Source organism: Hippoglossus stenolepis, chromosome 24 (assembly GCF_022539355.2).
Source record: "Hippoglossus stenolepis isolate QCI-W04-F060 chromosome 24, HSTE1.2, whole genome shotgun sequence".
Lineage (NCBI taxonomy): Eukaryota > Metazoa > Chordata > Actinopteri > Pleuronectiformes > Pleuronectidae > Hippoglossus > Hippoglossus stenolepis.
Genome location: NC_061506.1, coordinates 1,735,978 through 2,017,009, shown reverse-complemented (window position 1 = coordinate 2,017,009; position 281,032 = coordinate 1,735,978). Strand labels below are relative to the sequence as shown.

General features: G+C 46.1%; 16 protein-coding genes and 3 long non-coding RNA genes across 34 annotated transcripts in view; 8 read left to right on the top strand and 11 right to left on the bottom strand.

The window, feature by feature from the left end:
- LOC118103235 (nuclear receptor subfamily 4 group A member 2) overlaps window positions 1-1,841 on the bottom strand; it is a 4,036-nt gene extending 2,195 nt beyond the window's left edge. The window contains exons 1-3 of the mRNA XM_035149958.2: window positions 1,744-1,841; window positions 1,595-1,653; window positions 508-1,361 (exon numbers count right to left, since the gene is read on the bottom strand). Coding sequence (XP_035005849.1) covers window positions 508-1,353 — 846 coding nt within the window. The 5' untranslated portion in view covers window positions 1,354-1,361; window positions 1,595-1,653; window positions 1,744-1,841. The remainder of the gene's footprint in view (window positions 1-507; window positions 1,362-1,594; window positions 1,654-1,743) is intronic.
- The window catches only part of gpd2 (glycerol-3-phosphate dehydrogenase 2 (mitochondrial)), a 27,317-nt gene extending 7,457 nt beyond the window's left edge, over window positions 1-19,860 (top strand). The window contains exons 1-18 of one of the 4 annotated variants that reach the window (XM_047339030.1): window positions 3,475-3,766; window positions 6,239-6,348; window positions 7,249-7,257; window positions 8,585-8,756; window positions 9,157-9,281; window positions 9,367-9,464; window positions 9,753-9,916; window positions 11,596-11,760; window positions 12,073-12,217; window positions 12,737-12,930; window positions 13,078-13,212; window positions 13,291-13,466; window positions 14,774-14,905; window positions 14,988-15,146; window positions 15,234-15,346; window positions 15,468-15,546; window positions 15,677-15,775; window positions 17,566-19,860. In XM_047339030.1, the coding sequence (XP_047194986.1) occupies window positions 6,247-6,348; window positions 7,249-7,257; window positions 8,585-8,756; window positions 9,157-9,281; window positions 9,367-9,464; window positions 9,753-9,916; window positions 11,596-11,760; window positions 12,073-12,217; window positions 12,737-12,930; window positions 13,078-13,212; window positions 13,291-13,466; window positions 14,774-14,905; window positions 14,988-15,146; window positions 15,234-15,346; window positions 15,468-15,546; window positions 15,677-15,775; window positions 17,566-17,691 (2,193 nt within the window). In that variant the 5' untranslated portion in view covers window positions 3,475-3,766; window positions 6,239-6,246 and the 3' untranslated portion in view covers window positions 17,692-19,860. Of the gene's footprint in view, window positions 1-3,474; window positions 3,767-6,238; window positions 6,349-7,248; window positions 7,258-8,584; window positions 8,757-9,156; window positions 9,282-9,366; window positions 9,465-9,752; window positions 9,917-11,595; window positions 11,761-12,072; window positions 12,218-12,736; window positions 12,931-13,077; window positions 13,213-13,290; window positions 13,467-14,773; window positions 14,906-14,987; window positions 15,147-15,233; window positions 15,347-15,467; window positions 15,547-15,676; window positions 15,776-17,565 lie in introns of those variants that run through there. The other 3 variants (XM_047339028.1, XM_047339031.1, XM_047339029.1) reach the window with 3 other exon arrangements.
- Window positions 19,861-29,530: 9,670 nt separating this feature from the next.
- Window positions 29,531-41,562, bottom strand: LOC118103272 (fibronectin type III domain-containing protein 5). Of its 2 annotated transcripts, XM_035150023.2 has the most exons (7): window positions 40,126-40,301; window positions 36,595-36,710; window positions 34,068-34,169; window positions 33,061-33,163; window positions 32,864-32,953; window positions 32,380-32,546; window positions 29,531-31,445 (listed from the first exon to the last, which is right to left on the bottom strand). In XM_035150023.2, the coding sequence occupies exons 1-7, from the start codon at window positions 40,193-40,195 to the stop codon at window positions 31,404-31,406; spliced, it is 690 nt and encodes a 229-aa protein (XP_035005914.2). In that variant the 5' UTR covers window positions 40,196-40,301; the 3' UTR covers window positions 29,531-31,403. The 2 variants fall into 2 exon arrangements, with proteins under 2 accessions (XP_035005914.2, XP_035005913.2); XM_035150022.2 differs by lacking the exons at window positions 29,531-31,445; window positions 40,126-40,301 and adding an exon at window positions 41,433-41,562 and having other exon boundaries at window positions 31,776-32,546.
- A 9,758-nt stretch (window positions 41,563-51,320) lies between these two features.
- Window positions 51,321-68,577, top strand: LOC118103262 (poly(rC)-binding protein 3). Of its 6 annotated transcripts, none has more exons than XM_035150000.2 (13): window positions 51,322-51,597; window positions 57,889-58,058; window positions 58,193-58,216; window positions 58,314-58,346; window positions 58,445-58,561; window positions 59,106-59,237; window positions 59,357-59,485; window positions 60,948-61,091; window positions 62,706-62,747; window positions 63,668-63,746; window positions 64,268-64,326; window positions 65,042-65,211; window positions 65,417-68,577. In XM_035150000.2, exons 2-13 carry the CDS (start codon window positions 57,984-57,986, stop codon window positions 65,469-65,471), a joined length of 1,059 nt encoding a protein of 352 aa, XP_035005891.1. In that variant the 5' UTR covers window positions 51,322-51,597; window positions 57,889-57,983; the 3' UTR covers window positions 65,472-68,577. The 6 variants fall into 6 exon arrangements, with proteins under 6 accessions (XP_035005895.1, XP_035005891.1, XP_035005896.1 ...); XM_035150003.2 differs by having other exon boundaries at window positions 51,323-51,597; window positions 63,671-63,746; window positions 64,271-64,326; XM_035150001.2 differs by having other exon boundaries at window positions 51,323-51,597; window positions 63,671-63,746.
- A 2,892-nt stretch (window positions 68,578-71,469) lies between these two features.
- LOC118103268 (leucine-rich repeat-containing protein 3) lies at window positions 71,470-72,617 on the top strand. Its single transcript, XM_047339040.1, has 2 exons — window positions 71,470-71,638; window positions 71,761-72,617. Exon 2 carries the CDS (start codon window positions 71,832-71,834, stop codon window positions 72,615-72,617), a length of 786 nt encoding a protein of 261 aa, XP_047194996.1. The 5' UTR covers window positions 71,470-71,638; window positions 71,761-71,831.
- A 4,925-nt stretch (window positions 72,618-77,542) lies between these two features.
- Window positions 77,543-87,012, bottom strand: atp7b (ATPase copper transporting beta). Its single transcript, XM_035149874.2, has 21 exons — window positions 86,748-87,012; window positions 84,003-84,774; window positions 82,921-83,157; window positions 82,671-82,834; window positions 82,439-82,600; window positions 82,289-82,362; window positions 81,994-82,177; window positions 81,435-81,668; window positions 81,257-81,348; window positions 81,051-81,178; window positions 80,826-80,980; window positions 80,603-80,737; window positions 80,318-80,512; window positions 79,758-79,940; window positions 79,465-79,648; window positions 79,233-79,373; window positions 79,009-79,151; window positions 78,718-78,921; window positions 78,484-78,601; window positions 78,232-78,334; window positions 77,543-78,150 (listed from the first exon to the last, which is right to left on the bottom strand). Exons 1-21 carry the CDS (start codon window positions 86,910-86,912, stop codon window positions 77,883-77,885), a joined length of 4,041 nt encoding a protein of 1,346 aa, XP_035005765.1. The 5' UTR covers window positions 86,913-87,012; the 3' UTR covers window positions 77,543-77,882.
- A 734-nt stretch (window positions 87,013-87,746) lies between these two features.
- On the bottom strand, window positions 87,747-92,651 carry eed (embryonic ectoderm development). The gene is made up of 12 exons (XM_035149985.2): window positions 92,491-92,651; window positions 91,483-91,635; window positions 91,202-91,294; window positions 91,048-91,113; window positions 90,767-90,892; window positions 90,568-90,649; window positions 90,131-90,222; window positions 89,857-89,990; window positions 89,665-89,770; window positions 89,354-89,512; window positions 89,158-89,231; window positions 87,747-88,571 (listed from the first exon to the last, which is right to left on the bottom strand). The coding sequence occupies exons 1-12, from the start codon at window positions 92,608-92,610 to the stop codon at window positions 88,445-88,447; spliced, it is 1,332 nt and encodes a 443-aa protein (XP_035005876.1). The 5' UTR covers window positions 92,611-92,651; the 3' UTR covers window positions 87,747-88,444.
- Window positions 92,652-93,157: 506 nt separating this feature from the next.
- Window positions 93,158-98,866, bottom strand: pwp2h (PWP2 small subunit processome component). Its single transcript, XM_035149919.2, has 21 exons — window positions 98,707-98,866; window positions 98,284-98,396; window positions 98,073-98,167; window positions 97,884-97,983; window positions 97,636-97,779; window positions 97,418-97,553; window positions 97,102-97,334; window positions 96,856-96,999; window positions 96,531-96,601; window positions 96,305-96,441; window positions 96,068-96,216; window positions 95,821-95,968; window positions 95,581-95,731; window positions 95,140-95,320; window positions 94,886-95,033; window positions 94,632-94,740; window positions 94,443-94,508; window positions 94,138-94,356; window positions 93,903-94,053; window positions 93,664-93,738; window positions 93,158-93,402 (listed from the first exon to the last, which is right to left on the bottom strand). Exons 1-21 carry the CDS (start codon window positions 98,722-98,724, stop codon window positions 93,240-93,242), a joined length of 2,751 nt encoding a protein of 916 aa, XP_035005810.2. The 5' UTR covers window positions 98,725-98,866; the 3' UTR covers window positions 93,158-93,239.
- Window positions 98,867-99,520: 654 nt separating this feature from the next.
- On the bottom strand, window positions 99,521-102,197 carry pjvk (pejvakin). Of its 2 annotated transcripts, XM_035149995.2 has the most exons (6): window positions 101,918-102,197; window positions 101,098-101,293; window positions 100,636-100,777; window positions 100,444-100,561; window positions 99,962-100,105; window positions 99,521-99,890 (listed from the first exon to the last, which is right to left on the bottom strand). In XM_035149995.2, exons 1-6 carry the CDS (start codon window positions 102,126-102,128, stop codon window positions 99,589-99,591), a joined length of 1,113 nt encoding a protein of 370 aa, XP_035005886.1. In that variant the 5' UTR covers window positions 102,129-102,197; the 3' UTR covers window positions 99,521-99,588. The 2 variants fall into 2 exon arrangements, with proteins under 2 accessions (XP_035005886.1, XP_047194995.1); XM_047339039.1 differs by lacking the exon at window positions 99,962-100,105.
- A 2,094-nt stretch (window positions 102,198-104,291) lies between these two features.
- LOC118103195 (collagen alpha-2(V) chain-like) lies at window positions 104,292-121,216 on the top strand. 2 transcript variants are annotated; one of them, XM_035149855.2, is made up of 56 exons: window positions 104,292-104,557; window positions 109,382-109,570; window positions 110,353-110,571; window positions 110,648-110,866; window positions 111,078-111,094; window positions 111,195-111,227; window positions 111,320-111,352; window positions 111,728-111,781; window positions 111,907-111,999; window positions 112,089-112,163; window positions 112,271-112,315; window positions 112,426-112,479; window positions 112,557-112,610; window positions 112,705-112,758; window positions 112,903-112,956; window positions 113,038-113,091; window positions 113,183-113,227; window positions 113,304-113,357; window positions 113,446-113,490; window positions 113,663-113,716; window positions 113,892-113,990; window positions 114,082-114,126; window positions 114,215-114,313; window positions 114,397-114,450; window positions 114,540-114,647; window positions 114,738-114,791; window positions 114,892-114,990; window positions 115,091-115,144; window positions 115,283-115,381; window positions 115,546-115,599; window positions 115,699-115,752; window positions 115,829-115,882; window positions 115,993-116,046; window positions 116,139-116,183; window positions 116,285-116,383; window positions 116,479-116,586; window positions 116,701-116,754; window positions 116,860-116,913; window positions 117,034-117,087; window positions 117,190-117,243; window positions 117,321-117,428; window positions 117,516-117,569; window positions 117,680-117,733; window positions 117,815-117,976; window positions 118,076-118,183; window positions 118,271-118,378; window positions 118,485-118,538; window positions 118,626-118,733; window positions 118,846-118,899; window positions 119,016-119,123; window positions 119,212-119,265; window positions 119,368-119,475; window positions 119,572-119,911; window positions 119,993-120,183; window positions 120,272-120,514; window positions 120,598-121,216. In XM_035149855.2, exons 1-56 carry the CDS (start codon window positions 104,464-104,466, stop codon window positions 120,742-120,744), a joined length of 4,935 nt encoding a protein of 1,644 aa, XP_035005746.2. In that variant the 5' UTR covers window positions 104,292-104,463; the 3' UTR covers window positions 120,745-121,216. The 2 variants fall into 2 exon arrangements, with proteins under 2 accessions (XP_035005746.2, XP_047194978.1); XM_047339022.1 differs by lacking the exon at window positions 109,382-109,570.
- Window positions 121,217-126,526: 5,310 nt separating this feature from the next.
- Window positions 126,527-132,825, bottom strand: calcrlb (calcitonin receptor-like b). Of its 2 annotated transcripts, XM_035149981.2 has the most exons (13): window positions 132,699-132,825; window positions 130,224-130,274; window positions 129,734-129,860; window positions 129,534-129,644; window positions 129,322-129,434; window positions 129,143-129,234; window positions 128,933-129,059; window positions 128,709-128,862; window positions 128,564-128,624; window positions 128,421-128,484; window positions 128,097-128,315; window positions 127,943-127,984; window positions 126,527-127,708 (listed from the first exon to the last, which is right to left on the bottom strand). In XM_035149981.2, the coding sequence occupies exons 2-13, from the start codon at window positions 130,272-130,274 to the stop codon at window positions 127,502-127,504; spliced, it is 1,368 nt and encodes a 455-aa protein (XP_035005872.1). In that variant the 5' UTR covers window positions 132,699-132,825; the 3' UTR covers window positions 126,527-127,501. The 2 variants fall into 2 exon arrangements, with proteins under 2 accessions (XP_035005872.1, XP_047194990.1); XM_047339034.1 differs by lacking the exon at window positions 132,699-132,825 and having other exon boundaries at window positions 130,224-130,679.
- A 900-nt stretch (window positions 132,826-133,725) lies between these two features.
- zswim2 (zinc finger, SWIM-type containing 2) lies at window positions 133,726-139,418 on the top strand. 2 transcript variants are annotated; one of them, XM_035149977.2, is made up of 10 exons: window positions 133,726-134,073; window positions 134,847-135,003; window positions 135,096-135,172; window positions 135,312-135,352; window positions 135,597-135,831; window positions 136,150-136,401; window positions 136,970-137,054; window positions 137,146-137,222; window positions 137,321-137,489; window positions 137,613-139,418. In XM_035149977.2, the coding sequence occupies exons 2-10, from the start codon at window positions 134,854-134,856 to the stop codon at window positions 138,054-138,056; spliced, it is 1,530 nt and encodes a 509-aa protein (XP_035005868.2). In that variant the 5' UTR covers window positions 133,726-134,073; window positions 134,847-134,853; the 3' UTR covers window positions 138,057-139,418. The 2 variants fall into 2 exon arrangements, with proteins under 2 accessions (XP_035005868.2, XP_035005866.2); XM_035149975.2 differs by having other exon boundaries at window positions 134,740-135,003.
- Window positions 139,419-140,526: 1,108 nt separating this feature from the next.
- On the bottom strand, window positions 140,527-146,389 carry LOC118103220 (protein FAM171B). The gene is made up of 8 exons (XM_035149933.2): window positions 146,176-146,389; window positions 145,148-145,381; window positions 143,767-143,859; window positions 142,592-142,750; window positions 142,324-142,494; window positions 142,125-142,241; window positions 141,918-142,032; window positions 140,527-141,835 (listed from the first exon to the last, which is right to left on the bottom strand). The coding sequence occupies exons 1-8, from the start codon at window positions 146,387-146,389 to the stop codon at window positions 140,527-140,529; spliced, it is 2,412 nt and encodes an 803-aa protein (XP_035005824.2).
- LOC118103280 lies at window positions 141,527-148,224 on the top strand. Of its 2 annotated transcripts, XR_004694843.2 has the most exons (4): window positions 141,527-141,991; window positions 142,334-145,037; window positions 145,131-146,862; window positions 148,175-148,224. It is a non-coding gene; the product is annotated as an uncharacterized LOC118103280 (long non-coding RNA). The 2 variants fall into 2 exon arrangements; XR_004694842.2 differs by having other exon boundaries at window positions 141,527-145,037.
- LOC124851402 lies at window positions 148,217-148,632 on the top strand. Its single transcript, XR_007032437.1, has 3 exons — window positions 148,217-148,242; window positions 148,380-148,442; window positions 148,594-148,632. It is a non-coding gene; the product is annotated as an uncharacterized LOC124851402 (long non-coding RNA).
- A 9,378-nt stretch (window positions 148,633-158,010) lies between these two features.
- Window positions 158,011-166,263, bottom strand: LOC118103552 (SLAIN motif-containing protein 1). Its single transcript, XM_035150628.2, is given in 11 exon segments — window positions 158,011-159,019; window positions 159,100-159,376; window positions 159,379-159,420; window positions 159,509-159,658; window positions 160,014-160,025; window positions 160,184-160,555; window positions 160,901-161,041; window positions 161,837-161,956; window positions 162,040-162,168; window positions 164,337-164,473; window positions 165,678-166,263. Coding segments are annotated over 11 exon segments (1,854 nt in total). The 5' UTR covers window positions 166,076-166,263; the 3' UTR covers window positions 158,011-158,943.
- On the top strand, window positions 163,593-166,609 carry LOC118103554. The gene is made up of 3 exons (XR_004694900.2): window positions 163,593-164,834; window positions 165,186-165,304; window positions 165,592-166,609. It is a non-coding gene; the product is annotated as an uncharacterized LOC118103554 (long non-coding RNA).
- A 421-nt stretch (window positions 166,610-167,030) lies between these two features.
- mrps9 (mitochondrial ribosomal protein S9) lies at window positions 167,031-175,379 on the bottom strand. Its single transcript, XM_035150631.2, has 11 exons — window positions 175,258-175,379; window positions 174,326-174,508; window positions 171,657-171,719; window positions 171,499-171,529; window positions 171,335-171,414; window positions 169,276-169,361; window positions 169,079-169,154; window positions 168,828-168,996; window positions 168,628-168,736; window positions 167,800-167,969; window positions 167,031-167,413 (listed from the first exon to the last, which is right to left on the bottom strand). Exons 1-11 carry the CDS (start codon window positions 175,345-175,347, stop codon window positions 167,322-167,324), a joined length of 1,149 nt encoding a protein of 382 aa, XP_035006522.1. The 5' UTR covers window positions 175,348-175,379; the 3' UTR covers window positions 167,031-167,321.
- A 13,866-nt stretch (window positions 175,380-189,245) lies between these two features.
- pou3f3b (POU class 3 homeobox 3b) lies at window positions 189,246-192,410 on the bottom strand. Of its 2 annotated transcripts, none has more exons than XM_035149770.2 (2): window positions 190,515-192,410; window positions 189,246-190,196 (listed from the first exon to the last, which is right to left on the bottom strand). In XM_035149770.2, exons 1-2 carry the CDS (start codon window positions 191,715-191,717, stop codon window positions 190,098-190,100), a joined length of 1,302 nt encoding a protein of 433 aa, XP_035005661.1. In that variant the 5' UTR covers window positions 191,718-192,410; the 3' UTR covers window positions 189,246-190,097. The 2 variants fall into 2 exon arrangements, with proteins under 2 accessions (XP_035005661.1, XP_035005660.1); XM_035149769.2 differs by having other exon boundaries at window positions 190,506-192,408.
- Between the last annotated feature and the right edge of the window lie 88,622 nt (window positions 192,411-281,032).

Sequence of the window (281,032 nt, the reverse complement as noted above, 5' to 3'; positions counted from 1 at the left end):
ATTCAGCTGGCGGACAGGGCAGTCTGGGTAAATACAGGGTCGTGGACATTCATAATTTGGAGAATCGCAGGGGGAATCTCCTCAGAGACAAGGGGCGGGGAGGTGTTTTTATTCAGGGCACGTCAGAGGCCGTTTTCATGCAGGACATTTGCCCCTAAACCGCTTGTGTCAAGGGATCAGAACGTGCGTTTGAAGTGTAATGACCAATTTAGCAGGTCTCAGAGGGATTTTTATATCACAGCCTGTTACTAGAAATTAGGGTTTTATCAGGCGACAGTGAGGCCATGTGGAAAAATGAATACATCAGTGCATTTGTGAAAGAATGGTCAGATATAATCTCTAAAAGAACCAACTTCAATCCAATCAAAGCTTCAATTCTGACAACTGCATTAATCTGTTTATAATTTTAATGCAAATATAAAGGTTCCTGTTTTATTTTTGTGTAAATCTCCTGCAGTTTCTAAGTATAACTGCAGTTTTTAATGCAACTTTAAGTCGAACACAAACCTTGAAGAATCCCTTGCAGCCCTCGCAGGTGCGCACTCCGTAGTGCTGGCACGCTGCGTTATCCCCGCACACCGCGCACAGCCCCTCCGAGCTCAGGGGTCCGCGGCAGGGCGCAGAGGACCCCTGGTAGTCCATGAAGGGGTGGGTGTGGGCGAGCTGCAGCGGGTGAGGAAACCCCACCGCGGGCTGCTTCCCCAGGCCGGGGGAGCCCAAACCCCCGGGACCGTCCGGCGGCTGGTGCGCGTCCAGGTTCATGGACACGTGGAGGGATCCGTCGAACTTCATCTGGCACGCGGACAAACTCTGCCCGCTGTGCTGCGCGTGTTTCAGAGAGAACAACGAGAACCTGCACAGCGCGTTCTTCCTGTGCGCCGCCGCCGCCAAATAGTCCTGACGAAAAGTGTACAGGGAAGCGGAGTCGTCCCAGATGTGGCCCGCTGGAGTCTGGAAGCCGGGCGTGATGGGGGTGTGCGGGGAGGGAGACCGGTAGTAGTAAACCGAGCCCGGGGAGGAGAGCAGCTCGTCGGGCTGGTGCGAGGGATGCGGAGTCGGCTGGTACCGCGGACACCCGTGCGCATCCTCCACCTTTACGCACGGCAGCTCCGCCTGAACCGGCATCTGGAAGAGGCACGGGGGCTTCACGTCGTACCCGGAGCTGTACGAGTCCGCCAGGGGGCCGAAGCTGGGGCCGGAGGAAGCAGCGGAGATCTCGCTGTTGGTGAGGTCCATGCTGAACTTGACAAACTCCGGGGTGAGGAAGTCGCAGCTGCGCTCCCCGGCACCGCTCTGGGAAGCCGGGCTGGCTCCGGGTGGAGAGGAGCCGCACTGGGTCTGCACGCACGGCATGGTGGTCCCTGCACACCAGGAGATACAAGTGGGTGAAGGAACTGGTTTCACTGCTAAATACAGCCTGTTGCATTCAGGAGGTTGAGTTATTTTACTTAAAAGGTGATTCAAATCTGACAATATGTAGAAAATCACTTTTGTCTTTGTCACACAAATTATTATAAAACATTTAGTTTTATAGTTTCAAAACTGTTCTTTTGAGATCAACATGCATAAATAATGTAATGTAGTTATTTATTACCTGAATACTTGAATCGTCTTATGTTTCAGAGGAGCTTGTTTCCTGCAGGATTTGTTTTTCTGGAAACAAAAGATAAAACCACACCAGAGCGTCACTTGCAGGATTAAGACTGAACTGAAGCTGTTGATCTGTAGAAAAGCAGAAAGTACCTTAAAGCTCCGTCCAGTGCAGCAGAGCCGTGATAAATAATCCCATCTCTCCTCTGGTGCTGGACGTGTTAAACTCTCTCTCCCCTGCTCCAGCTCTTGACTCTGCTGCAGACTCACACCCACAATGTGCTTTTGTTTACGCGGTGCGCGCCGTGTGCCAAACCCCGTTACGCACAAGCCACAGAGGGGTGGAGTGTGCGCCATTGACTGGTCCGGGCACAGAAATTTGGAAAAAATGCTTGTGACCCACTTCCCTGCAGTTTGCGTCATAGCTTAGTTATTTTATTGCCGTTTAACAACTTGTAAATCTATTATATAATGTTGTGTAGGGATGTGTGTTGTGCTTTGAAACTTAAAGGGAAGTTATCCACTGATAAGAATCAGATTAATCTTGTCTTTTATCTTTGGTATAAACATCTTCATTCTGCACCATTTGAAAATGTCACATTATTTCTCGCTGCTCGGCCTCTGGGCTCAGACGAGTGAAAGGTCTCAGTGTCTCTGAGTTAAGAGCGAGACGACCCAGATGAGGAGGCTACACATTCTGTGCTTGTATCTGTGGTCAGGTTGTGCGTTTGCATCTTTCTCTTGTTGTGTTGTGTCTCCATTGTTGTGTCTCCACCTCTGTGTGGACATTTTGTGTCTCTTACTGGTCTTTTTAGGGCATTTTTCCTCTATGTGGTTATCAAAGTCTCAGTATAGTTGTTCTGTGGTTTTATGTTTTTGTGGTCGTGTATTTTAATCATCTTCTTCATCTCTTCGTGGTATTTGCTTTTCTTTGAGGTCGTTTCCTGCCCGTTTTGGCCATTTTGTGTCTTTGTAGTTGATTCATGTGACCTTGGAGTTATTACTGATCTCTTTGTGGTTGTTGTTTATCTCTTTGTGGTGATTCTGGTTGTTTTGTGTCTCCAGGGTCATCGAGCATTTGTGATATTTTTGCATCTCTTTTTTTTGTGTGCTGCTGTTGACGTCCCTGTGGGTTTTTTCTTTGGTCTTTTTCTGTGTCATCAGCGTCATTTTGCATTGTTTGTGTCCATTTTGTGTCTCTGTGGGTTGATTTGTTTCATTGTGCATCTTCTTTTTGGGTCATTTTGTATCTTTGTAGTCGTTTTGTATGTTGTAGTCCAAGTTCTTTTGTCGTTTTGTGGTCATTTAGCATCTGTTTGTAGTAATTTTGTGTCGTAGTCCCTGTGCTTAATTGTGTGTCTGTTTGTGGTGACGTAGAATCTGTTTCTAGTTATTCTGTGTAACTCAGTAGATTTTAATATTTCTTGTAGTTCTCTGTGTGATTTTACAGGTAAAACTCTGAGTAAAAGCCTTTTGGCTTGTGTCCATCAGATCCGCTCATTAATCCAGGAGGATAGAGATGGGGAGGGGGATGGAGGCGGAGGAGCAGGATGGAGATGGAGGAGGAGTAGGGAAGAGGATGGAGGAGGAGATGATGGAGGAGGAGGGGATGGAGGGAGGAGGGAGGATGGAAGAGGACAGGGAGGAGGTGTAGGAGGAGATGGATATAGGAGGAGAGGGGATGGAGGGAGGAAGAGGTGGAGGATGAAGGAGGAGAGGAGATGGAGGTGGGGGAGGGATGAAGGAGGAGGAGGAGGAAGAAGGAAGGAGAAGGAGGAGGAAGTTGGAGGAGGAGGAAGGAGGAGGAGACGGAAGAAGGAAGGAGAAGGAGGAGGAAGGAGGAGGAAGAAAGAGGAGGAAGAGGAAGGAGGGAGGAGGATGAGGAAGGAGGAGGAGGAAGAAGATGGAGGAAGAAGATGGAGGAAGAAGATGGAGGAAGAAGATGGAGGGAGGAGGATGAGGAAGAAGGAAGAGCACCACCGTTGTGCAACCTTGCCCTCCCCTTACGTCGCCTCGAACGCGATTGGACGAGCTCCGCCCAGCGCAGCCCCCTGATTGGCTGCGGGCGGCGTCACTCCCCCGGGGCTGCACTTCCTGGTTGTCGCTGTCAGACGCAGCGACCGTTTGATCAACAGCTGATGTCGCGAGTCCTGCTCCGCTTCACCTCCACAAACCTGTAAGTGACGATGTCCGAGCGACTTCCTCTCGTGTCCCGTCGCCTTTTGAACGTGTGTCCGTTCCGGGGTTCAACCGGAAACAACCCGGGCGTGTGAGAGTTGACGTTTGTAACGAAGTAACGAAGTAACGAGCTCCGTGTCAGGGAAGGACACGGGAGGTGACCGAGAACAGGAACACCCTCCATCTCTTCCTGTCGGGGGGGGTTCCTCTCGTGAAGCGCGGATTCCTGTTAGCACGCAGCTAATCCACTGTAATAACACAGTGTCCACAGTGTCCAAGCTGCTGGGGACACTGGTCCCACACTAATCTGCTCCCACGGAGGACAACACAGCAGGGACACTGTCAGTATGGAGTTTGGTGTTCAAGCAGCTTCCTCTGCTGAAGCACAGTGAGGGAGGAGGAGGAGGAGGAGGAGGGTGAAGGAGGGGTACCCCAGCTTCATCCTGAGGAGGAGGAGGAGGAGGAGGAGGTGTTTTCATGTCAACAGTTAGAGACAGCCCCAGTGGTTGATCCTGCTGAACTGCAGCCGTCAGCAGATTCCTGTCACCAGGTTGCTCGGGGCTAATTATTGTCATATTTGGCCTTTGCAGGGTTCGGTAATGAGCAGCCGGTGAAAGGGTGTGAACACGTGAGGCCTGTGGCTCAGTGTGTTTGGGTTGTGTTGTGTTGTGTTGGGTTGTGTTCAGGAGGACAATGCACAGGGGCCGGAGTCCAGAGGTTTCCAGATGTACACGAGAAACAGGAATAACACGCTTAAACGTGACTCTTCTTCAAGATAGGAAACGTCACTGAGGCCACACTGAGGAGATTCAGCAGCAAATGAAAGAGAAGAGAAGACGTTAAAGTATGAAATAGATGTAGAAATACTCTAACACAATGAGAAATACAGCCAGAAAATACTGAGGGTATGTACATAATACACACCTTTCATATTATCTGTAGAGAAACGTGTTTGACTAAGGTACAGTGGCACAGATGATAAGATGATGTAAACTGTATTTTTTGATTTATGTAAAGGAGATATTAGAATAAACTCTTATAAGTATATAGATATATTTACTCATTTAATTCTACATTTATAGTACATGAAACTTATACTTTCTGGTAGTTTTAAGTGACATTGTACAACTTTAATCTGGTCAGAAATTGGCAGAAATGTGCAGATGTTTGGTGCAAATCTTTCCTGTTATGACGTCTGTGTAATAATTATTCAGACCAAACTGCTTGTTGACATTTGTGCCATCTGCAGCTGTGTTGAAATGCAGTAGAATCTGCCTCGGCGTGTGTTGCCTCCCTGGATCCTCACACGTGCATCGCTGTGCCAATGCAGATATTTGGGGCGGGACTCTGGGGGGAGTGGAGGCCCTCGGCCCTCGGCCTCAACCTGGTGTCATGTTCGGCTCGTTATGCAACACGGGCTCATTATAGAGACGCTGTAACTGGTGCTTATAGTAAACTGTGAATACGCTGTTCAGATTTGTATTTGCTGTTTGGCGTCGAGTTGCAGAATCTGATCGAATGAGTAGAAGCTGTAAGTTTCTCTGTTTTCAGGATGATTTACTGCATTTTCCTCTTTAGTAAGTGAATCTGGGTTTGAAACAATCACTGGATTGTTCAATCAAGTCATTTTTAAGAATGTATCATTTGGTCCATAAATCAGTTTAAAGTAAAAGGTCAGAACAGTTTTATAAAGTCAGAAATTACGTCTTTTTTACTGTAAATTAAATCTCATACGTGACCAAGAAAAGCTGCGAGTCCTCACATCTGATGAGCTGCGACAAGAGAAAGTTTGTTCGTCCAAATAACCAATTAAATGAGTTGTTAATTGATCATGTCTCAATCGGCTAATTGATTAATCAGCCGCTTGTTTCAGCTCTAAATATGATGCTTCCTGCAGGGACTCTCTGCAGGAACATTTTAAAATATCCTTATGTGAAAACTAAATGTCATCTGTGTAATTAGTCATTTATCACCGACTCTTAATGCATCGCACACAGGAGTTAATTATCACAGCGCAGACGCCTTCGTCAACAATCCTTCTCGTTATCGACCAATCTGTCAATTGCTGATTTCCACGAATCGAACTGTCTGATCATGTAGTGTTTTTAAATGTCACAACTGAAAACAAATGACCGTCATGAGTTTCCAGAGGGAGTGAGGTGTCTTCATCTTTATTTACTACTTTAAAAAGTGAACTTAATAACGACAGGACAGGGACACAGGTAGAAGTTGCAGCTGTATAATTGAGTTGTGGTTATAAGTTTCTCTCTAAGTTATAATCTGATACCAGCTTCCTGTGCACGGCGTCTCCATGTGAAAGTTTGTTATGGTGTTGCAGCGCTTGAGATCCTCCCCCACCGCACACACTCGACTCCCTCTCTTTAACTTGCCTCCTTCACCTGTCAAGTCGCAGCCTTATAACCCAAGTGTCCCCGCTCTGTCTCCTCTCTGCACTTTACTCTCCCTGCAGCGCCAGCGATGGCGTTCAGGAAGGCTCTGAAGCGGACGGCGCTCATTGGAGGGGGGGTGGCGGCCACATTCTTTGGCCTCTCGCAATTAATCGAGTACAGGAAGATAAAGGTAAGACGAAGGAAGCCGCCCTGGAGCTTGTGTGATCATTCCACCGCATCTTTGCTTCTTTTCTTCTTGCATGAATACAGTTTGCCAGAGTTAAGTTGTGAGTATCCTGTTTATGAAACCTGGCTGTGCCCTTCCTGATTCCACGAGGGAGGAGCTGCCTGTCCCGACAAGTCCTCTCTAGATTTTGGAATGTGTTTGCTTTTGCCCCTGAAGGTTTCTGTTCTTTTTTTTATATATATAATTTTTTACAGATTGCTGTGCACGAGGCCACGTGCACTGGATCCTGCTCTGCTTAGAAACAACGAATAGAATCAAACTCATTGTATTTTCTTCTCAGGTTTTTTGCATCCAAATGATTATTCTTCTACTTTCAAGTCCGACGAGTTTGTCTTGATCATCAAACTTTAAATTGGAGGCCTGGGGGGGGGGTCAAAGGTTTAGTCAGTGTGGAAGACACTGTGGCTAACACGGCTTAGCATAAAGACTTGAAAGATCTAACGTAGCTCTGGCTGAAAGTCACCGGCGACTCTAAAGCTCACTTCTTAAATTACATCCTCCGAAACTCTTTTACTCCTGAATATTGACGACAGAAACTCCGGTGATTGGAGAACAACAGGTCGAGTGTTTGTTCGAGGGGTTGAAGTCGACGTCTGACGTTAGAAAACCAGCGTTCGTCTTCCGGTCAAGTCTCAAAACTGAGCCACGGATCATCTTCATTATAAATAACCGCCCAGCAGCTGTTCTTCCCCCCGACCTCTGACCTCACGCAGGCCTGTTTTTAGAACATGCCGCTCTACTACATGCCAGACTTTATTTGACTGTACATCCTAATGTGAACTCTGTTTTGTGTCCTGGCGCGATAATGTCTTCCCTTGCCCATCGTCGTCCCCTCCACCAAAGCATGGATTGGTAAGCAAAGAAGTCGACCCTGATGAAATCTAATTATTTTCACAATAGTTGATAATCATGCATGCGCCTGATCCCAGTAATTGCAATGCTGATGAGAGGAATGTCCGTCTTGTCTCCTGTAGCAAAGGCATATGGCTTGAAGAAGTTTGCAAGGCAGCGGCCGATTGGCTATTAGCATGGGCTTTGCTTTGCCGTTCAATGTCCTAACCTGATTACGGGGGGGGGGGGACTTAATTCTGTGGCGATGTTTGTCTGTATGCATCATCAAAAAATTGACAATGATTATATCATCGCCTTGTTTGCGGCCGCGGAGCCTCAATTACAAACGCCTGCGGCCATTTGCAAGTCAAATCGCCGCGTTCGCCTCAGAGCGGCTTGATGCAATCATTCAGCCGGAAAAATGAATAAATATCTCATCACGAGTGTGATTCACGTCCTCGTATCGGAGGAGCTGTGTGTTTCCCTCGTAGGTGTGATTATTCCTGTAAAGTTAATTATCCTGATAGTCAGACAATGGGTTTTAATGATGTCCAAAGACTGGAGTCGGATTGGCTTGCTGGGTTTGGCGGAGATGCGCATGTTGCAGCAGCAGGTAGTAGTAACCCATAGCACGATCTGCTTTGCTTCTATTCGCTACGAGAATATGTTTTTATTTGTTTGTAGCAACACTTGTGAGGTAAAGGGAACAATGAGATATCATAAGCACAATTATTTCCTCACACTCGGCGAAGAACAGCTTCAGAAAATCAGTTTGAGATTGAATATTTAAATGTAAAAGGTAAATCAGCAACGATATCAAACCCTTAGTGAATGTAATCAAGGTTTAGTGATCCAGTTAAAAAAGAAAACACAAATATATAACAGTTGAATTAAGAAATTAAACCATTAAACTTCTCTGTATTGTTAATTCTGTGAAAGTTTCAGCCGATTCCTTATTGATTGATAAACTGATCGGCTCTAACAAATGAGCGTTGACCTCTTTAACTTCAAATACAGACGACATGATAACTTATATTTTTCAGGCTGCTCTTCACTCATTGTAATAACAGTGGATGTATTTCCAGTCGTTATGTTTTTGTTCACACATCCTTTTCCATCCATTACAACCTGATGCATCCTGATGTCATCATTACTCAGAACGATGCATCGTCCCCTGTCACAGTCCGGTGCATGCAGTGTGCTTATAATGTCTCAAACTGCAAGTGTTGCTATATTTAAGATGTTTAAATAGATCTCAACATAGAAATTAACATAGAAATCTATTAACTTTGAAGCTGTGAGAGGTTGTGTGCTCATTGTGCGTTGTCGTCTCGTGTGTCACGACCAGACTCGGATGTCCCAGGTGGCGGCGGAGGCCGAGCTGAAGGCCCCCTTCGCCAACGAGCTTCCCTCTCGCCAGGCGCAGCTCGCCGCGCTGCAAAGCACCGAGGAGTTTGACGTGCTGGTGATCGGAGGAGGGGCCACGGGGGCGGGATGTGCCTTAGACGCTGTCACGCGCAGTAAGCTCACCGTCGGCAGCGCCGCTCTGCTTTACACTGCCCCCCCCCCAGGGACCCAACAGGTTTCAAGTCTGTAATTGTCCTCGTGAAGGGAAAGGCCCGGTGACGGTTTATAATGGTCTCACTCGGAAGAGCAAAGGTCGTCACTGGAAATACACTTAATGGTTTGATAGTTCCACACCTATACAGTTTATAGTACTGGGATTTATGATATTCTGCCTCTCCACTGTTTAGCTTGATGCACATTTTTCTGAACACATAAAACATTTGTTATGTCGACTTAGAGAAGTTGTGCTCGCTTGATATAAATAACTTCACTGCAGAAGAAGATTTATAACAAGTAGAAACTTTTAAACTAATTCTAAAAGTGCGGTGACTCATCTCACACGATGTTCCTCAGACCTGAAGACCGCCCTGGTGGAGAGGAACGACTTCTCCTCTGGGACGAGCAGCCGCAGCACCAAGCTGATCCACGGAGGCGTCCGCTACCTTCAGAAGGCCATCATGCAGTTGGACTACGAACAGGTTCCTCTTCCTCTTTTCATTTCCCCTCCTCATCCTCGCCTGGTTGCCGCTGTTGCTTCATCTTGTTTTTTTTACGTCTCATCAGTACATGATGGTGAAAGAGGCCCTTCATGAGCGAGCCAACCTTCTGGAGATCGCCCCTCACCTGTCGGCCCCGCTGCCCATCATGCTCCCTGTTTACAAGTAAGTGTCAGACTCTGGTAAAAGGTTCCAGTCTTATCGTCCACCTACTATTAGCTTTTCCTATCACACACGTCACAGCGTCAGGGGCAATGTGAGGCTCTGCAACCTGCTCAAGGACATTTCATCTGTGGACTGACTGGCTGAGGATTATACAACCCCCCCTCTACTTAGTGGACGACTCTCTTTACCTCCTTAGTCCACAGAATGAATATAAGTGAGCTCAGGACACGAGGACAAACAGTTGAAGACTCCAAATGATGTTTAAAAGAGCCAATCTTCCTTTCCCAGGTGGTGGCAGCTGCCTTACTACTGGGCGGGGATCAAGATGTACGACCTGGTGGCCGGGATTCATTGCCTGAAGAGCAGCTACGTCCTCAGCAAGACCAAGGCCCTGGAGCACTTCCCCATGCTGAAGAAGGACAAGCTGGTGGGAGCCATCGTCTACTACGACGGTGAGTCACCGGCTTTGTATATGTTCACATAGACACCAGCGTGTTTGGAGAGTAAATCTAACAGGAACGCGTTCGCTTTATTTTCTGTAAACACCGAAAGGAGGCAGGTGGGTGAGGGCTGCTGCTTTTGTCCTTTTCACTGTTTTCTCTTCTCGCTGCCAACGACTGGAAATGAACTAAATGAAATACATATTCCGTGATTTTAAAGTACAGCTGTTGAGCCTCTCTGTGCTGAAGCCATGTGAAACTACGCTTTGTTTTCAAAATGTGAAAATGTGACTGTGAGTAGAATAAATAGCACCCAAACAAAAAAGACCAGTGTTCAAGAGGAGCAACTGTTTTCTTTTTGATTTGACCTTTACTTTTGTGGGAAAACTCGCATCTGGCTTTAAAAGTGCCAACCTGAAAAACGAAATTCCTAAAAAGACTGAATAACTCGTCCTGTTAAAGATAGTGAAAAGATTAAAGACCTCCCTCTGATGTGAATCCTGCCCGAGGCGTTCACATGTCCACTGGTCCCTGACAAAACGTGTTGACAGGCCGGTGGGACGCCCTCTCCGCCCCGGGGCAGTAAAGGTTGCGTGTTCGCCGGCTGGGTGCGGAGCAGAATCATACATATGCTGAGTGTCCAGCTGAGTGTGAGGAGATTCTCGTCCCTCCGGCGTTGTCTCCTCGCCGCCACTGCAAATAACAACTGTGTCTGCGGGTGATGTGTGTGTGTGCGACTGTCGGCTGCTCCGTCTGTCGGCTGGTCTCACAACAGAGAGCTGGTTTTTTAGATATATGAGGATTTTACTGTTTATTGTATCTCACAGTTAAAAACAACCGATTAGACGAGAGCGAGGCTGATGTGGATTTTTACAGATTTCTGATATTTTGGCCGATGTATAAACAACGATTCCTCAGATGTTGTTTGTGATTGAGGCTTGAAATTTTACATTTTAACCTCAAACTCTAAATAACGGAAAATACACCACTACAACCAAATATTGTGAAATTTAATTAAGAAAATAATCTTTTCTGCATTTTTAATTAAGGAAAATAGAAGTTTAACATTTAAATTCAAACTGGATATTTTTATCTCAGATATAAGTGGATTTACTGGAGGCTGGAAAAACGGGAAAAAGCATTTCCTTGGTGCGAAGCAGCACATGTTTGATTCCCTCCTCCAGCGCCACCTGCTCTGAGGGGGCAGACGGGGCCGGGATGGTGGAGGGCTGGGGCGTCTTTTCTCCAATTATGCCGTCTGGAACAATCACGCCCGTGACATTTGGAAATCTGACCTTCTCTCCTGGCGGTGAGCGGCGTCGGCAGCGGTCGGACCGGCTGAGCAACAGCCACTTTCTCCCGCTGTCTTGGTTACCGCCACCAGCCGCAGCATCTTTTATTCTCAGACACAGGGGAGCAAGTGTGTGGGCCTCACTCCTCCGTTCACTCTGAGTGAGCTGGTCTGTTTATGTGCTGCTGTAGCTACAGCGTCGTCTTGTGGTTCATCGTCGGTGCTTTGCTGAGGTGTTTCTAATATTCTGACCCCTGAGGTAGAAACACCTTTTAATATCACGTGGTACAGCACCAGTCTGGACTGAATCAACGCTTTATTATTCAAACTAAGACTGAACCAACATGATCCTGTTTTATTATTTAGAAACACAACTCTTCCTCTTCTCCGTCTTCTTCAGGGCAGCACAACGACGCCCGGATGAACCTGGCCATCGCCCTCAGTGCTGTGCGCTACGGCGGCGCCATCGCCAACTACACGGAGGTGGTTCACCTGCTGAAGACAAAAGACGAGGAGACCGGCAAGGAGAGGGTGTGCGGCGCCCGCTGCAGGGACGTCATCACCGGTGAGGCGTGGCCAAGGTTTCCCTGAAGAACTAGTTAGAGGAGATTTACATCAGTTATCTTTACCACCTTTAATAAACAATATTTTACATGTACTCAGTTTAAAGACTGTAAAATAATTAATCGTATTTTTTAAATGTTGCATGAATTGATGTGCAGTGATTCGTCCTCTCAGCTTCTACTCTTTAGTGTTAGATATAAAATGTAATAAAGATTTATGATGCCGTTATATTTTAGAGGCAAAGGTCAGTGAGAGCTGCAGTTCAACACGATATGTTTTTACAACCTATTTGAATCGTCCGTCTTATCAACAGGAAATGAATTTGACGTGAAGGCGAAGTGTGTGATCAACGCCACCGGCCCGTTCACCGACTCCGTGAGGAAGATGGACAACCAGGACACCATGAACATCTGTCAGCCCAGTGCCGGAGTCCACATCGTCATCCCCGGCTACTACAGGTGATCAACGCTGACATTAATCTTTATTTAAGTTCCCTTCTTTTCAAATGCATTAACTCGTGCATATTATTCCAGTGTGTTCTCGTTCCTCTGTGTAAACGCCGAGCTGGATAAACTGTTATCTGACCTATACTTACATGCACGGAACAATCGTCTCTGGTTAAGACACAGCGGCGCGATAGAGCGGTTCTGTTGAAGTTGAGGTATTTTAAAGTTCAGCGAAGCTTATTGAGCGAAACCCGAGGGAGCGCGAGGCCTTTGAGCGGCGGCAGAAATGCCAACCACCTAATTCTCTCGTCTTCCTCCTGCCCGCGATCTGCCACCCCCACCTCTTCCTCCTTCCTCCTGTCGTTTCTCCGTTTTTCCTCCTCTCTAACTCCTCAATTTGATCAACTCCTCATTGTCTCCCTTTTGGTTTTTCCTGTCTTCTAAGCTTCACCTGACACATTCAGTAACTTAGATATTATAACCACAACCTGCTGCCACTTATACATTTGTTTTTCGTGATGAATCCGACAGTCCCGACAACATGGGTCTGCTCGATCCCGCCACCAGCGACGGACGTGTCATCTTCTTCCTGCCGTGGGAGAAGGTGACCATCGCCGGCACAACCGACAGCCCCACCAGCGTGACGGCTCACCCGATCCCGGGGGAGGACGACATCAACTTCATCCTGAACGAGGTCCGCAACTACCTCAGCCCGGACGTAGAAGGTACCTCCTCTGTCCTGAGCAGCACGAAGTCACTGTCACCTTTTTTTAAGAAGAGGAAGTTTCTGAGTTTAGTAGAAGAACGATGACTCTGTAACATTCAGCTCTGGTGACTGTGTGTGTTTGTGTTGTTGTGTTGTTGTGTCGCAGTGCGGCGAGGGGACGTGCTGGCAGCGTGGAGCGGCATCCGTCCCCTGGTGACCGACCCCAACTCCAAAGACACTCAGTCCATCTGCAGGAACCACATCGTCAGCCTCAGCGACAGCGGACTGGTCACCATCGCCGGTCAGTTTGAAGGTTTTAAAATATTTAACTTTTGCTTTAACCTTTTGATATTAACGCCCAGCTTTCGTCCTCGTCCAGGTGGGAAGTGGACAACCTACAGGTCCATGGCCGAGGAGACTCTGGACGCCGCCATCAAATCTCACGGCCTCTCGGCTGAATCCTGCAAGACGGTTGGTCTGATGCTGGAGGGGGCGAAGGGCTGGACGCCGACGCTCTACATCCGCCTGGTGCAGGACTACGGCCTGGAGCAGGAGGTGAGACACCACGGCCACAAGCAGTCCCACCAGTGGAGTTAAACCTCAGTGGATGAAGCCAGATGAGTTAGAAGATGACGTGAGGGTAGAATCTTCACTATAAAGTCAGAAAGTCGGGCCCCATTTCATGAGAACCCTTTAAACTCTGTGATTGTCGACACACAGGACACGACAACACCTGCTTGGCACCGGTTGAGGTTTTTGTCTCTGTACAGACACAAAGATGCTGTTCACGGTTTCTGCTCCACATGAAATAGTTTGAGTCTTTTCGCCAAAATGTCTTCATCACTCTCTTCTTCTTCGAGTCGAACAATCAAGACACAACCTTTAGAAAGACGGGAACTATTTCTTTGGCAGCAGCAGCAGCGCCGACCGAGAACAGTTGTGACTTCCTGAAACATTTTCAGCGCAGTGAGGTGTAGAGAGAGGAGACCTTTAACTACCTACTGTACACACACACACACACACACACACACACACACACACACACACACACACACACACACACACACACACACACACACACACAGGTTCATCTGCAAACAAGCCTGTAAGAGACAGTCACTCTCTTCTTCAGCAGCCGTGGATCTGACATTAAAGCCGCTGCTGTAACAACGCTGACATTTCTTCTACACAAAAGACTGGACACACGTGGAGACGCACTGTTCGCTGAGCAATGTATCACTGGCATTAAGTCGGGGCACATCGATTTACATCAGCTACACGCCATCTTTCCAATAATTGGCCTGAGCGTTTTCATTAAAGCCAATAGGACATTGTTTCATGGAGAAAAAGTGCCGGAGTGTCTTCAGTACACTTACTCCTCATTAGAGGCATCCGGCCGCGGCTCTGGAATATTCCGAAAAGGTCACTGTTGATATTTGGACAACGTTTGCCCTTTGAACATGATCGGCAAGCCCCCGCGATCTGAATAGCAAAGAGAGCTCTCGTGTTCTGTAACACATGACGCAGCATCGACGTGGCGCTAACGCTTATCGCTCGGCTCCGAGGAGGCGGAATCGATCCCGTGAACGCGGAGGAGCTGCCACCGGGAGGCGTGTTGTTTAACCTGCGACTTTAGGGTCGTGGAAGCAGCGGAAGTAAATAAACTTAAAGACAACAAATCAAAACTCTAATGGTCACGACACAGAGTCCGGGCTGCAGACTCACGCTCTTTACTCCAGTCAGAAATAAACTATGCAAAGATGTTTTTCTACATTTTATTATCATTTGTTTAATCTTTCCACTGTTTTATTTTATATTTTTTATCTCGTTTCCTTCTCTCATGTCCTTTCCTCTGTGCTCAGGTCGCTCAGCACTTGGCCGCCACGTACGGAGGGAAAGCGTTCGACGTGGCCAAGATGGCTCAGGTCACGGGGCAGCGATGGCCGATCGTGGGCAAGCGGCTGGTGTCTGAGTTCCCGTACATCGAGAGCGAGGTGAAGTGCGACGCCATGGAAACGCCTCAGTTGTGTCTCACAGCTTTTCATCTCATTCCTGTGTGTGTGTCTTCCTCCTCAGGTGCTGTACGCCATCAAGGAGTACGCCTGCACCGCCATCGACGTCATCGCCCGACGCACACGCCTGGGCTTCCTGAACGTGCAGGCGGCCGACGAGGCGCTGCCACGCATCGTCCAGATCATGGCGAAGGAGCTGAGCTGGAGTCAGGAGAGGACGACGGTGTGGCTCCACTAAAGGTTCATCTATTACCGTGTGAGATACAGTCAAGAGGAAATATTCACTTCTCTCTCTCTGTGTGAAAATCAGGCTGAACTGGAAGCAGCCAAGAAGTTTCTGTACCAGGAGATGGGCTACAGGTCTCGTTCTGAGCAGCTGACCAAGACCACCGAGATCAACCTGGACTACCAGGAAGTCGTCAGGTGATGAGATGCTGATTGGTTCAGACCAGGTCGACCTCTGGGACCTCTGTGACCTCTGTGACCTCTGGGACCTCTGTGACCTCTGGGACCTCTGTGCTAATAACTCATGTTTGTTTGACAGATACAAGAAACGTTTCCACAAGTTTGACAAAGAGAGCAAAGGATTCATCACCACGGTCGACGTCCAGCAGGTTCTAGGAGTAAGCGTTCGTTCTCTCTCTCTTTCTCTCCACCTCTTTCCTCATCTCCTCCTCTTTTGTCTTTCTTTCTTCCCTCACACGTCTTCCTGATCTGTTATTGATCCTCGTTTTTTTTCCCTCTTCTCTAAAGAGCATCAACGTTCACATCGACGAAAACGCGCTTCATGAAATCCTCAACGAGGTCGACGTCAACAAGAACGGACAAATAGAAATAGACGAGTTCCTGCAGGTACGTTACGGGAAATTCTCATCGTGTTCAACACATGTTATAATTATTTTGATTATTTTGATCCTGAGGCCGATAGAAATCAGCATTTTGACTATTTCAGTGTGTTTCCAATAGAAATAATGATTCCTCCAGTTCTGTGTCCTCAGAGAAAGTAAATGTCAGTTTGGTTTCAGTCTTTGTTGCAACAGCTCGACTGTTTCCAGGAGAAATCCACATGTGGCAGGAATGTTTTTGAATTAAGGAGGATTCTGCTCAAAGTGAAGAAAATGAGTTGTCACATTGGAAACGGACAAATATTTTTCTCCACTGGAAAATAAAATTAGACTTTGGCGAAGCGTTGACAGATTTACAAAATATAGGATAAAGATAAAGAATTTGCAGCTGAATTCTTCTGTCTTCTGTCGCCTGGTTTTTCTGTAGAAATCTGGATTCAAATCCTGAAATTCAGCGTTTTATACACCTAAATATCTGTTTTCATATCACAGATATTAATTCTCTAGCAGCAGTAAAAGCCTCAACATGTCTGAAGTCGTGTGTTTTCAGTGGTTTTCCTCGTGTTGCTCGCTGCCACGTTCTCTCTGGTCTGGAGTTGTGGTTAAAGACAAACTGTCCAGCAGAGACGTGAAGGTGTGAAGTCTGAGCCACAGGTTTGAGCTGATGAGGCTAATGAGAGAGGAGTTATCGTGTAATGAGGCCTGAAGTGCGTCCGCTGCTAAATCACTTCCTCACAGAGTCGTCACGTTGCAGCTCCATGACAGTCGGGGGTTTAGTCCTCGTTAGTGGACGAGTCTTTTCCCAGAAATCAGCTGGAGTCAAAATACCTGAAGTACGACGGAGCTGGATCTTTATTTAATTATTTAATTCATGTTGTGTGTTTTGTTTGTTTCTGCCTGTGTTGCTCCGACCGGCCGTGGACGACTTAGGGACAACAAGCAGGTAGTGAAGCGCCAGTGGGGGGGGGTCGGCCGCTGTCGCCCTCCTGAGTCAACAACCATTAACAACAAAGATACACAACTTTCCTGAAAACTTTAAAACTGACAAAACTAAAAACTGGTCCAACAAGTGTTAAAGCTGCACGAGGTGACTTCACGTGTTATTGACACCAAATCCCATGAACAGACCAAAGCAGCTGATCCCATCTCTCATCCAGGTCTCGTTTGATTGGATCAATAAAGTGAATCAGATGTTTTTAAGCCTTTAAAACATCTGTGAGATTACAAAGGTGAAAAGTGCTTCTTCAAACTTTACGTATAAATATATATTAAGTAGAATTTATTTATCTCTGTAGCTGAAAACATCACCAATACATTTTCTTTTTATTATTTAAATCCAGAACTGTAGTTTCCAGCTGCTTTAGTGAAATTATTGTTCCTCTTTTAAAGCTGAATATATTTATTTATTCATAGATCTGATGGAGAAGAATAAATAAGATAAATAAATGTTCTAAAATCATTTATTTGACAGTATTTCTTCTTCATAACTAAAACCAACTCTCAGAAAATACAGACAAACGACACTTGTTTGTTCCTTTCGTGGGTTTTGGTCGACAATAAGAGAAAAGTAGAACAAGGTAAATATCTGAAGCTGCATCTTCACATTCACACGCGAGTCACACGCCTGGTTCAGCTCCAACACGTGAAGAACACGGCTGGTGCTGGTTTCACGTGTGACGGTGGTCGGACGCCTCTGAAGTCTGTGGGGATTTCACACAAGTGTCGTACGGGTAATTATTTCCTGCCAGTGTGACAAGTTAACCTTTTCCTCCGTGCGCCGTGTTTCCTCCGCTGCAGCTGATGAGCGCCGTGAAGAAGGGCCAAGTGTCGGACAGCCGGTTCGCCATCCTGATGAAGACGGCGGAGGAGACTCTGGATAAGAGGGGCCCGGTGACGGTGGACCGCAGCGGGGGCGGAGTCTGAGCACGCAGGGTTTTAAGAGGATGCAAAGGAAGAGGTGGTAATGACAACAACAACAACAACAACACAACATGCAAATGGTGCTATTTGAATGACAATGCAGCAATCAAGCACGCGGGCGGACGGATTCACTCCTGATTCCTGAGGGGGAAAGAGAATCTGATGATCCAGGGCAGATCTTCAAGAGTCGATGCTTTTGTATGTCTCTCAACATCCGGTGCCTCAGATGTCTCACAGCACACAACCTGTTTTATACTCTGTCTTTCAAACTGTTTAAATTGTCTCTGCAGCTTCTCCAACACTCCTTTTTTTTAAAAACTTTATTCTTGTTAAACGACGCCGATTGAAACCGTCCTCGACGCGACGCAGCTTTCGAGTCTTTGGTCAAGTTTGATTTCACGGGTTCATTGTTTCCCTCAAAGTTTCCTGGAGAGAATTGGTCTGAAGGGACGAAAGAGAAATGCACTTGAAACGTGATGAACACCAACATCTTGGTTTTCTGACAGAGAAGATGAAAACAACACGTCCCTCCAGGGAACTTTAGTGAATAGTGTCCTGTCAATCAAATCCTCACTGATCGTGTCAGTGTGTAGTTTCTGATCTGAGCACTAGTGGTTTTAATATTTAATATTTAATGGGTTTTAAAAGCACTCGGAGACGTTTCTGAACCTTTTCTGTTGCCTGCTCTTTGTCTTGAGGGTTTTTAAACAACCGATCAGGGTTAAATGTAAAAATCTTTTTTTCCCAGCGAACTACTGACGTTTACATGACGAGGTTTCAAGCTTTAGCTTCCAAATCACTGCTGTTACTGTTCTTTCCATATATGTATATTTATTCTTCTCTCCTCATATTATAGATTTTAACTATATTTTAAAGTGCACCTCTAAAGCAGAATGTTTTTATTGCCACACGTTAACTTTATTCTCTAAATAATTCAAAGCTAAATCTACATTTTGAAGAAAGTATTTTATTTTATTTAGTGTTTTGCTTTTCTTTTCGATTGAGCAGCTGTGTTAACTCAGTCTGTGGGACGGGTCTATAACCTGCATGCTGTCAGCTGATTGTAATGAGAACTTTAAAGCAGATTAATGTCGTCGCATGTTTTGGTTTTATGAGTTAAAATAAGTTTTATGAGTGATTTTCTTCTTTTAAAGGGTCTGAATGTACAGATTTACCTTCACGTGCCTCAGATATGACACTTAACTATTTACACTCTGTTTCACAAACAAATACAGGAAGTAATGTTGAGATATTGATCATTTATAAGAGTTATTATAATAGGAAATGTGTTTGAAATGCATTGTATGTTTATACGTGTGAGAACCGAGGCCTGTTGGAAAGGACGAGTGTTTTAATATAAACGTTAGTTTGGTTATTAGAGACGTGGAACTCAAAAAGGGACTTTTAGTTTGAAGGGCTGGGGTGTCGCACTGAAATCTGGACGATTAAAAAAACAAAAACAATGTGGGAATAAATATCAATATTTGAGTTCAATTTATTGATTCGAAGGACGTTTAAGTCAGATTCTTATGTTCCCAATCAATGCTTCCACCTTTATTTTGGCACTTATTTTCTTTTGAATTAAAAAATGTGCAATTTCAAATTGATTCCCAGCCCTTTTGAATGTGTTAGATTTAGTATATTTAAAGTTTAAAGTTTATAAAGATCCTCTGACGCAGCGTTCGGACCAGGAGCTGCTCTGCCCCCCCCCCTCACCACAGGCCTGTGTTCAGTCTTTTATTTTGAAAGGCTTGTATTTGTATGTGTGTGTACACTGTGCTTCCTTATTGCCTTCACGTTTATTCTAATGCTGCAGATGTGGAGATTTTCTGTTGGACTCTGATCATTTTTATGCAGTAAACCGAATCATTCCATTCTTCCACGTACCAAACGCACTGTTACTGAAGTGTGTGTGTCTGTGTGTGTGTGTGCGACCCTTCAAACTGCCAACGCCGGCCCGTCGACAATCGCTCGTGGGCAGCACCACGTGAATCCTGATGTTTGATTGTCTCCTGCAGGATGAAATTTCAGCTTTATCCCGACTCAAAGAGAATCATGTTCCCGGTTCTTCTTCTTTTCCTCCAGTGCAGTGCCGGAGTCTTCAGGTCTGAAAAACGAGCGAAGGAAACAAAGTCATTATCTCATTAAATGTATCCGGTTGCTTGAAAAGCTTTTGTGCCGTTTGTGTGTTTCTTGTGAGCAACGTTGAAACCTGGCGTCAGAGCGACGGGAACCGGACACAAGCATTTGTTTTGTCTTTATTTGTTTGGGTTTATTGTCTCATTTCTTCTGTCAAACTATTTTTAATTGTAAAATCCAGAGGAGAAAATGTATCTGTCTTTATATCTTTTATTTCTTATAACCTCAAGTGTCTCACCTCAAGGTCCATTTATTTGTGTATTTATGTCTTCGTATATCAAGTAGATTTGTTAGTAATTGTAATTCCAACATTGAGATTTTTCTGACTTGCTCCAGAACAGCCTCTAATTGGACGTCGTCCTGAGATTGTTTCCTTTACTTTCTGATCGTGTACTCGATGTATTTCCTGCTTTACTTCTCCTGTGTTTGTGAAATGAAGTGAGAGTCGGTGTAAATAGAAACATCATCTGTGTGATGTCCTGATGGAGGCTGTGTTGTACGGAGGGATTCAGTTTCCTGTGAAGTGTAAACTCAGGTTTCCCCCCCTCGCTCACGTCGGCTCTCACAAGGATTAAAGTACACGAGCTGAGTGAAAACATCCTTTTCTCCTGAAAGGTCACAGTGAGATTTGAATGACAGCTTCAAGTCCGGTGCTCATATTACAAACAGAGTTACTTCATATCTGTGTATTCTCCCTCCTAGTACTTGTAGTGTCACAAAATCCTGATTACTTTTTTAACTTTGGTTCATGTTTGATTCCAGGGTTGATTCCAACAACCTCCACTAAGACAGAGTAGTAGGGCGGGCTGTGTGTAGCCTGACGGGCGAAACCCAGGGTCGAGCCCACAGGTGAGTGTGTTCACAGATTCCTTTCTCTGTTCTGGAGACACATGGACACTGAAAACACCTGGAACCATAAGAACGAGGACAAAAAACCATCAATAACCAGAGAAAGTTGAACACTTAAATAAAGATGTTTGAATGGCTGCCGAAAAGTCATGAAATCTCCCATTAAAATAGTTTCTCTAACATTTAATTTCCAGGTAATTGTTTGCTTGGTTAATATCAATGTACTGTAATGATGCTGGAGTGACAGGAACGAGGGAGAGAATGTCTGAACCCTGAAATGTCTTGAGTGTTAGGAGGTGAGGTAACGTCTCCGTCCCCTCGGTCCCCTCTTTGACCTCCTCTGTGACCTTCACCTCGCTCCTTCACAGGCTTTTCAGCTTCCAGCGTCTCCACCGGAAACTCTTTCAGGCTGCGTCTCAATGGACGCCTGCCAATCAGCGAGGAGGTTCATCCTGTCAGCGGCGACCCGGACCTGAAAGGAAGAGGATTGTTAACGGTTAACAAGCGCAGAGAGGAACCAACAAAAGGTGACGTGCAAGCTTCAGCTGTTGAAAGACTCCCTGGATGTTGTTGGTTCCATGGATTTTACATTGGTTTACATTCAGAAACCTGTTTATAGTGAAGTGTCGTGTGCAAAACCTGATCAAAACATCAGTTCAATCCCCGTTAGACTGATGATGTTTCTTAAAGCTTCTTAAAAAGAACTGACAGGTGTCTGACCAAGTAGCTCAGTCTGTTAAAGGATGCACTGCTACACCTGAGGTCGCTGGTTCGATTCTTATTACAATCTGTTCTCTAAGAGGCTGAGCTACTTGACCAGAGACACACAAGCCTCTTTCTTTGAGTTCTCAAGTCCAACTCACTGACACTCAGTGAAATTATGAAGTTATACACATGAAAGACTTGAGAAGCCAAAGAAAGAGACTTGTGTGTCTCTGGTCAAGTAGCTCAGCTTCTTAGAAGATGGACTCATAAGAATCGAACCAGCAACCTCAGAGGTCTAAGTCCTGCTCCAACAGACTGAGCTACTTGGTCAGACACCTGCTGTTTCCTTCTTAGAAGGTTTTCTTTAAAGTCCAGCCCCCAATGCAAACACCCAATGATCTGTTTAAGTCCAACGCTCTATACATATAGAACGTCCGTTAAAACTTTGCCATCATCCTGTAGCGTAGAGGAAAGGCTACAGGTCTTGATGGCAGAAGGTTCTTGGTTCAAATCCCACTGAGTTTAGCTTTAAGTTCTCTTGTGTAGATGTACTCTTCATATAGTACGTCCGTTCATTTAAAGCCATCATCCTCCTGCAGTGTAGTGGAAAGGCTACAGGTCTTGATGGCAGAAGGTTCTTGGTTCAAAACCTGCTATGGTGAGCTTTAAGATCTCATGTGAAAATTGTACTCTACATATAGAACGTCTGTTAAAGTAATGTCATTGTGCTTCTGTAGTGTGGAGGTAATGCTACAGGTCTTTGGACCAGAAGGTTCTTGGTTCAAATCTGACAAAAGACACTTTACCATTCTCCCATGATCCATGCAATTTAAAACAATTAATTAAAATAAAATATACAAAAAGTGACTTACTTAAAAATAAAAAAAGACTTAATTATACTCTGTCTTTATTGCACTCTGCACAATACTTATAATACTTATATTACTAAAAGTATATATTGCATTCTCCCATGCTTCGCATGGGAGAATGCTTTTAAGCTAGTTGAATAGTTGCATTCTCCACATGCTTCAGCATGTGGAGAATGCAACTATTCAACTAGTCATGGGAGCCTTGTTCCTTGTTGCCTTGTTCTGGCAGGAGACACATTGTTGGACTCACCCAGACTGGTGAGGACTGGGTTCATTCATCATCAGCTCTGCATCATCCACCTGCTCCCCTACACTCAACACTCGACACCCTGCTCCAAGCCAAAGCCAAGGCCAGTTTGGCTCTGGTCAGATTTGAACCAAGAACCTTCAGGAGCCAAGTCCTGCAGCATCTCCTCTAGGCTAGCGGAGGTCTCCTTTAGTCCTTTGAACAGATGTTCTATTTGTCTTGTTCATTTGTATCATGTAATTGCCCCGAATGGATTTGAATGGGAGAATGGAAAACTGTCTGTGGCCAGATTTGAACCAAGAACCTTCTGGTTGTAAGACCTGTAGCGTTTCCTCAACACTGCAGAAGGACAATGGAATAATTTTACCGGACGTTCTATATGTATAGTGCATTTTCATAAGAGAACTTAAAGCTAACAACAGCGGGTTTTGAACCAAGAACATTCTGCTATTAAGACCTGTAACCTCTCCTCTACGCTACAGAAGGACAACGGAATACTTTTAACGGACGTTCTATATGTATAGTGCATTTTCACAAGAGAACTTAAAACTAACCTAAGCGGGTTTTGAACCAAGAACATTCTGCTAGCGAGACCTGCAGCCTTTCCTCTACGCTACAGGAGGATGATGGAATGTTTTTAACGGATGTTCTATATGTACAGTGCGTTTTCACTTGAGAGAACGAGTTTTATGAGCGTTGGACCCAGAACATTCTTTATCCTCACCAAGTTGCTCAGTCTGATAGAGGATGGACTAAGCAGTCTGAAGTGGTGGGTTCGATTCTTATGAGAGTCCATCTTCTAAGAAGCTGAGTTATTGACCAGAGACTCACAAGTCTCCTTCTTTGGGTTCTAAAGTCTTTCATGTGTATAACTTCATAATTTCACTGAGTGTCAGTGAGTTGGACTTGAGAACTCAAAGAAAGAGGCTTGTGTGTCTCTGGTCAAGTAGCTCTGTTTTTTAAAGGATGGACTTTCATAAGAATCGAACTCATGACTTTCAGTTGCAAGTCCATCCTCTATAGGACTGAGCTACATGACCAGACAGACAATCCTTTCTCTTTGGGTCCTCAAGTCTTTAATCTGAGCGTTGGACTTCAACAGATCATTGGGTGTTTGCATTGGGAGCTGGACTTTAGAGAAGAAGCTTCTAAGAAGGAAACAGCAGGTGTCTGGTCAAGTAGCTCAGTCTGTTGGAGCAGGACTTTTTTACCAGTTTTCAGACGACATACTAACCTACCCCTAAGTCTAACCCTTTTTAAAATCATGTCTTATGCATGGAGTAACTGTCTCCTGGGCACCTTCATCACCCAGGACCTGAAGTGGGAACTGAACACTGGATCCTTCACCACAAAAGCCCAGCAGAGGGAGCACTTTGCAGCTGAAGACGTTCAACCTGCCAAAGACGATGATGGTGAACTTCGATTCTGATTCTGATAGAAAACGATATGGTCTAATATTTGTTAAAAATGTCATAGTACAGTGTCATCACCAGTCCAGTGATAAGGTCTCAGGTCTTGTTGATGAGCAGCCGAGGAACAAACTGGTTTTGTGGTGGGAGCTTGTGGTTCTGATGACCTGCAGCCTCCTGCCAGAGTCCATGAGCAGGGAGGGAGGGGTCGGCCCCAATCTGACCTGCACCTCAGAGTCCCGGAGACGTTCAGGTCCTGGAGAGGTGAGGTTTTAGACCACATACTATACTGTGACTTTTTAAATCACATTTTAGAGCACATAGTTTTCTATCAGACTCAGAATCGAAGTTCACCATCATCGTCTTTGGCAGGTTGAACGTCTTCAACTGCAAAGTGCTCCCTCTGCTGGGCTTTTGTGGTGAAGGATCCAGTGTTCAGTTCCCACTTCAGGTCCTGGGTGATGAAGGTGCCCAGGAGACAGTTACTCCATGCATAAGACATGTAAAAAGGGTTAGACTTAGGGTGGGTTAGTATGTCGTCTGAAAACTGGTAAAAAGTCCTGCTCCAACAGACTGAGCTATTGACCAGACACCTGCTGTTTCCTTCTTAGAAGCTTCTTCTCTGAAGTCCAGCTCCCAATGCAAACACCCAATGATCTGTTGAAGTCCAACGCTCAGATTAAAGACTTGAGGACCCAAAGAGAAAGGATTGTCTGTCTGGTCATGTAGCTCAGTCCTATAGAGGATGGACTTGCAACTGAAAGTCATGAGTTCGATTCTTATGAAAGTCCATCCTTAAAAAAACTGAGCTGCTGGCCAGAGACACACAAGCCTCTTTCTTTGAGTTCTCAAGTCCAACTCACTGACACTCAGTGAAATTATGAAGTTATACACATGAAAGACTTTAGAACCCAAAGAAGGAGACTTGTGTGTCTGGTCAATAACTCAGCTTCTTAGAAGATGGACTCTCATAAGAATCGAACCCACCACTTAGACTGCTTAGTCCATCCTCTATCAGACTGAGCAACTTGGTGAGGATAAAGAATGTTCTGGGTCCAACGCTCATTAAACTCGTTCTCTCAAGTGAAAACGCACTGTACATATAGAACATCCGTTAAAACATTCCCTTCCTCCTGTAGCGTAGAGGAAAGGCTGCAGGTCTCGCTAGCAGAATGTTCTTGGTTCAAACCCGCTTAGGTTAGTTTTAAGTTCTCTTGTGAAAATGCACTATACATATAGAACGTCCGTTAAAAGTATTCCGTTGTCCTTCTGTAGCGTGAGGAGAGGTTACAGGTCTTAATAGCAGAATGTTCTTGGTTCAAAACCCGCTGTTGTTAGCTTTAAGTTCTCTTGTGAAAATGCACTATACATATAGAACGTCCGATAAAATTATTCCATTGTCCTTCTGCAGTGTTGAGGAAACGTACAGGTCTTACAACCAGAAGGTTCTTGGTTCAAATCTGGCCACAGACAGTTTTCCATTCTCCCATTCAAATCCATTCGGGGCAATTTTGTATTGTTAACATGATACAAATGAACAAGACAAATAGAACATCTGTTCAAAGGACTAAAGGAGACCTCCGCTAGCCGAGAGGAGATGCTGCAGGACTTGGCTCCTGAAGGTTCTTGGTTCAAATCTGACCAGAGCCAAACTGGCCTTGCCTTGGCTTTGGCTTTGGCTTTGGCTTTGGCCTTGGAGCAGGGTGTCGAGTGTTGAGTGTAGGGGAGCAGGTGGATGATCCAGGGGAGCAGGTGGATGATGCATAGCTGTATGAAAGAACCCAGTCCTCACCAGTCTCCGTGCGAAGCACGGAGTCTGGGTGAGTCCAACAATGTGTCTCCTGCCAGAACAAGGCAACAAGGAACAAGGCTCCCATGACTAGTTGAATAGTTGCATTCTCCACATGCTTCGCATGCGCAGCATGCGAGCATGGGAGAATGCAACTATTCAACTAAAGCATTCTCCATGAAGCATGAAATGCAATATATACTTTAGTAATATAAGTATTATAAGTATTGTGCAGAGTGCAATAAAGACAGAGTATAATTAAGTCTTTTTTTATTTTTAAGTAAGTCACTTTTTGTATATTTTATTTTAATTAATTGTTTTAAATTGCATGGATCATGGGAGAATGGTAAAGTGTCTTTTGTCAGATTTGAACCAAGAACCTTCTGGTCCAAAGACCTGTAGCATTACCTCCACACTACAGAAGCACAATGACATTACTTTAACAGACGTTCTATATGTAGAGTACAATTTTCACATGAGATCTTAAAGCTCACCATAGCAGGTTTTGAACCAAGAACCTTCTGCCATCAAGACCTGTAGCCTTTCCACTACACTGCAGGAGGATGATGGCTTTAAATGAACGGACGTACTATATGAAGAGTACATCTACACAAGAGAACTTAAAGCTAAACTCAGTGGGATTTGAACCAAGAACCTTCTGCTATCAAGACCTGTAGCCTTTCCTCTACGCTACAGGATGATGGCAAAGTTTTAACGGACGTTCTATATGTATAGAGCGTTGGACTTAAACAGATCATTGGGTGTTTGCATTGGGGGCTGACTTTAAAGAAAACCTTCTAAGAAGGAAACAGGTGTCTCCACGCTAGTACTCAGTCTGTTGGAGCAGGACTTAGACCTCTGAGGTTGCTGGTTCGATTCTTATGAGTCCATCTTCTAAGAGGCTGAGCTACTTGACCAGAGACACACAAGTCTCTTTCTTTGGCTTCTCAAGTCTTTCATGTGTATAACTTCATAATTTCACTGAGTGTCAGTGAGTTGGACTTGAGAACTCAAAGAAAGAGGCTTGTGTGTCTCTGGTCAAGTAGCTCAGCCTCTTAGAGAACAGATTGTAATAAGAATCGAACCAGCGACCTCAGGTGTAGCAGTGCATCCTTTAACAGACTGAGCTACTTGGTCAGACACCTCTGTCCTTTTAAGAAGCTTCTTCTATGTCCAGCCCCCAATGCAAACACTCAGAGCTGGTGAAGTCCTCCACTCACATTAAAGAGCCAAGAACCCAGAGACAGAGGCTGAAGTGTGTCTGGTCAAGTATCTCAGTCTGTTAGAGGAAGGACTTGCAGACCTGGAGTCGTGGGTTCAATTCTTATGGGACCCAGTGAATTTATGAAGTCAAACAGTCTGATGAGACAGTTGAAAGCTTCATGAGAGGATCTTTGTTTGTGTTGGGTCAAGTAGCTCAGTCAGATGACAGTAGTCTGGTGATTCTGTAGCTGTGAGTTCAAGTCTTGTTCATGGAAACAGAACAAGACTGAGGTTTGATTCTTATGCTCTGGGAGATTGAAGTGAAAAGATAAAGGCCCCACGAGAAGGTTGGTGAACGCAAAGGGGACTCGGTGGCGTGGTGGATTGGTTCACATCTGCAAGGATGTACCTGTGAGGAGCTGGTTCGAATCCTCACCGTGGCTGATAACCGGAGCGTGTGTGTGTTTGTCTGTGTGTCTGTGTGTATGTGGGTGTTGTTAATGGGTGTGTGTGTGTGTTTGTGTGTCTGTCTGTATGTGGGTGTTGGTAACGGGTGTGTTTGTGTGTCTGTATGCATGTGGGTGTTGGTAACGGTGGCACTGGTGGTGGGGGTGAGTACCAGGGGGAGGCCGTGTCTCCCCCGGCCCTCCAGAGAATCAGGAACAAGTGGTTATCGAAGGAAACACAGAAACCGGCTGAATTTTACTGAAACATTTATTTAATATTATTATCTGTAAACCGCATACACAGAAAAAAGGTTTGTGGGGTCTCCTCTCGGTAACTACCACCTGAAATAGCAACCCATTGATTAGATCTTCTGATTGTTTGATGAGTCACAGCAGTTTCCACTATTAACATGTTAACAATGAAAAAGCTGCGGCGACACGTCAAACACGCAGAAGATCCAATAAATGTGTTGATATTTTAAGCAGTAGTCACCAAATGATGGGTCCATGGGCTCCGGCTCCTGGCGGCTCCAGCGCTCTGGCTCCCTCTACCTCCATCTCTGGCTAATGACAGTAGCAAACAAAACAAACTAATGAGACGAGTTTTCCTCAACAACACATGTTAACAATGAAAAAGCTGCAGAAACACATGAACACACAGAATATCTACTAAATGTTGAGCTATTTTATGCAATAGTCACCTCATGGTGGCCCCCGGCAGCAGCTCCGGCTCCTGGTGGCTCCGTGGGGGTCTCCTCTCTGTAACTGCTGCCTAAAATAACAAACCATTGATTTGAGATTATTATTAACTGACTTTTCATGCTTCAGATAATCTAACAATCTCACATACAATTAGAATCATACAATTAGAATATAATTCAAATCCAAATGTTACAGTTGAATTTTACTTTTACAAGCAAACACAAATCAACATAATGTTTCTGCATTGTTCAAACACAGTGAGGACGAATATCACATCATTGATCTGCATCAGATTTGTGTTTGTCGTTCTCTGCTCATAAAGAAGAACTAATATAAAACTGTCTCAATGATTTGCTCTGTTGATGGAAACAGAAGAAACAAGAAACCAGAAAGTCAGGGAGACAATTGTTGCTTCAGTTTGTCAACTGTGATGTTTATTATGATCATTATTATCTATATCTATAGATATATTGGTATTTATGATGGTAAATTATATATATTATGGGTTTGGTAGGGCTGGGTGATAAAACACTATCAATGCAATGTGTAGACTTTAGTGACATCTAGTGGTGAAGTTGCATATTGCAGCCTCCACTTCCAAACATGACAGAACGTGTGGTAGCTTCAGTTGTCATAGAAACTCAAAAGATGTTTAGTTTGTCCAGTCTGGGCTACTGTACAAAAAACATGGCGGCCTCTTATAAAGTATTTAAATATAAAGTATTTAATATAAAGTATTTAATATAAAGGCCCTTTCTAGGGTAAAGAAAACAACAATTCATACAAGATGAAAAACATAAAAAAATATCTTGAAATAGAATCATATATTCAGAGTTTTACTTTGGTTGTACAACCGGAGGTGGAAAGTGGAGCAGCCTACAGATGAGTTGACTTAGTCAATTGAATGAATTGAATGGATCCTGTGTTATTTCTCCTCACTGAGTTCACACAATACAAATCTATTAAATCAACATGTATTGAACTTGTTACTTTGATATTGATGAAAATTAAAAGCTGATCATTATTGTCACAGTTAGAAACATCTTCTTTCTGCTCCAGACACAAGTTTCTCTCTTTTACTTCCCATGACTGAACAACTGGTGCCAGGTGAGGTTAGCTTGTGATGCTAGCTTAGCTTAGCATTCCCATTAGAAACTAACGAGACGAGTTTTCCTTTCAAACACAAGTTAACAATGAAGAATGTGCAGCGACACGTCCAACACACAGAAGATGTAATAACTGTGTTGATGTTTTAAACAGTATTCACCTCATGATGGATCTATGGCTCCGGATCCTGCATCTCCGGCTCCAAGCGGAAGTACCGACTGGCAAACCGGAAGTAGAGGATCCCAATGGTGTATATGGACATGGAGGACTTGGACTATACCAAGTCAGGTGGACTCGCGGGGGTCACACACTGACGACATACTATACTATGACTTTTTGTACTATATCGGATAAGAAAACTTTCTTATGATTAAAGCCACTTTTTAATCTTTAATGTTACATTTCCACGGCAGTACACGAGGTGGATGGTTTTTTTTGCACAGGTCATTTAAACACATTTCATGTGAGATTCCTTCAGCATCACTCCATCCACCTGCTGACCCGGTGCTCACCCTCTGTCCTTCAGTGTCACCCCAACAAACCTACTTGATGTCACCACGACCTTTGACCCAGGACACCCTGGGGGGGGGGGGGACGCTGACACTTTATTCAAATCAACCAGAAATATAGTCATGAGATGAAAATATACAGTGATGCGGTGTCGCTCACCTGTTTTGATGGCGACCACCTCCGTCTGCAGACGAAACCTGGTTCTCAAACTGAACCAATAAACCTGGTGATTAACATTCACAGAATAAACGTTTCATTCACGTAAAACGTACGATATTTGCCTCCGGAGTTAAACTATGAGTTCACATGTAACTAACTTAATAAAGTAAGAGCAGTGAGTTTGAAGTAGTAAGCCAGAGAAATGCAGTACATCCTCCCAAAGAGTAAATATTCAGAACAGAAATCTGCTTTCGTTGCATATGCACACACATCTGTCTTCTGTCCATCGTGTCTCAGAGATCTGGCGCCATCTGCTGTCCACAACACGCACTGTCACACACCACATGTCGAAAAACAAGAAACACATTGAGTTACAGTTGAATAACACATCGTGTAGACACGAGACTTTCAACACTGACACAGATGGAGGTATTTATAACATGTGAGTCACTATTCCTAATCAATTACTACAGTGTTATGAGTGTTATGTATAGAGTGTGTGCGGGTTCCAGCTCAGTCTGTATATACACACGTGTGTTACTGTAATACCACCATAACTGTCTGTCGTGTTTATTGAAACAGGACGATACACAGATAAAGAAATAAAGATACACAATGAAAAGTGATTTGACTGAAACGGTTCCACAAACAAAAGACAGAAATGACCCTGAGTGTAAAAAACAAAACTACAGGTCGTCGTCCTCCTTCAAAAAGCTGCAAAAACCTTTTATTTTGCAGGTTTTTCCAAATAAATAAATGTAGTTTTTGTAATATCTACATGTAAGTGTCATAAAATACCCTATTTCCGTTCAATACTATCACATCCACCATTGTAATTATTAACAAATCACTTGATTTTAAATTAGACTCCACGAATTCCTCTGGTGTGGAGTTTATTGCACGATTAGATCAACTCTGGTCAATTTCTAGAGTAATTACATTCAATGAATAACTAATAATAATTGGCTATAATTACATTATAACACTAATTAAAGCTGCACTTGACGTAACAAGGTTTTTTAGTTCGTTCAAAAATAAAACATTCAAGTGTTCAACTGCTCTGACAGTCCTGCCTGTGACCTCCAACATATACATTCAACTGTTTGTTGAAATCACTATGAAACTACTTGTATGTACAGATTCTACTTACATATAATACAGTGGTTGTGATGTTAGTACTAACTACTGAGTATGAATTAGAAAATAAATATAAACCACAGAGTAATAATCGTCCCACACACACACAGGGTCTGGATGGTAACTCGGGGGGGGGATCACGACGTGGCCGACATGCTGGCAAATGTTCAGTCTTTTTATACAACAGAGAATCAGCTGAACGTATTCCACTGGTGAAGCCAAACTCCGGCTGTTCCCATGATGCCGCCTTCTTCCGCCACCAGAGGGCAGCAGTCACCCACGTCCTCCACAGTGCGACTCATCCTCTTGATCTGAATTCGATTTGCACGAGCTGCTTCTCACTTCTCGTGTTAGACGTTGAATCACTCTTTCTCGTCCTGAAGGTCCAGGAATTCTCCGTCTCTCCGGATAATCCCACCGAGCTTCCTGCAGCAGCAGCCGCACTCAGACTCTGATGATGCTGATGGAGGAGGAGGCTCTGTGCAGCTGCAACCACAACACAACGACAAACACATGAGTCACACACACAAAGAGACACAACAGGAGCCTGACTCACAAACCTCAGGACGACAGGAGTGTGGCTCAGGTTCTCGTGCACCGCCGCTCGACCTGGTGAACGCCACATACGTCTGTCAGAGGATTTATGATCCAATCAACGAGCGGCTCCACTTGTGCACGACAGCTTGACATTTAAGAAGACGTCCCATCGGACTCGGGTCAGACTCAGTTTAAGTTGATTTGCTTTGTGCTTTTCAGCTTCTGGGACGAGGAAAACATGTTTTTAATAGATTAAATAAGCTCATTATTACAATTTCAACTCAGTTAATCTTCGCCCACAGCTTTAAAGTTTATTCTGAATTCATCCTTTGCAGCTAAACTTCATTCAAACTTCATTTAAATCTAGAGAAACCAACAGTTTTCAAATGTCTATAATATTTATATATTTTAAAATTAGAGCTGCAGCATCAATGTAATTAGAGGAAATCTGCAGTCAGAGACTTTTCTAACTTCCTCTCTCCGGTTCTTTCTTTCTCAGAGATCTCAGGGGAACTGAGAAACCTCTCTGAACTTTGACTGTTCTGCTTTTTGACGTGAGTTTTCTCTGCCGCTGTGTTTGTGTTCACATGAAGTCGGGTCGGAGCTCTTCCTCGCTGCCAGGTGATAACCAACATCTTCACAGAGCCACAGTGTCACGCTGCTCGTTTCTACTGATGCACGGCAACAACCCAACGAGCGTCTGAAGGTAGCTCTGCGTTTCCAGCTGAGCCGTTTTATATTTAGCTTTGGTAACGGCTGGTTGCTAGGAGACCTCTGACGCAACTACAAAAGAGCCTTCAGAGGAAACTGAACATTCCGGGCAGCCAGAAACGATGGTGCATTAAAACTGAGGAGAAGAAGTTGAGGAGGAGAAATGTGTCACCCTGCTGCTGCGTACGTCTCCGTTGTGGTAGACGGGCGAGCTGCCGGCCGAGGCGTTGTAGTAGGTGGTGGTGGCGCGGACCAGCGGCCGCTTGGCTTTCTCCTTGCTGCTGCTGGTGTCGTTGTCTTTGATGATGTCATACTGTCGGCAGAACAGGGCGATGACGGCTGAAACACAAAGTCACGATGGCATTTAGTGATGTCATTGATATGGATTACTGAACGGGGCCAGACACAAAGAAACAAACACAAAACAATGACTGAGAGACACAAAACGACAACAAAGAGACACACAAGTGACCAAGAAAGGACACAAAACAACCAGAGAAGACTCTTTGTCCCCTTGATGGGGAGGTGCTGACGATGAAGGTGATGAGAAACTCGTCGTCCTCCACACAGACACACACACACACACAGACACAGAGACACACACACAGACACACACACACACACACACACACAGACACACACACACGGTGGCTGACCTGCCCACAGCAGCAGCACCGTGGTGATGATGAGCAGCTCTCCTGTCTGAAGTTGAGGAGTCATTCCCAGACCTTCCATCGCCGGTTCATCTGAGGACCAATCAATATCCAGCTCTGTCAAACATCAACAACACAACAACCACACGTGTGTACCGTGTGTACTGTGTGTACCGTGTGTACTGTGTGTGTTTATTTACGCTGGTCCAGGACTCCGACTGGATAATGGTCAGTTCTCTCCAGAGTCCTGAAGTGGACGGCGCGGCTGGGTTGGCTGTCAGCGTGCGGCCCGACGGACTGCACCTGAATAAAGAAGAACAACAAAGCACTGCTCATATTCTGAGGGAAACACTGAAGATAGAAACACTCCCGGCCCGTCATTAACCGAGGCCGTCGTGTTATGTAACGGCGTGCGAGAGGGCGTGTTTAACGAGCGATGAGCTTTTGTGTTTGGCCTCAGTCCCGGATTATCACCGGAGGACAAATGGTGCTGGGAAGGAAGACGCAGAGTCGGAGCTCGAAAGATAAAAGGGGAGAGGAAAGAGAAAATCCATTAGAACAGAAAGAAATAAACACGTGTGAAGGTGAATTTCTCCTTTGAGCAGAACACAGACGTTTGGAGCAGAGTGTGAAAACAGTCCTGGAGTTTGATCCCTCTGGAAAACCATTCAACTCTGCACACAGAAATCCTCTCCTCTCTCCTTCCTCTTACTTTCCTCCCGTCCACAGGGAGGTCATAGGTCAAACATCAGCCCCCCCCCCGACGCTGGCGACACTTCAGCGCTCGGTGACACTTCCCCGGGACGTCTGCCTGCTGACGAGCACATTCAACACGAGTCCTCGGGCTGAAGGACGGACTCTGTTTGGGTCTATTAAGCTGTGATGGATTATGAAAAGTTCATCAGAGTCACATTAGACGCTCGTCCCTCAAAAGAGCAGCTTCTGATTTCAGCCACTTTGAACTGTGATGACTAAGAAACGTGCTTTGATCGACATGAAAGCCGCTGAACGTTAATTAAACACAGAGGAGGTTCATGAAATCAGATCTAAAATCACATTTATTATTAATAAAGTTCTTTGACTGAAGCTGCTCTGCACGTATCTCAGTTCTCTTTGTAGCAGATTTCACATTTTAAGTCCACCGTGTGTGTCTGTGTGTGTGTGTGTGTGTGTGTGTGTGTGTGTGTGTGTGTGTGTGTGTTCCCACCTGGACGCTGTAGTGTGTGTCCTCGTCCAGGTCCCACAACACACACCAGCGGCTCGACGTGTTCACCTCTCGGATGGAGCGCTGCATCAGGCCGTCCTGCCTCTGGAGACAAATGTGCAAACACAAGAAAGTGCACGTTTGTATGCAGAGTGCACACACACACACACACACACACACACACACACACACACTTAGCATGTTAATGGCGGACAATCTTTGGTATTGATTATTGTATTTGGTCTGAAAAAGAGGTCAAATCCAGGCCTGTTTCTAATTTTACAGCAGAATTAATTCAGTGCATCATCTCTCTATTTCCCCACATGTTATAAATGCAAACACAAGTCTCCTCCCGTAACGAGCTGCTTCACCTCATATCAAATGCAGCTCCAGCACTTCCTGCCCCACTGGGGGAAATTAGGTCTGAAGGCAAGTTAACAGAGGAAATCATCGTTTGGAGGAAACAGAAAATGTACAGGCGGGGAAGAGCTGCTGCTCGAGTGCAAGAGTCAAATCCACTGACAAATATTTAACAGTTTAGAATCAAACTGAAGAGGAAGTTTAGAGATTCATCCTGATGACTTTAGAGAGTGTCAGCGTCGTCCTGCTGAAGGTGAGAAGTTCCCTCTGCGGTGACCAACCCCCCCCCCGGAAGTCGGCATCGATGAAGAGCAGCAGAAATAAATCTCACGCCTGCGACTTCAAAACAGAGACTTTGTGCAGAATCAGCTCGGATTTACTTCATTAACGTCGGCTCACATCCATTAACCTTGTGTTTGTCATCGTTTGGGATTCATGGATCAGAATGAGGATTATTGGGAGTTTCAGATGTAGCATCTTAAATTGGGTTACTTCCTCTGTGTGCGTGTGTGTGTGTGTGTGTGTGTGTGTGTGTGTGTGTGTGTGTGTGTGTGTGTGTGTGTGTGCGTGTGCTGTTGCATAATGTGTGAACCTCGGCAGCCGGCGCTCTGGGATTTGGAACAACTTCAGATGAGCTTCTCTTTGAGCACATCCCATCGTCCTGTTTCTCCTTCACAAACACGCGGCTCAGCTCGTTACTGGATATGAGGAATAATCTGCCGGAGCTCCACCTCTGCTGCTTATTTCCAAAAAAGCCGCAGATAAGCTTGATTGAGCTTTTATATAACTGCATTTCTTCACTTCCTTTCTCCGCGACTTCTGATGACTAACAGTCGGAGCACAGGAGATAAAACCTGCATCCACCTGCTCCCACCTCCTCCCTCTATTCACATTTGAGGAAGGACTTTACATAAGTGTATTCTGGGGTTACGGCAGAATATGTTTTACATCCTCTTGTTTTCCAGAAGATGCCACGAGGTTGATGGATGGCAGAGACGTGAGGGAACTTTAAAAGAAAAAGGAGAAAAAGGAGAAACAAGACAAATGAAAAACAAGGCGTCGCCTGTAGATGTTCCTCCTGCGAGGACGAGTCCTGGCCAAATCATTTCCACTAATGGAGACGACTCCCACTCAGAGCTCAGCTAATGTCTGTTTTTGCCAAAAACCGTGGGTGGTAAAGAGTGATTAGAGCGAGCCGAGTCTGCAGCCTCGGCTTCGGGAGATGTGAGATGAGCGAGACGCGGCGAAATATGTGAAACGTGGTTTTTGCAGCGATGCAGCCTGGGAAGGGAGGAGGGGGAACGTCTGCAGGACTAATGCAGCTCTGCATTAAACCTCAGGTCGTCTCAATAAACTGAGTCTGCAGGTGGAAATGCAGAATCTGCAGATGAACATTTGCAGACGACAACCTGCAGAGAAGTTGAGATACTAGTTAACTAACATCATGTTTAACTTTAAATTGGAATAAGTGTGTGGTGGCTTTTCCTCTTTCTAATAAATACATTTGAATTTAACCATCTCCTCACTAATTGGACACTTGGAAAGTTTCTTCCTTTGTCTGCAAACTTCTATAATAAAGTAGATTTGTTTTCTTATTTTCTTCTTCTCCTTATTGCTCAAGGTCCCTGGAAGCTTTTCAATGTTTATGTTTACGACCACAACCGTCTGGTGCTTTCCTTTAAGGAGTCACGTTCAACCCGTCGAGACTCAAAGTGTCTCGGAGCAAAACGCTGACTGTCGACTGGCCTTGTGAATGATGCAGCGCTTTTAAAACCCCCTGCGGACGACGGCAGCGAGAAGCAGAGGAAGAGAAAAAGAGATAAAAGCAGATCTGAAAAGAAACATGATTCAGCTCCGGACGTTTTCTGACCCAGAACCCGACAGCGAGCCAAGTGTCTGGGCGTTCGATTCATAATTCAAATCCTGTCAATTAGCTTCCCTGAATAATGAATTGGCCTTGAACCAAATGAGAGCGCAGAGCGAGAAGAGGCGGGACCGGGGGGAACGGGGCGAGCGACAGATTGACTCGGTTTAATGAGGAAATTAGTTTTTAGGCTTTTTGCGGATTAAACCAATTAAGAAAAAGTTCAGTTGCTAGTAAAGTAAATATTCTCTCTCTTACACACACACACACACACAGGAAGTGATGACACAGGCTATTGTACTGTACCTGCTGGGAGATGGCGTATCCAATGACAGTGTCTCCCTGAGGGACGTTCCAGGTCACCATGGCTGAGTGCGCCCTCAGCTGGGTCACCGACACATTCACAGGGGCCGCTGGCACAGCTGGTAACACACACACACACACACACACACACACACACACACACACACACAGACACACACACACACACACACACACACACACACACACACACACACACACACACACACACAGACACACAAACACGTTATAAGTTGTGAGGGACGGACTGTGAAAAATGTGTCCACGTCCAGCTTGCAGAGCCAAGAAAGAAGCAAAGTATTTCAGAATAAAATACAATTTTTGTCAAAAGGCCACAAAATGCACAATACTGACAAAAGTATAAGGACACATGAACATTGTGTTTTTACAATATCACTAAAACTTAAAGTAGAGAGAAGGGAGAATGTCAAGAAATGTGAGGACGTGTTTTCACTAAAAAGAAGAAAAACATCTTAAAAGTCAAATCTTCGGGTTCAAAGTTTCTCCCCCTGAGGAAAGTTAAAGAAGATTTCAACCTTTATCTTCTTCAGGCAAATTAATCCATTAAAGATAAATAAAGCAACATGAATAATGAACGTCAGCCTCCGGCCTCTCCTCAGGACTAACGCTCTCTTCTCTGTTGTTTCTACATTCATCCCTACATGTTGCTGTGGGCCTTTTCAATACAGGACAAATACAGTTGAGTTAAAAAATAATTAAAAGTTAAAGTGAGTAGAGACAATAAGGTTCAAGAGTTGTCAAATAAAACTTCTATAAATTGCCTAAACTTATGTTTTCATCTTTGACAAAGTCACAAACTTTTGTTGATTTCACAGATGTTTAGACGACTGATATTTGTGAGTGTGTGTGATTTGGTCCAGTGAATAAGATTGTCCTGCACCCGACCTGGACGTCCGGGACGACAAAGCAAATACACACAGATACTCAATCATGCCCACGTTCCCATCAGCATCCTGTCCACGTGTCCTTGAGCAAGACACAGTGGTGAGGACGATTTACCCGTCTCCTCTGTCAATGTGATTCCCTTTCGGATTAAAGAGTCAGCGGAATATCTCAAATGTAAATTAGAGATATTGGAGCGAGGGGAAATAATGCCAAGGACACTTCAGACTGGCATTGAACCCTCACCCTTCTGGTTAGTGGACGACCCGCTCTACCTCCTGAGTAATTCTGACCGCCGCCTTGTTAGGAGCAGTGACATTCAAAACTGAAATGACAGCACCACCTCTCCTCGGCTGCAGAAACAAAGAACCCCTCCTTCCAGGCGGGTGGAGGCGGCGGCAGTGACAGAAAAAGAAACAGTCTGATTCCAGAGCGAGGATTCAGGCTCTGTGGAGTATGACCGTGAATGTCAAGCTCTATCTCGGGCTAACAAGCTAACCACAGCTCATTATGCAAGACAGCCCCCCCCAGGACCCGCTGCTCCTCCGGCCAAAACTGCCTCGCATTCATTAAAAGAAAAATCTTTAACACAACAACAACATCGTTTCCCAGAATGCCCTTTGACAGCTTTCTCAAAGCGTTGCACCCAGCGCGCGTAGGTGGACGTGAACGAGGCCGCGTAGCAACAGGAGCAAGAAGGTGGGAGGATTTTTTTTCAGTTGAGAAAAAAGCCCAACCTGTCCTGTGGCTGCAATGCATGCTGGTCTATTTCCTGATCGCGTGGGCGTAGAAATCGGCCGAGCTCTGTGTCAAGTAGCAGCCGTGAGGAGAAGCTGTTCCTCCTCGATTCAGAGAAGCTGACGGCTGTTTTCCACCAAATGTCTGAAACTAACGCCGAGGTTTGGGATGGAGACGCGTAGGAAGCCGAGAAGTCACAATGACCTTGACCTTTGACCCTTGACCCATCAAGTTCTTCCACATCAAACTGGGAAAAACGTTTCTTTACGGAGCTGGATTTGTGTTCACCTGTTGAAACTCCCGTCACGTTACAGCCGCTAAACCCCCGACCGGCTTCATCCACCACGGCTGCATCGACACACACACGCTGAACAGACTTCTGCAATCACATTATACACACCAGCACCGGGGATAAGAGGGGCGGCTTTGATGGAGTCAGGAAGACAGAGGAGGAGAGATGCAGATGAGAGAGAGAGGAGGATGAAGGATGACAGGAATATGACAGCGGAGGGGAAGAAGAAAAAGAAAGATGAAGAGGACGAGGAGAGAGAGAGAGAGCAATTATCTGGGGCCGGACATCAAGAGATGACGAGTGGATTTTTCAGTCTTTTGGTTTTGAGAGAGAAGACGGACGAAGGGCAAAGTGAGATGGATGGACGGAGATGGGGGGGGGGGAAAGATCAATGATGGAGGGAGTGGTGGAGAAAAAGCCAGCGATGGAGGAGTAGAATGTGGATATTGATTAAATTATGAAATATAGCACTTCAGGTGGATGTAAAAGCACAGACACACATGTCCTTGGTTCTCCTTCACCTTGTTCACCAGTTTATACTCATCTATCATCTCTTTTACACATTCTGCCACTTTTCAGATATGAAGATACCTTTTGTAAGAGTATATAATATTTATTAACTTCCTACATTCACAGCCAATAAAACCACAGGACAGTGACATGAACCGTTCACTCCGATGAAGGATTTAATGATAATTTAACGATCACGCGCCAAGAAAACAGTTTAGATCGTTGTTTCTATCAGTAAATGGTTTTAGCATCAAGTGTGAAGTTGATTCTATTAACGTTTCTGCAAGAAAACTGCAACAAGCGACAACAACAAACAGGCAGGTTTCCAACGGGCACTGAGCTGGTAGAACTAAATATGTGTGTTTTATGTTTCTCTGTTTTATTTGACCACCGTCACTCCCTCACATTTCTGTCTCCACTTTCTCCCCAGAGGAGAAACCAGATGCGAACACAAGCAGTGGTTTGATGCTCGACTCTTTTCTTGTACGAGGAGACAAACAAAAGCTCCCAGCGAACCTGCTGTCAAGTCCATGAATGCCTTCCTCCGCCGTCCCTATAGCAACGCCACAATGACGGTGCCTCCGCCGCCACGAAAACAAAAACAAGCCTCGCGACGGCCGCTGTTTACGTGGTGGCTCCCGGAGTAGAGTAGTGGGTGACGTGCGACTCGACGGTAAATCACAGCGGAGTACGAGTTTGCTGATGGAGTTTGACAGCCTCATCTGGCTAATGGCTTCCTGCCTCCCTCTGTGATGGATGTGCGTCTGTGGAGGCTCCACATCCAGCGACGACCTGTGCATGCTGATCCAGATACAGTAGCATCGCTGACACATCCTCAGACAAAGGGCCCCTGGGCACAGACACGTAAAAGCCCCCCCCCCCACACACAGACTGACAGTCGTACAGTGACGTGTCGTTTGTGGACGTTTTGCCTCCGAGATCTGTCGTTTCATGTATCAGGCGTCATTTTACGTCTCTCTGAGGGAGTTTGGTTGTTTGACGCCTCTACTGAGCCTGTTTATTGAAAGTTTGTCAACAGTGAACATGTCCAAATTGCACCAGATTTGACTTACGATCACTTGGCACAACCTCGTTCCATGAAGCTCCCTGCGGCATCAATCTTGTAGAATCCGATGAGTGCATCCTGAACTGCTGTGAGCGTCACTTCTTCTCCTGCAGCTACTTTGGCAACGCTTTCGTTTCATTTAATAGTTTAACCCCTGAAAGCCTCCAGTTGTTTTTCCATGAATGAGAATCCTCCTTGAAGCCAGGGGCAGCAGGAAGTTGATGAGCTCCTGCAGAGATGTTTGTGCCACGGGGGGGGGGGGAGAAGGTGAAATATGAAATGCACACTTCATTGGCCGAATCAATAACTCGTAGATATAGATCAGCCGCCGAGGGGACGCACGTGGAATCTGTTTGCTGGGGCTGAATCACACAGAACCTGGTGTAAGAGAGCAGGGATGATTTACGAGCTTCTCCACTACAGCTAATTAAACAGTGCCGACAGGGAGCTTTTGAAATTTCTAATCCTCTGATAGACACTCAATTCAACTTTTGACAGCTTTACAACAGCTGCTTGTCCGGTTGAGTAAACAGCAACTGCCCAGTCACTGCAAACGCAACGGACGAGGCAATACGTTAAGGTAACGCTGCGCCGCTGTCATGTACCCGACGCTCGGGATGATGGGAAGAATACAAGATCCCGACCTTTGCTGTGGATGATGACGATTATTCATTTTCAAGGCAAAGCTCCTCTTTAATTTGTGATGTTTACACTCTCGACTCAAACTCTAGTCAATCAATGGACAGATTCCCTCATATTTCAGCCTCACATGAAACTTTTGGATCTAATTTCCCATTTTAGCTTCAAAATACTGTCTGAATATGGTCATTTTCTCATATTTATGATATTTATATTGAGGGGGTAGTTAAAATTAAATAATAGAAGAAGAAAGAAATAGGCTGAGCATCTTAAAAATGCAAAATAAGGATAATTACCTCTTTCTTTCTTTCCAAAATAAGAAGATATACTTTTTATAAATGCACATTCTGTTTTTAGGTAACTAACTTCTCAAAAAATGACCTAACCTAACGCCTCTTTCACTGATTTCTTTATTCCTGTCAGATTGTGCTGGTTCTGTTTTTAATATCATTGCAGGTTTAATAGAGATTTCATGCACTTTAGTTAATGTGTCTACTGTAATTTGATGAGATAATTATTGTATTTTTCCCTCTTTATGCTCATAAACGATGTTAAATGAACATTTGGAACAAAAACCTATCAACACAACTTGTCTGCATCTACTTCTAATTCCTGTTTGAACTTGGATTCATAATAAAAACTGAGGACTGTAAAGACACTACCGGTCGGACTCACTTGCTCCCACCATCCCCGGTGTTTCCCAGCAGGCCATCATCATCACCAGCAGCAGCATCAGCAGCAGCAGCCCGGGCTCCAGCTGCAGAGACCCGGTCATAGCCTCCTCTGTCTCCGGCTCTTCACCCTCCTCCTCTTCCTCAACTCTCCTCCGGTCTCACTGCAAGTTTCCCGGCAGGGTGACCGCTGGCTGCTCGGCACCCTTCACCGTCATCCTGCACGGTCCCTGCACGTGCACGGTCCCAGGTTTTATGTCCAAGTTGCGCAAAGTGGGTCAGCGGGAGTCTGCGCGGCTGCGGATTCAAAGAGCCCCCTGGTGACGCCCCTCAGCCCCGCAGCCCCGCGGAGCAAACAGGTAGTTCGGGCATCGCCGACACTTCCCCCCCCCGGCTCCTCTGCGTCAAACGTCCGCGGGAGACGGTGCTCGTGAAGCCGCAGGCTGAGCTCCGGCGGCTCCGCTGGCGTCCGCCTGGAGGAGAGAGGAGCAACGAATAACGCAACGTGTGTTTGTCAAGGAGCGCAGAGGAGGTGCGTCTCATCCAGGAGGCGACAGGCGGCTCTAATCCCGCAGATTATATGAAGAGAAGATGTGTCTGTCTGCAGGAGACACACACGTCACCACACTGAGGATGAAGGAGGATGAAGAGGAGGAGGGGGCTCCTGTCACCACTGGATTACCTTCATCATCTCTCAGAAGAGGCAACTGTTGATTATGTTAATCAGTTCAACCAGGCAGCACTTTCTGATGTAGCGCCACCTGCAGGTCTTATATTCATGGATTCATTAAATCGCTAACCAAGCAATTATTCAATTTAAATTATTGTATTAATTCTGTGGAGCATCCTCTTTACGCACGACTCGGTGGCTCTTTGCTTCATCCACCTCTCTTCAGAGCTGTGTGAGCACTTAATTAACTTATTAATTAACTCATTATAAATGTACCTTCTGGAGAAGAACAGCTCCAGGACATCTGAACCAACACACATTTAAAAACTGCTCATCCTCATTTACGACTGTGGAATTCTGTGGGTAAAGATCACACTGGTATCTTTGTCAAGGCTCAACAGCTGGAACCACTTTGAATCCACAACATCCAGAGCGTATGAGGTAAACAACTCCCAGTAAGAAAAACGTGGAACACAATAAACTATAAATCTCTGTCATATTATTGTCTGTGAAGTATCACGGGCCTTAAACTGTAATTGAAGATCAAGCAGCAGATAAACCAGAACAATAATTCCCCATTTATTAGAAACCTTCAAATAGATATAGATTTTTCAATAGAAAGCAAACAAGAGCAATTCATTTTTCCTCTTGTCAAATTTCTTCTCATATTATTATCCACAAAGTTCAGCTGTAGAAGATCGAAGATGGAATTTATCGACCTCGGCTCGTAAAAAATCTATTGAACAAACAAAACAGATGTTCTGTGGAGTAAACTGTGCTTTGTCCCAGTTACTGTGTGGTTTCAGTTTAATAAAACACAGATTAATAAAACACCTGTGGAGCGGCGTCGACCCCCGAGACGCTTCTTCACACGTCGTTAATCTTCAATTGAAGCTTTCGATTGAGCCTCTGGTTTATTTATTCTCCAGTTCGTTCTCTGCAAAAGTCTCAGGTCGACGTCTGTGACATTAAAGATTGATTCAAGATCAAATGCAGTTTGAATTTCTTGGGTCAGATCGTCTGGTAGCGATCAATGTCTCACATTCAAAGGGTGGAAACAATACTATCAGTTTGAAATGTAAAAGGTTAATTACTCTCATCTCTGCAGATTGTCATTTGATTTACTTTCTTTCACACTTTATTCTGCACAGTGTGAACTCTTACAATATCAAATTCCCTGCGTTGATATTAAAGATGGTTTATTTCTCTCTTGATCAGTCACATTAAATGTGCTTTCCTCTGCACACTTTTCTCAATTCTAATCTCAGACGTAGAGAAGTTTTGCAGCTTTGTTTGAGAATCTTTGCGGGTCACAGATCTGTGAAATTAAATAAATCATCCAGACGTGGAAGCAGAGTTTTTCTCTGTGTGGACAGGAGTCAGTGGAGACGGTTCAGACATCTGCTCTGGATGCCTGCAGGGCGCCTCCCTGTGGCGCTTATTGAGAACAACAGGGGGAGAGGACAGAAGCAAGATGAAGAACATGCTGGAGGGTTTAAATATTCCATCTGGTCCGGGCACGCCTCAGGATACAAAGCTGCAGAACCTGAGTCATCGAGCGGAGAGAAGGACTTTCTGCAGATAAATAAACTGTCATGACGTCAGTTAAACCTTCAGAGGGAGATTCTTTGAGTTAAAACTGTAGGAATCCATATAAAATAACCATTTGACCTTTAACCTCTGACCTGCCAGCCCCCTAAAGATTCTCCAGACCGGCGAAACATCAGAGTTTATTCTTTGCTTTGTTGTTGATCTTCCTCTCAGCTCCCAGGAGAACGTGTGTACTTCCTTGTTTACTGCAGTATGCTAATGTGTTTCTGCCGTTTAAAGACGACGCCCTGAAGTCAGGAGGCAGAGGATTAACGCCGCCACTGCTTTGAATAACTTGGGACTCATTTTAAGATGACATAAATGTTTTTTAATCATTTTTGGGGGATTAATTTTCACTTAAAATATCAATTAACACATTTTTTTAATTGAAATTGGGGACTGGACACTTAAATGATCTGTTAACGATTGCAGAATAATTCTTTCACTGACAAACTGTCTTTTCTGAACGTTAGATGTTACACCAGTGGACGCTGCTGATGGTTTGTAATCATATTTTTTACCAAAACATCACTCCTGTTAACTTTGACAACATTTCAGTGTACTGACCCAGTCCACCAGGGGGCGCTAGCAGCCTGCAGAACATCACGTGTCCTTTGGCGAGGCCGAGATTATGAGTCAACCAACTTCAGAACATGTCTTCCTCCAGCTGAGCAGAAACACACCCCCACACACACACCACATCACTTCGATGGCAAATCAAAAAACACACAACTGCAGATAAGAAAACACACAAATGCAAATCACACGTCCAATCAGCGACGACCCTTGTAGACAGCAGTTAAAACAAGCTTCTGTTGTGTTGCACTTCGGGACCACACAATCCTCCTGATGTGACCTTTTGTCTCCTCCTCTTCTTAAATTAGGTCACTTGTTCAGATGTTTCCTGTATTTCACACTTTTATGCAACCAGCACAGATTAGAACCAGCCCCCTGCATCTTGTTTTTTTGCTTGGGGGAAAGCTTGAAATTACGAGGCCTAATTTAATTTATTTTTTATTCCTCACTAATGATGGAAGGCAGCCATGCGTGGTCTGAGCGAGCGGCTCCACATATGGTGCCGCAGCCACGAGGAATGTCAGTTTCTGTAAACGGCAAATCCAGCGTGCGCCCACGTCCGTCCTGCAGCCGAGTCTTTATCAATGAGGGGAATAAAATATAATATCCATATTTAATCTGATGAAACTAGGAGTCAGAAACCGTCCAGAATATCAGGCTGTCAGATAGAAAATACAGGATTTAGTCTCAATGTATTAAAGGATGGAGCAGATCATTATTATTAAATGGCTCGGTCTGATTCACAGAAACGTCCGGTTCTGTTTTCTCTACGGTTTCATTCGTCAAATCTTAAATCCTTTTGCTTTTGAGTCTTAAAGTCGCTGATGAGACAGAAGAATCACATTCAGTGTTTTCTGTTCTTTATTCAGACTCTGATCAAGTAGATGTTTGACCCTTGAGCAGATGATCCGAACGCAAAGACCTCGAGTTATGATCATCGCTTTACTAAACCTCTTCAATCTTTTCCGTCTTTCTGTCTGAACACACACACACTCTCTCACACACACACACACACACACACACACACACACACACACACACACACACACACACACACACACACACACACACACACACACACACACACACACACACACACACACACACACGCTCATGCAAACAGTGACACTTCCAGTACATTCAGGGCATCAAGTCTCCAGTCCGACTGACACCCAGGGGAAGTTGTGTCCTTTGTCAAAGCAACTGGTTCTGCCACACTGGCAGCTGCAGCTAGGAGGCAGCCGCAGTGTGTGTGATTGTGTGTCTGTGTGTGTGTGTGAGAGAGAAATCACTGTAAATAAACGTGTGCTGTATTCAAATGTAAAACCACTTACAGTCATACTCCCACCGCTTGATTGACAGCTGATCTCTAGCAACGGCACAGCTGCGAGTCCTTAGCAACAAGGACGGAGACGAGATGCATCGGCACTTAATCCGTCATCTTTATCTTTTCCCACCAGAGGCTGCAGGCAAACACAAATGATGAAACATCCACATTCATCTCCATGTGTTTGATTTTCCAACTTTCACATTTCTTTGGAGGAGATTCGAGTTAAATCTGAAAAAGCAGATTAAATAAATCTTGGAATCTGGAAGCAAACAGCAGCTTCTCAGGGGTCAGAGGTCACAAGAGTATTAGAGTCAGTTTAATATGGAAGAAATGATTCGAGCCTGAGTAAGCGGAGGATGATCTCATTTAATTACGACTGTATTCTTGAAATATCGTAATTAGTTGATTGATAAGCTAGAAATAATAAAAACCTGCAGCCATTTGGTTTTAAATTAAGACTAAAACCTTCTCCGCTCGCAGCTTCTTTCTATTAAATATGAATCATATATATTCATGGTTTCCTGTGTGATTTCACTGTTCTCCCACTGTGGCTCTTCCACTCGACTCTGCTGCGACTCGAGGCCCCCGAGCTCGTCTCCGGCGCTCCGGCGTTCCGGGGCCCTCTGACTTTGCTAGCGTCAAAAAACTGTCCTTCTGAGGTTCGGCGATGTTCCTCCATGTGTGCGGCGAGTGTGTCTCATCTCCAGCCTCTGGCACGGTCAGGTCTGATTTCTATCACGGCGCTCTTTGGACGGGCGGAGGAAACGGTTCTCGCTCTGCCTCTGCACTGCACCAGTTACACATCTTCGTCTATCTGCTCATCTATACGTGTGTGTCTATCGATCGGCTCATCGGGACTCCCCTGGTGGGAAATCATCTCCATCTCCGCACGTGTGTATTCTTGCACGGCCCGCCCTGCAGTTTCACTTCCCCATAATCCCCTGGCTCATATCAGCACAGTGCCCTGCTCGTCATCATCCTCCTCATCTGATTTCACAGCCGTATGTGCCTCGCATCTTAACATGTCAGATCCCATCGGATGGTGGGAGTCTAAATCCTATCGGGATTGTTCCAGGGGAGCCCACGTGTCGATGCGTTGATTAAAATAGATTTCCGTCATATAGCGTTTGTTATGACTCAGTACCAGCGTTCTGTCCTGTAGATAATCCTCAGACTCCGGCTCTACATTACATAATCGAGGCAAGATGGCGGCGCAAGATGGCGGCACGAGGCGGATCGCGGAGAGTCGTCATTAGTAATAAATTTCTGTGCTTGTCTGACCTGACTGTGGTTTTTCTACAGGAGGCGAATTAAATGTTTAACAGCGAGAATCTCGTTTGAAAACCGACAATAAAACCAAAGTGGGGTCAAAGCCAAAGGTTTAAAATAATAATCAGTCGTGTTTGTTTTGATTTCATATTTAAGGTTAGATACATTTAGATACTGAGAAAAGATTATGATCGACAAAAGGACGTTGAGAATAAAGACACGAGGATCAGACTCGTTAACTCAAAGAGGCGAAAAGTGATCTGCAGCATCAAGCGTCAAGACGGGAACGTTTGCACTTCATCACTTCTCTTAAGATATTCTTTCACAACTTTTATTAGACCCATTCTCGTTCCTTGTTTCAGTCTCCACAGGAAATCTGGGTTAATATTTCATCCATCGCTGTACAGAAGACAGATTGTCGGACTAATCTGGGAGAAGCAGAATCCCTCTGTGACTGAAGTGTCTCCTCATCAATGTGTAATACACCCCCCCCCCCCCTTGTGTGACAAACTAAACTAGAAAGCTGAACTTACTGCACATTGTATCCTGCATCTTGTTTTGTGTTTTGCACGCCAACAAAGAAAGAACACAGCGCCTGAGCCCAGAGGAGCTGGACCCAGAAAGCTCCTTCACCAGACGGAAGTGTATTCATCACGGGTTTTGGCCGGGGGGGGCGCGTAGTGTGTCCATTAATGGCTGCATTGACCACATCAGTGGAGAGGGTCAGGCCATATTTTCCATTAGGAGCGCGGAGCTGCTTTGTGTGGAGCAGCTCTCGAGTTGTGGACGGAGGCTTTCAGAGCTTTTATTGTTGCCCAAGACACTGGAGTGCTGCAGTTATGGCTCCCGGGGAAACACTCGCAACACAAAAGAGGCGAGTTAGACGTTATAAAACGGCCTCTTTCTGAATCACGGCGTTATCTATGTTCAAGTACAGATTTCAGTCTCTGGGTTTATTACTTTAAATCCACTTTTACACTCATTTCCTGCACAAAACTAAGAATCTGTGGGAATATTGATAATAATGAATATTAAGAGAACTTAAAGGTATTTTTTAACATTTTACATTGATGGCAAAGTAGTTTTTTCTATGAGTTGTTCACCTTGAACTTCACCTTGGACTGAAATATCTCAGGTACTGGAGGGAGAGCTGTGATATTCACGATTCCCAGAGGATGAATCCTAGAACTGGGCAATAAAACAAAATCAGTAATTATTAAAATATAATTTTAAGAAAAAGACAACATATATATATATCGTTGATGCATTGTGTAAGAACATGTGGTTTCCGTTGCGAATCAAAACGACCGGGCTGATATAGAAGAGCAGCTGCCAAATAAATACCATCATTTTACAGATTTAAGCACGAACAGATTCACTGGAGGTAAAAGTTGAAACTTTCTGACATTTTAAACAAAAGTCGAACTTGTTCGCTGTCCTATCTCGTCTTTTATTCGTCTGTCTGTTACTTCTAATCTTTTTATTCGTCACTTATCTGTTGAATATGGAATAATGAGCAGCAGCAGCAGCAGGTTTGTGCCCAAAGTGTTGAATTTAAATGTCAGAGGAGACACTGGCGAAGGTTAACGAACAAGAATGGGAATCTACATCTAATATGAGGAATTATATTGCTGAAAACATGTTACTGCTCTTTACAGGGTGAGTGGGATGCAAAGCAAGATCTCCTTTTCATGAGGGGATGTATTTTTCAGACTGAGCGTCGAGAGGAAGTAGTGAATATGATTTTTCACAGCACAGAGGGTTAAATCCATCGTTGACATCCTGCCCCAGAGTAAGAATTTTAATTTTCTGTGGTCAAAGTCAAGTGAATTTTAATGGCTCTTAATCACACTCGCGGCCTCGGGCTTTGTAAAAGATAAAAATAGCAACGTGAGCAGGAACAAAAAAATCCAACAATAAATCGACTTAACAAAAGAGGGTCAAGAAAAAACACACAAGTCGTCAAATATAAACAGGTTTTTCCACAATTCGCTTGAGTAAAGAGGGAAAAACGGATTAAAGAACGATTATAAATCACCAATTTGATCAAAACCTCAAACAATCAACACAGAAACGTCTCATATATGTGATATGACTGATTTTATTCCCCTGGCTGCGACTATAACCAGCATTTTGGGCTTTGTTGGGATTCAGGAGGTGGAATTTATTTACATTTGTAGCTTAACTTTGGAAGCGGACGCCTCTGGGATTAGGGAGCAGGAGTCGGAACATTCTCCAAACACGATTTCCTCACGCACACGACTCAAAACAGGTTAAAACCACTGTTTTTTAAAATTGCTTGTTGGGACTGACACCCTGTGAGCCGACTGGCTACGCTCCAGGTTTCTGACAGTCAGAGGCTACACGCGGTCACACGTGGAAAACAACACATTGATTGCGGAGGGGAGTGTGGCCGGAATAGCTCAGAGCCAAAATGAACACTCTTCTATTTGCCTGACCCGCTTTTAAATGCAGAACACCTTTGTTTGTCCCCTTCTAATCTGCTGAATGAGTTGAAAAATACTGTTTATCTCCTAATATTTTACGCGTTTGCTGATTTTTCTAGATTCCAAGACTTCTGAGGATGATATGAAATTCAATAAAAAAACCTAGAGATCCCTTCACCCCTTCACCACCAGGGCCCCCTCCATGGTTATTATTCGACGCAGCCCCCTTTTGTTACCCCCTCTCATCAACAATCAGAGCGATTGACCCTCACTGCGAAATCCCTCACTCTCTCCTTCACGCCCTTCTGCCTCCATTAGGACCCCGGCACCCTGATTGGAGACATGGGTGGCTATGAGGACAAACTCTGTATGAGGCGGGGTTGTAATCAGTGGTGGTGGTGGGGGAACCAGCCTGGGTTCATCACCTTGCTGGAGGGCATGAGCAGGCGGAGGGGGGGGGGGGGTTAGTCAACTTATAGGGGCCATGGGAGCTGCCCCAGCCCCTAGTGTGCCAATAATCTGCCATCTTGGTCCTAAACTCCCAGACTGCACCTCCTCTCTGCTGATCAGGAGCCCCCCACCGGTGAGAACTTTGACCTTTGACCCGAAGGAGGACGTCGTTAAACAGGACTGAGCGACGACTACGATTCAATTTTCAGCCTTTTCCCTTTAAACAAGGGTCAAATGCTGTCAATTCATATGTCGAGAATTATCTATGATTTCAGTTTTTTTATTAGACGACTTATCATTGCCCTCCGAGCCACGCGTCACATAACTTGACAGATTAAATCTCAGAGCTCTGAATGCATTGAGCACTAATGAAGATCAGACAATTACACAAGAACGTTATGTAAACTTGTTTGTTTTTTTTTTTTAATCCAGGGCTCCCACCACTCTTGGTTTTTGGAGTTTTGAGGATGTCGCTCAAATATGAAACAGATTCTATTTTGACGTGACCCTCAGTTTTACACCGGACTCTAATTTCCTCTTACGAGTCAATGTGGAGCAAATTTAATGCTCTATTTGTAGTTTATCCCACGGGCCATTTAACAGTCGGGTGGGTGGGTAAAGGCATGGTAACCATTTTGTGTTGCATAGGTGCAAACATCATGGAAGCCTCAACACAAAGCCTATATATTTGGTTTATTTGGTGCAGGACGAAGACTGGATTTTACTCTGAGAGCATCTGTGCTGAACGAAAACAATTGACAATGAGGTGAAACACGTCCCTTCATTGTCTGCGTTGCCCCTAATCCACACAGCATAGCCCCACTGTTTGCTTTCCCCTGGCAGCTCCCTTCAACGTTCTGCTGCTGCTGCTGCTGCCGTCAAACCCTAATAATGTCAGATTAAAGCTCTGCACAACTGCCCATCTGACATGAGGGCTGGATTTGTGCTGGATTGGAAAATCTGGATGGGAAGCCTCCAAAGCTCTGTAATTCTGCACGTACACACTCGCACACGGGCGCACACAAACACACACAGAAGCAGATTAAAAAAGCAGAGAGGATGGAGAGGATATGCATGTCACAGTGGTGTGTTTGTGCACAGCTGTGTGTGTGTGTGTGTGCACAAGTGTGTTTGGTTTAACTTCTTTGAGATGCACCGAGCCCGGAAAAGTTCCTCAACTGACCTGAGTGCGTCCTTCACCACGAAACACACGTACATCTGTACCTCGGTGTGTTTTTAACAGAAGTCAGTCGTCATTCGCACACGAAAGCAGAGTTACTTTCGTGTCCATTGTCATCAGCAGTGACAAGGACGAGAGCTCGCCGGATTTTGGGGGCGCTCGACCCTCCCCTGGGACACACGAGTGCCCCGGGGGCTACAGTTCGGATTCAGGCCACCTCATCCCCAGACATGCCCCCACGATGCCCGTGTGCCTCAGTGGGCATGCCTCCCTTTTGTTGCAGTGGAGGGGAAGGGGGGGGGGAGGCGGTCGACTGGGGGGGCGGTGGGCGATGGTCACCCAGATTACGCCCCTCATCATACGGCCTATTTACACTTGACACCAAACAGTATGGCAAACAGCATCGCGCCGCAGCGACATTAAAACCTGCGCTCACTGAGGAGGCCGGTGCGTTTTCGATTCATCATATAATTTCAACGAGCGTCACGTGTTCCCGTGGTCGCTCATGTGACCTGGCGGCTCGGACCAATAGGGCGGCAGCGTTTCTCCTGGGCAGAGCAAAAGGAAGAGGGGAAAAAAAATTATTTGCTCTGTGCGATTTTTAATCCTGCGTCGCTGAAAGTGGTCATCGTCGGCTGCGTCCTGTGCAACATTAAGGTAAACTCTCTTTTTTTTTGTGGCTCTTATGAAGAATCGTTCTGAAAAACACTCGGCCAAGGTGGGATGTAGAATCTCTGTCTAGAATTAAAGCACTGAAATGCAGAATTTATTATTTTTAAATTAAAATGACAAACTGACTCTTGTGTACTTGTGGAAAAAAAACGCATCGAAACTCGTACGAAATGCAGGTCAACGCCGAGTCGGGTAACGGCATCAATAATTAATTAACTCGCCAAACTTCGCCGCAGTCAAGAATAATCACTATCCTCGTAATGACCCGTGACGCGACTTATTGACTCGTTATCTAATTCAGTTATTCGAAGTAGATCAAGTTAACATTTTCGGGAAGTTACCCTCGGCGCGTCCCAATTAGGTGACGGCATGCGGCGAGGAGGGATTTTGGTTTCCCCCAGAGAATAGTCAATTTTCTGGTCAGTCGATTTTGCTTTTCTTGGGTCTGTTGATTGTCATTGTTTGCCTGTTCATTGTCCCGGGTGGTGATTAAGCTCGAGGAGTTTTTATTGTTACAGAATTAGCAGCGAATGCGGGCGAGAATGAAACCGATGATAAGTGGAAGAGCTGCTGCTTGTACACGTTTAACGCCACGAAGCTGCACTGAGCGTTTTCACCGTGGGAAGGAAAACGTAAAATCAGTGGAATTCAAACCAGTTCCTCCCGGTGGTCGTTACTCCAATTATCGTCACGCCGATATTAGCACTGCTGATGGCCTTATTCTCGGCTAGTCAGAGTCCAAAAATGCCATTCGTCGTTAGCTCAAAAGCTTAAACGCCGTATTTGACTTATTCACGCAGACAATGAACTCCTTTGTTTGGGTAAAACATCTCGTGGGATCATCAGTGAAAGTGTTGTTTGCATTTAAACGTGTGATCCTCACGGAAGGAGATGATACTATAAATAGAGCAAAGAGGGAAAAAACGGTGAGAAAAAGGTTTTGACGGTAGCAATTCGCCGAAACCGCAGGAAAAAAAAAGGCGAAGCGCTCTTGGTTCCGTTTCTGCATGACCGCTCGCTGGAAAGCTGCACGTATGGAAGCCATGACTTTGTGACAAGCAGTGATCTCACATTACAAATTGTGGCAAATCTAAAATGGCCGACTTAACGCTCGGCTCTTAGCGCCGCATTCACAGCACAACATGGTGTGCCTGCGCTTCCCCAAACCCCCACGGTTTGGACGACGCGAGGGCGAACGTGCGCTTCTCTGCGAGGTACTTTTAAAGCCACTTGGCGATAGTTGGCCCCTCGTGTCGTCTTCGCTCGTCGCCTCCTCCGATTTGACTGCTCGTGGTGAGGATGTGGTGGCCGCGCGGGGCTTTGATTGTGATTGGGGCTGAGCGATCAGGATGCTGGGCTGCTGATGTGGGCTGACAGCTCTTGAGAGCACTGTCATAGCGGGCGCATAGGAAGGCCGATAGGGTGGAAGCCCCCCCACTCCGCCGCACCACGTACAAACAAAAGCCTGCGCCAGACGAGACGAGAGCTGCTCATATACCAGTAAACTGAGGGCGGAAACCTCCAGACTCAGTAACTCCATTTCCCCTGCGTGATCTGCCGACAGTTTCTATTTCTGACAGGAGCGATTATTCATCATCCTTTCCCCCCCCTCCCACCCCTGCTCCTCAGATTGTTCATTCCCGTATCTTCCCCCAGTCACAAACTTTGACTGCGAGAGGTGCTTTGCTCCGGAAATGTGACTAGAAAGTGGCCAAAAGGTCCTGGAAGCGTGCAGGACTCATCCACGCAGAAGAGATCCTGTGGAAACATATGGATCATCCAGGTCACCCTCTGTGCTCCCCCTCTGCTGCCCTACATGCACGCTCACAAACATGCACCACAGGCCAGTCGTGGATTGGCTGCGTTACAAGTGAACCTTTTCCTTTTGGTGGAGGACGTTCACCGGCACATCAGCGGCCGTGCACACACACACACACGCAGTCCCAACTCTTCCTCATTAATATAAACCTGATAACAGGAGGAAGAAATCCTCCTGTGATACTTCAAAGACGGCGAACATGTACAGTTTGGTCTAGTTTCACATTAATGGGGATGTTTTCATTGGTTAGGAGTTATTCCACGGGAGCTTTTCCTGGCTGAGAAACAGAGAGGACGATTTAAAAAATGCCCATAATGGAAGATTTACAGAAAACAAAGTGTGAAATGATTGATCCCTTTCTTTAGATGGAGGTTGTTTCATAGCGGGACAGTTTGCCGTCTTCCTTCACCTTGAAACTGACCTTGTCTTTCTTTGCATTTATGGAAAACAGGACATGAACGTGCACTGAGACAGAAATAAGAGACAGAGGGAGAAATAAAAACAAATATAACTCAACTAAAAAAGATTCGGACGCCTCCTTCCTGAACATCTGAAATACAGATAAACTTATTTGGGGATTTATAACCGTGTTTGATTATTAGCAAGATCCGGCAAAAACTACACCAGGATGGAAAACCAGGAAACTTAGAGGTTTAGTTTTAGAGGAGTGGTATTTGTCAGCTTCACTTCGAACACGCTCATCACACAAACACTCGCGGCCGTTACACACATTGTGACCGAAAAACCATCGCAACCAGAAAATCGGTTAACTACATTCTCTGACACGCATTTCACATCCTTACATTTAACTTTCTCACAGCAATAAATGTATTAATTATGTCAAGATTTCACTCAAACTACTTGTGATGCTTTAATTTCCCTTTTCTGCCACATTAAAAGCTCCGAGGTGAAGCTCCCGTCACAAACCTCTGCAGCTTCCGCTCAGGCTCTGCTTGTACGGTGATGGAGGGTTTTATATCAAAACGTCATAATGACATATCTGTAGATATGTGGATTAGGACGAACAGATGACAGGAGCTTTGGCTTAGATTAGACGTGCCAGACGTCCATTTAATGATTTTCTTTACATGATTTCGCGTCTCTCTCTCTTTCCCTCTTTTCTTTTTCTATCTGGGTGACGATTGCACAACAACAGTGTGATTGTGATCACTGATTTTAGACACATGCAACCTGCAGGAAACACTCCATTAGTCTGGTATTACATAATGTCATATTCCTTTCATTTGACTATATCTTTTTGGGGCTTAGGTTTAGAATTGTAGTGTTTTCTGCTGGAATAATGGATTCTATTAATTGTTTTAAGCTTTGCATTTGTTTTTGCTTCTCAAAATCATCTAAATTTACCCACATGAGTTAAGAAATCATTTAATCTTTAATCAGACTTGAGAAAAGGGATCATCAGAATAAAATATCTAACATTTGTAGCAGTAAATGCTTCCCTGAATGTGATATATGTGAATAAAATACATGAATCACACACAGGGTGAAGGTGAAAAGGACTTTATCCATCATTTCATACATTTTTGTACCAGTATGTGAAGTGATTTGTCCATTAAAAATACTTTAAAACTGAATTAAATAAGCAGAAATTATTTGATCCTTCTTTTAAAACCTGCTGTAGGAGCAACATCCTTCCCTTTTTGATATTTGCCGCAGTTTTTCACGATTTTAAACCCTTTTCCGGACCCGAGCGACAGCGGACAGAGCGATGTGGACCACGTGAAAGGGGTCGGAGTGAGTTGATTGACACTTAGCTGTGCGGCCGCTCTCAACCTGGAGTTCAGGGCCGAGTCAACAGAGAGGGACGTCCACTTTTACATGCACACGGCTGTAATGAGCCACCTCGGCCGTCTCCCTGTCAGAGTTAAGACATAGAAGAAGATAAAAACATTCAATTAAGTCTAAATGCCTTTAAACACTGATCAGTGCTCATGTTTGAAGTTATGTACTTTCACGTGTCGTACAGCTGCACTTAAATTCGCTTTTCCCTCCATTTGTCCAGATGTGTTTTCCCATCATTTCCACGCCAGTGCTTCTGCACAACAGCAGCATCTTCTCATTGTTAGCTGCACATAAAGCGGGAGGATGGCACAAAAAGGGAAGAGACCTCAAGTTCTTCAAGAGCAATGCACGAGTCTTTTCTGTGGCGAGCGCCGAGCAGACGCAGGGAGAGATGGGAGGCGGGGGGGGCAGGGGTAGGTGGGGGAGCCATTTTGTGCACTGCATTGTCCAGCCGAGCGTAAAGCGTGATTAATTCAATAGCCGCCATAGAGGAGGAGGCTAGCAGCTCTGCAACGCCGAGCGTGACCCACTTTCCCCGTCAGATGTCATGAAAAATTCCCTGCTATCCCTCTCTGCGCTTCTCATTCGCCCCCATCGCCAACTTCCTGCCTGATTAGCAAAGAGACGATCAGTGGGAAATCACAAAAGTCGATGCACGTGCAGTACGTCTGAAGCCGTCAGTACAAGTGGACACGGGGCGGGAGAATTTAGATTTTTGTTTTAAAAAATTCAGACCCTAAAAAAAACTGCTGGAAGGTTTTAGCCCATCGGGGCAAATGAATCACGGGGCCTTGACCTAATTCTATTATGCTACAGGATGTATGAGCAAAAGTCGTGTCTAGGAGGACAACGATTCAGAACGCAGCTCTTAACGCTGACCTCCTTCGTCTCTGAGGTCCAACACGCTCGTTTTTGTTGACCTAAATCTACACAGCAGTATCCCAGAGTCTTAATCACGGCAAAGGGAGGCTCCTTAAGGATGAATATATATTTAAAGGGCAGTTTATCATCGTGCACGAGCGGGGGAAAGCGCGCACTAAATATAAATGTAGTCCGGGATCGTATATAAAAATAAATCCTGGCTCTGAAGTCACTTCTTTAAGAACTTCGTTGCCCCCAGAAACCTCACTCGGTCGTCTTGACGGAGGATGAATTCTGTGCCATCCATCATCAGCGTCAGCTCCAATCCCGTCCTCAGTCCCTCCCCCTGCCCCTGGAGAGGACCTGCACCGCTGGCTTGGGTCTTAAACCCGGATTAAGGCTTTTTATGTAATCTGGTCTCCTCTGGGAGATTGGAGAGACAGCTGGCAACAGAATCCCTGTCCTTATCTGTCGAACCTCCGCTGGCCTCCCACCGACGTGCATGCAGCGTAGATTAGAGCCGGGGCGATTTCTGGGGCCAGAAATTATTTGTTTTTTAACATATGTGCGGGTCCAGTTGGAAAAACATAAACACCTGATCAGCTCTCAGCGTGAACTGGAGCTTAAAACTGGTGAAATGAATGAATCAGAAACTGTTTTAATAACGAGTCAAGGTTCATTTTACACCTTTTAAACTCTCCTTGCTTCATTTGCAGGTTTAAATTATTTCAGCATTAAAATCAGCTGCAAGTTAGACTCAATTAAAAAAAGTATAAAGCAACAAACTTTATTTAACAAGTGACTAAACTACGTCCCAGGATGTTGTAGTGACTTTGTCCATCAAGTTTTTGGAGTTGAAACTGTTTCTCCTCACATTCATTTGAACACTTAAGTAAAAAAGGACTTAAAGTGTCAGAAAAGGAGAATATTCATAAATTTAGCATTATTTATAATCGTCCTTACACCACTGAACATGTCAGACATCTGATTTGACATCAAATCTGCTTTTATCAGTCGTGACAATCACATATCAATACTCTTCTCTTATCGATCAGAAATAAATAAAACTACCAATTGCACAGGGGAGGAGAAAAAATATATGTTTGTGTATATAAATTTCTATTTTCTCATAGCGACGGTGATATTATCAGTCTCTTCAGTCAAGGTCAACGGCTTCAGAAGCTTTTCTCTCCACATATGATCTTTCAGGGGCTTATTTACTTATTTTTACCAAACGTCTTTGAAACTCCTGATGGCAGAAATGATGAGAAATCTGTATGTTATCATTTATGTGTAATATTTATTATAATATGCTTTAAATCTGCATAATTTAAAAAGCTAATCATCATTTTTGTCATCACAGGAACCATTGACTAAATCAGGGGGTAAAAACAGGCAAAGAAATAAACATTTATTATGTATAAATAATAAAAATGTACCAGATTAACGTGACTGCTCCTCATGTTAATAAACACCCACTGTCAGAGTCAGATTACAGACTGAAGCGCCCTCTAGTGGTCACTACGCAGCGCTGCCTGACTCATCCCTTCACCTGTCAGTTTGAGGCGCTCCGGCTGGATATAAATAAATATAACTCTCGACTGCAGAGACATATGCTGACCTACATTTTAATGGCATCGAGGGGAACACGGCTTTTATCTGTAAATTCTCACGACAGCAGTAGATGTGTGACGTCATTATTCTATTAAATTTAACATTTAAACTATTCAAAGATCTTCTATGCTACCTTGCAATTTCACATAGATGTATTTATTTCTGTTTTAATCCGGCAGGTGACCGGTTGGCTGACTCCACCATCCCACTCGCGTTGGCCCTTGAACCTCTCTCACGTGACCACGCCCCTTATTCCTTCACATCCAATCCCGACATGGAGCCCATTAAGGTCCAATCAGAGGGTGGACTGAATGTGACCCTCACCATCCGGCTGCTGATGCACGGAAAGGTAATAAAAAAACATCTTAAACTCACCTTCCTAGTCTATAACTTTCTATAATTATCTGTCAAAAGAAAGCTGCTGATTTCTAAAGGTCCCTGCGGCTGAAATTCACCTGACGATGTTGTGTTGTGTTTGTGCAGGAGGTTGGAAGCATCATAGGAAAGGTATTTATCACCCACACGACAAAACAGACCATGTTAACCATCATCTTCACCTGGAGGAAACACACCGAGCATCTCAATGTGGTTTCTTTTCTTTCAGAAAGGAGAAACGGTGAAGAAAATGCGTGAAGACGTGAGTTTAACATTCCTCCAAATATTCTACTAATAATTATAAACTCATCACAGCTCTTAGTGGTTCATGGTTTATCTTTTTGTGTGTTTGCTCTGCAGAGCGGAGCCCGTATCAACATCTCAGAGGGAAACTGCCCTGAGCGGATAGTCACCATCACCGGGCCGACAGACGCGATCTTCAAGGCCTTTGCCATGATCGCCTACAAGTTTGAGGAGGTAGTAACGTGTTTCTCAGCGGTGGAGGAAGAATTCACATCCTTTACTTTTAAAACCACAAGTAAATCCTGCATTTTAGTATTTTATCTGCAGGAAACAGACGATTTCGACCTGTAACGAAGGAAGAATCTCAAAAAACGTCTCGTGTGTTTTGTGCAAAAATCCGGGTACACGATCTCACCTAAATTCCACCAGAGCTGTGCTTTAGCAGGTTTTCTGACTCACACCCAAATGGAATACAAAGCAGGCTTGGCCTTGTTATGTAGGACAGAAATGTGCTGATCTAACCTTGCAGCACTTTTTGAAAGAGCGCCAGTTCTGTGTTTTGATTTGCCCGACCGAGCCAAAGTGTCAAAACACTACACGCAGACCTGAGCCAGGGATGAGAGCGTACGGGCCAGACGTGGAGGGACAGAGCTAAGAAGGGCGGACACACACAATAAACTATGCATTTATATTGTTGCTGTATAAGGAACTTTTTGCTTTTACGTTTGAATTCTCTATATCTGATGAAACCTGTGTTTTTTCCACTCCTCCCCCTCAGGATATAATCAATTCCATGAGCAACAGTCCAGCCACCAGTAAACCGCCCGTTACCCTGAGGCTCGTCGTCCCGGCCAGCCAGTGCGGCTCCCTCATCGGGAAGGGAGGCTCCAAAATCAAAGAAATGAGAGAGGTAGAGAATAAAGAAGCACACGTTTTCTTTTGTAGCGTAAAACCAGGATATCGTGATATTCTTACGTCGCATTTAAACGATCTAAAGTCTGTTTATCTTTGTTTCCTTCTCACCTCCAGTCCACAGGGGCTCAGGTGCAGGTTGCAGGGGACATGCTCCCCAACTCCACCGAGCGGGCGGTGACGATCTCCGGGGCCCCAGAGGCCATCATCCAGTGTGTCAAGCAGATCTGTGTGGTGATGCTGGAGGTACAGAATGGAGGGGGATACATAAACAAGGGAACAGTATTAACAGGGATTACATTAGAAGATATAAATCTGATATACTAACTCTCCTCATAAAGCTGTTATCTTTATAGTGAGGATATCATATTGTTATCGTATTACAAAGAGAAGAAATGCATTGAACAGCTGTATGTATTAATAATGCGGTTCAGTATATGAAAATCTTAAGGATTATATTTAAAACAGTTTAAACTGATGTGTCCAAACCTGTCCTGTAGTAAAATGTGCTGTTATTTACTATAATTTCACTTCTAGTGCATTTGTTTGATTGTATGAATTTTGCCAATCATTACTTTTGACGCATTTCTTTCATCAGACACCTAAACACACACAGAGGAAGTTATTTTTTATCAATAAGAGGAAACACTCTCCTGCAGTAACAAAGAAACAAAGACGACTCCAGAGGGAAAAATCATCAGCTCGTGTATTTGATCTTTTTGGGTGACGTGTTATTCAGAACTAGAACGAGTCTCAGTAGAGAACAAACGGTCCCCTTGTATTAAAACAAGCCTCATTTCTAAACTCACATCACTTACGTTTGGCTCTAATGTTTTATTTGGATCCACACGGACACTAAGCGTCATCAAGATCCTGAAAAAGTCAAAAACCTTCTCACAATGATAAAGAAAGTGATTAGGAGATTCCTGGATATCGCCCCCGGGTTGGAACTCCTTTAAAGAATCTCATCACGGGGTGAGAACACACAACCTCCTCGGCGGACGTATTAAAAGAAGCTGAAGAATGTGATGATTCGCCTCAGATCTGTGGCGGCTGCGTTACGGCTGCTGCTCTCGGCGGGAGGCTTAGTGCCGGAGAACCTCGGCCGACACTGACTGTGAATAAAACTCACCCAGCAGATCAATACAGCCGGTGCTTACTTGGCTGTTTTTAACTCTGGAGCGCTGCTGTTTTCCTCCCTGACTCCTTCACTGCAAACTGAATCCACTCCCTCGCAGATACATGTCACCCTCAGGATAATGCTTCTGATCTCTGGGCTGCACGCTCTCTCTAGTTGTCTCTCTTTTTCTCGCACCATTAATTTGAACTATCTGCGCAGCCCGTTCTCCATTGGGCCGTCACGATGGCACCAACCGTGGATACTAGGAGATATGTGACCTGAGTGTAAGTCTCTAGAATGTGGACCCGATATCTCAGAATCAGTATGTTGAGTCATCATTATCCAGTTGAAAGTGGTGTTCCAGGTAAATCTGCGTTTAGTCGTGCACTGATTTGGAGTTTTTTACGTCAGCATGCACACACGGTGAAGAGCACTTCTGTTGGCCGTCTTCCCCGAGGCACTGTCCCTCTGGTCTCACTTAATGCAACGTCTTTCTCTCTCTCTTTCTGTGCCCTCCCTTCTTTCTCTCTTGCTCTAACACTCTCTCCACGTCTCACTCCTTCTTCTACCCTCCTCTGCTCTCCTCAGTCCCCACCGAAAGGTGCCACCATCCCCTACCGCCCCAAGCCTGCCTCCACCCCTGTCATTTTTTCAGGTGGCCAGGTAAGAGCAGACCCACTGGGGGCGTCCACAGCCAACCTCAGCCTCTTACTGCAGCACCAGCCACTGCCTGTTAGTGTCACACCAGGTTTTACTCACTTCTCCCCCCTTTCCTCACTCCCCACTGCCCCCCCCGACTAGCATGAACCCATCACTGCTGTTTACTGTGCCCCTCACTGTCGCCCATCACCCCCCCCAGCCACTCACAGCAGAACTGAGATAAAACACAAGGAGGGAGAAATGGAAACTTGGCCAACTTACCTTTTAATTATGAGAAGAGGTGGAAGGATGCTCGTGATCTTCCATGTTCAACCTAAACAGACAAAAACAACCTTATGTTAGTTATGAAAAATACTGCAGAAACATTTATTACTTTTATCACAGTTCACACACAGTTTGTAATGTAAACACAGGTGACCTGGCTTTAATAAAGTGTCCTATCTTACCTGATAGATGAATTACTTCAGCTCTATAGTTCAGTATCTCCATTAAATTGCTGATTGTTAAATTATTTTATTCTTTCACATGTTCTCTGCTGCTTAAATAACAGAATTTTGTGTGATCAATATTAAAAGTAGAAATTAAAACAATAAAAACTATCAGAGACTCAATGCAAATGGACTAAAAACACTATAAACTGATAAATTAACCTCCGATTGGCCTTTTGCATTCATTCCTACTTATATTAATTAATTAATTGCGTTAGTTTAAGAGTCAAACTGTTTGCAAACTGAACAGGAATGAACTGTGTTGATGTGGAAACACAGGCAGAAACATAGTGTGTATATAAAGTTATATACACTTACATAGAGTGTGGGTAGAAACAACACGGTAGTTGTGTTGTGTTAAAATCATATAAACACACAGAGCGCAGAGAAACGGAAGTAAACATGAGCAGAGAGCAGGCCACTGATTGGCTGTTTGAGGACAGGTGAGTGAACCAGGTGCGCTGCAACAATAAATACTCAGTAGAGACATCTAGCGGCCTGGATGTTAATTACAGGCGACAGTAGAAATAGGAACATGATTATTATTCAAATGATCGCTGATTGATTAATCAATTAATGAACTAGCTGCTTCAGATCCTGTTCAATCAGCTGCTTTCCTCTCATATTCACCCTCAATTAACAACTTTCATTTTATTCTATTGTATTTATATTCTATTCTGTTTTTCTTACTTAAGTAAGAATTTAAATTATCATATTTAGTTCAATGCTTTAAAATATAGAAGACAGAGAAGAGCAGTAAATAAAAAAAATCGGAAACGCAATAAATAACTTGATAATAAACTAATTGAGTATAAAAACTTCGCTCAGTTGTGATGTCTGTGGCCTCAATGAAGCACAGGTCAAATCACATTACTCCTCTCAGGGCCGCTCCCTCCCTCCCCCCCCACACTTCCCCACTGTCTGCGTTGTCCCTTATTGATTTAGTTCAACTGGATCTGATTGATGAATAGAACGAGAACATGACAGGAGTGTTTGCTGCATGAATTTATTGTAATGTGTAAAAAATATAGTGTAAATAAAGAGTTGTAGAAAAGTCATTTATTTAATTACATTTAGTTTTTTTGCCTTATTTCTTTACATATTTAATATTTAACGTGTTTAATTAAAAGTCAGTATTTATGTGCTTGTCCTGATGAGATGAGAACGTGACAATAACCTCTTCTTCTCGTGTTTACAGGCTTATACCATTCAAGGACAGTACGCCATCCCTCATCCTGACGTGAGTGCTAACCCCACGAGGCAGTCCACGCTGCAAACCTCTCTCTCTGAGTTGCAGACTCTTCTTACTCTCTCTCCACCCTTATTAATATTAATTGTTAATATTAATACCTCTTTATTTTTTCTGACATGTAAATCCTCTATCTTTTCTGACTCTTGCCTCCCAGCCCTCTTCTCGGCACTGAACCTCAAAGGGCTTGGCCTGGTGGCTGCTGCTTTCCTGGGAATTTGCTTGAAACTTTATCACAACAACACTTTTAATTGGTTTTTTTTAAATGTCAGTCGACACAAAGCATTTCATTCAAGATCAGAACCAGAAGACAAACAATGAAAGAACTGAAGAAATCGATTTAAAAAGCTGCCGTTGCTGTTGCATCTCGCAGAGTTTACTAATTGGACAAAAGCCTTAAGCCTACTTTAATCAAAGTGTAAGTCTACTTTAATTGTAAGTCTACATAGATACTTAGATTCTAAAAGTATATATGTTTTGGAATAATCAGGAATATGGTACATGCACGGTCAATTTCAATAGCTATTAATTAATCAGTTTAAATATGGAGGGCCCTGGTTCTACAATGGGACGATTGATGGAAGGCTTAACAGTAACTAAGGTGGGCGGGGCTTGCAGGACACAGTCTTCTCCAGCATCATCCCAGCATCAGGCCAAGTCCTTCATGAGCTTCTCCTCTTCTTCTCTCTCTCTCTCCCTCTCTCTCTCTCTCTGTCTCTCTCTCCCTCTCTCTCTCTCTGTCTCTCTCTCCGTCCTTCACCTGTCTGTGTTGTTACTTCTCCTCAGAATCCTCTTTTTACTCTTGTAGCATTTCGGACAGAGCTGTGTGTGCGTGTCTGTGTCAGCGTGTGCGTGAGTGTGTTTTTAACGATGACCTCATAGCACTGCTGTCCTCCTCCTCCCCCCCTCAGCAGTTGAGCAAGCTCCACCAGTTGGCTATGCAGCAAACCCCCTTTACCCCCCTCGGACAGACCACCCCTGCCTTCCCCGGTACGTACCCACCTACACGACGACCCTTTTTTACCAAAGCTCCTTCTCTCGTTTTTACCTGTAGAGACAAACACAATCTCTTCCTCCTTTTCTTCTCTTTCTCTTTCTCTTCCTGTCTCTGTCCTTTCTCTTTCTTCTTCTTCTTCCTGTCGTTCTCCTCCTAACGGTCTCTGTGGTGCACTGCCATTGACATGGCCTGCTGGTGGTCTGCTCGTGTTGATGTTGAGGGTTCTTATGTTCTTTGCTTTTCCCTGAGCATCCTTTTCTTTCAACGATTCAATAGCCTCAGAGTGTTGTTGCTTCTTTTCATCCAGAGTAGAATTCACATTGTCAGGTGACAGTTATTTTATACAGTGAGTGAATGTAGGCTCTGCTCAGGGCTGAGCCAGAGCTGCCGGTCAATAGCCAGGGAATGAAAAGCCTCCAGGAGCGAACTTCATCATTGTTATTCACTCCCTAAATGTGCCAAACTCTATTTCCTTCCCTCCTCTCTTTCCTGTCTGATTCCTGTCTGATCCCAGCAGCAGGTCTGGATGCCAGTAACCAGGCCAGTACTCATGAACTCACCATTCCCAATGATGTGAGTACATTTGTCATCACGTGCACAATATCCGCTTGTGACTACGATAAGGGTTTTGTTTGGATCTTTCAATTTGCTGAGATTTACAGAGATTCTTTCTCTTTTTATGAATATTTCCCCCCTTAATTCAAAGAACAGTTTATATATCCACATAATATTCTTTTTACAAAGGGTTAGCTTTCACATGAGAATGCAAAAATGACTAGAAAGGTACAAACAAGCATAAAGTCTAAATTAAAGATACGTCAAATAGCAGAGAAGAATATTTTGAGATTGCAAGAACAACAGCAACCAAAGTCCATATTTAGAAGAATCGGCAAATGTGTCCTCGTACCAGAAAATGAAGAAGTTACACTTGTCAGGAACTAACTGCGATCAAACCCCAAATTCACAAATGTTGGCCCACAATGTCAAAAAACTGTGGCTGATTATCTTTCAACGTTTCTTCCTGTTGAAGTTTCCACAAACACAACGTGACAGCAGATCAGCTACTGAGATTCCTTCTCCACGGCGGAGATGTAGCACAGCCAAAGGCAGTGGGCTGTGTAAAGTGAATGTCCTAAATAGAAAAGACTTGTTGGGCCCAAGAAAAAGTTAAAAACAGAAAAGCTGAGGATGACTGGTCGTTGCTCACATGCGAAAACGTCACAATGTTTGCATCTGTGTCCGTCTCGTGCTCTGGTCATCCTAAGTCCAACCCCCATTTTCTTCCCAGCTAATAGGCTGCATAATCGGACGCCAGGGAACCAAAATCAACGAGATCCGTCAGATGTCTGGGGCGCAGATCAAAATTGCTAACGCCATGGAAGGGTCATCGGAGCGCCAGATCACCATCACAGGGACCCCCGCCAACATCAGCCTGGCCCAGTACCTCATCAACGCAAGGTCAGCACTCAGGGGACCGGTGGTTAGAGTCTGGTCCTGTAAAGATTAGGACTCTAACTCTCGAGTTTGAGGTTCTGCGTCTTTACTTGCTGTGGCTCAATTACTGCAGGTCACATTTACAGTTTCAGAAAGAGAAGCTGGGTGATAAACGCAGCTTTAGGGTTCGTTAAAGTTTAATTTCTCCTGCTTCAATCTCCTCCTGTAGGTTCAGAGACGTGGCGGCCATGTGGAACGACCCATCTTCCATGACCACATCCTGAGATCCCTGACTGGCTCCTCCGTTTGGCCCCTTCCAATGACTGACTACCGCAGACAACCCTGATGCTGCCCTTCGGACTCTGGCTCTGGCTCTCCGAAAAAAAAGACCCGACCACCTTCCCCGCCCTGGTTCAAAGTTGTTTATACATCGGGGAGGGTTCGGTGCTCGCTTATATTTCAGAGAGCCACATTAAATCTTTAAAAAAAACTAAAAAAAAGAATTACAAAAAAGAAAATCTCTGTTGATTAGTTTTTTTTGTTTTTTTTTCTAGAGAACTGTTGAAGCATGTTGAATGTTTATTAGGAACAACTTGTGTTAATCTTTCTTTTCTTTCTTTTTCTATCTCTTGCTTTTACTCTTTCTCTCTGTCAGTGCTGCGTCATAGAACATTTAAAAGTATCAGACGTGCTCGTAAAAAGATTGAACTTTTTTTTTTTGTAGAAACGTAGATATTTGCATATTACAGCTGCTCAGTGATGCTATCGGCAGAGTGTGTGGTGGGATGTAGCCAAATTATCAAATTCTGATAATATATTTTGGAAAAAAAAACAAACAATTGGATTGTTCTGCGTTTGTCCTAATTTGCATCTTTGTCTACTCACGAATCCAATCTCTACCCATGACTCTTTGCTGCATCACATGACCCTTTTAAGCCAATGGTATCACTCCTAGAGCCTCCCTTCTCGTGTTCATCTCCTATATTTACATTATTGCTTATATTGCATGTGTTCAGTGTCGTATCATTGTGTATTTGAGGAAGCCTGTTCAGTGTACACGTTCCTTCAAACGTTATTATTATATCTTCGTGCTCCTTGTTCTTTTCCCCAAACTTTTTCAGCATTTCTGGCCACTCACGTCGAGTCCTACTCCCTGCCCAGACGAAAAACTTTCCGCCATAGCCTCCTTCTATCAACACCGATTATTAGTACATAGATGCATGAATGGGAATTAGTGAAAAATCAGTGGCGTAAACACTGACTGAAAATTTAAAATGATTGTTTACTAACGTATTACTATACTGTATCTGTTTTGTACGAGGACTATTGTGACTTAGCACATTAGTCGACTACGCGGCGCTCATGCAATAGACTATTCAACACTTTACTCTGGACTGCCTCTGATGTGGGAGGAATTAGTTGGACTTAAAAACCAAGTGTTGCGTCCAAACCTTTCAGCTTCCTTCCCTTGTGAACGGGGAGCTATTCTCTGGGTTGCCTGCAAAACAGAAAGAAATAAGGATCTCGGTCCTCGTGGAAGCTCTCGAGGGAAAAGCCAAAAAAAACAAGGGAGAGAAGCCGAATCTCACGGCGAAGCAGCCTGAACGTTTGGACGAAGCCGAATGGTATTTTTGGGGCCAAAGGAATGTTCAGGGGTTCATTGGGGGGGAACCCACGGGGTCTGGGCGGACGTGACCACTCAGTCTCTTTTTCACGATTGTTCATCTTGTCATGTTCTTTTCGTTGTCACACGGTTGATTTGACGCTTTAGGTTTGAATGTCTTTTTATTGTCGCAACTATGTCAGCAACTTAAATTGTTTTTCTTTAAAAAAGGACAGGTTGGATGACAGTTTCCTGCTTCACTGGTTTTCAGTAGAACCAGCATGTATTTATTTATGGTGTGGTGATGCACATATGACTTTTTGTCGATCATGAAACTTAAGCTAAGTTAGTTTTGTCGTAGTGTGGTTCATTTGAGAGGGAGGGGGGGGTGGATGGTATTCGGTGCGATTCAGCGTTTCAACCATCCCACGCGTGTTCTACTCATGACGATGCTCTAAATAATATTGGACGGCTTGACTCATCTCATTCACGAGCTTCAGCTGAGCTCAATTCAGCGTTGACGCATACAAACAGCTGTTGAATGTTATTGTCGAATCACATTATCTACTCTCCAACACACACGCCACTTCTTTTGTTTTAGTTCCAGGAGCCTACACTGCGCCCAAAGGAGAAGTTTGACATTTTGGGAGATCGAGAGTTGGACGAGACAATTCCGTACCACACTCATGTCTGTACGCTAAACACTTGAGATACACGGGGAGTGACGATTAGATCTTTTAAAACTGACTCATCTCTTTTTTCGTCAAAGCACGAATCGGCTTTGACTCAACTTCGCGTAAAAACTGGAAAAGAAATTCGTCCAAAATGTCAAATTTGTCTTTTAAGGCTTTGATGGCATAAACGTGATCATGTAAATGGACCAAATGCTGTATCAGTATACTGAACGGTGCATAGTCAGCGATTATTCTGCAATAATTCTTACATTTCGATGTGAACTCAAATAGTAGTGCTAGCATTCATATTATGGATTTGTGTTTCTTTTTATTTTTGACTCGTCATAGCTTGTACTTCAATGGGAATGTTTGTCGAATCAACAATCTTAAAATTAGGGGTTTTCTGGCAAACTTTTTAGCTTTGGAACAGTTCGCCGGAACCTCAGAGGTCGTTCTCCAAAACTGTAACAGCAAAGAACATCCTCGAGGGGCATCATGGCTTCTATACAACTTTGACGGTGCATGTGAGAGTTTGCTGAAAAACGTGGATGATCAACAGCCGCTGACGGGTTTCACGGCACATGCACCTGACAGATTCATCGTTGTATAATATGAACTGGATTGCTAACAGGAATATTGTAAGTGATGGCAATGTGATTTCAATAACATCAATATTCATGTGTTACTCAGTGTTTGAAAACCGTATTTACATTTGTGTAGGCGAAACGCCTGAGTATACAAACCAACTGCAACTAATGCAATAATAGGGTGCAATGTGCAATTATTTATTCAGTTATTTAGTTATTAGCATAGATACATGAGAGCTGTGTAGCTTGCTGGGCTTTTATTTTATTTTATTTTTGTTTTATAACTTTCCATGTGGCAGCAACAGCAGGAAAAAAAAGGAACGACTAGACATGTTTTTTTTGTTTTCTCAGCTTTTTTGTGTGTATTGCAGTTTGGGGAAAAAAAGTGATAGAACTTTGTAACTATTTTCAATTGATTTATTTGCTATGTGCAGATCTATATTAGTTGTGAGTAATTACATAGGTATTAATTTCAAAGTGTTGGTAAGTATAAAAACAAATAAAGTTTCATTTTTTCTTTCTGTGACTTGTTTTGCTCTGGTTTCTCTTTGCTGCTTCTCACGGAAAACGACCACTGTCTTTATTTCTGCTAATAAGACTTGAACTGAGCAGTTGTGAGCATCAAGGAGGTGAAAAGTTCAGAGACAACACAGGATTGTTAGAGTTCTTTGGGTAAAATATGTTGTTCTGCTCCCAGGTTGGTTCTAAAGCTGAAAACATAGGTTCTATAGGTTCATTCTGGTGCGAAGGGGAGCGCCGCACTTTCAACAAGACAAATGCTGGTTCCTGGGTTCAGGGCAAGATTCAAGGGGGAGTTTTTCCTAGAGAGACAACGAGCTGATAAATGGTTAGCTGACTAGAATTCAGCGCAGAGCTTTGCAGTGTGTGTCAGAGTTTATTGGGCTGTCACTGCGAGCCTGACGGAGGAGGCAGTGAAGTTAAAGGAGTTTGTAAAGTTGCAAACAAACAGTATCGCCACAGTGAAGTTCCCTATTATATCATGAATGTTCCTCAATCTTTAACAATAAAGAAACTTCCTCTTCAACGTAATTCTAAAGTACAACCCAGACGGCTCTGAGGCTCGACCTTAACAAAGAGGACGTCTACGCTGTGCATCAGCCGGTTCTCACCTCAATCAATTTACCCTCAATAACGGCTCAATGAGGATTTGTCCGACTGGGCTCGCACATAACATGAAGGCAAGGCTCTGCCCTTGTGCTGGCGTGGACGGAAAGTTGGAGTGGGTCCATGCTCTCACTCAGCATCGCCGCGAGCTGCAAACAGACAACCTTCTGTATAATGCAAAGGGCTGATGTCCACGAGGGAGACGACGTGCAAATCCCAGAAGTTGCTGCAAGTGTCTCAAAAGTAGTGAGTCACAGATATTCTGACCTTCTTCCTTTTCCACTCAGAGCTTGTGAATGAAAGCATTCGGAAGCGAAGTGCGCTCCGGCTTCAGAGAGGTCGGTTTGTACTGTGGGGCGACTTTCAGAGGAAGACTTCACAAAGTCGTCTGAGGTGAAAACCAGGAAGAGGACGCAGAGGGGACAGAATCGCTGAGTGTGATTTTTGAAAACCATCACAATAAAGCAAATGGAAATGCTTGACTAGTCAATAAAATCTATTTAAACGTTTAATATGCAACTTCGGCCACTAGGGGTCTCTCAATCAAAACAATAACAAAAGACCTAGTTGATGACATCGTGAAGCAGCGTGGGATCATGGGAGTTTACTGGACACGTTACACATTCTTTAACTTAAGTGCTTTTTGATGAAAAGTTTTTGCGTTTGCAAGTCATAGTTTCATTTCCTTTCGTCTGCATCAAACGAACAGAGACAGGAATAAAGAGATGATTTAAATTAAATGTGCAAAGGTGGAGGAGACGTCCTAAAACCTTCACAAGACGCTCAGATGTCATTTATGGATGCAAGTGAGCATGAAATTTAAATTTGATACATCAGTGGGTGCAGTAATATGAGCAGATGATAAGTAAACCACACAAAAGGTCAGTCGCAGAAATTAATTCAAATATATTTTTCTGAAGAAATCAATCAATTATTTAGTCCAGTAAATATCAGAAACGTCCCAAGTTGGTAAAGGACCAAACTTTTCTCAAAAGGTTTCTCATTTAGTTCGATTAGTTACATTTCATTATTGACCGAGTATGAAAACGACGATAAAGTTTGTGCTGAATAAGAGTTTGAGTCGGAGGTGAAGCTTCTGGCAGGACTGGCAGTGATGAGAGCGAGCAATGAGACTGTCTGCACACGCACACACACACACACACACACACACTCTGCTGCAGAGCTGCACTGACAGGAGCTCGTAAGCTGACGTTAAAGTGTTGGACGCCGGCTCCTGAACCGGCTGCTTTCTCTCCGTTTCACCGGAGACGTGTGTTTATTTATTTGCAGAAGAATGAAGGATGAATTTCTTCTTCTTCTTGTCTCTGCTCATTTTATTCCTGGATGTCAGGTGGAACAGAAGAATCTCCCCTGAGACTGTGGAAGCTTATCTGAGGCGGACGGAGTGAAGCTTGGAGGTAGGTGCCGACTCTAATAACAATATACTCTCACTTCTCTTATTCTTATTGTTTCCAGGAGGGGGTTGAGCCGCATGTGCACACAGATGATATGAATATATATGACTACAAAGATACTGTATGTTATAATTTACACAATTATTGACGTTCCACTGAGAACTTATACCTTAAATTATATTAAAATCATTTTCCTTAGCATCTTTAGCTTGTTTATAGTGTTTCTAGGGCTGCAAATATTAATTTTCATCATCAATTAATCTGTTGATTCTTGCTGAGAATAATTATTCACTAACATTTGGGTTTTAGTGCAAAGTGACATCTTGCCAAAACAAGTCCTAGAAAATGTCACAGAAGAATAAGAAATATAATTTTGGGTTTAAACACCAATGATTTTATCTCCTTTATTATAAAATAAGTAGATTTACAATTAAAATATCCTGTTTTCTTTATCGTGCCCCTATAATATTCTCAATAGGACTCATATTGTCTATAGTTCTGGGTCTTTTTGCACCTCCAATACTTTTTCTATCATATTCCTGCACCGATGAAGTTTTTATCTGATGAATATAAATATAATTCTCGGACTCTGACTTAAGGGGAAATCAATAAGTGATTCAGAGCAACTCCTCTGACATTAATTGTCTTTATCAAAAGATGCTCATCAGCTGTTCTGTGCGTTATTATCTCGCAGAAAAACGCATCGTGTCCTGTACTCGTTTAAATGTACATCCTGACCTTCACCGCTCGCACACACATCACCGCTCGTCTGACTTTTCATTCTATTTAATCACAAATCGCTGTTTTCAAAGTTCATCTGCTGCATATTGATGAGCCCGCACCTTGTTTAACGCTCCGTCATTTTCTCTCAGGGGGGGGGATCTTCCGTGAACGGAGCCAAACCATAGAAACGTGCCATTGTTATGATAATGCTGAACTTCACTACCTTCCCCTCAGAGGAGGACGGAGTCTGAGGAGGAGAAATTTGTCTCAATAGGTGTTTTGTCCACGATGGCACCGGAAAACTGACGACATAAAAACGACGAGGTGAGAAGAATTATTCTTCAAAATCAAAAACAAAGAAATTGCTGAATATGAGAAACCTTTCGTGAACACTTGACATTTTCTTTATCTCACCTTTTCTCTTTGCATCTTATTATCCATCACAGGTTTCTTTGAATCAACCAGGACGAGCTCTACAACCCTGGAGACATTATGACTTCGGTGTGACCGCCCGCTAATGGGGGCCTCTCGATGGTGCAGTTCATCCGTAAAACCTCCTTCCTGTGCTTCTCTAGTGGGCACACTGTGCCTCCTGTCGTCCGTCATGCCTGCGTCTGCCTGCCCTAAGACCTGTCACTGCACGGAGAGAAACGGCGTGGTGGTGCAGTGCACCTCGCGCAACCTGGAGAGCATCCCGCCGAACTTGCCCCATGACACTGTTGTCCTCTTGCTTTCGTCCAACCGCATCAAACACGTCACAAAGGAGGCGTTCATAGACCTCCGCCGCCTCAGGGAGCTGGACTTATCTCACAACGCCATCGAGAGCGTGGAGGCCGGCGCCTTCCAGGGGATTTCAGAAGGCCTGCGGAGCTTGGATCTTTCAAACAACCACCTCAGCAGCCTCCCGAAGGACACGTTCGCCAAGCTCCACGCTCGCATCCGCCTCTCCCACAACCCCTGGCACTGCGAGTGCTCTTTGCAGGAGGTGCTGAGGGAGCTGAGGCTGGACCCCGAGACCATCAACGAGGTCAGCTGCTACACGTCGGTGCAGGAGGAGTACGTGGGACAACCGGTGATCCAGGTCCTGGACTCGGGGATCAACTTTTGCAACTTCCACCACAAGACGACAGACGTGGCCATGTTTGTGGCCATGTTCTGCTGGTTCTCTATGGTGACGGCGTACATCATTTACTACATCAAACACAACCAGGAGGACGCCAGGAGGCACATGGAGTATTTAAAGTCGCTGCCCAGCACCTCGCACGTCAGCAAGGACTACGACACGGCCAGCAGTGTGCTCTAGAGTGGGTTTGAAAGGACCAGCTGAACCGATGAATACAGATGAACGTGCACCGATGAATATGTTTCCAGCATATAAGGAACAGTGATAACAGCTTTGAAGCAAGTGATAAAACCGCTGTGATATATGCAGCACAAGGCACAGAGACGCATCATCATCAAGCTGTGGATTAAAAGTAGCAGCAGAATCTTTAAAAGCTGCTAAATGAAACTTTTAAACTTGTTAAAAAGTTGCTGAACAGGTGACGAGCAGGAAAAACAGCCTCAGCATCTCAATTAGTTTCCGTTATCTCTAAGCTGAATCTTTAAGGTGTGAATTTATGCACAGAGTGAACAGAGTCTCTTCAGTGTCGTAGAGATCAGATAAGATTCAGTTTATCAGTCCCACAGGAAGAAGTTAGCAGCAGGAGAAACACAAGGTTAGGTGTATTAATCATAGACTGTAAATAAAGATCCTCAGTATTTCTGATAAGTTTGGTTTCATTAGTTATTTGATGGTATAAAAAAGCGGTGAAACGTCAAGATTGACAGATGAGGCCGACTCCCGATTGGTCGAGCACGTTATGTCATCGACTTCCTCCCTCCCTCCAGAAACCAGCTACAGGAAACTTACAGAATCGCAGCTGGAGCAGAAGCAGCTGCCCGGCTGCTGTCAGGGCGCCAAGCAGGAGGGCGTGAGGCGTTCCCCCGTAAGGATAAAAGCTTGGCCGGCGTCCAGGCATCATCTCAGGACAGGGTCTGCAGAAATATCACTTCTAAATATTAAGTAGATTTATTAGCGTAAAGCTTTACGATGTATTTGAAAATAGTCATTTCTCGCCAGTAGCAGAGTAGCAGAGAAGGAAAAGTAAATTTTAGATAAGTTATCTGTTAAATTCCCTGTGTCCTTCTTAATGTAAAGACTTTCTATGTTTTATAACCGATAAAGGATTTGATGTTCTGCTTCTCCTACATCTCACATTTAAGGTGGAATTGCCGCCAGGAATCAAATTCTTGACACTTTTAGTTTATTTACCATCCTTGGTAAATAAACTAAAAGTCTTATTCTGGTAATGTTAAATCTAAAACACGATGGAATATATGTTTGTTTCATGTATTTAATTCACTAACATTAAAGCTTCCTCATCAGTCCAACAGGTCTGATGTCATTGCTGCTCTTTTCTGTCTCTTCATTGTTTCTTGAACGATGTTTATGTCACACGCTTTTTCACCTCCACAATAAATAACTTTTATTTTAACCAAAAAACATCTGCATCAAGTCATCTGCTCCAGTTCTTCCTATTATTATAAATAACACCCACAGCTCCAGATATCGAAGTCATATATCTTCAGCTGCATAGATCTGGATTTAGGCAGAATATTAATATGTGTCCTGCAGCCCAGAAATAGTTCCATCCTGCTTATACATAAATCTAAAGAGGCTCGTTCGATTTAGCGTCTCACACCGAGTCCATTTATAAAATCACGTGAATGACTCGATTCATTTCTTTTCTCTCTCAATGCTACAAAATCGCGTGTGACAAACCTGTGCTCGTCATATTTTTGTGCGATATCTGAAACTGACCTTGACGTCTCTCAAAAAAACTTCACCTGCAGTTTCACTCCTGTCAAACGGTCACAACATCAATAACACTTTGTCTTACGAGTCCCGAGGCTCTGTAGCGTTCATCATAACGAGCCGAGTGTCATTAATTAGTCGGATACAGTTGAGGTCAGCGTGTCTCCCTGCGTCCGAGTCCAGAGCGCCACTTTCAGCTACATCTCGCCACCCGGGCGGCGCTCCAGCACGTCACTGTCATCATCACCTCTCAGCTTCTTCAGCTAAACGCTCAGCTGAGTGATTCACGGTGCCACTGATCTCCTCCTCCGTCCAAGTCTGTACATTCTCCTCAAATGTGTTGGTTTATTAATGTTGTATTATTCAGTCTTCGTACTCCGACCCATCACCGTGTCAGTGATTTATGATCTGAATTTTCCTGCTACGAAAAGGTGGGATAAAAACTTGTTTGAGGAGATTTAGCATTTCTCTACCGATCAGCCGGAAGGCCGACGTCACTCAGTAACGACCTTCAGTGGAATAGAAAAGAGGAGAATGTGTTTGCATTGTGGTTTTATTTCCTCTCTAATCACTGTCGGGCAGGTTTAGGGCTCTTTCACAGTTAATGAATTAAATTTAAAAGTGTTGTGACCTGATACGGAGCCTGAACTTCCCCTGCAGCTGCAACATAACATCATGGATCTGAAAGGTGAAATCCACTGCTCATTGTGTGACCGCGTGGGCTAATGGACAAGAATCAGAAGATCGAGGGTTTAAGTCCCTTCATGGTTGGAAAATGAGATTATAAATCATACTTCCTGTAACTGTAACATTAATACCTTGGAAATGACACTGGAGCTTTCACCAAGAAACTACAACATAAAACCACTGATTAAATAACACACTTGGTCTAACAATACACACACACAAACACACAAACACACACACACTCACCTTTATCAGTCAGAGCTTCTTCCCGGTTCACTGATCAAAGTTCAGGCTTCGGCTGCAGAGACAGAGAATGAGAAGATGTTTGTTCCCTTCAGCCGTGACACAAACTCTTTCTTTCTTTAATCACAACTTCATTTAACACTAACTTATTTGTTTTACTACACAAAGTTACTGTGGTGATGATGTTTAGTACTCTGCAATACAAGATGACAAACAATACATGGTTCGGGTTTTGTTTTACTGCACAGAAACAAATATAGTGCAGAACGCCACATGCACAGAAAACTCTCACCACAGCAAACACAACATGCAAAATGAATAAAAACATCCAAAATGAAAAAGGTAAAAGTGTCGGTGGCCTCTTTGTGACCATGAGGCCAAAAGGACAAGACGTCTGACTGGTTTGTTGCATCCTGCACCTTCCTCTCAGTTTATAAAACATCGAATGTGACACACACACAGACACACACACAGACAGACACACACACACCTCTTAGCGTTGTGTCAGAGCTGATGCATCACACTGCATCTTCACGGACGACTGCTCAAGGTTCAAGCTTCTGCAAAAGAGACTAAGAGGGATGTTCAAGGTCATGACCCGTCAGTCTAGTCCTCAAACTCCGTCAATTTAGGACAATAGCTTTACTTTGTGAAATGTGCAATAAAGTTATGGTTGTAATGTTTAATAATCTGCAGGAAAATGCACAGTGTGCTGTTTTATAATGTTAGCTAAACCATAGCAACAATATAATGTTAGCTAAACCAAACCATATTGGGTAGGCTAGAGGTTAGCTAAATAATTAGCCAAACTAAAATGTCAGCTAAAGAAAAGCCATTAGTGAAACACAAGGAAACAACAGAGATATTTAAAATAGAAGCAAAGAAAGAAATGTGAAAAGAAAATAAAACTGAAAAGGTGAAAGAAAAGATGCTAACTCACCTGTTGTGTGATTAGCTAAATGTTAGCAGGTTAGCTAATTAGCTAATTAGCTAACCTGCTGGTTTGTGTTGAAGCCAGTGGCCCATACAGATGTTTTCATCTGTGGCTTTTATGGAACAACTCATAATGTGAACAATGTAAAGAGTTGAATGACCTTCATGTAGTTTCCTGACTCTGCTCCAACACAGCTGATCAATCACCGTCACACACACCTGTCACTGGGATAATCAGGATTCCCATGATGCTTCAGGGTCCAGATCTACGGTGGCTGAGAGAGCTCAACTCACTGCAAATGAAGAAAACACATGCAAATAGAAATAAACACGTGGAAATGAAGAAAACCACTTCTTCTATTTGCATGTGTTTTCTTCATTTGCAGTGAGTTGAGCTCTCGGCCTCCGTGCAGATCTTTGCAGGAAGCTTTCTCTGTGCACGTTTCAGCGTTTGAGGGAAAACGTCGAGGTTAAAGAAAAACGAGATACAAAGAAAAGTTGCAATAAAACGTGCAGAGATTCCTGCTGAGGGGTCTTTTCAATTTAGGATGCAGCGCCTGGTTTAGGAGATGAGGAGAATAATACACCGAGTGAGGGTCGTTGAGTTCAGGACGAAATCTTGGAAGATACGACGCGTCTGAAATGTGTTTTTGTGAGAGAGAGAGAGAAAGAGATGAGGCAGAGTCAGATAAAAAAACACTGAATAAATGAATACCACAGCTCTTGTGATGCAGGAGGCGTCCTGTGAGATGCAGGTTTTAAATCTGCGTGTGACAGGGAAATGCACGATTGCCAAAAGTGATGTTTTACTATGAAAGTGTTATTAACTCAAGAGTCGTCCCACTGCTCTGATGCATGAGGCTCCTCAGCCTCACGTTGTGGGTTTGAGACTCATCCAAGGTCATTTCCTGCAGGAGCGGACTGCGACCGTAACCCAGAAGTCCAGGGATCAAAACCATCCTCTGACTTCGTATGTTGGAATGTGTCCTAAGGAGATGGAAACTCAACTTCTCCTTCACTTCTCTGGGTTCCTCAGGATTTGCAGGCTGCAGTGTTTCGGCCTCAAACATCCACGATACGATTAAAGGAAATAGTTGATGTGGCACTTGTGTGTTTTAATGAAATCCCATTCAACAGGAGCTGGATGTGTTTTAATCCCAGTGACGTCTGAGCTAAAAATTCTGTTGGCACATCTGAGAAAGTTTCTATTTTGTGGCCGAGACTCATTTCTCCAATTTCTGACGCCGATATATCTCTTCACTTGTGATTAAGCTCAACACAAAGTGAAATTGATTCTTTCTGGGTAACTATAGAATCCACGGATGAGATCATGTGATTAATCTGCTCCATTAATTTTCTCTGACACGGCTCGAAATACACGTGAGAGAGAATCGGATCTGCACTTCGTCTTCTTCGTCTCTATATTTAACACGAGAACTTCAAACATGACTTTCCTCTGTTTAACCTTTGTGTTTTTCACAACCTGAGACAAACACTCACCGACAAAGTTTTATCCAGAGAGACAAGGTGTCGCTTTACTTTGACAAATATCGTATAAGTGCATTCTTTAAGCAGTAACTTAGGATCTGTGTGACAACATTTTAGTTTACATGTGAAGTCTAATATGTGTCATACCTGTCATCAGATATGAAAACTGCTTCAGAGGTCAGTCATAAGTCTGTGAGATTCTCCAATTCTAAATGTGAATAAGCGCCAAAATAAAAGAGCACTTTTGTAAGTATCCTTGTCTCTTTTTACATAAATACATAGAAATACAAAATCCACTGTTTTTTATAAACATGAGAACGAGACAGACACGGCCTCAGTCCTTCTTCCCTTTTCTCCTGACTACAGATTCAGGTCCTCTGCAGTGTTATGGTCCAGCAGCGAGTAGCGGTCCTGCTGCTCCTGGACGGGTTTAATGCTCAGTCCCTGGCTGGAGAAGTTGGGGGTCAACGCGCCGCTTTGATTCAGATGTTCCCGAGCTGCCGTGGGGAGATTGGGGCTCCGCCGGCGGCCGTCCCGTCCCAGGTGTGTGCTGATCTGAGACGAGCGGAGACTCTTCATTTGACCTCTCGCACGCGTCTCGTACAGCTCCACAGGGGTTTTCTTATACCTGGAGGAAACAGACTCTCATTATTCACTTCTGAATACAAAGCTGCGTTCAGACTTGCACTATGAATTTATCAGGACTCACATTCTCAGTAGCAAAGACGACAGAACCACGGACACGGACGAGGCCGCCATCGCAGCCGAGCCCATCCAGGGTTGAAGCACGAGGCCAAGAGGCATAAAGACACCTACGACCAATGGAGGAGGAGAGTTTATCTGCAACAGCCCCTCAATGAACACTCATCCTGAGGCGTTCTGTTGTGATGCTGATCCAGTATCTTGTCGCTCATGTATTTTCTATTCTCTCACAGTTTAGCAGTGTATAATCTGTCCTTACCCGCGGCGATTGGAATTCCCACGAGGTTGTAGATGAGAGCGAAGACAAAGTTGATCCTTATCCTCCGCACCGTCTTCCTCGACAGCTCGATGCTCGCCACCACGTCCATCAGATCGTTCTGAACACAGTGGAAAAAACCCTGAGGTTCAACGCACTGACTTGAACATACATCAGTGCGATAAGAACGTGACGTGTACTTTAGATTTTTGGTTTCTGCAGAGATGTCAGACGCACTCTGATCAGGACGATATCCGCCGCCTCGATGGCCACGTCTGTCCCGGTGCCGATGGCGATGCCGACATCAGCGCGGGCGAGGGCGGGTGAGTCATTAACGCCGTCTCCCACCATGGCCACTCGCAGGCCTTGTTCCTGCAGCTCTTGTACTTTGGCCACTTTATGTGACGGCAGCACCTCCGCAAACACCTTCCTGATGCCAACCTGAGGAAAAACCAACACCAGCGCTTTTAATTCAAGGTCATTCTCCATCCAGTATGTTTATGAATCCTTCGTCAACATGTGTTTCACCTGTGCAGCGATGGCTTTGGCCGTGCGTCTGTTGTCTCCTGTTATCATAACCACCTCAATGCCCTTGCTGTTGAGTGTGTGCACCGCTAACGCCGACTCTGCTTTCACTGTGTCTGCAATCGCCAACATGGCACACAGCACACCTGCAGAGAACACACACAACATGAGACCAGGTACCACTCAGGCTCTGCAGCAGCAAAGTCTGATAGTCTGCAGGTCCTCACCGTCTATGGCCACCAGGATGGCGGTCTGTCCTTTCGTCTCATGGCTGCACATGGCGGCATCAACGTCTGCTCCGATGTGGTGACCGTTCCTCCTCATCCACTCCCTGTTCCCGATCAGGACGGAGAAGAACAATCCTTGACCTGCGAGCAAAGAAATTAAGAAACTACACTTTAACAATATCCTGTTACCTACTGGACACCTTGGATGGATGAGGTATGAAAAGAATCAGACCTGCCGACGGGGCCTCGGGCTCCGGCAGCAGGCTGCTCTCGTCTGTGGTGGCTCCTGGAAGCAGGAAACACTCCTCACTCTGCTGCAGGAGCAGATGCTCCACGTTGGACACTCGGCAGCTGATCCCACAGCCGGGCACCGCCTGGAAGTCCTGGCAGTAACCGAGCCCGTCACTGCCCAGCTCCTGTGGAGCGCACATAGAGAGAGAGCAGGTAAATGTACCTGGATACACTTTAAAACACACAACTCTACGTCCTGATTAAGACTTTGATCTAAGGGGCCTCCTCTCTCACCTCTTTGCAGTGTTTAGCGACCGCCATGCCCAGCGGGTGCTCGCTGCTGGCCTCCGCTGTGCCGACCACTGCCAGGATCTTTCTCAGGGGCATACGTGCCATCTCCCACAGCACCAGCACCCGGGTCACCCGGGGAACGCCGTTTGTGATCGTACCGGTCTTATCGAACATAACCACTTGGATCTGAGGGAGCAGAGAAACACAGAGTCACAGCTCCACCTCCATCTTTTGCTTTTTTCCTTGTGTCATAAGTGGATTTAGTCCACAGGTATTTATTAGGACTGGTAGCAAGAGAAGGTTTACTGTTTGTGACCTCAAGAGCTGATACAGGAGAGTTTCAGTGATGACGCAGTAACGTCTATCACCACAAGGTGGCACCAGTTCATAAGGATACGTAGATCAGATATTAAAATGCATTGAAAGCATTTATGTTCTTTACCAACATGTGATTATTATGTAAAGCTACAAACTGTTGCATCTCGTTCTCTTTGTAGTAAACTAACATAAAGTCAAACATCACAGTTATCAGACGTCAGGATCAGGGTGTGGGGGTGCATTGCCTTGTGGGCCATCTCCAGCGGCTCGCCTCCTTTGATGAGGATCCCGTTCTGAGCTCCAACACCCGTGCCCACCATGACAGCAGTTGGGGTTGCCAGGCCCAGAGAGCAGGGGCAGGCGATGGACAGAACCGTGATGGAGGCCTGGAAGGCGAAGCGCACGATGACCTCCGCATTGGAGATGTTCTGGTTGTAACCCTGTGAGGACGAGATACAAACGTGGGTTTATAAAAGTTATCAAAGCATCATCTCAGCATGAAAACACGTGTGTGTGCAGTGTGCACCCACCGGGAAGTTTTCTTTCACTATTTCAAAATTGACAAACCCGATCGCCATCCAGGCCACGAGGGTCAGAAGAGACACGAGAACGATGAAGGGCACAAAGTATCCGCTGAGTCTGTCGGCGAACTGCTGGATGGGAGCCTGAGGAAACACCAGAGACACAACTGTTCAGGGGCCGTGCTTCTTTGTTGCATTTCAAGCAGAGGTTCAAGTTTAACGTGTGTCTCACCTTGGACGTTTGTGCTTCTTCCACCAGTTTGACTATTTGAGACAGAGTTGTGTCGTTGCCCACATGAGTCGCCTCCACCAGCAGAGCACCGTGAGCGTTGATGGAGCCGGCGATCACCGAACTACCGACCTTCTTACTAACAGGCATCGGCTCACCTGACAGAGCAGAAAGAAAAGGTTTGGAAAAGACGTCTTTTTATTCCCTGCAGCAGTTTCACCCTCTCACCTGTGATCAAGGACTCGTCTGCCATGGAGCTTCCCTCAATCACTTTCCCATCCACGGGGAACTTCCCTCCCGGAGTGACCTTCACGACATCGCCACGCTGGACCAGCTCCACCAACACCTGCTCCTCACTGAGGTCACACAGCTCGTTAGTTCTCAAAGTAAGACACTCTAAGTCTTATCTTTACTTTCTGTATCGTGTGTCTGACCTGATGATGGAGAGGTTGGGTCCTAGAGTGACGACAGTGGCGTCGGTGGCTTGAAGTGACATCAGCTTGGCCAAAGCCTCCGAGGTCTTACTCTGCAGAAATGGCCACAGATCAAGTATTATAAAACGGCTTTGTTTTACGACTTCATTAAACTGAAATGTATCCGTCTATTTTCCACCTTTGCGACGTGCTCCAACCACCGACCCAGAGCGATGAACACGAAGAGCATGGGCGGCGTGTCGAAGAAGGTGATGGGACTCTGGCTGGCTCGCTCGCCCATGGCTACGACCAGCACCACGCAGGAGTAGATGTAGGCGATGGAGGTGGCCAACACGATCAGCACGTCCATGTTGGCTGTGCGGTGCTTTAACGAGCGATATGCCTGGATGTAGAAGTAGCGGCCTCCAAAGATCTGCAGGGAAGGGAGGACAGAGAAAGCGTCACTGCAACATTTCTTCTAAACCAAATAAAAATTCATTGTTTTGCTTAAAGTAAAATCTAAAGACTGTCTGGACTAAATGTCCCTGATGGTAAAAGCTGAGCTAGATGAACCTGGTTTGTGTGGCAGGTGCCAGGAACTATCCAGTGTCGATTCACTAAGTTTTACAGTCACAGGAAACAAAAGGCCCCTTCATGCAAAAGCTACCAACCACCGTTACACTCTTACAGAAAGGAAACCGAACCATTTCTGAGCAAGTGATCTGGATTTAAAAGAGAAAGGTCAGCGGTTCTCTTACCTGCACAGGTGTACAGAGCAGGAAGAAGGCCAGGTTGAGGAGGGACAGGCCCGGCAGCAGGTTCTGCTCCTGGGGCATGGAGCCTCCGTGTTGGCTGTGCTGACTGTCCATCACCATCATGTAGATCATGAGGCCCATGACAGGGAGGCCGAAGACCAGGCTGAGCAGGAAGGAGCCTCTCCACCTGCGGACGTTCCACAAATAAGACCCCACAGAAACACGTCTTTCCAGCAACATGCAGCCTGAAAAGGATATTCACATCATTTATAACGTTTAAGTAGTTACAGATACTTGCTGTCTAATTTCTTCTGAGTGGTCGAGGTTGTCTTTGTATCCCGGCTTCTCCAGACTGGCCTCAAACCCGAGACTCTACAGGGAGAAACAACAACGCTGTCACAGAGTTACACAAAGATCAGGTGTGTGTGAAACAACAGGTGAGATTTACCTGGATGATCTTGATGATATCTCGAGCTCCGAGCACTTCAGGGTCAAACTGGATCTTTGCCTTTTTGGTGGCGAGAGCGACGGAGGCCCCGAGGATCCCTTTGGTCGTCTTGAGCTTGGACTCGATGTTGTGGACACACGATGCACAGGTCATACCCGTTATCTACACGTGAACCATGGTCAATAAACATCAGGCTGTTTTTTACTGAATCACGTTGTGTTTGAAGACTTACTGAGAGGTCGAGCTTCCCGTGGGAAACTGCGTTGTCTTCTATCAATTTGGCCCCGAAGCCCAAGTCATCGATGAGCTGAGTTACAGCGACGGCGTCGGTGACGTATGAGTCGTATTTCACCTCAGCCTTCCCCGCCATCAGAGACACCAACACTGAGATGATTCCTGGAAGACGGATTTCTGTTAAATCTGCTTCTTTTCTGGATAGTGGGAGGAGGAGGAGTCAGTCGAGGCTGTGTGATCCAACCTACCCTTGTTTTTGAGCAGGTTCTTCTCTATGTTGGACACACAGGAGGCGCAGGTCATTCCCGTCACACAGATGAAGCACTTCTGCACTTTAACGTCGGGGGAGTGCGGCGGATTGTTCCTCTGGGATCCGCTGCCGTTGCTGACTCTGGCCTTGTGGTGCGTTTGTGAGTCAGGAAGGTGAGACGGTCCCGAGGTGACGGGTCTGGACTTTTCAAAACTCTGGATCCTCTTTACAGGCTCTGACGAGAAGAGAGGAGAGATGATTAAAGGTGGACGCACGGCGATGAACATACAAAATATAGTTTCTTCCTCAGTAAGATGCAATAAAGTGACCATGCACACTGCAGAAATGAAAGAAATGAATCCTGAGGGAACCAGATTCTTTTTTTTATCCTCGTTATCATTGTGGGATGTGAACCTGTGAGTAAAGAAACCACAGATTGAGCAGCAGCAGATATTTAGTTTGCCTGAATCCTTCACAACACATTGACAGAAATATAATAACTTCTGAGGTGAGACTTAAATATAAGCGTGTGAAACAAAAAGCTGCGGCTTCCTCCTTTAAAATCCAAAACCTTCCACTCGACCTTTAAAGCTGGAGATTAAATCATGAAAGTTAAGTTAATTCCACGTCTTGGCGAGAGCAGTTTTAGTCATTAGCCCCGGCCGCTGTTTGAGAGCCCTCCGACTCCGAGTGGAGAGCATACTTGTCTGGTTTCCATGGGAACCAGTGGAAACCGTGGTGGCCTGTTGCCTTAGTGACCGGCAGCATTCTGCAGACTGTACATGAAAGAGCTTCAGGTGCTGCCTCTGGATTTTCTTGGTACACGGATTGATTCTTTGTTCATACGAATAAGTTTATAAATAACAAAGCTCTCCTGAATGTAAATGAATCATATAAGTAGTGGAATTCACGAGTGGGTGGACAACAGTGGAATTGGTTTGAGGGCATCCAACAAGGAGTGAGCGCCGCGAGCTGAAAAACCAGTTCAACGCCTCTTCTGTTCCACGCGGCACAAAAAATGAATACAGTCAGACACTTTAGAAATGTTATTGTACGTAAACCTTTCTGATTGGTCGATACCTTGAAGCGATGCGTCAAACCCCATGTCCTCGACAGCGGCCCTGAGCTGCTCCGGCGCCGTCAGACAGGGGTCAAAGGTTATCGTTCCCTTTTCATCCTCCAGCGACACAGATATGGACAGTGTCCCGCTCATCTGAGAGATCCTCCCTTCTATGGACTGCACGCAGGAGCTGCAGGTCATCCCTCTGATCCACACGCTCACGTGCTCAGTGGACGGCGTTGAGATGTCCGTCTGCCAGCAGCTGATGTCCTCTGCGGACAAGTCCCCGGTTAATAAAGTGGCATCGAACCCCATGTCCTCGATCTCGTCTCTCAGCTCCTCTTGTGTGACTAGAAGAGGCTGAAACACAACCAGAGCCGCTTTGTCCTGAAGAGACACCTGAATGTATGAAACTCCTGGCAGCTCAGCGACGTGTCCCTCGATGGACTGAACACAGGAGCGGCAGTGCATCCCGTCCACCCTGATCTGCACCGCCGCCTCCACGCTGTGTCCCAGGCTCCCGAGCTCCAGGGCCAGCTCTTTGGCTGTGATGGCCGAGGTATCATAGTCCACTTTGGCTAATTTCCTGGGTAAAGACAAGCTGATACCGAGCACCCCCTTCAGCGCGGAGGCTCTGGATTCGATGGCCCGGGCCTGGTGCTCGGAGCTGAGTCCTCGGAGGTGCAGCGTCACCCTGGAGGCAGATGCGGGAGGAAGGTGGAGCTCAGTCTGGCTCCCATACTCGTAGGCCAAGTTGTCAAGGCCTTGTTTCTCAACATCAGTGCAATTCCCCTAAAAAAAATCAAAGAAAAGTGGTGCAATCAGAAGTCAGGTCCATGATTTATGCATTCGCAGCTTATCTGTGTTGTAAACAGACTCTTGATCTTTGACCCTGAAGAATCGTCACAAAACCAAACACAGTTGTTTTAAAGGTCGTCAACTTTCCCACAGTAAAACCACGTTGTTATGTACCTATTTTCCAGGTAATGGCTCAGGAACAAAGACAATAAAGACTTTTAATTTCCTGTTCACTAAGTTTGCTCTGCTTACACTTGCTCGGTTCATCCCGGGGACAAGAAATGCATCTGGAACTGATGTAAAAAGAAACGTTCATCAACTATTGTTTCAGCTCTGCAGCCTCGAATCTCTGTTGTGGATACGAAACCAGGAGCTCAATCAAATCACAAACATGTAAATCATTTTAGTTTTATGGTAAAAACAAGTGAGGAGTATAGTCTCCGTGGTCATATCACTGACAACAACTTTTATGTTGAAATTCAGGCACCAGATCCCATTGTGTGGTTTATATGGCCTCAAATAAAAAAGACACTGGTCTATATTTTAACTTATATTATCCGTCAGTCGATACACTTGCTTTCTTCTCGTCTACACTTGAATCTTACATGAAAAATAATGTTTCTGGACACTTCCCACACACACACACACACACTCACACTCACACCACATGACTGAGCCTCCACATAAGCTCGACAACGTGACTCTGCTTAAGGTCAAGATCACTGGCACCTCACGGAGCGGAGGAGACAAGATGGCCACAACCCCAATCAGCTTCATATTCATAACGAGACCGACAGAACCGGGCCTGTGCACCTGGATCTCCGTGTCTCCATGTGAGCCTTCGCGCTACGGTACAGCAAACACTGCAATGTTGAAAGCTGAGTTCACGATCGCTGTTCAACTGTTCAAAGTGCAACACTTCTCCAAACAAAATGATTTCAGAGATAAGATTAAATTTAAAAAACCCTGGAAAACCTGAGTTTTGAAACTAGATAATTAAAGTTTATATAATGAACCTGAAGCAACACTTTTCTCCTTGTGCTGTTTGACCCTGACTCTTCCACTAACCTCACCTGTGTGATTACATGACCCTTATGAGGCTTTGGTCCAGACGAGCTCAAACAATAAGTTCATTCAGCCTCCGAGTCACTGGAGGACAGATGTTACACGAGTCAGTTTCTGAGTCTTTAAAGCTTCACACTCACCTTCATCTACCTGCTGCGTCGAATATTTTCATTTAGAATCAGATGTATTTTAGAGAAACGACCCAATGATACATAAGAAGAGACAAGGTATTATAAATAAGAGTTATTTTGGATGCAGGATCATTTTAAACTAATCAGAACTTAACAAAGAGATAATTTGGTACGTGCATGTTTACATTTGTGTCGTCTGACCTTGAGCATGATGTCACAGAAAACTTTTATCATTATGCATGTAATAAATATGGTTTACAACATACCATAATGTAGCTGGCAGCAGTTGGATGGTTTATGGGCAGTAAGGCTCAACAATAATAAATCACTTCTTTGCTTTGAGGTAATGTCGTCTCCTTCCTTTTGTTTTTATATTTACAGATTTTAAACGACTTATTGTTTTTATCAGATTAAATCCATTATTTGCAATTGCCAGAGTTTTCTATTTGTCTGTCAACCCCCGTTTGTAAAGGTGCTATAAGATTAAAGTTATCATTTTAATAGTTTCCACAGCAGCTTCCCTGTATGAGCGACTTAAATAAACTCTCGTATCTGCTTATAACTACATTAAAACCTATTATGGAGCATTAATTAATAACTTGGGGACTTAAGGTGTTAAAAGAAAAACAAGTGGCTCAACAGGTTCCCTTCAAAGTAGCTGCTGTGCCAAACTAAAGCAGATAAAGTACAAGAGACTTCAGAATAAGACTTTGGAGGACTCGGTCCGCTGGGACACGAGGTGCGGACTGTCCCCTGGAGGCCCCTCTGTACCTGAAGGTCTGGAGCGCATCGTCCCCTCGCGCAGGCCGTGTGGAGTCCCCGGGTGCAGTCCGGCCCGCAGCCACATTCAACCATACGGATCTGCTCCCGTGCGCCATGCGTCGACGCGGACTCAAACCGGGACCCGCTGTTTTTGGGCGACTTCGGCGAAAACATGTTGGAGCCGCAGCTGCTCTGACGCTCGGTTTGTCTTCACCTGTCAGACGTCGCAGGGGCCAAAGTCCGCAGCGCGCGGGACACATGTACGAGGGGAGCGCGGAGCCGTGCGCAATGGCACAATGCGCAATGGCACAATGCGCAATGGCGCGGCGCAGAGCGAGTGCGCACTCCGGCGTGTCAAGTGCGGGGTGTGAGGTGCTGGATGAGGAGGGGGTCACCGTGACAGCGAGGGAACAGCTTTTAATCACATGATTCAAGTTTCACTGTATTGTTGTTCAGACCATAAACAGGTCAAGTGCACAGCAGAAGGAAGTTAAACTGGATCCAGCTCAGAAATCAAGAATGTTGAGGCTTCCTTCATTAGTAGTCTTTAAAAACTTTAGACATGAGGATAGTCCACAGGAAAACATCACAAAAATCCTATTTAACTTCACAAACTATTGTTCTTAAAGAAGTAAAATCTATTGTAGTTTAAAAGGAAACTTCACACCAGTTACAATAGATTAATAAACTTGTATTATTAAACTCGTATGATGGAGAACTCCTGTGTCTCCGTCCAAGAAAATGAAATTAGACTCACACTCGTGGGGGAAAAGAATTAAAACGTAATATGTGTAGAAAAATAAGTTTTATTTTAGGTAAGTTCAAATACAAGATCTCCACAAAGATAAAAACAACTCACTCTCCGTCCTTCAGTAGGCTTTTCTTTTTGTGGTACTTTCCAAACTAAAAGCCTGATTGCTACTGTAATAAAAAGCTAAGACCCCCCCCCCGCTGTCTTAGCCGAGCTAAAGTGGAATTTTTCCACACAAAGTGACTCTGGAGTGAATATTTACAAAAATCACTTTTATTGACTGAACCTAATAAAGCTTCAAATGTCACTATAATACAAACACTGTAAACGATGCAACAACAGTCAGAGAGTGTGTGTGTTATTGTGTGTGTGTGTGCGCGCGTTCAAAAAAGACAAAGAAACACAGGAAATATCAGAATAAGTCAAATAAAACCAGAAAAAATATCTTCGTTTTGTTTTGTGTACTAATTGATGTTAAATGAGGAACACTGCAAAAAATAAAACGCAGCTTTTCAGCCAAACAGGTGAGAAACTGTTTGATACCCAGTGAAAGTGTTATTGATTAATTATTGATAATAGAAATAAGAAGGCACACAGAGGAGGTGGAGCTCTGCTGTTATAATCACTGTTCCTCTAAATTCAATATATGAAATTATAACATTTATTCATTGCAGGGAACAGAATTCACTCGTCACTGATGTTTTGTTCCTCGTTCTGACGTCAAACCTGGTCCTGAAAACTTCGTAGAAATCTGGAAACGTAACCGATCTCTTTTCGGGAAAAGCAGGTTCTTTTTTTTATAATAGGAAGAAGAAGAAAAAAACTCAGAAAACACCCGAGACCAAACGTTCATTTTCCTTTTTTTTGCGGCGTCGACCTGTACAACATGTCGGGGGGAAAGTTAAAAGCAACAGGAACAAGATTTCTCTTTTTCTCTCGTTCTGATCCGCGAGTCTCAGCGCTGTCGATCCCAGCGCCAGATCGAAGCGTCGTCGCACACCGCGATCAAAATGCTGCTGTCGCGGCTGAAGCTGGTTTGCCGGATGGCCGACATGCATTTGGGGAGGGTCAGCGTGATGCACCTGGAGACCAGAAAGAAGACGCCGTCACGCTTGTGTTTTATTATAACTAGTGTGAATCTTGAGCTCTGAGCGGAATCCTCGTGGTTGGATTATTGTAACGCTCTGTTCTGCTCCCTGTCGAGTACAGGATTCAATATAAGATGTTTTAATTTGTTTTTAAAGCTCACTCTCAGTCGAGGCCGAGGGGTTAAAGCGTTCGTCTGTTTGCTGTCGCAGCTTCAAAGCTTTGGAACAGTTTATATCGAGTTTCCTTAAGTGGTTTTTATTCACGTCTAAGACTTAAACTACATCCGCCAAAGGGACATGGGCCAAAGAGAACTCGTTAAATGTTGAGGGGAGATCAAGACATTTCTTTAATCACTTTCTTTAACATTGTGAGTTTGTGTCTTTAACATTTTCACAGATTTCTCGGGGAAGAATGATTTTGTGTGTGTGATTTGCTCCACACTGTTTTAAATGTTCTAAGTAAAGTGGATGTTTGTTTTGCACCAGTGATCACACTCAGCTGAATCAATGAAGTGTTGTGTAGCGTTTCACAACACATGTACGAGTGTCCTTGATTAAAACAGAGAAGTTGTGAACTTACTTTGCTTTGTGCGGATCTTCCACCTCAAGGTCCCAGACATAAAGTTTCCCCACCTGGTTTCCCAAAGCCAGCATCTGTCAATCAGCATCACAGCAACATCAGTAAACAACAAGGGAAACATTCAAGGTTCCTCACGAGTCAAAAAGAAAGTGACGTGATCATAAACGCAAAGACAAATAAGACTGAGCTGTGTGACCTTCTGCCAGAAGTCCATGGAGAAGCGCATGTACCAGATGTCACACTGGCTGTAATCAAAGCGTCCCAGAATCGTCACATTGGACTCGTTGGGTTTGATGTGATCGATGTCGTCCTCCATCTTCCCTGGTTTCCAGCACACGATGGCGTTTTCACAGGACTGGAGAGAGGAAACGAGAACGATAAACAAAAAGGACATGACAGACTTTAGCTTCTTTAAGAATCATAACTAAATACACAGCCGGATTTTGTTTCGTGTCATTACGCTGAAATAAATCCAGAAATCTGTCTTTATTTATTAAACCCGCTTGCCTTTGAAAGAATAAGGTCGCCCAGCCACCGCACACAGTCCACGTAGTTTCTGTGGATGTCTCGTGTTGAGAAGTCGGGGAAGTGGATTTTCTGAGACACAAACGGCCTGAAGAAAACACAAATTAAATTTCAAATGATTAAAACATGATAAACGATAAAGGACAAGAAACCACCAAAATAATGAATCTTTACCTGTTGGTCTTCGACGGGTTGTACTCATAAGATCCTCTGATGGCTTTCTGCATCCTCTCTGAATTGATCCGCCACAGTTTGAGGGAGTGGTCCATCCCACACGACATGATCTTCTCACCGAGGAGATCAAAATCCTAAAGTGGAGCGAATGCGAAGGTTAAAAACACTTTAATAAAAACTGTAACTCATCTTTGAGTTACGTTTGTTCTGTAAAATAAAGAATTACATATCAGCAAACACATGTTGATGCGAGTTGTGATCCAACGCCACTCACGGCGCTCAGGACTTCGTCTCGATGACCTTCCACGCCACCGAATATTGCCACTAAGGTGTCGGTCTGTATGTTCCATAGACGAAGGGCGTGATCTGAGGAAACAGGCAGGAAATCTAGTTGAACTACAGTCAAAAATCAATGAGTGAATTTTTAAATCAGCTGAGGAAATTAAAATGTGACCTGTCTACATTCACATCACGAATAAAAGATGAAACTTTGTGACCTTATCACAGAAGTGACCCACGATTAAAGAACCACCTGAGAATCACATGGTGATAAAACACTATCCTCCCCCTCACATGACAGAGAGTGACTCTCCTGCATCATAATGAAGAAGACAGAGGATTTATAGTTTTCAGAAGAGGTCACTAAAGCCACTAAAAATGTCATTTCACTTGAAATCATGTTGATTATGATTATTACTGTTACGTTTTTACCTTTGCTGACGGACAGGAGGAGATTTGGATCCCTCGGGTGAAACTTGAGCTCGTTGATGGCGTTTCCGTGACCTACATAATGCTGGATATGACAGAGAGAGGGACTGTTATTAAAGATATGCTCTTGATTGATATATTCTGTTGATGGTTTATAAATCACAAAACAATAAATCTGAGAGTTAGTTACAGGTGCAATTACCTTGATGCACTGCATAGTGATGTGGTTGATCACCCGGATGATACCACGGGACCCGGCTACAGCCAGCAGGGGATGACTCGTGCTGGTGTCGTAGGTCCAGGCACACGTATAGAAGTTCTCCTCTGCCTTGACGCGCATGAAGTCAAGGAAATCCACCAGAGACTTTGAAACTAGCATGCAAAACTTTCCAAGTATGTTTGAAAATGAAAACCAGGACTCGTGTGGACTGAAAACTGTGATGAAGGACAACAGGTCGGTTAAAAGAGGAGTAAAAAGGATACGTCTGCATCCACGTAAGACTGCAAGAGTCTTATTTCTCCCTGAGAGTGACATTCATACAAAGTTACCTGGAGAAGAAAAAGAAAACACTGGTTAGTGATGAACAACGAACAAAATGTATTGAAGAAACTCAACAGGAATAACGTCGTCACTTACCCGGTTACTCCCGACGGTGGCGAACACCAGGGGGTCTCCCTCCTTGCTGTGCCAGTTGAACTGGACTCCGAACAGCGGCTGGCCGTGGTCCTCCTGTGAAAACCAGTAAGTGATGATCAGCAACGTCTGAATGTTGAAGTGAACCCAAGACACAAGTCTACGCTGCCAACTTTGCACTTTAATGAACACATGGTGAGTTTGTCCAGAAGGGAAGATGCATTTTGTGATGATCCAACATTTAAGTAAAAGTCTGAGTGGCTCGGCGTGGTGCGTGTACGTACCCTCAGGCTGTTGACACATTTAAACGAGTATCTGCACTTCTTGGACTTCCACTTGCCCTTGCCCCAGCTCTTCCTGCCCGGGGCGTTGGCGGTGTTGGTGGGCGTGTCCGGGCGCTCGGCGTTGGTGCCGCTCTCCACGCTGGCGGCATCATCCTGCAAAGATCGAGACAAGATGAGACTCCACCACCGTGATCCACATCGGCACCAGCTGGAAAGACTTAGAGGCAGGTTGTCTGTGTCACAGCTTTAAGAAGTTTCACTTTGAAACAGCTGATTCTCACACATGTGCAATAACTACACACACACACACAGTTTTAGTTGTTACTTCATTTGCAACGATTGTCACTCTGCTTCTTTGATTGTGTAGTTTTATATTTGACTTTCCTACAGTGACCTCTTTCCTCCTTGTTGTTACTTTACTTGTTTCTTCCTGTTTAACTTCCTTCCTTGTGCTCTTGACCCTGTGTTTACTTGCATGTGACACATTGACTGCACATGTTAAACTGTGTGAACACAAACACTGAGTCACTTGTGTGTTTCACGTTGCTCGTGAACCTTCAGCAGCTCGTCTGAGCTCAGCAGCTCAGCAGTTCGAACTCAAACCGCAACAACAGCTTCGTTAACACAAAGTAAACTCGTGCTTCTGCATCTTCTTCCCTGGATGCAGCTGCTAACGGTGTCACAGCTGCACCAGGAAACACACTTCACCTAGCTGCTAGCTGCTAGCACCAACTTCACTCTGCACGTGAACAGTTGCGGACTGAGTCCACGCAAAGTTTCTCTGTGTCTGTTCAAACGACGAGAACACGTCGACGTGTGCGCGTGAGGATGTTCAACCGGATTTAAAAGTCGTGACACTTGTGAGCAGCTGTGTGGAACCAGGGAAGACAAACAAAGCTGCTAGCTAGCTGCCTTAGCACCCCGGCTACTTCAGCCCCATGCTAACCGGCTAACGGCTAACAGCGGCTCGTCAGTCGTGTGAGAAACACCACAGGTTCGATTCCTCACGTTCTCGTCTCCGGACACATCGGGGTTACTGTTCTCGTCGCTGCTCAGCTTCTGTTTTTTCGCCGGTGTTTCTTTTCCCGCTTGAGAAGGAGACTCGGACATGTTCCTATTTTCCCTCATTTTGCCCCAAAGCTCCGCCTCTTCCGCTCCGGCGCCGCAAGTGCTGCCGGGTAATGTAGTTTGACTCGCTCTGGGGGGAATTCAGCTAAATTTCATTCAAATCTGCTTTTCCTCCTTAAATATCATTACTTTCATTTTAAATTTATATTTAACGACATGCAAACACCAAATACTGCAATAATCATGAGATAAGCACCATTTGCAAAAGCATGAGATGCATTAAAAGTGCTAAACGTTGAGGGAAATAGTTTATTAGTTTTAAAACTCCCTCTGATAAATGACATTATAAGAAGAGGCATCAACCCGGTGCTTCTTTACGACTGGAGGACGCAGCAGAGGTTGTTTAGATGCACAAGGATGCTGGGCGCGTCTTTTCAGCTGCATGTGCCACAAAGCAGTCCGGCAACATCTAATAATAGTGTTGTCTGCTTTATTAAATGAAACAATCGATAACGATAATGATGAATGTGCAAGAAACTCCACACAGGCAGGTGTCACTAAAGAGACTTGAATTACCTGTGTAAGCCAAATAAAACGTAAGAAAATGTACATTTACATATGAATTTATTAAAAAACTGTTTACAATTACAATGTTTTCTCACAGTCCAACAATATTCTTCTCTCGCTGCCTAAAGAATCATCTCTGCCTCCTCAAACGAAGCTTCGCTCATCCCCTCTGACAGCCCTTCATCCTCCTCCTCCTCCTCTTCCTCCTTCGCTGCTGCTCTCTTCACACCCCTCTGCTTCGACAGGGCCTCAGCGTAGCGGATGTTGTACATGTTGAAGTCACACCTGTACAGAGACAACACACAATGACAGTTACTGAGGGTTAAGTATGTGAATAACATGTGTTGGTGTTGTGTGTTTCTGTTCACTGTCGTAACTCATCAAAGACAGTGTGTGAGGGAAGAAGTGCCACTCTGTGATGATACTGTGCGACCACAAGAGTGTGTTTTTGTGTCTCATCTCTGTGTATATTCATTCTTCTGCTTGTGTTCGTTCGGTTCAAAGTGAGACAGTAGAGGTTAAAGTTGCTGGAATGTTGGGACTTACAGTTTCGACAGGTTGTCAAAGTGTATCTGGATGCTCTTCTGCAGCGCCTGGAGTGTGGGCAGTAATGCTCCTGACCTGCAAACCCAAGAAAACCAGTCAGAATCGTGTCAAAACAGAACAAAAGCAACCACTTCATCGCTCGTACAGCAGAATGGATCCCTGTGTGTGGCTGCAGAGGGCGCTGTTGCTCAGTAAATCTTACATAGTGTTGCATTTAAATCTTAAAACATTCTTCAGACCTGTTCTTGAGTTTCTGTCCGTGCAGCATGAGCAGGTTCTGGGCCCAGGCCATGTAGAACTGCAGGTGACCCGACTTCTCCAAACACGTCGCCACGAACCCGAGAAGCTTCTCCACGTAAATGTCAGGAAGTGAACTGCAAACCACCGCGACTGAAGGACACAGACAAACACGAGTGATCAGGCATTTTTCAGCTTTAAAAATGAAGTGAACTGTCTGAAGAAGGGTTCACTCACTCTGCTCGTGTGGCACCGTTTCCAACACCTCCAGCTTGAGGGCCTTTTCATTGAGTCTGAACGCCAGGACGATGGCCGACGTCCACTCCTGGAGCCGCAGCTGCTTGCGTATGCTGGCCGGCGTCACGTCCAGGTCGAGGTCGTAGGGGTCAAACACTATAGAACCATCAAGGGAGTAGACGAGCAGGCCCTCGGTGGTGGTGGCCGCCCAGCTGCGACCTGAGAGAAGACGGAGCCACTTTAGTAAAACACGTGACGGCGGACGCCTGATCTTCTGCAGAGGAAGTTGTAATTCTGCCACCTACCAGTAGGAGAGAAGTGCAGCGAGCTGACTCTGATCTCTGGCTTGAAGTTGCGAGAACTCATGTCGCCTTAAAAAACACAGAGAGAAAAGATATACAAGTTTAACAGAGATTCCTCCACATCGGGTTGGAGTAATCAGTGAATCCTTTTCTTTATAAAACTGGTCTGAGTTGCTGAAGGAGGCGTCGTACCTTTCCTGACTCCCGGGAGGCTGATGTTGACGCCGTCTCCGTCCCCTGCTCCCTCGTCCACCAGAGCCAGGCTGCCGAACTCCGTCATCTTCCGCCTGTCCAGGAACTCCTGAAGGTAAAACAGGAAAGGTTTTTTGTTTTAGCATCAACATCACAGACTCGTATTTTTCCATCTTTTAAAATTACCAAACCATATTTTATTAATCCGACAGCATTGTGTGTAGTTACATTATCACTGAATGTTGGATTTTTACCTCCATGGCATCGAAGGACAAGTTGCAGGAGATCTCAAACTTCTTCATGAGCATCGTCTCCTTCACGTTGTAGATGCAGACAAACTTGGACTGACCTCCCGCTAAGACCGACTCCCCGTCCGCAGAGTAGCACACACACGTAAAGGACCTTCGTGCAAAATGAGAATAACACACAACCTGAGTCAAAGACTGATCTAAAAACCTCCATATACAACCAAACCGGAACACAGCTGGAGACAGATGTTGTGACTCACTTGCCCTTGGCGGACTGTTTGGCTGTGATTTTATCCGTCTCTTTGCGGCCCATCTCCAGGTCGTGGCGTCCAGCGACGGAGCCGGTCTGCGTGGCGTTTTGGGAGTTCCAGAAAGAGATCTCCCCGTTCAGAGTGGTCACGGCCAACTCCTGACCGTCGGGGCGGTACGTCACCGACAAGCCTGAGGGGCAACATCAAAAACAAACTTACTTTTAACATGTTAAAGAACTTAAAATTAATAAAATAGAATAAGTTACAGATGTTTGGTCCCTTAAAGCTGAGACATCACAGCACTTTGTTAAATTAACTCTCCCAGGAGCCAAAGGTGCAGGAGTAAAAAAATTGCAGACTTTGGTGCCCTCTTGTGGTCAAATGATAGAAGTACAGTTCAGTCCAGTGAAAACTCTAAACATCAGGTTACTGAACCAGAGGGTTGTTTACCATCAGAGGTGAGGTGAAGCGTCTCCTTGACCTGCCAGCTGTCCAACATGTCCCACAGCCGCACGGTGCGATCCCACGAGGCACTGGCCAGGATCGACTGCACGGGACTGAAGCACAAGCAGCTGACTGGACCCTCGTGACCCCCGAGCACCTGACCCACCACAGGGAGGAAGGAGATGAGGCAGATGATACACACACATTATCTAAAGGTTATGAATACGTTTGTGAGTGTGTGAATACCTCCAGCAGTCGGCCGGTCTGCATGGACCACAGGAAGATCTCGAACGAGTCCTGGGCTCCTGCGCACACCAGCTCTCCGCTGCTGTCGACCGCGAGGGTGGAGAACTGCGCAGGTCGAGGCGAGGTGAACGTCCGGAAGTTTCTGTACCTGTAAATCACAAACGAGCAAAGAGCAGACGTCACACAAACGCATTCTCCTTCCCCCGGTGTCCCTCTCTGTTAAACCCTGGAACCAGCTTTAGTTCACCTGTGCAGGTCGAACGCTCGCACCGTCCCGTCCAGAGAAGCGCTGACGATGACGAAGCCGCTGGAGGTGAAGGTGACGTTGGTGACGCTGCTGCTGTGCTCGGTGAAGGTGACGAAGCAGAGGCCGCTGTTGGTGTTCCACACTTTGACCTGAGGAAAGGAAACCGCAGCCTGACGTCAGATACAAAGACTTTTGACGAGAAACAAATGGTCAAACTGGAGGACGTGATGCACTCACTTTTCCATCGTTGCCTCCTGTCGCGACGTACTGTCCGTCCGGAGAGTAAGCGAGCGACGCCATGTTGTTGAAGTGTCCCTGCTGCTTGAAGACGTACGACTCGCTCTGCCACTCCCACACCAGCAGCTGACCCATCCCTGAATCAAAAAGACGATCAGTCAGTTGCTACAGCAGGAAACCGTGAGTCCCTGCAGCACAGACCCCGAGACACAGACCGACTTCTTACCTGAGCATCCAAACCCGATCCAGTCCCCAGAGCTGTTTATGGCCACTGAAGCAATTCTCTGATCTGAAATACTGAAGAGAAAAAACATTCAAACAGTCAAAAGGCTGCGAGTCCAGTGACGTCTTTTTAAAACTCTGATGACTGACGTCTAACTCGCTGCAGGAGATTGTTGTTCACATGATCCTGTTTGAATCGAGCTAAAATAAAAACTATAAGAGTCAAAATATTCATTCTTTTTGCAGCAGAAAGCCAAAATCTCTGTTTACAGCCGAGCTCAGAGGGTTATTTCTTTTAACTCTGCAGTTAAACGTAACGTTTCTCTCACCTGAGGGAGTGAATCAGGTTGAATTCTGGGAGTTCGTGCAGGTGGAAGATACCGGAGGCGAAACCAGTGACCAGGATGTGAGTTGGCTTGTGGTACGCGGCCGTGGTCAAGTTGTTAAAATCTCCCTCCTTGTTGAAGAAGTGTCTGCAGATGGAGAATAAAAGAAATAAGAGGAAAGAAGAACTGCAGCTGCTATTTAATTCTTCCTCTAAACTCTGAAGCCAAAATAAATCTGTGGCTTCTTACTTGCTCCTCTGCTTGTATCGGACGTTCTTCGTCTTCTCTTTGGGGGGTTCAGCTTTCCCTCTGATGACCTCTCCCTCTTCTCCTTCCAGCCTCTCCTCCTCCTCTTCCTCCTCTTCCTCCTCTCGTTGTTTCAGGGGCTCGGGTTTGTCCCGGCTCTTCGTCAGGACGAGGCCATCCAGCTCGGTGTCGCTCTCCCACACACACAGCGTCCCATCCTGGCTCACCGTGTACAACTGGAAACACGGATTAAAGTTTCTCTGTGTTTTCTTATCTACTATTTTATGTAAAGTAGTGGAGGGAAGAAAAAAAAACTCACATCCAGACTGTCCTTCTCGAAGAAACAGCCCACGATCATGTCCTTGTGTCCTCCCAGCGAGTAGTAGATGAGGTTGGCCCAGCGCTCAGCACCGAACACCCACGTGGACATGTCTTTGCTGCCCACCACGAAACACCTGAGGGGAAAACCAACCATTTCCACATTTTAACCCAGCTTGTGGTTTGAATATCCGTCAACCCGCTTGTCCTCGTACTCACTTGGAGTCGTCCGTCCAGTCGATGCAGGTGGTTTCATCGTACGGGCCGTAGTAGGTCTTGTCCAACACGAAGGCGTTGAACTTGCGCTGCTTCCCGGGAGCGTGGTACATCATAGCTACATTGTCCTTCGTCACAACGAACTTCCTGAGACAGAAAAAGACAAAGTTCAGCCTCGTTTTGTTGACGAATGTCTCAGAAAACTGTCTTAAGTTAATTAGGAGCAGCCAAATGGAAAAGTTCCTCCTTACCTGCCGTCGGGTGAGAATCGGATGCTGTTCACGGGCTTGTGAAAGTGGAAATGATGGAGGACGGCGCGGGTGACGAGGCTGACCAACAGGGCTGCTCCATCTGGACACAAACACGTTTACATTCACGTAGGAATCAAACTCCTTCTTTTCATCAGACATCACATAACAAGTGTAACTCAGCTCTCTCACCTTCATCCACTACTATCGCCACGCTTCCATCCGGAGAGACTCCCACACACGTTATGTTCTTAGAGGTGGAGACGGGTAATGTCTCAGACGTGTTGCTGGAAGACAAAAGGAAATATGTCAGTGTTACTTTGGTTTTGTGAGTTCTTAAAGCACATATTCAAACATGACAGTGTTTCCCTTCCTCCATGTTTTATGTTATTCGGTGACTTACTTCTTCAGGTCGAAGACTGAGACTCTGTTTCCCACCGGACTGATCACAGCGTTGCCATCTTTGGAGAAACTCAAGTTTCCCTGACGATAAACTGCACCGAGCAGATTAGAAAACTACACAAACACACAGAGGATTATTTATTAAATCGCTCAGAACTTCCTGTTTGGGAAGGAAAATAAACGAGGAACACATTGAAACATTAAGGAAATCATGTAAACAAGTAGCCGAACTTTAGCGTGAATGCTAACACCTCAGAGTTTAACTTTAAAATGTGATGAGGGGTTTAGTTTCAGTAGCGAGAAACAAGAACATCTGGAATTTGGCAAATTTTGAATGAGCTTTGGTTTAACGTTGCTTCCCATACATTCAGTGCTGTGGAGTTAGCTCCCAGTGGCTAACAGCAGCTAGCAGTCAGGTACTCACCCTGTACGCGAACTTCATTTTGATAAATGTTCCTTAAACTCGCAACGTTTCTCTTCTGTTTATCTTTGAATCATTGAATCATCGGAATAAAACTCCTGCTGTGACACATGCTTCTTCTTCTTCTGCCTCCACACGTGTTTGAGCTGTGTTGACACTTTACACTTCCGGCTTGAACGGGGCGGAAACACACGAGACAGCGCCCTCAGGCGGCGGGGAGGAGAAACCAGTCAAATATGAAGCACCAGTCTTTTCTCATAAGAAAAATACTTTCTTAAATATATATATACACTAAATGACAATGAAATTAAAGTATCATATAAACACAAAATAAAACGTTTTGTTTTATTATTAATACCCTTTAAAAATTGTTTAAATACCCTTAAAAACACACAGAATATCATAATAACACTTTGTTGTGAGAAAAGTAGTGTTTTTATTTTCAATCACATGGAAAAAGAGGAATAATACCCATCTTAAATAAATGCACATTCATAATAGTCATAAACTATAACATCTATTCAGACACTGATTATCTATAACAAGGTTCATAAACCAGCCTCTTGAACCAGGTCGTTCTTTCTTCACACGATCCCTCGGGTCCATTTTTTAAAACCCTTACTGAATAATTAATCATCCGGCAGCGACAGGAACTGGGCCGGTGCCAGAGGTCAAATGGAAAAACGACACTGGATAAAAGTGAGAGACAAAATGGAGTTCAGATCTTTTACTGGGGAAGTTGGCTCGTGTTGAGGTGACGGTTCACGGATGTTTCAATGTCCAGTTTTCATGGTTTTTATTCAAACATCTGAAAAACAGCACGGTAAACAGTTACACTTGTAGAATCTTAACCAAGCTGCTCCCACGTGTCAGAAATCCTCTTCTTCACCGGAGCGTTTTGTGCCAAAGGTCAAAACAGGGCACCACGTGCAGGCGGACGTATTTTTGGCCTCCGGTCGAGCACTCCAAGCAGCCGTACACGGTTTCCCGCCGCTGGTTCCCCATGCCGCACAGCGCGCAGGGGCCCTTTGGGATGTTGTGCTTGAGGAGGTTGACCCGTGTGTGGGTGCTTTCCCTCAGGTAGTTGGTGGACACGTCCGTCATGCTGGCGGCTTTCTCGTAGTAGTCCGTCACCATGTCGTCCATGTAGGTGTCGGAGTGGGTGAGCTCCTCAAACGTCCGGTCGTCTGCGCAGGAGATGGATCAGGAGAAAGCGATGCTAAAATAATTCATTGTGCAGCAGATGTTTTAATCGTACCTGCTCTGAAGGGGTTTCCGTAGATGATCCCGGACAGGAAGCGACGCAGTCGACCCATAGAGAAGTGACCGATGTATCCTCCGAGCTGCTCCCGGATCTGCTCCCGCTCAAATCCGCCCTGAGACTCCGGAGCGACGCAAATATCTGACAGAAGAAGAAAACATCAGAGAACAGCTTTTCGTGCTGACTCTAACTTTAGAAAGTGTCTTTGTCTCTTAAAACCACGGCCGGTGTTCTCAGATGGTCAGAGTGTGGTGCTAATAACGCCAAGGTCATGGGTTCTACCCCCATACAGGCCAGATGTGTGTAGGTGGTGAGGAAATATCCACATCTGCATTTATAAAGTACAAAGAAGTGTAAAAATACAGACAAGACAAGTTCCTCTCCATCAGGCATCATTACTTTTAATCATTAGCTCTGTTTCATGTGAGACACAGTTGTAACCATTGTGTATTTGTGTGTGTGTGTGTGTGTTGTTGTACCGAGCCGCCCGTCCAGTCGAACAAACAGCTGACAGATGCTGAAGGCGATGGTCGTGTGAGCCGGGATGACGATGGCCTTGTCTCGACCTCTGGGGTTCCTCCCGTCGTCGATCTGAAACTGTGGCGACACAAAATTAAACCCATCGACCTGAACACGAGCAGAGTTAGTCTCCTTGGATCTGAGGACTTTACCCTCATGGTGGTCCCTCTCATCCCGGCGTGGACGGTGAGGGAGCACTGCCGCGTGGTGCGGATGCTTTCCACGACCACGCAGAGGACACAGCGCCGGCTCTCCTTCGACTGCCGGACCAGGCAGTGATCCAGGTCCACTTTCCTGAGAGAAAACCCACCGTCAAACTCTGATCTCTGCTCTTTGGACGCATCTGACACCAATCATGTAAAACACCTTCAGTCTATTGTGTGTGTCAGTGTCGGGTAACACGATCATTTATTCATCCACACAGAGAAACCCCCCTCTCATGTTCCCTCTGTCACGCAGAGGTCAGAGGTCACACGTCAACGTCACAGGAGTAAACATCAAAATCTGAAAAAGTCTAATCTACATGGAGGAAAATACGTTTTGTAAGATTGTTACGATGCAGATGAATCCATATCCCCCTGATGATTTGACAGTCGCAGTGCATGCTGGGATACCTGGAGTTGAGCTCCCGCAGCAGCGTGGGCACCTCCAGCTCGTGTTTGGTCACGATGCCGAACGAGGCCTTGACGGCCACGGAGTCCGAGCCGCTGATGTTGAAGCCCACGTCGTTGATGATGTGGTTTCCCAGGCGACCGTTGAGGGCCACGTCCGATTTGTCCTCGTAGTTGAGAAGCTGATAAGACGAGACGCCTGAAAAATTATATAAAATAAAAGTTAGGAATGTAGTGGAAGTATTTTACTAAAATTATTATTTACTCTACAAACTATGGTGCCTGGAAAGATGCTTTTTAAATCCAACTCATCAAAATCTAAATAAAATAAACATTATCAATATTATTATTGATGTAATTGCAAGTATTTCCATTTGTAGCTTCTTTATACTTTATAAAAATATTATATTTTAATTCCACTTACTGAAACATTTATTTTAAATACTAAACAACAATGAATCAATAAATATAAAGGAGCAGTTACACGTTTAGTAAAAGATAAAGAAACTAATTTTGTTTAATCTTTGTCTTTTTATACAGATTTAATGTGAAAATATTCCTCCCAACATTATATATGAAAACACAAGGAATAAAATGAGCCTGAACTTAATCCTGACATTGTTCAACCTTCACATTATTTCACATCTAATTGAGTTTCTCCCACAAATAAAAGTCCAAACTATGAAATATTGTTGGAATATTTGAATTTGATGGAGTCGTTCTTCAATTAAAAACATTTAAAAAAGCCTAAATTAATACTTGAAGCTGAACTTGGATCCAGATCCTCTAACAGACCCTGTTCACTGAGTCTTCATCACTGTACCTGCTGTGATCTCCTTCTCTCCCACCAGGATGTCCTTCAGGGAGAAGGCCGTGGAGGCGAACTTGTTCTTCTTCCACAGGTGCCTCTTCCTCTTCCTCGTGACCAGGCTGAGCGGCTGGTACCGGTCGGCCTCGCTCAGGCTCGGGACGGGGATCAACCTCCCGGTGTCTCCCACCTGCTTCACGAAGTTCTTAGTGGCTGCGGCAAACATTTCAGGGTTTAAAGCAGGAAAACACAGAAACAAACACTGGAGCTGGTGTTTGTCGAGCTCGTCTCAGTGAGGAGCTTCAGGAGTTTGCTTTCACACTCGTGTTGAATAATGCAGAGGGTGGGTAAGAGAATATGGCATGAGGTGTGTGTCTGTGTGTGTGTGTGTGTGTGTGTGTGTGTGTGTGTGTGTGTGTGTTTTTCACCTGGTCATTGTGGGCCTGCTGCTTCCTGTCACGTGATAAATCAGCTAGAAAAACAAATGACACGTTTCAGCAGCTTTCTTCGTTGTGCGTTTAATTTGTGCTGCTTGAAAAAACACACACAAGCGACACAGGAGCACGATCACATTGAATTTCATGACTTTACAAACGAGGACCTGGATGCACAGCGTGTTCCCCTCGAGATACATGAAACATCTGGTTTCTGGTGAAAAAAAACGCCTGGATTGTGAGTTTTTTAGAGATGTCTCTGTGGTTTTTCTAACATCTCGTGTTTCTGTTCTGCAGCTTTTTAAAGTTTGGATAACGTCCACCTCTCTCAGCGTGTGTGTGTGCGTGCGTGTGTGTCTGTGTGTGTCTGTGTGTGTCCTGTGGTCACGCTGCTGTCTCGTCCACATGTCCACAAATAGCCTGTATGTTTTAAATCCCACATGTGAGACAGGTCAGTATTAGTTTCTGTACAACACACTCTCCCTGTAATTTCACTTCATGGACAGAAAAAGTTCACGTTCACTTAAAAGTTTGACTCGAGGATGAAAAAAGAAAGAATATTCTGTAATTTACACTTGAGTCACGAAGTCGGATGTTTAAATTTATCTTTTTTGTGCTGAAGCTTATTTTTAATTCCTGTCATTGTTGAGTAAAGTGGATTAAACATCTATATGTTGTATTATCATTATTATAATTTAAAGCAGCTATATGTCATGTTATGTCTTCTTATTACTTTCTATTGATGAAAGTATTTGCTGCCTGGATTATTTTATTATTTTATTATTATTTATGAGAGGAAAATACAGCTTTTGTATCGCGTTTGTTTGGATTAGCGTTGAGTTTATTAAAAATGTGAGATACTTCTTGTTTAACAGCAGCATCCTTGATGAATTCCTTGAAACTAAACATGTTTCTGTTTGTGTCTCTACCTGAAACTCTCCTCGCTGACCTACATCCTTCATCCTCATCTGTTTTCAACGTGCAGACTCATCTGATGTGTTTTCCAGGGCAGAGCTCGTCCCTGAGGCGACGTCCCGGAAGTGGACAACAAAACACAACACGAGTTCTGTGCCATCGTCTCCGCTGCCGATCCCTTCACAGAATACCATCATTTCACGTGATGTCAGCTCATCAGAGCCTCGTTACTGTGGCGACCCTGCAGAGTGAAGCGGTTCTCAGGTGTCTCCTCTGCAGAACAGGCCAGGAAGTGTCGAAGGTGCTGCAGGAACAGACTGATTTGTCATTAAGGGGTGGAGGAGCGGAGCCGAGCCTCTGGGGACGGAGGCTGAAGCACATGAAGAAGACGCTTCCTCTGTCAGCTTCTGCACATTCAAGCCTCTTTATGAACTGGATGTTTGAGAACATGGGTTTTTGCCAAAGGTCACGAGTGTCTGAAGAAGTCATGTTGATCTGAGGGATTTTCTCTCGTTACTTCAGATTTAATCAAACTGGTTTTAAAAAATCTATCAGTATTTATTATGTAACAACCAAAAGCATGAAGGGACTCGAACCCTCGATCTTCTGAACCACTTCACTTTTCTGGGTCTGCAGATAAAACATGTGATGCTTCATGTTTCGTGTGCTGTGTTTAATGTTTTCGTATTATTGTAGCTGGTGAATCTTAATAAACATAAAGAAGTTTGCTTTGAGTCGTCAAGACACATGAAAACATTTAAGGAGTCGAGATGAAAGTTCCCTGAATCCTACATTTAAATCTTGGACTCGAGGAAGCAGCAAAGTCCTGAGACGAAAGAAAAGCTCAACTTCATCTTTCAAAGAAAAATGAAATATAGCATCATCCAGCCCTCCTTCTTTAACGCACCCTTTAATTTGCTTCATCTTCTTCAGCATCTGAGAGAGGAGGAGGAGGAGGAGGAGGAGGAGGCTGGCCTTGAGCTGCAGCACGAAAAAAGTGATGAAGGAGGAGAGTGCGAGTGGGAGGGAGAGATGTGGGGGGCCCCTGCTGGTCTCAGTTGGCAGTAATCTCTCGTCCAGGAGCCTCTTCCTCTCAGGGATTTTAGGATTTCTCACTCTGGATGCTGTAGACCGGACTCGGGCTCGCTCTAACTTCCTCGTGTGTGTTTGCGGAGGCTGTGTGTGAGGACGCTGTACGTCTGGCATCCAGACATGGGCCCCTCGTTACGCTCTGGGATTACTGTGTGCCTGGCCCTCGCCTTGGCTCAGGTGCTCACTGTGACCTGCCAGGACGATACCAAGAAAGGTGAGTGACGGCCGTCCCTCTGGGCTCTGATTGGCTTTCTGTGCTGACACCTGATACAGGTTCATACAAAACCGAACAGAAACAGGAATAAATAATGTTCTTTTTGTGTGTGTGTTGAAATAAAGACGCTCCACGATCATTTATAGAGTTTACGTTCATGAAATCAACCTGTCTGCTTGAAATCCAAAGGTTTTTCCTTCTTTTCCATGTTGTGTGTGGATGATTTATGTTGGAGCGGACACGTCTTGTAAACACATTTACTTTGACACATGTTTTTTATGCCTCTGTTTGTTTTTCCCTTTATGATTTGTTTTCTTCCTCCTAAAAAAATATAGGACGTGGTTTCTCTTCCAGATTTTCCAGCAGCTGCAGGTTTTAGTTTGTAAGCTGCAGCTCGGTGTGGTTCAGGAAGGTTAAACTCACGACCTTCACCACGACCTCTGATTACACCTTAATGAGGAACCAGGTTCAAAAGATGATTAGCACCGTGGACACAAAACATCTGGCAAAACATCTGTAAACTCTTCAGGAAATCTTACAGGTGCAAAGAGGTTTTGACGCTGCTCCTAAAAAAAGAAAAGTGACGTTCGTGCTAAAGTTGAGGCAAAATCTCTCAAAGATGAAGATGTGGTTGTTTCCTTTTCGAGCATCGTCTTCTAAAATAAAACGTCCCAGTGTTTGTATGACTGGATCAGAAATACCTCCCCCCCCCCCTGCATGCTGCAGTGCACGCTAAACGCCGTGCACGGGCTATTTCAGTGCGAGGCCGGGGCTGAATGACGGGGTGCTGAGCGCCACGGCTATAATGATGTGGCCTTGTGGAGGGGACGGACAAAAGCAGGCCACTAATTTTGGTCAGACTTTGGGCCAAAAGGCAGACGAGACACACCCATGCAGTGAGAGGAGAGGAGAGCGTCACTCAAGAGAAACTTCATCCAAGGTTGTTTACGACTCTGCAAGGTCGTGACACGAGCAGTCGTCTTCATGAGCAGCGTGAAACAGTCCGGCTGTGGTTCATACAAAAACAAAATACAAATCCTACATCAATGAGGATTCACCCTAATGTCCAGTATTAGATTTTTAATGTCTGGAACGACAGAATCCAATTAGCTTAGCTTAGCATAAAGAGTGGAATCGAAGGGGGAAAGCTAGCCTGGTTTTAACAGGTTTATCAAAAATAAATACTCTTTCCTTGCAGATTTATAAGCTGCCAACATGTGAGTTAAAGAATGAAGTGAATTCTGAAATACGAGCACAAATCAGACGTGATCATTTGCAAACTGCTGCAGTGTAGTTGTTGGTGTAGTTGTTAGTGGTCACTGTTTAGTTAAACTTCTGTGGCCCTGATTGTTGTAATCACTTTAACCAGAGAGGAGACTTTCCTTCCTCGGACTGTTTCCTTTCGTTTGCAGCAAAACAATCCAGCAGTTCACACAGAGAAGGAGAAAAACTATGTCTAACTGGAAGTTTTCAGTTCAACAAAAGTTAGAAAAATAAAGTCTTTATTCTTTTTAAGAGACCAAGCTGCAGAGTAAAGTAAAACAACGATTATAAAAGTGGGAATATAGAAGAAATAAGATCAAAATCAACCTCTAACCAACAGATTTATTATAATAAAAAGCAGTTATTCAAGGAAATAAAGGGAGTGAAGGTTGGATATTGAGAGAGGAGGCCGCTGCACGGACGTTAAACCTCGGAGCGGGAGGCTTCCTCCGGGTGTGGCACCTCTGAGCTCTCCCAAATAAAATCAAACCACAAACTTCTGCCTGAGCCCAACGTATAATAGAGGCTCTGCGGTTTCCCCCTGAAATAACTCGCGTCTCTGAACTGCAGCTTCTCTCTCGGGGAGAGGCTGCACCACATAATTAGTACGTAGGGACGTCACGGAGCTAAAATACAGGGCCTGCAGCAGGTGGCCATTTTTACTTTTACTTTCTTTTCTTTTTTTGTTTTTTAGTCTTTTTAAAACCAAATTGAATTATTTTCATTCTACTGGATGGGTTTTCTCTTGTGTTATCAAAAATATAAACTTAATTTGCTCCTTTTACAGATTATTAACAACTAATTCAATCAAAACCTTCCCGCTGGATGAGACATTTTAATTCTTTTACTTATTTAATTCCTGGACTCAAAAAGAACAAACCTTTGATTTATTCATGTGGTGGAAACTACAGGTCTGATCTCCTCTCACGTTCACAGTCAGAGACAGTGATGATGCATGAAGACACATTTATTGGTTAGTTCACAGCCAGAGGCTCCAGAGTTCAACCACAGTCTAGTCGCTGCCTTGCTCGAGTGCAGGTCAGAGGTGATTTACCTGAAAGCGTCTGAACATCTAATTCTTAAAGTGTCTCAGTTTGAAACCACATCTGTGCCTTTACGTATAAATCACTTATGTCCTGAGGGGAATTCACCTCATATATTTAAATTTTATTCTAAACTACAAACTGAAATGCTGCATCTATAATCTTCTATATTTAAATGTATATGTGCACTTAAAATAAATATCACGTATGATAAATATAGTTCTTTTTAGTTAGAGGATGACAGAACAGACTTTAAATCCCTGTAGCTGGATACTACACTTCCCATGATGCAGCTCTGTCTGTACAGACTCAGCTTGTGTGGTCGATTCTCTTCCGTCTTTAAAGCTCCACACCCACAGTTTAACAGTTTCTCTTTTATAAATACGAGTTATTTCCATTCTCCAGAGGCTGAGGGACAAATCCACTGAATTCCCTTTTTAAATCAAACTGAAATTACACTGTTTTCAATTAGCCGATGAAAGAATTTAGTCATTTAACGATCAAACTGTGACAGACAGACTTTTGCAGCTTTTAGGAGGCTTTTCTTCATACTTTTAAATTCTCCACAAGTCAAGAGGATAAGAAATGTACAATTAAAAGTTTGCTGCAGCATTAAGGTGGATGTGTACATGTTGTTTTATCATATAAAAGGCAGAAGGGGACATGTTGAGACTCCTCGAGGCCGGAGTTAACTCAGGTGCTGGTGTTTACATGGCTCATGGGTCAGGAAGGATCTGTGGTTCACCCATGAGGACGTGAGCTCCACACAGAACCATGTTTACTGGTTCTCAGGCTTCTACCTGCTGATGTTTATTGTATTTATTAGTGATAAATGCTGTAGCCTACTGGTAAAAGGTGGAAATACACTGGGATGGATCGCATTAGTCTTTATTTTATCCTTACGTATGATCTTAATATAATAAATGATGATTTCCTCTGTGCAAATGAGCTCTGAAACAATAACTGAGGGTTTCAAAGTGAAGCGTACGTGCACAGAATCCTCCACATGTTCACCGCTGCTCTGCTCGACTCAGACGATCAAGTGGTTTCACACTGATTCATCTGTTTAATTCAGATTCCGAGGCCGAGCGGCTTCACTCAGCTTTGTCCTGGTGTTTTCAGTGAATCCTGTTGGTTCACTGGTTAGTTTAGTTCCTCCAGAAGCAGAAAGTCTGACTGATTCCTGCTGTTTTGGTCTTGAAGTTGCACAAAGTACATGTTTATGTTCATAGTTTAATTTCTCTGAAGCTAAAAACCTGGTTTTAGTCTTTTTCTGAGCCACAAAGATCCTGTCTGCTCTCGACCTGCACATTTACTCTGTGAACAGGAAGCTGCAGGTGGAAACTGTTGATCTCTCTCGTGGGCTTCAGGCTTCTGTTGTTGTCACTGCAGCTGTTTGCCGTCACCGCTGCCTCCACAATTAAAGCTGAGGAAAGCAGCTCTGTGTGCAGCTCACAGATTTATGAACAGTGCAGGGCCACAGGAATCGTAATTGTTTCAAACTTGTGGAGACGAGCGAGGATCAGATCCAGCAGACGTGAAGTTCAGACCTCTGAGCTGAAACAGATGATACAAGTCCAGACTTTGAGTATACAGAATATATATATAGAAATACTGATCTGCTGTTGTTTGCCTCCACCAACCAGTTCCATTAAATTCTTATCTTTTCGAGGGTTTACACGTATTCCCAATTCCCTCAAGACGTTGCATTCACAAGATGAAAAACATGGATGTGACCTTGACCTTTGACCTCTGACAGATGCACCTCACCAACATCAGTGCATCTGTGAACCTGAAACAAAACAGCCCCAGAAAGCAGATGCGGGTTTTTGTGAAACTTTCCTTCATCTCTCATGAAACAGAAAAGTCTGGAGCTCACGTTAGTGTTAATATAAACGTGGAAGTTGTTTGTCAGGTAGTGTAAAGCAGCTGAGACACTTCAGACTGAAAACCCCATAATGATGCTCAGACTTCACCGGAGGGAACCAGCCTCGGGCGCTGACTGATGTTCTGTCTCGTGAAGATACCTGCACAGAAAATGGCAGCACCTACTCCAACTATCAGATCTGGAGCCCAGAGCCGTGTCGGGTGTGCGTGTGCGACTCAGGGACGGTGGTGTGTGAGGACGTGGTGTGCGAGGAGCTCGGGGACTGTCCCACAACCGAGGCCCCCCCGAGGGCGAGTGTTGCCCCGTGTGCTCGACCGCTGCACCACCTCCTCCCAGCACGGCCCGTAAAACTGGTAATAAATATTTAAGAACCCATTTTAAACCTGATGTTTGAAGAAGGAGTTTTTAAACGTCTTCTTGTGGGCGTTTGTTTGCGCTGGAATGAAAATGACGTGCGGATCTTTTTCATTTGGGATTATTTAGTCACCGTCTTCTCTCGTTTGGTGAAAAGCATAAAATCTACAGGTCATAACCCCCTCCTCCATGTCAGCATGAAACACTGACAGACTGATATCACCAGGCTACCGTAGCTTTTGACACCGACTGTATCAGATGTTCTCTTTCACAAAGATTCCTGCTCGGAGGACGGGAACCTCTACTCCAACAATCAGATATGGTCCCCAGAGCCGTGTCGGGTCTGTGTGTGCGACACGGGGACGGTGGTCTGTGAGGACGTGGTGTGCGAGGACGTAGGTGACTGCCACACCACAGGGATCCCGCAGGGCGAGTGCTGCCCCGTGTGCCTGGCTGCAGGCTCTGGTAAACTCGACGTCCTGGGGTGGTTCTGTCACCTGCAGATTTTCTGTGGCTGCATCTTGGTTTTTGTCGAGACCGAAATCAGCAGTCGGTCAACGTTCCCATCTGCTGCTGATGCTCTTCATCATCTGTGCCAGCCTGAAACCCTCGTCTTCAGGCTCCATCCTCTGCACACCTCCTCACAATGTTGTTTTTGAATCTGTGCTCTGAGCTTCCCGTCACTTTGCAAAAGGAATACATCGAGTTTTTCTTCACTTCTCAATGAACTTTTGTGCAGCAGAAACTTTGGTAGCAGCTTCATCGGCGTTTGAAGTACGAATTGAAGCTGCTCCCGGTTTTACCGTCGCACAAAGGAAGTTGAGCAAGTAACCGGTTGACCTGATGAGGTGTATTCCTCCGGGAACTTGTTCCACCTTCGCCATGTTCTGTGTCGTACTGTTCATTCACTTTATTTGGTCTTAAATGACCAGTTCCTTGTTTTAAAACCCTTATGTGTCGGATTTTCAAAACGTGTGACTTTGGCGACCTCCTGTGGCCATGCTGAAAACTTCTACACATAGGGAGTTTGTAAAAACAGGACTACTTCTCTTGTTGTGTATAAATGTGACGCATGTCGGCGTTTGCTATAAAGTTTAAGATTTAGTATTTGAAGGAAAAGTTTCACATTTTGTGAAAACAGGCTTTAACACCAGGCTCTTTCGAGTTTTTTTGCAAAATGTTGAACTTTTCCTTTAAATCCTGAAATGTTTCGTCACAGTTACTAATTCATTTTCTGTTTCCTGCAGACACCTGCACAGAAAATGGAAAAGTCTACGCCAACAACGACATGTGGAACCCGGAGCCGTGTCGGATCTGCGTGTGCGACATGGGGAACGCCGTGTGCGAGGACGTGGTGTGCGAGGACCTCGGGCCCTGTGAGAAAACGGTGACCCCGGACGGCGAGTGCTGCCCCGTGTGTTTGTCTGCGGCCTCGACGTCGACTCCCAGCGCCGAACCCTCAGCAGGTAAACGTTAAGTCAATGTAAAGGTCCAGGCCTTTTGTTGTTTGGCTTCTAAAACGCTCCACGTGTTCGTGTCCAGTTGAGTCTCAAGGAGAAAGCTGCACCGTCGAGGGAGAAGTCCACCAACACAACGACATCTGGAAACCGGAGCCGTGTCGCGTGTGCGTCTGTGACGCCGGCGTCGCCGTGTGCGATGAGGTGAAGTGCGAAACTGTGTCCAACTGTCAGAAGGTCGTGACCCCCGAGGGACAGTGCTGCCCCGTGTGCGAGAACTTCGCCAGCGCGAGCAGGATGATCGGTGAGACTCATCATCCAATCACATTCCTCCACATGTTCACAGTCACTTCCTGTGTCTGTAACCACACCCAACTGTGATGTCACAATGTACTGACACACCTTGAGTCGTTGATTGGTATTAATTGATAATTGGTATAATATTGTGAAGTTTAATTCATGTGAAAATTATGAGTGCAGTATTTTTAACTCCACTTTTTCTTCCTTCTCTTTAGAAATCATGGGCTTCAAGGTAAATCACAACTAACTCTATTAATTTAATTTAAAACAAATGTAAAAACTATTATTTTTGTTGTCATTTAAAAATAAATGTGATTTTATTTCCGTTCCAGGGACAGAAAGGTGAACCTGGTGATATTCCATATGTAAGTTATCAATCTCTGTACCTGTTTTGTTTTTATTACTTTTACTTCACAGCTTCCTTCTGTAATATGTATCTGTATCATATTTCCTATAGGTGGTCGGTCTGCCTGGACACGTGGGACCATCGGTGGGTTTTACTGCTTTTACTCCCACTACTTTATTCTGACATGTACAGTGTGTATAACTGGATAATATAATATATATAAAGTACACCAGTTTGGGCACTAGGGGGCACTAAAATCTCCAAACTAACTGTTTCTGCCTTTATTAGAGTCACAGTTTTTTTTATTGATTATAATTATTAGAAAACATCTGTCTGCACATGTTGATGAATATTAATGGAGGATGTCCACTTGCTACAGGATATTAATTATACACTTTGGTTGATGAACTCATTTTGCTTGTCAACATGGCTTCATGATTTTTATCTTAGAGCTATTTGAAATATCGTATATAAAATATAATATATAACTGTCATGTACTCTTTGTGTTTGGGTCTCAGGGTCCTCCTGGAGGTCAGGGCAACACTGGACCAAGAGGCTTTAAAGGCAGACGGGTGAGTTTCACTCGATTCCTGTGACGTCCTCAGTGGGCGACCATCACAAGAACCTGAGAAAACATGAACAGACATGAACTGTGTGTTCCTCTCTCATCGCTGATACGTTTCCATTCAACCTGCAGGGCTTCGCGGGGCCTCCAGGTATTGACGGAGAGCCCGGCATTCCAGGAAATCCAGGACAATCAGGACCCCCGGGCCAAATCGCTCCCCCTGGGGTGAGTCTTTCCCTGAGTCAGGGGCCACTTGACTTGTTTCACTGATGTGTGATTTCTCTGAGCGTTTATGAATAACTTCTTCTCAACAGGGAGCCCTGGCGTCTCAGATGGCCTTAGGGTTCGGTGAGAAGTCTAGTGTGGCTGGGATGGTGACAGGAACGAGGGTGAGTGCTGCTTAGCTGTACAGGACAAATATTAAATTACCTATATTAACATTTATATGATGCAAAGATCTTTTTTTTATCATCTAAAGAGTGAGTTGTGATTTCAGGGTGAAGCAGGACCACGAGGACCTCCAGGATCCAACGGAGCACAAGTAAGTTCTGATGATTCGACGGCTTCATTTATTTAGTCATTTTCTTTGACTGATTAACTCAGGTCTTTGAATAATATTTATGACATAATGTTATTATCTGCTGCTCTCAGGGGCCGAGTGGCGGTCAGGGAATCCCAGGAGACGCTGGAGATCCAGGACAGATGGTGAGGAAAACTTCTCCATCTTTATTAAACTCTAAACCTGAGATGTTGAGAGTTGATTTAAACGTGTTTGTCCGCAGGGTGAGTCGGGTCGTCGAGGACCAGACGGGCCTTCAGGAAAAGCCGGACCTGACGTGAGTCAAGCATTATTATTAATGCACTTAGTCTAATAATAATCATATTCTTCTGGCTGGTATCATCCTAACTATCTTTCAATGTTCTGCTCAGGGACAACCCGGAGCAGCCGGTGCTCCAGGAGAACCAGGATATCTAGGATCTGGGGTAACGTTGTCTCCCACAGTTCAAGTCGTTAAATGAATTCTACTAATAATATTATTAAGTTGAAAAACTCAGTCTGTTCTAATTGAGGCTGAACATAGACTGTGACTGGTAATTCAAGTTAATTAGATTGGTGGTTTTCTTCAGGGTGCACGAGGATTCCCAGGACTCCCAGGGCTCCCAGGACTGAAAGGTCCCCTGGTCAGTCACACGTCTTTAACATCATACGTTACACTTTTATCACTTCAGGCAGTTTTTCATGAATTTAAATCTCTTCTTCAGGGAAACTCGGGTCTTCTCGGGTCGAGAGGTGAGACCGGAACAGTTGGAACGAAGGTACGAACACGTCACAGGACATTTTTATGATATAAACCCGAAGAGTCTGATGGTTTGACGTCTCATTGTTTGTGTGTCTTTGTGTTTTTAGGGTTCGTCTGGTACTTCTGGTACGATGGGAGCTTCTGGTCCACTGGTAGGAACCACACAGTAAGAACCTCAGCTCAGTGTTTGTGATTCACAGCCTCATGTGCGACACTCGTCTGTTTCAGGGGCCAGCAGGTCTGCAGGGAGAGCGAGGCCGAGCCGGCCCAACTGGACCTGTGGTAAACAAACTCATCTGTTCTACGTGTGTTTGAAAAGATAAAAACCATGTTGCAGGACTGAGAACTTTTCTTTCTCTTCTTCTTTAAGGGGAAACGTGGGACGTCCGGACATGTCGGCAAACCAGGTCCTCTGGTAAGAACCAATAAGAACAGTGGAAATGTGGTTTAGTGGTTCCTCGGTAAACCAGCAGTTATTAAACTATATATACAAGTTTGTTTTGTTGCAGGTATTTGGGCCTTTGACACAAAATCATCACACAATCACTCTCATAATTGTTATATTATGTTATTAATGTTTCTTACAGGGTCCACTGGGAATCACCGGTGTGCCAGGATTTCCCGGGAGCCCAGGAATGAAGGTGAGATCTTTTATAATCTATAATCTGTGACAGTTTTCATCCATATTTAGTTTATAAAACCTTTTGTTTTGGCCCCTGGAGACTCCAGTGTTCGTTTCATGCATCAACATTGTGTATCTACGGCTGTTGGACGGTTTCTTGTGACATAAAACTTAAAATGTGTTGTGTGCTCCAGGGGGAAGCGGGACCGACCGGAGTGAGAGGGAGTCCAGGACAGCAGGGATCCAGAGGGGACGCCGGACATGTCGGACCCCAGGGACAAACAGGACTACAGGTGTGTTAGAATCAAATCAAATATCTCCGCTGTTTGCAGGTGTTTCTTTTAAAGTTTGGCAGTTATCAGTTAATATCTTGTTTTATCACAGGGAGCAGAAGGAGCTGATGGAGCTCCAGGTGCTCGAGGTCAAGCTGTAAGTGAAACTACGTGAATTATGAAGATTTAAAGAATCCTTCCCTGTTTAAGATTTTCTCAAATATCCTCCTCCTCCTCCTCCTCAGGGTCTGGGAGGCGTTCAGGGTCCGGCGGGTTTGGCGGGGCCACCCGGTGCCCCTGGCTCCCAGGGGACGACAGGAGGAGACGGACCCAAGGGCCAATTGGTACGAGCACGAATATGATTCCCCCAGTTTTTAAATATGTGTTTGTAACTTTGCTCTGGGAGATTGACGTGTTTTATTTACAGGGTGACGTCGGAGTGGCTGGATTTAAAGGAGAAGCTGGATTCAAGGGAGAAAGAGTGAGTCAAATATAAATTAGACTGTTTGACGTCTTTGTTGGGAAACAACTCCGGTGATTCTCTGGTTTCTGTTTCCTACGTGATGTCAGGGCGACCACGGTGTTCAGGGACCATTTGGCCCGATGGGAGAGGACGGCAAGCGCGGCCCCCGAGGAGACGGAGGATCCCTCGGACTTCCAGGACCTCAAGGAGAGATGGTGAGTCGACCGTTTTCAGGATCCTTTGAGCAGAGAGCAAAATGTATTGTAAACTCAAATCTCATCAGAACTTTCCTTCATTTGTTTTAGGGAGTTCCAGGAAACAGAGGTTTCCCCGGTGGTGATGGTTTACCAGGCCCAAAGGCGAGTTGACATTAAAACACATTCAATTTAACTACTGTTCTCAGCCATGATTCTTCTTGTGCACTTTGAGTTTTAAATTTAAATATATTTGTGTCCACAGGGAGGTCCGGGTGAGAGAGGGCTGTCTGGATCAGGTGGTCCCAAAGGGTTAGAAGGAGACTTGGGACGCGGTGGAGAGCCGGGTCTAACAGGAGCTCGGGTAAACATGGGATATCGTCTTTTACCATTGAGAAGTGATTCAAACCCGACTGCAGCATTCAAATGTTGACATCTGTTTGATGACGTGTCTTGTTCCACAGGGTCTGACCGGACTCATCGGTGCTCAGGGGGCTGAGGGAAAACAAGGACCCATGGTGCGCACACAACTCGTCAACATCTCACTTCTCACCCTATCAGATAAAGAGGAATCCGGTCCTCCTCCGGGCCTCGAGCACAATGTGTGGTATCTGCTGCACCACGGCATGAATTTAATTTTCTCTCTGTGTTCACAGGGCTCAGCAGGAGACGACGGCAAACAAGGCCCAGCTGGTTCCACTGGAAACAGAGGAGCTGCAGGAGCGATGGGGCTGCCGGGCCCAAAGGGCTTCGCTGTCAGTATGAATGTTGCTCGGCAAATAGAACGATGTTACACAATGTTGTTGTGATGCACACATGAGGAGGAGAAGGCGATTGTCTGTTTTGCAGAAAATTTAAACAACTTAAGACGCTTCATAACAACTGATGACGACTTCTGTGTTTCCTGTTGTTTCTTTAGGGTGATGCTGGAAAGATCGGAGAGGCAGGAAGTGCAGGACCTCCGGGTCAAAGGGTAAACACCATCTTTATTCATATAACACAATGTGAACTTCTTACGACTCCACTCTCCTCATCAACGTACAGATGCTGATTCACTTTCACTGTCTTCTAGGGACTGAATGGAAAAGAGGGAGAAGAGGGCGCTGCTGGACCAGCAGGACCAGCTGTAAGCATCCCACCATGTTGACAAAACCACAGAGGATCAACAACGTGGAGATTAAATGTAATTTGTTGTTTTCCAGGGTTCTGCAGGAAAACGAGGAGAGCAGGGACCTCAGGGACTCCACGGTTTCCAGGTACACTGCTTCCTGTCATTATGAAATCAGACATTTATTTACACGCTATCAGTTGATATTCTCTGTTATTCCCTTTAGCATTAATACAAAGTGGTTTGGTGTTTTTTTAGGGTTTGCCCGGACTGCCAGGCACACCCGGAGAGTCAGGAAAACCCGGTGCTGAGGTACGATGAGAAAACTATCATTCTTTTTTTGCACGAGCAGTAAAAGTCAGTTTAATTTAGACTTTAAATCACGTGTCATCATGTTTTCCCAGGGCCTTGCTGGAGAGGCTGGGACTGCCGGAGGTACTGGTTCACGGGTGAGTTCACCTGCAGCTCAGATTCAGTTCCTACAGTGAAATTCAACCCCAGGAGCAGTAAGACATCGGTGCATGTCTGTAACTGCTGTTTGTCCTTGTAGGGAGAAAGAGGCGCCCCCGGAGAAAGAGGTGAAATCGGCCCCAATGGGGTGTTGGGACCCAAAGGTAGTCCAGGTGGACCAGGACCAGATGGGCCAAAGGTATCGTAACCATACAACTGAAAAGGGAAGGTTAAAATCCTGCATAATTTTGATTTGCTGCATTAAAACCTGTGATATGTTCCTGGATGTTTTAGGGAAGCTCTGGTCCAGCGGGTGGTGTTGGGGAACCAGGGGGTCCAGGACTTCAGGGGATGCCAGGAGAGAGAGGCATACCCGGACCTTCAGGCCCGAAAGGAGATGGTGTAAGTTAAAGAATAGAATTAGATCGTCTGCAAAGAAACGGAGGAGATCCTCAGGGGAGCAAGATATCTGCTACTGAAGGAAAATGAACCTGAACCAATGATTTCTTCTCACAGGGTTCTGTTGGAGACAAAGGTCTGGAGGGTAAAGCCGGATCTGATGGTGCACGGGTGAGTCGGGTCATCAAGATGTTCAGGACATGACAAAAATGTACTGAAGCCACAAACATTTCCACTTTCAAACCATCATCATATATTTATTCATTTGATTTAAAGGGACTTCCTGGTTCTGTTGGACCTGTCGGCTCCAGTGGACCCAACGGAGACAAGGTGAGTTTAAAAACACAACAAACACAGTTGTAGATCAGATCTAAATGAAGGGAAAGTCAAATATTCCAGTTTTAAATACACACATGAAGGAACATCTTTGCTTTGTTTCCTCTATTTCAGGGTGAACCCGGCTCCGCAGGACCTACAGGACGCAGAGGAACCAGGGGAATCGCCGTCAGTGCAACATCTTCCTTTTACATCTGACGTTTAATTGACTGGAAGTTTAATGTTTTTCTTATTGAAGACTGTATTTGTGTGTGGTGATGATATTAACAGGGTTCTACTGGTGACTCTGGTCCCACTGGTGCTGTTGGATTTCCTGGAACTTCTGTAAGTGGCCACGTAAGACAGACACAGTTTCAGGCTTCAGGAATAAATACTGGACTAATGTCTGGCTTCTCTCCCAGGGTGTGGATGGTCAGCCCGGGGTCAAAGGTGAAACCGGTGAGCAAGGCCTGAAGGGAGAAGTGGGACCATTCGGACCTCAGGGGACGGCCGGGAAACCAGGAGCACAGGTACACACCCGAGAACATGGAGGAAACTGTTGTAGAAGGAAGAAACATTTAGTTGATCTCAGGTGATTATTGGTGTTTTTATTTTAGGGACCTGTTGGTGTAACTGGACTGAAAGGAGGCAGAGGAACACAGGGTCAAACAGTAAGACTTTTACTTCATAACTTTAATTTGGTTTCTCAACAGTTTGTATAAATGTTATAACTAAGCAAACATTAATATTATTCTGATAATAAAGTGTTTTATTCCCACAGGGCTCTCCTGGTTTTCCCGGTTTGCCCGGAGGAGTTGGACCAGCTGGTTCTCTTGTGAGTTCATTCATTCCCTTAAATGAAAATATCACATAAAGAAAAATTCACACTGACCCAGAACCTGTTTGCATGTTTCAGGGAGCTGTGGGGGCAGATGGGCCCTTAGGTGCTCCAGGAAAGCAAGGCCCTGGTGGTCTTCAGGGAGAGAACGGAGCCGGAGGACGTCAGGGGGAGTCAGGACCCTCGGGCCCCTCGGGCGGCCCTGGAGAGAAGGGAGACTCTGGAGAGGACGGTCCTTCGGTGAGAAAGAGTTCAGACTTTGCTTGTATCGAAGCAGCCGTTGATAAATAAGTCCAGAGATGATTCAACTGGATGTCTGCTCTTGTGTTTGTCTGTCAGGGGCCTGACGGACCTCCAGGACCTGCAGGAGCCACAGGACAGCGAGGCATCGTGGGTCAGCCTGGACTCAGAGGAGAGGCAGGCATGCTGGGACTTCCAGGTCCTGCTGTGAGTAATCCTGCTCACAAAGCCAGACTGCATCTCTCTAACAGGGATGAAATGATGATGTGAACAAGTTGCTTCTTCGTTTCTCAGGGTCCACCAGGAAAATCTGGAACCCCTGGAACACAGGGCGGCAAAGGGCCCGCTGGTGGAGTTGGTTTACCAGGAGCCACCGGACCGAGAGGAGACGCCGGCCCAGAGGTTCGTCCTTGTACCTACTTAATATTTGTTTTATTCTTTGTGGACGATTCAAAAATGTACATGTTTATTCTCCCTTTGCTTCTAATGTTGTCATGTGTTTTTTCAGGGTATTGCCGGAGTAGAGGGGTCCCCTGGTAAAGACGGTCTTCTAGGAGACAGGGTGAGGTTGAATACATGGTGTTGGTGTGTTTTTATACAAGTAGTGGATTGTGGACTGTGTCATCACTGATGTTGTGTGTGTTTCCAGGGAGACAGAGGAAATCCTGGTCCAGAGGGTCTGGCTGGTGTCACCGGGTCTCCTGGAACCGAGGGCCCGGTGGGATTTACCGGCAGCCCGGGACAAGTTGGTGAAACTGTGAGTAAATAGAAATACAACAAACTGCATCCGTCAGCCACATATTCTCTGTCGCTACTGTCACAAATACAAGCTCAGCTCCATCAAGTCTTTCTGCTTGTTTTGAGTTTAGGGCGCCAGAGGCTCCGCTGGACCCCAAGGACAACCCGGAGTACGGGGGAAAGTGGTAAACAAGCAATACCAATTTCTCCACCTTATTTCAACTGTTTAAAATGTACAATAAAACTAATTGTTACTTATTTCCCATGACGTGCTGAAGTGTAATCCTTTGTCTGCTCTAAGGGCCCTCAAGGACCACAAGGAGAGAAGGGGGCCATTGGAGAGCAGGGAGAGCAGGGTCAGAAAGGACACAGAGGTTTCACCGGTCTCCACGGCCTCCCGGGAATAACTGTGAGCAAAATATTTTCCAACTTCCTGCGGAGACAGATGCTCCAAACTTCAGACTAAACAAACTAAATGAAATGATCTTCTTCGTCAGGGGGCCACAGGAGAGACAGGACTTACAGGTATTGTTGGACCAGCTGGACATAGGGTGAGTGTGTGAATGCAGCATGCTGGGAAAATTAAAGTCAGACCAGTTAAAAATCTGCATTATTTCTCATTGTACACGTGTCACTGTTTAACAACCGTACAGGGCCCTCCAGGAGTGTTGGGTCCCGCAGGAAACGAAGGAAACATCGGTCAGCCCGGACCAATGGGAGCTCCCGGGAGCAGAGGATCCAGTGGAGACATCGGAGCTCAGGTGACACAAGATTACATTTTTTATCCCAGAGAGAAGATTTAAATGAATTAAATCCTTGTTCATGATGGAGAGCCTCATGTATCATTTCTTTGACAGGGTCCACCTGGTGATGAAGGACCTTCCGGCCCTCCTGGCCCCCCAGGGCCTCCCTCTGCGCTGATGGAAGACTTCATGGTCGCCCCGATGGATTACTACGGGAACGACGACACTCCACATGCTATGGAATTCTTCGAGGCAGATGATCCACCCCCGGAGTTGAAAGATGAAGCCCTTCCCAATAAGAACGCAGCCGCCCTACGCGCAGACACCGGCGTCCACGCCACCCTGAAGACCCTCAGCGGACATCTGCAGAACCTGCGCATTCCTGACGGCAGCAAGATGAACCCAGCGAAAACCTGCCAGGACATTAAGCTGTGCTACCCCCAGAAGAAGAGCGGTGAGGGACCTGTTTCTCTTATTTAGACGGCACATATGTACAGATATGACCAGGTGATCTAACTCCTTCCCTCTGATTCAGGTGAGTACTGGATTGATCCAAACCAGGGCAGCACCAAAGACGCCATCAGGGTCTTCTGTAATATGGAGAACGGTGAAACCTGCATCTCCGCCAATCCGGAAAACATTCCCCGCAAAGCCTGGTGGACGAAATCCAGTCCCAGCGCCAACAAACCCGTGTGGTTCGAAGCCACCATGAACGGTGGAATCAGAGTAAGATCCCAAAAGATTTGTTTGGACACGTGCATCTTGCAACAGCTTTAAAATCTTGAGTCTGACATGTTCTGACATCTATTTTCAGTTCGCCTACGGAAACAAGGAGGAGCTGCCCAATGCAGTGGCTGTTCAAATGAAGCTGCTGCAGCTGCTGTCCTCGGCGTCGCACCAGAACGTCACCTACCACTGCAGGAACAGCGTGGCTTATAAAGACGCCCAGAGCAGCAACCTGAAGAAAGCTCTGGTCCTCAAAGGCTCCAACGGCCAGGAGCTGAGAGCGCAGGGCAACAACCGCCTCCGCTACACCGTCATCGAGGACGGCTGCTCGGTACGGCTTCTACTGAATACTCAGATTTGACTTAAAGTGAATAGGACAGAAATGAAATGCTTTAACTTTCTGTTTCCCCTCAGGAATCAAATGGAAACTGGGGCAAGACAGTGATCGAGTACAGGACTCAAACCTCGGCCAGGCTGCCCATCATGGACTTGGCCCCCATGGACGTCGGAAAGCCGGATCAGGAGTTCGGCCTGGACATTGGCCCCGTGTGCTTCTCATAAATCCCCAGCACAACGTGCCACTATACATGGACTCCTCTCCCTGTGAGCGCAACGCTTCTTCACACATGGCGGCATTTCCCTCAAGTCCAGTGTGTTTTACTGTGTGTGCAGACGAGAGCTGTGCAACTGACTCTGACATAATTTATTCACCTCGTCGGTAAATGTACAATCTGGTGCTCTGCAGGGAAATGCATGAGGGCGGAGAGAAAGAAATGTCTGAGGTGTGAAATGAAAGGAGGAAGAAAGGAGGTGGGGTTAAGATTGACTGTAAACTTGTATAAACTGAAAAAACAGGCAATATTAAATCTTTAATGTCTCTATCAGGAGGACGAGAATGGAAAAATGTTCTTATTTTTTACTTGTGATGTTTCCTTCCAGTAAATACACGTCCAGATGTGTGGAGAGAAGAGTTTAAAAGCCAACAACTGTAATTTTAATGGAATAAAAAGTGAAAATCAAGCTTGAACCTAAATTATTCAGTTCTCTGCAGGAACTCATTTACTCTTTCAACAGAAAAAACTTTTTTATTTTATTTCCTTTTCAAACTACGTGTAAATGCAACATATGACTGTAAATTGCTAATGATTTGTTCATTGTTGATGTGGATGTGGAATAAACGTCTTTCTCTGGAATGGCTGAAGTGAGAAGAAAATGAATAAACACTCGGTTTCCCCTCGTGAGCAGCAACATTTTGACGTTACTCGAAGTGAACCACTGGAGGGAGACAACTCTTTTGTTAAAACAGTAAATCCGAGTTGAGAGCTTTCACCTGAACTTCAGCAGACGACTGGAACCTGCAGGTTAGTCTGTGATCCACCATAAAATGTATTTCTTGGAACATAACCACACGCTGGTTTTCTGATTTACCAAAACCAAGTGAAACGTCGACTTCAACCTTGAACTCTCGTCCCCGTTGCTCGCTGTTGGCTCCACTTTCATGTGTCTGCGTGCTCATGGGCGTGTGAGCACAGCCGATGAGAAAGAGGAGAAAGAAAATAAAGAGGCAGAGAGAGGGAGCGAGAAGGCGCCCTGACAGGAAGAAAGAGAGCCAGAGTTCAGGCCGCACATGTTTCTGGGTCGACCCCTCCGCTCGCCGCTCGGTGAAAGACGTGACACTCTCGCCGTTTCCTGCCGCCCGGGCCTCGCTCCACATCTGTCGAGGTGGTCATTTTTAGCCGGGGCTGCTATTTTCATTACAGCACATGGAAAAAAAATGATCAGAGGTAAAAAGGAAACCGAGCTGATCCAAGTTTTTTTTTATTATAACGTACAAGCTGCTCAGTTTGTAGCAACAAGAAAAAGACAAAATTACTTAAGATGGAAAAACAGTCTCTTGGTTTCTTGAATTATTAAGATTCTTGAATTATTCTCTGAAAAATCTGATGAAAATGTCAAATTAAACGTCCGATCTTACAATGTTAAGGATAGTGACAATAAAATGGGGCTGATAGGAGATTGAAATCAAAGTTATGACAGTGAATCCTGAAGGGAACATGAATATTTATACATTTCACATGATTCAACCTCTGGGAACCATGAAGATCTGAAATATCATCCATCTAATAATTATTCAGTTTGGAGCAAAGTGTTCAACCGACACTAGAAGATAAAAACGTGCTTTAATCATGTTGTTATTATTACAAAATGACATGTGGGGGCGCTGGTTCACAGAATCAGTGTGATCCAGCTGCTCAGGCTTTAATTGGCCTCGTGTCACGTCACAGAACCAGAAGTCCTCGCTCATTTCCTGAGGAAATAAACCAAATCCTCCTCCTTCTCTATCTTTCATCTCTTCTTTCTCTGTCTCCCTCTCTCTGCAAACCTGACGTACGTTCAGTCCACTTCACAGAACAGTTCTGTTCCACTCGACGTGTTTGAGGCCGCTTCACCCAAACGGGGAGCGCTGCAGTCCACGACCCTGAGATGACTTGGCAGCGACGCCCAGATCCTGACTGGGGTGTCTCTTGTTCGCCGAGGAGCCTCGATGAGATTTCCCAGCTACTCCTTTTCCTTCCTGTGCCCCCTCCAACCCCACCTCACCGACGCCCTCCACAACACTTAAAGAACACAGGGAAAGATCATGAGAAAGGATCCGACTATATGAACCTGAGTTATTCTCACTGGCATGTAAACAATCGAGGGAAAGTCATAAAGTTGTTTAAAGTGGGAACGTGTTGGTTCAAAAGGAACATTTGCTCGTTTGTAGCATTGGAGCCGTTGATGGAGTCATTTAAACTTTCAGGCGAGGGTTAAATAAAAGTTAATGGTGCAACTAAGCTGGCTTCTTATCCACGTGGGGTGGAAATCTGTGGATCTCCATTTTCCAGACAGTTAACTCCTGGTGCAGACCATGAAATCCAGGGTCAAAGGTCACCGAACTTGACTTGAACAACTTGCACGGACTTACTTCCCCACAGGAAAGTTAACAGGCTACTAACTGTGTTAGTTTACAGAAGATCTTTGCAGAAAATGGAAATTTAGCTATTTTTATAGTGAAATATTCAATGGAGGGAAAGTGTCTCTAATGTCTAATTAGAAATCACTTCCTTCAATCACACAAAAAAAAAACATGACAGTGGAGCTCTTCACAAGGGTGCTGCCTCTCTCCACCACACACACACACACACACACACACACACACACACACACACACACACACACACACACACACACACACACACACACACACACACACACACACACACACACACACACACAGTGGAGGTCGTAGCTGATCGAAGAGGAAATGGGCCGATTTAACATCCCACCTTTTCCCAGATCCTGGGCGGAGCCTGTGCCTGGTGGCAGCGATGGAGAACAATGGCAGGAAACTGGGAGAGGAGCGAGGGAGTTCCTGTTGGCAGGATGATGCCGAAGACAAGAGCAGCGACGCGCCTCTCACAAGTGGACACTGGCCCGCCGCCCCGGGCCGTAGGAACTGGGCTCTTTAAAACCGCAATAAGCTCATTGTTTGAGATGTTTTTGAAGAGCCTGACATCACAGGGGCGGCACAGGGGGTGCAGCGGGTCGTCTCCGGGTTTGAATGTTCTCCTCAAGTAGCTGTGAGGGTTTTGTCCAGGTTCTCCGGCCCCCTCCCACAGTCCGAAGACACGTAGCTCAGTTGAACTGATAAGTAATGAGGAGACCGGCTCCTGCGACACACTCAATGTTTCACGCTTGTTAGTTTGGTCCATGTCCCATCTGCTGACATGGAGGAGGGGGGGGGTCTGACCAGGGGGCTTCACTTTATAAGAGCCGTCATGGTGTCCATCTTTATTTGCAGGCTATAGATGCACCGGCCCTTTAAAGGATGATTCTGGTTTATTAAAGTTTCTGCATCGTTTCTGTCAGTGAAAATATCCATCACATCTGGAAACGTGGCTTTAACGTCAAAAATAAGTTTTCTAGATACATATGCATAGATAATATTCGATTAAAATAGTTTAACAAGTTGTTTTTTCTTTATATTTGTGTTAAAATAGCTTTTTATCAAATTACACCAAACAAGAAAGAAGATGCTTTGACTCTGCTGTTATAAGAAACTGCCACTTCATAGGGAATCAATATACACCATCTAACAATTCATGCTGTGAGTTTTGTGTAGTTTGATGTAAAGTAGTGTTTGTTATGACTTATTAGCACAGTTTGAAATAAAGTGCGACCATTTTTCTCTCCGATTAGACGATGTGTTGAAAGGTGATAGAGATTCATATCTGCAGACGACAAAAGAGGATTCATTTTTTAATTTGAAACGACCGGGTCCCAGATCCAGTTTCTTCCAGGGGTCTCCCTCGTCACGCCCCTGCCGAGCTCTCTAGAGATGACCTCTCCTCCTGATGCAGTTGCTTGATGATCCGTGACGTCCGTCCATGAGACACCAAAGTGAGACGACCACGCGTTGACATCACCGCTGCTCAGATAATTCATGACCCTGCGGCGGGCTGACAGGGCCGTGCAGCGAGCGGCAGACTTCCTGCGGTCCCGCCCAGCCCGGGTCACGTCCATACACCCGGGCCACATCGCTCACCCCCAACCCCTCTTCTGTGCGCCCTCCACACCCTCGAGCGCGGCCAAGAACTCATTCCATTGTTCTCCAGAGTGAGACATCCCCACGCACAAGTGGCCAGATCACGCTATTGGCCAGATGTGCGCCTGGTATGTGCATCAAAGCATTGTTTGGAGAGCCCGTTGTAACCAGAGAGTTCTGTGAACAGCCAGTGGAGTTACTGGAAGTGGATGCAGCGTTTATTTTACATTTTCTTTTCAGCTTTTGTCTGCTTCTAATCAAATGAACCACAAAGATGCCCTTTGTTTTCTGGTGTGTTGTCGCTCGGAGCAGCGATTCAACGTAGAATCACCCGTCGGTCGAACAACGCCACAGGTCACATGACGCCATCTTCCTGCGAATTTCTGTTGTGTTAGTTTCTGGCTCGCCACGACGAAATTTGACCCCTGCTGCATTCCTTACATACCGGCTGTGCTGCTGCTGGGAAGCTGACGTGAATCATATCATGTGTAAAGGAGGGTTTTCCAGATTGTGGCTCAGGACAAATGGGAATCGTCCTTTTTCCAGGGAAGGAAAATCCATGTGAGCGGCGGAGAAACTCAGAGAGCGTCTCAACTCCATTGAATCAATTCACACTTCATTCTAGTGTATTTATCTTTAATTATAGTATCAAACTACTTTTAAATACTTAAGCAAAGCGTCCAAAACAGTGACCCACCGATATGTGCGCTTCTGAGTCGAAGACCCAAACATGTCCACATGAGACAAGATGGCTTCTGCAGGAGAACAAGCTGCTAAGGTCCAGAAAAGCTGGATTAAAATGAAATGTGACGTCGGCGTGGAGCAGATTCTTCTTCTGCAGGGTCGTGCCAACCTGCAGCAGAGCACACGTGGCAGCAGGCCGTCTCTATTCTCAAAGCGCGTCCTGTGGAAACGTCCTTGAGCGGCTCTACCGCCGCGTCTGGACACATCGGCTGAAATGCTTTAAGTTTCGGTGCAAGCATGCGGAAGCGGAGGCCGTAAACAAGTGTTAGTCACGATGCTGAGGAAGTGTTTGCTACCAGCACACAAGAGCCGACGGATCAAGAGTTCAATGGTAATGTATTCTTAGAAACAGGAAGCCTGCAATGCATCCACAGCTCTGATTTCCACTGAGGTAAATAAAGGGAGGCGTGCTGTTGTGAGAGGTAAACAACACAAACATCTTGGGCGAGGGCCCTGCTGCACGCCGCGCTTTCAGGATTTGAAGGAAGCGTGTGGCATCCCGACGCACACAGGATGCCCCGCCACCTCTCGTGTGCACGGAACAGGATGCGTGATGTTGGAAGTTGTGGCTTCTTTTGGTGCCGTAACGATGTCAAAATGTTGGGAGGGGATCGCAGCGGATTGAGGTCACGACTACGACATGAGTGCAAGTAGTAAAGTTAGCGATGATAAACGGCCACGCACACATGCTTCTCATCATCGTCTGCTCGCTCCCGGAGCAGCTTCTCCGTCCTGAACTGAACGGGGGAGAGATTCAGCACTTTTCCTCTGGGACTTCCTCGCTGAACCTGTTCACATATATGTTTTGGACGAGGAACAGACACCAGCACGCCCTTCTTTGTCTGGAAACAATATTCATTTCAGTGGGAAACGTTTTCAAAGGTCAGACGAGGAAATCCCACCCTTAATTAAATGTGGTGGAGGGAAAAAAAGATATTGTCTTCCTTTTGTCTTCGTGGGGAAAGAAACAAAAGCATTTGTAATTTATAAAAACAGACTCCTTGTGCTGAATCTCATTTAAAAACACTACTTTTATTTACAGCATTATTTTTACTTCAGTATAAACCAGCATCATCACAAACTATAATACAAAGTGAAACACACCTTTGTGTTTTATATACACACTGATCATTCGTAACAAATCTGTGATAAAATATTGTAGTTTCATGAGCCGATGGAGGCAGAAGAATAAGGTGGAAAGCTTGGGGGGGGAGAAATCCTTTAATATTTAATACACCTGTGATTATGAGAAGAAACGGTTCCTTTAAGTGATTTTGATTGACGTAACAATAAGTTACCGGTTCTGCAGAAGAGGCGGCTCTGGGACTCCTGCAGCTGAAGACTGAAACCAGCAGCTCTTCACTGGTCAGGGTCCAGAGGGGACGGCCGATCCACGTCGATTAATAAGTCAGTTCCTGCTGATTTAACTCTTCATACGATTCAATCAAACCACACCGATGCACGTCTAAATATAAAGCAGTGATTCATATTTAACTTCTTCTGCCTGCTCCCATTATTGGTTAAAGAGGAAGTTGCACATAAATAGAAACTTAATTCAAAAGTGGCCGAAACAGAAATGGCCTCTGATGTGTAACTGTCGGACAAGCTTCATCTTCGCTGTCGGAGCTCGACGACTCCGACTCTTCAGTGTCTGCATGAACCAAAAGAATCGTCTTCTGCAGAAAAAAGTTCTGCTGCAAAAAACGTCCGGACCATCTTCTTCAAGTTTACTCCACACGGTGCAGAAAAGCGTTAGATCCTTGTATTAAAGTCGTATTTTCAGGCTGTTTGATTCGTTGATAACTTTAAATATTCACCGGATCTTCGGTCCCACACGTCTTCTGTCTGTGTGATATTCATGAGGAAAAAAAAAAAAAGTGGATTTGTTTTTTCTGCTGAGAGATGGAATAATGTCCGAAGTAATCATTTGTCGTGAACAGTAGCACAACTCCCCAAAGAGAAAACTCGGTGGTTTGTGCCGCGGCTTCACACGAAGGGGCTGTCCGATCTGAAGATGTCCGAGTAGCTCTTGCTGTTCATGTGCTCGGTGTGGCTCTCGATGCTGTAGCAGCGGTGCACCTCCGTCAGGGACGACGCCACGTAGGAGGCCGAGCGGAAGAAGTCGGCGTTGGCGAACGTGCCGGCGAACTGCATCCGCTGCTGGTTCCAGTGTCTCCGCAGGACGCTCTGGACCTGCAAACCAGAGACAACACAAAGGATGTGAGGAGGACGGAAACTCGGCCTAAAGGTCGGAAAGGTCACATTCTCCATATCTTGTTTTAAACTCAGGGAAAAACTCGGGTGAGAAGTTCTTCATCTTGTTTGACTTGTGAGGAAGTTTAAATAACTGACGTTTGAGATTGAAAACACACATTTCTCTCTAAATATATTTTAATAAGACGTCACAGAATACAGCTGATTACTCACCTCCCCGTTGAAGAAGCAGAATATTGTAGAAACCAGGAGACCCTGCATGTGAAGGGGGGGGGGAATTAAATCATTAAGAAAACACAAAAGAAGGAAAAATCTCCTGCAGAATAACGTCTCTGTGGATTAAATCTGAACTCTTCCTCCTTCTGACCTGGTAGTGCATGAGGATCTCCATGATGTACATGTAGATCTCGGTGGTCCAGTGCTCCTGGGGCTTGTAGGGGAACAGGACGAACTGGATGCCGAGCAGAGGGATGAGGATGAGCGTGGCCCTCACCGCCCTCATGTACAGGCTGGACTCGGCCTGGTGCGTCACCCTCAGCTTGGTGATGAGAACCCGCACGATGTTCAGGAGGAAGAAAAGGTTCACCTGGAGAAACAAGGCCCATAAGATAAGATAAGTACTTTAAGAAATTCTTATATATTGAAGTTTGAAATGTGTATGATGGTGCAGGGGTCAGAGGTCAGATCTTACCACCAGTGCAGCACACATGGGGCCGTGGATAATATACAGCAGGGACGTCGGACTGACCCAACATCTGTGAATGCACAAAATCACATCAGCTCAGTAATATGTGGAAATATACAAGTTTTCCACAAGTATCTAAGGAGACTCACTTGTCGTTGTAGTAGAAGTGACGCGCTACGGAGTAAATCACTGCCGGCACCAGTGGAAATCCTGCAAAACCAAACCAGAGCATTGAGGATATTTGAGTTTTAAGACACATGCATGTGCACAGTGCAAGTAAAGGTGCTTACTCACCCCAGCCCAGCATGTAATACCATATGAGGTGTTGTTTCTCTGCAAACACGGCCACGACGATGAGAGTGTGCAGGTAGATGCCCTCACACAGCATCCAGAAGTAGTTACAGCTCAGCAGGTACATGTGGACGAAGATGACCAGCTTGCAGCTCGTCTGCAGGGAAACAGCCGAGTCAGCGTCTTGAGGACGTGAAGGTGAGGAGGTAAAGAATCGGATCACTCACTGAGTCGTTGCTGTTGTGTCCCTGTTTCTCCGTCACTGTGTTCAGCAGGACCACGGTGGTGACGGAGTTCAGCACGAACGAGAGGAAGAGGTTTTTATGGAGCGTGATCCTCTGGCAGCTCAGACTCCTGAAGGCCGCGGAGCAGAGGCTTCGTTAGAAAGTGGCACCAAACACAAACATCAATTCAAGGTAAAACAAAGTCCCACTTACTTAAAATAGAAGAATATTCCCAACGATATGAGCAAAGACACCAGAGACAGTCCTTGACCGATCATGACCAAGTAGAAGTGGGACATCGCCGCCTGAAACAAAACCAACACGGCTTCAAACGTCTTCTGCAAACACACACGGAACGTAAAGCTGCTCTGGTTTGATTCCCTCGCTCTCACCGCCGTGTGGTGCGTCGTGTTGCCATGGCAGTTTGTGAAGTTCGTCCACGTGCGGTTGCTCTCCGGGTGACGCCCCCACTCGCCCGTCTCCATGCACACTTTGGACGCCACCGCTGTAAACACACCTTGGATTAGCCAAAAGTAAAACGTGCTGCAAAGATCTGAACTTGTGATTTCACACGTTAAGACTCAAACGCAGCAGAGAAACTCACAACTAGAGTCAAAGTCGTTGAAGAAGTCCGGACAGCTCTGCTCCGTCGTGAGTCCGGCTTCGGTCTCGTCCCAACACAACCACCCGTCCCACGTTATGTTGCACACGGGCCCTGCAGACACCAGAGGAACACGCGGTTACATGACGGACACCGGGCATGAAGGAAACCACTCCACGACCTTTGACCCTCCCGCTCCTCACCTGTGGCTTTAGGCAAGCGGTGCGACTCTCTAATGATCCTCTGGAAACATCTGTACTGGGCCACGATGATATGGTGAGCACTTCGATGGTTCACGTGCTCAGGCTCAGAGCTCGACACCACCAGCAGCTGTTGTCATGCAGAGACAACACAAACTCACAATGTCACACAGTATTTAAAACATTTTAACGCTGTTTATTTGCAACTGTGGCCAATTCCTGCCACTACTTGTTAACACCAGATTTGTCTTTTTTATTTCCTTTTCTTCTCTTATTAGTCTTTTATTTTGCTTTACTGTCCTTGTACAACACCTGGAATCTACATATCTCTGTATGAAATGAGCTTTATAAATAAAACTACCTTGTTTTTTCCTGATAAATAAACAGATTAGTGAATCGAAATAGAAATCTGGTGCCTTCAAATTATGGCCGAGCTACAGAAACATCCAACCTTTCTGATATCTGTGAATTTGACAACACATGCAGCGGTTACCTGATCGAAGCAGAACAACAGCAGCAGAAACATGATCCAGTTCACGTCCATCTGTGCAAAACAAAAAGTGGAATCACTCGTCTGCATCAGCCCAAACGTTATTTTTTCTCTAGATGTTATTTTTATACAATTTGGAGGAACAGGTTAAAAAAAAACTCCAGCTCCGTCCCAAATAGTTTCCCCCCCAGAGCTCGATAAGAATAATGTTTCCTGACTCGCAGCAGCTGCTAACATGATCCAACGCTCGCGTGTTGACAGCAGCTGGATTCAACCTCCGCTAGTTCACGTGCAGCGTCACACCCCCACACTCCCAAATGGGAAATTCATCCAGTATTCAGAGAAGCTTTTTAAATTTCAAGTGTAAATATGTATTTTCTTATTTAAAATGACTCAAACTGAAACTTTTGAGATGCTGGTTTGTTGCCTGAATAAGAGGCTGGAAGTGATTTGTAAATTATCGATTGATTGATTGATTGATTGATTGATTAGTGTGATGCACACAGAAGTACAAAACCCTAATGAGTTTATAAAACACTTTCCAAAAGGTCTTTCCAAAACCTTGCAAAATAAAACCTGCTGCAACAAAACTTCCCTGATTTCTTGAAGCACGACTCAGATCTTTCCTAATCATCCAACCAACAGAAATCATCACAAACCGAGGAAACATTTTACTAGAAAGAAACATCCCTCATATCATGAACAGGACAGTCAAACAGAAAATGAACCATCACACATTAAACTTATCACGTTAATTCACACAGTAAATCAGAGTGAATCTCTTTTTACTGGCTCTCTGTGCTGCAGATCCATGTTTTTAATTTGCAGTGGCCGCTCTCTCCTCTTTGTACACGGAGGTTAAACATGTGGCCTCTTGCTTCCTCTGTTCTCCACCGCTTCCTTCCTGCATGCTTATTATGCATGTTGAGCAAGTTTAAGGTGTAGCCACAAGACGCCAATAAAACAAATGCAGCTGCGAACCCACTTTCAGACGATATCTATCTATATTGATAATAACGATGCGGATGAGATGAGAATCACTTGGTGTGTGAAAGTGTGAGTTTCCAGTCCTGCTGTGAGCTCATCTTTCCACAGATGTGTCTCCAGATGTGTGGCTGCTGTGGCTCAAGAGGTGTGGGAGCCACAGCACGACAGATGTGGTGATGAAGGTGATAAATATATATATATGTATCAGTGGTATTGGCTGAATATGATTATATTGAATGTTTTTAGCAAGAGAAAGAAGTTTCTGTCAATATTTCTTGTTCTACATTATAATATTTCTTTTTTTAAGAGCTTTAAATATATTTTTTGACGTGTGCTTTGTAAACCTGCGACTTTCAGACATATTGAACTGTGGAGTAAAAACACAGAAGTCTTACAACATGCAAAGTGAAATAAAAACAACATTTAAATCAAACATACACATGAGTGGCATTTCTGACCCTGTCCCATTCAGGGTGTAAGTATTTATCGTGCACGTGTTTCATATATGACGACATTTATAACCAGCACCACTTATATGGGCTTTTATACAAATAGGAAACAAAGAATTAAATACACTAAACCCTCACATGACTCACATCCATTATTGAATTGGAATTTAAAAATTAAATAATCAAAACTTGCATGGTTGATTTCTTAAGAACGAGGCGGTGGGTAAATCTGCAAATTTACAAAACTGCACATCATCAGTTCTTCAGTCTTCTGTGGAAGTGAATCTAAGAATTTGCTTGTTCCCTTAAGTCTTACTAACTCTTTGCTCTGAGTCATTTCTCAGCTTGACGTCAAACTCTGCTCTTCTCGATTCAAATAAAAAACATTTTTATAATCCAGTGACACGCAACAACAAAACTTTCATTAATTTCCTGCTGCGCTGGCTGTTAATACAGGAAATCTTTGTCAGCTTATAAGATTAACATCTTCTCGAACACACCCAGAGACGCACATTACGGCTCCTCGCAGACTCTCATAACTCATGGAGAAGTTACTCCCTTGTTGTGTGGGCCATCTGTGGCAGAACTCGGAGATTCACACACTTTTCCCTGAGACGAGTTCTTTATTGGAAACACATTGGTGGAGGAAATCCCTCTTCACCTCTTTTTTGTCGTCCAGATTTTTGTTGTTAGGTTTGACGAACGTGAAAGAGGGATGAGAATATTCAACAAACTGGAAACTCTCTTTTGATTTTTAATAGTTTAAAGATTAACTTGATATAATAACTGTAAGTTCTCAGCAGCTACAGAGCTAAATAAGTTCATTCATTAAAATCTGATCACTTTAAAATATACATTTAGCAAGGTAAGTACACGTCAGGTATTAAGTGTCTCTTTTTGTTTTTTAGCTGTAATATGTAATATTTCATTACATTTAGCTTCAAGTATAAAATGTTTGATTCAACAAAACCACATTTGACCTGTTTTCAGCGTCATAACCATGAATCAAACAGCCTGGAGAGTAAATATTAAAGAAACTCACCTTCTCAGACGCAGAACAATAAAGTAAAACACGGTGTTTTCCAGTTCTTGAAGAGTATAATCCTGTCAGTGTGTGAGTTAGTCCTTCAGTGTGTGTGTGTGTGTGTGTGTGTGTGTGTGTGTTCACAACAGAGTCAGAAGCAACAATGAGCCTGATAAAAACCGACTGGAGCTGAGGATGACATCACGTGTTGTCTTTTGTGGAGCCACACAGGGACATTCCCACAATGCAGTGCACATCATGAAGAGTCGATTAGATTTGATAATTTTTAAGATAAGAGAAGATGAGATAAGATGAAAGATGAAAGATGAAAGATATAAGATATAAGATATAAGATATAAGATATAAGATAAGATATCTGTGTATTTGAATCAAAGAAAATACTCTATGCCTGTATATGATCATATACTATGAATAATACATACAATATAATATAAATTTCACCTTTTAAAATATTGTGCTTAACTGACATTGGTCCTTTATTCCCTTAAATGAGTGTGTGAATTCAATTTTAATCGTAAGAGTCTGAGATCAGCATCTTAAAATCTACTTCATGTCACTCAGTGTGTTTTGCTTGGTTAGAAATAAATGAGAAAAGTTTATTCCATCTTTTAAACTAATATTTCAATCAGAGAACTTTTCAATATTAAGCTTTAGATCTTTAATTAAGGGAATAAACTTTTCTTAGCATCCAGGTATTTCATATCTGCACTTTTAATTGTTTCAAATTTATCAAAATTATTATTTCTATTTTCCTCCTTTTGATTTTGTATTTTTATCATAAAAAATGTAACAAGTGACAAATATTTATTTTCCTTATGAAAGAGAAACTAATGATGCAATGTTAAACGTTACAATTAAAACGTTTTATCCAAGAATATTGTATTAATATTGTCAAAAATACTCAACACATAATAAATAAAGGTTTATTCTGTAGCAACAGCGCCCTCTGCTGGTTGAGAGCCTCCATGGCAGGGGCCCGGTTACCATGGCTACGGCGTGTCTCTGTCTCCCCAGAGACCGGAAGTGGCTGCAGCAGCTAAAGTTTCCTGAAGGAAAACACGTGAGTTCTCGTGCGTTTTGTAGTTTTTAAAGCTCGGGACGTTGTTTTTACGAGACCGAAGAAGTCACCGCGTGTTTTACGTTCAACTCAGATCAGGTTGTTACTGTTTGTACACGCTTGGATCAACCGGAAGCAGCAGAGGAAGAAGGAGAGAGGAAGCGGTGCCCAGGTGAAGCGGAAGTTCACCTGATGAATGCTAAGCTAGCGACGCGACGTCACAGTCGAGCTCGCGTCGCTCTCCGGTCTGAACGTGAGATTCTCTGTGGATAAACAGCACGAGACCCACACACGGGAACTCGCGGATGTGTCCAGGTACAGAAATGTCAACAAATGTCAAGTTTAAAAAAATGATTAGCAGAAAAAAAACCAAGCTAGCTTCACGTAGCCAAACAGTCCACCTGTTAGCTTCCGGTCAAAAACACAGGTGCTGACGTATGTCTTCATATTAATAGTGATTTAGTGACGTATTAAGCGATTTCTCCTCATAAAGAAACAAACATATCAATGTAATAATATAAAAATAAGTTGATTATAAAATACACATTTAGCTTCACTGGTTTCTCTCTGTTGTTATGAACCCATTTTATTATTTATGATCTTCATATTTTTTCCCTTTCACTGGACCAACTTGGGCTGGATGATAAACCCATAACAGTAATTATTGCAATATAATTTTCAGCAATAAGTCCAATACATATAAAGATGTCAAATGTTTGTGCTGTTTATCAAATGTTTGTCATTCTCTGCTCATAATGAAGAGTTAAAAACTTATTTCAGGAGCAAAAACGTGTCTTAAAACTTCAAAGAATTAATAATGGGACATCTTTGTCATCATCAGCATCAACTCAGCCTTCGGTCCAAGTGTTATGAGACATTTTACCCGTCCGACTGTTTTATTCTGACAGGTTCAATCAGGGGTTCACAAACCTTTTTAACGGCTAAAACTTTCTTTTCTGTGGTTTTTCTCTGCCGTGTCAGATTTTAATGAATGTAACCTGAAGCCTGCCCCCAAAATAAGGGCATCAGACACCTGAGACCCCCCATTATCCCTGGAGGAGGTTGAAGCTCACGTCTTTATTCTGCAGTGACAGGATGTTCAAGAAAACCTCCTGGAGGAACACGGTCAGTGACGCAGTGAGTTCCCATCAGGACCAAGCGCTCAACACAACCATCTTCCTCCTGAAGTCCTTCGGCCCCACAGGGTTTCTGCTCCGAGAGGAGGGAGACGCCCGACCCTACAAGGTAAAGAACTCTGTGCTTCAGGATACGTGTTGTTCCAACTCCTGTAGATGATTCATATCCAGACTCCGGCGTGTTCTCCTGTTCGTGTTCAGGTCTGCTTGGGAGACCCACACACGTGCACGTGCGCTGTGTTCACCAAGGAGCAGGAGCCGTGCAAACACATCTGCTGGTAAACACTTTCACTTCGTTTAACATGAAATCTAATGTAATTGAGGTTTGATATTTTACAGTTTAACCATAAACTTTATTGTAAAAGTTTTCATATCGGCAATAACTCTGGACTAAACCTTTAATCTTTTTCATTAAAGGGTTTTGTTGCGGAAATTCAGAATACCCAGAGAACATGAATGTAAGTTGTGCTCTATTCTATAAACATTTAGATTCACCTACAATGTTAAAAATGTAGAGACCTGAAAGGTTTTTGATCGCAGCCCTGATTTGATTATTTCGACTCTTTAAAAATGACTGTTTCATGCATTCAGGTTCAACTCTGGAACATTTTGAACAAGTTCATTGGAAGTTTGAGAACGATTGACCCGTTCTTGCCTCCTGTCCTCCTCCTGACCTCATATTAAAACATATCTCTCCTCTAGACTCATTTCAACACGGACTTGTTGAGAGACAGATCTCGGAGGTGCTCCACGGTTTACACCAACCCAAAGCCCACCGGATGGAAAACGATCCCACCGCCGCTCCCGGGACCTCGAGCCGAGCCGTCCCGGGCCCGGAGCCTGGAAGTGTCTGCCGGAAGCCGATGGAAGCCCAGGATGTGTGTCCCATCTGTCAGGAGGAGCTGCTGGAGAGAAAACTGCCGGTGTCTTACTGCAGGTGTGTGTTGGCGGCCGGGGGTCAGGCCGGGGTCAGTGTTTCAGTACAGTCATGTTTCAGTGTGATGTAAGATGCTCTGGTCAGCTTTTTATTCCACTTCTGACCAGAACATGACCCCGGTACAGAACTGTCACTTCCACCGCAGCACGTTCAGCTGTTGACACGTTCGGCGGAAATCAACAGCACAGATTTTAGGATGTAATAAAACCAGGCTCAAATCTCCTGATATTCACAGAACAGGACGCATCTTGCAATCACAACACAATGATGTGGAAAATCTTTATTTCAGCTGGATTTTCTCCTCCTCGTCTCTCTCAGGTTCGGTTGTGGCAACAACGTCCACATCTCGTGCATGAAGGTGTGGGCAGATCACCAGAGGCTGAGAGGCCACGAGGAGACGGTGAAGTGTCCTCTGTGCAGGGAGGACTTCAGCTCGGTGAAGTTTCTCCAGGAGCAGGTGAAAAACGCAGCGAAGCTCTTCACGGCTGCAGAGAGAGAGAAGCCGCACAGACACCTGGGAGTTTTCTGTCACGTCTGCCAGATCTGCCCGATCACTGGCAAATGTTTCAAGTAAGGTTATGGAAGTCATACCTGTGAGGTCAAATATAGACGTCTGTGTACCGAGAATCCGGGTATTTGAAGTATACTGATACTCAGTTTATTGTGGTACATTTAAATAACTAAAGCTAAAGTTTGTACGTTAAAACCGACATTTTTATTCGGTGGTCGGAGGCACTTTGTTTTCATGTTATCAGTGGAACCAGCACCGCCCAGTAGCACTCACCTCCCCCATCATGAAGCTTTGAGCCGTTAGTCAAATCCTCCATCACCTCCTCCCTCCCTGACTCACTGGTCCCACCTCAGTTTGCCTACAGGCCAAATAGGTCAACTGAAGATGTCCTCTCCCTAAAGCTACACACTGCCTTTTCTTCAGATTTGGTCCAAGCGTTAGATGTGGATGGTCAGAGGTCACCTCATATTCATGTGAATGCATATATCTGAAACAGCAGTGGTTTGCATGGGCATGCAGCCACAGGGCGGGAATTCTGCTGGATTTTGTGATTGACTGAATAATTCATTATAACTATGCATTTCCTTGTGATGCTGTTTTCACACGTCTTCTGTTTATTGTTTCCAGATGCACAGTCTGCAGTTTCCTGTACCTGTGTGAGGACTGTTCAAAGAGAGGCTGCCACCCACAGCATCCGTTAGCTTCACGAACAGTAAGCTGCTCTGTGTGTGTTCAGTATCAGCCAGTCCCTCGCTTCGAGGCTTTGAAGAAACATTAAAACTAACTGAATATACTTGAAACAGAAAAGAAGAGATGAGTGGCATCTTGTGGACCAGAGAGATGAACCAAAGGGAGACGCCTCTCAGTCAACAAATGACAGGTGGGTTGTTCAATTTAGCCAGAAATCAATTTCATCTCTGTTTAGTTGCTATTAATAGAATATTTCACTATGTGTTTTTTGTGTGTCTCTATCTCCAGCATCCTGCATGTGGCTTCAGACCATGTTCCAGAAAATGTGTTGGGATGTCTTCCGACTGTCCAGGTGAGATCCGGGTCTCGGTTCTTGGACGAGGGGCAGCAGTGTCGGATCTGTCTGCAGAGTTTTACCCTGGGCCAGCGCGTCCGAACTCTGCCCTGTCATCACAAGGTAAAACTGGGCCAAGCTTCATTATAGTCCTTATTCTAAGAGTCTGTTATAATTTCATTTTGTTATATAGCGTCCCCCCCTCCGTCTCTTCCTTTCCCCCTCACATGTTTACTCACTCCTCAGTTCCACGCGGACTGTGTGGACGAGATCCTGCGGAAGTCGAACTCCTGTCCTTTGGATGGATTTGTCATTTATAACCCTTTGACCTGGAGAGCCAGTGAAAAGAAGAGCTCCCAGAAGTCCTCCTGCTCTTCCAGTGGCTTTACCAAACCAGAAGATGATTTAAAGGACCTGTTTGTCCCCGGAGTGGCGCTGCTGCACAGGAACGCTTCATCTGCTCCTTCACGTGATCCCTCAGAAACTATCGACCTCCCACACAAGCTAAGTGACCAGTTTGTTGACTCGTCTGTTCAGAAAGGAAAAGGAGTTTTTGCTTCTCAAGACAAGACAGAGAAACTTAAGTCAGAGAAACTTAAGTCAGAGAAACTTAAGACAGAGAAACTTAAGTCAGAGCTAAAGATGACCGGGGTCTTAATGAGCTCATATCACAGGAAGACAGACATTTAAATTTAGCTTCATAGATTGTTTCTAAAAACAAAAGCTCCTGAACAACAGTTGGTATCAAGTAGTTTTATTAATTATAGTGCACAAAAAGACTAATAACACTACCATTACTAAACACAAGAGGGGGGAAGAAAGAAACTAATGTTGAAAGGCTCGACACACGAGGAGCTCACTGGAGAACAGATCAACACAAACACGTTCAGCGAGGTCACTGTGAAATGGGAGTGGCAGTCGGGTGGTCGAAACAAAGTGTTCACAAACTGCTCGTGTCCTCGCTGGAGACAAACTGGGAGGAGTCACTGGTGAAGTGTTCGTGTACTGAAATGATTTAAGTGCTCGACTTGTTGCTACAGTTAAAAAATACAAAGCTCAGGGTTGTTTTGTTTTTTTTACACTCCCATAAAAAGACACTCGGCCTTCAGGCTAAGATTCAAATAAATAATCCACGTTGATAACACAAGAAAAGAGAAACACACGTCAGACCGTCGCCGTTTGATGGAGGAAAAAACGCACAAATCAAATCACAGTCACATGATACATAAGATGTTTGTTTTACTATTTACATAGAAAAAAAACACATGAAACGTGGCTACAGAATCGAGGCGTATACATAGAAAATGAACTCAGCATTGAAAAAGTTTTACAGTCGCACCATGAAGGAAGACTAAATATGGCAAAATTGTTGCTGCACTTTATTTTTAATTCATGATAAATATTGCTAGTGGAACCTTTTTTTCTCGTATTCATATTTTTATCCTAAACTTTATTACAAATGGGCGATGACATCACTTTTATTTGTTGTAATTGTAATATTTACACTGTGAAGATTTGTTTTCTTTTAAGTTTCTGGGATTGTTGTGTGTTACAAGTGGGTTCAGGTTAAAAAAAGTTATTAAAAATGTATTAAAACCAAGCAAGTAGTGAATAAGTAATAGTGAACAACAATGAAATATTGACCTGATGGTGGCGCTACATGGAAAGTAAAGGATCATCAAAAAAAAGGAAGTTTAATAATCTGAATTTTAGGCCTTAAAAAGTCCAGATACGTCTCAATATGTCTTAATTATGTTAACGTTCATTTAACGCTTCTTCCATCGCACTTTAAAATGACTCGTGTTGGAGACATGCAGGTTTTGTAATGTCTCTGTGTTGTAGTTCTTTTTTAACGATAAATTTTACGTATTGAAATCTGTAGAAACCCTAAGAAAAGATTAATTTATAGGACAAGTATATGTGAACTAACTTTCGTGGTGATTTTGCAGAGACGAGCAGCTAAAATCTGATGACAATCCATTTAATAGTTGTAATTACATGTTCAGTGTCACTATTTTTAAACCTTCATTTTAAAAAATACATTAAAAACCACCATTCTCTCTTCAATCACATCTCTCCGAGCAACAAAAGTCAAGCTGGTCAGCGGGTAAATATTTTTCTGTTTCATTGAAACGGGCGATAAAAGTGAATCTACAAGGCACCGACTGCAAAGTGTTGCTAGGGAAGTAGTTGCGCGGGAAAAGACACAATCCAGTCACACTAATTAATCCCATCATTTTGTGCCTGTTCTTGTCAGTGCCCATGGATGTAAAATATTATTTAGATATTTAAAAGTAGTCCTGGGTTGTTGACTGAGTTATAATCGGCAGCAGACGACTCATTTCAGCGAGATGAATCGTTCAGTCTCTGAGTAATCCAACAGTAATAACGATATTACGTTCGCTCTAAAGTAAAATGTTCAAAAATGATTTCACACACAGAAGAGAAACATTCATTTTCATGCATTCTTACACAACTGTAGGCGTAAAACCTTGAGTTTCAGGTGTGATTTAAAAACGGCAGCTTAGCTTTTACAATGTACATCAGTGCTCAGAGGGAGTCGGTCACAGGCGGAGAGTTAAAGCTGAATCATTTCACTCACAAACAGAGAAAAGCTGTCGGGGAAAAACCTGACGAGACAAAGCGTTTAATGTGACGAGATAAGATGTGAAAACAAGATGTCAGCGCTACAAAACCGGGAAAGCTTCTGTGTGGTGTTGAGTTGACAGCAGGCAGTTATGGTGAGGATAAGTGCACTACACATCGACCTGTACCTGTGTCCAACCGGCCGGACACACTGTGCCTCTATGTCACCACGTGTCGGGACCACAGGCAGTAAGAAGGCACCCGCTTCAACGCCAGCACTGAGGACTGTGGGTAACGTGTTCACACGGACACGTTGCTGTGAAGAATCTCGCTGGTGATCTTCACAGCAACGGTGCACAAACGTCCATGTGTCGACATGACGTGGAACCTGCTTTATTTCTTCAGCTAGCTTATGCGTTTCTTTGGCAAAGTTGCACAACGATAACGAAACAACAACGATGCCTGTGTAAAGTGGCAGAAACTCATTTGTAGCTCACGGGGGTTAAATAGCTAACGGGACATTTAAAAGAAAGTTACAATGCTTGTCTGGATGTACGAGATCGTGAGCCATGCTCTAACTTCGCTTGGTGACAGGTCTCCCCTCGCGGACGTGCTTGGCACTCCTCTTTTCCGCCTTCACCCTCTCCCTCACCTTCCTCAGGCGCCGTGGAGGAGGCGTCCCTCTGGACTCGCTGTCCTCCTGCGCGCTGGACGTGTCCATCCCGTCCCTCTCCTCGGGAATGTTGGGAATAGCCCCACTGCTCCCGTCTAAAATGTTCCTCAGGTAGGGGTCCTCGGGGGTGCAGGTAGCAGTGGTGCCACTCTCACTGCTGCTCAGGTCCTGTTCTTCGCCGTAACGCCCGGCTCGGCTGTGGTGCGGCAGGGACGAGGCCCTGAACGAAGGCCGCTCGCGCTCCGTCTCGCGGATGTTGTGCAGAGGCTCGTTCATGTCCACCCCTGAGTCCAGGCTGGTGTCGTTGCTGCTCGGTGGGCGGTGGCGGCTGTGCAGCTCGATGATGGAGTGGCGAACCTGTGCGGCCGGCTTCCCGTCCAACGAGACGAACCAGGCTCTGGAGTGAGACGAGGACGACTTGCCCCGTGTCAGCTCCAGCAATGTGCGCTCGGAGATCCCCTGCAGCTCACTGGGCACACCGTGCCCCCCGCTGAACGCCTCCATACCAGCTGCCTCGTTCAGTGTCCCAGGCACGGACACGGAGGATTCCAGGAGGTTACTGTAGCGCCCCCACAGACCGGCGTTCGGACCCTGGCCTTGAGGAGGGGTCTCCAGAGGCTGCGGCTCATCTTGGCTGCTCTGTTGTGGGCTGCCTCCACCCTGGGAGTGGTGGTGAGGGAGTTTGGGTAGAGTCTGGGTGTAGCTGTCTCTACTTGCAGGCTCCGAGTGAGCATCGTACTCGACTCCGTTTCGGGGGAAAGTGGCCGACTTCTGCTCCTGACCACTGAACAGCTCTGGGGCCTGAATGATGGCCACCGACTGGTTATAGATGTGAAGCAGCTTATCTGGAAAGAAGTTGTCAGAGTTCATGTTGGCCCGGTTCTGCTCCGACTTCTCCCGAAGCCGAGCCACCTCCTCACTGTTGATGTAGTGCGGCGATGGCTGCAGACCTTTCATCCGATCTGAAGCGATGTTGTTGTAAAGAGAAGCCGCCGCGTGACTCCCTGGATCCTCCACGTAGATGTTGAAGTTGGCCTTGTGCCGCGGCGTGGACGAAGGTTCACACTGGACGCTGCACGACGCGAGGCTGTTGTCGCCGGAGCGGAACAACAAACCCTCCTCCATGTGGGTGGAGGTGGTCTGGTCTTTCTTCACAACCGTGAGTTTGGAGAAGCGAGCCCTCCTCCTCCTGGGTTCCCGCTGCGAACCTCTGAAACAGAATCAAGATGGTGAAGTTTTACACGTCTGCCTTTAGGTGAGACTTTACATTTCACATTTCTGAGATTTCTTACCCGCAGTGACACAGCAGCAAGGACAGACACCCGATTACGACAGCCAGCGTTCCTCCCAGTATTCCAATCAGCAGGTAGGTGTGGTGTGAAAGGAACTCCAACGTGCTTCCAAAATCTGAATGGTCGAATTCATACATATTTATGAATAGACAAGTTAAACTGTATTTATGTGTTTTTATGTGTGATGTTTGAAGTTTGTAATCGTACCGTTTGAGGAGGGCAGGGGGGCAGCGATCCAGAATCCCAAATGGGAAGCGGTGTACGTCCAAACCAGTTCCAAACCAACTTTTCTCACTATTCCAAGACCCTGATTCTCCCAAGCACCTTCAAACAGACAGTTTATTAGTTGTGCATAGTGGTATCAACAAATAAATCAAAGCTGCTCCTCTCTGATCTGTATTCATACCCGTCTTCAGGTTGAAGGCCCAGGCCGGCACAGTGTCCGACGCCCGCAGGTGGGTGCTGTGCCCCAGGGGGAGGCTGATTTGAATGGGACCTCGAACCTGGAGCTCCTCGTCCCCCGAGTACAGCAGAACACTGACGGCCGCCACCGCCTTCAGCTCAATGCTCCTGAACACTGCAGATGAGATCACAAGTAAAGCATTTACATTTAAAGCTGTGTTCAAATAGTCCAGACTGGGAGTAAACTGGTTTGAACGTTTAAGAGGCCTCACCTGATTTGTTGCTGATGATGCCAGGAGTGCAGTTGCCACATCCTTTCGCTAGATGGTGCTGTGGCACAGTCAGGTAGGCCTTCACTGTGGAGATGTTGCTCTTATTGGAGACGGTGAGAAGGTTCTTGGAGAATTTAACCTTCGGCTGGGATGAACTGTCTGTGAGAACAAGGCGGGCAATTAGAAAAATTCATCTGGACTCACATGAGGTGTATTTAAATAATGTAGCTTTGAGTTAGTGTGATGTTTATCAGGCAGAAGACGATTTAACAACAGATTTGATTTTGCTCTAAAACAGTTTTAGTGTCTTTGTTTTATTCACATTTTAAATCTCTGCCATTACTTTGCTCTTGTATCTGGTCAATAAATCCGTTATTTTTTTTATTTAATATGTGCAACTCAAACTTTAAACCACCAAAGTTAAATTAAATCAGGGAGAAACTTAACATGTTCAACTCAACTCTTAAAATGTAAAACCAAACTATAAAAGGAATGATGGATAGTGAAGGTTGTGTTCTTTATGACAGGGGCCACTTTAAGGATTTAAAGAATAAAGACAGAATATTATGGGAATAAAGTCGTATTTTAAGCCACGTGTCATTTTATACAACATCAAACAGCCTTGTGATGAGCACTGGTTCCCTGCAATGACGTGTTCTCAGCCCCGTGAGGTGGTTAGTCTGGTGACATGATGTGAGGAGACTTTCTCAACCTCAAAGACCAGGGGAATGATCGTGGATACGAGAAGGAGAGCTCATCAGCCGCTGATCATCAACTTCCTGGACGTCTACATCAGCGATGACATCACCTGGACACTAAACACCACCCAGCTGGTCAAGAAAGCAGCAACTGTACTTCCTGAGGAGGCTGAGGAAACTCGGCGTGTCACCAAAGATCCTCAGCGACTTCAGCATCTTGACCAGCGGCATCTCCGTGTGGTGTGGGAGCACCACTGCTGCAGGACGTCACTAACATCTCTGCAGGACATCTACCACCACAGAGTCCACAGAGGAGCCTGCTCCATCGATAAAGACTCCACCAACACAGAAGTTTCCCTCTATCAGAAACCCTGTTTTCATTTTATTTATGTCCTTTTAACGTGATTTGTAGTCTTGCTTATTGTGAAGCACTTTGTATCTGTGTTGTGAAAACAATGAGAAGTATTCTGCACGTACCAGGTAACTTCCTGGTGATGAGCACCGAGTCGTCAAACAGCCACACGTTGCCCTGACTGTGCGGCAGCAGCAGCAGCGTCACCGCAGAGAAAACTGAGGGACACAAAAACCTCCAGGTCAGAAATCACACACACACAGAATACAGCTGTTTTCATGACAACTTCTACATGTCAAAGATGCTCTGGTGCAAGTGTCTTCAGGCATTTTGGAAAATAAACATACAATTTGTAATATAAACTATTGGTTGTGTTTAGATGGAGATATTTTATTATTATTTTAGCTGTAAACAAGCACAAACTAGAATGACATTCATACGTCCGCCCTCCACCAAGGCTCTACAGTCGAGTTAAAATTAAAACAAGCCAATTTTCCTGCTAACGAATAACCAGACAAACGGGCGGAGAGCTCGATTCTTTGTGTCATTAATTGTTTTATTATGATGTAGAAGCTGTTTAGTTCCTTGCAGGTCTGCACTCGAACCAGCAGATGGCATCACCTCATGCAGCCTGTTTTTAGGGTTCAGCAGCACAAAAGGGAGGCGCCTCTGATGATGCAGAGCAGAGCACAGATGACACATTTATTTTATTTGTCCCTCACAACACCTGCTCCCTCTCTGCTGTAAAACACCACCTCTCTGCTCGCTCCCGGTTTAATTCCGAGCAGCAGGAGGACGTGGGATCATGAACAATGGAGTCAGACCCAGGCCCCCTTTCCTTTTCTGTGTTTTTTTTTTTTAACACCAGGCACGAGAGCGGTGTGGCTCAGCACCCCACCCCCCCTTCTGCCTCTGATTCTGTGCAGGACAAAGACAGTGTGCTGAGGCAGGGATACGTTGAACCTCCGCTCCACACAATCAATAAAACGACTGTAGGACACGGTGTTCAGTTACACGAGAGCGTTCAGTGAGAGCAGAGACTGCCTCATCGTGAACAAGCCTCAGTGACAAGTTGTATGTTTGCAGACAGTTTCATTAATATCTAATGACTCTGAATAATGCAGGGGGCCTGTGTGAATTATGGCTGTGTGGCTAATTGTACAGAAAACGTTTGTGTGTGTGTGGCGTTTTTAAACCTTTAACTTCCTCTTCATTATTCTATTCATGCTAAAATCACGTGTCTCTATGGAGCAATGTGCCCTTGAGCAAAGCACTACTACTTAAGGCCTTGATTGTGTTTGTTCTGCAGACGGATCGATCCTCGTTGGAAAATCCTCTTTACCCTTCAGGATGAGGTCAGAGGGAGCTGTGACCCTGGACCTGGTCCTTTTTAAAAGTGAGTATCAACCAGTCATCCCAGTTCTATCTCTATATCACTACACTGGTTGTGTCTTTCAGAGCCTACTGGTTTGTTCTGTGCTCTTCCCAGAAGCCGTGATAACTCACTGGGTCTCTTTGTGGTGCTCCATGGCAGCGAGCTGGGTACGTAGCCTTCCTTGTTGCCCAGCAGGGTCAGACTGAGGCCCGGGCTGTAGGACACCCAGAGCAGAACCTCGCCTCTCGGCCCCGTCGCCACGGAGCTCCTCAGCGTGTGGTTCAGGTAAACGTCCACCGAGGCCCCCGGCAGCGGCTGACGGGTCACCACATCCCTCACCAGCACTCTGAGGGCAAACCGGGGCTCTGGAGAGAAGGACGCACAGAGAGAGTCCTGTTAAATCTTCAAACATCATGCGTCTCTGCATGCGCTCCATCAGCATGCAGACCTTTCCCTCGCCATGAAAAAGTGATGAGGCCAGCACGGCTGAGAAAATGAACCCAGTGGCATCAGAGAGGAAGAGCCACGCTCGCCATGTAAGACGTTTCACCTCCCAGCACGATTCTCATTCTTAACGTCACAGTAAAACATGTAAATTCATCTTTATCCTGGAGTTGACGCTGACGTGGCTGCAGGAGTTCACTCGGGGAAGAATCGGTGTGTGTTTTTATTGTGTAGTTCACATTTCACGGCTCACAAACCAGATGTAAACACAGACTTTGCAGCAGTGAGGTCATCGGTGTATCAGCAGAGGATTATCCCCTGCTGTAGATAAAACCCTTCACACCTTCACGTTATACTTAATCCTGCAAATTATATTCAATAACCTATAGACCAGATTAAATAGTCAGTTTAGGCTTTAGAAATCCAGGGTTAATTAATCTGATGAGGCTTTTCACTTTGCATCTTTTACTTTGATTGGTCATTACCTTTAAAAACACGTATTATAGTCTCTCAGCTGCAGGGAAATAAGGTTTTAAACACAAAAGTCTTTTCAGAAAAGTATTAAGCAAATTGTTTATTTTGGTATTTTATATCTGCGAATTTGCTGTGATGAGATAAAACACAACGTCAACACAAAAACAAAAATTCCGTCGTGAGTCACAGGTAATTAACATCCTCTCTAACAATGAGCTGGAGGCCTTTGTGTACAAATCACCTTCTGTCCGGGCCGAGGGGGCCGAGGGGCCGCGGGTGGCTCCCGGGGAGGTCGGGTCTATGACCGCGGCGTGGTCTCCATTGTCCCCGGGCGAAGAGGAGGGCAGGCCGCCGCCCTCCTCCGCCGCCCTCGCCGCCTCATCCAGGCAGCAGATGAGGAGCAGCGACGGCAGGAGGAGCAGCAGCGGCGGCAGGGAGCGTTCATGAGCGGGCATGGCGAGAGGGGGAGCAGGCTCACAGACATTACGGACCACGGAGAAGAACCGGGTCCGGTGATCGTTACGGCCTCATCCCCCCTCAGCGTCGGTGTCGGTGCGGACTCCCGCGGTCAGAAGATGCGCTGGTGCTGATGCTGGGCGTGTGTCAGATCGTTTACCAACACAGATGAGTCACTCGGTGGAGAAAAACAATGCTCATCAACATGGCCCTAAATAGAATATTGAATAATTGAATTCTGTTATTTCTTATTTAGTTTGTGTTTTGATTTAAATTTATTCTTGTGTTTTGGTTTTTTTTCTAATATTTTTATCACATTTTATTGACTGAAGCATTTTTGCTATTTATAGATTGAAAGTCGGTGGAAGTCGATTGAAAGAACGACAGAGTGATACATCCTGACGTGTTGAATATCTTTGTGAAGACGGAAGATGCTGTTACATCATTGGGCTCCACATGGCGCCCCCTGGTGGTAAGTCTAGTTACTCAGGTTTTTGATAAAGACAAAGTTTAACTTCTTCCAAGTGACAACACACACAATAAATCTCTAACAAAAAAAAATACTATATATCTTTATTTCCACTTCACTTGAGAAAAACCTTATGGAAATGAGAGTTAATTCAGTCAATTATTCATATTTATTAATCATTATTTACTGTAGTAAAATTAAACTATACAGGATAATAAAATACTTCATATTTAAATACTTTATATAATATAATAATAAGCAGAAAAACTAAGTAAACATACCTTAGTTAAGTAGATACATAGTCTGTTTATTCAAAGTTTATTAAAAAAGAAATCACAACAGTCACAAAAACTGCTCTTCAATCGGCCTTTGAGTAAACATGTGTGCAGCTGATAAGAAGAACAGTTCTTGAGATATACAAGTCACGTACTGACAGAGCTTTCTGGAATCACTAGACAGGAAAGGTCACTGTTATTGATAGATCGTTCTTTTTCATTTTCTAACACATACAGGTAGATGGAGGGTGAGGAGGGGAGAGGGTAAGGAGGGTAGGGGGTTAAGGTGTAAGGTAGTGGGGGGAGCTGGGATGAGGGGATGATTGACAGGGCAGAGGGAGAGAAAGGATGGGAGAGGAGATTAGGAGGGTACCTCCTCCTCGTCATCCCCTCTTCTCCTCCTTTTCTTCTCCCTCCTTCTCTCCTTTCGCTCTTCTTCCTTTCTTTCTTCTCCTCTTTCTCCTTCTCCTTCTTGACCCTCTCCTTGTAGCTGTCAGTCTTCAAGGCGTACCTGAAGTCATACTTTAATCACAGATGAGGGCTGCAATATGCAACTTCACCACTAGATGTCAGTAAAGTCTACACATTGCATTGATAGTGTTTTATCACCCTACCAAACCCATAATATATATAATTTACCATCATAAATACTAATATATCTATAGATATAGACAATAATGATCATAATAAACATCACAGTTGACAAACTGAAGCAACAATTGTCTCCCTGACTTTCTGGTTTATTGTTTCTTCTGTTTCCATCAACAGAGCAAATCATTGAGACAGTTTTATATTAGTTCTTCTTTATGAGCAGAGAACGACAAACACAAATCTGATGCAGATCAATGATGTGATATTCGTCCTCACTGTGTTTGAAAAATGCAGAAACATTATGTTGATTTGTGTTTGCTTGTAAAAGTAAAATTCAACTGTAACATTTGGATTTGAATTATATTCTAATTGTATGTGAGATTGTTAGATTATCTGAAGCATGAAAAGTCAGTTAATAATAATCTCAAATCAATGGTTTGTTATTTTAGGCAGCAGTTACAGAGAGGAGACCCCCCACGGAGCCACCAGGAGAGCTGCTGCCGGGGGCCACCATGAGGTGACTATTGCATAAAATAGCTCAACATTTATTAGATATTCTGTGTGTTCATGTGTTTCTGCAGCTTTTTCATTGTTAACATGTGTTGTTGAGGAAAACTCGTCTCATTAGTTTGTTTTGTTTGCTACTGTCATTAGCCAGAGATGGAGGTAGAGGGAGCCAGAGCCGCCAGGAGCCGGAGCCCATGGACCCATCATTTGGTGACTACTGCTTAAAATATCAACACATTTATTGGATCTTCTGCGTGTTTGACGCGTCGCCGCAGCTTTTTCATTGTTAACATGTTAATAGTGGAAACTGCTGTGACTCATCAAACAATCAGAAGATCTAATCAATGGGTTGCTATTTCAGGTGGTAGTTACCGAGAGGAGACCCCACAAACCTTTTTCTGTGTATGCGGTTTACAGATAATAATATTAAATAAATGTTTCAGTAAAATTCAGCCGGTTTCTGTGTTTCCTTCGATAACCACTTGTTCCTGATTCTCTGGAGGGCCGGGGGAGACACGGCCTCCCCCTGGTACTCACCCCCACCACCAGTGCCACCACCAACACCCATACATACAGACACACAAACACACCCGTTACCAACACCCACATACAGACAGACACACAAACACACCCGTTACCAACACCCACATACAGACAGACACACAGACAAACACACACACGCTCCGGTTATCAGCCACGGTGAGGATTCGAACCAGCTCCTCACAGGTACATCCTTGCAGATGTGAACCAATCCACCACGCCACCGAGTCCCCTTTGGGTTCACCAACCTTCTCGTTATCTTTTCACTTCAATCTCCCAGAGCATAAGAATCAAACCTCAGTCTTGTTCTGTTTCCATGAACAAGACTTGAACTCACAGCTACAGAATCACCAGACTACTGTCATCTGACTGAGCCATGACCCAACACAAACAAAGATCCTCTCATGAAGCTTTCAACTGTCTCATCAGACTGTTTGACTTCATAAATTCACTGGGTCCCATAAGAATTGAACCCACGACTCCAGGTCTGCAAGTCCTTCCTCTAACAGACTGAGATACTTGACCAGACACACTTCAGCCTCTGTCTCTGGGTTCTTGGCTCTTTAATGTGAGTGGAGGACTTCACCAGCTCTGAGGGTTGTTGTGGGGCTGGACATAGAAGAAGAAGCTTCTTAAAAGAAATGACAGGTGTCTGACCAAGTAGCTCAGTCTGTTAAAGGATGCACTGCTACACCTGAGGTCGCTGGTTCGATTTTTATTACAATCTGTTCTTTAGAGGCTGAGCTACTTGACCAGAGACACACAAGCCTCTTTCTTTGAGTTCTCAAGTCCAACTCACTGACACTCAGTGAAATTATGAAGTTATACACATGAAAGACTTGAGAAGCCAAAGAAAGAGACTTGTGTCTCTGGTCAAGTAGCTCAGCCTCTTAGAAGATGGACTCATAAGAATCGAACCAGCAACCTCAGAGGTCTAAGTCCTGCTCCAACAGACTGAGCTACTTGGTCAGACACCTGCTGTTTCTTCTTAGAAGTTTTTCTTTAAAGTCCAGCCCCAATGCAAACACCCAATGATCTGTTTAAGTCCAACTCTCTATCCATTAATATAGTACGTCCGTTCATTTAAAGCCATCATCCTCCTGCAGTGTAGTGGAAAGGCTACAGGTCTTGATGGCAGAAGGTTCTTGGTTCAAATCCCACTGAGTTTAGCTTTAAGTTCTCTTGTGTAGATGCACTCTTCATATAGTACGTCCGTTCATTTAAAGCCATCATCCTCCTGCAGTGTAGTGGAAAGGCTACAGGTCTTGATAGCAGAAGGTTCTTGGTTCAAAACCTGCTACGGTGAGCTTTAAGATCTCTTGTGAAAATTGTACTCTACATATAGAACGTCTGTTAAAGTAATGTCATTGTGCTTCTGTAGTGTGGAGGTAATGCTACAGGTCTTTGGACCAGAAGGTTCTTGGTTCAAATCTGACAAAAGACACTTTACCATTCTCCCATGATCCATGCAATTTAAAAGAATTAATTAAAATAAAATATACAAAAGTGACTTAATTAAACTTAAAAATAAAAAAAGACTTAATTATACTCTGTCTTTATTGCACTCTGCACAATACTTATAATACTTATATTACTAAAAGTATATATTGCATTCTCCCATGCTTCGCATGGGAGAATGTTGTTGAATAGTTGCATTCTCATGCTGTGGAGAATGCAACTATTCAACTAGTCATGGGAGCCTTGTTCGCCTTGTTCTGGCAGGAGACACATTGTTGGACTAGGTGAGGACTGGGTTCATTCATACAGCTATGCATCATCCACCTGCCCCCTACACTCAACACTCGACACCCTGCTCCAAGCAAAGCCAAAGCCAAGGCCAGTTTGGCTCTGGTCAGATTTGAACCAAGAACCTTCAGGAGCCAAGTCCTGCAGCATCTCCTCTAGGCTAGCGGAGGTCTCCTTTAGTCCTCTGAACAGATGTTCTATTTGTCTTGTTCATTTGTATCATGTTAGCAATACAAAATTGCCCCCGAATGGATTTGAATGGGAGAATGGAAAACTGTCTGTGGCCAGATTTGAACCAAGAACCTTCTGGTTGTAAGACCTGTAGCGTTTCCTCAACACTGCAGAAGGACAATGGAATAATTTTATCGGACGTTCTATATGTATAGTGCATTTTCACAAGAGAACTTAAAGCTAACCTAAGCGGGTTTTGAACCAAGAACATTCTGCTAGCGAGACCTGCAGCCTTTCCTCTACGCTACAGGAGGATGATGGAATGTATTTAACGGATGTTCTATATGTACAGTGCGTTTTCACTTGAGAGAACGAGTTTTATGAGCGTTGGACCCAGAACATTCTTTATCCTCACCAAGTTGCTCAGTCTGATAGAGGATGGACTAAGCAGTCTGAAGTGGTGGGTTCGATTCTTATGAGAGTCCATCTTCTAAGAAGCTGAGTTATTGACCAGAGACACACAAGTCTCCTTCTTTGGGTTCTAAAGTCTTTCATGTGTATAACTTCATAATTTCACTGAGTGTCAGTGAGTTGGACTTGAGAACTCAAAGAAGGAGGCTTGTGTGTCTCTGGTCAAGTAGCTCTGTTTTTTAAAGGATGGACTTTCATAAGAATCGAACTCATGACTTTCAGTTGCAAGTCCATCCTCTATAGGACTGAGCTACATGACCAGACAGACAATCCTTTCTCTTTGGGTCCTCAAGTCTTTAATCTGAGCGTTGGACTTCAACAGATCATTGGGTGTTTGCATTGGGAGCTGGACTTCAGAGAAGAAGCTTCAAGAAGGAAACAGCAGGTGTCTGGTCAAGTAGCTCAGTCTGTTGGAGCAGGACTTTTTTACCAGTTTTCAGACGACATACTAACCTACCCCTAAGTCTAACCCTTTTTAAAATCATGTCTTATGCATGGAGTAACTGTCTCCTGGGCACCTTCATCACCCAGGACCTGAAGTGGGAACTGAACACTGGATCCTTCACCACAAAAGCCCAGCAGAGGGAGCACTTTGCAGTTGAAGACGTTCAACCTGCCAAAGACGATGATGGTGAACTTCGATTCTGAGTCTGATAGAAAACGATATGGTCTAATATTTGTTAAAAAGTCATAGTACAGTGTCATCACCAGTCCAGTGATAAGGTTCCAGGTCTTGTTGATGAGCAGCCGAGAACAAACTGGTTTTGTGGTGGGAGCTTGTGGTTCTGATGACCTGCAGCCTCCTGCCAGAGTCATGGCAGGAGGAGTGCAGGTCGGCCCAATCTGACCTCACCTCAGAGTCCTGAGACGTTCAGGTCCTGAGACCTCATCCTGGAGAGGTTTTGACCATACTGTACTGTGACTTTTTAAATCACATTTTAGAGCACATAGTTTTCTATCAGACTCAGAATCGAAGTTCACCATCATCGTCTTTGGCAGGTTGAACGTCTTCAACTGCAAAGTGCTCCCTCTGCTGGGCTTTTGTGGTGAAGGATCCAGTGTTCAGTTCCCACTTCAGGTCCTGGGTGATGAAGGTGCCCAGGAGACAGTTACTCCATGCATAAGACATGATTTTAAAAAGGGTTAGACTTAGGGGTAGGTTAGTATGTCGTCTGAAAACTGGTAAAAAAGTCCTGCTCCAACAGACTGAGCTACTTGACCAGACACCTGCTGTTTCCTTCTTAGAAGCTTCTTCTCTGAAGTCCAGCTCCCAATGCAAACACCCAATGATCTGTTGAAGTCCAACGCTCAGATTAAAGACTTGAGGACCCAAAGAGAAAGGATTGTCTGTCTGGTCATGTAGCTCAGTCCTATAGAGGATGGACTTGCAACTGAAAGTCATGAGTTCGATTCTTATGAAAGTCCATCCTTTAAAAAACAGAGCTACTTGACCAGAGACACACAAGCCTCCTTCTTTGAGTTCTCAAGTCCAACTCACTGACACTCAGTGAAATTATGAAGTTATACACATGAAAGACTTTAGAACCCAAAGAAGGAGACTTGTGTGTCTCTGGTCAATAACTCAGCTTCTTAGAAGATGGACTCTCATAAGAATCGAACCCACCACTTCAGACTGCTTAGTCCATCCTCTATCAGACTGAGCAACTTGGTGAGGATAAAGAATGTTCTGGGTCCAACGCTCATTAAACTCGTTCTCTCAAGTGAAAACGCACTGTACATATAGAACATCCGTTAAAAACATTCCATCATCCTCCTGTAGCGTAGAGGAAAGGCTGCAGGTCTCGCTAGCAGAATGTTCTTGGTTCAAACCCGCTTAGGTTAGTTTTAAGTTCTCTTGTGAAAATGCACTATACATATAGAACGTCCGATAAAAGTATTCCGTTGTCCTTCTGTAGAGAGGGTCTTAATAGCAGAATGTTCTGTTCAAACCGCTGTTGTTAGCTTTAAGTTCTCTTGTGAAAATGCACTATACATATAGAACGTCCGATATTTCCATGTCCTTCTGCAGTGTTGAGGAAACGCTACAGGTCTTACAACCAGAAGGTTCTTGGTTCAAATCTGGCCACAGACAGTTTTCCATTCTCCCATTCAAATCCATTCGGGGCAATTTTGTATTGCTAACATGATACAAATGAACAAGACAAATAGAACATCTGTTCAAAGGACTAAAGGAGACCTCCGCTAGCCTAGAGGAGATGCTGCAGGACTTGGCTCCTGAAGGTTCTTGGTTCAAATCTGACCAGAGCCAAACTGGCCTTGGCTTTGGCTTTGGCTTTGGAGCAGGGTGTCGAGTGTTGAGTGTAGGGGAGCAGGTGGATGATGCATAGCTGTATGAAAGAACCCAGTCCTCACCAGTCTCCGTGCGAAGCACGGAGTCTGGGTGAGTCCAACAATGTGTCTCCTGCCAGAACAAGGCAACAAGGAACAAGGCTCCCATGACTAGTTGAATAGTTGCATTCCCCAGCCAAATGCCAGAATGCAACTATTCAACTAGTTAGCATTCTCCCATGCGAAGCATGGGAGAATGCAATATATACTTTTAGTAATATAAGTATTATAAGTATTGTGCAGAGTGCAATAAAGACAGAGTATAATTAAGTCTTTTTTTTATTTTTAAGTAAGTCACTTTTTGTATATTTTATTTTAATTAATTCTTTTAAATTGCATGGATCATGGGAGAATGGTAAAGTGTCTTTTGTCAGATTTGAACCAAGAACCTTCTGGTCCAAAGACCTGTAGCATTACCTCCACACTACAGAAGCACAATGACATTACTTTAACAGACGTTCTATATGTAGAGTACAATTTTCACAAGAGATCTTAAAGCTCACCGTAGCAGGTTTTGAACCAAGAACCTTCTGCTATCAAGACCTGTAGCCTTTCCACTACACTGCAGGAGGATGATGGCTTTAAATGAACGGACGTACTATATGAAGAGTGCATCTACACAAGAGAACTTAAAGCTAAACTCAGTGGGATTTGAACCAAGAACCTTCTGCCATCAAGACCTGTAGCCTTTCCACTACACTGCAGATAAGGTAATCGCAACGATTGAACAGACCTTCTCATCAAGACCTGTAGCCTTCCTCTACGCTACAGGATGATGGCAAAGTTTTAACGGACATTCTATATGTATAGAGCGTTGGACTTAAACAGATCATTGGGTGTTTGCATTGGGGCTGGACTTTAAAGAAAACCTTCTAAGAAGGAAACAGCAGGTGTCTGACCAAGTAGCTCAGTCTGTTGGAGCAGGACTTAGACCTCTGAGGTTGCTGGGTTCCACAGACAGAGATGTCTCTTTCTTTGACTTCTCAAGTCTTTCATGTGTATAACTTCATAATTTCACTGAGTGTCAGTGAGTTGGACTTGAGAACTCAAAGAAAGAGGCTTGTGTGTCTCTGGTCAAGTAGCTCAGCCTCTTAGAGAACAGATTGTAATAAGAATCGAACCAGCGACCTCAGGTGTAGCAGTGCATCCTTTAACAGACTGAGCTACTTGGTCAGACACCTGTCATTTCTTTTTAAGAAGCTTCTTCTTCTATGTCCAGCCCCCAATGCAAACACTCAGAGCTGGTGAAGTCCTCCACTCACATTAAAGAGCCAAGAACCCAGAGACAGAGGCTGAAGTGTGTCTGGTCAAGTATCTCAGTCTGTTAGAGGAAGGACTTGCAGACCTGGAGTCGTGGGTTCAATTCTTATGGGACCCAGTGAATTTATGAAGTCAAACAGTCTGATGAGACAGTTGAAAGCTTCATGAGAGGATCTTTGTTTGTGTTGGGTCAAGTAGCTCAGTCAGATGACAGTAGTCTGGTGATTCTGTAGCTGTGAGTTCAAGTGTTGTTCATGGAAACAGAACAAGACTGAGGTTTGATTCTTATGCTCTGGGAGATTGAAGTGAAAAGATAAAGGCACCACGAGAAGGTTGGTGAACGCAAGGGGACTCGGTGGCGTGGTGGATTGGTTCACATCTGCAAGGATGTACCTGTGAGGAGCTGGTTCGAATCCTCACCGTGGCTGATAACCGGAGCGTGTTTGTTTGTGTGTCTGTGTGTCTGTGTGTATGTGGGTGTTGGTAACGGGTGTGTTTGTGTGTCTGTATGTATGTGTCTGTATGTATGTGTCTGTATGTATGTGGGTGTTGGTGACGGTGGCACTGGTGGTGGGGGTGAGTACCAGGGGGAGGCCGTGTCTCCCCCGGCCCTCCAGAGAATCAGGAACAAGTGGTTATCGAAGGAAACACAGAAACCGGCTGAATTTTACTGAAACATTTATTTAATATTATTATCTGTAAACCGCATACACGGAAAAAAGGTTTGTGGGGTCTCCTCTCGGTAACTACCACCTGAAATAGCAACCCATTGATTAGATCTTCTGATTGTTTGATGAGTCACAGCAGTTTCCACTGTTAACATGTTAACAATGAAAAGCTGCGCGACACGTCAAACACGCAGAAGATCCAATAAATGTGTTGATATTTTAAGCAGTAGTCACCAAATGATGGGTCCATGGCCTGCCTGGCGCCCTGGCGGCTCCAGCAGCTCTGGCTCCCTCTACCTCCATCTCTGGCTAATGACAGTAGCAAACAAAACAAACTAATGAGACGAGGTTTCCTCAACAACACATGTTAACAATGAAAAAGCTGCAGAAACACATGAACACACAGAATATCTACTAAATGTTGAGCTATTTTATGCAATAGTCACCTCATGGTGGCCCCCGGCAGCAGCTCCGGCTCCTGGTGGCTCCGTGGGGGTCTCCTCTCTGTAACTGCTGCCTAAAATAACAAACCATTGATTTGAGATTATTATTAACTGACTTTTCATGCTTCAGATAATCTAACAATCTCACATACAATTAGAATCATACAATTAGAATATAATTCAAATCCAAATGTTACAGTTGAATTTTACTTTTACAAGCAAACACAAATCAACATAATGTTTCTGCATTTTTCAAACACAGTGAGGACGAATATCACATCATTGATCTGCATCAGATTTGTGTTTGTCGTTCTCTGCTCATAAAGAAGAACTAATATAAAACTGTCTCAATGATTTGCTCTGTTGATGGAAACAGAAGAAACAATAAACCAGAAAGTCAGGGAGACAATTGTTGCTTCAGTTTGTCAACTGTGATGTTTATTATGATCATTATTATCTATATCGATAGATATATTGGTATTTATGATGGTAAATTATATATATTATGGGTTTGGTAGGGCTGGGTGATAAAACACTATCAATGCAATGTGTAGACTTTACTGACATCTAGTGGTGAAGTTGCATATTGCAGCCTCCACTTCCAAACATGACAGAGAACCATAGACTGTGGTCTTCATCTGTGATTAAAGTCTGACTTCAGGTACGCCTTGAAGACTGACAGCTACAAGGAGAGGGTCAAGAAGGAGAAGGAGAACGTGTGGTAGCTTCAGTTGTCATAGAAACTCAAAAGATGTTTAGTTTGTCCAGTCTGGGCTACTGTAAAAAACATGGCGGCCTCTTATAAAGTATTTAAATATAAAGTATGTAAATATAAAGTATGTAAATATAAAGTATTTAAATATAAAGGCCCATTCTATGGTAAAGAAAACAATTCATACAATTTTGATGAAAAACACTAGTGAATACATTTTATTAAAAAAATATTGGCACAGGATTTTATTTGGAATTTATTAAAGTAACAAATAAATTATTATTTAAGTATTTATTAGAGAAGCCAAAGAACGTAAATAGTATTAATATTTGAACGGAGTGAAATTGTGAAAAACTACATTTCTTTTATTGAATAAATCTGTCATGAATAGATTGAATTATTTAGAAAATTGTCACATTTCAAACTTTTCAAAGTGAGTTGATATAAAATATTATAAATCAAACTATAAACGTATGAAAACTATTCATATGATCATTATTGTCATAGTTTTGTTTCCCAGCCTGAAGATAAATATCCAGATGTTTCAAGTCAAAGTCAACTGGACGTACTTTAGCTCGTTTAGGACAAAACAAGTGATCAAGTCTTTGACATGAGAATTTAAAACACGCTCAGTTTTCTCGGTTCATGTTTAAAAGGTGAAAACTTTAGAAACAGCTTCTTTCTGCTCCAGACACAAGTTTCTCTCTTTTACTTCCCATGACTGAACAACTGGTGCCAGGTGAGGTTAGCTTGTGATGCTAGCTTAGCTTAGCATTCCCATTAGAAACTAACGAGACGAGTTTTCCTTTCAAACACAAGTTAACAATGAAGAATGTGCAGCGACACGTCCAACACACAGAAGATGTAATAAATGTGTTGATGTTTTTAAACAGTATTCACCTCATGATGGATCTATGGCTCCGGATCCTGCATCTCCGGCTCCATGCGGAAGTACCGACTGGCAAACCGGAAGTGGAGGAGTCCAATGGTGTATATGGAGAAGGAGAGGGGGGCTTGGACTATACCAAGTCAGGTGGATCCACAGGGAGAAGTTTGTTTATCTCAAACTATAAACCAGATGTTTAATATCCACATGATGTGATGGTTTAACATGTGTTGCCCTGCAGATGTTCCTGCATCATGAGCTCATTCATTGATTCTGATGATTTGTTAGTTTGCTGAATGAACCAAATTGAAACGAGTCTTTCTAACAGTCGTCTGCTGCTCAACCTTAAATCTCAGGTGTTGAAGAGAAGGACACAGAGGGGAGCATGTGTGAGAAAAGCTGGTACAGGTTGTAAAGTAGTTCATTGCTGGTATTTATTCCTGGGAGCTGTTCACAGGTTTCTGCTTTCACAGGAAAATACTTTTATTATGATTCAGAAGTAGTAGAAAAAAAGTGATGAGGAAAAGACATCTGTAGTCTATAGTGTGTTTTATTAAAAAGTTTCACTCATTCAGTCCATTACAGTAACAAAAGTATCACAGGGTTTTAAAATGTACCACGATAATTTAAAATAATTTAAAAATCACAAGTGAAATATTATAAACAAAAGGTGCTACATTACGCAGAGTGTAACTGAAATCTCACAAAAGTGCAAATATTAGTGATACAGAACAAAAACACGTCAGTAAATTTATCAATTTATACAAAGTGCAACCAGAACCGTTTCCCAATAGAAGGTGGTTAGACAAAACATCTTCCGACACCGTGGTGAGACAATCAGACGTTATCATTTGGTCAAAATCCACATTTAAAATTAAATTATATTGCAACCATATATAGGTGTTTGTGTGTTTAAGCACAATTAAGAATTAGCTTTGTACACGAATACATACTTTAATGTCTTCCTTGTAAAAATGACACCAAGTGTGCCCAAAGTAAGTGGGACTGATTCAACTTTAGCAGCATCATTGGCTCTCGTTGCCAGAGGGAAAGCACCTGATTAGTCCAAACACTCCATAGTTAAAATAAGTGTATAAATAAATACAGCGAGGCTCTTCTCATATAAACTGGCAGCCCTCTTTAGCAGGTTAGTATTACTGGTCCCTTACAGTCAGAGGTTTATTGCACAAGAGCAACTGGGAACATCTCCCACTTGGCACGGACCAGTCGACGGGTCCAGATTAAAACAACCCGTCTTCACCGAAGAACTTCTGCATAGAATCGAATGGATGGGAAAACAGATCAGGTCACGTGACCCTCGACATCTTTTCTATGCAGGAGCTCAGATTTAAGGTCATTTTTTTACTTTTTGGTCAAACCCAGTCGGTGTGGAAATGGAAAACGATGTTGAGGTGTGGCGAGTCACCCCAACCAGCGGGGGGGCGCCACTGCACCGGCTCATCCATCAGTAGCAGCCGTCTCTCCAGGTGCCGTCACGAAGGGCACTGAGGGTGGACAAGCTCTTTGGAGGCGTCAGTAAACTGAGGGGAAACGACAAGGGTCACATTCACAAACTGTTTATAAAACCCTCAAATCAAAACGTACAGAACAAACTGTTTACCTTCGTGCTGGTTGCGCCACCTTGCTGCGGGGGTTGGAACTCGTGGCGCCCACAAAGGAGGCGGGGCGGGGCAGGCTGCTGCGGGGAGTGCCCGGCATGGAGGTGGGCGTGCCCCCTCCTGCGGCCGATTTGCTGAACAGAGGGATCCCGCTGTTACTCCAGCTGTTACTCCCACTGCTGCCGCTCGGAGGCTGGAGGCTGGTGGAGGCCGAGCCCTTGATGGTGGGGCTGACGTACGCCGTGGCCTTGAGCGGCTGCCGGGACAAGGAGGAGAAATTCCCACGCTCTGGACCCTGTTTTGAAGTTGGCCAGGGGAGGGGACTGCGGGGGGCGGGGTTAACACGTTAGAGAACTGCTCAATAAAGTTTAATTGATAATTCTAAAAAGCAAAAGAGAAATGGCGTCTTACTGGAGGACTGCAGGCGAGCCAGACCGCTGGACGAATCAAAACTCAGGCTGTTACGAAGCAAACAAGGGGAAGCGCTGGGATTGGTCGGAATGGGCACACTCGGCATGCTGGGAGCTCTGACAAGGTTAGGCATGCTCCTCCGCAGTTTATCTTCACAGACACAGAAAGACGGAGATTAAAGATGGATAACAAAGACGAGTTCATGTTTTGTTGTGTGTTCACGTCCGTTTTAAAGAAGCCGCGCTGATCTTCACCGTCACTTCCTCTAATCCCATCAAACCCTCCCTCGTCCTGGTCTCTGAACGGAAACCAGTCTGAGCGCCTTAAGTCCAGTTGGACAACAGGCTTAGAGTTATTATTAAGAGGTTAGAGCATCAGTGTGGGTCAGTCCAGGGCGGAGACGTACCATTAAAGAGCAGAACGTAAATGTAAAACAATGAATCTATTGTTATTTATTGGTTAATATTCAATAATAATATTGGGCAGAAAAACTGTGTTGACTTACTCTCAAATTCTCCTGGACACCACGATGAAGTGTCCCCACAACAACGCACACAAATGAACAAATACACACGGGAACGTAAACATAGAAACAGAGATGAGTCATTAGTGCTAATCACAGGAACGACCTGATTGGTCGACCGCTTCTGGAACAGCTGGTGAGACGGACTCTACCTGATCCTGGTCGGAAGCCGTGAGGCTCGGCTGTGCAGAAGCTGCCCGCTCCCAGTCCCTGGAGCTGGGACGGGGCCAGAGGCTGAAAGGCGAACCCGGCGGAAGGGAGCGGCGGCGTGGAGGGCGTGGAAGGAGGGGTGGACAGGGACGTGGTGCTTCTTCGCCAGTCTCGCATGCTGGAGAAGGTGTGGGAGTGCGGCAGGCGGGTGAGGCGCGGCTGCGGCGGGGGCAGGAGGCCGTAGTCTTCGTCGTCCTCCTCGTCTTCCTCCTCCAGGTCTTGGCCGGCGCTGAGCTGGCTGAGCTGGAAGGTGAAGCTCTGGCTGCGGCGGTTGGCGAGGGTGGACGACGTGCTGGCGTAGTCCTGCCTTAGACCTGTGGGAGTGAGATGTGAGGGCCGGCGTGCAACACAAACACACACACAGACACACACAGACACACACACACACTTTATCACCTCCTGGGGTTAATGAAGCTGAAGTAGCGATGAGCTCTGAGATCTGGAGCCAAATGTTAAAACATTAGAAAGAAGCAGGGAACAATAGAGACACATGGTGAGAAGAAGTAAAGTGACAGAAACACACCGACAGTAACAACACAACATTAAACACTTCTTTATGCGTGTTTGTGTCACAGGTAAGTGTCTGCGTTTGTTAATACTCATTCTACAGAATAGAAAGATGTGTATTTGTGTTTAGACTTGAATCTGAGGAGACTCACTCTCCTCCTGCAGCCGGGCCATGACCTGCACGTCGGTGAGGTCGTGCAGTTTGTATCCGTGCAGAGTGATGGAGTCGTCCTCCGAGGCACCGAGGTCACTGTCCATGGACGACTGGGGACTGAGCGCCGCGCATCTCAGGACTTCAGTGTAAAAGAGACAAAGAAAAACAGTTTGACTCATGTTCCAGGAAAGATAAAATCACCGGGAGGCTTCAGGGTGTCGTCTACGTCACGATGGAGGATTCAGACTAACGGAGGGTGAGAATTATTAAGCCCATTAAGCAGCAGAGATATTAACGGAGAGGTTTCTCCAGCTTCTCCTCACTTACTGATCCCTCCTCAGATCTAAAATAATCCTTCCATCAGTCGTATGATTCTAATGACGTCTGCCTCAGGTCTAAAGCTTCTCTTCTGTCTCAGGTCTTTTCTTTTGACCTCAACTAAAAGTGACTAACGTATTTCTTCACTTCAAGTCTCGCATATAAACTTCCACAGAAAAGAACAGTCCCCGGGTCTTAAACCTATAAACACTGACGTCTGAAGTTATCTATTTAAATATCTAAAAACTAGAAACAGTTATAGAGTCTGTTTGAGTTATGGTAACAACAGTGTTTCTAAATAATATCCTACAGGTGATATACAAGTGATTCATTTATACACATGAAAGTTTGTACAAAGAATCAAACAGAGAGAATTGTGGGAATTGTGTTATGGAAATAAACCTGAGGCTAAAATCCACCAATGACCCCTGAGGCGCTCTCTCCCCCCCCCTGCAGCTTCGCCCTCTGATGAGTCTGGATCTGTGTCGTTGTTTCCATCACTAATAATTCACATGAATCCGTCACATGTTCAACCTCGAACACGACACAACAACGACTCCTCAAAATGAAGTTGAAGGTTTATATTTAAATGTGAGAAACCAGCGCTGAGTCTTACTTGAATTTGCCAGATGAGGGACGAAGGTGGGGGTGCGCTCAGCGAGGGGGGAGAACTCCTTCCCCACGGGACTCAGCGTCCGATGGAGAACATGGTGGAGCGGGGAGGAGAAGGAGGGAGCTGAGGAGGAGAGGGAGGAGGGAGGATTATTACATTTTATTATTATAAACTTATATTCTCTGGTGTTAGAGATGCGTGGTTACCGTGGCGATCAGACGACAGGGGCGTGGAGCAGGGGGGGGCTCTGATGGGAGACACGCCGGCCACTCGACTGAGGGGAGGGCCTGGGGAGGAGTGGGAGGGGCTGGACAAGCTGCTACGCCACCTAGAGACTGACGAGGGAACAAGAGGAGTTCATATTAAAATACTAAAATCATGGTCACACTATAATATCCAATATTCTAGAGGTTCAGTTAAAAAAGGGAAAATATTAAACATGGCGACGAAGCTGAAGATGACACTCGCAAAAACAACAAAGACGCCACAGATGTAACACACACATCCACACAACGTGTACACCGACACACACACACACACACACACACACACAGAAGCATCTTGTTGAGCAGTTACCTCACCACCTCTGTGTCTGTCACTAACTGCTCTATTCATCGTGTTTCAGCACGGAGGACAAAGACGTTTTCAACACAACAGAGCCGCTCACACACACACACACACACACACACACACACACACACACACACACACACACACACACACACACACACACACACACACACACACACACACACACACACACACACACACACACACACACACACACAACTCGGTTTCTATTCATAGAAGCAGAGCGGAAACTTTGACTGGTTTGATGTGATGAAAACCAGGAAACAAGGATGAATACAGATGTGCAGCGTTGTGCTTTTCATATTAAACTCTCTGTGTGTGTGTGTGTGTGTGTGTGTGTGTGTGTGTGTGTGTGTGTGTGTGTGTGTGTGTGTGTGTGTGTGTAGGAGGAGGAGGGTTTCTCTCGATACCTGTCGATGTGAATAAAAGACACTAAGCTATGAAAGGGGGGATGCATTCCTTTCATGTAAACCGTTTCCGTGGCAACAGCTCTCCATCCTCACTGTACTGAACCTCGGTCGGCGGGAGGCAGCGGGGAGACGGTGGAGACGGTGGAGGCGGAGGGCCGAGCTGGTGGGAGGAGCCCTCCTCAGCTTTACGTGATGATGCGCTGGCAGAGCGACGAGCCGCACAGCTGGAGTCACTTCAGACGACTGAGAGGTCGAAGGTCGACGGCTGTGACCCAGATACCAGCAGAGACTGACCCAGTCTGCAGCTTCTTCACTCTACTGGAGCAGCTTCGGACCAGACGATCTGGAATCTCACCATCAATCAAATTCTTTGTCAAGTACGACGAAGGAACTTCAGAGTCACAAGTGAAGATCAGGGGAAGAAGTCGAGTGGAGAAGAAACCTGGAATCAACACGTTATCTCGAAAACTACCAACAGTGGGTTTCACACTTATTCTGCCTTCACCTCATGAGACAACAATCAGTTACACAACTCACACAGAAACTCATTCCCACTGAAAATAACCTGACACACACACACACACACACACACACACACACAGGAGAGTCCAGCTCATTAAAGGCTTCAGGGTGTTAAGCTGAGGCCGTGGGAGCCAACGCCTCCATTCACGCGAAGGCCTCCACACACACACACACACACACACACACACACACACACACACACACACACACACACACACACACACACACACACACACACACACACACACACACACACACACACACACACACACACACACACACACACACACACACACACACACACAGTCTACAGAGGTGTGTTGACATCTGGATCAATAACCCTGATCGCCCTTTTTTCCACGTTTGTTGTCAATAATCTTGCGACATCCCAAGAAACCTATTTTTAAACCGTCGATTCAGGCTCATGATGTAACCATGACAACGCTGAACCCAAGCGAAGAGACACGGCCTCGACACCGACATCGATTTCCTCTCGTCTGGATTCTTCAGCGACTCCGAGTCAGCTGATGAGAACATTTGTCTGGTTTCTTCTGCTTCCGGCTGCTCGGAGATGTTTTGTGTAATTAATGGGAGCAGCCGCAGGTCAGCTGACCTCCACCTGATCTGCTTAGAGCTCCGAGGTCAGATTATCGTCCTGCTCATCCTCATTAGTCACATTGTTGTGAGGAAGTCGATCCAACGAGGGAAACAAATCTCTGGAGACGTTTTCAGACATGAACTCGAGTCTGGATATGTTCCTGGAATGATCCAGAGGAGCTGAATGTGAGAACACAAATGTCAGATACTCCAGATGTTCCCAGAACTTTTCCTGCAGCCCCCTGGAAACATGTCGGAATTCTAAGTTAGAACATTTTCCAGAATCATGCAGCTCCGATCTGACACCAGGGAAACAGGTCCCAGGAACCATCTGAACCTGAAGAATCTGAGGTGACTGTACTTCTCTCACACTGAACTCGTACCTTGCTCCAGTCGCAGCGACAGCGACCGTCGGGCGGCCTCCACCTCGGACTTGGGTCGGTCCAGAACGTGCCGGCACCACTGCAGAGGAGTGAGGGAGTCGTCTCCGAGCTCCACGGCCTTCGACGACGCGTACAACCTGCAGGGAGGAACTCAGACAGTTAGAATGTCTGATTCTGATTCTGCAGCCGCTTCGTGACCAGATGAACGAGAGAGGAGGAATGTTTGTACAAAACTTCCCAGTGAAGCTGCAGAGTTTCATATGAACTGTGGACGACACCAGCAAACAGAGCATTAGAATAATCTAACCCAGAGGAAGACGACATGAATCTCTCTCAGGCTGGAGGGGATGAGGAAGAGGAGCGGCTCTGCTCAGATGAAGTGCATCAGATTATTCTGACAGAACTCCTCCTCCTCCTCCTCTTCATCCTCCTCCTGGTTTTTACTCTGCAGCAACATGGAGCAGCTGAATTATAGATGAAAACCTTCCCTGACATCAGGTGAGCCGACAAACACACAACTCACACTCCTGCACTCGGGAGGAGACGTGTGACGACTGGACACGTCCCTGCAAATAAAAGATGAAGACGCAGAATCTGTTCATGAGTTTAAAGATGAAATCAGTGGTTTATTAAACGTTAGACTGACGGTTGATGGATCTGGAAAAGTTGAATAGTTCCAGTTGAAGGACTTTTCTTTCTCAACAAGATAAACAAGCTGACACCAGTTTAATTCGGTATAAACACAAACTCAGATGTTAGTTTTCTGACGTCTGGCAGGAAACTTTCAAGACAAAAACATTCAAGACCACAACAATAAATCTGAGGTTTTGAATGTGTTGTTTTCCTCAGAGCTGGAGAGCCGACAGTAAACAAAGGGAAGACTGTTGCACGTATAATTGGCCCCTCTGTGTAAACTGTGGCCCCTTGATGGCCCCTGACTCTGAACAATCATACATCCCCCCCACCGGGTAAGAGAATAGTAAGTTTATGTTGTGCATCAGTGAATTGGTTTCCACCTTCACTGCTACATTTGATTTATGATGATAAACTGAATCTACTCATACAAACTGATTTTACAGAATCAGCCAGATGTGTTGTAACATCTGCACAGAGACTAAAAGGCTGAGAGTATATAGAAGAAACTGAGGCCTGTATCAGCCTGACACACACACACACACACAGAGACACACACAGACACACACACAGACACACACTTTGGTTCAGGCCTGAAAACATCTTCCTCATTGTCCTCCAGATGTGTGTTTGCGGTGCAGATGTGCAGCAGGAGCGTGCAGCACCACCCTCCTGCAGGAACAACAGGTTGGGGGTTCGAACACTCACCACGTCTCCTCCTCCTCCGGGCAGCACAGAACCTCCAGGTCCAGCAGCTCCAGCTCGTCCAGCACCGACGGCTCCGCTTCGTCCTCCCCCGGTTCTGAGGCTCCGTCCCCGGCTCCGTGCGGCTGGAAGTATTCGAAAGGCTCCTCCGGGGGCGAGAGCGACCCGGCGGACGGGAGGCACCGCAGGGCGAGCAGCGGGCCGTGCAGGCGGAACGCCCCGGAGCTCCCGAGCCCGAAGCCCGGGGACGGGCCGCCGGAGCAGCCGCTCGCCCGCAGCTGCTCGTTCTGCAGCTCCAGCCTCCGGACCAGCTGCTGCAGCTTCCTCACCTCCAGCTCCGCCGGCAGACAGTTGCTGTTACAGTCCAGCTCCGGCAGCCCCGCGGCCGGCAGCACCTCCATGAGCGGTGTGTCCGGGCTGCAGCCGCTTCTCCTCGGTGCGTAGCAGGTGATCAGCGGCGGAGGAGTCAGGAATGATCCGCCGAGTCTGCACCGTCAGCCGGTGTAAACCCGCAGACTCCGCCCCCCCTGCACCGCACATCACGCACACGTGTCCCAGCCCCGCACACTGATCCCAGCTGCAGCTGATGGAGGAAGAGATCAACGATCACATCGATGATTCAGGATCAATCACAACAATCAATCACTGGTGTTGATGAGCGAAGCAGCAGGTGACGCTCACCTGGGCTGTTTGTGCTGCTTTGGCGACACCTCGTGGCTAAAAGTGGTCATTGCAACAAACAGTAAATCTGTATTTTTGCAGGTTTTGGAAAGTTCATCACAATTAAATCACTTTTCAGACCTGGACTCATGTTCTAAAACAAGAAGCAGTATTCAAGTCTCAATAACCAGCAGGAAAAACATCATCCAAGTTTCCATCCCAGGATTTAAACGATATGTTATAAAAACTTCTCTGAAATAAAGTTTAAACTGCGACGCTCCTCCATCTGAGGCTCATTGGTGTTTCCAGTGTTGTTTTGATTCCTCAGTGGATAAATGATTAAAAGATAAATTGATTAAGTCAATTATTAAAAATGATGCCAAGGGACCAAGATCAAATTTGAACAAATATGGCCTGTGATGCATTGTGGGCAATGTAGGCAAAAGAGAGGAATACATGGAATAAAAGAAACTGTATTTCTGACCCTTTGTTAGAAAACTGAACATTAAAAGAACTGATGTTAAATCTCTTGATTCCTCCGAGATTAAAAAAACATTCATGCATTAAAATACATTTTTAATTGAGCCTAAAATTCTTTAATCAAGAAAGTTGATCTAGATTACAACAGGAAGTGTTAATGAAACATGTCACATACTGAATATATTATATTTACAAACAACACAGAGAGAAAACACGTTTTTATATGAAAAACTTAATTTATTGATTCATTTATTCCTTCAGCTTCTTCATTCCTTGACAAAGGCTGCCATCTGGTGGCTGAAGGAGCACACTGCAGCCAGTTGAGCGTTGGCTGCATCTTAAACATGGCGGCAGAGTGAGGACGTGTGAGGACGTTCTGCTCGTGGTCGTTTCAGGAGGTTAAACAAAAACTGAAGAGTTCACACAAGGTCACGTTAACACCGGACGTCAGAGTGAATGGTTCTTATTAGAGTTCAGGTTCAATCTTCCTCCTCCTCCTCCTCTTCCTCAGCGTTTCTTCCAGGTGAATTTCTTTCTCGCTCCCTCCTGTCCCGGCTTCTTCCTCTCCCTCACCCTGGGGTCAGGGGTCAGCAGGCCGGCTGGGAGGAAGGAAGAGGAGATTATTATTATTATTTTATTTATTAGATTTATTTCAGCCTCTTGAGATCATGTCAGGAGGAAGGAGGAGGAGGAGAATAAAGAGGAGGAGAAGAAGTAAAACGAATGAGGAAAAGGGAAGAAGAATAAAGGAGAACAAGGAGCAAGAAAGAAACTCAAGAGGGAGAAAGAAGAGGGAGGAAGGAGAAGAAAGGAGGAGTGAGAATGAAAGAGGAAACATTCTCTCTATGCACTAAAGAACAAACTCATTTTAAATCATTTTAAAATAAAAAGTTACATTGTGTTGATTTAAATTAACTTAAATGATCTGATCTGTGTTTTTAATGTTAAATATGAACGTGTAAAACACGAGAACGCGATGCTCCACCTTGTCTCATGGTCTCCACGTCGCCCTCGGACAGGAAGCTGAGCAGAGCCCTGGAGACGGCGAGCCGCAGCGCCCCCGCCTGGCCGGACCGGCCGCCGCCGCTCACGGTGCACTCCAGGTCGAAGCGTCCCAGCATGCCCGTGAACTGGAGCGGGAACATCAGCTGCTCCCTGAAGGCGGCGAGGTGAGGGAAGGAGAAAATGACCAGGAGATAAAGCGCCAGGAGAAAGAGCGTGGTTGAATGGGCAGAGCAGGAGTGTGTGTTATTGAACAGATATCAACAGCGGCGGCGTCGCTCTCTTCACGTCTGATTGGCTGAGTTTGCAGACGAGGATCCTGCAAAGCTCCTCTAACAATCTCACCTCCGCACATTACTGAGCAACGTCTGACTCAGCAGGAAAAGGATAAGGCCGTGCACGAGTGTGTGTGTGCGTGTGTGTGTGTGTGTGAGAGAGAAGTGTCTGTGTTCTGGATGGCGTCTCAGGCTGAATGGCCGTTGGCTGCTGACAAAGTCAATTGTCACCTCTCTGCTCCAATTACAGCCCGTCCTCACACTGCGTGACAACACCAGCTCCGGACACTCACACACACTAACACACTCACACACACACACGATCACTCAACTGTGTAATTAACTTACTACAAAGAGATAAATAAGAAAACCAGGCGATGCTGTGAAGAGTGAAAAAGCTGCTTTTTAATTTTTCGGGGCAGAGGGGGAGTGGAACACATCGCGTTGTGCATTTTTAAGGGGAACGGCGTCTGTGCAGGAGGCGGCGGACGAGCGCGCCCGCGTGGAAACGGTTTGTGTGTCTGACACTCTCCTACCTGTCCTGTAGCACGGAGAAGAAGTGGAGGTAATCCTGCCCGTTGACGGTGACGCGTCCGGAGCCGCAGTCTCGGAGGACGACTGAGGAGGTCGACGTCTTCCTGCGACCTGAGGACACACACACACACTCAAAGTTACTCAGACGTTTATGGAAAACTTCATATGCACCATTCAAACAATCCTAAAAACGTGCGTCTACCCTCTGACGTGCTGAACGCCACGCCTCGGTCATCCTTCTCCAGCGGTGGCACGATTTGCTTCCTGGACTGGGCCTCCAGTAGCCGGCGGTAGCGCAGGACAAACTCCTCCTCCACGGCGCAGTAAGGGACGGACAGCAGCCGCTCCATCAGCTGGATGAAGCGATTGTACTGAAGAGGAGGACGCGGTTAGATAAAGAGGAGAAGAAGAAGAGTGGGGGACGGAGGGAGGGAGGGAAACGTTGTCTCTTACATCGTGAGCGGAGATGGTTTCCACCAGCAGAACGTCCACCTCCTCCTTCGTGAGCCAGCGGCTGGTTCCTAAAGAGCTGAGCCCGACAAACACAGAGTTTCAGAACGGACGACTTTCTAAACTAAATATTGAATAAAAGATCATTTCTACTTCACATAAAACACAGATAAAATAAAAGCTGATGATCAGAATCTTACATCCTCTTGGCGTCCTGGGAGAAAAGGCCTTTGGCTCTCAGACGATCTTGGTATTTCTCTAAGTTCTGGATTTTTTCGTACGTTTCCTAAAAACCAAGATAAACAACAATAACTTTAACGATGACAGAGAAATGGTTTGATGACTTTAAGCTTTCGAGAGTCGGAGCTTCAGTGCAGCGGCGTCACCTGAACTCCACACGAATACGTTTCTAATTCCAAACGTCTCCGGCTTCTCCCACTGAGACGTTTCTTTGTCTCGTATCATTTCAGGCTGAATCTCTTCTCTCTTCACATTTCATTAGATCCAAACTCACTGAAAACAATCGGACTCTGAACATTTTCTGCTTTTTCCTAACTGAATCAATCAGAGGGCGTCTCAGATCTGAGCTCAGTGAACGAGCCGAGCATGCCGCTCACGTCCCCGAGGCGCACCCCCACCCCCCCACACCACAGCCGCCCCGCGCCTGGGTGAGAACTCATTTCCCTGTCAATTATTCACCAGATGTTTGTTTAATTCCCTCTTGATAGAGTGTGGCTAATCCGCTGCCACTCCGACCAGCGACACAGGGGTACGGCAGCAGCAGGGGGGGGAGGAGGGCACAGAATAAAGCAAACATCAAGCAAAAACCAATTTTCTCTGCAAAATATGTAATAGAAAATCAGAAAAAAAACCCAGAAGGGAGGAGTTGGAGGAGTCGGACGCGGCCTCGGATAAGAAGCTTGCGTTACACGTTCGCAAACACTGGGTCCGACAATGGCGAGGAATAATTCGCATGGATTGGCTGCGTGAAAAGGCGAGGGCCGGTATCTGGGTACGTTTAAGTCGAGGCTGTTACGGAGACAGAAAGCTAGAGCGCCGCTGCTTCTGTTCCCGACGCGCTCTCTACACGCACGGCCGGGTTCAGAGCGGCGGGGAAATTTTAATTTGAAGGATGAAGGATTGAAAATGCAACGACGACGAGGAGTGCGTGTTTACTTCCTGTGCACAGGAAGTGAGAGCGAAGGGGGTGTCGTGTGCAGGTTCCCCCGCGGCCGTGTCCATAAAGGGCTCGGTGGAGCAGCGAGCGGGTTAATGTACCGACGCCGGCTGAACCCGAGAGCAGCCGACCGGCGAGCCTGGTTTACACGCCACTGCCCCCTCCTGGCAACGCTCCCGACGTGAGAGAGAGAGTTACAGTTACAAAAAGAGATCGACACAAGACGGGGAGGATCGAGGAGACATGGCTGACATCCCCATTTAAACCAACAGCAGGGGGTGCAGAGTGTGGCTGCAGGGCACAGAGTGTGTGTCTGTGTGTGTCTGTGTGTGTCTGTGTGTGTGTGTAAGAAGTGTGAGCTTGATCTAATTTTCAGGTCTTTGTGCTTCAGCTCTTATCTTTGACACGTCTGTGAACCAGGAAGCAAAGAGCTGAGTGTGAAGAGGGAGGAAGAGGGAGGAAGAGGGTCGCTCGGAGGTGGCGAGCAGTGTGAAGGGCGTGGCGGCCTCCTCCTCCTCCTCCTCCTCAGCCCCCCCACCCCTCTCCCTCCAAATCCCCGTGGAGGAGCTGCTCCCGGTGGCGGGACAAAGACGTGTCACTCCTCAAACATGTTTTTGAAACGTTTCCCTTTGTCCCCAAGTTTTTTTTGTTGCTCATTTATATTTATGAACTGATTTCTCACCTTTGGAAAGTTGATCACTTTTTAATGATTTCAAGTCACAGAGAAGAAAGTGTCAGAGGAAATAAACTCTGAAATAAAAGTTTGATTCACACACAAAGTAATAAAGAAAAATGTAAACAAGTTCTTCTGAAGTGACTTGAAAAAGACCTCTGACCCCTTCATCACCTGACTCCTCCTCCTCCTCCTCCTCCTCTAATCTCCCACCTCTCTTTCACCCCGGCTTCATTCAGCCGTGTGTAAGAAGAGGGTCGGACGTTGCCCCCCCCCCGGGGGCCTTGCTACCTTCTCTCAACTCTCTCCCTCTGAATCACACATGACCCTCGGGTGCAGGAGGCAGGAGAGAAGAGGAGGTGAGGAGCTGGATGAAGATTCACCTCCACCTCACACCTGAAGTACTCACATGCATTAGGGAGTAGTACGACTGTTTCCCGGTGTAGAAGAGGAAGTGGAAAGGCCGACCGTCTGTCCCCCACTGCACGGCTGTAACACAGGATCAATCAGCTGAGAGTACTTCTACACAACATGTACTCACTTACTACTACGACTGATACACACGTTACTTACCTCTCTGCCTCGGAAAGATTTCATCTGGATGCTGGAAAATAAAAGAGAAACAGAGTAAAGAATCAAACCTGAAGTTATTTAAATATGTGGTTTCATATCAGCAGGTAAATATGAGCGTAGACAACAAGCTGTGATTATTTAATAAAGAACCATCGTACCTTCATGAGGGGCTGAGCTTTCTTCTCAAACAGGCCCGAGGGGAAGAGGTAGGCGATGCTCCTCTGTGGGCGAGAGAGGAAACACATTCAGAAACAGAAGAAGAAGAAGAAGAAGAAAAGGCCGTTTGAGAGATGATGCATCGAGACAACGTCCGAACAACAGAGGTCACAACTACGGGCGAGAGCGACAGAAGACGACGCAACAAGCTGCTGCTCGCGGGTTCAAGGAAAGGCGAGTGTGATGTGTGTGTCCGTGAGAGTGTGTGATAGTGAGAGTGTGTGTGTGTGTGTTTGTGTGTTGCTGTGGAGTTGGAGGAGAAAACAAGCAGAAAAAAGGCACAAGTTTCTGGCTTTGTTGACAGTGAGCAGAGGACGAAGTGGACGTCCAACAGTTCAGAGCGAGTTCATCTCTGCTCCGTGTGTGTGTGTGTGTGTGTGTGTGTGTGTGTGTGTGTGTGTGTGTTATTAGCAGGGCTACAGATGGCACTGCAGTGTGTGTGTGTGTGTGAGAGAGAGAGGGAGACAGGAAGTGTGCTGGCCCCGCCACACTCATCAAGACAGTCTGTTCATCTCTCTCCTTCCTCCATCCCACCATCGCTCCTCTCCTCCTCCTCCTTTTCATTTCTTCCTTCTCTCTGTCGGTTCAATTAGTGAGGCAGCAGGTGCTGCACAGAGCGAGCAGGTTGCTGCCTTAAGGTTGTCAAAACGACGGAGAGCAGGAAGAGAAGGACTGAATAAACCTGTGTGTGTGTGTGTGTGTGTGTCTGTGTGTGTGTGTGAGAGAGAGGCAGGAAGAGGAAGACAATTGAGGAGAAGTTAAAGGGTGAAAAGAAAAGAGAGAAAGGGAAAGACAGGCCGAGAGGAACAGATGAAGACACACCTGTGCTTCACCGAGCCTCAGGAAAAGATGGAAGTGATTCCCCGAGGGGCAAAGAGAGAGTGACGGAGGAGAGGAAGAGGGAGAGCGACACTCGTACAACCGAGCAGGAGGAAGTCCGATTTCACAAATTTCATCGACACAGAATCATATTAAATTCAGAACGTGCTCTTTTACTGTGTCGGCTCTCTAGGCTCAGTTTATAGGTTTTTGTCAAATTTCTCAACAAACCCAAAAATGTTCAGTTTGAAATGAAAATCCTCTTGTTGTTTTTAGGGGAAAATAAAAAACACTGGATATATTTCATCAGTAAAATGATCAGATTCAGAACTGATTCAAAGAGAAGCTGAATATAACTCGTATGAAAAGATATTTGTTATTATTTGTGGGTCTTTTGTGCGACTGTGGCAAACATCCAGAGTTCAATTCCCTCAACGCTCGAAAGCCTCTTTGATTTTCCCCGGACGTTCGTCAGCGTCACACCTGAGGAGTCTGGACTCCAAACCACGGCGGAGGGATTCATCAGCTGCCCCGTTACGCATCTCGCCAGTCCTCCCACATTTTCCTCTTTCCCTGCACACGTCCAGGTTCGGGCTGTTCGCCGTCGCTTTGGCTTTCACAGCCGGGCGCTAACAGCTCTCTTCATTACACGTGAGGGACACCGGGGAACGAGCGAGGGAAATCAAGCTAAGTGGTCGGAGCAGGGACGAGTCAGTTATTGCCAAAAACCTGAAATAACGTGGGTGATGCTAATATCCCCGACGTGGCGGATTAGCCAGAGGTGCCACCGGCTCCCTGCTGCTGGTGATGATGATGATGATGTGAAGAGCAGAGCTTGAACAATTTGAACTCAGCAGAAATGGTCATTTTTTTAAATGCTTCATATCTTTTAATCTGTTCAACCTAAACTAAAAGGTTATTGAAGTCAATAAATCATAATAAACGATAAAAGTGCTGAAATTCTGTTTCTTTTAATTAAATTTAGCTTAATATACCAACATTTTTTATTTCATTGTCGATTGATGTAAACAGGATCATGTAAAAACAACCTCCTGCAGGAAGTCAGTTTCCAGAGGGTTCAAACAAAACACTTTCAAAGCTGATCAATATTTAAGATGCAGATTTTCTTGTGGATTTGAGTCCTTGTCTTGTTTAAGTGGACGTGGACACACACACACACACAAACAAAGTGTGTAACTGTACCAGCTCCCTGTGTGTAGCTGTGTTTATCACTGTGAAATGTTTGTAGACACGTTGAGAGGATAAACACTGAACTGCTGCGAAAACTAACTTTGACACATTCTCCCGTCTGTCAACAAAAACCGCTGAGGAGCTCGAATTACGTGGAATCAGTCAGTAGAATTATGTAAATCACAAAATGCTGTTCAGACGCTGCATCAGCATAAACACTTCTTATTGTCAAAGCACCAACGAAGTCTCGAACCTGAACGTTGAACTCAAACCAAGTGTAAGAAGATATGAAGCTGCTGTTTGATTTACAGGAATCTGGTAAAAACATGAAGCTGCAGACGGAGCTGATGTGGATATTGATCGACAGTCGCAGCAGAAACCAGCGGCTCAAAGTGGATCGTCATGACAACAGCCTCCTCTCGGTTTGAGGACGTCTCGCCACTGCCTACGTCTGTGGATGTAACTGATGAATGGGACAGTGCAGCTCCCAGTGTTGAGATAAATTAACAGTTAACACGAATAAACTTTGACATTACATATCTTCCCCAGCCAATCAGAGCAGCAGAAACCAGCGGAAGCATCACTAACACGTGACTCTTACGTCCACGTCCTCCTGGCAGAAGTTCTCCGGGTCTTCTCCCATCATGTTCGCCAGGTGACGTTTCCCGATGTTGAACTCCTCCACCTGCTTCTCGATGAACTCGGCGGTGAACTTCTGAGGCCCCGCGGCCGCCAGGTTCTTCCTGAGGAGAGGGGAGCTGCAGCTGAGGTGTCTGATCGGGACCTGCAGAGGAGGAGCAAGGGTTGTTAGCATGAACCAATAACAGTTAGCTTCAGTGTTGTTGGCATGAAAAGCACAGTTAGCTTCAGTGTTGTTTGCATGAAGCACAGACAGCTTCAGTGTTGTTAGCATGAAGCAATAACAGCTTCAGTGTTGTTAGCATGAAGCACACAAGCTTCAGTGTTGTTAGCATGAAGCACAGAGAGTTAGCTCCAGTGCAGTTAGCTTCAGTGTTGTTAGCATGAAGCACATACAGTTAGCTCCAGTGTTGTTAGCATGAAGCACAGACAGCTTCAGTGTTGTTAGCATGAAGCACATACAGTTAGCTCCAGTGTTGTTAGCATGAAGGACACACAGTTCAGTGTTGTTAGCATGAAGCACATACAGTTAGCTCCAGTGTTGTTAGCATGAAGCACACAGTTAGCTCCAGTGTTGTTAGCATGAAGCACAGACAGCTTCAGTGTTGTTAGCCTGAAGCACACACATTTAGCTTCGTGTCCGGAGCAACCACAACAATAACACTAAAGCCGAACTGTTGTTGAGGGTTTAATAGTTTATATTAAAACATATTTAACTCTTTAACATTATAATAACACTGATTGCGACGTTGCTAGATGCTAATTCCTATTATTAGCCAAGCTAGTTTCGGCTAACAGCCGGATGCTAGCTCAAGGACGCGGGGGTTTTGGCTCCGTCGTCGTTTTAAATCTATTATTTTATTTTTGCTTTTCATCGATAAAACCCAGTTTCACCTTCCGACTCAGCTGCGACGACACCGTGGAGCCGCAGTTTCCACATTTCCCCAGAAACGCTCCCACGGTTCGCGCACAGGACAGCGCCATCTTGGATCCGAGCTCTGACGTCGCAGGCGGAAGTCGTCACAGACACGTGACATGGTGTAATTTTGTGTTTATGTTAAAAACAAAACATTTGAATTTGATCGTAAATACATTAAAAAGCCATAGAAAGTAAATTATTCATGATTTATTTAAAATACCTTTTGGCATTCGTGTCCAAAATGTAAATAAATAAGCTTAAGAAGAAGTTTCTTACTTTAACAATATTTTTTAGGAGTTTACAATACTATTAAACATCTGTATTTTATCATAAATTCATGATAGAGCCATACAATTAAAATTATTCATAAAGTATTTACATTTTCTAATTATTTGATTAAACTTACTATTTGCATTCATGCACAAAATGTAAATAAATGTGCTTTAGTGGACGTTACTTGCTTTAATAATGTTTATTGGCTTGATTTTTAAAACCTATAATGACAACTTTGTGTGTAATTGGTTTTATGGAACATTTGACAGTTTTTATTCTGAAATAAATTGCTTGGCAGCTCAGCAGAAATGTCTCGTTCGAGTGCTCCTCGAGTCCTGAGCCATCGCGAAGAAACAACTTTATTTACTTTAAGTTAATTACAAACCATCCACAGCCACTTCCTGTTTGTGACTATACTGTAAAAACAGACACAGCAGAAAAGTTCGGTTTTCAATTATAGAGCCTTTAGATAGAAACTGTCAAATATTAAGATGAAAATCAGCTAAAATTACGCCATCGGCACAAGATGGCAGCGTTCGTATATTTGGCTTCATTTCTGAAATAAGATTATTTCATTAAACTGAACGAAGCTGGGTATTAAAACCTTCATATATGAAACTTGACATGTCACATATGAAACACACGTTTAAGAATAAACACACGTGACATTTTCCACTCTTAAAAAGGTGTTTGCTGATTTTTAACTCATGCAAGAAACTGTGGTCTCTCTTCCTGTGTGTGTGTGTGTGTGTGTGTGTGTGTGCAGGCCTGTGCTGTGTTTACAGATCAATGCTGTGTGTCTTCACTTAGATTACTTTGATAGAGTTGGAACAGGAACACGGGCAGATTAATCAAAGTGAAGGGGCACTGACTCCCGGCCCGTGCCAGTCGATACGGCCGCGTGGTTAATTCGCCCCGAGGAGGGCTGTCGTCAGGCAGATGATAAACAGTGTTTGCCCCGTTTTTTAGCCACAAGCGTGCTCCTGCTCACCAAGAAAAATAGTTTCGACCCACGGTCTCTAATTCACAGTGGGGGGTGAGAGGTGGGACATTAATCATGGCTCTGCTGTGGTCCGTCCCTGACAGGCGAGGAGGCCCGGGTGGAGACGTTCACCGTGGTCGGAGGTAAACCCTGCAACACGCCACGGTGACGACTGGAGGATTCACAGAAGCTGCAGCTTGTTGTTGGGAGCTGTGAAGATGGTGAGTCTGCACTGACACCGGAGCTGTGACGTGCACGTAAAAAGGGATTTAACTCAGGGAACCTCGTGGCATCAGAGCCCGGTGTCGCTCAGGCGTTAGAGAGCTGGCCCTCGTCCAACTGCTCCAGCAGATCTCCTCGAGGATCCCCTGAAAGGAAAACGCCACAATAGGCGACATCGACCTCCTCTCAATTTGCCCTGTCCCCAGATTGAGCGACATCCTTCTAATTGTGCGGCTAAAGCGGCGATGGAGCGGGAAATAATGGAGGGTATCACAGTGTGGAGCTGGGCCAAGTCTGCTCCATCCCCCTCTTCCCCAGCCATGGAGTGCTGCTGGAGGATCCAGGGCTTATAATGCCAGCGAGCGGAGGCTTTGCTCCAGTCATCATTTCCATGCTGCTTTACGCTGATTCCCTAATATCCTTAGCGCCGTGCGTAGGGATAAGCCCATCGTGCTGAAACATGGCTGTCATGCCTATAAACCGTTCACGGCTCTAAAGAATCCATTATGGTGGCTCCACAAACATGGGGACTCAAAGGGCCACTTCGCTCAAGCTCATTTACTCTTTTAAAGCACATTTATTTACCCTTAATGCTGCGGAGGAAGGATCTCCGGTTCACCACAATGCAGCACAAAGGCACATTTAAGTGTAACTGGTCATTTACACCATCAGTCACATCTTTAACGCACTCGGGAATAAAACAAGCTCTGACGGGAAGTTGTAAGTTTAAGTTCAATTCCCTGTTTTCACAATGAAACGCCTCAAATGAGTCTTATTATTATTTATTCATCTATTTTTGTTACATACATATCTCTTTCTTATTCTTTCTCCATTGCATTTCAGTCTTCCCCTTGTTTTTAATACCATTCATTACCTTTTCTTTTAATCTTAAACTCATAAATCTCATTCTTTACTTCCTCTCATGTATTTAATGTAGTAATAACGACACAGGAAATAGTTTTTACTTCTCTGATATTTGTAGTAATGTTTCTGCTCTCACTTTAATTACCAGTGTGTATGGAAACTAACACCCAGTGACTTTGTGTGAGGTAAACTCAGTTCAATGCTGCGTCTCGGACTGTCAACGATTCCCTATCTCACACACACACACACACACACACACACACACACACACACACACACACACACACACACACACACACACACACACAGTTCACGGGTTATCAACAAGTGTGGTCATCGAGTGGAAATTAATTTGCCACTGGTAATGGATAGAGACATTTTGCTGAGATGTAGGAAAACAGCTGAACTGCCAGCGATTACCTGCTGGAATCAGCCTTCATCAATATCAGGATAATTACAAAGCACTTCTGGCAGCGCGTGAAATGAGCGGAGCGTGCAGCAGATCGGGCGCTGGCCATAGATGTCTGCAGATATCAGACCCCCCCACCTCCTCCTCTGCAGAGCGGCTCTGAGGGGGACCTCAGCAGCTCCGGAGGGTTTCATATTAAAACAGAGAGGAGTCAGGTGGAGCAGAACAAACACTGTGACTGAAGCTAATACAGATCTACAGCACTGAGGGGAATAGAAACCCAGAACAACAGAGAACAACAGCTGAGGAGAGAACGACGACGCAAACAAAACAGAACCAGACGCAGAACAGAACCGACACCGACGACTCAGACATTAACAAAGTAAAACTGATGGAACTAAATGACACATCTCACTTTAACCTCCTTAACTGTGGAGGTTCACATCCCCAGTTGTTGGTTGAAAGTTTAAAACGTGCGGAGCTGCATGTCTGGTTCAGATCGGAGCTGACTGACGACTCTCTTATGATCCGAGGGGCCTCGTGGGTTCCAGCTCCTCCAGAACATAAATCAAACGGAGGGAAATGTTTCCCAGCGTCGTTCTGAGCTAATCCGAGCGACAGAGAGCCGACTGGTATCTCTGCGGCGATAAGGCCCACTTCCCTGTTTCCAGACCTGAGGATGGGATTCTGTGAGGTGGTTGGAGTCGGGGGCCGGAGGAGGGAGGGTGTTCAGGGTGTCGATCCCTGTCTTTCCCAGACTTCACTTCCATCCCTCACATGGAACCACTTTGCTCACCCCCCCCTTCTTCCCCGTTTCTGTCTCAGACAGTGAGCTGCAGGCGGGATCGGGTTTCCTCTCCAGCTGAAGGGTTACTTCAGTCCATCGCCGGGATGAAACGAGGACTATTTTCCTCCCCGTCGTCCATCCGACTCTTTTTTCAGGTGAGAGGCTCGGGGGAGGAAGGAAACTATTACACGGGGGTGAACTGGGGCCTGGAGACGCTTGTCGGGGGAGGAAGAGGACGCGGATCCGAGGGGAAACCCGAGATCTCTGGAAACTGGAATGACCCAAGAAAAACTTCCGTGGCCCCTCCGCCATCCTCGTCCCGTCCTGTCTGAACAGTGTCGCCCGTGATGGTCCCAAAAGGCCTCGGTGGTTCCCTGAAGGCCGACCGACTCAAACAGGCGAATGTGAACACGTTAAACCTTCATGGAAACAAACACATATACACGGATATACACTTTGGGTTGTAAGATAATACATCAGGTGCTTTTAAACAGGGGCCGAGGTTTATTTGGTGTTTTCGTCCAGTCGTGTCTTTGACCTTCTGGCTGCTGCGACTCCAGAGGTTTGCAGAAAACCAGACGCAGCTGTTTGGTCTGCGGCTCGGGGAGATTTACATATCTGGGTGAATTTTCTAAATGCCTGACGAGATCTGAAAATTCTGCAGGAAATTCCAGAACGTTTTCATATTGTTTCCATTTCGTCTGGACGCACGCTCGCGGCGAGAACTCGCATGCGGCCGCACATCAATCTCTGCCTTCGTACCAAGAGGGATTCTGCAGAGAACAGAGCTTCTTATTCAGAGGGACCAGGTTTGAGGGACCAGGTTTGAGGGACCAGGTTTCAGGGACCAGGTTTCAGGGACCAGGTTTGAGGGACGGAGGAATCTTTGCTTTGTGCTGCGCTGGACGAACGAAGGAAAACAGATTCCGTCTCTTGCAGAAAGTGCAGTGAGTAAATAAGCAGCAGTTTCCCTCCTGTTGCATCGAGGGTAACCCTGCTCCGATGGATGTGTTGCACCTCATCAGCTGACAAATTGCTGGAGTGATTGAGCTGAAGGAACTGATTGCTGGGTTAATATCTGCCATTGATCTCTTCATTGATCACTTGTCCCCTGCTAATGACTGTGACTGGGCTGATTTGAAATGATACGTCTCGCCTGTAACCTGACATCAGACGAGGGGATAAGAATCGGAGGATGACGACGTCTCGGGGAAGCAAACCGCTGAGAGAAATCAGCCCGAGAGGAAATTGAGACGATATTAGAAAGAGAAAGGTTCAATCTGTGGGCTTTCTTCTTCCTGCTGATCAGTCGGGCTGCGGACCACCGCTGGGCTCCTGAACATCTGGTCGGGCAATTTACCCGCTCTGACGACTGGAAAGGTTAAACCACTAAAATCTAATATTTGCCTGGAGGGGGTCAAGGCACTGCAATTACAAGGTACAATCGGCAGGGCTAATCAGCTGGTGGCGCGTACCAGGGGCTCGGCCGGGCAAACAGGGCCCTGATCACAAGCACTGTTCTCTGCCTGTTTACTTATTAAACCCTGTTCTCATGTTCAAGGGCCCCACTGCAGCCTCTGGCCCCGCACACCCCCGAGGCACAGGGGAGTAAATTTAGCTCCTGACGCTTTTTAAATGGCTGGAAAAGTAGCCCCCCACCCCGTGTTAATCAGTATCTGTGGCCTTTGTTGCTGAAATGATCTCAAATGACTCTCGTCCAACCTGGCAGGCATCAACACCTGGGGAAGGAGCGGCGGAGGAAAACAAAGTGCCGAGCGGGGAGACGGAGACGGGAGCGAGCGAGGACACCGGCGAAGGCCCAGGAAGACGCCACGTCTCCGAAGGACGTGTGTGTTCCACCAGGCTGTTTACATGCTTGGTCTTTGACACACATTTCCTAATTGACTGAGTATCAAGTGCAGGATTAGTGTGTAATATATCAGAACTGTCTGGCGCACAACACTTTTGAACAAGGCTCGGGGAACAATTACTGGTAATTAAATATGTGCCAGTTACTAGAAAAGATAATTATGTCCTTGGTGTATAACACCAATTAATTACTTTTATTTCAGTGAGCAAAGCTTTTAAACGGCGGCGGAAGCCATTCGAACGGCGCCCGTGTTTGAGAGCAAGCAACCTCTGTGTTTGCTAATGTGTAAATTGTGCTGCGCTGCTGCAGAGACGAGTATTAAGGCGCCGCAGATTGTTTCAATCAGACTCAGGCTCTTCTGCTGCTGAAGTCCAGACATGTTCCTGAAACTGGCTGGAGAACACAGACGAGTCCGAGTGGTCAAATGTCAGAGCGAGAAAACAGCAGGAGAACGCACAGCGAGCGAGTGGACGTGTTGATGAGGTTTCTAACACGTGACGGACGTGAGACTGGAAGAACACAAATATCTAAGGATGAAGAAGAGGAGCCACACACTCAGAACAACAGGGTCCGGACATTTTCTGGAGTTTCTGTCTTCACATGTGAAGCAGGACATTGTCCGGGTCAGACTCGTCCATTCAGGCGAGGGGTGGAGCCGGGGCAGGACCTGACCTGGACAATGTCCTGCCCCGAGGTCACGTGTGAAGCTGTAACCGTGAGAAATGGACAGTAGGTGTTAGACACAGGTATGAGCTGCTCCCTCAAAGCTCATAAGACGTTTCCCCTCGCTCCTCTTCCTCCTCTTCCTCCTCAGGCTTTAAACACCGACATCGAAGGAGAAGGAGCCTTTTTCCAGAGAGGGCGCAGCTCAACTCTGACTCGCTAAGAGGATTGGTCAGATTGGATATGGAGGAGCGAGGAATCAGGAGCGCTCCGTGTATCCTCACACCTTCCTCTGCCCTCCTGTGCTTATTACACCCCCCCCCTTCAGCCACAACACGAATCCAACACGCTCTCATTCACATATCAGAGCGAGGTGAGAATGTTCGGATTAGCAAATGATCTCGTTCTGGGCACCGGCCTCTAATGTGTAACTTGGAAATACCTTGTGGCCGATCATTAGTAATCTATTAAATCCACGGCCTAGGAATGGTTACACCGCCAGAGCCTTTGAGCCAAGCGGCTGCTGTTCCAGTCCGCGTCTCTCTCTCTCTCTCTGGTTAATGAGACTCAGAGTCAGGCGGCCCGAGCGTGCTTCCTGCGTCTGCTACTTTTATCCCCGTATGTGTAAATGAGATTAATTATTCATCTACATGCAGATATTTGTGTGCGTTTCAAAGCAGTAACGCACGTGTGAGTGTTTACTTTTTATTATTCACCTCTGGAAACAAACATGGTGCATGCTGTCCTCCTAGAAAACAGGGAGTCAGACCCTGTACCTCAGGTTCACTGAAACTTTGACTCTTTTCTGGAGCTGACTCAGTAAAAGTTAGATTTCCCCTTCAGGCCGCGAACACATGGCGGCGGCTCGGAGAATCCTGCGTCCATTTAGTGCTTCGGTTCTACGGGACTGATCCCTACGTGTCTGCAAGGTGCAATACTACACATGAACTGTAGGAAATCGCAAATCTGTGAGTTCGTTATGGCCTGAGTTCTGTGGGGTGCCCTCTAGTGGAATACCAGGTAACATGCACATTGCACGGTGAACGCGTGGCTACACAGGAAGTACATCATCATCCTCGTGCCACGGAGTTTGTGACTTTATGACTCAACGTGAATATGTTGGTGCAGATTCAAATCCACATCTGGATCTTTCAGATTTAAATGTGGTTTCATTCGGGGACTGTCGGCGGAGGTGTCACTCTCGTTATTATCGGTTCTTGTCATCGGCCTTATGGATAAAAGGTCCCCACAAGGTGAACTATTCCCTTTGGGTGCTCAGACTTGTTTTTGTTGGAGACAGTTGTGGTGAGTTGTGGTTAAAAGCTGGTGAAGTTTCCAGGAAATCTGTCTTTTAACGCGACAAAAACAAGTTAGTGTTGTGTGTGAGTTCTTTGTGTCTCTCTTGTATGTCTGAGTCTCAGTGTGAAGCCGTGGAACAGAACTGGTGGGCGTTAACCTAGAATACATGTGTCGCACATATTGTATTCATGTGTGTGTTTGCATGTATGTGTGTGTTTGCAGGTATGTGTGTGTTTGCAGGTAAAAGTGTGTGTGTGTGTGTTGATCCTGGCTCTCTGGAGGGGCCCAGTGTGTGTGTGTGTGTGTCACGGCGGGGCCGGCTCCCTCTGGATCTAAGCAGTATTGACAAACCCATCAGAGCTGGTGATGCATTGGGCTCCCTGCTCGCCTCCCCCCGCCCTCAGCGGCGCTGTGGGGCTGTGCTGACATGCTGTCACCTTGGTAACTGCTGCCAGAGAGAGCGGCCTGCTGGGAAGGATGACCCGAGCAGGAGGCCGGCCGGCGAGCTGCAGCAGGAGATGTCACCGGCGGACCCCTGAGGACCGTCCGACCCCTGTCCCTGTCCCTGTCCCTGTCCCTGACCATCGATCCGTCTGCTGCGGAGAGCCGCCACCGCCACCGCCTGGGACTGGACAGGACACACACACCAACACACACACGACAAATCAAGTGTGCAGGCATTCAATCAGCCAGAGAGACACATCAATGCACATTCATATTCACACTTATTCCCTCTAATGAAGGAAGCGTCTCTGAAAGTCACAACAGATTCAGATCTGCTGTGGAAACTAAACTCAACAAGCAAAGTACTAAGTGCATGAAAACCTCACCTTGGTCCAAACTGCACCAACATCTGCCTGCGTCTCTCTGTGAGCCGCTCACGAGCAGAAAGTCCTGGCTCGTCTGTGGAGGATCTCTTCTTCTTCTTCTTCTTCTTCTACTTTTTGAGGTTAGTAAGTCATTACTTGGCAGCGTCTGAATCCCGTTCCCCGCTCGACGGTTCTCCGAGCCAGCATAAACAGCGATTGTTGGCACCGGCTGGTTGGCGGCCGTGGGCGTCAGCCTCCACGAACGTTGGGAGTCCTTTGAAATGCTGACCAGCTTTTTGACACGAGGCTTTGGAAGCAGCCGAGCTCTCGCTGCGAGACGCGGGCCCGGCTGGATGCGGGGTGGAGCTGGGTTCAATTTCTGGGTGCACAGGGATTATGGGTAGGGACCAGGAAGTTTTGACATCACAGGCTTCTCTCACTATCGCTGGGCAACCTCTTCAAAGACAACTTTATGTACAGACGCCGCTCATGCCACTAGGTCCTGAGAAGGTTCCTGTGGGGGGGAGACTTCCTTTAAACGCATGTTTTTCACTGCATTTCAAAAGGAAATGTTACATCTGGAGGAGGCAGGAGGTTTTTAATCGTAAAAACACAAGTGTACAGTATTGTTAGGTTCAAGTTGTTCGTCCTGAGTAAAGTGGAACAAACCACGAGTGAACCAACAAGTCAGAATAATGCACAGACACTTTGATGCTTTCACTTTTCATATATTTCTCTCGTTTCATTCCTATTTATTTCTACTTTTACTCGACTACATGATATCGTTCCTGTGAGTCGTCACCTGACCCACGGGGACGAGGCCGGATACCGACAGTGGCCCCGCTCCCAGAATCCTCAGCTCCTGCACAAAGCTCTTCCAAACACACGTGCAGCGGCTGAATGAGCCGCCTCTCATCGCGTCACGCGAACAAACAACGTGGAGAAGATGTGAAAGATCACTAACTAGCTTCCTGGTTCCCATGGCAACCGACAAAGCAGGGCCTGGCCGTCTTTTATGCTGAAGGAGGAGGGGGGTCACTGAGCATGTGTTTGACCCTAAAAATGAGACGGAATGAAAACGTAGAAATGGGAAAGTTGCACAACAGAGTTCTGCAGGAAACCGATGAATGTGAGGACACATGGAAAGAACATGTAGTTTCAAATAGAACAGCCACAATCCAACGCATTTTTAATGGTTAATTTAGTGTAAGACGGACGATAGATGGATAATAAAAGATAAATGATCTGTATTTATGTTTCTTATTTAACAGAATATTATCAGAGGAATCGTAACAAAGTGCAACTCAGCTGCTGCAGCCGAACTTTAACCGTTTAAGTTTTAATTTGACTGTTTATCAGATGGAGAAACGTTTTAAAAAGCAGTTTTTTATCATCAGAAATCAGCTCAGAGGTTTTATTTCTGAAGATCAGGATTAAAAAGGACAGAAATAAAGAATAAAAATACAATAATGTATAAGATATAGAGTTAATCCTCCTATAGCTGTGAGTATAAATCAATATCTGCATTATTTAACACAACAGTCATATTTTAATTATAGTCACATTGGCTGTTTCGGTGCAGAAACTAAAACTTTTATTTTAATTTAAAAGAAAAACAATTTCTTCATCCCTGATTTTTCAGAATAAAGTTCATAAACCATAAACATATCCTAAAGAACATGTGCAAACTTTTACTGAATCTAAATCTTCATCATCTTTAATAATTTACCTTGATTGAAGCGTTTGATTCTCCTGCAGATAATAAGTGTGGAGTGAGCGCGTGTGTCCACTGGGTGGCGCTGTAAGGTCAGGGAAGCGCCTGTGAGAGAGAGTGAACGTTTCTGTGGATTTGATCTGTTTAACAGCTTCTTATTATTATTAATAATCATGAAAATACACGATTTAATTAACGGGTTTAATAGAAGAAAATAAGATGATGAAAATTCATTAATTAATTCTGGTTTGAAGAAGAAGTTTCATTATTTAAAATCTGTCTCTGAAACAAACAAATAAAAACTGGTGAGTTCTCCACGTGAATCATTTATGAATAAAACGAGTTCAATGCAAATAAAACCACGTGGAAAAGAGCCTGAGAACACACACACACACACACACACACACACACACACACACACACACACACACACACTGTTAAAATGCCCAAAACAATCTAATATGTACTTGATTTTTGTGTCCTTGCTGTGTGTGTGTGTGTGTGTGTGTTATGACTTATTACAACACATCAGTGTGTGTATGTGCAATAAAATAAGTAAATACACACACAAATTATCATCGTGATTGTACGTTAATGTAAATAAATATAATAAGAATAATAATTATAATTATAATAAAGAGAAACTTCACATATTATTCATAGTTTAAAAGTGTTAAGCTTTAAAAAATATCACTTATGTTACACTTATTATTATTATACTGTACAGATATTATAGAGAAATTACCATTATAAATTATTATTATTATTATTATAAACATTATAATTATTATAATCATTATTTTTGGGGGGGAACTATTTTCTGAAATGTTTTTGCAGAAGTTTTAAATTTCACTTTATTTAAAACCCATAAAGAAAAAGATCAGTAATAATAATAAAGATTGTTTCAGGTATAAAAGTGTGAATCAGAGTTAACGAACATCGCTGGTGTTTTAAGAGACTTTTAAATAAAGTTAAAATAAAAGAAAGAATAAAAAGAGATTGTAGTTTATTTAGAAACGAAGAAGCTGCAGCTCTTCACCTCTCTATCACCCCCTCTACCTCTCCATCCATCCATCCATCACAAAACCATGACCGTCACATTTTAAAGAGGAAACCCCAGAGTCACGTCATCTTTTAAAAACCTCCTCCTCTTCCTCATCCTCCTCTTCCTCTGCTGCTGCCACAACAGAAACCGGATCTGCTCCATTTAGATCTTTATTCTATTTTCTATGTAAAATCTATTTTTATTTCAACTCACACGTGTGTGTATTGAAGCTTTGTGACAGTAACAATAATGTCAATGACGTTTTCATTTGCTGAAGTGAATTATCTAAATATTATAAAGTATAACACATTTAAAAAGAATAAATAATTGAACACATCAGCTGCTTCTCACTTTAAATAAGAGAAACGAAGGAAAAGTCAGCACACACACAGACACACACACACACACACACACGCACACACACACACACACACACAGGGGGATATATTTTTTCCTGTGCGTCTTTTTCTGCAGCAGATAAATCCGCGTGGACGTGGAACCAGGGAAGGATCCCTGCGGAGAACATGCACAGGATGATCCATATTCATGCGCCCGACACGTGGAGCAAACACACACCAACACACACACAGACACACACACACACACACTGAGAACTATTTAAAACGAGTCTATTATACTTTATAATCAAATCTAAGCATTTACTCAGATAATAAATATAATTTAATTCGTATGTTTACAGATTTAAAACAGTTTCATAGAAAGAAAACATTGAAGATGAGTTTAAACTCTACGAATCGATTTAAAATGAAACATACATGTGATTGTATTGTGTGTGTGTTAGTTCTCCACGGTTGCAGGTGAAGTCTGTGACTGAGTGAAAAAGCTCCTGGTGAAATATTAATAATAATTAAGACGTTAAAAGTTTTACAGCAGCTCAGCTCGGTGCTGCGTTTACAGGCCTCAGAGACAACGAGCTGCTTTAATTAGCCACTGACGTCCTCAATCAATACAGGAGGAGAGCTGCAGATCTCCTACAGGCCCTGAACGTACCAGTGCACACACACACACACATGCACACACACACGCGCACACACACATGCACGCTGCTGCCAACATGGTTTGTGAGGAGCCATGGAAAAAGGCAAAGCTGCTGGAGAATAGGCGGATCAAAACCCATTATGAGATTTGAAACTCTTCTTTTTGTGTCGCCCTCGGTTAAAAGAAAGAAAGAGAAATTTCCGTGTGTGGATTTAAGACGCGAGGAACGTGCACGGCGTGAACGCACATGTCGCTGGGTTTAGTGCAAGAAGCAACGTGCGTGAGATCAACACATTATACATCTGCGTCTTGTTCCATCAGCTGCAGCGTTTTTACCGAATTCAAATAAATTCACACGTTATTTTAAATTCCCTCAGAATTACACTGTTTCCTTTATTGTGTATTTGATCAAGTTATTGGTGAATAAATGTGCAGCAGGAATCTGAGGTTTGTGGATTTAATTCAGATTCAAACATTTAAAATCTGCCTCTTGTTTGTCAGCACGAACACAAATAAATATAAATTACATTTCGAACCCCCTCAGAATCTCAATATTTCCTGTTTGCTAATATCTGAATCTCGATGCTGGTGGATACACGAGCCGGATGTGAAGTTTGCTGCTGCCCGGCGCGTCCCCGCTGCCACTTTTACTAATGGAGACAAAGAAAAATGATTCCCACTTTCTCTATATCATTGAATTCAGTTGCTAAGCAACTAGTGCGGGAAATCATCCGCGAAATTCAAATCCTGCAGCGCGCGGACACGTTCTGTGAGTTCTGCTGAATAAGCGAGTCAAGAAAAGTTGGAATCACATTTGGCCTCTTGCAGCCGTGACGAGGAAATAGTCCAGTTGTAAAATAAAAAACTACACGTAGAAATATATATATATAAATAAATAAATAAATAAATATATATATATATATATGCACAGAGCTGTATCATGTAGAATTATTATATAGAGTCAGATAAAACAGCACAGCAGCGCTTTATGAGCCCAGTTAAAATGAGTGTTTATCTGGGGCCTGTCACTGCAGCTCTGCAGGCCGAGCACACACACACACACACACACACACACACACACACACACACACACACACACACACTCTGACCCAGTGCCCCGGATACTGAAACAGCATCAGAGTGATAGACCTGCGCGCACCTGAGTGTCACACGCACAGTTAACATCATCTCGATCCAGAGTTCAGCTCTTTGGTTCACGGTCGTCACGCGCGTGCCTGTGACGCAGAACCTGGACCAGGAGCTAAATTACATAACGCGAGGACGCTCTGTACCTTCAACCCCCCCCCACCCCAACAACAACACGCACGCGTCCCAGCGTTTCTTTCCCTCGTGCAACTTGAATTGCTCCTCCTCACGCACACGCTCAGATGATAATCCAGCCCGTGCACGTGTCCAGGCTGCAGGTGAGAGCCGAGGCCTGAGGATGTAAACAAGCAGCAGGAGACGAGCCTGAGCCCAGACGGGACATTTACACAGTTAGAGCAACATTTATCTGCATTAATATTAGTTTTTAACGCTGTTTTGTTGGATGAATAAAAAATAATCACACGTTTTTTCTTGTATTTTTCGATAGAGACCATTTGCTTTGCTTTTATATTTTTCTAATGAGCAGATAATATAAAACTCGCAGCTTTTAAAAACAGCACAAAGATTTAAAAAAAACAAACACATTATAAATAAAATAAAAACCCAGCCCAATGAAAAAACGAGAAAAGAAAAATATATAAACTCCAGAACACAAGATGACTGCATTTCATTCTAACAAATTTATTGTGTCTCAATCAGCTCGTACGGAACCACTACTGAAATTAAATTACAATCAAATGATCACATCAAAATAAACCCTTATTACCTAACAACGGTCAATGTCAGCTCAGGATGATTTGTGCTCCTTTAGAAACGAGAATACAAAATTAAACAAATAAGGGCAACAACAAAAAAATATTTATATATAAGAAAAGAACAAATGGAAATAAAACAAGAACAAAAACGAAGAAGGAGGGGGAAAGCATCTTACACAAGTTCCTGGGGTGGGGGTGAGGGGGTGGGGAAATAAATTACCGTTTGGAATAATTCATATGTATTCCGAATAAAATATTAAAACAAGTCATTCTGATGAAAAATATAAAGTAAATAAGTCAGATCAGCATCTGATCTCGTGATCTATATTGCCGGCTTTACAGAGTTTTGTTTATTAAAACCTACCAAAGAACACTGCTTAGAAAGGGCAGGTCCACGTCCACAGCACCCACTCAGTCACACTTGGCAACACGTTTTTCTTTTTCTCAAATAAGTGCAGCTGAAGTCTCTTTTTTTCAAATGTCTTATTCTCTATTCGTTGGAAGGAAAAAATTAAAATAGGGAAAAAGCCAAAAAAAAAAAAAAATCCACTCACGGCGTCAAAAGTCCTTTAAATAATAGTAGTATATTTTCAAGAGGAGATCTTTGAGATCAGTCCTGGTCCTGGAGTCTTTTCTGTCGTGAGGAAGAAATACCAAATGGAAAAAAAGAAAAATCCCCCAATTCCTCCGCGTGTGTGTGTGTGTGTGTGAATGAAGCCATGCAATCCACCTCGGAATAAAAAACAAGAATAAAAAGAGCTGATGGAAGCCTCGTGGATCTTCTTCACGTCGGTGCAGTTTTTTCCCTCCTCTGTTATTGTTGAAGAAGAGGAGGAAGAGGAGGAGGAGGAGGAGGGCGGTTTATAGTCCCATTTCTAAATATACAAAATGCCTGCTCCTTTGTTTCTCCAATCAAACACAGGGTCATGAGGAGGGAATAGTGTTATTTTTGCAGGGGAGGAGAGAAAAAGGCATAAAAAAAAAAAAAAACAATACTTGGTTTCCTCTTGGTGTGTTTTAATGCGCCAAAATTACCTGGTGGAATGAACTTGTGGTTGTCACCCTCTGGTCGCTCGCTTCACTTGCATCTTTTAAGTAATCTACTAAAAAATGCCCCTGAAAGAAAAAAGCAGAAGGAACCTGTTAGGGCCTGGAAGAAGGTACACGGTGCTTGTTGTGGGGGGGAGGTGGGAGCAAAAAGGGGGGGAGAGGGTTTGTTTTGTTTCTGTCTTTTCTGGAGAAAAATAGATAAACACAATTTGCAGTCTTATTCATATTCCCTCACAATCACAGTATCAAAAAGTGTGTCTATCCTGGAGATAGTCTGTGTGTTCTAATCAGTTTAATTTCATATAAAATATTTGTCTATGTTTCACTGAACATTCTTTTGCAGTCCATGGAGGGGGGCGGTGTTTCTGCACTCACATTGCCGACCTGAGAGTACACATCCTCCGGCGTCTGTGCCACTCCTGGGGGCGTCATCCGTTTTTCCTTCTGTCTCCTATTGCAAAACCAAACTCTCACCACCTCCTTCTCCAGCTGCAAGTTGTCCGCCAGGGAGGTGATCTCCTGGGCCGAGGGCTTGGGGCATTTGAGGAAGTGGCTCTCCAGAGCCCCCTTGACGCTCACCTCGATGGAGGTGCGCTTCTTTCGCTTCCTCCCCTGCGCCGCGATCTTGTCGATGCTGGTGGGGCTGCCGGTGGTGGAGTCGGCCTCCTCCAGCCACTTGTTTAACAAAGGCTTCAGCTTGCACATGTTCTTGAAGCTGAGCTGCAGAGCCTCGAACCTGCAGATGGTGGTCTGAGAGAAAACGTTCCCGTACAGGGTGCCCAAAGCCAAGCCGACGTCCGCCTGCGTGAAGCCCAGTTTGATCCTCCGCTGCTTGAACTGCTTGGCGAACTGCTCCAGGTCGTCCGAGGTCGGCGTGTCGTCGTCCGAGTGCTGGTCGTGGCTGTTGACGCCGCCGTGGTGCTGGTGGTGCGGATGCTGGTGGTGATGGTGGTGGTGGTGGCTGCCGTGGTCCAGGTCCGGGGTGTCCCCCCTCACCAAGCCCGGGTGCACCAGGCTCTGGCTCCCAGGACTCAGCATCCCGTTCACAGTGAAGCCCCCCGGCTGGGAGTAGAGCAGCGACTGCTGCTGCTGCTGGCCCCCGGATATGGAGTTAATGTGCGCCGCAGTCGTGCTCCCCCAAGCCCCGGCGTGCGTCTGGTGTGGAGCTAAGTGGGGGGGCCTGTGGTGCAGCGCGGTGCCCGTGTGCAGATCGTCTCTGCCGGAGTTCTTCACGTCCTGCTGCTGCGGGCTGCCCGTCATCCCGACGGGGCTCGACGACCAGGGCGACCCGGCTTCAGCTGCAGCCACCGCGGCCGCTGCTGCCGCCGCGGCGGCGTGCGGGAGGGATGTCACCCACTGGTGGGCATGGCTCAGCATGTGTCCCCCGTTGCTCGCTGCCATCGCGCCTTGCATAAAGTCACTCTGTACCATCTTGACCGAGGGGTCTCCCCGGTAGCCCCCAGACCCCGAGGTAACCGCAGCACTGCCCGGCTGCATGCCACCGCCTCCCGAGTCCGAGTGCACGATGGAGCCGGACGATAAGATGCTATTGCTGGGCAGATAAGGATTGGAAGCGGCGGTGGCCATTCCGTCAACCCTTATGAATATGTTTGTGGATAACCCCCCTCCCTTTCTACAGTCACTTCTTTCGAGCGGGCAAATTGTATCTCATGAATTATTCAAACTTTAAAAGTATGAGCAGCTTTTTGCCAGATACCATGGACGTGCGTAAAAAGACGCCAAAAAGCTTCGGGAGCGGCGACAGAAAACTGAATAAAATCCGCATGAATTTACCACATTCGACTTCACACACGAGTAAAGATCCAGGTTTTTCAGAAGCCCTTTGAAACCATGTGCAGTCCGCGCAGAAAGTTTCTCACTGGGAGGAAATTCAAATTCAAATATACAGCAGAGAAAAGCAGGAGTCGTCCCAAACAAACTTTTGGAGGAGGCGAGAAAACAAAAAGCCTCGCGAATTGTCCCCAATGTACAAAGTCCTGGTTTATGTCCCGGGTGGATGTGAGAATCATTAGCAGAGCGTCCTCTCCTCTTTTGTAATTCAGTCGCAGAGATTTCTCCCTCGCTTTATTCTTTTCTCTCTCTTCTTTTATAGCACTGGAGCCTCTCTCTTTGTTCTGTTTTGATGTGTATAAACCTGCCAAACCGCAAACTCCCGTTCAAGTACAGTCCAGCAGAGGAGCGCGCGGCGCCGCTCGCGAACCTCTCCTCTCATTCGCTTGTTCTCTCTCTCCACCTCTCTCTCTCTATCTCTCTCTCTCCCCTGACAGGCCGCGTAGCCCCGCCCCCATCACTCCCCCCGCCGTCCTCACCCCCCCCACCCCCCCCTTGCTCGACGACGCGCGGATGTTTACCCCGTGCGTCCCCGTTGATTGGTTACCCGGGGTGTGATTGGCAGCCCTCGCCAGCCTTGCTCCGGGCGCACGGTCCCTCCTTCCGGCTGTTCCGATTGGCTGCTTTTTAATTGCAGTCCAAACAAAACGGGGAAGACAAGTTGGTAGTAAACACTGGTGAGATACTGGGAGGCTGGGGGGGTAAATAAAGAGAGAGAGGTCGATACGCGCTGACCTCGACTTTCGTGCGTAAAACCTCCAACATCATGTATTTTGTGCAGAGACATGTTTTACGCACGAGTGCACATGTGTGACAGTGTGAGTTTGAACATGCAGGCGGCACACACACGTGGATAAACTTTATTTAATGTGAGTAAAATGCATTTATCCTTCTGATGACACGTATAAGATGTGTTGTAACCTGATGTGTAATAGAATCAGGCTTCAGTGCCACGGTTAGAGGTTCAATTCCCCTCTGGAGCACTCGTGCAAAATGCTCAGTAAACTCTCGATGCTTCATCTTGTGTCTGAAACATGAAAACATGAAGAGAGGATCTTCACTGTGCTCCTCTCAGTCAGAGCTGCGCGTCCACAGAGGAGCAGTGACCGCAGCGACTCGGCTGCTCACGAGTTAACGCACAAAGGTTGCGGGGATGCTTCCATGCGGAAACGCCGCGCACAGGCAACCTCACTGAGGCACGTTGAAAGAGAAAGTGGCAACCAAAACAAGGGCAAATTGAGCAGTCCTGGGGGTGGGTGGGGGAACGTCTGCCAAAGTGAAACAACAAGAGAAGAGAGATCGAGCCCTTAAAATGTGCAGCATCCCTCAAGATGACCACGCAGCCCTGGAGATGAATGGGCCCTTTGTTTGTGCGTGGGACCCCTGCGCCTCTGGACGCACCCATGGGTGGTAACAAGTGCCAGAGAGAAAGCCCCGCTGCGCTGGTGGAGTTGGGGGGGTGGTGGGGGGGCTGTGGACCCACCTGGACGGACCCTAACCCTGTGGCAGGTGACGGGATTAACTGTGTTTTGTTTACAGGTCAGAACTACGTGTCACGCGTTAAACCCATAAGCTCCAAAATCAGATGTTTTATTGCAGAAGGGATTTAAGGGCAAATATGAGGCAGTGGAGGAGTTGTGGACATGTGCCCCCCTCTCCTCCTCCTCCTCCTCCTCTTCTTCTCCTCATCCCAGTAGATTTAATTTGGACTGGGCTCAAAACCGAGGGAGCCTCGTGGATTTGTTTACATTGAATAGGCAGGCTAGGGGCCAGAGCCATGAGGCCCTCTATTCATTAATATACAGTGAGGATTCCTGTCTAAATTACTGCTGTTCAATCCTCACGTCTCAGGCGGCCGGTGGAGACGTGACAGGCTCCACGCACCAGAGAACCCCCTTAAAAATAAAGAATTAAACACAAGTGTGATATACATGAAATAAAAGCTTCCAGAAAGGCTCCAGAAACCAGCGAGCTGCGGATGAACACTCTCCTCTTCTGCTCTGTGTTTATTATTTATCTGCTTATTATTTAAAAAAAAGGTTCCCAAGTTCCCTGCTGGGGGAGTTCATTTATTCTGCATGCAGGGAAAAAGAAAGGAGGAAAGAAAAGAAAAGGGGGGAGAGGAAAAAAAATCATCCCCAAGTATAACAAGAGACGAACAGTTAGTGCTGATTTTCATTTGCATAAATTTTCATATATTTTAGTGAAAATAATAGCGGGAGCCGAGGAGAGCTCCTGCTCAGTTGAGGCAGAGGAAAGAAAATCTTAGGGCGCACGGAGGCGCAGGAAAGGGAGATAACGGTTTCCAGACTCCACGCAGACAACGTGAAGACGGTTCTCTGCTCTCGGACTCAAGGTAAGTCAACAATCATCTGGGCGCATTTCTCTTTTTTCTCTGCGCTCGGGGGAATTGTGAGGAGTTTATCGCCTTCTCGCGCATTTCTCCACTGGGCTGCGTTTTCCCTTCAAAGGCAGATCGGGGCTTCACATGATGTTTCTGATTTCCTCCTGCTCCCGCGTGCACCGACATTATCTACGTTAGTATTTAAAACACCGGGAATGCAAATTGCGTTTCCTTTCCCTTTTCACCGAATGCGTAAAAATCAATACTCGCGGCGCTGCTTGCTTTTTACGCACCAGGATTCTTTCCCTTTTTTCTGCTTTTTTATATAAATAGCAGGCAGATGGATAAGCTGCGCTGTTTTGTAGTGGATGTCCACCGGAGAAAAGTGCAATCAATCACATTTTAAGCAGGGAGAGGATAGGGGGAGGATAATGAAGGGAGGGGGTGAGTGTGTGTGAGAGAGAGAGAGAGACCCCTCGGTGGAATCCTCCAGAGACATCATCGCGTAGGCAAGTGCAATATGAAATGATTTCATAAGAATCGATGTAAAGTTTGTGTAAAGTTGTTGTTGAGCTCTGAGCTCCTCCACTGACGAGGCTCCTGAAGAGCCGGGATTCACTGCGCGCTGACCGGTTCCTTGGGTCTTTCTCTGGGTCTGGAGCTGCTCCAAGGAGCGGATGGAGGAGGAGGAGGAGGAGGAGGAGGAGGGCGGTGTTAGGAAAACTTGTTTCTAAAAACGAGCAGACGCAAAAGGGATCCGGTCACAGGCAATTTAGGCGAGAAACTGCAAGAAGAGTGGATGCGTAAAAACTGAAAAACGCCACATTTCGGGGTCTTCCTGCGTGAAAAGCCAGGTCTGAGGAGGTGGGTTATTTTTTTCTCACGGGTTAACTCCTCTCCCTGCATTGATGGGGAGCGCATTGCTGAGCCCAGCACTTGGTCGCCATGGTGAGCGCCATAAAAGAGGGAAACACTGGCCGCATTAAGCTGTATGTTTGTGCACTGGAGTCGAGATGAAAAGAGGCTCCACGTCCCGGGCCAGCAGCACCGGAGCTGGGCGGTAACGCGTTACAGTAACGACAGTACTTCATGCAAAGGAACGGGAAAGTAATAAGGGTCAGGATGAAGCGACAACTTGATTTGAAGTTATCGCGATGTTTTTAAAATCCAGAAACTCTCATGTTCTTGTGCGTAAAAGTGAAATAACGCGCGTGTGTCCACGTGGAGCTGATCAGCGGGTTGTTGTTATTTATCGATAAGTGGAATTAAAGGTTATTTGTTGGATTAGAACAGATCAGCGGGTCAAGCTGGAGGTGAAGTGTCATCAGACAGAAATTAAAAACAACATCTGTGCCGCCAGGTGTCGCGCTCACTGCGAATGCTGCAGGAACTACACTCCAGAAAAACTACAGATCAAACGTGACAAATGTTAGAAATAAAAAACTATTTGTAATCATTTATGTTTTTATTAAATGTGCATTAATCTGCTGCTGATTCCAGGATGTCCACATGAATTTTGTTTTCTTTTCCTCTGAAAGCTTCTCACTCTAATCTGCAGGAATCATCTCCTCACTGTGTTCACCACTGTCACCTCTCACATGACATATGCCCTGGTTATTATTTTCTTTACAGTGTATAGGTGCGTTCTTCTGGTCACAGTCTCGTGCGTAATGGTGAAGTGCGATGAAGATACCAGCGGGTTAGTGGAGGAACGTGACTGAATGGGGACAGACATCCAGAGGCCTGTGTCGAGCACCGAGGCTGCACTGAAGCTCTTTAATAAATAGAGCAGCGACGATGTGCGATACTAATTCACGCTCCTGCAGTAAAAACACACGTTACCAAGGGCTCAGACTACATCCTGGTTCCTCCCTCGATTTAAAAACACCTTCATTCAATCATACAAAACGTTAAAGACAGTTTTACGACACACACACACACACACACGTGTATTCCTCTTCTTCTTCTTATTTCCCACACATGCTGCAGAGACCCTCCTGTATTGATCAGCCAGTCGATGACAGCCCTCGTTGATATGCAAATAGCCAGTGATTTGTTTTGAAGCCAGGAGCCATCTGCAGGAGCCTATAAGCCATAAGTCTGAGCCAGCAGGTCTTTGTGGAAACATATGACTCCGAGAATTATCAGCAAGCGAGGGGCCGGGCAGGAGCCATGAATCATCGCGGGAATTAGTGCGTCGCAATTCCTCTGCATGCTTGACCGGCCGCTTAGTGTGGCACCGTGCAGCGTTGTTCTTCATCATCGTCATCATCGGAGCAGCACCGTGCGTTATTACGCATTACGCACCCGTTCTGTCACGGTGCACCACGGACGGGGATTGGTAGCAGGAGGCCATTTATTTATTCCTGCAGGAGCAGATCGTCTAATTCATCACGAGCTCGCAGAATATCCCCCACGCGCACCGTCACGTGTTTGGTGATGTGAGCTGATTTCTTTTTTAAAAGTTTTTAGAGGAAAATATAAAAAAACATGATGGTTTTCCAGTGAGGAGACTAAAACACCGATAGGAACAAAAAAAAAAAATCAATTTACGCGCCACGTGAATCCATCTGTGTCGCTCGTAAACCCTCCTCCTCCCCTCCTCCTCCTCCTCCTCCTCCTCCTCCTCCTCCTCCTCTCATCACTTCGACTCCACTTTCTCCAGCCTCCATAAACTCCTGACAGCTGACACTCTTATTTATGTGGCACCTCACCACGCGCGGGACCCAACCCGCCGCAGCCCCGCGCGCAATATTCAGATTAAATTGACGCAATTCCTGCCTCTTTTAATTACAGCCGCACTTTAACTCGCCCACAGCGCTGCGTAATTTATTTCCTTGCGCCCGGGTCCGGTCACTAATCCGCGACGACATACGCTGAGTGTGTCTCACGTCACCAGCACCGCTGATTTAGAGCCGAGTCCAACTCTGGGCACTTAAATGATAATGTAGCTACTATAGCGTTAATTAAATGGGCCACACTGAATATCCAGCATTAAACGCGCCTCCAATTTCAGACATGAATGGGATTTCTTTTTCTCAGCCCGTTCAAACGAGACTGAGGCACTTTATTAATATTCTATTAATACAGTTGTACACCTCTTATTGTACCGGGTGTGTGAATGGGCTGACGTGCAGGTGGAGATGAGACGTTTAGTGTCCTCACTGCACCGTGACTCGCGGCTCAGACTCAGACGTATTGATCTGCTATTGGAAATCAATCAGGATGTCATAATTTGGCCCAAAGCTCGACTCAGAGCTGGAGGAATAAATGTTGCACAGTTTGTGTGAGTCATTTCCTCCGTGTGTGTGTTTTTGGCCTGAATTTAATTGACTCAAATAGATTTTATTTTTTTCACCAATTAAGTTGGAAATAGGGCAAAAAAAAGTGATTTAATTAGAGGAAATTAATTGTGTTTTTATTTGTGGACCCAGAACGAGCAACAGATTAAAAGCTGCAGTGGAGTTATCTTCACATGCAAGTGAAACCAATAAGAGACAGGTGGGATTTTAATTTGAAAAATAAATGTCAAAAGTTGCAGAGAGGTGAGTTTCTTTTTTTTTGGGGGGGTTGTGAAAACGTAAATAAGGAGGAAAAGATTCGTCTGTGAGGCCTGATGATGTAAAGGCAGGTGGTGGAGTGACTGACACACACACACACACACACACACACACACACACACACACACACACACACACACACACTAGAGGGAGGGAGAGAGAGAGAGAGAGAGAGGTGAGTGACGGGGACAGATCGGTAAAGATAGGATGAAGTGCAGCTTCCTGAATGAAAGGGTGGAGGAAGAGAGAGAGAGAGAGAGAGAGGAGAAGGTGTGTGTGTGTGTGTGTGTGTGTGTGTGTGTCAGTCTTCAGCTCCATCCCACCCCCACCCTCATCCCTCCACCCACCGCTCGCTGGGTGTTGGTTCCCTCGTAGTGTTGTAGTGCCACATCCCTTCTTCTCTCTCTCTCTCTCTCTCTCTCTCTCAGAACACATCAGCATGGACACACATGCCTGAACACCCCCACCTCCACCAGCAGCAGCATCAAAACAAACCAGTGTTATTGTGTATGCAAATCAGCAGACGGACACACTGGTATTTTTCTATTCTATTACACTGCATCACACATGCTAATCAAGAATGATAGTGTTATTAAGCAGAGTAATTAATAAATAAACTAAATCCGCAGGAAATCAAATCTATAGAAGTGAGCAGCCGCCCGGTTTGCAGCCGCCGCCGCCGCGCTCGTCTCTCCATAGTCGCCGCTTTTTGTTTTTGTTTGTTAAACAGTGGCGTTCCCCGAGGATACGGGGGATTGTGTGGCACCTCCCTGCCCAGGATTACATTAATCAAAGTATTTATTTCCCTCGGGGAGCCAGGCGCAAATCACTCCAAATCCCAGTAAAATTGGATAACAGAAGAACGGGCGCACCTAGGGTAACCCTCTCCTGCACCTTTTTTTTTATTTTGCTCATTTCACCAACTTAATGGATCTAGTTGTGTCTAACTTTGTGAAACACAGTGTGTGGAGGAGCAGAGAGGGAGGGGGGGTCCACAAAGCTCGAGGTATTGAGGCCTTTGAGAAGACAAACAACATAATTGGATGGAAGCAGGCGCTCAGGTAGAGAAACAACCCGGCGCTAACCACATCTCCGATAGCAGCGACTCTGGATTTAAAGCCGTACAAATAACAGCCCCTCTGATTCCCTGTCGGGGCTGTAGACACGTCTGGGTCCGAGGCAGCCTCTCAGATCCCCCATCTGGGATACACGAAGCCGCCTGCTTCCCCTCGGCCGAGTCTGGTCAATCCATCGCAAAGCCACGCAAAGTCGAGGAAACAACCAAAACAATGCTTCCAGATAGGTCTTTGCTGTGTTCGCTCAGTAATTACGTGCGATGTTTGGCTAATAAATCAGAGAATGTTTACAGCCAAGCCGCCGCTGATAAGGCAATAAATACAGCAGCCAATACGCTGCCTATTACAGGTAATGCAAATAAAATAATAGGGCTGTAATTTCTCCTCATGTGCTGCTGCTGTGCCGCCGCCGCCGTCTTTGATATTCATGAGGGAAATGGGCAGGAAATGTCGTCTCCTCGTCTTTATGGGCAAATCCCACACGGCCGCCTCCGTCCCAATCAGGGATAAATGATGACCTCGTTGCTGCCACCCGCAAACACGCCGGCTCACGCAGGCTCCGAGACGCACGCAAACACAGCTACATGTTTGCACGCACACATACTGCTGCTGCCATGTTGGAGCTGAGCGGTAGCTGGAGCTGCCGGCGGGGCCCTGACTCAGAGCCAGGCCTCTCGGGGCGAAGGCAGCCGGGCTGCGTGGCTACGACACACACCCCCCCCCCAGTGTGTGTGTTGTACTTGTAGAGGCGGCTCATGTGACTTGTACTGCGTCTGAGTGTGTTACGTAGAAAATGTTTACACAGAGATAATATCGTACACGCGTGCGGGGGTGCAGGTGTGACGTATACGAAGAGACAGACTGTTGCCATGACAAACCGACGTCCGTCTGATGAACCATGATGCAAACGACCAGTGCAGGTTGAACAGAGCGTAAAGTGAACTGGGAGCTGTAAACTCCAACTTACAAGGATGTGACAGCAAAGTGGATGAAAGCCTGAAGTATTTTACGATTTTCAGGGTTTATTTTACTGCTACACTTAATTTTTCAAGCAACCAAGATCAGATTTACCACCTTTAACACTTTACATCATTGAAAACCATGTTTCTTTTATTCCAGAGCTCGTTCTTCTGCCCTCCATTCATTCACATAAAGCATTAAAATCATCTCTACAGATCATATAAACCTACAAACTACAATAGTAGAGTTAAGAACCTGTCAAACTCATCTTTAAAAGTCCCCCCACGGCCCCCGAGGGCCCCCAGGCCACACGCTGACACCCCTGTGTTACGTAATGCGTGTATTCTATTGAATTACGTCTGCATCACACACACATAAACAAGATGGCTGAGTGTGGCGAGCCAGCTCCGGGTTCAAGGCGTGTACGATAATGATGAGTGTCTCGACTTCAGAGCTGACGTGTGCTTTTCACACCGGAGCCTGTGTGGTCACGTCCCACGGCCCGGAAGTCTTGATTCATGCGGGCATTATGCACGCCGGACGCTTATGGCACCTCTCGCCGTTGCCGTGCAGTCAGACCCATTTGTTAGGAAATGGGTTTACATACATCTTGTAGATGACTCGCCCTCCTCCCCCTCCGTGGGCTTACAGCTCGTACACACACACAGACACACACAGACACACATACAGACACACACCGATTGGATGAAGTACAAACATGCGGCTACATAAGCAGCAGCGGGGGGTATTAAGGTGATGTAACGCTCCCTGTGCACTGGAGGTATTCCGATGGGCAGCTGTGGGGGTGAACACACACTGAAGCATTGGTTCCTGTGTTATTTACAGTGATTATCAGATTTTTAGCTCTTTTCATTCAGCGGAGTTTTGTTTTTCAAACGCATCAGTAACTCAGCTCTGTTCAAACTGGGAGAGAAACGACCTCAAGCAGGTTGAGAAAACTGTGTACGTTCACATATATTGTAATTAAGAACAACCTAAGAGGCTGATGTTAGAGCTGATATTGATTTAAAGTTTTTATTTCTTATTATTCTTAAAGCAAACACCCTAAAAAAAACATATTGTCTCATTCAGCGTCTTATGCTCAATTGAACACGAGACATTTCTGTATTTGAGTTTTTTCCTCTCACTGGTTTTCCAGGTCACAGTCACCAACATGTGGTCAAACCACCCCCCCACAGATCAGCCGAGTTTGTGACCGTTAATGTCTTCACGCAATACTTTTATTTCAGCCTTTAGTTTTATGATTTATTATTAAGTAAGTTTAGAAATCAGATTTTCTGGCGTCTTTAAGGTTTTTACATATTGTAGAACTAAAACATTTGTGATCTTTTGTGCCCACGTTTACTTGCACTCAACCAAGTCCTCTACAATAAGGTTATTATTATTATTATACAGGAGAAATTAGAAGCTATAACATTGTTCTGCTGAATTATCTTTGCACGCTCAGCCTTTTCTTATCAAGCAGCTGGAAGAACTGAGACTATTAACAACTACTAACTCTTTCAATTCTATAAACACAATGATTATTGGACACTAAACATGTGGAGCAGCAGCCATGTTGTTGTTTTACTACTAATCTCACTACATATTGTTTGTATATGTGTCTTTGTATTGTTTTACTAAGTATTTGTACTTTTATGGCTTTGTGCATCTTTATTTTACTATAAAAACGAGCTTCCATGGTTAAATCTGTCACATTTACATATTTAAGTTAAATACGCATGTTTGTAAATGTGCATTGTCCCTTTAAAGAAGTTCAATGATCCTGCTGGTTTGCTATGAGCTGGTTAAAGACTCAACCACACGTCACCCAAACCTTCAAACTCACCACCTCTCATGTTAAATTATAAACGATGCTTTTTTAAAAATCTGCTGCTGCTCCTCACACGAGTCGTTAAAAAATCTATTCATGACCTTTTCACTCCTCAACTTAGTCTGAAGCAGAAACACCTGACGTGATTCCTGGATGTGTGAAAGCCTCCATAGTCGTACGATTATTATATCCACACACACACACACAGACACACACAGACACACACTCTGCCTCAGCTGCCAGCTCCTCCCTCCCTCCCTCCCTCCCTCCTCACCCAGGCCTGGTGTGAGCGTTGAAGCCAGCAGCATCACAAAAGCGGCTTTGAGGGGGGATTGCACGCTGCCCGTCGACCCCTCTGAGCTCACACCCAGTGCACATTACTCACCAGCGAGGCCCGAGTGAGGAAGTAGTGCATGTCACGGCGAGGGAAGGAAGGAGGGAGGACGACTCGCTCTCTTATTCCACTAACCTCGTTCCTCTGCTTTGTGTTTTCTCACTTTGAAAGGGAATCGTTAGCTCGTACAAACCATGAGAATTAATGCAGCGCAGAGAAGAGCACAATAGAACTTTGTTGTTCAGCCATGTTGGAAAATTGACTCAGCATGGACTGTCAAATGAAATATCCCTCTCAGCTCTTGGCAGGTCGTCATTCCAGGAAGTGTGACTGAACATGTGTGCTGAATATATGTGTTTTCTTTAAAAAATGACTAACAGGGTTTGTTTCTCGGAGGAATCGGGTTTTTCTGTCTGGATATAAATACTTGAGAGTATTTCTCACGCTGCCTGTGAAGAAGTGTCACATCCAACACGTCACGTGTCGTCGGTTTTGGGACAGAACACATTTTTCTGACTTTGCAGTGCAACATATGGCTCCGCACACGCTGGTATTAATATACGTTGTCTCAAACAGCCTCGGTGCTCGTGTGGACGTCTCCATTGTCGGAGCAGGAGAAAAGACTGAGAGCTCGTATTCTGTTCCCACAACCTCCAAATCGAGGTCTTCCACAGGGACGCCTCCTTTGTACGAGTGAACTTGAGATAATGCAGGGTGTCATGTAAAATGAAATTACATGCAGCACGTCGTTCTCTCCTCCGCACAGCGCCGCGCGTCTTGTTATTCTCAGACCGTAACCTTCATATTGTAGGTGTGAGACGAAAGCTTAGCAAAGCATGGCCAATTCTCAGCGGTTACGCCTGCGGCTGGGGGTGGGGGTGGGGGAGAGAGAGAGAGAGAGCGTGTTTTAAAATTCTGTGTTTGTCGTGGACCTTTTCGGATTAGTGGTCCACAAACACAAATCCCCCCCAACAATGACTCGCACACGTCTCGATGCATTGTCAGTATCTGTCACAGAAACTCCAGTTTAGCCCACATTTAGCCGACCTGTGTGTTCTCCTGCAGCGGAGACGCAGAACCTCTCCTGTTACATAACGCCGTTCTCGCAGGAACCCGGCTGCACGTCGTCAGTGCAGATAAAATGAACCCACAGGACCCGAAGCCACAGCTCAGATCCACTGGCTCGTGTTTAAAAGTCTGTTTGCAGCTGAATTATACTTCGGTGCCGATTTTTTCAAGGCTCAGATTTGAGTTTTTACACAATTTAAGTCACTAGCGGTGACGTAATCTTTATCAGACTCTGATTCCTGAATGCTGGTCTCATGTTTACTCACTTTTTGTTGCTATAAACCAGATTCAATAAAACTAAACTATTGACGGTGGCCATTTTGGCTCAATCTAATATTTAAACTCGTATTTATCCGTCTTTCGCGGCTCTGTTTTTGTCCTTTTACACATTTTCTCGTTGAGTTTCTTTGCCGTACTTGTTCTACGTCTCATTAACGTCACTACTTATGCCACCAGTTCTTCTTCTTCTTCTTCTTCTGCTGCTTTCTCCAAACAAACTGACAACACATCATGTGAAAAGCTGCCAGACACAGAGCGAGTCTGGAACGAGCAAATGGAAAAGCTTTGCATGAACTTGCTGAGAAAAGGCCGCAAAATACAGGCAGCTGGACTCAGAGATGATGAGGTGTAGTTTGACTGGTGCACGTATTCAGAGCTTTCACTTCAGTACAAGTCACAAACAACGAAATAACCTATAAATATAAAAAGTTAATGGCTTCAATCAGAGTTATTTTATCATATATTACATGTTGTAATATCTCTCAAATGGCAAATCTAGGCAGCACATTTTTGTATTTGGTTTAAGAAGTAGGATCATTTTCTCAAACCTGAAAAACCACGCTGGGATAATCTCAAAAACTCAAAGTCAATATGTGGTTTTCACCGGACGGTGTCTGATGCACGGTTGAGGAGGTCGACGTAGAAATGATTTGAGTCTGTTTCACAGCGGACGAGAAACAAAGAGTTACTCAGAAACAAGTTCAATCTGCTAAAAATCACAGGAAATCCTGCTGAGTCACAGAAAAACCAAATGAAACTCATCCGACGCTGCCTGGAAACACAGCAGCTTGAATCCATGACGAAGCATCTTACTTTGTTTTATAGGAGTAAAATGTACAATTTTAAAATACTTTGTTAATGTTGAAATACTTAACTACCTGTTCGAGAGTAAATCTACTCTGTTACTTAGTTACTTTCCTCATGTACGCAAATTCACTATGCTTCAGTCACACATCAAATTCTAATGGTTGTCTCTGTTTTTCCTTTGGTCCTCCAGTGACACCCCTGCTTCTCCCAATCCTCCCATTGATGCACAACCTCTGGAGGTAAGGGCCATACTGTGTGTGTGTGTGTGTGTGTGTGTGTGTGTGTGTGCAGACTGTCTCGCTCCCCCAGTAAAGGCGGACACGCCGTCTCCCCAGCTTCCGTTTTCCTCTGCACGCCCGCTGCTGGAGTATTCACGCTTCAGGCTGTTTTCTTTGAGAGAGAGAGAGAGAGAGAGAGAGAGAGAGAGAGAGAGAGAGAGAGAGAGAGAGAGAGAGAGAGAGAGAGAGAGAGAGAGAGAGAGAGAGGGAGAGAGAGAGAGAGAGGGAGAGAGAGAGAGAGAGTATAAAAATATGCAAATGCTATTGTTGAAGCGCACAACGAAGGGGGAGGAGGAGGAGGAGGAAGGGGGTGCTCCTTTTACACCCCGACGCTGCCACCGTTTCTGCTTCCGCCTCCATCCATCCATCCACTGCAGAGAGAGAGAGAGAGAGAGAGAGAGTCTCAGGTCGGACTGAGGCGAGCGAGCGACACACAACAGGGGCAGGATATTAGAAATAGGCTGAAAGGCCACGTTCTGCTCCTCTAACTGGACCTGATGGTAGAAACACATGTAGCTGCTGAGAGAATCAAATCCATCCCACGAGCTGCAGAGAGCAGAGGGAGAGCAAGGCCCCTCAGTCGTATCAATAAAGTTGATTTGAATCAAACGAAAATCAACTTAAAACGTCAAAAAATATTAAAGAAAGTGAAGAAAAATTCTAGATCTGCACCAAAATGTAGAAATTCCATCCTGTGGTTGTAGCTAAATATCAGAAAACTACATGAAATCATAACGTGGCTGGTGGAGCTGATTAATGTAAAGATGGACAACAGCAGAGACGGAGAACAATCACACAATTACACACACGTGCAAAAGTAGAAACACACACACAGACACACACTGAGTGAGAGAGCGAGTGCAGCCGTGTGTGTGTGTGTGGAAGCCCATCTGTAAAGCCCTCACGCTCGCAGGAAGACTTTCTGAAGTGATTATGAAGACAGTTCAGATCAAAGTGTGAGTGCGAGCGCCAAAATATGAGGCCGGGTAATCACACTGGAGCCCCTCCGTACACGGTGGCACTGGTCCCCCCAGCTGCTTTGCAAATGTAATGTGACACTTACGGATAAACAGATTATCAGGGAGCGGAGGGGCGGGGCCCGGGCGAAGGGACCGAGGAGGAGGAGGAGGAGGAGAAGAAGAGGAGGAAGAAGAAGAAGGAGAAAGTGACTGTGTTGGAGTTGGAGGAAGCAGAGGAGGAGATGTGGTGTATTTAATGAACTCCGGGGATGGCCAGTGTCAGAGAAATGATGATTAATTCCGCGGCGCTGATACAGGTCTAAATGATATAATTTGGGAATATTAGCGCGAGCATTAGATGATGAGGCAGGATTCCTCCTGGTGGTTTTATAGACTCCGGGCTCCGGAGACTCTCTCTCTCTCTCGCTCCTTTTCTCTTTCCCTTCACTAGTTATTATAGATTAATCCATAATCCTCAGCACCTAAAGCATTTTTGTCAGCGGAGCTCAGGGATAGAGGCGCTAGATTTTTTTTTTCTTCCTCCGAGTATATATCTGCTCGTGCTGATTTCCCCTCAGCGTGATGTCACATTGTCACGTCTCACGGTGGAAACGCTCGCTCCTCTCAGACGCTCCGTTTCTGGAGGTTTTTCTGGCAGAGCCGAGGTGGGACTTAGCCTTTTTATGTAACCGCACATTTTCTACACGGTGTAGGTTATTTTTAAAAACCTCGTGGATTGTACAGAATGTGGTGTGCAGTTGATGTGAGGGTCTAATGTGGGACATGAGTGGATCAGCAGGTCCAATCAGACACTTTGACTGTATTTGAAAGATGTTTAGTCCCCAAATAAAATGTCTGAGTGAGTCCATGTGAGAAGAGAGCGAGGGGGCGTGTTGACGAGGTTTCTAACGTGGGACGGACGTAAATACAAATATCTCAGGATGAAGAAGAGGAGCCACACACGTGGAAGACGAAGATTTAAGAACTTTTGGCTGTAAGGGTCGATGCTCTGTAAACAAAATCATTCTCCTGTTGTTGTGAAGGAGTCTGACCCGGACAATCTCCTCCTGCTTTTAATACTTCAAGTACTTTTACTTGAGTAGTTTTGTCTTGTTATTTGTACATCCACGTTTTTTTTGCTCTATTGCTCTGTTTGTCTCTAAAGAGTATTTTATGATCTTTGGACTCTACAACTTGTTTCAACACAAGTAAACTACTGGATTTCCTGAAAAGTGTTTTTCTTTGCTCATGAAAAGCTGACGTTGTGGGGATAGAGGCGTTTCCCTGACAGTGTTGGAGTCTTTAAAGAAAAGACAATGATCAGACTGTAAAACAAGAGAAAGTGTTTGTGTGCATGATCCACTGTCGTATTTAAATGTAATCGACTTCACAATAAAACCAGATCAGCAGAATCTTTGCTCTCCGTCTCTTCTGTCTCTGGACGAGTCTTCACGTTAAAAACAAAGTCCTCTAATCGTTAAAGTGCTCCTGAAGTGCCTCACTCACAGTCACCGAACGTCCATGTGTCCAGTCAGAAGAGTGTGTGTGTGTGTGTGTGTGTGTTCTGAACGACCCTCGTGTCGGGACAAACGTCCCTTTGAGGGCGCTCGGACAGATGGACGGACGGGGCGACTCAGCGACAGACACAGAGGACTGAGGCTCCAGTGTAGCTGCCGCCACGTGTCCTGAATCCTCTTTTATATCCACGACTCGTCCATTTCCTGCCCCGTCCCTCCGCTCCCTCCGACACCGAACCATGATGCAGCACAGCCACGAGGAGACTGACGGGTTCCAGGAGCGGATTTGGCGTTTCGAGGCGCCACAGGCGACGAGGTCGGGTCACTTCCCAAACTGCTCCCGGCCTTTTCTGCGTGTGAATTATTTTTAGTTTGGTTTGTTTGCAAAAAAAAATCAAGAAAAGCCCAAATCTGACAAGAGCACAGAGACGCAGAAACACAAAGTGTGCGGTTGAGAGAGAGAAACCCCACGGAGCCGATAAAAATATCTCACCCCGAAACAGAAAGAGGGAAACAAAGCAGAGGCTCAGGTGAGTTTGTCACAGAAACACAACAGAACCAAAAAACTGACGCAGAGTTGTTTGTGCATGGAGAATAAACTAGAAGACAATATTAATTACTCAAAAAAACTACTTTCATTCACATTGGACATCTTCAAATTCACGCTTTTCAATAAATACATGAAGACGTAGCTCCTCCTCCTCCTCCTGCGACACAGAAAGTGTAAAAGCTGCTGTTCCCAATGAATCAATGATAATCTATCAGTGTGTGTGTGAATGCATCACGACTACACACAGCTCAACCTTCCTCTCCAGCTCCATGTGTCAACAAGACACGTCAATTTGATTGGTCAGTGCCGAGGCCAGACGGCTATCGATTGGCCGGTCATTAGGAGAGTGCGGCCCAGCGGGAGTATCAGCCCTGACACCGTTAACTCCTCCGCGTCGACCGCTCTGTAACGAACGGCCATCAAGCGAGCGGGACCCGGCCATTGACCCGGTGGCTCGCTGCAATCCCTCCCTGCCAGACTCAAGTGTGAGTAAAGGGCCGCGGCGTGCGGCGCTATCGATCCCTGGATGAGACACCGGGGTCGCTCGGGGAAACTGTATCGGAGACAAGTTTACGATCGGTCTGAGAGCGATTTTTTTAGCTCAGAGGGAGGAAGTCGTGTCCAGAGAGGAAAACGTCCTCACAGGCGAAGATGTAGCAAAAGATAATCCAAACAGAAAAAAACACTGAAGTGGCTTTAAACTCTTCTGTTTCCACACTATTCTCTCGTTTGTTTGGAATCTGTGAAGGTGAAATGAAATAATCTGAGTGGGCTGATGTCAACCAAAGTCGGCGTTGCCTTCATATTACTATAATTATCTGTATTAAATCAGGTTCTGTGGATTTCTCTGTTTGTTTTATTCCTTTGTGGTATTTCTGTGGTAATGTGAGGTTTTGCAAAATCCTACAATACTTATTTATCTTGTGTTTAAGTTTTAATCTTTGACTTTAAACATGTTTCTGTCCCTCTGGACGATGGTTTATCTACAGATATTATTATTTTATTAAATCAAATGTATCACATGTATATTTATCATCATCTTTTGTCAAAGAGCTGAGGCCTTCTGAGGATGAGCATTTTATTTTGAAATTAGGACCCAAATCTCTTCCTATTAGTCCACAAATCCCCGAGTGACGTCATATCGTGAAACTTTCTACACGTCTGCGCTGTGACCTCCGACCTGTGACCTCCGACCCGTGACCTCGTCGTCTCAGCTTCAGCTCAACGCCTCGAACCCGCTGGTCTCAGGTATTTGACCATTTGGCCGATCGGACGTCTGCGTAGCGAGAGCTGGCAGAGGCTCAAGTCAACAGGAGCGGATTGGTTCAGCTCGGCCGTGCCTTCTGTGCTGCCTGAACATAAATCTGTGTGTGTGAGAGAGAGTGTGTGTGTGAGAGAGAGTGTGTGTGTGTGTGTGTGGAAGATGCAAGATGTGTGTGTTCCTGTGAAAAAACAGACTTCCAGTAAATGACAGCTACAGTTTATACAGTTACTCTCTGAAGTATCTGTATTTACCAGATTACTGTAATAAGAGAAATATCTGCACGTTGGTTTATTCCTAATGTTAATGCCCCTAAAACCCGTCTTTTGATCAAATGGAGTCTGGCGAGTTGGGCGAGTGACGGCGATCACAAAGTGAGCCGTCGTCGGAGCCGAGCAAATCTTTCGTGACATTCGGGGGGGAAGTGAGGGACGAAAATAGCAAATAACAACCACACGATGAAGAAGACAGCCTGGTGTGTGAGTGAGGGTGTGTGTGAGTGTGTGTGTGAGTGTGTGTGTGCAGCGAGTGTGTGTGTGTGTGTGTGTGTGTCAGCGAGTGTGTGTCAGTTTGAGTGTGTGAGGGAGAGAGTGGCGGGCTGTGATCAGAAAGTGAATGAGCCATTTCACCGGCTGCTCTCCTCCTCTCTCTCTCTCTCTCTCTCCCTCCCTCTCCCTCTCTCTCTCTCTCTCTCTCTCTCCCTCCTCTCTCTCTCCCTCTCTCCCTCTCTCTCTCCCTCCCTCTCTCTCCCTCCCTCCCTCTCTCTCTCTCTCTCTCTCTCCTCTCTCTCTCTCCCTCTCCCTCTCTCTCTCTCTCTCAGAGGAAGCCCGGGCTGTGGACGGCGGTGGAAATGAGCTCGGCCATGCAGTAAGTGTGGCGACCTTGTGGCCAACCCCTCGCTGTTTCCACCGCTCTCGCCACTAAATGATGCCTACTGTATCCTGCCCAGGAGGAGGAGGAGGAGGAGGAGGAGGAGGAGGGAGGAGGAGGAGGAGGATGGAGCCCAGTTTTCTCTCATCAGCCGATCTGGAGGAGAAACTGTTCACTTGTGGAAGTGTTGCTTTGTGCCACTAGATCTGAACTTGTAGGGACGATATCCACAAACAATTAAAGGTCCATTAAAAGGCCCCGAAAAAAACTTCTACACACACAAAATAATAAAGAGATTTATTATTAGTATTTATAGTTTTATATCACATTTAGTTTAACTCTTAATGGTAATAACATGTGCTTCTTTTTTCCTCAATGGTGAATATTAGGATCTCCTGGTTCTCTTCAGTTTAGTTTACATTATTTTGTGTTTATTTTTGCGGCCGCACATTTTCATGTCACCTGTAAATATTGCAGATGTTTATCGTTTCACAGATTATTGCTATTGTTGTGTTATTTCTACAAATAAAGTTGTGTGGATTTAAATCATCTGTTCTTGTATCAGTTTGTTATGATTATAAAATATTCAGTTTATAAAATATCACAAAGTTTATTGTCTTTACATTCATAAAAATATTATAGTTTTATTTTGGTTAAATTAATTTTTAATTATTTAGTTCAACTAGCAGAGATCAACTCCTCACTGATGTAAATGTCTTTTTTAGACATTGAATCATTACAATGGCTCCTGATAACTAACTGGCAATATTTTAATACATTAAATGAAATTAAACATTTTACAAACTTCATGTAAATACAGATTTTTCTGTAAAAGCCTGAATGATTGATTCATTGACTGATTGAGTGAAATCCTCATGTCACTAAGTTTACCTGTTGTTCGTATGATTACAGTCAATGGACGTAATCAGGCTTTAAACTCATGTAAACACCATAATCGATATATATTCTGAATAATTAGAATATTGCTGTCCATGGAAACATGGTCAGTGTCTCGTCTGACATACAACTCTCTGACTGTTAAATCTAAATCAGCCTCTCGAGGTGCGATCAGGGACATTTCTTTCTTTTTCTTTCCCGACTGTCAACTTTCATGTGGGTCGACTCCAAACTGCGTAAGAGGAAGAGGCATTCGAGGAGAGGGAGGGAGGAGAAGTGAAAGCCATGGATGAGGAAGAGAGAGAGAGAGAGAGAGAGAGAGAGAGAGAGAGAGAGAGAGGTGGGTGGAAGAGGGGAGATAAAGACTGAGAGTTGAGAGAGAGAGAGAGAGGAAGAGACACACCTGTGGAAAGAGCGAGCGAGCAAACATCCAGCTCTCAGCTCTGCTCTCAGCTCGCCTCCTCACTGGGGAGCCAGCTGGGCAGATTGCATGTGGAACAGAAGCTTTGATGGTTGCAGGTAGCAGCTTTTTTACCCCCCCTCCTCGCCGTGCCTCCATCCAGCTCCCCCAGTTCCTCTCTGCGGAGCAACAGCGCGAACCAGAGCCGCCCTTCAGCAGGCACAGGTGGTATTGCTCACTCCAATTTAGCTCAAACCCCCGACTTGAAATAGCGCTGCTGTCATAGGCAATCTGCGGCGAGATGGACCGCTGACTCCGCGAGGGGAGAAGATGTCGCCGGACCCCTCCCCCTCACAAACATACCTCCTCCCCTTGCCCCCAACCAACCACCGCCCAGCTCGTCCCATCAGGCACATGTTCTCTCTGAGCTCGGTGCAGCCAGAGGTCACAGTAGCCGGCAGTTTATTTATCACAGGATGGGGCTGCCCGCCTTATGGGGGGTCCAGTCTGTTATTACCCGTCCTGTTGGGGGAGAGGTGCTGCTGACACGTGGGACAGCTCAGCGGAACAAAACACGATATAATATTTGGAGATAATAATGCTGGAGACGCTTCAGGTGAGATAACGGACACAATGAGGCGTTCACTGACACACAGGAGAGTCACCGGTGGTTGTTTTGGCAAATGTTTGACTCTATCATCACATAAACTTATAGACTCGTGGCTGTCGGACACACGAGGTGTTTATTTCTGCTCTGAAACACACGAGAAGCAGAATATTTGGACCAGTTCTTCTTCTTCCAAAGTTCACAGCGGCTGCGTCGAGGTGGTTTTCTAAATCGGGTTCCTAGAAAGAATCAGCACGACGGGAGACACGGATGTGTTCCTACTTTATAAAAAGGGTTCTATAAAAATGAGATAGCCGAGAAGGGTGTGTGTGTGTGTGTGTGTGTGTGTGTGCCGGCTTTGTTGGAAAAAAGAGTGTGATTGCAGGGCCCTGAAAATAAACCTCAAACGTTTTGAACCCAGAAGAGAGGTGAGGAAAACGGATTTTGGTTCAGAGACGAAGGAAACGCAGATCCAATGTTACGTGAAGGCTCTTCCTCTCTCATCCTCGTCATCTGTCTCCTCACTTTTTCTCTCCGTCTCACACACACACACAGAAACACACACACACACCTACACACCCATCTGTGGTATAATTGCCTTAAGTGCAGATGCTCTCTTCAGAGGTGCATTAACTGGTAATGCCTGTTTCTGAGGATCCCTGGGTGCCTGATATCCAGACACAGAGAGCACCCAGCAGTGTTGCACAGCTCACAAACAGCAAGGGATTTACACACACACACACGCACACACACACACACGCACACACACACACAAAGCAACAAAAACAGGAAGCACACGATTAGAATGAGCTCTGAGAGACTGAAAGCGTTTCTTCTTCGACAGCGTGCGTTTAAAGCCTTGTTGTTTTCGCCCGCAGCTACAGCCAGCTCAGATGATGTTGAGTTCCTCACAGAGGGTGAACCAGGCTGCTGTGGCTGCATGTTAATGTCGACTACAAATATCTGAAGAGGGGGGGGGGGAGAGAAAAAACATGCAAGCTCACTCCCAACATGTTGGATTTAACGCCAGCTTTGGTTAAATCAGCTATTTTTTTTTGTTTTGCACAGAAACCAGGGAGCGTTTCTTTAGTATCCACACAAACAAGAAGCAACATTTAATTTCATAATCTATTTTTTCACTGGTGAGGAACTAAAGCAGCTTGTGTTGTGTCTCTGAGTGTTTTCAGGGGGTTGATAGCACCTGAAGCACGTTGCTATTCTAGCCCTTCGCATTTATTAGCTTCAAGCCGCCCCGAGGTTTGAAGTCACAGCAGGAGTGAACGTCTACGCAGGTCCAGGACTTCTAATCTGATTTGTGGGGAACGATGATAGAGAAAAGAAAAGAAACCTCATTAAAAGCTAATGGCGGCCTCCACCTGAACCAGACGCTGTGTCCACCTCGCTCGTTAGCTTCGTGGCTGGTGTGCAATGCATCCTGGGACATGTTGCTCCCAGAATGCACCCGTTGGAGTAAAAGATTTAAATGTTTATCAGCCACACAACCAGTGCATGGCTCGATCTCAGCCTCATATCATCATTGTGTGAACGAACACGAGCCGAGATCAACTCACTGGATTCACACGAGTGTCGATTCTGACCAGATTTTCTCCTCTTAGCTACGACACACCCGTTCAAAAAGAAATACTCATCATCCCTCTCTGCCCCGAGCTCCATCAGGTCAATACTCTTTAATGTGCGGGAACAACCGTCAGACTGGGCCTTTAATTAAAGAAGTGGCCGGCCACTGAGTCGTCCATCAGAGGCGTCAGAGAAGAGAGAGCGAGTAAAAGAGAGCAGCCGCTTTCATCCCCTGGCTTCAAACACTCTGCTGAAAATGGAGTTTTAGCCACTCCGGCGCTAACGTGGCGGACGACTCGCACCCCGCAGCGTCAGCAGGGAGCCTGCTCCAAAGCGCCGCACACACACACACACACACACAGTGACACAAAGAAGGGAATACACACAGAGTACGCTCGCACAAACACACACACTCCACACTCACATTAGGGAGGAGGAACTAAGTCGTCAGTGTGGAAGCTGCAGGAGCATAACGACAGCTTCAGAGAGTCCGACGGCAGCAGGAGCAGAGCTGGACTCGTTTCATGTGACGGCTCTTTATGGACACATGAACCGGAGCATCACAATGTGTGTGTGTGTGTGTGTGTGTGTGTGCAGGTGTAGTTAACTCTGGAGCGCTCTGAGTCATGGTTCCGCTCAACGTTCCTACCTGTCTCTTAAAAGGATGACGCTGTGTGTGTGTGTGTGTGTCTGGGCGCCGGCGTTGAAACAGAGAACACCTACGTAAACTCTCAGCTGTACTAAGGTGACAAATGAAATAGCGGCGGAGCAAGAGAGTTGAAGATAAATGGCACAACCCCGGCGTGGAGCAATTAAACCTCTCTATGCCCACATTATTCACTTCCTCCTCCTCCCTGCTCCTCCCCTCTCCTCTCTCCAGGGGGTCCCAGCCTCACTTTGTTTGTTTTAATTATTTTTCCGTATGCAAATGTGCCGTAGCTTCATAATTGCTGCATGAGCTCCCTGTCTGTGATTTGGAGAATTGAGGCTGGGATTCAGAGATGGGGAGAAAGTTTATTTTAGGGGGTGGAGGGGGGGGAGGTGACGAGAAGGAAAGAAGGAGCTTTGTTTATCGATTCTCGGGGAGCCATCTTTGGAGGAGTCATCAGCTCGTAGCGGTGAGGTAATCAATCGCTCATGTACATTGCACCACCTCCCCCTCTCTCCATGTACTAGCAGCGTGAGAAGTGTTAATGCTACCTCGCGACATCAATCACACACTGAGAGACGGGCGGGGAGGTGGTAGGAAGCAGGGGCGAGGAGGAAGGAGGGATGGGGAGGCAGAGGGAGAGAAGCACGGGGCGGAACGAGGGGAGAGGAAGAAAGGAACATGTCAGAGGAATTAAACATATAAGAGAAGAGACAGAGAGAGACGCTGATATTTGGTTTCTGACTCAAACTAAACAGGTTTTATCCTAAAAATGACCTTTGACATAAAAGGTGAAGCAGCAGGTTGATGGAGACGGACGAAAAAGAAAGAAACTGGAGGAGGAAATGAAGAAGCTAATTAACCAATTAACTGAGATAGTAATTAACTGACTAATAACGATAATAATCAAGTGGTTAAGGCTGATGAATGATCTTTAAAAAAAGGTAAACTTGATGTTTTCTGGAGGTCAAACCTGGAGCTGACAAAACTTTTACACTTTGGAGACACGGTGCATGAAAAAGATCTTCAGTTTCCTGTGGGAAGGAACCACGAGGATCATGGGAAATGGGGTTTTTAAATAAACAAAGACCTGCACTAATAACACATCCAGTGTAAAACAGAGGCAACTAATCATCTTGACTGTGGCCTCGTCCGTTCAAGATAATTATCTCAAGATAAAACAGTTAATTAGACGACGACACACATTCTACTTTAAATAGAAAAATAAACACTACACCAAGACGACCCAAACTAAACCAACTTAAAAATACAACATCGCACATTTTGTCGGAGGAAATTGAAATATTGAGACGACCAGCGGAGACAGAAAGTGCAGCAAGTGAGACAAACAAATCAAAAAAACACCCGTTATGAAGCTGAAGCCCCGTTTTTGCATAAATAAATCAGTCGTTTTTTATTATCCCAAAGTAGGTGAATAGATGTGTCGGGGCAGGTGTGTGTGTGTGTGTGTGTGTGTGTGTGTGTGTGTGTGTGTGTGTGTGTGTGTTGGGAGCATTAATGAGGTAAAAAACAAGAAGAGCAGAGGAGGACGGAGGGAGATATGGAGAGAGGGAGACGTGGAGATTTGGAGGGAGAGACGGAGGAGGGAGAGAGTGAAGTGAGTTGGCTGTGTGCTCAAAGACAAGAGAACAAACCCCTCAAAGTCATTCAGCTAATCCATCTCGACAACACTGAAGCCTCATCATATCGACCCCTCCCTCAGCTGTACACACACACACACACACACACACACACATTTCACTGACAGGCACCCCCTCCACCAGCAGCAGCACTGCCTGTCTCCGGCTGCGGAGGATGGAGGTATCAGGAGGTGGAGGAAGCAGGAGGAAGGTCAGGGTGTTGGGGAGAGAGAGGAGGGGAGAAGAAGAACAGCTGAGGTTCAGCCCCCCGGGCGACTTGGCGGTGTAGAGGTGCCTGAACGCCTCACCCCTCCCTCCCTCCCTCCTCCCTCCACTACCACAATAACTAGTAACCTAACGACTGATGGCTTCACTGACTGACCACCCACACCTCAGGTTCTCCTGCACCTTGGAGAAAAGAAGACTTGTTCTTATCCCCTCAGTGTCATTTAAGAAAAACTAAATTAAAACAAGACAAATCATCAGGTGCTCTGAGATCAGGCGATTTTCAGCGGCTTCGCCCGGAGCCAGCGAGGTGTTTTTCCTGGACCTACCTTCCTGCCTCCTCCCTCGTTTGGTTGAGTTCCCGCCCCCGACGCTTGTCACTCATCTTGACGAGCCGTCAACCTTGAATCGGTGGCCAGGCCCCGAGGCCGCGGCGACGGACGACTGCCGCCTGTCTGCAATTAAACAGAATGTAAACAAACGCGTGAGTGAGTTCCACCCGTTCTCTCCAATGTGCTGAATTACAAAGTCGAGGATAGTTGACAGTTTAAAACAGTATTGTAGTGTAAGTTTGATTCCAGGCACCTGTTCGGTTCATGTTGTTTCTGCTGCCGACGGCAAACGAAGAGGGAAAGTGACACCGGACACTTTCGCCATCTTTGCTGTGGTCAGAGGGAGAGAACACAATAAACACAATAATCCAAACTCTGTCACCTGAACTTGAACTGTGTTTGACCTCTGGGACTTCACACTCGTGCACGTCCTGCTCACCAGTGTAATCAGGTTAGCTGGTAGATTAGGGAGTGAGTCATGACTCCTGCACAGACGCAGGAAGCCGACATCGCTGAGTAACATTTCACATTAACTTCAGACTTCAGCCGCAGAGGAAAGTGTTTCTCCCCGAGCAGGGAAACGGGATCACTGAGGTCTATAGAAGCACGTGTGTCATGTTCGTGCTGATCTACAATCAGATTCATTTATCATAAATTACAGTTATTGGAGGGATTAGATATTTTGAAACCAAATGCTGATAATGAGCAGCTTTGCACATTATTAATGCTTGTTGATCAAAATCACCAGAACGGCTCAATTCAGCCGACCGGTTTCTCTCTCCTCCCCCCACGGCGGCTCTTCTAAGAGCTCAAATGGTAAAGCACCGCCAGAAAAGTCAATTTTTCCTGTCCGACAGTGGATTGGCTGCCCGTGGAGAGGGGGATTGTGGGAAGGCAGGGCGCCGAGGCTCTGATGTTGGGTGGCCGCTGGCACCGTTCAGATCCTCTGTCCCCAGGACCCCTGGCATTGCTAAAGATTACCGCACCATGCTTTGGCAGCAGCGTGGGTGTTTTTATTGTGCACGTGTGTGTGTGTGTGTGTTTGTGCGCGTGTGAACGGACCTGTGTGAGTGTGTGTGTGTCCCCTCTGGACAGCTGGCATGCCAAAGCCTGTTGAGCTGTTTGTCACACTTCTCTCACTCAGGAGAGCTCAAACAGCGTGTAGCGGCCTTTCACGGCTGACATGCTGGAGACTGTACTGACACTGACACACACAGAGAGACACACACAGACAGACACACACAGGTCCTATAATTCTGACTCTGTTCTGGAGCAGACCCCATGTAAACAAACACAACTTTGTCAGCGGTGATGAAACTAAAATCTATTCAACGAGAGTCTTATTTGTCACTGAGATCAAATCCCTAATCCTCCCTATAATAATTATCATAATAATAATAACACCTGATATTCAACTTCTCTGTGTCTGACGCTGTTGCATTCGGTTTATTTTACTGAAAAGTTAAAGGCTCGGAAGTGTCAGTCAAGTTTTGAAGGCGTCAGATCTCAAGTCAAGTCAACAGTCAACAGAAACATCCTTATTACTGCAAAGAGAAGCTAGAATCACACACACACATTCATCAAGATCCATATTCTCTAATAAATCAGTTGTTCTGTCTCCTCAACATCATATCTCTTGAAGAATCTCTCTCTTGGTCCATGTCCCATCCTTCCACAAAGTTTTAAGTAAATACGTTCAGTAGTTTTTAAAGCCAATTAAAAACCCACATATGTACAGATGATGCTAACGTGTGAATTGTCTGTGTGATTGTCTCACTTACTTGTTTTCCACTGATGTTGCAGCATCTCAGGAATTAAGTCACTCAGTCAAATCAAATCGGCCTAAAAACACAAAAATAAGAACGTGACTTTCTGTCAGTTTTCTCCCTGAACTGCGTCTGCTCCTATTTGCTGTTCTCCAAGCTGCTCCTGCGGATAAGAGCTGTGACACACACACACACAGACACACACACACACACACACACCAGACAGACACACACACTACCTGCATTAGTCTGACGTCTTACTGAAATCTCCTCAGCAGCACAGTGACACACTGCTCTCCTTCCACATGTCACAGAATATCAAGTTTACAGTGTCTGCGGAGGGAGAAATATACTGTACCCCCCAAGATACTGTGTTTTTATACACATACTGTACATGAATGTGATTATCTGACTCTGTGTGTGTGTGTGCAGCGTGAATACATAACTGCATGAACAAGTCTCCAAGTATTAATTTGGAACTGCTAATCCTTTTATATTATTCCCTCACGCTGTAACACACACACACACACACACACACACACACACACACACACACACACACCCTACAAGCTGGCAAACATCAGCTTCTGATGTCACATTAGCAGGAATTCTGGGAAATGAAGTTCTAATATTTGCTGTTGATCTCCGCTTTGGGCTTTTATAGGAATAAAGGAGAAGAGAAGGATGGTGGGAACTAGAGGGAGGAATGGAAACCGAGGCAGCTGGGGGGGCGGTGAAGGAGGGATGATGAAGTCATGAGGAGACGAAGGGAGCGAGTGAAGGAGAGATGTCCTCCCTCTGCCTTCAGATCCATGAGCTCCGCAGCAGTTAATTTCGGACTATTTCATGGCCGTCAGCCGGGGCCAGTAAAACGCCGCCGCCACTGCCGAGAAGAGGGACCCCGGGGGGGCGAGGTGAGCCTGAAGGACGAGCTGTCCCTCGCACACTTGCTCTTTTTCTGACTCGCACACAATTTCTCTCTCTTTTTTCTGTGGTTCACACACACTCTCTCACACACACACACTTCCTTCCTCCTCTCTCCTCACACCCAATTTCCTCCTCTTGCTCTTTTTCTGTCTCGCACTCACACGCCATCCTCCCCGACGAGGGAGACCCCCCGGTGTCCCTGCGTCCGGAGGCGCCTACATATCCCAGGGAGCCTTGCTGTGGGACTGCGGGGGTCGTGGCCTCGGAGCCCAAAGTCCCAGCCTTCATTTCATCTCATTTCAGGAAAGGACGGGCCGGGGGAATTCCCTGGGAAACACAGAGGAGAAAAGAAAAAAAAAAATCACAGGATCACACAAATCAAGGGCAAAGGAGTTGAGATAAGGAGTGTGTGTCTGTGTGTGTGTCCACTCTGCAGCGACTGCAGAGGAGAAGGACGGCGTGTGAGAGATAAAGAGTATTAAGGGTGTTTGGGAAGATGAGTGTATGACCCATAAAGATATATAGCGGCCGGCGGTCTGCTTCTGTCCTCGGGCCTTTTTCCATTAAACTGGGTCCCATGGCTCTGAAACCACAGATACCACACACACTCGGACTGGGTGTGACAATCCTCCGTCGGCCTCGGTGGCCAATCGGGCGGCACACAATGTGGTGTCAAAACACTGGAGAGAGTCAGACGGAGACTTTGAGAAAAGTGGGGCAGAGACGGACAAAGACTTTGACACAAATACCGGAGAGAAAGGCAGAATTCAGACGAAGCTGTTCCAGGTTTGTTCGGTTTGAATTTAAACGTCATGATCATATTCAGGGGGATTTGAATTTGGATGTTCATGGTTTACACGCTCTAATGTTCCATGTGTTTGATAAGTTTGGTTTTAATTAGTTATTTGATGCTATTGGTCGATTGTACTCTGGGTCTAAATAACGACAAGATGGCGGCATTCCTAACCCCCCCACCACATTTCTCTCCTCTTCAATTTCAAGAATAAGAAATGGTTTTCATTTTCTAATTTGGTGACAAGACGAAGCAGAAGGTTCCACAAACAGATGTAGCGCAGGTTGAACAGGTGAACCGCAGGAGGTAAAGGTCCTTCAAAGAGACGGCTGTGTGTGTGTCTGTGTGTGTCTGTGTGTGTCTGTGTGTGTCTGTGTGTGTGTGCCACCCAGCATGGCAGCAGAGGGCCCGGCCGTCTGAATCCCCCGACAGCCACTTGTCACTCTCCCCTCGGACCATCTGGGCTTTTTCCTCTGTCTTCTCTACTACACACACACACACACTAACACACTAACACACTAACACACACACACACACACTAACACACACACACACACACTCTGCACCGATAGGAGCTAATGGTGACGACGGGGGTTGGGAGGGCAACAGATGCCAGTTCCTCCACGTTTGTTTCCATCCGTGCTTTTCACCTTCTCACCTCCATCTCCCTCCATCCATCCCTCACTTCTCTGGATTGTGGAACCTTCTCTCCATCTCCTCTTATTCATTCCCTCCATCCTCGGTCTCTGTCATGTCTGGGCCAGCTGGCATCTCACACTCCTCAGCACACACACACACACTGAGCCATATGTCAGCGCTGACCTCCACCGCTGCATTGGACCAGCGATGTAGTTTTTACAGCAGCCGCTCTCTCTGGGAGCTCAACGATTCATCAGGGACTAATAACGCTCTTGATTCAATATGGTGGCAGTTCAGTGGAACGCTGCGAGGACGAGCCGCAGCTACAAGTGCACGTGATGCTGATCTGCGAGCACCAGTCTTTAAAGCAGTGGAGGAAGCACATGGGGATGGAGCTGGTGATGCACATGGAGGCTGGTTGGGTCACGTCAGGTGAAACGTTCTCCGATAGGGTCAGAGGGAAACGAGAGGAAGGACTCAGCCCACTTTCCTCTTCTTTCTACTCTTGTTCTGATGGAGAAAACTACAAATCCACCTTAATGAGAAGCTGCAGAATAAAAACAAGTTGGTGGACGGATGGGACAAGGACTCTGTTAATTTAAGGGCCTTTGGGGCCTTGGCGGAGGAAGACGCTTCTCAAAATGAAATATTTGGGACCTAAATAAGTCAAAAGTGACCGAGCTGCAGGACCGACCTCTTCTCTGGGGACGGAAAATAAAAACAGCAGATAAAATCGTGTGAAAAACGAATATCAACACTTCATCTGTGCACGTCCTGGGTCAAAGCAGAACTAATGAGGCTCTTCCACCTTCCTCTCCTCTTCATCTTCTCTCTCTCTCTCCTTGCCTCCTCCCTCCTTCTGTCTCCCCCCCCCCTCTCAACATCTCCCCTGTGTCCACTTCTCTCTGCTGTTCACTCACCTCTCTCCTGCTCTCCCTCTGTTTCTTCCTTCAGGAGGAGGGCCCCATCACCATTCTAGACACATAACCAGTCCCAGCCACAAGTGACAGCATCGCACACGCACACGCACACGCACACACACACACTCACTGGATCCACCCGTGCACATACACACACTTCGCTCCATCCGTCACATTTACATTTCAAACTGCCTGCGCTCCCACCAACACATCCATTATTTACCAGCCTCTGGCCAAAGAGGAGAGCACCGTATCCACACTCCCCAGGTACTGTGTGTGTGTGTGTGTCTGTGTGTGTGTGTGTGTGTGTGTGTGTGTGTGTGTGAGTGTGTGTGTCTTTTCGCTGCTTCCCTCAGCAGCCTGCAATTATATCTCCAAACTTCATAAACTAAATTTTCCTTCCTTTTCTCATTTCGCTCTGGTTTCCGCCCTCTCGCTCCCCCGCCGCTCCCCCCCCTCGATCTTCTAAAAGTCGATTACAGGCCGTTTGGTAGCGACAGCGGCGTCGGGAACGCTGCACGTCACCGCGACTCAACAAACACGCAGGAGCTCTCGAGTTTCTGAAGAGTTCGAAAATGGAGAAAGTGAAGCTCGCGGTGGGTTTGTGGGTAAAAATGAAATAACGACAATGATCTAATGTCAGTTTCGACTTTGTCTCTTCGTCCTGTTTCTTAAATAAACTGTGTTTCCATTGATTTCCTCCAAACTGCTGCATGCACACATTCCCTGTATGTATTTACATGTGTGAGGCTCCGTGTCTGCATGTATGTCCTCGCACGTTCACGTGTGATTCATGCTTCACACCCTGACCGCTGTCTCTGAGTGAGCGGAGCCAGGTTTGCTGGAGATTCACACTCCTGGCGAACGTCAGAGTGGAGACAGAGGAGCCGACACATTCTGTCCGTCCTGCGCACACACCTCCTCCTTGCTGTTTTTCTAGCCTCTCGGCACCTCCTCCTCACACCTCCTCCACACGAGGTGAGAGCTCAGAACGACGCGTTGACTCTCATTCGTGAATCCTACGATACTACCGACTCCTCCTTTTGTCTCCACAGAGCGTTTAAAATGACCGGATGCTTCTTTCCTCACCAGGGGAACGAGTGAATGAACGATTCTGTCGACTTCGGGGCGCAGAGAAAAAAATCCCTCTCGCTTTGATGTGTTTTATTAAGAGAAGAGAGGCCAGCAGGAGGAAAGCTACTGTGGGCTAGCGGCTATGTAAAAGTGTGTGAGGGTGGCCTAGTTAAAGCCCTGGTAATGGATTACATTATGCTCTAAACACACTCTCCTCCCGCCAGTCGCCTGCCTCCTCCGCCCTTCTCCCACCTCAGCCAATAAATGGAGGTTTAGGGTGATCCCAGCGAGGTTATGACCTCTGGATACTGAAAACCCGTCTTTGACTGTGTGTCGTTCTTTATCTTTGGTTTTAAAGATGGTGGTAAAAGAGAGGCTTATAGACGCTTCTGCCTCAGTCGTCACATTTCCCTTCAAAGCCCGAGGCCGGCGATATTTGCGTCCTGCTCTTACTGTCAAGACAATCCTATAAAAAGAAGCAACAAAGAATTTATCCTAACAAGTGTTTCCTCTGTAGACGGATATAACTGAAGCTGTTGTGTTATATTAAGAGGAGTTATCAGAAGCATCAGTTTCCAGATTGTTTCCATCAACGTTCAAGACATGACCACATGTGAAAAGATTGACCTGGTGCAGAGGTTCCTACATTACCCACAATCCTCCTGCTGAAATAAGAGGAGGAAAGACTAAAGCCTCCTCTGGGGTTTGGTGACCATTAGAGAAATTAAGAACGATGTGGGCTTTAACTGTTGAATAGGAACTTGAAGATCGGTGAAGACAGTCGTTCAGAGGAGATCTGAACTCACTTCACATCTGGGACGAAGCCTCTGATTCGACTCGCGTGTTATCAAACCACATCCTGTCGCTGGGGCTAATTTCAAAGTCTGAAGGTGGAGCTCTCTCCGCCCTGAATTGATGCAGCTCCAAAAAGCTCTGGAGGCCTCTTCCTTCATCAGTGACACGCACCAAAGGATTGTGGGATTGCTGGCCAAGCGTCTTGGCATGAGCGTCGGCGGTTGGATGCGGCGGCGGCAGTGAAGCGGTGTGATGTTCTCTCCAGCAGACCCCCGCGATCGCTGCACTGGTAGACCACAACAACACACCTTGGCCGGCGTTCCTGGCTGCCGGCCCGAGCTTCAAACACCAGAACAGCACGCTTCTCCTCCCTTCTCCTCTTTCTCCTCACCACCACCACCACCTCCTCCTCTTCCCTTCTCTCTCCTCACCACTCCATCCTCCTCCCTCCTCTCCTCCTGTCTTGTTGTCTACCTTGTTTTCTCACCCCGCCAGATGAGCAGGCACCAAAATAGCGAGCGGTGTGTATTTATACGTCAGAAACATCACAGACATGTCACAACATCGGTGACGCTATAACTGTTAGACATCTCACTCTGCCTTTAATACCGCGGACAGCAGTCTGCTCGTTCACACCTCCGCAGCGCTCGGATGAGGTGTGATCATCTCTCTGAGTTCCCCCCCCGCTGGTCAACTCACCTGTGAAGTGACGAGCATGAAATCACCCATATGTTCGACTGTTACATGGCTGCAGGGACTAATCTGTAATCGACATGGCCAACTATCCTGATAATTGATTAATTGGCTTTTTAACGATACAAGTCAGAGTTCTCTGATTTCAGGCTCCACCCCTCGCTCCTCCAAATATGGTTTCATCTGGTTTCTGGTGCTGAATTCGATGCTTCAAAGCGTCCGCTCACAAACCACCGGGTGACGTCACGCTGCGGTTAGCGTCTGACAAAGTTGTCATCTGCTCAAGTTCCCTGTACAACCTCCGTGCTCGGCTACAACCCACCTGGCTGCTCTGACCCGGGCGAGGTCATTTTTCACCAGGCCGCTCGCTCTCATACAAATTATCACCCAGAAAAATGGTTTCCAGACGAGTGAGAACACATGTCGTCCATTCACATACATTCAGAAGGAGTCCTAATCTCCTGCAGCATGTGTGGCCCACACACTCGTGCTGCCTCGGTCCTCTTGGCACGGCTACAGTCGGAGGTTTGCGCTGCACCTGTGCGTCCTGCTCCCGTGTGTGTGTGTGCGTGTGTCCGCCCAGATTGAAGTCCTGTGGCGCCTGGTCATCTTTAAATGCAGACAGCTGTTGTGTTAGAATGGTATAAACAAACAGTTTGCGCTCACGCAGTGGAGTTGTGTTGGTTCTGCGCGTGTGCGTGCATACATCACGCTGACATGTGCAGGTCCGGGGGCCCGGGGACGATGAGGCGGACCAGTTATCTTCACTTAAGGATGATTTGCGGCTCGGTTCAAAGCTGACGGACCACAGCACCTGTTTGCATGCACGGCAGATGTAAGGTCATAAACCCCGGTGCAGGTTTGATCGACTCTCACTCCAGCTGTAAACCAGGGGGAAGAGAAAGTATGTTAAAATAACACTGAAACCCAGTTATTGTGACATTTACTGGGAGATAAGTTAAGAGTCGATCTCCTGTCGCTCGCGCTGTGTTCCCACATTCAGGAAATAAAGTTCTTTAATGGGAGGGATGGAGGTGTCGTCAGATTCCAGTGGTTTGCAGCAGAGAGGAAGTTGTTCACTTCTTCCTGCTGCCACGATCTCTGCAGACTTAATGTGACTTTTCATGAGTCCTGCTTCACTTGTTTACCGAGGAGGGTGAAGGTAAATGAGCCGACTACCCGCCCGCCGCAGAGTAATCTTCTGCTCCGCCGCTCAGACCAAAGTCTGCAGGTGTGACTGCACCTTTTGCTTCATTCACGTTTAATCCCATTTCCTGAAATCTGCGGCTCGTGATGAAAATCCACCGCGCCGCATTTCCAGTTCACAGAGCTTTTGTCAAATTAGTCAACAAGGCCCGGGCGACTGCAGGCTGTTTACAAAGCGGCGCCCCTCTCCTCTCTGTCACGTAGCGCTACGACTGGAGGGGAGCCGCGCAATCAAAGCCTGCCGAACACACGTCATCCTTTGAGGGGGTCTTTGAAATCTGGCCCTCATCCGCACACAGGAGCGCATCACGCCGCATTAGACAGTTTATGGAATAAATATTTGACGGCCGGCAATATCACAAGATGCAGAGAAACCTCCTAGCACGCAGCTGTTCAACCTCCCCCCCCCGCCCGCCGCCGCCTCCCCCTGCTCTCCCCTCCCATCCTTTATCCTCCCTCCTTGCAGCCCTCCGCCCTGCCTGGCTCCTGCAGACAGAGAGCTGGTTTAAAGCTCAATTGTGCATTTTGCAGATAAAGTAGCAAAACTACTAGAGGCGGTGTTGTGAGCGCCCGTTGCCAGGGCAACACTGGTAGGGAGACCTGGTTCTCCATTACTACTTAATTTAGGCACTCTAATTGCATTCCACACAATCTGCGGCCACAATGTTATGCAGAGGAAGAGGAGGAAGAAGTTGGGGCGGGGGCGGGTGGGGACAGGTCCTCGGTAAACCCTGCCTGGGAGCGAAAATAAAATGCCTCACAAACCGAATGTGGGGGTGGGGGGGGAGATGGCTTTGAAATTCTCTTTATTGCTGTTTGTGGTGATAAAACGTTTCGTTCAAAGATGAACCGAAACATTAAATTTCAATTTTGCCACAATTCTCAAGAGCACATTATCAACGTTGTCTTTAATTTTAAGGACGGAGATGACGGAGCGACGGAGAACGTCGTCAGGAGTTAAATGTAATTGTCTGCTGAATCAAAGGAGGTGGGGGGTATAAAACATGACATCACACACACACACACACACACACACACTGAGAGGCCTGTGAACTGCACAGGGAGAGAGAGAGAGAGAGAGAGAGAGAGAGAGAGAGAGGGAGCCGGCCCACAATGCCTTCCTTGGGCCGGGGGATTGAAATGATTGGTAACTGTTGAGCCAGTGTTTTCAGGTCCCTGACCCCCGGCACTGAAGTGCCACAGACACTAGATACAACATAGCCCCAATTATCCTGCACTCTCCCCACTGTCACTTCAGCCGCCCCGTGGACGAGCCGCCTCAGCCCCGCTGACACAAAACACTGCTCTTCACAGCTGATGGGGGTCGTTTGCTGGTTTCATTAAAGTAAAATCGTGTTTTCTTCTCACAACTATGGTCAACTCGGCAACATTTTCAAGTAAATAAACATTTTACGAGTATTTTTGAGGCCAAGTTAACGCAACCTGCAGCTTTTATTCACACCGAGTCGTCTCCAAAGACTCGGAGCTGCACATCGGAGGTTGTTTACTTTGACGTTGGACCGACCGATCTGCTTGTTTGACCCACAACTCATCAGTGTACTGCAGCGCACGGTCGCCATGTTGTCAGAAGAAGAGAAGAAGAAAGTGTGTGTGTGCAAAAAGAAAAGTTTACAGCGACCGGTGAACAAGCAGTAAAAACACAAAGTGAGTTCATCTGCTGCAGAATGAAACTTTCTCCTGTGTGTCCTGGTGTGTGTGTGTGTGTGTGTGTGTGTGTGTGTGGGGGGGACTGGCAGTCCTGACCCCTGCCTCTCTCTCCGACCTGCCCTTTGTCTCTCGTCACCCTGGTCCCCTCGCCCCCCCACCCTCTGTACCCTCACACGCACCCACAAAAGGACCCTGCGATGAGGAGGAGGAGGGGGCCTCTTTTATGACTTCTTTGCCGCCTCTCTCCCCCGTTCAGTTTTCATGCCCATTCGTTCCTGCCTCGTCCTCTGGAGTCGGGGGCCACCATTTATATCGTTGCCTGGGAATTAAGGCCCCGTGGCCCCTTTTGTTGTGAGGTGGGCCGGGGCAGCGGTGACTGGGGCCGGGGAGGGCTGCCCTTTGTCCCAGCCGGCAGAGTGGGCTTCAGTTCCCACAGACCTGGGGGCCAACGGGGGGGCCCGGGCCCCCGCAGCATGACGGTGATGAGGTAATGTTTACAAAGCTGCGGCCCTCACACAGGCAGCGATCACTCATTCATTCACACGGAGACAAACGTGGACACACACAGGTGTGAATCAGACATAAATCTGTGACCTGCTACGTATTTAAAGTCCTTTAACATCCATCAGAGGTTACATTTAACCCTTCATCATCAAATTACCCAAAACTATTTGTTAATATTCAAGTCACAAAGCAAGAAACTGCTAATTCCTCCTTCACATAGTCCAAAAGAAACCAGCTCCAACATCGTCTTTTTGTTCCTGAGAAGGTCAAAATATAGGAAATAGAATTTTATGAGCATATGTTGACTTTAAGTTACTGAAGTACTTCATTTCAGTAACTTTCTGAAGTAAACTCATTTCTTTAAATTCAAGTTAAGAGAAGAACTTTCCTGAGGAAGCTCCGTGATGAAGAAATCAGATTTCTGACTTTCTGCCTGTGAACAGAACTGAACTCTCACAAATAATCTACTAACTGAACCTGAATCTAAAACCAACCTCGATATGGGCGACTCGTGGGAAGAGGAGAGCCATGAGGTCAGAGGTCAGAGCGGGGACCTTATGGTCACACACACACACACACACACACACAACCAACGACACACTACTCGTCCCTGGTTGGACTTCACGTCTGCTCCTGTGTTCAGAGGCAGGAGAGCAAGACCCGTCTCTCGCTTGTGTTCTCAGAAAAGGAGGAAGCTGCTTTTATTATCTGTGCCCACACACACAACACACACACACACACCACACAACACCGACACACACACACACACACACTCCTCGTCCTTCCTCCCCAAATATTTAGAAGCTGTTGAGATGTTGATGCCCGCAGCTCTGACAAGCTCGGGTTCATTTAGAGTTGCACAGATAGCTACTGTATTAGCATGTGTGTGTATCTGTGTGTGTGTGTGTGTGTTTGTGTGTGTTCATATGACGACGACAAACTTAACTAACAGAAGCAAAACATACCACCGCCCCCCACACACACACACACAGACACACACACAACAGTAGCTTTAACTCTATTAACAGCCACTGGAAACCACTTTCTTCTTCTCTGTGTTTTTGTGTAACTTTGTCCTTTACACACAAAGTTTACAGTGTCATTAGTGGAAAGCGTTTGTGTGTGTAATCGCTGCGTTGGCGCCGCGGGACGCAGACGCCTCCTTCCTGGATCGTCATCGGAGGAAAGTACGTTTACTACAAATCTGACAGACTCCACCTCCTCTCTCTCCTCCTCAGTCCACTCCTCTTTCTCTTCACTCCATCTTTATCTCTCCCTCGCTCATTGTCACACTCGCCACCCGTCACGTCTTACCCACTACTTGAGGTTTTCCACCCGTTTCATTCAGACACGTTGTCGCTGGTTCCGTCCCGCTGCCTCCAGGTAGATTAGAAAACACACCAGTGACTGTGATGGTCACCAGTAGATTCTCTGAGCTACTGTCCCAGATGCTTGATAGCAGACTCCACAATGGCGGCTATTGTGGAGTCTAATCCATAACACTGATATGGAGCTAATAAAGGGATGTGTAATCATTATCCGCGGCCCGGCTCGTGTTTTCTTGCACTTTGAGAGGATTTGTGCGCGGACGCAGCGATCGGGGTTAATCTCGTTTCAGTTTCAGGTCAACGTCGACACAGTGCTGCGGTTTAGCTGGATGGTTGGTGTGTGTGTGTGTGTGTGGCTGGAGCCTCGTCTCGTGTGTGTCTGTGAGCGCTGAGGGGCAAATGTACTGTGGATCATTCTCTCAAATTTAACAGAAAACTTGTAGTTCTGTGTGTGAATATTAGATTTGACTCTAACTGTTTAATTTGAGCTGTGAATACGGAGCGAGCCTCGTGACTCTGCAGGTTTATAATCTGTACGATCACCTACACACTGTGTTTTAATACGTTCAGCTGCAAACATTTCATATTTTTGGGACGAGACGATGAAAAGAGGAATTTGTTTGTTTTTGCAGATTCCAGCCACCGGGATCCTTGCAGCCTTTTCTTTTTTTTTTCAAACTAAATGTCAAACCTTTCCACGACAGCAAATCAATACAACAGGATGGAAGAGAAACAGAGATGAAGCACAGAATGAGTCGGCAAGCGAAAACATAAAATTAGCAGGTCAAGTGTAGTGGTGTCAGTTTTTTGTTCTGGGTAGAAAGACATTTTAAAGACGCAGCTTTGTCACTGACAAACAAAAGACAACGCCAGTGACAAGGGAACATCACAAAAAGCAGAGATAAGAACAGGTGGAAGGAGAAATAAACAAATTGTAAGACATGGGGTCAGAGCGTATGTGTATATGAGTGTTGTTCATGTGGCAGCTTCCACCAAACAGTGTTCTACCGGCTGTTTGAGGCACATTTTCATAATCTGAGTGAGATATTTCCATTACATTTGGAATATTGATGTGTTTTTTTTCCGTCCTGACAAATCACACGAGAAAGAATCTTCTTCTCTTCCAGGTCGGCAACACATTACCCGAGCACCTTCTACCTGCACGTCAGACAAACCCCCCGTTAAACCCCTCCGCCGCTCGGCCTCGGCTAATAAGCCAGACGCACACTCGCAGTTACAAAAGGACAATTGCTGCAATTTCCTACTTTCCCCTTAATCATCTCCTTTTTTTTTATGATAAGGATGTAACTAACTGTGGAGGTGAAGTTACATTCTAATAAAGCCAGCCGGTTAATAATGTAATCTTAAATTACGCCGTAATTACAGCCTCTTAGTCACCGGGGGATGCTCTGTAATTCAATCACTGGCCCCTGCGATACTGTACAGGGAAAGAAGGAGTGTTATCGGGGCTATTTTAGCGTGGAAATGAATAGTCCTCCCCACTGCTGCGCCCGCTTGGGGTAATTAGACGTCGAGTCTCCGGCTGCACACAAACCTGCTCAGTTATCAGTGCGGAGGCCTGATCCATCAGGGCTTTAGAGGCTGCGTGTCTGCAGGGAGGGAGTGTGTGTGTGTGTGTGTGTGTGTGTGTGTGTGTTTGCATTCGCTGCATGTGTTTTCTGCTGTTTAAGGGCACGTATCTATAGATGTTTACAAGCCCGTAGGTATATTTCAGTGTGTGTGTGTGTGGGGGTCTCCGTGTGCAAATCTGAAGATCTGCCAAAGCTGCGGCTTCTCTCTAACTCTGTAAATCTCTCCCCGCAGTCCTCCTTAACCCCCAAACCTCCTCCGAAGGAGAAGTTCTCGTCTCTGTGGACACACGGGGCAGAAAAGTGTGGGAATTGTTTCATTGGGCTGGGTCAGGGTTCGCACACACACACGAAAACCGCAGACACACACGCATAACCACCGCAGGACCCAAACCCAATTTGTCATTTATTTTCAAGAGGGTGATTTCTTTAGAGGCACTGCCTGCTGGATATTATGTGGCAGGGTAAATCTAATGCGCCTCAATAGGTTTTCCCCTGGAAAGGTGCAGAAATTAGATTTGCGAACTGGGAACTTCATTTGGACTGGCTGCGACTCGGGAGGAGGAGGAGGAACCTGCGAAGGTGGCGTCGGGGGGAGAAATGAAAATCCATACCACAGTGCTGAATCAGCAGTCCCTCTCTTGTTCCTCCACCACCTCCTCCTCCTCCTCCTCAGCACAGCAGATTCCCTCGCCATCGCCAAGAAGAAGGAAGTGTTGTCACCTTCTGTTTCCCCTCTCCCTGTGTTCCCTCTCCCCCTCTCTGAGTAAAATGGACTCAAAGTAAAGTCACACGAGGCGGCGGCGGGAGCAAATAGGCTCCAGGCGACCGTGGAGGTAAACGGCGAAGGCGCTGCCACACACTCGGGAGCCCTTTGACCCTTCCTCCCGCACGCTGGGACCAGTGAAGAAGAGAGAGATAAAATGGATGACAGGGGCCAGGTGCAAGGGCACATCGGAAAGAGGGAGACGGCGGCAGCGTGGGGGGGTCAATTTGCTGGGGGTAGGAGAGTAGAAGATGAGGTTTGGATGGAGTTCAGGTTCCTGCACCTCGCCCCAAATGGTCTCCTCTGACAACAGTAAAACAAATAGATTTTCATGTCACGCTGTCAGCGAGTTGACGAGGATATACACGCCTCTCTGACTCCTCCGCCCCGTCCTCAAACACACGTGTGCATGGGTAGTCACGACACCAGTGAGCCGGGGTTCACGGGAGAGAGAGGCGACGTGGCGGAGGCATGATAAATCTGACACGGGCGCTCTCATTTTCCACGCTGACAGGAAACAGTCACCCGGGTGTCAATGCCTGATCAGATGGATGTCGACGGCGGAGCGCGAGTCGCCGAACAGGCAGGAGCAGGCGATACGCAAACACAGACAGGTAGGGAGGTAATCATACAGGCGGCGTGGGAGGACACGCTGATCCAGAGGCACACATGTCACACAGTAAACACACACAGAGCACATGACGGGGGCTGAACCCTGCGCCGCCCGCGTCTCCACAGCGACGTGGAACGAGCACGGACTCGGAAACGCAGATTATGTGCGGTGGATGCGGATAATGCGAAGATTACATTCCTCCACCACGAGAGGATTATGTGACAACAGCGTGAATTGGACACGTTTTCACGTGGCTGACAGGTGGAAAGATTTCATCACTGTTATCAAGTTTGACTTCAGGTGAAAGTTTGAGGGAAATATATGATCATAGAGTCAGCTGTCCAATTACAAGAAGGTTTGCGAGACTCTTTCCTTAATAATCTTTGTTCTAAGATGGAATTAGCACGTGGAAAATATTCAATGGTAATAAAAAAGAGAAAGTGGAAACTGTCCTGACACAGCAGAGGCTCAAGAAGGACAGAAAACAGGAGAGTGCTGGCAACACAACAATGTTTGTACAACTATAAAATGAGATCAACTATAGTCAAACCAAAAACAGCAAGAAAACCCAAATGACTGAAACTGGTAGAGTCCTTCTCTCCCTCGAGATTCAATGAAATGTCAGTTCTCCTGTCTCATAAAGACACACTTCATTATATGCATGTCAGGAGTGAGGATGTGAACCCGGTGTGTGTGGAGCTCGTAGAAGCTGCTGGACGCCGTTTCCACATCTGCAGCACCGGTGGCCTGCTTGGAACCAAACCTATTTCTAATATTTTTAGTTCCATGCTTGATCAAGCAGGGTTGAGTTTCAGTGTTTCTTTAATCCTGGCACCGCTTTGTTTCTTTTCCGTGCTCTACCAGTCCGGTTACACTGCGGACATGTGTGTGTGTGTTGTGTTGTGTTGGACAGGTTTCCTGCGCAGCATTACGCCAGCAGTCTGTGTGTTTAGATTGGAGGATTAAACTCGGTCTAGTCTTTCAGACCCTGACCACAGTCCGGTCTAATGCCAAGAGCGACATTTAGATTTGCTTCTCAAAGGCTAATTCACCAAAGTCCCACCACAGAGACGATACGGTAGAAAAACCAGGGAGCAGAGCTGTTGATAGATATTTTCCATTTTCAGTCAAGACGCTTCAGCAGCAACAAACTCAAGCAACAAACTGAACTAGGAAGTAAATACTATGGTTTTGCTTCAATTTACAACCAACCAACCACTAACCAACCGACCAGGGGTGAAAACATAACCCCCCCCCGGTGGAGGTAAATAAGACTGGAAGCAGGTTTATGTGATTCTCTCTCAGCTATCGGCCTCTGTCACCTCTCCAGCTTGTCATAGTGAGACACAGGTAAGAAGACGAACAGTTACAGTAGTTCACACACTTGTCTGTGACAGACGGCTGAGCTGATGTGATAACCCCCCCCCTGCCGCCCCGCGTCATGTTCAGCAGTGTGAAACAAAACAGGATTTGACCCAGGTCTGGTTTATATGGTGTGTACACGTGTCAACCTCCCGGTGTAAAACAGGATTGACTCTCCGTCTTAATGAAAACCACTTGTTTTACGGCCACGGCTCCTGGCGCTGAAACCATCGGCGTCCTCTCAGGCCGCCGTTACATCACCGGCACGCGCTCACATTGTAAAGCATCCAAATCAATTTGTTTTAAAAACACATTTCTCACAGCCCTGTTGGGTGGTTTTAGAGATATATGATGCACCTTCAGCCGCAGAGAAGGAAAAATCGCTGGCGCCCCTCGAGCCCATTTGTCCAGCTTTATGATGCGGTGGTCCTGTCACCCCCGCTGCCATTAAGGGGAGGAAAAAAACTGGGGGCTAGGGGGGGACCTCACCCCTACATCTCACCGGCACCGCCGCCCGCCGCCCGCCTGCCACACCGCGCTGCAGCCAGCGCCGAGCTCAGGGGGCATAAATCAAGATAATTCTCTGCACGCCTTGAACTCTGACCCCGCCACAATTCACACCAACATCAGACGAGGGGGGGGCAGAGACGAGGAAATGAAACAGTGGGGGTAGATGGGTAAAAAAAAGGGGGAGAGAGGGGATGGGAGTCCAGCTCTGAGGGATGGTGGGTGAGGTAACAGAGAACCTGCGTGTGTGTGTGCATGTTTATGCGTGCACGAGGGAGCACGTGCATGCGTCCGCTGCGATTAGTCACTGCCGACCAGATTGAGGCGGCCGTCCCATCTAAACGCTCTGTCTTTATGAGCCATTAATCTTCGACTCAGGCCATTTTCATTACCGCCAAACCTCGCTTTGGAGCCACCAGCTGCATGATACTGCATAGTGGAAATTAATAACCCACCCATCTCTGCCTTACAATCGCCCCCACCTCGCCGCCGCCGCCGCCGCCCCTGCACCCCCCACGCACACCTCGACATCAAGGCCCCACCCGCTCAGGACCTTGCATATGATGGAAGACGAGTTTCCACGCCACAAAGCTTTCAGCCGCCTCCGCTGCACACATCCCGTCTCCTCGTCTCCTGCCGCCGTTTGACTCCCTTAAGACAAACAACTCATCCCGAGCATTTAAAATTCTCGTGACGCCTTGATGCAGCCGCGAGCGAGGAGGAAGAGATAGAAATGAAGAGGAAGAAAGGCCTGCGAGAACTGGAGGTGACAGAGAAAGAGGGAGGCAGAGGAGGAAGAGGAGAGGAGGGGGGGGTGTTTATATTAATTCCTGTCTGGTTTTCTAAGTAAACTGAAAGAGTGGTAAATGACCCCCTGGGTCTCTTTAGGACAGATAGGTGCCTGCTGCTGTGGTTGTTAGTGAGAAAGGGGACAGAACATTATTAAATACTGTACGTGCTTAGACAACAAGCAGGGGGGGAGAGAACAGATGAGAGAGGGAGCGATGAGGAGGAACCTCAGAGGAAGGAGGAAGAAAAGGATGAGGGCTTTCAAAATGGCCTCTCCCTGAAGCCCTGCCAGCAGGGAGACGCAGAGAGCCGGTGGAGTGGCAGAGGAGAGATCCGGCTCAGATACAGTGCGATACGACACCAATAAAGAGGAACAGCGCTACGCCAAATTAATGGCCCTCATCGGCGAATGGGAGGCAGAGGAAATTAGCGAGAAGACGGTTGTTGACGCCAACTCGCACGATGATAGAGCACAAGGACTGTTGGGGGAAAAAATGGGGCAATACACAGCGGAGCGACGAGAGCTGGCGGCTGCAGCGGCCGCTCTTGATGCCGCTTTATGAAATACATTCATTATGAGGCCGGTAAAGCAAAGAGAGTGACACTGTGACAAAATTGAAAAGTTGGAAATTGTTTCTCCGCCGCGTCGTCCCATCACAGGGCGAGCGTTTCTCATTTCCTGTCGCGGAGTGCAGTGCATTGTGGGCAAAACATATATATGGGAGGCTTTGTGATATCGCCGCGGGTCATCCATCACCTCGCGCAACATACAACAAAAGTCAGAAACCTAAAGGAGGAAAGTTTCTTGGGAACCGTTTGGATTCATTTTGTCTTCCACCGACTGTAAACAACAACTCCTCCGACAAGGAGGCTCATCATGAACGCTGCCATCTTGTGGTGTCAAGGTCTCAAACGTAAACAACTCAGTGTCAATCATGACGTTTCCTCCCGTTCTGACTTTTGAGTTTGACCCAGTAACATGGATGACATAAATCTGTATTTATTTATCTATTGTGTCTTCTTTGTACTTTGCGTCTGCTCATCCGTTCCAGTCGACAAATGCAGAGAAAATATAACACAACAACCTCGACATACAGAGGAATAAAATCAATAGAATAGAAAGTTTGAAATGGACAATGCCTCGACTGACCTCGGATTCATTGTGATCCTTCAAAGCGTCAGAATCCCTCTAAACACAAATCAATACACACGATGTTCAGACATATCAGAGACTCTAAATTAAACTGCGCAGATTGTGCCGTTCCACGGCCTCTTGCCTCCCTCGGCTGCTTTGCATAATGAGATAAACAGCATACACAAGCCCCGGCGGCCCGCGCTGCCTCGGCCGGCCGCTGTTTGTGTAGGAGAAGAGGTAAAGTCAGTTGTTTTGACCCGCGTCTGTTTCTCAGTCTCTGAGACTTGACAGACGAGCCGAAGCCTCTCGAGACGCTTTGTTTTTATTCTGGGAACGATGAAATAGGTCTTCTCTGAAACGTGCTTAACGCACAATAAAGCCGTGATTTATTTCAGATTTTTAATCATGAAAATAGGTGGCTACCTTGTGTTGAGAAGTATGAAAGTTGTAATGATCTTATGGGACTTTTTACAGTGATTACAGACGATTGATTTATCGCCGTGAAACCAATAATCACAGAGAAGAACGCCCTCTGGAGCGCTGACGCTGTATCTCACACCAGCGTCCCTCACGGACAATGACAGCAAGTGATTACGTTGTATGTTTCTCTCCGCTGCGACTTCTCCGGACAACAAGCTCGTAAACCAAGGAGACAGAGGAGGTGCTTTTTGCTGTCTCCCGTTGATGATGTCATCGACCTCGCCACGCATAACCTCACGCGATGACATCATGCGCCCATCCCTGTGCTCGGCAAATGAATCAGTCAAAGCAGAAAAAGCTTTTATCCAACGCTGACGACCTCGGAACAGACTCGTGAAGAAGGCGTCTGTGGGCGGTGGTGAAATGGGGGCGGGGTGCGTCAGGTTGGGTTGGGTTTACATGCCAAGAAAGTCCAAGATGCCTCCAGGCGTCCAAGTATTGGATTTGACCCGGCGACCTCCGGGGTGTCACAGTTCTAGACCCCATGCATTTGTGCGATTGGCCCAGAGCCGCCGTGCGCAGGGCGGGTTCACAGGGTTCGGGGTCCCGGCCCGTGCAGCGAGCGGGTCTGCAGGGAACCAGAGAGTGCCAAGGTCGGGCCTCCTCCTCCTCTGCCTCCTTCATCATTCCTCCCCTCCGGGCGATCGACAATCAGCTGCAAGTGGAGTAAAAAGGAGCGATAGAAAGCCAAGCTGTTTTTTAACTCCTCTCTCTTCCTGTTTGGTGTCTCTGTGGCACCGGGAGGCTGCGGGGAAGGTGTTTGTGTTTCAGAGTGGTGGCTTCAGTGAGGGACCTATTGTTCTCCTCCCACAGGATCTCAAATCAATACCTCATCTCTGCCTCTTCCTCTCGGCCGCGCTCTCCCTCACAAGCCAGGAAAAAGGCCCTTCGACTACACAGGACTCGCTTTCATGATTCACGCCACTGAAGTAGAGAGAGACGGGGACGGGGAGGGGAGGTAAAAGGGACGGGGAGGTGGGGGGAGGGAGTGGAGGGAGGGGGACGCTGCGGAGGCCGGCGGTATAAAGACACCAGAGGAAGGAGGCGACCTCGAGGGTCATTGCTCTGCTCAGCACCGCACACAGCTGGACTGTCCACAGCTGCAGGGACACACTGATCCACTGACAGAGACTGGAAGGTGTTGATAGCATCAAGAAAACACACTAACTAACAAATTACTGAAATATAACACATGTAAATGCTTCTCACAATATCTGATTTGATATCTGAGCTAAAAGAAGAGAGAAGAGTTTAACTGGTTGATAAAAGTGAACAAAACTTAACTATTCTCTTCAAGAATCAAGACATATTCTGTTTATATTTCAATTTAAATATTGAATTAGTGTAATTCCTTTCACACATCTTACGCCTTTAGAGACTACACGTGGTTCTCAGCACCTATAAACAGCAGAGGAACAGTCTCATAGTCGCAGGTCCTTCAGCAGGTTCGTTCCCTGAAGCTGGATCATCTGCTTGGAACAAAAAAACCGTCCCTACATGAGTTAACGTGTCAAACTGAAACCTTCCTGTGACTCTGGGTCGCCCTCGTCATGTTGGTTCCACAGCACAGAATAATAACCGTGTGTCTCTTCCTGTATCACTGCACGATTCTCACAGCTGCACCGAGGATTACGTTCCTCCTCAAATGTGAAAGAAAATGCAATTCTGCTTTCTGCAGGGGTAACGTCTTTATGGCTTTCCCCACACAGGTGTCTCTGTGTGAGCGAGCCGCGTGGAGCCGGAGCGGGGAGAGAGAGAGGAGCCTTAATGGAGTTATGCAAATGAGGGCGGCCCCATAATCCCCTGGCTAAGTATTCCACCAGAGATGTGGACCGTACAGCTGCGTGCGACGGGGATCCACGGCGCCGCTGCTTCTTCTCTTGTTCACAGGAAGCTCCGATACGACTATAAACAGCATCTCCATCCATGTTAGTGAGAGGAAGGTCCCCCCCCCATCGCCTGCTGCCAACAAATATCTCCCCCTGCCAATAAACTTCCTTGTACGCGTGTGCGCCTGTACGTCGAGCTCACACATATATACATATGATCCTGTTCTGTATTTATGCGGCTGCTTGTGTGGGGGGGGTTTGTTTACATGTTTATGGCGTATGATTTTCTTCTTTGGAACCGTTGCAGATTTTTTACGCCCGAGTGCTTCCAGGTTGAAGATTTATGTGCGAGCGAGCTTATTATGGTGCTTTATGGTTTTCTTCTGTGCGTGTGTTGACGCCCATTGCTTTATTTTATGCTTGAGCGTCTCTGTTGATGAATGTGTCCTCGAGGCCGATTACACTTGGCCTAATGTGTATATATGTGCAATTAAACTTGTGAATTAAAGGGCGTTGTGTTCAGGGTGTCTGCGCGTGAGGCAAAGCGGGACTGTGCGTCCAGATGCGAGCCTGCCGCAAGTCAGCTGATCTGAAGTCTGTGTGTCAGTCAACCTGTCCCGTCTCCTTGGCCGAGCGACTGACCCCCGGCTGAAGGAAAGAAAGAGACGGAGAGGAAGGACGAGAGAACCAGCGCCTCCTCCTCGCCGCTTCCCTCCCTTCACCCCCTACGGTGACTTACACACCCAGCGTGAGTGCAGGCCTCTACCCACAACCCCCTGCTGCTTGTTTAGAGCAACAACAGAGGGAGACAGTGGGATCACAGAGGAGCTGGCAGGGAGGAGAGACAGTGGGAGAGAGAAAAGAGGAGGGGGGGGGGACGAGGTGGAGAGGAGACACCGGATATGGGTTTTTCATGTGTTCGACTGAAACCTGACACTGTCAACAAGATGACACTCAACACTATCAGCTGATACGAGTCTCTCACTGACGTGTTTGAAACTTTTATTTCAATATAATTAACTACAATATAACGTCCACAAATTCCGATACAGATCCCGTATTGTACATAAATGAACTCACTATAAACACGCACACACACATATGTGCAGACCCGTGTACCTGACACTCCTCCAATCCCATTAAGACGTATTAAAGGATGTCTAATGGAAATTGATCTGTGATTAAGATCATTTTGGGTAAATCCAATTAATCAATCCCTGCTGATTAGGACGGTGGCAGAGAAAAAAGGTTCAGGATTCATCTCAAGTCCCGTTGGACTCCGGGGTCGTCTGCAGACGGAGCTGACGCCCGGGGATGGAGGCAGATTGTGGAGAATCTTAAACAGGTGAGTCACCTTCAGGTCTGGTCAAAGCCACAAGATCTGCTCAATGACAAAAGAACTTATGTATTTGGTTTTTGATAAATTAAGGAACAGCCGCTGCTGAGAATCCTTTGGGAAAATCCAAATCACGACGACGCTGCGAGTGAAGCCGTCTCTTCCAGATCTGACGACGAACTGTCACGATGACAAGCAGCTTAATGACCTCAAAGGAAAACAGTCGCAGGGACGTCACAGCCATTATGATCAGTTCAGTGGAAGGCTGAGTGAGACAGAAACGCGAGGAGGTGAGTGATTAAAAATGCTGATACTGGAAAAAGTGGATGTGCTCAGCAACCAGTGGAGGTTCCTGCAGCTGTAACTGTTAGAGAATCCCCGGCACTGGGACGGAGCTCTGACTGAGGGAGATTGGACTTTTTCACCCGGAGCTTCAACTTGAATAAAACCCTCTTTGCCTCAGTTTTGGCTGCTGATCCAGATGTTTCCATCCAGTCGTCTCTTTGTTTCCTCTGTTTGTTGGCATGAAGGAAGTCAGACTTTGAAGGAGACACATATTCACTCTCACTCTCCCATGTCTGCACACTCTCCTGATATGAAATATTACTCTGAAAGGTTCACTGTGGTTATTTTACGGCCCAAAGCAACAGCACAAGTGGAACCTGCACGCTCGGTCAGAACGGCGAGAGGTTGTTTGGATGTTCAGCAAAAGAGAAACAGAGATTAGAGCAAGCCGACACCCTCTTCATCGTGATTGGACCGTGAGTGGCCCAAGTACAAATATAGGCCAGAGCCCCGACAGACAGAATTTATAGGGCAATTTATGAGAAGCTGTTGAGGGAGGCGGGAGCTGCCGCTTGTCATTTTCTCTCTCAATCTCCCACCACTTGGATGCACACAGACGGACACGCAGCTTCATAAATTTTGTGCACGCACGTAGCCTTCGCACAACAACTCACACACTCGGTTCACACACACCTCGCTCACAGGATGACACAGACACACACACACACACACCCGGTGTGGGCAGTAAGTCAGTCACAGCTGCACAGCGAAGCAGACAACACACACTCACTGTAAGTCACTCGCTCCAGGAAGTAAATACTGGGATTCATGCACACATGCATCATGGATCTTTTCCCTTGGAGTTGTTGTGAAGCAAAAACTTTATTTTGGTCGACTGAAATCAATCGATATCACTAAAATGAATATGTTGCCACAACAAGAATAGGATCGATACCAAGTGCAGCAGAAAGAGCACAGGTGTAGTCTGACCCCTGTGGAATCACATGTGCTGTAAACGGATTTGTGTAGGATGAAACCAGCAGCCGTGGAATCACTTATGTAAGAGTCATGCTAAGACATCGTTAAGAATATGACAAAGGAAGAAGCAGGAAGAAAAGAAGCGACAGAAGCTCGTGAAGAAAGTGCGAACAACAGACAGACGTGTAAGGTTGTGTGAGGTCTCTCTCTTTGAAGGTTTGTTCCACAGCGAAGCAGCTTTTTTTCTAATGGATGATTTGGGATTTTTTAATTTGCCGATGTTTCCCCACAGAGACGGGGAAAGAGAAAGAGCGAGGACAAGCAGGCGGGGACACATGAAGGGATAGTAAAGGGCGGCTGTGGGTAGAATGGAGAGCGGAGAGGGAAGAGCAGGAAACGAGAGAGGAAATGAGAGCTCAAGACGCGGATGAAGGGAGGCTGGGTTGGAGAATGGCCGTTTAGTGGGCGATTAACTGACCCACGTGGCCTTTCTGGATCGTAAAATGCGGACACATCTCTGCTCTTACGTGCACTTTGAGTCGCGGAGGTCAATCAGGCTTTAACTTTGCAAAAATCAAACCCCCCAGTGTAAATAAAACGGTGATTGAGTGGCCATCAAGCTGCGTTCAGCTGTGTTCTCATTACAAACTGCTGCACAGGGATACATATGAGAAAACCCAAATGGAAACACAGCCAGATATTCAGACGCTATTCACAGAGCAGCCAGGAAAAGTAGTTTCCCCCTGACAAACAAATTCACGTCACCATATATGTATATCTTTCCTCCTTAACCTCGGCATCATTCCGCTGCATTACGGTTCAAAACAGGGCGAACTCTCCTCATCCTCTGCGACTGTTAGCGGAGGAAGAAAACGCCTATAAGAGCCGGGTGAGTGACAGCGAGGAACCCGCGTGATAAAGCACCCGATTGAATTATTCACCTCCTCTGTAAACACATTCGCTCCGCCACCTGAGAGGGAGAGACGGGCCTCCCTCCCTGAGTTATGACAGTAAACTGGTTTCAGCACAGGCCTCTTCAGGAATAATAGGCCTTTAAGGGCTAAGTTATAGCACAAAGAAGATTCTCCCTGACAAGTCACTCACTTTGCGCCGCCGAAGGAGGCAGCGCGCCGGTCGTCACCGAGCTGAGCGGCCTGGCACAGCCGGAGGGGGGGGCCGCGATGCTTACTTCATAAACTTGTCACAGCTCCTTTTCATTCTACTTCCTGAACAAACCCGATTATTCCTCGACCGAGCGGGCGGCGTGTGCGGCGGCGGCGGCGGCGTGGGTCAGTTAATAAATGTATATCAGGTCGCCGCCCCTAAAAAAAGTGCTGCCGTATTAGAAACGGCAATAAAATATGGATGAGGCTGCGTCAGTGCTCCAGGTGTGTCAAGTGTGATTTAATAGGAGGAAGGAGCGCGCGGCGAGGAAGGGGAGATCACTGGATACGGGCGCAGGCAGACAGGGCGACCTTTGACCTCTGAATCGCAGCCAGTCAGCTAATACTGCTGAGGCTGAAGCTCACAAAACAGCCACTGGGGAGAGCGCCTCCTAAATCCATCAGCTTTACTGATCAAGAAGCAGCGTGTGCACGTCCGGCTCGGGCCAATCGGCTGCTGCTCGTGTGGTTTCGGGACACGAACGACACGAAGGGAAACGTGGTCACAACACAAAGTTAATCTGATGCTTGACGATAAGAAAACATGGATGTCAAAGTGCTGACTCCCATCAATCAAACTTAATAATCATAAATCCTAATAATGGATTGGTTTACACATGTGATGAACCACTTGTTGATCAGAACAACATCTAACTGATATCAGCTCTTCGATTAGCAGCAGCATTAGTGTGAAAACCCGGCTCTGACTCACGTCGGCCTCTCTCCCTGAAGGAGTCACAACTCCTGTGACGGTGATGTATTCGTGTTTGGATCGGTTTCACACTCAGGTTGTTCCTGTGCCCTCCGCCGGTTACAGAGCCACAGGCCTTCCTGTCGTTCACAGGGGCTCAGCTGACGGAGCATGAAGGCGACCATAAAGCTCCAAACGGCCTCCTGATGCCGAGCGGCTCGCTGGCTAATCATTACACATCTTCCTCTCCTCTGTTCAGCACTTCTCACTCCTCTCCTCTTTTACCCCCTTCTCACTCCATTCACCTCCACTCCTCCTCACGGCCCCCCCCGTCTCTGACCCCCCCCTCCCTCGCCTCCCCTTGTGCATCTCCGCTGCTTTTCTTTCTGTGGAAGTGACAGTTTGTGTGTGTGTGAGAAGGAGTGTGAGAACAGAAGGAGTCAGTGTTTGTGTGTGTGTGCAGCTGCAGCAGCTCTGAGAACTACCTTGCATGCCCTCTAAATCTGCTGAGCTCTCACAAAAGGAACTCTGCTTTCCCTCGCCGCCCCCCCCCCCCACGCGCACACACACCCTCCATCAGAATCTCACACAGCGCCGAGGAGGAGTTGCACTTTGACGGAGCAACGCAGCAGCTCTGAGGAAGAAGAGCAGTCACCGGTTTCTCCCCACGCGTCACTCACAGGCGGCGCGCTCAAAAAAAGAGAGAGAGAGAGAGCAAAGCGTTTAAATCCTGGAGGTGACAGACTCGTTAAAGTGCATTTCCTCCTAATAAACACTGACACACAGCAGAAAAAAAACCACAACTTCCTTTACAATCTGCACACACACACACTGATTCAATCACAGCCGGCACCAGCAGCAGTCAGGAGTCACCAGGCAGCAACTGGGGCATGAGTGACCCCCGCTGACCGCTGCCGAGCCCCTGCCACAAAACCCACAGGTAATCGTGCAGAATTCCACTTCCTGCCCCTGGTAATGGCTTCTGGCGACCTCTGGCTGCTCGCTGCGACCCATCATGCCCCATCATGCCCCATCAAGCTCGCCCCCGGTCCTGGCAGCCCAGCTGGCCCCGGGGCTGAGTGAGCGGGGGGGGCTTTAAAACACACAGTGATCCATTACTGTCACTTTTTCCTTTTTTCACCCTCCTCCAATAAGGATCTGCTCAAACTCGGGAGGTGGCGAAGCGACGTCGTTACTGTACGTGTGTTTTCATCGTGACGTGATCTACACGACAGATTCAGACTCAAACGAACGGGCCACAGAGTTTGAGACACAAAGACCTGAGGAGTTTTAGTGACTTGTTTCATTTACGACACTAGGAAAGTTAAAATATAAAGTTAAAATATACTTCTAGAGAGAGTAGAGGCACCGATATGGACTTTTGGGGCTGATACAGATGTGTAAGATGTCGTTAGTTACAGTTTAACTCTAAACTTTATTATAAATAACTATAAAGAAAAAGAAAACACAACTACGACCAAATATATAAAACCTGAACTAAGAAAATAAACAAGTTATATCAGACAATAATAATCTGTTTGGCTCTAATTATTGGATTAATACCAAAATGTCTTCACACTAATAAACTAACGATATAACGAGGCTTCGTTGAAATGACACAAGACCTGAAGCTGCAGTTTAAAAACAGGATGTAACTGGAAATATCTGTCAACATGTCCACAGACGTTTTCCACTGCCGATGTGAATCTTAGCGAATCACGCTGCATTACATCGCTCAGTGATAATAAAGCGTAAAATCGTAAATCTCACCTGACTCTGGGGAAATGTACGCAGACATCACACATGTTCATTAATGGTGATACATGCACGTGACCTTAATTGCTTAATAATGCACATTACACATTCTACACGACTTCCAGGGAAACGAACACCGTTTCTGTATCTATTCAATTATTTGGGTATTAATAATTACAGCTACTGGCGTACGGGACATATTCTGTGTTTCTAGATATGTTTTTAGATGTATTACATTGTGTAAATATGTGTTATATATGAATGCACGTATAAAACAACCGCTACACACACACCCACACACACACACACTGGCTCGGGTGACATATTAAGGATGTGTTAATTCACTCCTCTAAGTTTCCTTATCATGTCTGCTGCTCGGCCATTCATTAATAGTCCTGTTTTAATTAGCCATTAGTGAACACACTCCCCATGTCAGAGATATGAGATGTGTGTGTGTGTGTGTGTGTGTGTGTGTGTGTGTGTGTGTGTGTGTGGACGGCTCCATCCTCCCACTGTGGCGGCAGAACAATTGGCAGGGACACGCTGTTCAGTGGGGCCTCCTCCTCATTACTGGCCCACTGCTCACTTGTGAGCCGTATCATTGTACTGCTACACAATGGCTGCCAGGGGCCCCACCCGACATGATAGCCCCCACACACACACAGAGTCCAGCTATAAGCTTAACTCCCCCTCCCTCCCTCGCTCCCTCCCTCCCACCTCGTGTACCCACCCCGCTCCCTCCTCTGCATGCCAACCCCGCAGTATCGCTGCACCTGATTGGCTGCCGGGTGGACACCCGACGCCGGTCAGAGTCCACGGCGAGAGAACAGGGGATTAAGGCTAATTAGCATGGACAATAAAAACAAACAAACCGGGACGGGGGAGAGGGGTCAGCGAGGCAATCCCACTGTCTCTCTTAATTAGCATTGTTTACCAAGTGACACAGTTGGTTCATGATATCTGCTACATAGCAGCACGCACGTCTGTTACACTCACTGCAGTCACGTGCGCACGCACAGACACACACACATGTACAGGACGTGTGGAGTGAGGTCTGGTTTGTGTAGCTACTGACACACAACTATAAATAAAGATGGATGACATGCCTCCACTTCCTCCCACTTTCCAGAAATCAAGCTGAAATATCCTGAATACGAACGCTGACGTCTGATTGGAGCCTTGAATATCGAGGTCCCGTTGATTCTCGACCAATCACGAGTCAGTCTCACCCTGCTGCTGTGTATGTGGCGTCCACATACTTTTGGCCACGTCTCCATTAACGTCTTCTCCGAGTGGTCGAGGAGTCACGAGGTATTTTTAGGTTTCCACGGTGATTCACACACGTGCACAGTTCACACGCCGAAGAGCCGAATATGAAAAACCACATCGATCGCCGTGCGACACATACAAACATTAGTGATGAGATGATTGATGATAGGATTTCTAAATCTCTCCGGCATCAGAGAAAAATTGCATTTGCCTCCGAGTGTCCCGTCTGCTACTGAAGCCCCCCCCCCCCCCGGGGAACGCAGCGCGGCGGTGGGGGTCAGTGAAAACTGGGCCAAATCAAAGTGATTAAGGACTTGCAAATCAATAACGCCTTTATATTGGATTTACTCGCCCTCCCCGGATTGCACTGAGTCAGCAGGACGACGGAGGGAGGCAGAGGCTGAAATGAACCCACATCCAGAAAGAGCGTCGGGATAAATCTCTGTGTTCATATCGAGTCTTTCAGGCGTGATAAAATAACATAATCATCTTTGCATAGGCGGGCGAGGAGAAGTTGAGGGCTGTCTTTTGTTTCTGCTGATATCCAGACTCCAGTGTTTTGATGATGAAACAGCGAGGAGAACCATTACCCACAAACCATCTGTGAGGAATCTTGACGGTTTACTTTAGATAAATGTGCGTGGAGGCTGTTTGAATGCTGAATTATGCCGCAGATAGAGGTAATCACCGGCTGCTGTCAGAACCGGAGCGGGGAACATACTGTACGGTGTAAAGAGAGGGAGAGAGAGCGGAGAATAATGTGACGCCTTAATACAACTGAGAAAAAGCACGGGTTTGATTTTCAGGCCAAACATCGAGACGAGGGAAAACACGTAACATGAGTATCGTCGTTTTTTTTAGCTGTTTTTTTTTTCAACGACGTTTAAAATGACAACGTAACAATGAAATAAAGCAGATAAATCAATGTGGAACCTTTAGTCCCAGGAACCTTATGGAAAAAAATGATGGAGCCTATAATGAAATATCAGGATATCGCAGTGCGCCGGCTGAAAGCAACAAGTTTACACCTGCTTGTCATTCTGAGAAGATTGAGGAGAAAAGAATAAAAGAATAAAGTTTAAACATTGTTGTCGTGTTTTAACTAAACAACGATGTCTTGGTTGTTGTTACTGGTCTTGTTGGTTCTGATAATTCTCCACCGAGCCCATGACGTCATCGCTTCTTTCTTCTAAACCAGTGGAAACACAAAGAACCGGTTGGAGATTGTGCACTGGTTTCAAACTGGTCATGAACTGTCCTGGTGGTTACAGGCCCCAGTTAGACTGAAGCGTCAGACGCACAAGGATAATGTGCAGTTGTAAATGTGTATGTCTCTCACACACACACACACACACACACACACACACACAGAGACACACAACACTACAGCATTCTGTGTGAACACCAATTAGTAAATAAATAGCTTTCTGGTGACAATTAGTTCAATTGTCTTGAAATGAGCGCCTGAGCTTGTGCGCACACACACACATACACACACACACACACTCACACACATGCACAATGCCCCTCATCTCCATGGAGACAACATGCCCCCCCACCTCCACCTCCTACCAACCAGTGTTTGTCTCACGGTAAATCTAAATTGGCGAGTGCAGTTAACCCCCTCACCTCCTCCTCAGCCAGCTCCTCCGTCTCTGGATTTCTGCGGCAGACGATGAGGTAGGATTACAAACAATGTGGGGGAAAAAAAAGAAGAAGAAGAAGAGAAGGAGGAGGAGGAGGAGGAGGAGGAAGAGGAGCGGAGAAAGGGAGGGGAGGGAGTTAAAGAAAAAGGCAGTGGAACGTGTTAGCACACAACTGAGCCGGGGTCACGCAGGAGCCACAGGAGTTTCTCAACTGAAGAAAAAGAATAAAGAAACTTTCATTCTATGTTTGTTTCAGTTTCCTCTCAGAAAAATAAGGGAGGTTGTTTTGCATGGATCTTTGATGTAACGCGCTGCACGGGGGGTGTGCGTGGACATATGTGTGTTTGTATGTCGCACGGCTCTGAAGGAACCTCCAATCTGTTTACTGCTCTGATTGGAATTACACAATCAATTACCACCCCCTGCTGGGGCCCAAATGAGCCAGCCCAAAAGACAGGGGAATTGGTTAAATGTTATTGTTGGGAGGCCATTATCCAACAATCGGGGTGGTTAATGCAAGAAAATGACATTCATTAAAAGGCTCGACGGGAGGCTCCCAGGGGCCAGGGCTGCAGCTGACCCTCATTCACCGCCGGGCTTTGTGGGCTCTCGTCCGCGGTGGGGAGGGGAGATCATGTCAAAGGCACAAAATGCTCCTCTTTTGTCCGAAAGTGGCCCTCAGTCTTCTCTTTGCAAATCGTGCGTGGGTGACGGGGAGGGACGAGGAGCCGCAGGGAAAATACCTGCGACCGCCGGCGCCAGTGTTTTTGTGCTGGAGAGAGAGAATGTGCGCGAGGTGTCAGGCGAAGAAAAAAGGGATAATTACATCATTCTGTGAATTAGAGGAGCAGAGGGGGAAAAGTGATTGAGCTCCCCCTCTCCCTCTCCCTCCCCTCTCCCTCCCCTCGCCGATGGATGCACATGTAATCCTGCAGTAATGAGGCAGCACCAGAATCATACTCCACACACACTTAGTCCTATAATGTATATCATCAACGCTACAGCTTAAAAAAAAAAGAAAAACTCTGCTCCCCTGTGTGAGTGCACTTCCAGGCAGCCACGGTGATATCATCTATCCACGCAGACGGAGCTATCAGGAGCCAAAAGTCAGAAGTAAGTGCAGACATCAGCCCACAGAGAGAGAACCAACCCGTCGGGGCCATTATGTTTTGATGCAGCATCCCTGCGAGAGATTATTTCTGCAAACTTCCACCAACACAGAGGTTTTTTTCTTTGTCTTGTTCTACTCGGAGGCGCAGAGAGGACGGCGGGTCGGCAGGAGGAAGACGGCCGCGGCCTTGTTATTTCTGTTCATCCTACAGGAAACAAGAGCCGTTTCATTTATGAATCCAAGGAAGAAATGTGCGTTGCCTCGTGGCAGAAAGTCACACCGGAGCCGTTTGTACTGTTTGTACAACCGACGGGGAAATAATGACCAAACGGTCAAGACACAAGGAAGTAAACTCAGGAGCATAAAGAGGCTTTGGCTCATTTGTGTTCGGAAATGAAGCTCGGACGAACTGATGGAATAAAAAGGAAGGTGTGCAGCGGTTGGAAACACGTTGCTAATGATGAGCTGAAGGAAAGGACTGCAGATGGGAAAGAGAAGGGAAACACACCTGTCTCTTAAATGTGTTTTCAACCCTGTGCGGCTGTTGGTCGGTTTGTAATAAGATGTAGAAGTTGCAGGATTGTTATGCTTTTGATTTCGACACTGTGGAATAAACCACTGGTAAAATGTTGGAGTGGATCCGAACAAAGGGGAAGATCCATGAGTTTGTTATTGTTTTTTTATAACATTGTGAAATAGAAGAATAACTCACGAGGCGTATTTAGAGGACTGATATCCATGAGTAGGCTCAACAGCTCTAATCAGCCAGAAGCAAAGTCGACTGAGAGGAAAACAAATATAAATCAAATCAACAAAGTCAAGTTTAAATGAATTGTTGATGAACGTGCGGACGAGGTCAGAGGTCAAAGCCACACGGGGCTGAAATCATCTTCCATCTCTGCTTATCGATAAAACATGCACACGCTCGGTTTCCTCCTCGATGTCCACACCTTGACCTTTATTCACGTCCTACAGTCGGATTTCACAACGCCTATTGTCTCTGAGGGCGTGCGACTGACATCCGATTAGCGCTGATAACGGTAACAGATAACCAAGACGAGGAGTCGGGGGGGGCGGGGAGTGCACAACCCAGCGGCACGTCATTGAGGCGACTGAATCAATTGGGCGCACTCGCCAGGTCTGTGTCTTATTGAACGCACAGATTGACCCTCTGAAGACGGCTGCTGCCTCAAAGCCAAACTCTGACCTTTGACACCGGACCATCTGTCAGAGGAACGGAAAAAAAATAACACAAACTCTCGGTGCAACGTTCATTTCTTTTTTGGCAGGAAAACCAAATGTTTGCAGAGATAAAGGGATCAAACAGAAAATCTAATACAGTAATTACAAATCAATAGTTTAATGATATTTCCTGGTTGCCACAGTCGCAGGCTGTCGAGTGCGAGCGGCGCTCACCAGAGAGAGGTGAGATAATTATCACAGGCACCTGTTATGGCAAAGAACAGGTGGAGCTATAGCGTTTGTTATCTCACATCTCGACGGATATTATCGGGACGTGTGTGTGTGTGTGTACGTGCACACCAATGTCTTCTTTGTGCCCAGACGCTGTGTGTGTGTGTGTGCTGGGTGCAGAGTTAAGCCTCTGATTGAGAAACAAGCCACAGTAGCAACATGCCTCACTGTTTCCCCCAGCATCTGTCTTCAGCAGCATGGGGCCTCGCTGCGTACGGGGAGGGAGGAGGAAGCCACGGAGAGGCGGCTTCCCTTCATCTCTGCTTCCTCTCTCTCTTCTCATTATTTGTGAAGCAACACTGGAGCTGAAACCAACCCCCCTCTCTATCTCTCCCTCTCTCTCTCTCTCTGTCTCCCCCCCTCCTCTCGTCTCAGTGTGAGTTTTTTTTGTCTTCCATCATCTGCGAGTCAGCGCCGGGTCATATCACAACACGACGTGCTCTGCTGTGAGTTTAGCGCCAGACACGCCAGCTCCCCGCCACTTCCTTTGCAAAGACACAATTTCTTTGAGACACACTGCGCCGCACTGTCAAAATACTGCAGGTAGATGAGGCGGATAGTCGAACGCAGGAGCTGTCCTGGATGCTCGGAAAACCTCACTTCTACTCACCGCCTCTCTGTTCCCCGGGAAAGGTGGAAGCGCAGCGGAAGAAAATACCCAGAGAGGGGAAGCAGAAGATTCCCAGTATAGAGACGACTGTCGACTGGTCTCGGTTCATGTAAAATCCCTTTTTAAGCAAGTTACAGCTCATGTGCACTAAACGTGCTCAGACAAACACTTCAGCGAGGTTAGTGGACGTGATGGGAGACGGTTTCCTCAGTGGTTTCATCCTCTTCATCCACTCTACCTCGTCCAGGGTCTCGATAAGTTGGATAAGCTTTGAGTCTGAAGATGGCGATGAACCAATGTTGTCTATAAAGATGCATCGGTAGGAGTTTGGTGTTTTGTTTATATTTAAGACAGATTTAAGGAAAAGGTGTTTTTGGTGCTCTGACCTTCACCTTGCTCAATGACCTTCACCGTGCACAGTTTGACACTAAAAACCTGTTTTCACATGAACTTCTTGAAGCAGAAAAGTTTCCATTGCTTCCACCAACTTTCATTGAAACCAGTTGAGCAGTTTGTGCTTCATCGAACAAACAAACAACCGGACAAAAGGTCTAGAAAGTCCTGATGTCCCCAGTTTCAGAAATCTGAATTTGACCTATATTTCCACGGTTAGCGTTTGTCCACCATGTTGCATCAGCTCCTTACTGCTAATCTCCCTGTGTCGTTTCCATTGCCGCTGTGGAGATGATCTGTTGTTTAAAACCACATCCTCACATTAGCTGCAAGTAAAAAAACAAGGAAGCGTTGTGACTCTGAAGAGCTTCCTGAGTGTTTACCAGTGAAGGTTGAACAACTCGTGGCGTCCTTGAAGAGGTAGACGCGTCTATTAATAGCCGTCGACTGTAAGCGTGCGCGAGGCTGGAGTGGGATGAGTAAAGTGGTGTTTCAGAGCCATTCATCCAAAGAAAGGAGCCGTAATCTTCAAGACAACGTGTTGTGTTTTATGCCAATACGAGCGTGCTGGCCTTCGCGTGGCGTACCTCACCTTCACAAACACTCAGATTTTGGGGGGAATCAAACGGTTTCTGATGTTTTTTCAAATACGACCAAGAGGAAGAGATAAGAATCAGAGGAATGTGGAAAGAAGCGAGGAACAGTTGTAGTTGTCGAGCTGGAGGACAGAAATCCATGTTAACCAGCGGAGTTAAATGAAATCCTCGTTTTAAAGAGATTTGTCACTTTGTCGAGCTACGTTTCAGGAGTTTTCTGTTAGTTCGTCCATATTTATTTACAGTTATGAAATAAAATGACAGATCTTTCCAACCAATTTATAATTTTCTTGTTCAAAACATTATTTCAATTGTTTACTGAGCATATCTCACATCTACTTAAAGAAAAGCTCCACTGCTTGCAGATCAATTGTAGATCAACATGATCAATAATCAGATCAGGTGTCTGCTGCCATGGGACTCGTGATGCATGAAGTTTTCTTCATTGGCACAAAACTGTTTCATCTTTCACCTCGACACTGATTTCTATTAACTGGATTGTGATTCAGTTCAAGACGTGTTTCGTGTTGCTGCCAATATTTTGCATATCTGACCCGAAATGAACTTTTCCACCGCGAGGAGCCAGAAAAGTTTATTCAAATATGTTCTTTTCTTTCGGAGAATTATTCAGATCAATCTGCCCTTCACACTCGTGCCCTCTGCGCCGAGGTCGATTATATTAATGTTAAATTATTGCTTCAAACTTGCACTAATATCAAGTTGTATTGAAACATCAGTAATGAGTCGCTCTCTTGAATTTTAAACACAATAAACATGTGACGTCTTCATGAACTTTGGACACGACTGCAGCTGAGACGATGAGGTCAGTGTGGACGGGAACAACTTTATGGACGATGTTTTTCCTGCAGTCGTCTGCTCCGTCAACGCTTGAGGAAAGTTCAGAGGACAGACGCCAAGCAGCAATAGTTTGGTCGTGTCGAGAAGTGAAGGAAACGTCTCATTACCACCAGAGTCAGAACTCAACACCTGTTTCCACAGAGAAACAAACTGTGTCACAGCGTTGAAGTCACACGATCCAGGATTATTCCGCTCTGTGTACAGAGCTGGCCACATCCAGGCTCACGGTTGATTCCTGAAAGGCAACTTCTCCCTCCGACTGACTGAAATGTAGCACATTGTTAGGATAGCAAAGCCGGGGCCTATATAAAGCAACAATAAGATGGTGACTGTGGAGCTTCCAAGCGAGTCATCTCCACCAGTCAGCCTAGCTATCATTATCTGTTAAAGAGCCTCCGTCCCTATGGATCATCATTACGAGGCGCATTAGAAAATACTTTGATTAAACTCCCCTAATCCAGCGCAGACAGCTGCAGTCCATTCACAGCTGCCTAATCTCCCTGCCACTAAATACCACCGAGACAATGGGCAACAAATGACAACTTATGTGAGGAGGGGGGTAGAAATAAAGGAGGGAGAAAACAAAGGAAAGGAGGAGAGAAAAGGGAAGAGGGGAGCGGATCCCTCTATCAAAGGCGGGCGGTAAACAGTGCTGATGGCGAGCCGTATCACGCCAGGAGATGGCTGATGCTTTCTGGGAAATGAAAGGGGATACGGAGAAAGGACGGAGGGAACGGGAGGTACGGGGGTAAAGAGTTTAGGGAGAGGGAGGTAGAGAAGGTGTGACGCCAGAGGAGAGGAGGAGGAGGAGGAGGAGGTGGACGATGGAGCCGGCCGATGAAATGTCGCACGCGGAGGAGAGATCTCTTTCACAGCAACTACAAACAAGGCCCGGGCGCTGATGGGAGCTGCCGCAATCAAGACGAGAGGAGAGTACGGAGAGAAAGAGGGAAAAATGAAACTACTCCTCAATGGCACAAATCACCGTGGGGAGGTTATCAAGGCCGTCGGCAATCACTGTAATGACAACATGGTGTGACATGATAGTTACAGCACTCAAGGAAAATCATTTGCCCGGGCTGGGGAGGAGATGGGCAGGCGGGCGGCGTCATAAATACTGGTCTGGTTGGGAGAGTGAGAGAGTACACATGTCTGTGTGCGTCAGTCGTCACTGTGTGTGTCCAGAGCGTGTGTGTGTGTGTGTGTGTGGGAGTAGATTTGTTTGTTCATCTTTAATCTTTGTGTGTTTGTGGTGATAAACTTCCATCTGAAAATATCTTTAGCAACAAGTGCGACCGAAGGAGGAAAAGAAACACTGAAACATGATCTGGATTCACCAAAGAAAACATCTCTCCAAAGGGATCGAACCTACCTCTGGATGGAAGAAGGTCTCGGGCCCCAGGAAACGCTCGGCGTGACGGTGAACTACTTCCTGTGTCGTACTCGTCAAGCTCCTTCACGAGGTCGAGGCAGACGGAGCTGAACCGCTCCTGGAAAACACAAAACAACATAGTAGGTCATCGTGAAAGTGACGTCAGATGATTCATATTTACGTTTATCTGGTAAAAACACGAAGCTTTAACTCAACTCTTTATAAAACAGATCAGGTGAAATGTATTCATGAGGAGAGACGAGTTAAATAATCTGGAATTTCATAACAACGATAAAGAAAAGCGCCATTATAACATGAAAGCATCTCGTTAACAGGAAGCTGAGTGGACAGCGTCGGTCATGGCTGTGTGCACTTAAGTGAATTTAGCAGGCGAAAAGGAAACCATCGCCTGGACTCATCGGGTCAGGCTATTTCTTGGAGAGAGCACACGTTATTAACATTTTGTGCAGCGTGTGTGTGTGGGGGTAATTTCCCTGAGCCATGCTGAGCTGCTCCTGGATGAATCATACATGGACATGCTCACAACACCCATGCTGGGGAATAATGAGACCCAATGAAGTGAAGAATATGAACACACCTCGTCTACAACAACTCGTCTTTCCACTCACTACCCTCCTCCTCTTCCTCCTCTTCATCACCAACCCCTCACTTCTTCTTCTCCTCCTCCTCCTCTCATCTCCCTGCGCAGGTGTGCGCTGCGGCGGCGGCGGCGAGCCTCTTATTTGTGGTGTGAGCACGCATGTATTATTACACATCCGCCCCTGCGCGATGGCGGGGAGTGGCGGTGCGACGGATCCGGCGGCCACGGGTGTTATGCGGCCGGATGATTGTGCTTGGAAACAGAAGAGGTCCAGGTTAATACGGCTCAGCTCCACGTCGGAGAGGCTGCTGGCAGGGGTCAGAGGTCGGCTGATGAGAAAGTACAAAGCTGGCGGCGGGCTCCTCTCTGTGTTTGCGTGTGTGGGCAGCGCGGAGGTCATGCTGGCAGGGAGAGTGAGTCACCGCAACCACACAGGCCTACACACACACACACACACACACACACACACACACACACAGCTCACGCACACACTGATAAAGAAACAGAAAAGACTAGATTGTACTTTGATGCAGGCACAAAGGCCTCAGCTGCAGGGCCTCCCAGGTTTTATTTACAGAAAATCAATTAAAAAACGGTTCTTAGCCCACAGGAAGCAGCAACAATATTATCACGTCTTTCTCAAGAATCTCAGTGTTGACTTATCAAACACACGAGCTGTGCTGCTGCTGCGGAGGGAAGTTACACTTTCCACCAAATGCCTGCTGAACTGCAAAATGTTTCTTCTGCTTAAAAAACAAGTTAAGCTGCCAACCTGGGAATCAGGATCCCACCAGTGGGTTTGTAGTTAAATCTGACTTTTAGCGAGTTATGTAACAGGAAAACCAAAAGGTTAGTTTCTGCTTGTTTCCTTCTCAACTTTAAATTTGTACTTATGATTCAAATGTGAGAAGGGAAGAAATGACTCGTCAGTTCAACTTCTTCACAACAACAGCAGAGATGGAAACATGAGAGATTAAAAAACACGTAGAGACAGATTCCCCCCCCGGTGGAGGCAAAGTGTCGGTGAACCCTTCGAATCCCAACGACCGATCAAACGCCCATTAGTCTCCGATTAGAAATTTCATCATAGCTTCATACATCCCCTGACTTTTTGTTGCCATGGAGATGCTTCTCCGTGGCGAACCGTTATTTTCCACGTGACGCTCCAGCTGCAAATACCAAACAACTTCTTCACCTTGAGTGCCAGCGTGTGTGAAGTCAATCCTCGAGGACGATAGAAAGACACTAAGCTGTGTTTTCCATAGGGGTCGTTCACAGTGAAGTAAACGCATCTACTCATCCAGGGCAACCCCGCGTCACTTCTCCCCTCTTCTCCCCTCCCTCTCCATGGCCCCCGCAATCATGGAAATGATCACTATCAAGACAGCTGCCGCCGCCGCCGCCGCCGCCGCCATCGACTGGACTCCAGGACTCTGCATCAGTCAGAAGCTATTTACATAATAACAGATCATCATTCAAAAAGGCCCTTTTGTTTGCGGTACAACAGGAAGCTGTGAAGATGTCACCCCCGGCTCGGGCTTCTGCGTGGCACACAGATAAAAAAAAGAAAGAGAGGAGGGGTCTAATTGTGTCGGGTCGCACAGTAAGCACCGGAGCGATGAGCGGAAACACCGGGGAGATTGACAAACAGACGGGAGGTCGGCGACTGAGAGGAAGATCCGGGTCACGCCAAACCTTCGCCGCCGCATCGAGAGCCCACTCGGATCCAGCCGCCGAAAATTAAACTCCACCGAGACGCTGACGCAAACGGCAACGAGACACGTTTAACGTTAGAAAATTGTCAATCTCCCACTCGGGGTAATCATTGTTGAATACCCCCGGAGCTGTTTACTTGAAGAGTGTGGAAGTGCGAGTGGCAATTTTACCTGCAACTTTAAATTTATTGTGCGAGCGTGTGTGAGGAATTACAAACACATTTATCAGAGGAGCGAGGAAAGTTTGACACCTGGAGACGAGCGGCCTTGTTATTGAGGTTCGGTCTGACAGTGGAAGGTGGAAGGTCACTGGGTCAGATACCTGAAGATTTGTTGTGACCTCGACCAACAGCACAACAGGAAATAGAAGATTCTCAGCCAGCGAGTGGAACGTGCTGGAAGAACACAAGGCCTCTTATTTATTAGTCAAAACTTGAATCTGGATTTTTCTTTTTCTGCTTCTGAGCCTCGAGTCTTCGAAGCCGACGTGTCCGGGTCGGATCTCAGGTCCTCGTTCTTATCAAAGTGACGTTTAGAGTCTGATTCATCGTTCTACTTCCAATCAAATCATCACAACTCAACTTTACAATTAAAAAAACAACATTTAATCCCCGTTGGTTTTATATCCAAGAGATTTGAGACACCTCCGGGCTCCCGTAGTTTGAGTGGGAACGAAGCCAGAGCTCACACAGACACACACTCCTCAGCCGTGACAAGCACACGCACACAAACTTAGTTTCCTCGCACCTTCCTGTGTGTGTGTGTGTGTGACAGGAAATCACCAGCAGCCACTCGACCTGGGAGCGATTTCTCCTCATCTTCGCCGCTCCTCGCGGGCCTCTCAGCATCCACTCCTTCCTCAGACCTGCTCCTCCACGTCTCCTCCGCCCTCATCGCCTCTCACATCATTTGACATCAAAGGGGCCGCGACGAGTCTCGCTGTTTACCCTCCCTAGCAGGCGCTCATTACAAAAACATCAAAATAAGCCGTGCGGAGAGGCAGGGCGAATTAATGATCTCCCTGTGCCACCGGTGCCCTGCACGCCCTCCAAACAGTGCCAGGCCATTTGATGCAGAACAAATACACTCGGCTACACGTGCATGTGGCGGCAAACGTGTAGTTAGGTGAAGACGCATGCATGCATATCTCGCACACACACACACACACACGCCCACACATGCTCCGGTGCCAGAACCCATGGCTGCTAACGACCATTCAATTAGTGGAAATTAGGGAAGCACTGTGAGGTCCATGCTGTGACCATTAGTTGTTGGAAAGAAGGACAACGAGTGTGGGCCTGGATTAATCCCTCAAGAGCAGGACGGGGGACCTCACGGGTCACCATCCAGCAGGGCGGTTTCCGTTACGGCGTTAATGACGCCCCGCCGCGGCGGAGGGTGGCGATGATGACAGAGCGACGTGTCGCGTGCGGCCTGTTTAGAGCTCGTCTCTGTTGTGATTACGAGGTCAATTGCAGGTACAGGGCTGCGACGACTGCGGTTTTAACCGTGCGGCTGCGTTACGAGCAGCGCGCCGTGGGTGCAGTCGCTCGTTGCAGCAGCGGATTCAACGCGAACCCTCATTAGAGCAGCGGTTTGAAGCGAATCCTCATTAGATCAAGTGATTTCATACAAATTGCCGCGCCGCAAAAAAAAAGGCAAAACCTGATTGTTAAATCAAAGTGCTTCGGCGATGCATTGTGACACGACACATACATCAGCGTGCACAGGTCGCTCTGCAACACGCGGCTTTCCCCATGCATGTAATGCCAGGTTTTTATTTGGAAATTAATTCCTAATCTAATCTATACAGCCCTATTAATAACTATTATAAAGCACACCCCAGTCATGAATTAATCAGGGATTGGTAATTAGTGTAAAATTTAAATGCATGTTGTAAACCCACATCGAGTGTCTGGCACTATAGACGGAGGTGCCAAGCCATCGCTGTACTAATTAGTTTGCAATTATGTTTAATAAGTTCTGTGGAAGCCAATCATCTTGCAGTCGGGGAGCGGCTCCTGATTCAGGCTCCGTGGAACCAACATGGAGGAGCGAGTGAGGGATGGTTTCTTCTTCTTCTTCTTCTTCTACGTGGATTTATGTGAGGATGGTTTAGTAGATTTTCTTAGCTGTGGCCTACTTCTCACTCAGTTAAACCCGCTTCCTGCTGGGAGCTTCCCTGTTTCCTCCCGGAGTCGAGTGCCGCCATCCTTTCTCTGCCGTTCCCCTCTGAGCCGGAGCTATTTTGTGATGAAGTGTAATTCTCCTGCTCTTACTCTTCCTCTCAGTGTCCTACATTTCCCAGAATGCCTTTCAAAAACAATCAGCGTCCCTGAACTCGAAGCAGCAGCTGCAGGTTATTTGTTAAAGGGACGACGCAGTTATTCTGATAGCGAGGGAGGTGGTGAAGGTTCAATCTCTCCACTAACTCGACTCTTCCAGACCGTCCACCGCTGGTGAATGAGTTCAGGGCAGCTTCATTAAACTCACTTTGCCCTGAAGTCAAGCTGTGGACTCTAATATGAAACTCAGATTAAATTCCTCCAGCAAAGTGATTCAAGTGCTCACGTGTACGACATAATCGCCGCGTTGAGCTGTTACTTACGTCCGGAGACGGAGTTTGTCGGACGATAGCTTTTTAAATTCTACAGTGAAAGTCCGATCAGCGGGGACGAAGCACTTTCCGACCGTGCACGTGAAATAAAACACACAAAGTAATCAACACAATGAACGGTACGAGCGCATGAACCCTGGGTTTATCTGCCGCGCTGAGAAAATGCTTTCTGCTCCACGAGAAGACGAAGAGCTGAGAGCGTTTTTTTTTTTCCACCAAACTTGGCCGTGGACCAAAAGGCCTGTGAATGGCTTCACGGGGTTAGTTTTTAAACGGTCACCAGCGGGTGTGGGGATGGAGGAATGAAAAGATATTCCCTATAACCCCAACAAACATTAACACAACTTTCTAGTCCCCCTGATGAATTATCCCCTTTAAGGATTTGGCAAAAAAAAGCAGGTGTTTTTTTTGCTGCTTCTTTGAAAAGGCGACGGAGACAAGAGCTTCAGAGAGCGAGGAGGCAACATATTAGTCATTAAACCTCCGACAGCTCGCTACAAAGATCTCCTCCTGAGCTCATGGCAACACATCGGGCCTAACGGCAGGGTTCAGCTGGGACTCTTGGCTCCGGCTCATGCCTCGAACGGGTGTGTGTGTGTGTGTGTGTGTGTGTGTGTGCGTGTGTGTGTGTGTGTGCGTGCGCTAACAGTCGCTGCGGTGCCATTTGGACCGGTGCCTGACACCCTCCGTGTTAATAAGAGTAATCAGTGCCCCCGTCCCCGCTACCAGCCGACATAGCACAGCAGAGACATGGCACAGGCCGCACTGCCACCTGAGTGTGTTTACCCCAAACACATGTCACCTCCCCCCCCGCCACACACACACACACAGACACACACACACCTCATAGAAGCTAATGAGGGGGAAACGCAGTCAATACGCTACAATTGATCAGCATTGTCCAGCGACAGCACGCCATCGATTGGGTTTCCCCTCGCCAGTAATGCCCCATTAGCCGCGTCTGCAGCACGCGTGAGCAAACACACAATCAGGTGTAATGCATTGCGCCACAAACAAGTCGTAGCATTTAATTTCAAAGCGCTCGCCGGGCTGTGCTTCATTTCGCAGCGAACGCCTCATAAACATCCGCGGTGGACGAATGTGCCTGTGCAGCTGAATTCCATATGTTTTCATTAATATCAATTGTGTGACATCAATATCAGCAGCGGGAGGTGGAAGAGGTCGGAGGAAAGGAATCAGACTGCAGTTTAATTTAAAACCTGCAGTAGATTGTACTGTTGGTAAGTAACTGCCAGTTAAATTCAGATATTTTCATCTTAATTACTTCTGCAGGCGACTTTGCATGAATTTAAATAGAGCTGCTTTTGGACGTTTGGACCAATCACAGGAAGCAGAGACTGGAGTACTGTGGAGTACTGTAGTACTGTAGTACTGTAGAGTACTGCGCCCGAAGGTGCTGATGCTGGGTCTGATACCATCATGATGTTACCATGGCAACCAAATGTAAATGCTTCATTCATTGAACTGACAGCACGTCAGACAAACCAGTCAGAGTCAAGTGGACGCCGCCCACGTAGGTGAGGACGACAGGACGGACGTCTGTCAGACAAAAGTCTTTAGTCCCTAAATTACACAGATCAAATGAAACTATGGAACAAACACGACCTTAAATTCACTGAACCGTGGAGGATTAAGACTCTCGTTCTTTTTTAAATTGAGTCACAACCACCTATTAACAATTACTGAATAAACAGGGTAATTTATCAAGTAATAAATTACATTATTAGTCTCATAAAACAGTATAAACGTGCATCAAAGTCCAGATTTAAAGACTTAAACTATCAGAGAAGTGATGAATGACTTACTTAAATTGTTAAATACTAACTGACCTGTTGTTCCAGCAAAAACAAACTTGATTAAACTTCAACTAAAGCCTCTGACCAGACTGAGAAACACTTTAACACCAGAGTAACGTTTTAATAAATATCGTGTGGCTAAAGTTTAAATCTGCAGCTTCCGTCTCAAACCGCTGCTGCAGCCACGAGAGCGAGGCCGTCCTGCACACGCCCACAGCACCTATAGTTCCTCAAACATTTCTTGGAATCCGCGTGTTTTACTTGGCAGCCGTGTCACTCCACACGATCCTTGCCAAAGTAAGAGTGGAACTAATTTATTTGGGAGCATCTGTTGGCCTCCGCTGGACTGAAATGCAGCCGTGAACAGTGCAGAGCGGCGGAGAGGCAACGCGCTCTCTTCCTCCAGAGTGGAGCGACTGCCTGGATGTGGTCCAAGATCATTATCAATTACTATAATGTCTGAAGTGGCTGGAGTGAAGCTTTAAGAGGTGCCACAGAGTCATTTGGCATCTTCAGCGTTAATAGCAGCGTGTATCCTCCTCTCTGCTGGGAAACGCGCTCGTCAAAAGGTTTATTTTAGCAGCAATAAGTTGTTTGTTTGGTTGTGTTACAGCGGGAATCTCTTCTTCTGGTGTGCGACGCCTCCCACCAGCGAGAACCACATGCTAACCTCTGCCCGGATCAGGTTCTGTCCTCTGGAGGGATTCAGACTGGATTTGAGGCTCTGCGATGCGATACATGTTTGTGGTGGGCCTGTATGTGTGTGTGTGTGTGTGTGTGTGTATGCATATGTCCATTAGTGTATTTACGTGTGTGAATGTGAGTTGGTAACTGAGGCCGAGTGTGTGTTTGTGTGTGAGATTTGTTCCAGTGGCTAAACACTGCTCCCATAGAGGTGTCTCTGAAGCTGCGCTGCTGATCCCCGGGCCAGACCACATGCTTCCTGAGGCCTGCGTGGATGAAAAATATCCCCGATACGCAAACACACACAGACACACACACATACACACAGACACACACACACACAGATCTGTGGAAAGCCCATTTGTCTGCCTGGAAAACCCTCGACTCCTGTGGGACTGGATTCCCTCAGAAAACACACTGCAGCTCTCACAGTGTGGGCAGTGTGTTACGTCTGCCCTGGATCAACCCGCTGAGGAAGAGGAGGAAGGACGGACGGCTTCTTCGTGCTTTAACTGCAAACAATGTCCGGAAGCGTGCCCCCCCCCCCCACACTCAACAGTAACCACATCCCACTTGTAGTAGAAGAAGAGCAGCGAAATATTGGCCAAGCAAGTTCCTGCGATCTACAAATCAAAGCGAACATGTCAGCAGAGCATTGTGCGTTTTTCCCTTTAGGCCCTAATATGTAAATAAAGATGGACGACACGAAGCGTCCGCAAAAGCATCTTCATCGCCCCCTGGTGTCTGGCTGCAGGTCATAAACCCCCACAAGTGTTCATATCTCTAATAAGTTTAATTTTCATTTATTTGACGCTATAAAAACGAGCTGAAACTTCATAACTGACAGCTGAGATTGACTTGTGATGGTCGAGCGTGGATATTGGCTGGACTTCGATACCGCAGCGCAGACTATTGGATTTTTTTGCTTCCTTTCTGGAGGACGCGTCGTCCATCTGTATTTACAGTCGACCCCCTCAAGCTTTCCAACATCCCTGACACTCGGTTTGACGCCTGAACGCATCTTTACAGCGATTATGGGGGAAGTTTGAGGTCAGAAAGGTGTTTGGTCGCGTGTCACTCAGAGAAAAGTGTGTGTTTGTGTGTGTTTGTGTGTGTTTGTGTGAGGGGCGGATCAATCAGAGATGTCCGATTAAGAGGAAGACGGCAGGTTCCCATTTCCCTTCCGAACCAAAGGCAATCCTGCTCCATGTAGATTGGGTGTCATTCACCCAGGGGCTGCCACTGACTTGTGTACATGGACAAACACATTAACCGGCGGAGCCAGTTGCCGTAATGACAGTAATAGAGCCAGCCCGATGACAGACAACAGAATAGCACTCTGGCCGCGGCTGACAGTGAAGGAAATAAGGAAAAAGATTTGCAGACGTTTTTTAAGGGTGTCTCTTTTCCCCCTCAGCTAAAGGTGCTCATTTGCCGAGGTGAAACGGTTGCGACACCGCGAGCAAGGGGGCAATTTCCCTCCCATCAAGTGTGCCTTTAATTTTCCTCCTCCCTGTTTTTACCCGTCTCTCAGGGCAGCTTGTGCGTGAAGGCTACAATTGATGTTAACATCTCACTTGATTGTACAATCTCGGGGCCGCCGGCCGTCTCTCGGCCATTACAAGTAATCCTTAAGCATAAACAGGGTTTGCTGGTCAAACTTTGTCGGGGGCTGAACGTGGGAAGAGACAACACGACAACAGACACACACAAATACTGTGAAACATTTTGAAGGGATTCAACACAAACACACACCTTTATAAACCAGGTGTGAAGGTCTGACCTCCACCTCTGCAGGGACTCACACCTCTGATCAACACATATCAATCAACACCACAGGTCGACAACACAAACTTTACTATTAAAGTCCCAACAATTGTTTTGCACACTGTGTCTGTGGATTCACAGGATTCAGCTGCAGCTTCCTGTCGTCAGTCAGTCAGTCGTAAGTGTCTGTGGCGTCTGACGCAGCTTTGATTTCACCGCAGATCTGATCGGACATGACAGAGCGAGGGTGTTAATCAACATTCCTCCCAAATCTTTCTGTGTTCACGGATTATACCAGAATCAACACGTTCCTCTCTTCGCCCCGACAACAGCCACACGTGTGCGACGCAGCATCTGCATTTATGCAAACCTACAAATCCTCGGCAGCAGCGGGGGGTCCAAACCGAGGCCGATATTCCCCTTTGATTTCTTCCGAGGGAGGCCTGCTCGGATTTGACTCGACAAAGTGCGACTGGAGAGGCTAGTTGGGAGGAAGTGGGAGACGAGGCGGCGTTCTGCGTGTTGTAATATATCAGGAAGGATGTTTGCACGTGAGAGGCAGTAATCTCTGTCGCTCTCCTCGGTGTCTCTACCCTTATGTCTTTTTATCTCTTCCCCTGCTCAGATTCAACACGCAGCCCGGCAGGAGGAAAAACAAATATCAAAGCAGCACCGTTGACTAGTTATGCAAAATCAGCTGAGTATAGTATTTGTAAACCTGTGCGAGCTGTTCAAACAAAGCGTGATTATATATCTCGCCTCCACGTTCTCCACTGTCCTCCTTTCCCCATTTTTCCAGGTGAGAAGATTATGTGGCTGGGTTGTGTCATTTTGCTCAAATTGCACACACCTGACATCCCGGGGAGCGTGTGGATGTGCAGCCGCCGCCGCCACCGCCGCCGCCGCCGCCGCCGCATGTTTGCATATCCGCCCGAGTTGTGTGAGAGCGTGTGGGCAACTGTGGGTGTGTTTGTTTTCGCGGCCACTAACGGGAGCGCTGGCGGTGAAAGGTTGGCCCTCGGTGTCGGTGGACCTCTAATTTGTTCCGCCACGGCAGAAGTCAGCTAATGCAGCACACCTGCTATCCCTGTACCATCATTAGCCGGTGCAGAACGGCAAAAAGGTCAAACATAAACAGAGAGATCACAGAGCGGGAGAGGGAAACACAGACAGAATGAGAAAGAAGAAAAGAGAGTGTGTGTGTGTGTGTGTGTGTGTCATGAGCGAGATAGCGGGAGAGAGATGAACACTAATGTGGGGATGATGAGTGGGTGTGGGCTGCCCAGGCATGGAGCGATGCATGATGGGAACACTTCACACACCCGGGGCGCCTGCCTCTGATCTTTGGCAAACAAGCCCCAACACGTAGGCATTATTGCCGCACAAGAGCGCGGCGGCGGCTGCGGGAAAAAAAATAAAACACACCGACAAACTACTCACAAACAAACTGACTCGCCTGCATCACCTTGTGAGAACTGTGAGGAATCCTCCACCCTCATGTCGTCTATTCCCATTCATTCTGACAGAAAGTAAAGACGCAGCACTGACGGCCGAGTAAATAAAAAAAACACCTCATCCATCATCATCCATCTGGGAAACCGTCCGCTTTGTAACCGCGTCCAAGAGAAGAGGGGGCTGTGAACTACATCTCCCTTCAAGGTCACGTGATGACAATCAACCGAGATGGGAATCCAAGCTCTTTGGTGAACAATCAAGAAAGTTTGAGAAATCTTAAATACGTTATTTATGTTGGCGTTCAATTAATGCAACTTTCACCCTCCTTTAAAATAAGATATATATTGTTAAGATTAAAGTTTTGGTTTGTATCGTCTCCTTTGTAATAAAACTACAAACCAGACCGACATGGAACTGATAATTGACTATTCCTCATATTTAATTTTCTTCTGTGGTCTTAAATCATCTGAAATTCCACATGTTGAAACCTGCAGAAGTCCTGCTTCCTTCCCGACCTGAGTCACAACCATCCACCAAGTTTCATGGAAATCCTCTCAGCAGCTTTCTGCGTCGTCCTCCCGACAAACCAACAAACCCGGGGGTGAAATTGGAGCTAACAAACGTGGCTCAAGCGTTTTACTTGATCTGTGTATAAGTGAACGTTTCCAGATGCCAGTGGGTCACACGAGCGTCGTGCCGCTCTCACCCTGACCCGGCCGATGACACGGCATCATTATTCTGCCCTCGTTCATTTCCTCCAGGAGAGCAGAGGTCAGCCTCGGACCAGTCTGCTGCTAAACACCAGACACTTCCATGCTGGGACTGACTCTATCTGTAATTGTGTCTCTGTGCTCCAGTCAGTCTGCTACACGGGTTCACACACACGCTCACTGAAGGTTTTCAGCTACTTTCAAGGTCAGGCTGAGCTTCTAATCAGTGATGTTTGTCTCAGGAAGAAATTATTTTACTCCCATCGAGATAAAGAGGAGTCCAACAATTAAATATTAAACATATCTCTGTTAAAATGTTAGTTTCCCTTCTTATTGACTTCAGCAGATGAAATGCACCGCAGCAGTTAGTATCAGGGGCTAATCACGTCAGTGGATTAGGAGTTCTCGCGTTAAAAGCCTCAGACTAATGAAGCTACAGCTCTTAATTGGAAAAAAAAATTTAAAACGAGGCTTGTTTTTATATGTAGATACAAGGTGTTAAACAAACTGAGTTACAACCACAAACATCAGAAGAAATGCACAGAAAACCCCAGAAAGTGCCGCGGCAGCTAATTGAAACGTATTCCCAATTAGACCTCACCGCAAACAGCCGTCTCCGGGCGTGTTTCTCCGTCTCTCCTGCAACCGGTTCCTCCGCGGCCGCCGAGCGCAGATCCCAGCGCTGCTTCCCTGTGGGAAGATTTAAGCTGTGGTGAGTTAATGTAGCTTAAACAACCAAACTAATTGTCCCTGTCTCTGTCATATCTGTGTGCTTGTTCACTCCTAAATACCACAGCCATTAATTACCTGACATCCAGGTACGTGGAGATGCTGCCACAGCTTTTTGTGGGCGCGCATGAGACAGCATCTATCACTTGTGTGTGTCCTACTCGTGTGTGTGTGTGTGTGTGTGTAGTCAGGGGAGAGTTTGTCCCTGGGTACTACACTATACATTAGAGAATATTGGGTCGTGCACGTAAATCTACTCATGGATCCGGTACTTTAAAGTCTGTTAGTTTCACCGTAAAAGACTTGGTATCAGGAAGAGAATAACGGGACTGGAACATCTTTAAAAACCATAGTTATTCAGTAACACTGTCATTTGTTGGACCAAACACTCATATAACATCTCTGTTTCCATTTTCTGTCGAGGAACAGGACTTTGAACCCCCCCGTGTGAGGGTAAAATGGTTTTGTCCACTGGTCTGCGTTGACCCTGGCAGTCGGCCACTTATCGAAATGGGGGGCGAGAGGAATTTTAAAAAAAGGGACCCGTGCCAAGTCCTCCAAAAAAAGTAAGCAACCACGGCGCAGCACTCGGAACAACAAAACAATGATTGCTCTCTTGTCCGTGTTGCCGGTGCGACGAGGCAGCGGTGCCAAGACTCTTGTGGAAAATTCAAATCAAGTGGGTGTTTGACAAGTAGCAACAAACACATTAACGCCAAGGTGGGAGAAATGGTAGCTGAGGGGCTGAGTGGCGGTCAGCGCGTTTAAACCTGTTTTTGTGCCATTGTGCTTTTGATCGGTCTGGAACGAGCTGGTAATTCCGCCTGTCTTTTCCATAAATATAGAGAAAAACCCACATAAAACATGGTGCAATTTGTTAATTTGACAACTTTATAAGCTGTTACCTGCAAAAAAGTCTAACTACCTGATAATTAGGCTGTCAGCAACACCGCAATTGTGTTGCTTCACCCGCGATAACAGAGACGTTCCAGCGGTTTGGTGATTTTAGAGGACGTGAAGGAGAGGCTGTCAGCACAGCAGTTATTTATTCATCTGGCCCGTCGTGTTGGACGAGGTTTCACTTCTCGTGTCCTCTGCACTCGCTCCTCTTCCAGGGAACAAGGAGCGTTAAGGGACGAGCTCAGAGAACGAGATCAAGGATGAGAGCAGAGGGAGAAAAGCCCGGATTGATGGTGAGAGTGACAGAAAGAAAGCAGATGAGGGAGGTGAATCAGAAGGAAGCAGGAGGCCGAGTCATGCTTCAGCCTCCAGCTCCTCCTCTCTACATCCAGGCCTCAAACCCTGCAGCCGGGAGGCGCCGGCACCTGCAAATTTGTATTCACCAACTGTATTTCTGAAGATCGTGTGATCATCAGACTTCCTCTGCACCTCCAGCCCCCCCCTCAACCTCCTCAGACGTTCTGCTCCCTTCTGGCCCCACCTTCAAATCTCTACATCCCCCACCGGCTCAGCCTCTCTCTGGGCTAGGGGCGACTCAGCAGGGGGGGCGGGTGGGTGCTGGAGCTGGGCAGGTATCTGCAGTGCAGCGTGGAGCTCGGGGCGGCTCTCCGGGGCGAGGAGCCGGCAGGGCTCTGATGAACTCAGGTGTCATCTTCAGCTTCCACCGCCCGGCAAAATGAAAGGACCGAGAAACAGAGAGAGAGGAAATGGAGGGAGGAAATGGAGGGAGGGAGAGAGAGGGGGTGGTTGAGTAAATAGGCGTGCGGTGTAAATCTTCACAGCGGCTACATGCAACCGTGGAGAAGGGAGGGTGACGAGTGGGTGATGGAGGACGGCAGGCAGGAGGAAGAAGGGAGAGGGAGAGCTGGTGCAGAATGGGAAGCGGATTTGCCTCACTCACTTAATGCACTGCTTATGACAGCTAAAGGGGAAAGTGCGCTGGAAATTGGTGAGGAGGAATTACCAATGTTATACCGCTTGCCATCTTACAAATGAATACCGTTTAGCCTCGGCATATAAACGAGTGGATTTTTGCTCTGAGAGGAAAAGAGAACGAGAAAGGGAGAAGTGGAATGAGAGAAAGAGGAAGGCAAAGTGGCGGCGCAAGCAATCAGTGGCCGGCATGTTTTGCGGAGGTGTGCGTGTGTGTGCGTTTGTGCACATGAAGGTGTGTTTGTGTGCGTGACTGCGGGCGTGAGTGGCTCAGTGTGAGGCTCTGTGCCGAGCCAGCCGCCTGAAATTATGCAAGCAAGTAACAATGAGCAAATTGAACCTCCGCACGCTGACACACAAACACACACGCACACACACACAGCACAAGGTCAGGCTCAAAGACAAGGGAGTAGGGGCGTTTTAGCAGTGGGTGGGAGCGAAAAACAGATCATGATAAATTGGCTCACATTTTACAAAACGCTGCCCTTAATGCACCTCAGCTAGCCATGCCCGCTAGCCCGGCGCTGAGGCTGCGTTAATAGCAGTAGCTAGCCATTTGTGATATATGAAAACCAGGCTGTGGCACTAATTGCGCAATTACAAAGTGGAAGCGGCAGCGTGTTGTGGCAGCGTGGGGAGGAGAGACGGGGAAGAGAGGAGAGGAGTCGAGGATCGTGCACAATAACATCCCTCTCTCTTCATCCTCTCCCTCTTCCTTGTTAATCCTGCCTCCTCTCCCCGTCTCTCCTCCTTCCATCTCCCCTTCGCTGAGGCCTCTGGCCAACTGAGCTGCGCCCCTGGCATCCCTGCAGTTTACTGCGAGGCAGAGCGAGTGTGCCAGTTTCACTGAACCACAGGGAGCAGAGGAACTGGGAGTGAGCATGGTGGAAGTGAGGAAGAGGGTGAGAGGAGAGGAGGGAGGGAGGGAGGGAGGGAGGGAGAGAAGGCAAAATTTGTCTTGCGCGTCGATGAAAGGACAATTTATTAGGAGCTGCTCAGGGAGACAGAATATTTTGCCCCAGTGCTTTACAGACTGTCTAGATGAGGAATGGGAGCATATTAGCGCAGTGCCGGGCCCGGGCCTGGGACGGGCTGGGGCAGCGGCAACCTGGCACCGCACCATCACCGTGTGCAAACAGCCCTGGGGGTCGGGATCAGGGGCAGGGGGGGGGGTGTAATCCACATAACAAGGATCATCACATGATTCTGAATTTAAAGCTGTAAAAAGTTTATCTTCACCCCCCGACATGATTTCAAACTTTATCATCCAAGCTACAGGTGAAACATCGGATTTAACAAAAACCTATTTGTATAACGGGTTAAAGTTCATACATTACAAGTTATATCAGTTAAAGCATCAGGATGAAAGTATTGGCTGAGACCCTCTGAGTGATATTAGTGTTATTTAGATGAGCATGTAGCTGCTGCTGCAAGTGGAGACGTTTGAACTACTTCCTCTGTAGTGTTCAATCTAAACGTGTCAAATTTAAAGGTGTTAAATGTATAGGTGTTAAATATAAATGTGTTAAATGCAGCAACACCAGGGAGGGAAAATCTGTTGGTGGATTTTCTCTAATCTTTGATTTTCGAACAGATACTGGATCAATTGAACTTTTTGACTCTTTACTAACGTGCTGTATTTTGAAAGTAACGAGCACCATAAGTTCTCCGATAAATGAAGTAGAGGAGAAAGTACAACGGAGTGGAAATATGTAGTAGCATATATGAAAATACGTAAATACAAGAACAGTAATAGAGTAAATGTACTTTCCACCACTGGTCTCAATCATCAACACAAAGCACTAACTATTCCAAACATCAGAATAAAGTCTGTTTACATGAAGTATGTGTGTTTGCTCGCTCCTGCAGCGGCGTGTCAGGCGGGGGGAGAGACAACACCTGTGCACATCACGGTGGACACTCGTCCCCGGGTGGAAGCATTAGGATGCTGCTGGAAACACGAAGCGAGCAGGTGTCTTATCCTTCATTATCAGCGACCGTGCTCTCGTTGTTTCAGTGAAAACAGAAAGAAACCAGTGTATTCGCCCGTTGGAAAAGCATTACAGGTACGAGGTCATACTGGAAAACCATTTATACATTTATAGGACGGAGCATTGTGTCAAACAACAAAGTACCACATTGTGATTCCTTCCATACAACGCGTTCCTTCCCACTGTTAAACGGAGATACGGATCTTTGCGGTGTGATGGAGGAGAAACAGACGAAGCAGGAACGCACCAAAGCAGGAAGGTTAAAACCATAATTGTTTTTTGGTGAATTTTTCCTGCTTCTTGAAGAAATGTGGAGCTGGAAGAACAAGTATAAAACAGATGGTAACAGAAACCAAGGATTCTCCTCTGTAACTCATCTCCCGGTCCCCTGGCGTCGACGTGCAGACGCCGGCCGTCCGCACGTCTCCGCCGCGACCAGCCGAGCACACTTCGTATTTATCTCCCTGTTCAGCTTTAGCTAGCACGGCTGGCGTGACCTCCGCTGGGCGCACATTAATTTCACCTCTCCGTTTCTGTGGCGTCGATTAATAAAAAGTGACGAGGTTTCCAGCAAATGAACACACGCTGATAAATGAGGGCCCGGCACCTAATTGCTTGGTAAATTAAGAGCTCACAATAGTGACGACGCCGTGTGCTGCTTTTAATATTTAAAAACTCATTAGGTGCGGGAGCGTCTCGCTCAGCTGGGCAGGGGACTCGTACCGACACCTTTAGGGGCCATTAACGGCCGTGTGACATGTCAGGGTCTCACGCTGGAGGCGGAGCAACTCGTCTGGTCACAGCTGCTTCAAGACGACTCTGACGTCCAGTTTGCTGCTTTCTGCGTTAACACATCTCCTCACACACCTACACACACACAGGAATCCCACGCACACACATATATACACACACAAGCACTGTCTTACACACACTTCGATCCACACGTGCCTGTGAAGGATGTAAAACCACACACAGTGTTTGTTATTGTACCACAGAGATGTGTGTGTGTGTGTGTGTGTGTGAGCATACAAAACTACTCAAATATCATCACACTTGAAATCACATACAAAAACGCACATAAACCCACACAAACAATCTCTCATCACACATTCTCATGCAAAAACACACACACACAGAGTTGTGTGTCTACATTTACAATACAAGATCCCTGGTATAACACACACATTATCTCTACAAACACACACACACACACACAAACACTTCTTGTACACGTAACAAACTGTAAAACACTAAAACACACAATAACTGCCTTATACACACTTAATGATCCACATCCCCTCATTCACTCATGCAAGCAAAGACACACACACACACACAAACAAATATCACTGCCTTATACACACTTGGGTTCATACATCACACCACAGATGTGTGAGAGAGAGTGTGTGTGTGCGCGCCGAGCAGACACACAACTCAAATATCATCAAATCCCTCCTCACACAATCTAGTCCAACACACTCGCATGTTTCTACATTTACAATAATAAAATCCCTGGTATTACACACAAATTCTCTCCAAACACACACAAACACACACTTCTTTTACTCTGGCACATGTACCACATGCTGACACACTCAACACACAAACACACACACACACACACGCACACAACCCAAATGTCATGCACCATTTGGAATCTGGAGAGCAGAGACGAGCGAGCGCCGGCAAATATTGAAAGTATTTATTTCTCTCCACAGATGACGGGACGTAATCCTCCAAATATATTTAGTCGTGTTATGGATTTGTTGTCGCTTAATTTGCATGACAACACACCTTTCACGGGCGCACACAGCGGCAATTGCGGCGCTGATATGATCTTTATTATTATTGAGCCGTAATGTGGCGCTACACAGAGGAGGGGAAATTGAGCAAGTTAAGCCCGGAGTCGACGCCGACACTCGGCTCACGGTGATGGATCGTTTTCAGTAATTTCTCTTTATTATGATTGGCCAAGATCAATATTTTAACAGTTCGGTTACGGCCTTCAGTACAGTGCTTAATATGTATTATTCACGACCTTTATCAGCGTGGAGGGAGGCATGGGGGGGGGGGGGCCTGACATTTTTCAGACGGAGGCAGGGAGAGGGCCTGCTCTATCTGGGACGTGAACACGAACGTGTAATGGCCACAGATGAAGATGGGCTGTGGGGATGTGGACACGTGTGGCTGCAGGAGCACGTCCACGCGGCTAAAAGGTCGGGCCACAGAATGTGGCTCCCGGAGCATCGAACCTGCGGATGGTTTTCTCTTTGTCCGGGTTTGAGACGACTGCCACCGGGACCCCGACACAGCGAGGGGACTTAAAGTCGAGAAAAGTGATGTCTCTTTCCGTCAAGGAGAAAATACCTAAGAAAATAAAATCCTACAAAGGTGTGTGTGTGTGTGAGACTTCTTATACCAATAACCACAGATTGTACAATAAAAATATGTAAATATAAAGATGGACGACATGCTGGACTCCCATGGGACACAGAGCAAACTTAAAAATCAAAGTACACTGCAAATACCTTTTTCTAAAGATGGTTTCTGTCATTTCAGGTGGTTTTATCTCCCTGACGTTTGCTCAAGTGTTCACGTGTTGGTTATAATTAGTTGTTTGATGATGTGAGAAGGGCTGAGACGTCATGATTGACATCGTGGCTCCATCCTCTGACTCTGACGTCATCGGCACAAGATGGCAGCTGTCGCGTCCAGAATATTTTTGTTAATTTCATGGAGAGACATTTGAAACAGCTAAAATCTCATTCTGGTTCCAGAGACTCTCTTCATACGACGAGAGCCACACGAGAATAAGTGATGTTTTCCAATATGTTGGAACTGATCCCTAAAAGTCACTTTTTGTGAGTTTCTCCTGACATTAATTTGTTAATCCTCTAATCCTCGCTGGTGTGTGTGGTTTCTCCAGATCTCACTGCAGACAAACCTGTAACATGGACGAACATATGTCACCTGGATAATGTTACGCTATCTTATCCTCGATTTCAAATTCTGGGTCAGGCCCAGAAAAAAAGAAACAGAGGGAGCAGGGTTCAGGAGGATGATACCGGGGGCTTCTTATTGTAGAGCCCGCATCAGATAAAACACGCCACACTCGCCGCGGTTTGTGAAGCCGTGAGAGAGGCGTCTGGGATTAAGAGCTGTGACATATTCATATCTGACCAGACTTAAAGCCGCTGCCACACGGGAGGGTCTGTCGCTATCAAAGCCGCGGGAAATCAGCCAGAGAGGAGAGGGAGCAGGGGGAGAGATAGGGATGAAGAGATACAGAGGTACAGTGAGGGAGAGGGAGAGTGCAGTCGGAGCGAGGGAGAGGATTTCTTACAAAGCTCCTCTAACCGTCTCTCAAAAGGAAAATCCTTTGTACCCCTCTCTTCCAAACCCGCCGCCCTCCCTCACCTCGGCCCCCTCGTATTTTAAGTCCCCGTGTGGAGCGAATGGGGAGCGAGCCCTGGAAAAGTTTGCGTCGGGAAGGCCGGGTCGCTGTGCAGCTGATTATATCAGTTTCAGCGGCGGACTGGTAATAGGCTCCTCTTCGAGCAGCCGCTAACCCCGGCTCTCCCCTGGCAGCCGCCGAGAGTGGAATTAATCAGGCCTACTGGGAGCCTCCTCCATCCCCTCTCCGCAGGCGAGCCACTCCGCAGTCATTTACCAGCCAATCCCACTGTCAACCCACTGTCATTCAGGCCCTTTTCATTACCCCCCTCCCCCTCCCCGCTGCACACACAGCCTCACTCTTTCCGTCTCACTTTGGATCTGAAAAAATGGAAATGGGTGACAGATTAGCCTAATGCTGGGTACTTTTTATAGACGGCCTATTATGATCAGCATCCCTTTGTATCAGAAACACGGAGTCGGCGGCTGCACATCCACCAAAACACCAGGAAATGGACCAAACGCAACCGATACAGACATCGAGGAATGAGCCATTTTCCACAGACTTGACTTCTCTGTGTAATTAGGAACTTGTTAATGAGCCCATGTCATTCCCAGCCTGGGATTGAACATGTCGTCGGCCTAAATGTGACATTATATGGCCAACTTTGTTCATTGCCTTTAAAAACCTGGGGCCATAACCACCAATTACCGTGGCTAGGTGTCCCTGGGGTGCAGGGCGCTCATATCAGACCGGCCTCGCCCGCTAAGCCTGCTTAAGTGACCTATTTTGGGCTGGGAGGCAGTTTGTAAAACACCTCCAAGGTTAGATTATCCCGTGATGAAATACAAGGCTTCCCTGCCACAAATTACCCACAAATGAAGCGCCACCAGGTCACTCCTACACCGCGCTGATGGCCTCTCCTCTTTTTCCTCCTCCATCTCCTCCTCTCTCTCTCTCTCTCTCTCAACAAGGCAGAAAAATATTCATGAGTAAACAAAAGGAGTGATTTGAAAAATGGCTGGAGGAAAAAGAGATTAATAAAAAGCATGAATAGTGCATTATGGAAGAGCTGAGGAGCCCCGCCGTCTCATTGGGGTTAGAGGGAGATTGCATTTGGGCTTTATTAAGAGCGCTGCTGCCCCCGGTCGGAGTCCAGCCCCGGAGAGGAGGTGGCGCTCGGACGTCTGACTCACAGCCAAGACTAAATTCTACCATTCTTAACGAGGAATTTAAAAAGTTTCTGCTTGTGCACCTCACGATGTTTTCTCAGATAAAGTTTGACATCTAGAAGAGGTCTCGTCTGCGACAACCACAAAACGAGGCTGTGTCGGGCGGCGGCAGACGAGAAGCAGACGCTGTGCGACCGTGGTCGGCGCAGAGCCGGACCCTCCTCTGAGACCAGACCAATTACGATAAGAGGCAGTTAACAGGAAGTGCTTGTTTGACATCCTGTCACGTTAACGAGGACAACCGTAATTGGACTTGTGTATTTAACAGTAGGAGTAAAACACAGCGAGTTGTCAGCACGTTTCTGAGAAGAGGAATTTCTTTGCTTCGTGTAAACATGAGGGCAAATATCAGGACTTTCAAGACCTTTACACACGACAAATGGGGATTTAAAAGATCCTTAACCAAACAATAAACTCCTTTACAATAAAATAATTAAAATACCGAGTAAATCCCTGCACCGATTGTCCACAGACCATCTCAGCTGGGACATTCCTTCACTGCTTGTCAGCAGATTTCAGCCGCTCCAATCTCACAAACATAAACCCCGGCTGGCTGAACCTGGAGCCGGTAAGTCCAGTGTAACACTATGCAGGTGCAGGGCTCAAGGGGAGCTGCCCTATATGTCGGAGTTCCTGTTTGTTTGGGCTCGGCCCCCTCTCCCCCCGGAGGAAGTGAGCTGGCCAAGGTTCTGCTCGGGATCAAACCTGGGCCTCGAGCTGGAGAAAGGAGAAAAAAAAGCAATGGCTGGTGTTTATTGTAGCTGTGGTTGCCTGGAAGTGACTGGCAGCGAGCACGCACGGTTTGTCAAAACGAACAGAGGCCAGAGGCACAACACAGACGAGCTCTTCATACGAGCGAGATGACTGGGACCACACTTACTGCAGCCGGAGAATTACACAAACACTATCAATGTCGGGGATGGATTCCCATACATGCGTGTATATCCAGAATCTATTAAAAATCCCATTCGGGGTTGACTCGGAATTAATTCTCCCGTATAAACTCGTGTCGACGTTTGAATGTGCATGAATGAGATAATGATGCGCAGCCTGTGTAAACACGGACGCTAAATATTTGAAAATGCAAGTCACTCATCGGTGGAATTATAGTGCTGAATTGTGCTTCTCTGCTGGCTTTGCGATAACCAGGACATTCTTTAACCTGAGCACCTCCAATTAGAGGATTGGAGAAAGAGGGGGGACGGGGGGACGGGACGGGGGGGTGGTGGAGAGGGAGGGCTGCGCGCTATTGCTTTGACCCGCCCGCTTTACTCGGAGGCGCACTCGAGAGGCAGAGATGTGGCGGCAGGATATCGCAGAGGAAAAACAGGCTCAGCCTCAGATGGCCAGGGGCTGCCTGTGCCGCTCTATCAATGTGAAACAGACGACTTCCCTGGGCAAAGAGGACGTTTCACTTTTTATAAGCCTCTCTTATTTATTTTTTTTCTGGGCTTACATTAATTTTGAAAACAGAGGCAGAGAAACGACGGCAAAGACACAGAGAGAGAGAGAGACAGACAGAAAGGGAAGAGACAGGGAAGAGAGAGGGGAGGGGGGGGGAGATGAAAAGCGTCTTCAGGACGCCGGAAACATCTGGTTTCATATTCGGAGGCCGAAAAGGAAATTGCAAATAGACAAAACTCTTATGTTTTGATTTATTTTATTATGTGACGGCCGGGTGACGCCAGCCGTGCAGGAGAAGCCTCTGGTCGTAAAGACAATACAGGAGCGGAGCGACGTGACGGAGCATTAGGGACGTCTCCTTACTGTCCCCACGCTGAGTGATACCGCCTCCAATAACATCCATGACCAGCGTTCTGTTCTGAATTACACAAAACTGAAGGGCTATTGTTAATTGGATGAATGGAAATGCAGACATGAGGAGGAGAAGAGAGGATGAAGGGAGAAGGAAAGAGGTTAAGATACATGAGATAGAGGAGAAACATCTTTAAAGATATTTAATGAGGTCGCTTCACGTTTAGTCAGCAGACGAACACGGTTTCCACTCGGGCCGTAAACAGTCCGTGTTTTAATCAGATCTCACCGAGCGATTTCCATTTGGAAGTCAAACAACGCTGATACGTAACACATGAGTAGGAAGTTGATTTTATTTATCGTTTCTGTGTCTGAGGAAGAGCATTCGAAAGGTATCTGAGAGGAAAATTGGAAGAAACCCCTGTGCATCTTGTAGTGATTACACATTTATGGGCTTTTTTTAAAATCTAATTCTGTGAGCTTGCAGCTCTTTACATATACACTGCTGCAACAAGTGGGCACTGCCCAGCTGAGCTGCTTGGAAATCCAGCCCCAACGGCATGGCTATAACATGTGGTGGTATCTTGACCCTCAGAGCCATCCACTGTGGAGGAGGTGCAGTATATGTTTCATTGCCAAAACCTCCCAATGCAACTGTGCAAAGCTGCGGCTCCTAATATAGTGCTGAGGCGTGGGATAACCTATGAACTGGCCTCCAACCAAGAACACAAGTAGGTGGATTTGTGTCCGAAGAACACTCAGGTCACTCAAACGCGGAGCTGTCTCCGCCACAGAGATGAGATAAAGATCTCGGCAAGAAAAAGAAAATCTGTACATGTACATGTTCTTCATTTAACTTGATTTGGCAGGCGCCGGAAGGAGGCAGCGCAGAGATTGAAAGTTCAGCAGTTTGTGCAAAAGCAGAAGGAAGAAAAAAACCTGTGAAATCAGCACAGACGCCGCTTCCCAGCAAAACAGCACGTTGACCAGTGTGACCATTTGCTCACTAATGGGTGAGTGTAAGGAACTCTCCGCCAACATCATCAAAACATCAAGTATCTTTTCAAACTCCAGTTCTGCAGCGGCGGAGTTGGAGAAGCGTGTTGGTTCATCACCTTCCGAAAACACTCAAAACTGTGGGTTTATCATCCGCCTGCGTGTTTGTTCAGAAAAAAAATGACCAGTTCTAACATTTTCTGTTTCTGTTTACACGGCCAGTCACAAGCAGTTATTGTTCCACGCCGAACCGCTGCAGACGGACTTCATTACAACGGAACAACGTCCACAAGGAAGCGTGTGATGTGGCAGGAAGACGAGCAGCGTCTGGCGCTTCTCCTGCTAACTCCTACTAACATGTCTGACAAAGACAGTTTTAAAGAAATGCTCGGTTCGACCACCTGACCACCTCCTCAGTGGAATTAACAGGAGGCTGAAACCCCCCCCCCCCAAAGGGATCTGACATGTTGCTCAAGCCCACAACATGAAGAACGAGTGTTTTGTGCAAATGCAGCCCGAGCCGACAGATGGGAAGTGGCGAGCTGCGGTCGTCCACCGGGCCATTCTCGCCTGCCTCCCCGGTCGGGAGAGGAAAGATTTACAGCGGCAGCGTTGGGAGAAAAAAAAAAGGCGGCGTGTAACATCTGGAGACGTGTGACGCCGAGGCACGGTTGGCGGTGACAGTGGCTAATTTAAAGGTAGTAAAAGTGTTAGCGGAGACACGGGAGCGGGTGATGGACAGCTGGTTTCCCCCGGCTGACCAGCGCCGCGAAGACATTGCGGCGCAGGAAACAAGGCCCCGAACAGGCTGGAGGTCTCACCGGGGCCCGGACTATTCCCTGAAGTTTGAGATTCATTAGCCTGGAGAACGAGCGGCAGAGAAAAAGAGAGGTGGAAGGAGGGAGGCGAGACGAGACAAAGGAAAAGATAAAACAAGACAGGCAGTGAAAGGGAGAGGAGAGTGATTTAGAGAGAGAGGGAGAGGATCAATCAGGAGGCACAACAATAATGGGTGGTGGTGGTGGGGGGGTGGGGGGGGGGTGACACCCCAATCACAGAGAAAATCTCGCTGTAATTCTGTTTGCTTGCCTCACAATGTGAGCGTAATTGCCACGATCATTTACCGCCGATGACAAATCCAGCCCTGGATTATTGTTTTCCTCTGACTGATATGAACTATTCCATTTGTTCCCGCAATCTACAGAGTAGTGTGTGTGTGTTTCCTGCGCCGCGCCCGCCGCATGCCGCACGCCTCCCTCTGCCTCGGCGGCATTCATTTCCACATGACCCCTTTAGAGGAGTCAAAAGACAGCTTGTGGCAGCCACCGGTCTGCGCCACGAAACACATGAATCTGGGATAACACACACACAAGAAGAGAAGAATCCCTTTTTGGCGTACCTGTCCAGAGAGCATGCATATGCATGAGCCCATATGGATGGTGGGAGGAGAGGAAGGCAGCTCGATCCCTGCAGCTGAAAACCAAATCGTGAGCTTGACCCATTTTATCTGAGAAATCCATCCATGCTAAGTGAATATACTCCCAGAGACGGGTTGTTTTTCAGCCACAAGTGCGCGTGTGTGTGTTTTTTTTTTGCAACACTCCCAAAACACACCCTCGTTTGTTTCAGCCAAGAAGGGTAATGAGACGGGCCGCGGCAGCGATAGGTGTAATGTCACAGAGAGAGGTCTTTTCGGTGGGTGTTGTTTCATTGAGCGAGCTAATTGCTGAGGAGAATTAATTTGAAAAAAATGACTTGAGAATTGTACATTGATTACTGTAAATATTCCCCCGAGTTCGGCTCCACTAAGTGAGGAGCCGGGTGCATCTTATTACGTGGGCTACTGTTTTAGCTGCAGCACATTCTTGCCAGCATTGATTTTTTTGGAGGGGGTTTGCTTCTGCTTTGATGAAGTGTTTCACACTCACATCACCAAAATATATGAAATTATACAAAGTGCAATTAGTGATGTGAAAGTGATGGACTACATATGTCTTCCTTCTTTGGCCTGGGACCAAAATACACATGAGGAGGTCAGTTTAAGTGATTTTCCAATGAGGTTTGGTGTGAAACGCATCAACGAGTCCGGACCTCAACCCCCTTTAAGGCCTATTCACCATCTCACCATGTTCAGCAGCCACACATGACGTACTTTGGAAGCTGCATTAATGCAATACAGTAAAAAAATGAATTAAAAAAGAAGTAACACATGCACCAGCTTCCTCCTCCCGGTGAGAATAACAGAGAGAGATGGAGGAAGAGCCGGAGAGGAAGTGCGCTGAAGGAGGTGAGGTGAAAGAGCGAGAGAGACGACGGTGACGGATGCTACAGGGGAAAGAGGAGGAGAGGGTGAGGCAGAGAGTGATGGAGACTGAAGGTGAGGAAGAGGGTGAGATAAATGCCGACAGAGACAAGGATCAGCAGAGGGGGGAAGTAATCAGTTACATTTACTCTTCTTACTTAAGTACATCAGTAAATAAGTTTAAAATGATTAACAGTGGAAGCTGCAGCCGGGACTTGGACCTACAACAAAACAAGACCCTGACCCGAAGTGATGAGGAGGAGAAAAGACGTTTGTTGGTCCCACTTGTGGCCTGAGGTCAGATCTCAAAAGACTTTTTAACGATGAGACTATGATCTTTATCTTGTGTAGAAACTTTTATATTCTTGTCCTGAACAAATGCAGCGATTCAGACCGAGCCGAAGCGATAACAAGCAGATGTGTGACGGTGATCAGGATTTATAAAAGTACTTCATTAGTAGGCTGCATTCAGACGCAGCTGAATTACAGACTGGGAGATTGACAGTTAAAGAAGGAGAGAGAAGCATTTTAAATGTTTCCCTGCACCGGAGACATTCTGAACCGTGACCTCAAAACCGAGCTTTTCTGATTCCTGACAGCTACAACTTCTCTCGACTTCCCCCTCATTCTTTTCCTTCCTCTACCTTTCTTTCTCCTCTTTTTTTTCGTAGCCATGTCTCTCCCTCCTGATCCGACCGGGAGTGTATCTACCTATCCAGGCAGCGGTGCTGGAAGGGTCCCCCAGGGCTGTACTCCTTTGCTCCCGGCTGTTTGATGTTGAGCCGGCGCGGATGAACCTCAGCCCCCGCCCAGAGTTCGCTCCCCATCATCAAACACCACGGCTGGGTGCCGGGCCAAGGCTGTGGCCCTAATCAAACACAGCGCCTCGGCGGACCCCCTCGTACACTCCAAATGGGAGAAAAAGACTAATTATCGAGGCAACCTTCAGAATCACTCAGCGGCGTCTAACATTGACACAAACTCCTGCTTCTTACCATTTAGGTGAGGTGAGCGTGTGATGGGTTCTGTAGCAGGGTTGAGTGTCGGTGCTGGAGGAGACGGAGATTACAGGCGGAGAGGAGAATCCCCCACTGACGCTCGGGGAAAGAACTTCACACACGAGCAGAGATGTTGTCATTAGTTCTGTAGCCTATCTGCAAAACTGCCTTTTGGAACATTTCATATTCACGTTGGAGGAAAGTTGGATGTTGTTATTAGGACGGGAAAAAAAAAGAGAGAAAGGCAGAAAAAGGGAAAGGCAGAGAGAGGCCGCCGCCGTCGTCCTTGGAGAGAAGGCGAGCGCTCGATTTTCTGTTTGCTGCCATTTGTCTTGTGCTGCTAAGAGAGATCAACAGTCCTCGGCACACAGATCAATATTCTCTTAACCCGCACCTAATCTGGCGAGAGTTTCCTCCAATTTCACCTTCCCTGCCGCCTCCTTCTTCCCCCCCCCGCCCTCCACTTTTATTTTCCCTCTCCTCTCGTTTTCAGCAATCATTTTTGGGCGTCGGCGTGACAGCCATTTTTCATGCTCCTGGTCCGAGCAGGTGACATAGAGGGGAATGATGTTTGCTGACGCGGACGGAGGATGTGTGTGTGTGTGTGTGTTAGTGTGGTGTGTGTGTGTGTGTGTGTGCAGGACGGAGGGTGATGGATACGACGTGCTGGCGGGACGGTGTAGCTGCCGTCAGACGCCCCCCTGACGCCGGAGAGATAGACTAGCTGCCTAATCGGCTGCATGACATCGCAAATTCAGCTTCTGTCCCTTCCCCTCGCCTCCCCCCTCCCTCACACCTCCTTTCCCCGCCGACTCCCAGCATGCCGTTGGAGCCGTTGTCAGGGTTGTCCTGTCAACTAAATGGAGCGCTGTCAACGGGTCCCGACGCAGTGACGGTTATGGGAGGTGAGAAGCGGAAAGTGTTTGTACAGGTTCTTATTGTTTTCAAGGGAATTATTCATTAATGTTTGTTTGTGCATTAAATTAATTTGCCTTTACGTTAAAGCACGATTCTCCCTCAACCTGTTTTCTGGTTTTATCTTTTCTCGATGTAGACTTTTGAATCTCCTTATCGTCTGATCACTCCGTCCTCCTTTGTGATCAGACGATAAGGAGAACGCGTATATATCTGCATTTTCTCCACGCCTGAAGAAGTTGAAGCAGCGCTGGACATCCTCTCCGCCCCTTCGACAAGTCCGGGAGTGATTGGCAGGCCCGCGAGAACAGAGCCTCTCTCTCATGGCCCGAAGTGGAGGGCTTCTTCCACGGACGTACGTCAGCCCCCTGGACAGACAAAGCCCGCTAGTGTGCGTCGCCTGTGCTCAGAGGAGGCGGCTGCCACACACAGACACAGTAACAGTAGGACAGCAGGTTCAGTTTCCACGCAGGCACACGGGCAACTGGAAAGAACGCACAACATCTGAGCACGTACGCGAAAACAAAGATGCTCAT

What these genes read in the sequence shown, in the direction of transcription:
- pou3f3b (XM_035149769.2), bottom strand. Translation starts at nt 191,717, where the DNA reads ATGGCCACCGCCGCTTCCAATCCTTATCTGCCCAGCAATAGCATCTTA. An exon ending in TGTACTCTCAGGTCGGCAAT is followed by an intron (nt 190,197 to 190,505) that starts GTGAGTGCAGAA and finishes TTTTTCTTTCAG; the next exon opens with GGGCATTTTTTAGTAGATTA.
- eed (XM_035149985.2), bottom strand. Translation starts at nt 92,610, where the DNA reads ATGAGGGAAAATAGGAACATGTCCGAGTCTCCTTCTCAAGCGGGAAAA. An exon ending in CCACCGTCGGGAGTAACCGG is followed by an intron (nt 91,114 to 91,201) that starts GTAAGTGACGAC and finishes TTTCTTCTCCAG; the next exon opens with GTAACTTTGTATGAATGTCA. An exon ending in AGTCTTACGTGGATGCAGAC is followed by an intron (nt 90,893 to 91,047) that starts GTATCCTTTTTA and finishes ATGCGCGTCAAG; the next exon opens with GCAGAGGAGAACTTCTATAC.
- pjvk (XM_035149995.2), bottom strand. Translation starts at nt 102,128, where the DNA reads ATGTTTGCCGCAGCCACTAAGAACTTCGTGAAGCAGGTGGGAGACACC. An exon ending in AGAGAAGGAGATCACAGCAG is followed by an intron (nt 101,294 to 101,917) that starts GTACAGTGATGA and finishes ATAATTTTTCAG; the next exon opens with GCGTCTCGTCTTATCAGCTT. An exon ending in TGAGAGGGACCACCATGAGG is followed by an intron (nt 100,562 to 100,635) that starts GTAAAGTCCTCA and finishes GTGTCGCCACAG; the next exon opens with TTTCAGATCGACGACGGGAG.
- LOC118103262 (XM_035150000.2), top strand. Translation starts at nt 57,984, where the DNA reads ATGGAGCCCATTAAGGTCCAATCAGAGGGTGGACTGAATGTGACCCTC. An exon ending in GGCTGCTGATGCACGGAAAG is followed by an intron (nt 58,059 to 58,192) that starts GTAATAAAAAAA and finishes GTGTTTGTGCAG; the next exon opens with GAGGTTGGAAGCATCATAGG. An exon ending in CAGTACCTCATCAACGCAAG is followed by an intron (nt 65,212 to 65,416) that starts GTCAGCACTCAG and finishes CTCCTCCTGTAG; the next exon opens with GTTCAGAGACGTGGCGGCCA.
- LOC118103272 (XM_035150022.2), bottom strand. Translation starts at nt 41,532, where the DNA reads ATGACCGGGTCTCTGCAGCTGGAGCCCGGGCTGCTGCTGCTGATGCTG. An exon ending in GATACGCCATCTCCCAGCAG is followed by an intron (nt 34,170 to 36,594) that starts GTACAGTACAAT and finishes ATTTGTCTCCAG; the next exon opens with AGGCAGGACGGCCTGATGCA. An exon ending in GGTGCTGCTGCTGTGGGCAG is followed by an intron (nt 32,547 to 32,863) that starts GTCAGCCACCGT and finishes TTTGTGTTTCAG; the next exon opens with CCGTCATCGCCCTGTTCTGC.
- LOC118103195 (XM_035149855.2), top strand. Translation starts at nt 104,464, where the DNA reads ATGGGCCCCTCGTTACGCTCTGGGATTACTGTGTGCCTGGCCCTCGCC. An exon ending in TGGGAGCTTCTGGTCCACTG is followed by an intron (nt 113,228 to 113,303) that starts GTAGGAACCACA and finishes CGTCTGTTTCAG; the next exon opens with GGGCCAGCAGGTCTGCAGGG. An exon ending in CAGGACCTCCGGGTCAAAGG is followed by an intron (nt 115,600 to 115,698) that starts GTAAACACCATC and finishes ACTGTCTTCTAG; the next exon opens with GGACTGAATGGAAAAGAGGG.
- mrps9 (XM_035150631.2), bottom strand. Translation starts at nt 175,347, where the DNA reads ATGGCGCTGTCCTGTGCGCGAACCGTGGGAGCGTTTCTGGGGAAATGT. An exon ending in TCTGCCAGGAGGACGTGGAC is followed by an intron (nt 171,720 to 174,325) that starts GTAAGAGTCACG and finishes TCTCGCCCACAG; the next exon opens with AGGAGCATCGCCTACCTCTT. An exon ending in CGTGGAGACCATGAGACAAG is followed by an intron (nt 167,414 to 167,799) that starts GTGGAGCATCGC and finishes CCTTCCTCCCAG; the next exon opens with CCGGCCTGCTGACCCCTGAC.
- LOC118103268 (XM_047339040.1), top strand. Translation starts at nt 71,832, where the DNA reads ATGGGGGCCTCTCGATGGTGCAGTTCATCCGTAAAACCTCCTTCCTGT.
- calcrlb (XM_047339034.1), bottom strand. Translation starts at nt 130,310, where the DNA reads ATGCAGACGAGTGATTCCACTTTTTGTTTTGCACAGATGGACGTGAAC. An exon ending in TGTTGTTCTGCTTCGATCAG is followed by an intron (nt 129,861 to 130,223) that starts GTAACCGCTGCA and finishes GCATGACAACAG; the next exon opens with CTGCTGGTGGTGTCGAGCTC. An exon ending in CAACGACTTTGACTCTAGTT is followed by an intron (nt 129,435 to 129,533) that starts GTGAGTTTCTCT and finishes GTGTGTTTACAG; the next exon opens with CGGTGGCGTCCAAAGTGTGC.
- LOC118103220 (XM_035149933.2), bottom strand. Translation starts at nt 146,389, where the DNA reads ATGCCCGCTCATGAACGCTCCCTGCCGCCGCTGCTGCTCCTCCTGCCG. An exon ending in CATCATCAGCAACAAATCAG is followed by an intron (nt 142,495 to 142,591) that starts GTGAGGCCTCTT and finishes TCTCATCTGCAG; the next exon opens with TGTTCAGGAGCATTGAGCTG. An exon ending in TTGCTGCTGTGTCACTGCGG is followed by an intron (nt 141,836 to 141,917) that starts GTAAGAAATCTC and finishes ATTCTGTTTCAG; the next exon opens with AGGTTCGCAGCGGGAACCCA.
- atp7b (XM_035149874.2), bottom strand. Translation starts at nt 86,912, where the DNA reads ATGTTTTCGCCGAAGTCGCCCAAAAACAGCGGGTCCCGGTTTGAGTCC. An exon ending in CCCAACCTCTCCATCATCAG is followed by an intron (nt 81,179 to 81,256) that starts GTCAGACACACG and finishes GTGTGACCTCAG; the next exon opens with TGAGGAGCAGGTGTTGGTGG. An exon ending in AGACGAGTCCTTGATCACAG is followed by an intron (nt 80,981 to 81,050) that starts GTGAGAGGGTGA and finishes CTGCTCTGTCAG; the next exon opens with GTGAGCCGATGCCTGTTAGT.
- zswim2 (XM_035149977.2), top strand. Translation starts at nt 134,854, where the DNA reads ATGTTCAAGAAAACCTCCTGGAGGAACACGGTCAGTGACGCAGTGAGT. An exon ending in GAGACGCCCGACCCTACAAG is followed by an intron (nt 135,004 to 135,095) that starts GTAAAGAACTCT and finishes GTTCGTGTTCAG; the next exon opens with GTCTGCTTGGGAGACCCACA. An exon ending in CTGCCGGTGTCTTACTGCAG is followed by an intron (nt 135,832 to 136,149) that starts GTGTGTGTTGGC and finishes CGTCTCTCTCAG; the next exon opens with GTTCGGTTGTGGCAACAACG.
- pwp2h (XM_035149919.2), bottom strand. An exon ending in CGATACAAGCAGAGGAGCAA is followed by an intron (nt 97,000 to 97,101) that starts GTAAGAAGCCAC and finishes CTCCATCTGCAG; the next exon opens with ACACTTCTTCAACAAGGAGG. An exon ending in AACGGTGCCACACGAGCAGA is followed by an intron (nt 94,054 to 94,137) that starts GTGAGTGAACCC and finishes TGTGTCCTTCAG; the next exon opens with TCGCGGTGGTTTGCAGTTCA.